The sequence below is a fragment of the Rhea pennata genome, chromosome 8, assembly GCF_028389875.1.
Source record: "Rhea pennata isolate bPtePen1 chromosome 8, bPtePen1.pri, whole genome shotgun sequence".
NCBI lineage: Eukaryota > Metazoa > Chordata > Aves > Rheiformes > Rheidae > Rhea > Rhea pennata.
Window position 1 is genome coordinate 33,255,948 of NC_084670.1, and position 215,333 is coordinate 33,471,280.

The 215,333-nt window shown below is 39.5% G+C and overlaps 1 protein-coding gene across 1 annotated transcript; it reads left to right on the top strand.

The window, feature by feature from the left end:
- The first annotated feature begins 13,132 nt into the window (after positions 1-13,132).
- Positions 13,133-198,398, top strand: HMCN1 (hemicentin 1). Its single transcript, XM_062581699.1, has 107 exons — positions 13,133-13,397; positions 44,807-44,877; positions 49,596-49,754; positions 50,420-50,542; positions 57,123-57,294; positions 58,091-58,197; positions 60,732-60,852; positions 61,451-61,714; positions 61,989-62,133; positions 65,855-65,976; positions 70,974-71,249; positions 82,589-82,730; positions 83,149-83,276; positions 84,029-84,142; positions 85,327-85,485; positions 86,249-86,443; positions 87,395-87,493; positions 88,917-89,044; positions 91,036-91,180; positions 92,581-92,693; positions 94,197-94,356; positions 95,163-95,346; positions 97,802-97,929; positions 99,758-100,030; positions 100,906-101,001; positions 101,428-101,622; positions 102,588-102,718; positions 103,400-103,547; positions 104,025-104,151; positions 105,175-105,329; positions 107,875-108,153; positions 108,795-109,076; positions 110,542-110,650; positions 111,254-111,423; positions 111,651-111,805; positions 112,579-112,702; positions 114,043-114,144; positions 116,428-116,604; positions 119,318-119,469; positions 120,489-120,612; positions 124,175-124,350; positions 124,652-124,748; positions 126,682-126,804; positions 128,555-128,716; positions 129,434-129,715; positions 131,232-131,399; positions 135,059-135,172; positions 138,728-138,814; positions 138,900-139,091; positions 139,759-139,932; positions 141,129-141,242; positions 142,616-142,761; positions 144,624-144,774; positions 145,472-145,675; positions 146,511-146,624; positions 147,574-147,761; positions 148,578-148,674; positions 151,411-151,572; positions 152,681-152,794; positions 152,932-153,134; positions 153,373-153,454; positions 153,576-153,707; positions 153,935-154,084; positions 155,434-155,593; positions 156,626-156,750; positions 158,380-158,563; positions 158,739-158,836; positions 159,240-159,518; positions 160,099-160,289; positions 161,440-161,521; positions 162,358-162,494; positions 165,090-165,231; positions 166,068-166,212; positions 166,815-166,942; positions 167,552-167,708; positions 167,877-167,998; positions 168,210-168,374; positions 168,589-168,696; positions 169,186-169,323; positions 169,494-169,628; positions 169,899-170,168; positions 170,551-170,741; positions 171,105-171,318; positions 171,798-171,932; positions 172,178-172,368; positions 173,093-173,174; positions 174,095-174,364; positions 174,874-175,044; positions 175,240-175,410; positions 176,077-176,247; positions 177,388-177,558; positions 178,072-178,242; positions 179,339-179,509; positions 179,847-179,996; positions 180,154-180,291; positions 180,625-180,746; positions 182,119-182,356; positions 183,906-183,968; positions 185,131-185,250; positions 185,519-185,653; positions 186,135-186,248; positions 186,572-186,697; positions 187,469-187,597; positions 191,535-191,885; positions 194,221-194,340; positions 194,965-195,091; positions 196,241-198,398. Exons 1-107 carry the CDS (start codon positions 13,133-13,135, stop codon positions 196,605-196,607), a joined length of 16,926 nt encoding a protein of 5,641 aa, XP_062437683.1. The 3' UTR covers positions 196,608-198,398.
- The last annotated feature ends 16,935 nt before the right edge of the window (positions 198,399-215,333 follow it).

Below are 215,333 nucleotides of genomic sequence, written 5' to 3' on the forward strand. Positions count from 1 at the left end.
AAGGTCACAGTCATGTGAGAAAGAGGCTTCATTCATTGTTTACTGTCATCACTGCCATCCGGGTTTATGCCATGGAAAACAGCAGGGTTTTCAGGAAGGCTGCCTTTGGCTTTGGTTGTAAGCAGGTATGACCTTCTTAACATTCTGCATGCTATACTCATAACAAATAATTTAATTTTCCTACACTTATACTGTTCCTTTAAAAATTCTTTAGTGGTAAAAACAGCAAGTAAGAAAGAAAAGCATCTTTCGAGAATGAAAAACTGCATATCAAATATAGTTGGTGTAAGTATATTGGAAGAAAAATAAGAAACACAAGATAGCAGGGTATATTTTTGCTCCTGGTTTTTGTGTTGAGATTCTTCTCTAAATCATCAGATGGAGCTCTTTACTGAAGAGGATACATGCAGTCAGAAGACAACTTCTAAAACAAATATTTTTCCAATGTCATGCTGTCGTGTACTTACTGCATTCTTGACAAGTGGATTTAGAAATTCCTTACCAAGAATTAAAGTTGCAGAAATAAAAACTCTGTAACTGCAAGAATTAATGACCTGAATGACTGAAATTAAATATTCAAAAAAGCCTGCAGAGACAAGCTGATCACAGCTATATGTCTCTACCACTAGTATTATTAAGCAGCAATATTTTTTTCTTGGTATTCAAGGAATATAATAGAAAAATCTGCTATATTTGAAGTTTCTAAAGTGTAAAGATCTTATAAATCTTTACAACTTCTCAGGAAGTTCAGCAAATAGAGTATGTTTTATAGACAGATGAAATGCACCACAGGCAGCATTAAACTGTGTCCCGAGATATGAAAAAAAAAAAGTTAGTGGACAAGTTAGTAGCAGAACTATTAAAGTACCTTCTGTAACTTTTAAAATTCACTCTCTAATTTAGACAAAATGTAGCTGACAGACATATAAAACATATTATCCCTCAGCTGCTGATAGTCTTCTAATCTTGGAGAGGAGAAAACTCTTTATGTTTTACTGATTGGATTCTAAAACTCATGAAAATTGTAATGTATAATAACATAACAAGTGGGCAGACACAGAGGTTAAAACAAGTTGTACAGAGCCAGCTATGGATTTACGCAGCAGTCCTGCTAGCATAGTCTTCGAGTCTAGGCCTCTTAAGCAGAAGTGGAAAACTATGAGAACTGTGTGATGTCTCTGCAGTATGTGAATACTAGATACTTCTTTCACTTATGCTCTGAGCACCTGAGAGAGTGATTTCAACCGCATTACATTTGTATAAATGGATGCATCTAAGTCTCTCAAAAATTGAGGAGGAATAGTTGTTTTTGAATTTAAAAATGTAGAATAACATTGGTCTTCTCTTTCAAGGAATTTTTAGTTTATTGAGGTGGGAAATATGGGTGTGTGTAAGTGTGTCATTCTGGGTCTATTAAGCAAAAAATTCCCTACAATCTGTAAATTATTGTATATAGCAATATATATAACATCATAATTAGCAGACTCTGAAAACCTAATAATGGGAATGAAATGCACAAATAGGAGATATGAATAAGTTTATCAAACAGTATTTGCAGTCTCTTGTAGTCTTTCAGAGAGATTAACAACTTATTCTGGGTATAACCGTATTTCCTATACAAAAAGCAATTATCTAATCCAAAGACTGCTGAAAAATGAAAGCAAGAATACCATTAATTTCAGTGTGTTTCAATTCAGGCCAGTAATGAGCTGTCATTTGCATTTTACAATAGTCAGGATTACTTCTGACTCCTTTTTCCCTAACACACTACCTTTTGCTCTCAGAATCATTGACCCAGGTACATGAAAGCAGTAGATAAACCTTACTTGAGCAGATAGCCAAATGGCAAGAAGGGAGCATTTAAATATGAATTCATCTTTTTAAACAAAGCCATGATAGTTTTCTTAAGAAACTCAGAAACTTTTCTGTAAACAGGCCAGCTCCAACAGTTACAGGAAACTCCCATTTCAGGTTCTCCCAGTTCAGCTAATGTTAGTTACTCAGGATGTAAACTTATAAAGATCCACTGGGGTTCTTCAGAAAGGGCTTGTCATCAAGTTAGACAAAGTAAGGAAAATATGCAGCTCACGCCTTTGGACTAGAGACAAACCACAGCGATGACCAAAGCGTCACTTGATGCTCTCCCGAGTTAAGAGTCGATGGGCTCCCTTGTCTCACATGCTGCTGTGGTTTGGCTTCAAATCAAACTCCTCTCCAGTAAGTTAGTCTTTATAAAAAGAAGCTTAGCCTGTGACATGGTATTGGCAAATCTCATTTTAGGCTGAGGTCCCAAACTAGTCACAGCAACCATTGCCGTGCAGTGACAAAGGCCGAGGCATCCGGTGACCATATTTAAATCACTGCTGCTGGTTATGACTAGTTTTAATAATTACGCTGCAAATATGTGTTTTTGCTGCCATGCTGCACCAACAAGCTTCCGAATGCCCAAGTGAGGTCGGCCTCACTTTATGCCCACCGTAGTTACAGAAAAGCTCCTGTTGGCCTCCATGTGTTTTCTGTAAGGTAAAGTCAAAAAGCCTTTTAAGTGCTATATAGAAGACCAACTATAGTTGTGGATGTTTATGCATACAATCAGATTTTCTCGAGTCTCAAAATATGAGCTTGGAATCTTGCCAGCATAAATTGGTTTATAACTTCTCCGATAACTCCTGCTTTTAGTTAGCCTGGAAACATTATATGAACTGAGCTTTTTAAGGGTAAGAGAACTTGAGACCAGTTTTGATTAGACCCAGGAGCTGGCAAAGCTTGCAGAAAGGCAAGTGGAGGGAAGGGCTAGCTAGCAGTTAGGAGCTGCTCAGAAGGGTTTGGCTCCTGACTCTCACGTCCCAGCATCTTAGTGAGGCTCTATGAGTAAAAATCAAACATACAGTTTGACAACTAAGCAGTTTTGATTCAGCCAGAGCTTTATATGAGAAATCAGGTCCAATGTTTTAATTTTGACTTAGGAAATATTATCGCTCTCTCTCCCTGAATCCCTTTTATAGTTTCTTGAGAGACTACTAGATTTATAGTAGGGCAGATTTTTGCATCCATATTTCTGCATTGGCAAAAAGAAAACCAAGCAGCTATCTCCTACTAATAGTTTTTACAGATTTGCGTATTTACTCACCAATCACCATACATGATATTGCTACTATGCTTTCTTTTGTATCCTTGCCTGTTCAGATAGTTGTGTTTGGTGAAAGCACTCAATTCTTTTACAATTGTGTAGGGGAAAAAAAGGTTTTTCTACAGAGTAGGAGACTACTAAGTGTTTAACTAAATAATACAGCCTGATCTTTAATGCATCATGGATTATACAGATGCCAATATATTTGTTGATTTGAATCTGTTGGCCATAATGAATATATATTTTAACTAATTGAATGGTAATATTTAAGTAATTAGCTAGGAGAATCCGGAAGCTTTGTGGTTTAACTGAAATTAGTTCAACTTTTATTTTTGTCTGGATACTTGTAAGCTGGAATAGGATAGAAGGATAGTTGTGTATATACATCATAGCAGCCCGGTAAAGGTACTGAGTGATATTTGTAGTGCATGAACAATCAGAAGTATGAAATGATGCATGCCAGAATGTCTGCTGTATACAGAGGGATCTGAGGCTGATGGTCTTTCCACTCTGGGCTTTTTTGTTTGACGAGCCATTTTTCCTGCTTGTTGTATTGCCTGAATAACCAGAATCTTACTGACAGTTCTGAGTGGCAAGACGGATTTGTAGTTGGAGAGACTGGAGTATCTGGCCAGTGGCAAATAGAGTCTTGCAGGGAATACTAAATTTGAAGGTTTTAGTTCAAGTAGAACATTTCAGTTTTCAGTAAGGGAAAACAACTTCTAATGACAAGGAACTGATTGCCAAGATATGCTTAGCTGATTCAAGAAGGTAAGGGCTGTCCTCTTGAAAGTACAGCCATATTCTGGATGACACCGCCAGCATCAGGTTGAGAACATTCACTCAACATCTGTCTCAAAGGCCCTCAGTGTGGAGCATGGGTTGGCTTCTCGACCGAGTCTACATTTGTCAGCAACCAAATAGTGCCAGTGATCAGAACAGCACCTGCCCACTTTATGCAGACTCATGAGACTGCACTCTTTCCCTCTTGGATGGAGAGGTCCTGGTACCAGCAATTCATGCCTTAGATACCACTTGGCTCATTGCATTGTGCTGTGCATTGATCTACTTTTAAAATTTTTGTCTCAAACATTTCAGACCAGACCATTAGTCTAACAGAGCTATGGAGGCCTGAAAACAGGATCTTAATGGAAACTGCCAGGTAACTTGATGATAAGTGATGAATTGGCCTAGTCATTTATATATGTAACATGTGCTTAAATGTAACGATTACATTTTATAAGGAGAGGCCTTCCTGATCCCCTTTCTAATGAAAGGCCTTTTAGTCTCATTATGAATAAAGGCTTGAGTCCATTCTTATTTAGTTCATTCACTTACCCCTAGAAGATGAACAGAATCCCTAGAAGATGATAGAACTTTCCCATTTCCCAGAAGAAAGAGCATCAGGCAATAATGAAAGAAATAATGTGGAAAACATTCCAAGTTTTAAGAACATCTCCATTATGCCAATAACAGTGTGAATGTGGAGAATATAGTCCATACTGGTAGTAAAACTAGCTCTCTAGCTACTTAGTTTTTGGAAAGTTATATTCGGCTAACTATTGGTAAGGTGCTAACTTACAGTCTGGCAGGATTTTAAAGGCTGCATTGGCCTTTACGGGCTTGAATATAAAAACTGAAACTGCAGACTAAAAGATCACTCAAACATGATGAACGTAGAAATGGGGTGAACTTGGTTTCTCTAAATGCCAGGAAAACACACTTCACGTGCCTGACGTTATTTAGTCTTGTTGAAGAGATTTAAAGCAGGATATTTAATAATGTGAGAACTATTTAAAAGAGCCAACTCTACACAGAAATCAAATAAATTGAGATCGGAGCTGTGAGCTAACTCTTGCAACACTTTCATGGGGATGAGGATAGGTAGTGGGAGACATGCCATGCAGTTTTCGTCAGGGGCTTAGCCTGTATAGACAGACGCAGGGAAGCTGGACTTGCATTTGTTTTTAAACAAAACACATTCTGATAGGCCTAAATGGAGCAGAGCATATAACATTGGAGAAATAAACAACTATTTACGTATTTTCTTCATTCTTTCTCTTAAGCAAATGGCACGAATACAGAAACTCAATTGTTTAAGGAGTAGTTTTATTTCATAATATATTAGAGAGTAAGACTAGATCCCTTTTAGCCCAGCTCTGTCAGAATAGGTGTTCTAATTAATAGAGCTGCCCTACAGGCATTTCTGCCATGAACTGTTCATACAGTGCTGTACCCTAGCTAGGACCACCTGAGACATTAAAAACAGAAGATTTGATTCCAAAGTATGAGGTGCAGTAATTAGGCTCACGGGTTGCAAATCTATAAACTGCATTTCAGAGGATAGTTTCTGATATGAGAGGAAGGGGATGCTTTTTGATGTTATCTATTATTTGGATATGAAACATTGCGTCCAAAACAAACTTAAGTCTACGGACCAAACTGGCAATGCCCTTTTTAACAGATGATAATGATACTGGAAGTAATTTCCTCCTCTATCAGGAGCTTATTTTGGTTTTCAGCCTGGAAACATTGCTGCTCGCTTGCAAGTAACAGGTTGCAGAACTATATTGCTAGTCTAATTCTGTTAGAACTGCAGAAAAGATCAAATCTGAGTTATTCTTCTTCAATGCACATGATTACTTATAATTTTAAGATAATTGAGGATAGATTTTGTAAAGTAACTGTTTGCATGTTGTAGATTATAATCTGATGGAAGTTTTGTAGATTTTTCAGAGTTTCAAAAGTCCATTGTGAATAACTGAAAACTGATAGTTAGGCAACCTAAAACTACTAAAAATACTAGATTTTCTCAGATTGAATTAATTAAACAACTTATCATTTCTGGGCCAATTTTCAAAAAATATGTTCTAAACAAATCTTACTTTCTTTTCTAAAAGTAAAAAATAAATTTACATTTTCAATTTTCGTATCACTATATCTCCCTGTCCAACTAAACTTACTTTCCAGAACATTTTGTCTAGAGGAATCTAGTGTAAAACATTATGTTCAAAATATTTGGTTTATAGGAATACTCACTCTGTGTGTGTCTGTGTGAAATTCTGTTTATAATTTAAGGCTGTTTTCAACCTTGGCTATTAGAATATAATTTCATATGTTTTGCCTTTATTAAAAATAAAAATAAAAGCTTTATACTTCTTGTAATCCATTTTCAAAACACAGTTTATTCTGATTTACCAGTAGAGGGAGATAGTGTTCTTGAAACACAAAGTAAACTTGTCAGTTACTTGTAGAATACAAGGTGATTGTCAAATTGTTTCTGAACTCTGATATGATCAATAGAATATCTTGAAATTGTTGAGAATAAAATAACTTCCAATGGTAAAGCTTTTAGAATAGCTTTAGCATAGTCCTGCAGGAGTTTTGCAAAAATTCTTGCATCCAGCGAGCAGTTGCTCAAGTGGTGAAAGCAGTAAATACGTTGTAACATGATTTTATCTATTTAGTTATAGCCATACATTTATTCTTCTGTATACGTAATTTGATGGAAGGTTCCTGAGTGCAATTTAATTGCATACGTGGGCATGACATGGAGGAATTGAATGGATGACTTGGAAACTGATTGTCCTCGTTGGCATGGGAGATCTGTACCATATTATGTTGCATACCTCTGATGTGCTAGTCTCTACACAGTTGTGGTGAAACAGTCCAGTAGTACATTATGGAAACCTAACTTCTATATTATTGGAAAAGTTATTTCAAAAAGAACCTCCAGGCAACAATACTGAAATTCTTTCTAAAATCCTGACTCAGGAGTTTAGACTAAAACTCAGAAGAGATCTGTAAGCAAAACATTAGGTGCACACACAATTGCGCAGGACCGTTATCGTACAGGTGGCATTCATTAGGCTAAATGTAAGCATCTGTGGTGCACTCTCTGTACCTGAACCAGTCATCCCTGACTCCCTTCATAATCAGTATATTAAGCCCCAGCTGCACTGATCTGATCTCAAATGGATTGGAAAAGGAGTTTACGGTGCATAGGCTAGAAGTGCACAGATTCTTAAATTTTAGGTGTGATGAAGACCGTGCTGTCTTATGTGTGCACCACAGTTAACATATGGTGACAAGTGTGGTTTGTATCAATGCATGGCTCTGTGCAAAAATGCTCTGAAAGTATGGAGAATAAGCATGAATTTCTTGTGTACTAAATTTAAAAAATTAAGGATCAGAATTTATTGATCTTTGTGAAAAGCTGGAGTTGAATATGACTTTTACATTATGATTATTCTTTTGCTTTCAGCATATGACACTATTGTTATTGTTCTAGAAGGAAATACATTCACTTTCTTATTAGATATTTAATATTTTGAAATTGTGCTATAATATTGATTAAAAATCAGTATGTATGCAATAACTATTCAGACATGGTGTAGATATTTCCAAAACTGGCAAAATTTGGATTGGAATTAAAAAACAGAAGTGATCGTGCATACATGTTCTTTTTAGTCAAGAGAATGTCAGCAAGTAATGATTCAAAACTGTATTATCTGATGGTAGAAACTAAGCTATAAAGCCTTTTGATAGAGACTAGTAAACTTTACAATCACAAAGTTTTACTGAATAATAGAGTATTTTTACTTTCAAGACTATTTCTACAGCAAATAACAAGTGTTTTGAATTTTGCTAGTGTTTGCCTCTGAGAATTGCAAACATTCATGGGAGAAACTTAGTGCTAGGGAAACTTACAGTACAGAGAAAGGAGAATGATGATGAGGTAGCACGGTGAAATTTAGCACTGGGTTCACTCACTATTTCTACAATAGATGTCCTGTGTTAACTCAGACAAGTCATTTAATCTTTCTCTGCTTTCATTCCTGATTTATAAGATGGGAATTACGGAGCCCAAGATCGCAGAGATTTTGTAAGGACATGACAATTAGTGATGCATTCGCGCTTTGCCCTCAGAAGTGCTTAGACAATAGCGTGAGGGGTAAAGGTTGCTAAAGATATCACAGCTGCCTTGTCCACTAAGCACAGACCTTAAGCTTTTGATTATTCTCTTCTCCATCATCTTTTTTTTTTCAAGAGTGTGGGGAAGAAGCACAGCAGATCCTAATTTCATCCTTGTCTTGATACAGTATTGTATTAATAAAAGCAGCAGGCCTGCTTCTGAGCCAGGAATAGAACTCTTAGCCCTTGACTTTTACTTCTGTGCCTTGATCAAAGTATGACCTGTTTTATAAAACAAATGTTTTATAACCAAAAGCAAAGTGATTTCATCTTGCAAATGAAAGATGGTGATTCAGTGCTATAGCAGGGTGAAACAGTCTCTTGGCTCACATACATGGTTTATTAAACAAACTGCTCCAGTTGCCACAGCTACTTACTGCTTGTGTCCAGCTCTTTCTTCATTATTATGTGAACTTTTGAAACATGTTGAATTGTGAATCAAGCTGACATTTATATTTAAGCAGACTTGTGTGGAATAGAGAAAGGAGTCTGAAAATGGCAAAAGATTAACTCTGTGTGACTTCTACATTCTTGCAATGTAAAGCACATGGCATCTTAAGAATGTCTGGTTTTTACAACATTTACATTAGAAGCTGTGTAGCACCTAGAAATGTTTGCAGAATGCATAGAATGGCTAGCATTGACCTGTATGCTCGGATATTGCTGTAAAGCATTAATTGCCAAAGCCATGGGGAAAAAAATCCGGTATTACGGGGCTCATGATGCAGGTTGAGTTTAAAAAAGTGGTAACTGTAAGATATTGGAAGGTGAGAATTCAGTCAGGCATTATAGATATGAGTGGTTCAAGACACAATTCTGGGTACAGCTTTTCTCTGTAAGTCATTTCTCCTTTGCCAAGATCCGAAGTGTAGGAGTATGGAATACAAACCATAGCTTGATTTCAGATTTAAACAGATCTGGATTTTTGAAAAGAGGATCAGAAACTCCTAAGTTCTTCAAACTGGATTAACTGATAGTCCATCAGTACCTTCAGACAGATTATCAGGCTAGCATTTTAGGGTTTGTTTTCTTAACAATGGCAGGTGTTTTCTAGTCATATGGATTTTGGAGAAAGCCTACAACATCTCGCCCCTCTGAAGATTCAAAAACCAGAAGGCAAACAAAAATAAAACATATGCCGTTTTTATATTAAGTGATAGGTGTTTGTATTGTTGGGAAAGGTATCTTACAGGAAAATGTGAACTTACTGTGTTGTAACTAGTGTGAACTTACCCAGTGTTTTAGGAGTCATCAAGACTACTGGATATAAACACTATTTTGTTCTGCCTGGAGAACTTTTAGCAGTATCAATCAATGCCCTGGTCAGCAGAGAGGGAAGATGAGTACTAAAAGCATACAGTCTTAATGTGAGGCCAGTTGCATGGCTAAAAGAAAAAAAAATAGAAGTCACCAGCTGGAAAAGGTCAACATTTATCACTTTGGGGTTTGAACCCTCGCATCACATAATGGCATTCAGACAACACGACCTTCCCACAAGAAGTAGTCTTCATGGTCTCATGGTCTTCATTCATGAATGTGAAGCTTTTGCCACACATAACCAAAGATTAATTGATTAGTCCTTTCTCTTCTCTTCTCCGTGTTTATTTTTCATTGCAGATCAGCTAGCAGCAGTTTGAGCTAGCTGCCTTACCTGCTTTCAGGCTACTCAGCACACCTGCTAATTCCTGTTATAGCATTCCTTTTCTAAGATGGCATTTTAACCCTATCCCTCCCAAGTACAGCACAGGTTCTTTCTACATACTACTTCAAAGCACAGAATTTGAGACCCAAAATATTATTTTATATTGCATTTTAGAGTAGTGAGCTATATCTCTCATATGTGTGACTAGAGTATATATACATAAAATACAAAGACAAGACTACAGATTGGCTAAGAAAACAAATTTTAGACTGGAGAGCACTTACTATACCATACATCTACTTTTCACAGCGAGAACCATAGCCAGATGCCTAATGCAAAGATTCCCTCCTTTTCTACAACAATTAATCCAGTACAAACAAACAAAAAAAATAAAAAAAGGACTTTGAGGAGGAGTGGGAATAAGAGCTTTTAATGTTTTAATGTGTATGTAATTCCAGAGGAAATTTTGTCAAATGTCTGAGACAAAACAGTTCAAAGTATCTGGTATACGTGCAGAGTTTGCTGACCAGAAAAGAGGTTTCGTGAGAAAAGAATTCCGGCAGATGTAGCCTGCTGAGTGTGGTCCATGGGATCTGAGTAGGAAAATCTGTTTTGATATCAGTAGTTTATAGTGTAATTAGAGAGCAGCATCAGCTTTAAAAACAATCATTTTAATATTTTCCTTCAGAAAGAAGCTTCAGTTTTTAAAGTGGATTTGTGTTTATGAACTGGATGCTATGGCCTGTGCCGAAACCAGCAACTCTTTCTTCATCAGCTGCAGTTGGATAGTAATGACTTTCAGTTGCAAACTACAAAATGGAGCAGATTCAGATGCAGGCCCTAAGGGTGAAAAGCACTTTTTTTTCCTTCCCAATGTTCTCAGCTAGCATATTTTTCCCTACAGTGTACGAAATCTGTGCTTTACAGATTTGAGACAAGCTAGGGAGAGAGAAGTTAAGTGACTTAATCCTCTACTCCACCAAGTCTAATAATGTACAGCTATTCAAGACAAATATATAGCCAGTTATCAGTCCAGACTGGTTACCGGTTACTTTATTCATACTCAATATATGACCGTGGTAAGAAGGAATTTGTCAGTCGGGTCCAAATCTGTTTGTTGAATTCTTCCATGCTACCAATCTGCGTTAACAAAATAAATGCCAGCCCCAAAACAGCCGTGAAAGGACGATCAAGCTAAGCACGTTACAAATGTGCAAACCCAGGAAAGGAGGGACAAAGATGGCTGCGTACGAAATGGTGAAGGTAAGAGACCCGGGTGGCAGAGCTAGGTCTGCGAGAGAAACTGTACTGTACAACACGTCAGAAGGGACATAGTGATTTTTTTTTCCCCCAGTAGATGAGTCTTTGGCAAACTGTGAACATAATTTCACTGGAGAGAGAGAGAAAAAAAAAGAGAATTTCTCTTGTGACAGGCCTTTTTTCCTGCAATTTTCAAAAGCCTGCTGTGAATAATAGTGTTAGAGCATCCAAGCCTCAAGAATATTTTATAGTGGAAAGTGTTAGGCAACCAAAATAAGTATCAGTTTCCACTGTTACCTAAGGAAAATATACTTTTATGTTGTACCTTAAAATCCTCATTAAACGATAACTTTCTAGAGACATGGCAACACATGTCAGAGTGGGTTATTTTTTCATAGAGAGCCTACCGTGTTCATTTCTGCTTGTTTACACTGAAATGAGAAATAATTCAAGACAGAAGGAACACAATGGCTGAACATAAAGGGCTGAACAAAAACCCTAAATCCAAATGCTGCCAGTCTCTTGGGCGTTCAAAATATATACGCCTATTTTATGGCTCGAGCACATCTCTACTTACAAGATTCATAAATATTTGGACGAACCTGGTCCGAGTTTTCTGCTAACAAAGTTTACAGATGGGGCAAGTTTCCCGTAGTTTGGGGTTTTATTGAGAGCGCTTTGCCCAGCTCTGGTTATGTGCTTTCTTCTCATGACATCAGTGCTGAAGGGGAGCAAGAATGTAAACATCTGTTTTTTATAATTCCAGGCTTATAACTTGATTAGGATAAGCAAATGTCTCTGCATAATTAATTTTCCAGTCACAATATGACTGCTTTGAGTGCACAATTCTAGCACCGATTTTAAGACTAGTAAAATACGGGGGAAACTAATGACATAAACGCTGCTTCATTTTCCAGTTTTCCTAACGGCATCAACTAACGCTAACTGGAAGCTGATTGCCTCGTGCATACGCCTAATCCCGCTGAAAGCAAAGGGTGTGATTTTCCTCGTGCCCGGCGGGGAAGACGCCGGCCGCTGCCTCGCCCCGGCGCGCGGGGCACGCGCGTGCAGCCGCGGGGAAGGCACGCTTGTGATCGCGGTACGGACGCCGGCCGCAGCAGCGCCGACGTGGTTCCTTGCTCTCCCCCCAGGCCTTTAAGACGATCTTGGGTCAGGCACTTAGGATCGGATTTTCAAAAGGTATTTGTGTGCCTGCTGGGACTTAGCCGCATCTTTGAACAGCTAAGAAGTTCTGAAAAATCCAGCTGTTCATCACTTTGCGCTGCCCGACATCTGTAGAGTGGGGTTCAAGTACCCCCCTTCCCGCTTTCTCTTCCTCTTTGTCCAGCCTTTGTCTTGCTCAGCGCGCTACCTAGACTGCGCTTTAGGATCTTTTCACTCTAAGAGTAGTTTTCACAACGCTTCCATAAGAGCATGGGGAAGTGCAGGTCGGAAGGGAGCTCGGAGGCCATCCAGCCCGACCTCCGCGCTTAGGGGAGCATTTGCGGCGCTGCAGCCAAAGCGGGAGAGGAACCCAGCCTCATGGGGTCGACCTCAGCCTCGGATCTGCTGCTCGGAACAGAACTGTTCGCGGTGTTTAAGGCGAACGCGTCTATCGCCCTGCCAGGCAGAGCCGCTTGTCGCAGTGCTGCCCCTTCGGCCGGACGCGCCCGAGCGCCTCCACCGCCGGCCGGGCGGCAGCCGCGGGGCGCGCGCCGCCCCGCAACGGCTTTTAACGGTCGCCCTGAAGGGGGCCTCTGAGGGGGGCCGCGGCGGCCAATGGGAGCGCGAGGCCGGCGGGCGGGCGGGCGCGGCGGCCCCGCGCTAGCGGCCGCCGCCGCCGTCAGTAGCCGGGGGCTGCGGCGGCCGCGGCAGTAGCGCGCCGGGGCATGGCCGGGGCTTGCTCTCCGCCCTCCGTGAGGCGCTGCCCCCGTGCCGCCAGCTAAGCGAGGGGACAAAAGCCGCGGCGTCTCTGCCCTCCTTCCCTGCCGGGGCTGGCGGGCGAGCGTGCAGCAGCTCCGCGCCGCCGTGCGAGGCGGCCGGCCGCCCATGCGGGTGGCGCCTGCCGCCGCGGCGCCCTGAGGCTCGCCGGGGGTCGGGGCGCTTCTCGGGCGCCGCCGCCAGGAATGGGCTGCGCGGGCCGCGCGCCGGCGCTGTGCGCCCGGCTGCTGCTGCTGCTGCTCGCCCTCCGGCCGTGCCCCGCGGGGGAGCCCGGCGCCGGCGGCGTCCCGGAGGGCGCCTCCACCTTGGCCTTCGTGTTCGACGTGACCGGCTCCATGTACGACGACCTAGTGCAGGTTATCGAAGGGGCGTCAAAAATCCTCGAAACGTCCTTAAAGCGACCCAAGCGGCCGCTCTACAACTTCGCGTTGGTGCCTTTCCACGATCCAGGTAAGGCAGTGTGCGCGGAGGGCCGGGGAGGGTCCGGGCCGTGTGTGGGCAGGCGGGTAGGCGAAGATGCTGCGGCAGCGCCCGCGCTGGGGAACAAGCTGGGCGCTCCGAGGAGGCGCAGGGAAGAGAGGAACCGAGGGAGCCCAGAAGGGACCAAAGCGAGACTCCTCCCGGAGTTGCCTTCTCTAAAAGATTCGGTTTCCTGCGCTTCCAGAAGATTGGAGCAGGAAGGGTTTTGTGGCGTGTCTTGGTCGTGCCTTTCGCAGGGCATCTCTTCACTACAGGAGCTTGCCAGTAGCAAGTCCTGTTCTCTGAACTCCCTCCCTTTCTCCCTGCGGACGAACATGCAGCAACCCTTTCAAAACCAGATAAACGGAGGTTGATTTTAAATACTCGATCGATACCAAAGAGTAATTTAAGAGGTTTGTGAATGCCTCTTTAAAAAAACAGAAACCGATCTAGAGTAAGTGGCCTGTCTTCCTACTAGAGAACACGTATGCTAGAAACTAGATTATAAAGTTTTTTACATGCTCTTCTACTGAAGTACAGTTATGAATTTACACAGTACCATCACACTTTTGCCTGAGTTTTGTTGTTGCTTCTGTTCAGAAATTTGCAGTGATACGATCCTGTAGCTTTTCATAGTGTGTTTTTTGGTTTGGGTTCTTATTTCTTTCTCTCATTTGACCTTTTTCTTTCTGCTGTATATCCTGTGTGCCTGTCCTTTTCAGCATCTGTTTTTTATTCTCTTCCTATCCCTTCTTTCTGGCTTTCTTCCTCACCCTTGTCAAATATCTTCTAGTGACTTGAGAAGGAAATAGGAGCAGGATGCCTCCGGCTGGTGGTGTGTGCTCTACTATGCAGTAAATTACTATTTTTTTTTAAAGGAAAAAGGAAAGAGGGATGGAGAAAGACCTTGCAAATAACCGTTCTGGATCTAGTTTCCATGGAATATCTTGGAATGTGGTATTCTAGAAATCAGTTCATACAACTTCACTTTTTGCAGGGATGTCTTCAGTGAAAACAGACCCCCTTTTCCTGCCAGTCATAAAATATTTCTGTCTGCAAAACATTTATTTGCTATTGATAGAAATATCTTAAATCCATTACTTGGAATATGAGTGAAAACCTTGTCTTTGCAAGTTTTGCTAATTAGTTATCCATGAAATTGTGTAGATTTCTTTTTTTATTGCTAGGAATCCATCAGTGTTTTATTTCTTTTGTATATCTTATTGTTTTTACTTTTTTTCCCCTTTGCCTTTCAGTTAGTTTATGAAACATATGCATGTGACTTAAAAAATTAGTATAAGGTCACAGAAGTCAGCAAGGGGAAAAGGATTTTGGACAGATATAGAGCCCAGAGCTGGTTTATGTCCTTTTGGAAAATCAAGCTGGTGGTTCTGCTTGGAAAATAATGGGGCAGAAAATCAACATGATAGGGTTTTTTTTGGTTTAGTTTTTATTTTCTCTCCTTAATCTTTCTGTATATTTCATCTCTCTTCACTGAGATGGTTCATTATGAGTATTGATAGTTCTCTTTTTCAGAATGGCTTGGCATCTGTATGAACCTGGAGAGCAAGAAGGTGATTTTGCATGGAACAGTTTTAGTTTGCAAGTTTATGTGGTTGGTACTTTCTCCTCTGCTCTTTTGCATCCTTGATAGAATGAATTGACAGCTTTTATATTACTAATACTCCTACTGCTTAGCTTTCATTAGAGCTTAATTTGAAATCCTTTGTTTCAATAGCTGCTTTTTCTTTTCCCATCCCACACATGTTCTCGTCCTCATTCAGTTTTTCTCTTTTCTCTTTCCTTTTTTTTTTTTTTTTTTTTTTTTTCCCACTTTTCCCTGGACCTCTGCTGTCCCCTGGCTCTCTAGAATTTTGTTACGGACTGATTCTTTTAATCATGCTTTCTTACCTTACCACTTTCTTTCTCTATACGTACCCGATTATCAGCAAATCTACTACCACCTTCCTCCTCTGATTCAGGTTTTTTTTTCTCCTCTGCTCACAGACTTGTTGCTTCCTTGCCTCCTCCCCCTTCCCTCTCTTTTCACAGGAGATCCCTTTTCTTGGCAAATGTTAGATTTCATCCTGTAGAATAACTGAAACCTAAACCTGCAGAGAGCTGACCTACGCAATTAAGAACTGCTGGCAAACATATATTGTGTATCCTATTACATGTCTTTATATGGAAGTCCCTGCCCAGCCAGAGGGGGCCATAGGGTGATGGATAACTTGTTATGTCTTAAGTAGTTTGAAAGTGGGGAGTGCATAATTTTAAACCTTGTTTTGTCTTAGTTTATGAAAATTATTTCTATATGTCTTTGTAGTAAATAGCATGGTCTGTTGTCTGGAATTTTAGGGATGTAGCAGTTCAGAGCACTGGTTCTCCTAGTTTGGTATCTTATATCTGATGATGAAAAAATCTAGATACTTCAAAAGAAGATGCAAGAACTACTGTTGTGACCAATTCTTCAATATCTCTTTTGCATCTAGAGGAAAGTACATTTCCTCAAAAACATACAAAAATTGCTTGGCTTGGATTTCACATTGTCCAATTCATTTACTTTGGCCTAGTGGTGTTCTCTTTGAAGTCTGTTCAGCTAAGTTGATGAGTGTGTTTTCTTTTTTTTTTCTCAAGTTGTCTCGTTATTTGTACAACAGAGTGCTCCTGTTGTTTTTCAGAATAGAACTTTCTATGTAGCTGCCCCACAGATAAATTTTCTTAATGTTTTTGTGAGGCAGATGAGACTCTGCTAGGAGTGCAGCGTTTAATTGGATCTCAGCACCAAGGAGCTTCTCTGTGTCTAAAGCTATCCAAATCCAGGTACACTATTGATTGATAGGTTACTGGACTATCTTTACAGTTTAACGTTTATGATAACTTAGCTTTTAACTCCTTTGGTTTCTTAACTTAGGTTGAATAGTGTGTGCTGAACTTGCCATAGTCGATCATTTTTCAGTAGTGCTTGATTAGTGCTGAAGAATGAAATGCCTCGATTGATTTCTGAGTACCATGTAGAAAAGCAGAGTTTTTTGAAGAGTGAAGAGAAGTGAATTCTTCAAAATCATAAAATAGTCTGTCCTGGAAGAGTACTCTTCCATCATGCAAGGCACATCAGAATCAAATAAATTGAGTTATTTAAAAATTTTGCTATATTCTACCAGACTATAATATTACCAGAGTGCTGCATATTAGTGCTGCAGTGTGTTATAGAGACACATTGTGGTCTTTAGTGGTAGGTTTGAATGCAATGCTATGACTACAATAGTATTTTACTAAAACTGTAGTATTTTGGTAAAATAGGAAGAGTTGACAAGTACATCTTGTAATATTAAACCTGAGTTTTTGGTGTAGTCCAGAATTGTGACCTACAAAAAAATTTAAGAATGGGCTTCACATTCTGCTGCCACCATACTATCCTTGGTATGCTGAGCTTCCATTTTGGAAAAGCCTTTTGTTCTGCATTCCTCTTCATGTGTGTGCATGTGCAACACTTGCAGCAGATTACAGGGATTTTTCAGCAGTGTTTTTCCAATGCCTAAACACGATCACAGAAATTTCATAGATAGTGAAAAGACTATTGGAAAAGAAACCTCTTGCCTGACTTGCGTTCAGTGGAAAAATTGACAGAAATTCTTAATTCAGGAGGGTTGGTACAGGGATATTTAGAGTTGGAGCTAAAGCTTAAGATCAGTGAATACTTTTGTAGCTGTATGTAGAGGGTTCTGATCTAACTGCTATTGTATTCTGTGGTAACTGGATCGGACTTGCAGTGTCTTTATTTAACATGTGTGGCCAGCCTTTCTATTTTTATATTATACCATTAAGGAATTTTGGAAAGGAAAATAAGCCAAAGAGGACAAATTCATCCTCTGTATTATTCTGTAAAGTTAATGGAATTATACCAGTAATAACTTTGACCCTGCATGATTTAATCTTTTTTCATTCTTTCTTCTTTTTTTTGTTAAATCCTGCATTCTTTTAATGTGAATGACTATTTTAAGGAACAAATTTCAGTGATTTATCTTAATTACAAGAAAAATGAAGAGAATATAGTTTATCATGTAACATAATATGCTACATATCTTTTTATATGCTTAAAGGTAACCTGCTTCTGTAAATACAGTTATTCTAATGGACTACCTAGAATTTAAATAGTTTTTTTTTCTTTCCCATGGAATGGTAATACACAGGAAAAAATCTAGCTCTTCACCTAGTCCCTTCATCTTGGAGCAAAATACCTTGTTTGAGTTATTGTCTGAATTTGAAGGTTTGCGGCAGCCTAAACTAAGCTGCAACTGTTTGTTGCTCCTTAGTTTGTGCATGCAAGCATGTGTGCAGTAACATTTTATTTGAGGGTTTAAATTTTCCTTGGAGCTTGACAGCAGTTACGGTAATATACAGTGTGGACATCCTAACAGACAGGATGATATTTACCAGTTAATGCTCTGCATGTATACAAATCTCCAATCTGAGCATCTCATATTTTTTCTTACAAATCAAATAAGCAGTATATTGCCTATGCAAAAAATAGGAAAACCTTAATAATGCTACTGTAGGAAAATAGTATTGAACTTAATTAATCCACTTAGGGTCATACAACAGATGTTCAGGAGAATTGGAAATACAATGTTTTCTCCTCAGTCCAACTCCTCTTTTTTGAAGGTAAAGCTCTGGTTACATAATGGAGTAAGGGCACATGATCACTTTTATCTTCGTAACCTGAGGTCTCTTCCGTTTATCATACTTATAATGCTATTACCATAACAGTAGTTAAGTTGCTGGGCCACATACTAGCTTGGAACAAGTTCAGAAGGCCATATGAAAGGTTTGGGTTTGAGGGATTTGTTGTTTTTAGGAATGTTATTACTCTTCCAGAGGAGGAACAGAAGAAATTAGAATTTGGCCATTAGGGGTATTAAAATATTTTATGCTTTTGAAATAAAAAGCATTGCAGTTGATCCAAATGTGTAATAAAGGGAGATGGAAAGCTGTGTGCAGGAATGGTAAAGTATAGCCCTTCCTTGACATGTTAACTGCTGCCGTGAAAAAGACACCTGAAAGTGATGAGGAACAGATTGTCCTCTGGGCATAACAATAAAATATCCACCCTTGCTCAGATGAAGTTCTTCCTGTTTTTAATTCAGTCTCTGTGGTTGCCTGGCCAACCTTCCAAATACAAACCAGCATATTTCATCTTTCTGTATCTACAGATAAACAGCATCGTTGCCTTTCACAACCCAAAAGATTTCTCATATAGAATTCTTCTGATAACTGTTTTCTAATACCCTGTCCTGTACATATGCTTTTTTACTCTCCACTGTCATTTGTGTCAGCCTTTGGCCTCAGCATTTGCTTTGTGGTTAATGGGTGTCTGTTAACATTTTTGAACTATATTTGAATGTATATAGATAAGTTGTGCAAACCCTTTTCCCATTCAGGAAATTCTTTTTAAATTGTCTATCTGGGATAGCCTGAAGAAGGAGGAAGAGGTCATTCTCTTCGTGATTCCCTCTGTTTCTTTTGGGTAGGGGTAGAAATGCTTCAATACTCAGTTTTACTAACGAACAGGAACATAAGTGTGGAGAAATTGTATGGCGGTAATTTCAAAGTGAGGAGCATAAGTTTAACTGAAATGCAGGTTTTTGCATTGATATCTGAGTTTGCTAGCACAATAGCACAAGTAGTGGAGTTTGTACCAAGGAGTTTGGGCAGCACCAGAAAAGTTGGCAAGAGACAGACCTCGTGTCAATCTCTGCTGTGTGTACTCTGTGCACCCAGGAGTGTTCAGTGAGATGCCCGTCAAGAAGTGAAGACTTGGTGGATCCTGAGTTGTCCTTCTGCTTGGACAGTAGCTGTTTCTTCCCGCACTCAATGTACTTCCTCACCTTCTACAGCAGGCAAAACTATTCCATAAATATCTAATGTTTGAACTAGACCAATTATTGGGTTGGCAAGGAGGAATAAACTGCTTGCAAATGAAGTTCCTGTAGGCAAATGTTTTGAAAACACTGGCTACATGGCAAAAATCCAATAGTATTTGTAGGAAGCAAAGAGGAGAGTTGCCCTAGCTGCATCTGATAAGAATAAGGTCAGAGGCAAAGAAAGTGGTTCTCTCCACCCAGTTTAAATATTCTTCTTTTGAGAATTATGTGGGTTTCATAATATTCCTCAAATCTAAAGCACAAAAATGTGCTCATTTAACAAATCTGTTCTCATTGTTCTGGTGCAGTAGTTCTAATGATACATCACAAAATGTCAGGTTAAAGTTGTCCTGACTAACTCTTTGAGTTAGTGTTTTTTAGTGACTTCAAAAATTTCTGAAAATCCTATCTGTGTACTTGTGTAAGTTTTCTGATTTGATGAATTTTCAGCTTCCTTATATATGTAGTGACAGCAGTAATGAGTGCACTTCTAAGTTCTGGTCTGAATTTTTCTCTTTCAAGGTTTAGAAGATATAATATAAACTTAAAAATATTCAGTGCTGGCTTGGTATGTCAGAAGATTAATGATAACAAGAACTGGATGTAACCACTGTCAAATCTGCCCTCTCCTTTTATAACTGTTTAAATGCTGTTTTTACTTATTTCGCCATTGACAATTTCAGCAGGAAATACTCAGTTTGCTTAAGGTTCCAGATATGCCCTCTTTGTTGTTGTCATTGTTACTATTAAGTTTTATTATTATAGTTGTCAATTGAATGCCAGTCAACACCACTATATAATGACAGTTAAAAACTCTGAATTGGTAAGAGTAAAGTCTAAAGCGTCTACAGGTATTTTCCATGTCTGTTGACACTTTCTGATAATTGTACTGAATATATGTGAAATGTGTATTTTGAAACTTCATTGTGGTCCTTTTTGTAGGCATTGTGATATCTATGAAATTAATAGTATGCAATTTTACATACACTTTCTTGATTCTCCACAGGGATTAATTTGGGGTCCCTCTAAAAGTAGCTGTTTGTATTGATTACACAGAAGACAGAACTGACAGTGCCAGGAGCTCCAAAACCTGTGTGATAGACTACAAATGCTGTGGGGTTGTCCAAAAGAATATGAGACCATCACTTAAAATGTTGTTTCTATTGATTTAACTCTTATCTATCCAGCCCTAAAGATTAGTGCGACAGTAACTTATTTTCCTATTCTCAAATCTTTCACATGGGACAGGATTTTTATTCCTGTTTTTGCTGGAAGATACAATGGAGATTAAGCCTTTTCCAGGAAAAGGCTGATAATGCCTCAAATAATTCATAATGCAATGCAGAAGAGATTGAAATATCTTAAAGCTATATTTAAAATTCTTGCCAGAAGTTTTTAGAGGTCCTTGATTTTTGTTTTGCTATCTTTGGCTCAAACTGGTGACCAATAAATAAGAAGTTCTCTAGCTCATTAGCAATGCATCCCAGTACTGTTGTATCCCAATAATTATTGGCACCACTTTGTAAATGAGACTTGCAGTCTAGAAGTGTATGTCTGTGCTTTGTAGTTTCTGAAGTTTACATGGATGACATTTCCTACAGGCAAAATACCAAAATACCTTACACGTTGGTGTTTTGCAAATAGACATGGCTGTGAAGTACCGCGACTCAGCTGTTGAACATGCAACAACATAGTAAATTATTGCACAGACTCCTAAACTTCTGAATACAGTGGTTTAATAGTGTGAAAACCTTCTGTCAGTTGCCATAGAATCTTTCCGTTAATATTATCACTTCCATACACTGTGGCTCATTATTGAATTCAATCTTGAAAAACTTTTTCACTTCCGGGTATAGCAGTTTTTTTTTTCTGTCACTTACTACTATCATCTTTGTTGAACACTAGTCAATAGAAAAATGTGGACTTTGCTGAGGGATCGTGTATCATGCTGAGAATGGAATTTACTGATTGATCTCAAAATAAAAAACAGCCAATACTGAGCCAGATGAGAAAATGATCAAACTTGTGCCACTTAAACTGGTGAAATAGTACACTGATAAAAAAGTAGCTGGCACAACATATCCGATGATGTGCTGAATTATCCAAGCAGTGAACATTGTACAATCCTTCTGAAAGGCTCTGTGGAAGGAGGGAGTCTGCTGAGACTGTATTTTTGACAGTCTAAGGCAGATGTGTCAAGCACTAACCCTTTCTTGTAAAATGAGGAATGATAGCCACTCTCATCTGAAGTAGTAGTTTCTGATAAATGAAAGCAAAGAACATAGATACAAGCAGCCTAAGAGCTGCTGTTAATACCCTTCTGTTCCATTTTCCCTCTCCCCTTTTTCTTCCCCTTTGAGTTTATTTCTCCAAAATTACAGGAGTTTGTGTTTTCACAGGAAGTCAAAATTAGAAAGCCAAATTAATCCTGTTTTTGACAGTAATTGCTTAACAGTAGGCAGCACCGGCTACAAGTCTTGGGGGGAGCTCTGTGGAATGGAAACAGAAGAAAAATTTCTGATGATGTATGCTTCTATTGAATTGCTCTAAGCTCCCACAAATCACATTTCTAATAATTTATAAAAAGCAGAAATTAGATGCAGATCTTCAAGTACTTTTAAGCTGTGAATAAAGCTGCTTGCATCCCTCCCAGAGATTTATATGTTCTGACTCTTTCCTTTCTGGAGACAACAATTGTTTTGTGAGAATGCATGGGAATGAAATGAGCCAGGAGGCACAAATATTGTATACCTCTGTCTCTCACTTTAATTGAGATACTAATGTTCAATGTAAGATGGATTTTCAGTGATTATAGAGGGGAGAATGACAAAGTTTAGCAAGCACTGACAATTAACCACAGAATATTTGCCTCTCAGAATGCCAGTCTCACTCTTTTAAAGCAGAAATGTTGGAAGTTAACTGTCAAAACAGGTACCTTCTGTGGTGGGAATTAATAGTGAATGCCTTTGCTGAAGAAGGAAACTTGAGTTCTCACAGAGGAATGAAGAAAAAGATCGAGAATTGAAGACAGCTTAAGCTGGGGCTCTATGATCCTTAATCCTTGCCCCATGTATGCTACTTTACCATCCAGCAGTACAGATTTGATGTGGGTCAGGCGTGGGGACATGTTCACACTCTGTTTGAAAACTCTGTGTTTGTGTGATACGGGACGTATGCTGGGTTGTAAACAATATTTGTTCTCGCATAGTGACGTGAAGTGGCGGTGCTTGATCCAGTCTGTTGGTACTAATTGTATTTGTGCTTTCCTTGAACAACTGTGAGCAAAGTGAGTTTACATATGGTCAGTGCTTTATATTACGTGTCTGTGACATTCTCCATCCTGTAGTACCCAGTTGTTAGGAACCTCAGAGGTATTTTTATTATGTTATGTGGACTAACAGTGTGATTCTCTATAGTTTGTTTTTGACCCGTGCGTTCTACTTCTCTGCGTCCTGGAGGCTGCTTGGAATTGATACTAGAGCAGGTTTTGTTCAGTCGGATAAGGATCTGGGTAAACTGGATTCTGGAACATGAAAAAGGGGTAGATGCTTCATTTAGTTAATTCATTTTGAATGTGGCCTAAGGAATGATAGAAACCCTTTAGACAGAAAAAGCCCTCAGAGGCCAGTTGGTGTATATTCACTGATCAGTGATTTGATTTTTGGCATATGCTGCTGGGCTTTGGTTTTGAAGGAGACGCATATATCAGAAAAAATACTGGGAACATATGTTTTTCAGTTTGCAAATGGCAAAGCAATTTCTCTGTTGAAAGAGACTGGTGGTGTTACTTGATTGCCTCCCCACTCTTATAATCAGCAGTTCTGTTAGAAAGAATAGGATGGGCTTAATGAAATGTGCTCTGGGCTGACTGCTTCATATACTTTACTGCTGCCAGGGAAAATGTGTTTTACCCCTGGATTACGTTGTTGAATATGATTCAGTTTTCATCACTATTGACAGTTTTTAAGATTTCTTGTTTTAGGTGCATTGCTGTTAAATCAGATTTATTACGTCCTTCAGTTAGGCCTATTGTGAATTCATACTATGCCATTGTTAATGGGGAAACTCATTTGGGTCCACAATTTGCATTTTTGTATTAGAATAATATGGTATGTGTATCTCCTTGTGAGCTCCTATTATACTCCCTTGTTGCCTTTTGAAGAATGTGTGCAATCTCTTTTTTTGTTAGCGATAGGTGTGAGTAGAGCTTCTCCCTGTTGTTTTTTGCCAGACTCAGAGCACAATGACTCTGTTCTTGTGAAGCACTTGAATGGGATCTTGTTATGTCAAGATACATGGAGCCATGAGGTGCACAGGCAAGACAGGATTCATCCCATCACGCTTTAGTCACTTAACTGAGGAAGAAGAGTAACTGGTTAGAAGAGTAACGACCTGAAGGCTCCTTCTGTAGCTCACAAAAAGAGGTTGGCACCTTTACAAAGCAATTCATCCCTTTTAACTTCTGAAATGCTCTCTAGAGGTTTCATTTGCTTTCCCTTACTGCAGAAGGAGCTAAAGTTAGTTTAGTTGAGGCCTGAATTTGGGATGAATGAAGTAATTTAGGAGGAATGAAGTCAAGTGAGGGTTTCTATCTCACTAGCTTTCTGCCTTCCTCTTGCTCTTGGGCTGACCATCCAAATAATAGTCCTTGAGATCTGTTTTATACTGTTTGTCATCCTAACATATGGATACTGAGTGCTCAAATGAGCCTAGCTTGCACTGGGGCTAGGTTGTACCCCAACTGTGATGTCCTCCCCGCTTCTAGTCTGAGCCCCAGTGTCCAGGCCACCCCTCATAATTCTTTGTGTGAGAGGTGGCTGTGGGAAGGTCCTGAAGGTTTATCAGTATTGCAGTTTTTGCGTCTTCACTAGCCAGTGGGAGAATTCCACTCTAACTGCCTGGAGGCTGGCATCTAACCAGTGTCCCTTTGCTTGAAGTATCACCACCCTAGCCATGCTGACGAACTTTGCCTGGTTGGGCGTTTTTAGTTAAAACTGAGTAGTGCCCGGAGGGAGCTTGGCAGGGAGCTTCAACAGAAAGTGAACTTTGTGAAGGGTGGTGGTGGATGCCTAGTGATGTGGCTGCTGTAGGACATCACTGGTGTCCTATACTTCAGTGGGCCTTAGCTCATGTTGTCAGCAGGGTCTGAACCTTGGGTGTTGTAACACAGACTCTTTCTGTGTAATCCAAGGGAGTAATGCTGGCAGTGGTATGAGGCTGATAGTCTCTGGGGATAAGCCACAAATAGGGGGTGTGATACACACTGTTAATATGTATTACAAATGTGAACAGGCTATGTATATTTATGAAGGTACATTAATAATAAAGATAGAATATTGTTCTATGCCCAATATTCTCTTCCAACTCGTTTTTCTTTAGCATCCTTGGTACTCTCCTTTTCTTGAAAAAGACACTGTGTGCAGTTTTCCAGCTCTGCTCATGTTGTAGCTCTCTTCCTAAAATATACTTAACCACAGATTTCGGTCTGTGAAGCGCTGTTGTTAAAATCTGTGCATATTTGAAAATTATATGTTCCCAGACACCAAGCCAACAAGCTGCATACATCACATGCAACGAAAGATAATTGAAAACGTTGAATTTACTTTCAGTCATTCACCTCTATTAAGGTCTCTTAGTAGTCTCATCTGTTCACTCTGGAGTAATGGTTTCCTTACTGTGTGCTGCTGATAATATAAAAGTTAGTAGGTGACATTAGGTACATTAAATCAAGCGTATAAGTGTTCAGAGCCTGTGTGTAATATAAGGGACTCTCAAAATAAACTTGGACATGCGAGTAGAGTGTAGAGAGAATTTTAAATTATTCTTTAGAGGTATCTACAGGAGCTGGCTCTTGTGGAAGACAGCTGGCCCCTTTATGAATTGGGTGTTACAGAGCCAGTTGCTGAATTAAAATTGAAAGGGAGTTGGTTTTTTCTCTCTCCTTTTTATTTCAATGCTTTAGTGTTTTCACAGGAGCTGTAATACTTCCTTCCTCTGCTGTTTTTCCAGTCATAGGACTACAAGATATAAAAACCGCTTTAAAACACAACTTTATGTAGCGTGATGCATAGTAAGAGTCAAATTCCCTATTTCAACAGTGTAACTGTAGGATACATTACAGTCAGTAGAGCTCCTCTCCAGTCACACTGGTATGCAATTAGATGTAACTGAAAGCAGAATGGGACTCCAGGTTTACAGACTGGAAAATCCCTGCTGATGTAGAGTGAGTGGGGGTAGGTTTGCATAATTAAACGAAAATGAAGGAACGTCTTGTGTTGCTGTAGTCCCAGCTAAATGTCTGGGTCTGTTTGCTCAGGATAGCAGCTCTAATCTGTGACCATAGGTTACTGCTGGACTCCTGCCATCTTGTTTAAATTAGATTCATAGCCTGGAGAAGGGGGGGGGGGGCGGTAAGCAGGAAGCCATTGTAATTTTCAGGCTTTGGACACTAGTGTATTTTCGTGAGCTGAAGTTAAGTGTCCCTGGGGATGCTGAATATCACTGAAACATTTCCTGAGTTCTCTTAAGCTGTACAATGGTATGTCCGAGTCTGTTTTCCAAAGGACAGAGCTTTTTGTTTAGTTAGTGAGGTCTTAGTGTAGTTCACTGAACTAGTCTGCTTTCGCACCGAGTTACAGAGGAATAGAAAAGGAAAGGCAAATTCTGCAGGAAAAATGAAGTCATCTGCCTCAGAACATATTTATACTTTTATTAACTAAACCCTCAAAGAGATTTAGACTTCACAACTGTTGTGTCAGAGCTAGCATTTTAGTCTATAAATAAGTAATATGGTTAGGCAAGCGTGTGGTTTTGGATAGGGGTGCAGTGGCTGGGGCACCCGGCAGGAGAGAAGACTATCTGCAAACCTTTGTCTTTTGGCACTTCTGTTCCAATGTTTGTTCGCTTGAGTGGCACCTAGCACAGTGATAGTCTGGTTTGACTTGGAGATCCTTAGCATCGTTGTACTCCACTGGCTACTATCTTCTGCCTGAGTTGGAGTACCGCAAGAGCTGCTAGCCCCTGGCAAGTGAGGAAGGCAAAAGCAAGCCCTGGCCCTCTTCACTGGCTCTCTGGCAGACTTCTCAAGCACGTGGTGTGCGCTGGTTAGGATAACGTTCTGACGACTACTCCATGGGATTTGGAGGACACGATGCTTTAGGCAGCGGTGCTTTTGCTCCTCATGTGATGGTATATTACTTAATATCCACATCTTGACATCTTAAGGCATTTTTTTAGATGAGTGTTTTTTGTTTGTTTGTCATGTTTTCCCTCTCTCCATTTTACAAAAACTGAATTGAAATGCAGGGAATTCATGTGACTTTTTCTTGAGTCACAGTCCTGTGTGTTAACCACAAACCCACAAATTGCTTATTTGTTGCTTAAATATTTACTCCCTTTCCCCCCTTTCTCTCCTAATCTCTTTCTCTCACATCTTTTCATCTTGGTCTCTGCCTTCTACCCTTCCTTTCTCACAGTTTCCATTGGCCCTTTTCCCTCAGAGGTTCAATGTCTCCTCTCAGCACTCCACTACTGCATCTCAGGTCTTCTTGGCAATGTGGCGTATCTTATGCCTATGCAGACTGGATCCTGATGGTGAAATGTGGTGCTGCTAAAGACAACATGTTTTTGCCCTGAAATAAAAGGGCTGTGCTAGCCCCAAATAGAAGCTATGACGGATATGATGGAGCAATCTGTCCGTCACTGTTTTCAGTGTGTCTGGGGGCTGATACTTCCTTTAACACGAATGAGTATGGTAACAAGGGGGAACAGGTCATTCTCGCTTCACGTATTGCCCCTGAAGGCAGGTATGTTGTTGAGTTTGTTCCGGGCCTCAATCTGACCAACAGACTGTGCTATTTGTTCTGTGAAAGTGTGGCTGAGTATGTGGAGACTTAAAGATGCAGCTGTATTGGCTGTAAAAAATACTGCTGTGCACTGCTAACTTCTTCCCTTTCTGATACCCAGCTGTGGGTGCTCCTTAGCAATTCTGGAGAAAACGAACCAGATTAGCAGGGACTACTTAAGCTATTTTAGCTTACCAGCTTAATTAGGAAGAGTGTGCCTGAGCTGTTTTGCTGCAGAGTGGAGGGTAACTTTTGTTGAAAGGATAATTCTGCAGGAGGGGGTGGCAATTTGTTTGGCTAGCGTATCTGCAGTTGGAAGAGAATGAGTATAGCTCTAGTGAACTGCATCTAACTGTAAAGATTAAGAGTTTTTCAGGATCCACATGCGTTTGCAAATCTGGACTGTTCATGTGGATGCTGAGAGTGAATAAAATGTGTCGTCTTTGTGTATCAAGCTGTGCTTTAAATACTGCTGTTGTTGCTCATGTTCAAGATGCAGAAAGTAGAAAAGCTTTTCATTACTGTAAAAATTCAGCCCTTTTCTTACCTTTGAAACTGTAATTAGTTGTTTTTCTTCTTAAAGCAAACAATGATACGAAGATTAAAAATAATGCCTGTTGGCTATGTTGCATTCTGAAGAATTTAGCTACTGTATCATGGAGGGGAGAACTCACTAGGGAGAGTGTGGTAGCTGTGGTGGTCTGCAACTAGCCTTCACATGAGTAACACAGTTACTAAAACCTAGACCTCTGTGGTAAAGGGGCTGGCAGATAGCGTTCCTCATACTTTAGCTCCAGCTCTGCTGTTGTCTCACTGCGAGGCTTTTAAGCAAATCTTTTAAGCTCCTTGTGGTTCGGCACGAACATTCGTAGGAATACGTACTCATATTTTCCCTTTTGGAGGGAAGGCACAGAAATACCGCTCAGGGTGGAAGTGTGCTATGGGTTGTGGAGATGTAGCTCTAGCTTAGCAGGTGGTGAAGGGCATGAGGGAAGCCACTTACAAAACGCTGCCGTATACTTACTTTATGGGGATATCCTGAGTCTTGTTTTGTGAGGGGTTTTCATGGTTTGAGATTTAAATGAGAGAAGAGGGTGGGGGAGAAAAAGAACTAAATAAGTGAAGCATGTTTTGGATTAACTCTTCAGTTCGTATAGAGCATATTTAGAGACTGATTTGAACTATGTAAAACCTTTCAAGCTTTAGAAATGGTGGCTGTGGATATTTATGTGATGTCTCTAACATATCTGACTTTATGTTGCAGATACATAGTGTTAAAATAGTTTCTTAGTTGGTTGCACTGAAGTGTCCTGTTCTGTAGTTATAAAAGACATTTTTTTCACTTTGATATTTCATCTCAATAAACAGGTTTTGATCTTGGTTACGATGGATTAAAGCCAGAGTAATTCCATTACAGTAAGTGATGTTAGTTTGGATTTACACCAGTATAACTGAGGTCAGAGTCTGGCTTTAATTGTATACTTTCTTAATTTGCTAAATATTACACATTTCCCAAGCAGTCTTTCTAGTCTCCGCTTCAGTCCCTGCTGGCTCCTCCTGCTTTCCCAAATTCCAAGGGTAACAGTGTAGGTGAAATTCACTTGGTGAAAGATTGTTTAAGCAGGGCCTGCTTTTTATTAGCTTGGCTGTTTTTTATTTTTTCAACACTATTTAAAGTTTCATTGTATTCAGGATAGGATTTGAATTCCTCGTGCTTTTCCTACGTGATTCAATTTTGTCAATTAGAAGCATGGTGTTTTAAATTACGGGGTGAGTTTAGACGTTATCATTGAGTAAGAATTGTATGCACTAGTGACATTTCAAAGCTGTTTTTTAACTCTGAAATTTAGAAAGAGGAAAAGGGTTGTGCCTTAAGGCATTACTGTTAATCAGGAACATAATGTGTTTGAAGGAAAGAAAGCATGGTAAATGCAAGACGTGACTTTGGAGAACAAGTTGAATTAATTTTTTTCCTGTTTTTGTTTGTATTTCCTGGCATTACGTTAGCTTTGTAGACATGTACTCTGAACTTCATTATGGAGTATTTTAATTTGCCATGTGTGAGAGACATCTGAAATTTCACCTAGGTTATTGTTAGTTAAATTGGGTTTATTATTAAGATTAGATACTATTTGTGGTTATTATAGTTTATTTTGTACACTGAGGTCTTGATCCACATAATACTATAAATTCGTAGTATTTGTACCAGTGTCTTTACAGTTGGACTTCCATTTTTCTAGGATCTCCACCTTCATATGGTTAATAGTCCTGCCCGGAATATTCCGCTCTTACTGTAGCGACAAAGAAAGGATGAGGAAAGAGAAACACCACCGCTTGCACAATTGGAGACCTTGGGCACAAAACACTCAAGAATGTTTTTGCATGAGTTCTGTTGATTTTTTGATATAATATTCCTGCAATATGAAGTGTTTTTCTGGATTTGGGCCTAGGGATTTGCTTCAGGCAACAAAGAATCTTTGGCAGAACTAGTGATTAAACCTGAATAAAGCAGTCTTAATCATTGTGGATGGTATTCTCTACTGCAGAAATCTGAATGAGAGCTTTATAGAAAGACTGAATCAATATTCATGTCTGTACCTGCACCTCTCCTGATTTCCACAGAACTACTGTCTTTGCTGTGAATATACAGGTGGGCAGTTTGTAAAAACAGACTGTTTCCTCCTGATCCTTCACAACACTGTCATTTAAAGAGAGTTAGTCATGCAGTTAAGGTCTTGGTTCTTTGATGTTGGTGTTCAAGACAGCTAACCTGACTATTAACATGTGTGGGAACTTCATGTTGGTTTGTGAATGCCACTTATAGCTGCAGTTTTTTGTTGCATTTTTGAGTCTTCTTTTGGATGCAAGAACGTAAGATGTAAAGGCTCTGAGTAGCTTCTGTAGCACAGTGATCGGTTTGTATAGCTGCTCTTCCTCCTTAGAAAGGACTGCGCTGCTACCTGGAAAACGACTATGTCTAATGCAGTTGGTGATGGAAGTCTCATGGTTGGCATCTGGAGGCTCTTGAGAGGGTGCTTAAAAGCAGGAGGAGGGTCAGGACAGTCTGCTTTCTGAAGAGAATGCTCTTTAAGGCAGAGAAGTTATTCCATTGCCATGTGCAGAAAGCCAGCTTAGCCAGGTAAGAAGTCCCAAGGCCTGAGACTTGTATGGGGCAGTTAAGTCACGCTGAAAGGAACTGCAGTCAGAAGTTTATTTTTATCAGATCTGAACTTCTTGTTGTGTTTAAAGGTGTTTGTGGTCGTGATATTCTTCTTCTAGGACTGTACTTTCTTGCTTTTCTGCTGTGTTGTGCCTAGACGATGTAGCTAGTGAACCAGACCTCTCATCACCAGCAGGACTTTTGCTGGAAGTGTATGTGTCAGTAAATGGGGGTGAATGGCTGGTTGAAGATCCAGTGTTGGGCTACTGCATGGCTGGACTGCTGAGTCTTCAAGCCTCTGAAGCACATCAGGCATGAGATTAGTACTTGAAGATGTACCAGAGAGACCTTGCGGCAGAACTAGGAAGACAGGATCCAGTTCCTAAGAGCAAGATTAATATTATTTTAAGACTAGCTTCAACTAGAATATATTCTCTCTTAGAGGTGCATAACTAGTGGTCTTGCTCTTTCAAGGAAGAAGAGGGACACACATTCAGTGGGATGATTTGGGCCACTTATGTTATTAATTCATACAGTCTGTTGAAAATTACTCCCTTTTTAATAGTATAGTGTGTTTGGATGAGATTTCTAGATTTTTTTTTTAGCACCTCTAGGGTCTTATCAAGCTCTCATTTAAAAAAGTGTTCAATATTGTGTGCTAAGCCACTTGACTTTGTACTAGAGAAGCTGAGAAGTGCTCACTTGCCAAATCTGATGTGACAGTGGTAGCAAACTGCTCGGGTGTACATTGGCATACTAACATCTGGAAGCAACTGCTGCTGTTTACTGAAAGAATATATGCCTAAGCCTAATGATATTAGAAGGCTACGTGTATTTTTGTGTCGGTCTGACAAAAGACTGAGAGACAAGAAGCTCATGGAAAATACAAAATAAACACTGAAACCATGTTCCTACTCCATTCTGCTCTTTGTTAGCACAAATAGAGTGGGAAACTTTGATATTAAGGCAGTGGAAAACTGCATCAATTGCGAGCTGACTTCGCTGGTGTAGATCAGCTTGCAAGCCCCCTTATTTCTACTCAGTGACAAAGGTCAGTGACAAAAGTCTCAGACTGCAGTGAGGGCAGACTTCTGAATTTCATCAGTGGCACCTTAAGCGAATGTACTGGGCTGTCAGCTGCAGCAAGTGAGAAATTAGCACCCACCTTTCACTCGCATCAGCTCTAGCATGGGAGGAGTTACCTCTTAAGCTAGTCCAATGTGAATGGTCAGAGTGTATTTCAGAGCACCTGTATGCGTGTTCTGAGAATGAGTTTGTTCTGGAGCTCGATGGCTTCAAGACAATAAATCCAAAGTCCCCAAAGGACAGAAAGCTTTGTGTTCTGTGTTGGTTAAATGGGCCAAACAGTTGAGAACAATAATCATGGTAAATGCTGCCATTTTCTTAAATTTAGTAATTCTTTAAGAGTAACTCTGATAATTATTTACTGATTTATCATTTAATTTCCATGTGAGAGTTGTACATTTCTGCGGTAGTTTGAGTACTTCTTGTTGGACTAGCTAGCCAGAAGATCAACTTGGGAAACAGAGGAATCAAGATGAGTGAGTTAGTCTGAGCTAATCTTGTGTGCTGTGTTTTAGCTGATGCTGCCAGTCTAAACATAAACAGTGGAATTATTCTGAACAAAATATAAAAGGTAAGCAAACTGAAAGCAAAGTCCCTGCATAATGAATTCCTGCTAAACTGATTGAAGTAATCCTCATGCCTAGTGAAAAGGCTATTTTGTTTAGGGTATAAAAGCTAATGTTCTCATCTTTTCCTCTTCCCTTCCTCCCTCCCTCCCTTCCCACCATCTGCTTTTTGAATTAGTGTGGAGTGGCTTGCATTTTTACAGTGGTAAAATTCTGTGGAATTTTATAATCCACAGATAATATTTAATTGAATAAAAATGTTTTCCTCTCTCCCACAGCTTCCTAAAAACTGTGGAGCATTCAAACCGGCACTGAAAGCAAAAATATTCTCATGATTTTCCTTTTTCTTCTTCCAAAGCCGTGAAACAGCTTTCCTATAGCCATTAACCTCCTGTTCTGTTCAGATGTCCCACCGAGTGCTGGATACATAATGTCAAGTTCATTACAGTCAGTGCCAGAGCAGTGAACCCATGCAAAGAGGAGATAAAATCTGCATAGAATTCCCACCTACTGATCCCACCGGTGTTGCTAGTAGCACAGCTGATTACGTTGAACTTTGATGTGTGGATAAGCATGGGTGAATTTGGATGGATTAGTAGTTACCCAGGGCTTAGATAGTTAAGCTCTCATGAATCCTGCCATAATGAGCTGCCTAGAATTATTGCTTGTGTAGAACAGTTGGCAAAAACAGAAGCGTGTTTGTAAGCACACTGCCAGTGAAAAGGGAATAAAAGCCACTTCTGGGACCCAGAGATGACATCTCAATCCTACTGCAGGCCGAGTGGCAGTGCCAGGCCCTGTAACCTAGATGTATTGGGGCTGGTTTTGTGAGTTATGGGTTGCAGTCTTGAAATCAGTTTCTGGAAAGGCATTTCTGGTGGCTTATCCTCAGCAATAACGGATGCTGCAGGTTTGGCTGCCTCCCGGAGCTGGTAGCTGCTTGCCCGGAGAGCAAAGATGTTAGTTACAGTGCAGCGCTGATGGCAGTTAGCAAAGGACTTTCTAGAATCCTTCTGTTTGTGTCTTTTCTGAGGAGACACTTCAGCTTAGTACAGCAGCATACATCTACTTCAAAAACTTCCTATGGCCAAGGGATTTCATGTAGAGTTTGAGGGAATGAAGAAGAAAGTGACTGGTGAAGTTACAGGGCTGTGACATTTGTGTGCAACTAGCTTATGCTGAGATGGCTGAAGAGCTGCTGCCACCAGTTCTCCACTGCAACATGACTGAGCTCCTTGTGGTGAAGCCCTAGAATTGTTGGGTTGCTCAGGTAGAAATAAAAACTGAAATCAGTGCTTTCTAAAAGACTATGTGACTCTCATTTCCAGGTTCAGTTCCCTTTTAGTCTTTTCTCATTAGACTTTTAAAATTATGTTGTTACATTTTAAGGTGTTCCGTTGCTGGTTTAAAATCTCAATTCTATATGCCAAATAACTGTCAGCGCAAATGGTGTTTAGACATCAAGTGGGGGATTAATATAGGATGGAAGCTAGAGGAGGTCAGTGAGTCTGCAGAGTCTCCTTCCAAAGTGGTAAGTAACCAAGGCTGGTTTATGGCCAGATCCTTGACTACGCCTTCAGCATCTGAGCCTTCGGTGCAAGAGGATTTATTGAACAAATATTCTCAGACATCCGTTACTTGGCTACTCTGGGGATTATTTTTAGATTACTCTTCTTACCCCAGGTTAAAAGGATGAGGGAAATGCAGTGCTGTGGAGGTAGGAAAGTTTTGCTGCTTCCTAGGCCATTATTAAATGGCTTCTACCCGTTAAACTTGCAGGAATCTGCAGCGCGAGTCGGGAGTGCTGAATTTGTAGCTGGGCGGCCGCAGGGCGGCCCGCGTCGCTGCCCTGTAGCTGCTCTTCCAGGGGGAGAGCTGGCGAGCAGCAAGCCACCCCACGAGGCCCGTCTGCTGGCTCCCACCGCAGAAAGGAGGGAGCCCTATGAACAGTTTTGTCTCCAGCAGCCCGTTCGAGTGGCTGCGGAGAGACTCGCAGCCCAGGCGCGCGAGTTCTTCCCTCTCTCTGGAGCTGCTGGGTGGCCACTGGAGTTTCTCAGGCGAGCTGAGCCTGGAGAACTCTGCAGTAAGTTTACCCATCACAAAATGATTTCTACTACTGCTTAAAAATGTTTTTGTGGGTTGCCTTTCAGCAAGTTGTACAATTCCTAATGATACTGGTAAAAGTTAAGGAATGGGAATCAGCCTGCAGCTGGTTCACCAGTTACCAAGGTAAACAATGCTCGAAGAAAAGTTTAGATGATGTTTATCCGGCCTTCAAAAACTTGCTGTGTTTCCCTTTTTAAGTTGACATTTCAATCTGAAATGCAGCTTTAAAAAAATAAAGTTAAATGTTTCGATATTTATTTCTGCCTGGATTTTCTCTACTTATTATTAAGATTATTATCTTAATAATAGGCTTTAAAAAGAATCAAAAAGTTGACTTTAATCTGGTACGGCAGTAATAGATGTTATTTTAAGCTCTTTAAGGAGACTCTCTAACAGATACTTCTTTATTATTATTTGAATTTGATAATATTATCTGCCATGAAATTCCTTGTTTTGCCACTTGCTTATTGATCAGTTTTGTGAAGTGGACATTTATTCGTAATGTATGAGGATCTGAATTTACAGTTATAATGATTAAAAGGAAATGGTTTGGTTTTTCTAATGATTTTGCCTTGGTAATTCTTTATCAGTTACTTCTGTAGTGTAAGAGTTGGAGGAGAGCTTGGGCCTATTCTAATTGAAATCAATAAAATCTTTTTTGCTGACTTAAAAAGAAAGCAGATGCATTCTTAATAGAAAGAAAATTTTTGGTATGGAATAGACTCATAAGTGGAATACAAGGAGTTTTGCCTTGAGTGTGACACAACTTCTTTCTGGCAGCTGGTCTCAGATTACTCTGTTCTTGTTGTGCTTGGAAACTCCCTTTCCAAAGGATGGTACTTGGATACATCATAAAGCATTTTATGGTATTGAAATGCTGGTGTTCAGGCACATGTGTGTGTATGCATGCACTTGTGCATACACACGCAGACATTCATACTCACACACACAAGATGCCATGTGTTAGAAGTTTGTGCTTTTGTTCTCCTAGAATTTTCTGCGAGAAATCTTTTTTTTTTTTTTTTTTTTTTCCTGTGTGTCCTTTTAAGAGACACATGGCTTGATATGAAAACGCTGAGGAAAATTCATTTAGTTATTTTTTAATTACACGTGTAGGATTGTGCCTGTCCTTTGGAAAGCATTCTCCATGAAAATGAAGGTGAGGGTTTTTGAAATGGATGATAGCCATGGCTAAATCCGTGAGGAAGCTGCAGCTCCACCGACACTTGGCATACCCTGCAAGCCTTTCCGCTCCAGGAGGAGCTGACGCCTGACGATCTGTACCGCGCTGGATCCAGGAGCTAGGATTTTGGGCTTTCTGCCAGATGCGTTGTTAGGACACCTTTTAGTCTGAGGTTATGGTTTGTTAATTTATACTCGCCTCTCTTTGGTCGGTGTGTGTGTGCAACTGGGTGGCTAGCTGGTGGCCTCAGCATGGGGCCGCTGCTCCTTCGTGCTCGTTAGGCAGGCTGCTTCATGAGTTGCCTTTCGCGCTTCTCGTTTCTTCACTGTATTCTGACCTAAACCCCAGCATCGGTCATTTGGTTAGCCATGCTGGGATCTTACAAGATAGGGCTGTGGGCAGAGACGAGCTATTTTCTTTAGTCTTTCTGTTTAGGGCTAATTGTAAGAGTTCTCTGTGTGATTTGCTGATAACTTTTAGAATATGAAAGTATAAGAAAGCAAAATTTTATTTAAATAACTTTTCAAGGACTGTACCTGGCACCTGAATAAGTTTTAGGTCATTTTTTTTTCTTTTGCTTTTATTGTCCTTTTTTGGTGAACCTCCCCCTAAAACTTACCATGTTCTATATGAGAAGTTCGTGTTTTAACAGTTTGGTTGTTTTGCCTCTTCCCAGGCTATTTAATCCTTTATTGTTCAAAGGAATCCCAACAGCCACATTTAAATATGATACACCATATTATATCTATGTTTAATTTTTTTTTACTATAGTGTTTTTTTTTAACCATTAAAAGGCATTACAAAAGCATAAGCCTGTTAAAGAAAGAACAGCACAGGACTATTGGTAACTTACTCTGGAAAATCCTTATTTCCAAGCTCTCTTGACAGTTTTAAGCACCAAGTTAGTCTGTTAGTGTTGTGATCTCCATAATTCTTGTAGACCGGCTCCCTCAAGAAATATTTACCAGTTCTCCTGGTTTACAAATAGCTGGTTAGTAGTTACACACCTTGAAGTCCTGCTCTTGATGTGGCCTGTCACCACGTGTTATGTAATGTGAATGTAGAATAACTCTTATCGTGATGAGAGCAGGACATGCCTGTACTACTCAGTTCAGGATGCCTGGGTTGCTGTTGATAACTTTGTCTGTTTTTATGTAGAATTGGTTGCCGAGTTCATTACTTATTTGGTACTCTTCATGAAACAGTGTGGCTATAGTTCAGAACAAGCCAGTGACTTTTTCAGTTTTCATTATGCCTTGTGATCACACTTAAAAACCTAACTTGGCTTGAGAAAGGTAGCCCTCCCCAAGGATCTTTAAGTCTCTTAGAAGAAAGTAATCTGTGAATATAATCTTCAAGCAGAAGTTTTTAATTAGACATTGTAATTGAATTCATCTCTTCCGGAAAACCAAAAGAAGCTGTGACCTTTTTCTTTTCTTTGCCAGTCAGCCTGTGGGCCTGTACTTTAGAGAGATACGTTTAGGGGACATAGCGGGAACCAGAGTTCAGTGAAGAGGCAGGAGCCTTACGGGCTCCCTTGCGGTGACTTGCAGTGCCGAAGAGGCTCCCGCTGGCGGAGTTGTGCGATTCCCAGCCGGAGCAGGGGCAGCTGCTGTGTGCCTGCTCTAGCAATGCAGCCAGCTCTTTCGGTAGCTCCCAGTAAGTCTGTCTTAAGGGTTGCAGTAAATAGATTCATTCTGCGATGTAATACAAAGTATAAATTTTGAATTAAAAATTCGATTTTAAATACTGTTTGATTTGATTTCAAATTACTGAGGTTATTAATCACAGAACAGCACTGTAAAATTTGTAGTTACATTCCTTCCAGCCTTGTTCTTAGTATTAAGTTCTTTATCCAGCACTCTTACAAGTGTTGAAAGACTATTGCCAAAATACACAGACCAAGAGATGAGACAGAAATAGACCTGGATTGAGCTGAAGTTCAGTCTGGAGAATGAATTTAGAGAGCATTATGAACTGAATCGGTTGAAATTGTTGTTAACAAGGGGAAATAAACAAAAACAGAAAGTGGTCTGATGACCCTGTCAGATGTTCACTGCGAGTTACGAGCACAGGCCTGTTTTGGTAAATGACTGTTGGTGCTTCTGCTCTGTACAGTAAGGAAGCAGTGGTTGTAGTTCTTATCAGTTGTTTATCCTTTACTGTAGACTGAAGGGAGCAAATTAGACAAAGGTTGCATGCTGTACAAATAAATGCATTTTTTTTCTCGTGTCTGCTGATGCTTTTTCTCATTAGAGAAGAAACAGCTTCTGTACTCTTGGAAACACTGGACTGGCAAGGCTAAAACTGAAATCCTTTATGCACCTAAGAGAGACGTAAGAGCACAAGCAGCAGTTTGGTACGTACGTACTTTGCTGGAATGGCTCAAGGCTTGGAATGTAGAGGACCACCTAGTTGTGAGAGACTCGCATAATCTCCATGGCTCTTTGAGTCCTTTGGCCTCTCTCAGGGAGTGTCAGCCGAATTGCCAGCTGCGACTGTGTTTTTTCATAATTTGGGCAATCATCCATTGACAGTTGGATAGAGGCAGCCAAAGTCATTTCAGAAATGGTGTCTGCTGGCCCCCTGATGAGAACAGGCCTCCAGGGCCATTCAAAGAACCAAGGGAGTGGAGGAGAAAGGTGGATTCTCTATGTTCATTTGTGCCCATAAAGACTAACCTCATGTTAGGCTTTTTGCATTTGGGACACTTAATAACCACTGGCATTACTTTGAAGTTTTCTTAAAAAAACAAAAAACAAAAAGCACTTAGAGTCCTGATTCTGGGCCTGTTGATCTTTTATTTGTACACTGGCAATAGGGAAAATTTTCTTGCCTACCAGTGGAACCAGAGTGAATGTTCTTTTAAATGGGTTATTTTCTTGGAACAGAAATCAGCCTTAAAATCTATTTAATTTAGGCTTTTTTTTCCCCCTTCAGTTTCAACCTGAGATAATAGTTTTCTATCTGTGATTCCCTAGTGAGTCTGATATAGTGTCACCCACACTAGGCTTGAGAAGCTGTAAGACACTTTTGTGCATCACTCAGTTAAGAAAGAATTTGTAGGAAACTTGGATGTATTTCAACAGGCCTTGTGTGGATAAGGTTGTTCTGCACATCTTGTGTTTTATTGCTATAGTCCTTGAAAAGGAAGAGTTAACAATGTGCTAGATGTTATTGTCTGTGCTAGACAAATTAACACCTATTTTTTTATTCTTTGTTACTTCATGTGGTTAATAAATTTTAGAAAACTCTGTGCTGCAGGTCCATAAGCTGAATTTAGTGCTGGTTGCAGTAGACAAAAGATAATACTAGATTTTTACCACTGGAGGTCTCCAAGCTAGCTTTTTCATTTGCAAGAACTGTAAACACACATATGCTTTTTTTTTTCCCCTGTCTTTTTAAAGTCATAATTCTTGTTTTCTTTGAAAAAGAGATACAAGGCTCTTAGATGTCGTAATAGTGGAAAATAGTAATACAAACATGCCATTTATTAAGACACATTTGTAAAACCTCTCTTAGATCTTTATGGTCCAAGTGTCTGTGCATTCGGCCCCTGCCCTGAGATGAAGGTGAAGAATTGGACATACAAGGGTGATGACTGTTGCCACCAAGTGGGACTAGGCTCAAGCTTTTTTCTTTTCTTTTCTTTTCTTTTTTTTTTTTTTTGAATAGCCAAGGAGAGAAAAGGCTCTGTGGGCAGTCTGACTCCTCCAAGTCAGTCTCACAGTAGTAGTTGTCTTAAGCTGAAGTTTGCATATTAAAGATAATAGTCATAAGTCACGCGGCAGATGCAGTTCAGGAAACACATGTGAGGTTGCTGCCTTTATTTGGCATTTTTCTGTCCGGTTAAGAATCTACGAGAGTTGCTCGCTGTAGTTCTTGGGCTTTTAAAACATTATTATAATTAAACCCACGTTAGAATCTGAAAGTCAAAAGCAACTGAGTCACGAGGGAATATAGCGTAGGAAGAAACTTTAATTAGCTTATTACATGTTTCTAATGCTAAGCATTTCGGCTTGCTCCAGGGCTCTTTGCATTTCTAGGGAGGGTCTTTCCCGTGGGGTTTACCATGGCCCTGGGGGACTAGCGTTGATTATAGGCAGCATCTCCAAAGCTGCTTGTGCTTCTGGAAAAATCCAGCTAGGTGCGTATCACCCTGGGTTTGTTTGTGGTTTTGAAGTGCTGATTGCTTCCTGGGAAATGAAAGGATCCGCACAGCTCCTCCTGTTGTCTTTTATGTCAGGTGAGGGCGTCTAACTCTGGAGAATGAAGCTGAAAGCTGTTTTGTTTTTTTCTAGTTTGTTTGCTTTTGCTTGTTTGTTTGTTTTCCTAGACGACGGTTAATAATACTTACCTAGTAGTTTATACTTTCAGAGTCAACTGCCTGGATTTTGTAATCTGCTATAGAGCTTTGTAATCAGTTAAAAATGTGGAGCAGCATTTTTTTAATCACATTCGTGTTTGAAACAATGTTTTTTCTGATTCTCGAAGTACGTTTATGCCAGCTGTCTGAGGAATAAAAATGTCCACTCTGATTTGAGAGTTTGCAATTACATGTATTTTTCTCTTATTTAGTTACACCTGTGACTTTGGTCACACCATGCTTTGTAGGAGAAGACGAGAAATACCACAGTGAAACATTTCTAATGGCAGCTCATGAGTGGTCTGTAGCTGGGTGAAATCCTGATGTGTAGGACCCAATTTGCTGTTAGGAAATTAAAGGTTCTTGCTTATGTGCCCTTAGGACAGGCAGCTGGCTGAAAGCTGTTTAACAGAAACTCTATCATTATTTTCTTAATCCATGGCAGGTAGCTACTCCTAAAGGCCTTTGGAAGAGCTGTAGGCAGAGTCTCACAATGAATTAGATACAGAGAGGGAAGTCTGAGAAAGAGCTTTATCTGATTAAAGAAAATAAAAGAAAATAATGCTCTGTGTTCAGCGCTGCTGGGAAGCAGCCCCTGAGGAATAATTGCACACCAGTTTCTTTGAGCAGCGGTCCTGACTAAGGCATCTCAGCTATCACAGCTGATCATTCCCACTCCTTTATCACTTCTGTGCTTGAGATGGTTCAATTGTTTGAGAGAGCATGCAGGAAACCGGACTGATCTGCATGAAAAAGATGCTGTAAGAAAGATTTTGTTTGTTTATTTAATCTGTATAGTCAGATTACCCATAGCTATGAAATGGCATTCAGATGGAAAGGCAAGATGGGAATTGTTTAGAGTGGTATTACTCCGGTGAGCAATGTAACCTTGCCCTGTCTTTGCTCCCCCCCCCCCCATTTTTTCTGATACCTTGTTCACTGAAACACTGTGTGCTAATTATCCTGCTGCTGGAAAATCTTACTCCAGACCTTTGGAAGTGGACAGAGTCTCTAGGAGTGGGAGCACAAGAGCAAGCGAGGGTTGACCTGAATGGGTTCCTCACTTCCATTTGTGCCTTCTAAAACCTTTCTTCCTTCTTCCCCTGTGTCATACAGTATCACTTTCTTCATGATCACAATACTTAAGATTCTCCCAATATTGCGTGAAAATAAGACACTTACTGGACATTCTGGAGATGTAAATAACTCGTTTCCACGGTATGACCTTCTGTAAATTCTTATTCATACTATTTCAATGCTTAACATACAGTGGATGGTGAAGACAGTGATCACTTTGTAAATGTGGCCTTGAGATGACCATGTAGCAATTTTATGTATACTACAGCTCTGAAAGTTTTTCTTTTCTTTTTCCATGAGGATATCAAAGTCTTCATGATGTATACATTTTTTTTTCCTCAAGGAATGCACTTAAAATGTGCACATTAGTAGAAGGAATTCTGTGGATAAAAGAAGTCTTCAGGACTTGACATCTCTGCTGAAATTCCTTAGGCTATCAAGCACCAATTAGGGCACAAAGAAATTCAGTGTTCTGAATTTGACCGTAGGTAAATGGTTTCCATATTGCTTTGCTAGTTTCTCCTAAAGCATCCAGCTCTCCAAAACAGATATTTTGTGCAGAGGACTTGCGTGCTCAGGAGTAAGAGCATGCCAAACTTGCAAACGCTCGCAGCAGTAATTGTGAGTTATTGTGTGTCATTGGGTAATCCGTGGTTTTCCCGGCATGCTTGCTGCTCGATTTGTATATAAACTTGCAACCATTTGAGATGTGGCAGAAGGACACAGAAGAACATCAGAGCCTTTCTGAAGGGCCACTTTGTCAGTTTACTAGAAACTTTTGTGTTTGTTTATGAAGGAGAAGGTTTTCATCAAATTTGCCCCAGAAGGGACATATCAGCATTCTTCATCTTGCTCAGATGAGCAAGTGCTTGTTTTGATGCTGTCGTATTTGGTCAGTTGCTTAGGTACAAGCTCAAACACCATATTGGTTATGTTAAGTTGAATTTTGTGGTTTTACAGTTTAGGAAGTCTGGGCTTTGTTCAGTAACATGTAACCATTCCTTTAGAATATGTTTCCTTTTATACATAATCAGCTTTATGTGTATGTGCAATATTAAGTCTTGAATCACCACAATTAGTTTGGAAGAACTGACATTTGTATTTTACTTTAAAGACACAGGAATTTAGCACAGCCTAATAAAGGCGAGCTGTCTTGCTGTGTTTGTATAAGGTTTTTGTACTTTTTGGACAATCGGTTCTAAAGGACTGGGGAGAGGATTTTTGGGTAATGAGCAGTGGGGAAAACTTCCAAAACAAACCATGTCCCGAATATTCCAATATTGGTGCCTAAAATGGATTAACATTTCAGCACCAGAATTTATGTATTATGTTGGAGTATTTCATGTGTCAGTCTTTGCCTAGAACTAGTATAGTTAAAAAATCCCTCTGCTATGCTTGGCCTATTTGCAGAATCAAGTTTCTCAGTGAAGATCCTGTATTTTGAATTGTATGAATATGCTTGATATGAGGAACATGTGACTTGTGTGTTTGATTTATGCATATAGCTATAGAGATTTCAGGCAGTTTTGGATGCTGGTTGATTTGCGAGTTGATCGTCTGTATGTGTTACATACAGATGCACAAAACGAAGCAGTCTTGCGCGGCTTGCACCTTGAGTGTAGCAGAATGAGAATAAAAGAAAATGAGCTATTTCAGTCCTTCTGGCCAGGGGGTCACGTCAGCTGAATGAGCGGCGGTGTGATGGCACGTGAAAGGCAGCTGATGCTGGGTTTTGGTACAAGCTAGTGGGCGTAGAGATGGCGAGTCGGTCACTTCATGCCACTGCCGCCGAGGATGCCGGTGCCATCGCTAGGACTGGGAGAGCACCAAATAACCGTACAGCTGTGAAAGGATCAGGTTGCGCCGGCGGGGAAGTGGCGCCGGTCCGGAGCGGGTTCAGGCGCTCTGCGCTTTGTAAGGCTCCTGCGAAGTTTTCGGTTCTCTCCTAACTGTAGGTAACTTCATACTTGCTGCTGAGTAGCGAGATTCCCTTTCTAACCACACAGTCACAAGATGCCTTTTTAACTTACTAATTTAGATGGCATTTTGAAGACTGTTCTCTACTGAGCCCTCAGCAGAGGGCGGCCAGAGCCTTAGTGTGGTCCTGCTGCGCGCAGGATTGGCACCTGCGGGCGCTGCTACGCTGCGCCCTTGCTGCCTGCAAAGAAACGGAGAATTTTCGTCCAATGTAAACGGGATGTGTTGTTTTAGCTTAGCTGAGGCAATATTGCTCCTTAGATTTTTATTTATGGGGAAAGAGAGCCTTTCCAAAAGATTTACTGCTTTAGAATTGAAAAGTTTAATCCTTAGACTGAGAGGGAATAATGGAGCTTGTGGTTATACTGTACGTATAAAAAACCATTCTATTATATGCTTTAGAACAATGGTTGGCAGGGAATAGATTTTTAAGTTTTTAATGTTTATTATATATAATGTTTCATTTTTAATTTTTTAAGAACAATTTGGAGATAGCTTCATTATAGGCATATGCTTTAAAGAAGACACCAAGGAGGATCAAGGTAGCGGCTGGACCAGTAGAGAAGGGAGAATGGCAGGATGAAGTATGTGGAAGAGCAGTGAATTCTTCTAATGACTCCTTTGATCATGGTGGAACACTTTAAACAGTATAGTAAATGATGTTTACAGGTAAATGTCTCAAATCAAACCCATACAAAAATACCTTAAGGCAGTTTTAAAATTACGAGAAAGATGTTGTGTAATCTCTTGGGTGACTTTTAACAAATTAAAACCTACACTCAGGTAGATACTCCGAAATACAGCCTCCAAGTAAACCTACGTGTGATTGTAATAGACTTCAGTCATGGCTGTTGCTGAAACTCCTGTGAAATAAAACTTCAGAAAGTTTAAAAAAAGAAAAATATCTAGATTACATGGATGATAAGTACATATTAACTTTTATAGAGCTTGGAAAGTAGATTTGGTCTGCTGAGGCAGCACTTTTGTGTAAGCTGTAGCTGAACTAAATTGGCACCACGACGGCTTTGTGCTTTGCTTTCACCCTGACTGCATAATTATAATCCATCTTATTTGCTGGTACTCATCTGATTTCTTTATGAGGTGGTTTGGGGCATTAAACTAGCAGAAATCTACTCACTTTTTTTCTTTGCTTGATGACTTTTCTTTTGGCTTAGCACTTCAAACCATCTTGTTGAGCTAGATGAAACCCATTACTGGCCCAAGGACAGTGCAGAAATATGTGCCCAGGACAGGGAAAGAATGAACTGGACAAATGCCAGCTTAGATTAAGGTAAACTGTAAAGAAATTGCAGCCTTAGGAAAACAGCTGGTTAGAGTCGTATTTGAAACTAATTATGAAGCCCGTTGCTCAGGAGGCAGAGGGAGGCCCTGTGGCACTGCTAGTGGACTCCCAGATCTGTGCTGCTGTTGCCTGTAGACTCCGGTCCACTGTCCAGTCAACCTGGATTTGATGATACCCTCTCAGTTCTCGATATACCAAGACATGGCAAACACCGTGATTAAAATTAATTGTACTTGAGTTCTTTCTGGCAATTGCTGTTAGAGAAGCTAAGATCTTTACTGGGCTTCTCCATCTAGAGGGGAGATAACCTTTCAGGCCGGAGAGGTGACACACTTTTTGTAACATCGGCCAGTGAAGCTCGGAATGTGTATTCTGGGGGGAGAGGCCTGTGTCTGTAATAATATATTAATTTCTGGTGCAGCTGCTTCTGTTTTGCAGATTTTTATTCTCTTCTGTTACAAAGAACAATGAAATAATGGGTCAAAAGTAAATGTGCATGTGGGAGAAACAGAACACTTTATATGCCTATAATTTTAAGGCACATAGAAGTAAGCAATAGTTTGTTTTTTTTCTTTTAATACAAAGATTACTAAATTTAAAGTCTATTGAAACCGTAGATTTCACTTCCAGCTGTATGATTTTTCAGTTTGTCCCTTCTGTTGTTAAATACTTTTTCTAGTCTTTTTTTTTTTTTTTTTTCCCTCCGGGTCTTATGAATCTGAAACCATTAACTTCATTTGGAATTGTCTGTTGATAGCTTTGTGTTTTTTTTCTTACTACATATTTCCCAGTCTTTTTTTCATTTCAGAAATTGGTCCAGTGACGATAACCACAGATCCCAAGAAATTTCAATATGAACTCAGGGAACTTTATGTTCAGGTGAGCAACTCATTTGTTCTCTATGTACTTCTAGCAACAAGCCCTGTTTCCTCCAATCTTTCTTTTCTTGTTGATGTTTATACTGCAGTGCATCATCAGGATGTCGGCAATCTTTCTCTGTTATTTGGTCTACACAAACTGTTCATCTTCCTATTCTCTGATTGCCTGAATTTATATTTTACATCTTTGTATGATTACTCAGTTTATTGATCTTTATTGAATAACACAGAAAGACTACTTAGTAATGATAAAATTTATTTTGCGTTTTAATTAGTCTTGTCACGTGTTCACAGGCCTTTTTATGAACTGTTTTACTGTGTTCTGGACCCTTTTTCCCCATGAAAAACCTTCATCAGTTCTACAAACTAACTAATTCAAGTGCAAAAGGACAGAAAGACCCATGAAAGTAAATTCAGTTACTTCCTTCACTGCCATGCATTGCTATTGATTCAAAACGCCAGGTTTACCAGGTATTGATTCAAACCCACCATCTTATCCAAACCCTGTGAGTTGCCTCTGTAGCTGTGCTCTGGAGACAGGTGACAGCTCTGGAACTAGCAAGAGGCCTGATTCTACACACACGCCAGTATGCTGCACTTGGTAGAGTTTCTCTTGGTGAGAATGAACTGTAAATGAGATCTGGATCCGATGCTGAAAGGAAAGAGAAGTGTTGGAATAGAGTTTCTTTTATCCAAAGGAAATACAATGCCATTTCTCAGTGAAGCAATGAAAAGAATCTCATAAACAGCACGCTGACAGCTGTGGGTGGTCAGTCTTGTCTTCGTTAATCAAGCAAAATGCTTCTGACCTGCAGAGAACCTTGCTTGAATTAGCAGCACTGGACAAGACTCCTCTGTCTAAACAGATAGATCTTTTAGAAACTGGTATATGGTGAAATCTCTTGTAATAAAAGGTTTTTTGGAAGCTGCCAGTGCTAGTTTGAGTAGAACAATGAATAGTTGAAAATTTGGCAGAAGGATTGAAGTTCAGAGTAAACAATAGTATTTTCTCAAGGAGGCATAAAGTGCCAATCATTTTTTTTTTGTTTTGCTTTTTTTTTTGCATTTTTTGGTAGCATAATTAAACTTAAAGTCCTTCTAGTCTTGATTTTTGTTTTTATAGCTATAACAGAGCATAGTAGCAATTATTTTAAAAAATATATAAATCAAGTGAAGCTTTTGTGAATTTCAAACTTCACTTGCAAGCAGGTTATTTAAAAATTACTGTGTCTAATGAATTTAAGTTTTTCTAAAAAAATACTAATTGCATATCTTATAATTACTTTTAAGATACGATCACTCAGCTAAGACATTCATTGACCTACATTTGTTCATTCTGTTGTCGAAAGCCCAAAATATAGATTAAAAAAAAATCAAAAACAGGACAGATAGGACATGTCGCAGTAGTTCTTCCAGAAAATGCAAATATTTCCTAAATATTCTTTATTAGTATTTTGCCTAGAAAGGCTATTTGAAAAATATGGGAATGAATGCTGGGGAGTTGGGGGAAATTTTAAGATAGAGTAATCTTGAAAAGATGTAGAACAGGTATTCTCATTAATCAACAAAGCTAAAATTAACGCCAATGATAAACTATTTTAAGGGGTCTGTGGTGTATATATAAAACCAGTTAGATGGAAATGACCTATCAAGGAATACTGCAGAATTTGTCATCACTGGACATCAGGACAAACCCAATTCTTATTTTCCAACAAAATTCATCGAGGCACAGAATGGTTGGAGGGTCTAGAGGTGGCAGTAGAAGTAAGAAAAGTCTATGTATTTCTACATAGAAAATATAGAAAGCTGTATGGATTTGCCACCCTTTGAGTTACAAAATAGTCCTATGTCATTTTGTATAGATGCTTCTGAAAATAAGAATAATAGATTATGGTCTCTCTAACACCTTTAAAAGAAAGTGCACGATAAAATACGTATTTCTTTTCTTCAAGATGACCTCTGCCAGCCCTACTTTATATGGTTTCTATTGTATCAATGGATAACTATTCTCTGTGTGTGGTGCTTATCTAAAATCTGTATACAGTTTAAGGGAGAGAACTGCACTTTGTAGCCTTTCGGCTGAAGTTCTGCAATATCACTGTTCATAAAAAGATTGCAAATCTAATTTACTAATTTAACAGAACCCCCTGCCCCCCCGGGTTCTTAGGGTCTTCATACAATGAGGTAAAGACCGTATGAACAGAGTTTAGAGTTCTTCTGTGCACAGACCTGACTTAAATGATCTTACAAGCTAAAGAAAGTAGTAGAGGTTCACCTCGGTGTGATTACTGAGCCCGAACGGTTCGTTGCCGTTTGACGTTAGGTAAGAATTAGTCTGTTTGCATCTCGTTGAAGAAACGAGGCCCTATCCCTTTTACAATCAGAATGATAAAGAAAGAATCCATTTGACACCTTAAAATTGATCCATTTCCCTATGTTTTATCTGTAATTTACTGGGAATCATTCTTACAGACAATGTTCAATAACTTACTCTTGGGCAGCAGTGGCTTCTTAGTGTCTTTTGTAGTGTAAACCAGATTTTGTGTATTCTAATATTAAATAACTTTCACACTAGAGGATTGTTTGCATAAGAAATACACTTAAATCTTGTCTCTATTTTAAAAAAAATATTAGCTATACTCACAGAGTTTGAGTGCTGAATGATCCCACAGTATGGATGTTGATATACTTGCATAAACAGCTTATGAAAAGGCCTTACTTGGATAGTTCTGAGAGTAAAAGTGACTTCTTAATGAAAATAGTCATCTTTTGTAGTTTGTAACATTTTTTGAATTAGTTGTTAAATTAAGTGGATACAGTGCCATTTTAAATAAATATATTGCTACTAAATTTAGATCTAAAATCTTATTTTTGAATCTGTCCTGACAGAATGGCAAACTAAACTTTCTGAGCTTTACTCACCACTGTTTTTCTAGAAAATGTCACAAGGTAATTATAACCATATTTAATTGAAATTTGGAGAAAAAGGCAGGAAACATTTAAAGGAATGTTTCATATAGGTGTATGAACTGATGCATTTTTGTTTATACTTGTACCTAGCTGCCTTTGGAGAAAGCAACTCCTCTACATTTTGAGGAAAAAAAATTTCACACTTGCTCTCAGACCCACTGTCCAGTTCAGCAGCATTTTTTCTGCTATAGGTAAAAAGTAGCTGTTGCCTTATAGAACACTTGGACTATTCCATGGAATAATAGTCTGACAGACTTAAAATGGGACTAGAGAGTTTTCTCTACTAAGAAGGTGACTGTAGAAATCAGCTGGTGTCTTGACATTGTGTATTTAAATAGAAAAGTGTTTTTTTTTTTTTTTTTTTTTCTCTGCTGAAGATGCCATTGACTTTGCAAGAGCAGAAAGAAATACCTCAGATATACTGATCTGTCCCATAGGATATATAAGCATTGCCAAGATGAAGTTCTGACATGTGAGTCAAAAGCATTTTTGAGGAATTATCTCTTGAGCTTCAGGCAGTCTGGAAACTACCACTTGCTTTTCCCATAAAAATCAGACTACATTTAGAAAGGACTGACTTCTGAAAAGAAAAATGGCAAAATACTTATTCTTTAACATAGATAAGTTTATTGAAAGATTTTTGCTTTGAAATTAGATTAAAGTTACTGATAGATGAAAGATTGTTGCTGACATTAACATTTCATTGGGGACAGCTGGTCTCCTTGGAGAGTGGGGCACCGGGGGAGGCAGGGTTTTCCCTGGTGTGTGTCTCTGCGAGAGCGTTTAACCTCAATGTAGTTTCTGATTGCATCTGAAAAACTAAAAAATTGATGCAATAATTACATTACCCTTTTTTTTTTCTTTTTCCTTTTCTACAAAGCCTCTGAGGATTTGTATGTAACAATGTGTGAAGGCATGCTGATCGTAGAAATAATTTTTAATCTTGATTGTGCAGAAATCCGTTGCCGTTTACAGGGGAGGGAAGTTACTGTTTGTGTTCGGCTCTTTGCAAAGTTACATCTTCCACGTGCCAAATTAATATTTATGCAAGAAGAAAGTGCCCTTGTATTTAAACAGTATTTTCCTTTTTAATTGAGGAAGGAAAAACTGACCCTTTCATATAATATTAAATAAAGTCATACTTGGAAGCATTTTGATTAAATAACAGCCTGAAAGTTGTCCAAGTGAGAGCAGCTGCATGCTAAGCAGCGCAGGTGGCTGTGAAGACATCACCTGCGACCCCTCTGCTGAGCTCCCTGTGCTGGCTGACCCCCGTGGGAAACTAGCTGAAGCTCTTGCTAATGGGTGTTGTGGTATTTAAATGTCCTTCCTGAGAAGAGCTGAGATCATTTCCCATCTGCACCTATGACGGTGACCTCCCGTGACTGCTGCATGCTACCAGAGCAATTAAATCCTCTGCCAGTAAGGGAGGGTGCGAGTGGAGGAAATGGAGCTGTCACGGGCGCCCGAGCGAAACGATGCATCCTGCTCCCAGAAGAGGTGAGAGGGACCAGGACACCAACCATTTTCAGCGCTAACCACAACTCCCTCCTTTGGCTTTATTTTCTCTGAGGAATTGTGAGTCTGTGAGAGCACTCTACAGAAACCATACAAGGCTTTGGAAAAGCAAAACGGTTAAATGATTAGAAGCTGAAAAAGTATCTGTCTTCAATGACCCAAAAGAAAAAAATTTAGTTGATTTGTTTGTTTTCTTCCTTAGATTTTTTTTTTTTTTCTAATTGTGAATAGGGTGGTGGTGATTGTCCAGAGATGAGCGTTGGGGCGATTAAGATCGCTCTGGAAATCTCTCTCCCTGGTTCTTTCATCTATGTGTTCACTGATGCACGATCCAAAGATTATAGACTTACCCATGAAGTACTTCAGCTCATTCAGCAGAAACAATCACAGGTACAGCGGGGATTTACGTTCTAAATTTTTGTATGCCTTTAATGCACTGTATTTTCAATATTGAAAGATGAAATTCTTATCTGTGAGACTCCATGAAATCTCTTCATACAGAAGGGCTCACGATACTGCCATTGTAGCAACTAGCTTTGATTTTCTTGAAATAGAAAATTACCTGATCAATAAAAATTCAAACGAAAGGAACCTTTTCTAATGTTGTGAATTAAATAGTGGGAGTGAACCCTTCTGCCAGTACAGGTATTCTAGGTCAGTTTACCAGTTGGGTGGGCATTTTAAAATTGTTCTGACATAAGAATTTTTCTGTGAAATGGAATTGCTGGTAGAAAAGTATCACCTGAAGAATCACTATGAAGACTAGAATCACTACAAAGTGATTCTTGTGTTTCCTTTCTTCATTGCTTTTTCCATCAGTAATGAATGCAATATATCTCTCCTTCATGCAAAGTAATGTGAATCCACGCAAAGTAACATGAATCCATGCAAAGTGATACAGTTCTTTTTTGTCGTGCCTTACTGCCATCTTTACGACGCTTTCCTTGCTAAATTTTGCACCATACATCAACTGACTTAATCTTTCTTGTTTTTATATATATGTGTGTGTGTATATATATGTTTGTGTACATATATTATTTTTTTTTTAACTGCAGGTAGTATTTGTGCTAACTGGAGACTGTGATGACAGAGAACATATTGGTTACAAGGTCTATGAAGAAATTGCCTCAACAAGCTCTGGTCAGGTTTTTCACTTGGACAAAAAGCAAGTTAATGAGGTAAATTCTGCTGAATTCTGCTATAGTCAGAAAAGACAAACACAGTGTCTAAGCCAAACTTCACCAGCTTCCTTCTGTGTGAGAAGGCTTTCAGGAGTGGGGCCTTCCAGATGAGGAGCAGTTACATGCTCTGGGAGCAGTCCTGTGGCTGTACCACTCTGAGTGAGTGTGCAGTATCAGCTTTCAATGAGTATTTTGCAAATAACTGTTAATAAGTTAGGACAGAAATGTTCCTCACGTAACTCTTTAAACTATGGAAACATGCTAGCTTACGACTACCTGTCAATATTTTAATTTGTCTTAGTTGCTTTGCGATTGAGATCATTGCTTCAATAGTTTTGACAGCCCTGCTGACAAATGGTAATTGAGTGAGTCACGGCGACACGCTTTCTTGTGATTGTTGATCCACAGCCTTGAAGGAATATTTTCTTTGAAAATTCCAGTGATTCTTAGACGCAAATGAAATTTCAGTAGTGCATGAGAAATTACTTTGGAGAGGGATGAAATCACATGTTAGTTTTTTGGGGAGCTGGAATTGTTTATAAGTGTTGTAAATATTTCCTTTGACCTCATGGTATAGGCAATAGCTGGATGAGGTTTTCTAATAAAAAAAAAAAAATCACTTTTCTTCCTTTTCTTTCTTTCCTTCCCGGAATTTGGACAATGACAAATGTTGGAGATACATTGCAGCTTTCTGTTGTTACTGCCTAGAAAGATCGAAGGTCTTATTGTTACCTTATATAATAAGATTTTGGCAGTGGTGAGAAAGTGATCAATAAACAGAACTTCCCAGAGGATTTATCCTCTCATAATTAGGTGTATGGTTAGGAGAAAGAGAAATTAGCTTTGGGACTGTACAGTTTCTGACCTGAATTTTGCACTTATTTTATGTGAAATTTAGAGTGTTCCCATTTTGATTACATATCTTTATTTTACTTTCCGTGGAAAAAAACAAGCAGAAGTTGCATAAGCAAGTAACTGAAGGCATATACACCACATAAACAATCCTAGAAAGGAGAATGTGGCATTTTATGTTTTCTTTCTGTGTAGTAAGCAGCAATAATCTCGCACCAGCCTCAAGACTAGCTGAAATAAATACTTTTCAGACAAATTCATTGCAGAACTTCAGTGGGAAATGCTGTTTGTCAGATAAGAAGTTTTAGGATTTTCTTCTTCTTCTTCTTCTTTTTTTTTTTTTTTTTTTTTTTTTCCCCTTCTGATTTGTGGAAGGAAAAAGCAGAGAAAACAACTTGTAAGTGCTAAGCAATCCCACATTTGTAAGTAGAGCTGCTGTGCACTATTCTATCAGCAGCCTGCCTGCTTTCTGAGCTCCTTAATACTTTTCTGGTTCTGAGAATACCGGCTTCTGATTGAGTGGTTAGTTTGTCTTTGAACTCCGAGTAAGGTTTTAGGTGAGGAGTTTGAGTAGCAACTTCTTCCTCCTTCCCACTCCGTCTCAACATCTGCTCTCGGCAAATAGCAGGGGGCTCCTTCTCCGGGGGCCGGGCAGCCCATGGTGCGCGTAAGAGCAAAGGTTGATACCAGCAAGCGATGGTATCAGTAGGTGCTGTTTTTGCACAGCTTTTTGGGGGGACAAGGGAAGAATGCAGTGCCTTCTATAATCACAACTCTGTCAGTGGTCCTATGCTGTAACCAATCCCCTAGGCAAAACTAAATCTCTTTCGGAAACCATCCAGTTAACTGCTGCTGGGGTTGCAATTAAAAAATGTAAAAGGCTTTGAAGTAACTTTAATGAACATTGACCTCACATAAAACTAATCCTGGATTTAAGGGACTGTGAAAAAGAGTTTACCAGAAGTCTACTATCCCAAATAAAAACTCTGGATTTGCAGATTTCAGTTCAGGATTGGAAATCCTACTTTTTCAAGAGGCATGTCCACCAATGGCTGGATGCAAGCGTACAAGATATATAGTAATATTCTGCATCAGCTTTTTATGGTGTATTCCTCAGGCATGCTTCAACAGAAATAAAACTGGCAGTTGTCTTCATCTGTCTAGTCAATGGTGGGTAAAGTATAAAATTTTATAACTGCTAAAACAGTCACTGTTTTGAGCCTAGAGATGGCTAATGCTAAATTGTCCATTAGGAAAATGCTACAAATTACTGAATGTGAACACCCTGCTAAAACAATGTTCTGCTTTGTTAAAAACATATTTGATTATTCTGCCTCTAGAAAACCCAAACAAAGCTATTTATAATGTACAAAATTGCAAATCATTGCTCTCATCCTTGCCCTTTGTGCATTAGTGGAGAATGAAGCAATATTATGAACTAGCTACAAGGAAACACAACAAAACAATACTTGATGTTTATCCAGCGCTGTGTTATTAAGAAAACTAGGAACGCTTGTTGCCTTTTTTCACTCCTGAAGCAGATTTTACCAGCTTAAAATTTACAATTAACTCTACTCAGAAAACATTGCAAATTTCTCATAGTGTGGAGCCAGTATGCAATTCTTAGCATATTTGGTAGAGTTTAATCTTGTCTCAGGCCTCTGAGGAAATGTAAAAGTACTTTATGATCACAGACCTTAAAAGAGAGGCTTATTTTTCAGATTTGGTTTTGAGGTTCTACTTTTATAAATTATTAGCAGTCTCTGAATGACACTTGACTATAAATTGAGTAGTCTTCAGTTTGAAATTTTTCAGACTCATCTCTGGTTTTGAGATTTTATTCTGTTGAATCAATTTTAAAATGAATGTTCTTTCCTCTGAAAGAGCAGTGGTTTTGTCATTTTTGTCTCCATTGTCTTGGTATGGTTACTATGTTCATTTTATCTCAGCATTTAAGGCCTGAAATTGAAAGTTGTTTCATTAGGATGGAATTCCCTTGGCTTTAGTGGTGTTCCATGGTTGCTTTTGTAGGCTTAGGACTTAATTTGCTTTTGGTACAGATTCAAAAAAAATAGTGTACTTTTTGTTTGTAGGAAGAAAACTTTATATGTGACTAAAACATCTGTTGTGTCCAAGTCAAGGTATCTTGTAGCTAGAGAAATTACATAGTATTATTGGTACCTTGAAGACATATTTATAGCCTTCAAAAGCACGATTGCAGTAGTTGCTCAATGAATTTTAAATTAAAGTATTTTCATTAAATTCTCTTATTAAAACAGATTTTTTAATCCATGTCCAATTTTATTAGTATCTTGCAGAAGAGACAGTTTTTGATTGGAGGCTATGTTAACCAACACTTACCAAGCTTCATTATGGGCTTAGAAGTATTGTGATTCCTGCATGTGATTCTGATGCCCAAAGGTTTGTACTGGTGCCATGACTGGTATTGAGCAGGAACGATCAGCAGACAGTGAATTTGGGAAAGCTTAAAAATGGCTGAGGTTAATTTGTCGTTGGTGGTTCGTATCACACCTCTAAGTTATTTTGATTGTTCGAGGTAAAAATGGGTCATTTACTGTCGCTAATAAATGAGTCTGACCAGTATTGTTAAAGCTGGGATTTCACAAGAATGTAAACTGGCAGAGTTTTGTATTTCTTTCAGTATTGAAACACTTACTGGGTTTTCTTATTCTAACCTGAATCCTAATCCCCCCCCCCTTTTTTTTTCTCCCCTGCATAAGGATGAAATATTTCCCTAGTCTGTTTGAAAACACAACTTCTTCTGTGTTTAAAATACAGAATAAGTAGAAATGGATGTTCCATGTACACTTCCAAAGCAGTAAAAGGAGGGAAACTGAGAATGACTGTGGAAGGCGACTGGAGACATGGAGCTGGACTCTAGTGTAAAAGTGGGTGTTGCTGAGTGACTTGAAAGGGGAATGAGACCAGATGTTACTGAAAAATCAGTTTATAATTTAGATGAGAAGCCTGTGAATAAAAGTGGTGATGTGACTAAGAGGAGATTGGGATGGGGACTGAACATAGCTGAAGAGACACAAACTGATCAAAGAACATGATAAAAAGAACGAAGTGAAAGGGTTGTTCTTGAGGGCAGTATGCAGCAGATTAATGCCTGTAGGATCACACAGATCTGGAACCTAGAATTCTTCACATTAATGAATTCTTTGCTGTGAACAGAAATCTCTAAAATCTGCTGGAAGAGCATCCTATTTCTTGTGGCTGCTTAGCCCTCATAAGGGTGACAACCTAGGAGTTAAACCTGTGTAGCCTGGTTTAGTATTAAAGATCTGCAGTGTTTATGAACAAGGTGAACGTTTGGATGATGCAAGGGAAAAGATTTTAAACTTTGTTTCACTTTATTGGAAATCTAAGAGACTCCTTCCTCCACTGCTTTACAAGAATAACATGAAGGTAGTAAAATCAGAAACTCAGAAGTTAGCAAATGCTAAAATTAAGGTTGCTCACATAATGTCTCTTCCTTTCTCTTCTCCCTCTGTCCCTGTCATTAGGATAGAAAAAGAAAGAATAGTTTCATGGTAGAGGCTGCTGAACGCTGCCTTGGAAGTATTGTATTCATAGGAGATTTATATTCATATATAATTTTTATATACACTGTCTCAAACTATTAAATATATATTTTTTTGTACGCAAACAAAAACTTTATTAGAATATAATGTAGTTTTTAGCTTTGGGTTAGAAGCACCTCCATATAGATAAGCAATGAAACAGTTAACTTCAAATCCTCTTTCTCTGACTGTTTGAGAAGTATTCTTGAGACCTAGAATAAATGGGAATAGAGACCATACTCTGTATATTTTCCAGGTTTAAGTGTGCGTTCCAAGAAATGACCTGACAGCAGGGCAGGTTGCAAGAGCAAATTCTCTGGAGAATTACTATAAATTATTTCTATGTTTGCTCTTCCCCCTCTAATAATATTCATCAAGTCACATTTTGGCAGAACTGCAAAGGCTGCGGTTTTTTGGGGGGCTTTCTAGGATCCCAAAGGAAAAAATATCTACTTCGAAACCAGTATTACAGCAGAATTGCAAACGTCTTTGGAACGAGAAGGTTGGGAAATAGGACTTCCAACTTTGCCTGTTGAACGTTGGGAAAAAATATAACCACATGAGAAAATTACTGCCAGGCTCAAAACAGCTGGGTCATTCTGTTGGCCTCAGTTTTCATTTTTGAACTTGAACTCTCAAATATGTTTGCTTTAAAAATTGAGATTGGATTCTGTTCTGAATTTGAGACTTTTTTTTCACTCTCAGCAGCTCCATTTCTGATATGCATTTAGGTTAAAAGCAAAGATGTTCTTGCTTATTATTTTTTATTCCCACCCTTAAATGGCAATTGCACAGCATAAACTCTTATCTGAAAGTCAAAGAGAATTTCATTTATTCATACATCATCTCAGGGGGAAAAACAGGGCAAATTCTATTTTCAGAGATCTCCTAAGTAGCCTCATAGTCATCAGCCAGCCTGCATATGATTCATAAATTGGGGTTTTTGGCGGTGGTTGCAGTAGTTTCTGTAGTATCCGAGTACTTCATCGTCATTGTTGTAGCTGTTCCCATGACACTGCTGTGACATGGAGAGGTATGGTTGTCCCCATTCAGTAAAAGCACACTGACCACGACCAAAACCAGCTTGCCTGAAGCAGTGTCACGCAGAGCTGCCACAGCGCCGGCAGTGCTCTCTGGATTGTTGGCCCTCGTAGAGGAATGACAGAGCTGTCAATGCCAGTGGTTGTTTTGCAATCTTTTGTTTGATTTGTTACTCATTGGCTAAAAATGTTAAAAGTTAAGGAATGTAATTCCCTCAGAGACAAACTCAGTTTTAGTTGTGAATTCACAAGAATTCCTCTGCTGGAGCGTTGTTCCCCTCAGTTGTCCTGTATTCTATATGTAGCAGTTACTCGTATTGGATGCTGTAGGAGAATATAGCTGAAGTCCACAGATGACAATTACTAAATTCTACACCTGGATAAGGAAGTTCTCCTTATTGCTTGAGGCAAGTAATGGTTAGCTTGTGACTAGAAATATGCATGTATTTGTATCCCCTATCTCTTTTAAAAATTATCCTATAAGCCCAGAGTGTAAATGTGGATCGTTTTTGTTCTTTTGAACATCATGCTGATCTTGGCTTTAGTAGTATCTTCTGTGAAAATTATGTTTTTTAAATATTTAAATTTTTGTAAATATATTTGCCGTGCTATGGCAGGTGAGCCTCTTCATTTCGGAAGAGGCAATTGCACAAGTAGGGCCATATAGTTTTGGTACTAGTTGTTTTTCCTGCACATTTGTTTTGTTATGTGCATGACAAATACTTTTTTTTGATTTTTATAGTGCACAATAGAACTTGAAGCATGTATTTGTCTTAGTGTTGTTTCTTTGCTACCTGTATATTTTAAGTCCAGCATTTGTATGTTTTTGTATTTTTCCTTTCTGTGTTCCAGGACTATTGCATGTACCTTACAGGAACTAAAATCCCACTTGTGTTGTCACTAGAATATCTTTGCTGAAAAGGAGGCATTGGCTGTTGTGGTTGGCAAACTTTTGACCATTCTCTTTTCTCAGGGTGATGTGGTAGCAGTGCACCATTACACGACAGGATCATAGATGAAAGCAGCAATCTCAGTTTATAGTAAAAGTTACCGTGGAAGCTACATGTCTGGTGATACGACTGTTATTTCCTCTTCTAGGTGTTGAAATGGGTTGAAGAAGCAGTTCAAGCCTCCAAGGTGCATCTCTTGTCTACAGACCATTTGACTATGGCTGTGAACACTTGGCAGATCCCTTTTGATCCCAGTCTAAAAGAGATTACAGTGTCCTTGAGTGGCCCTTCACCAGCAATTGAAATTCGTGACCCATTAGGTGAGGTGGTTTATGCATTCTTTTATGTTAGGGAAAAAAATGAATGAAAATAACAAGTATTGCAAAAATTACTTGTGCAGTCTTGTTGCACTTATGCACTTGTGAAAAAGGATCAATTTGGCTGTGTTACGTGAAGACCTGAAGAATCCAGTGTATACTTAGAGATGCATTCTCATTGTGACTTTGTTTTCCTTGTTCTCTAGCATTCAGGGATTTTTTTGATCACAAAATTTGAGAGCCGAGAATAAAAACATTTTTCTTGCTCAGAAATGTCCACTCCTATATTTTGTCCCAGGTCAGTGGAGGCCTGTCTGATAATATTTTAAAAATTGTCACTTGGACATCCTGTACTCAGGCTGACCTTTCCTTTTAGTGCTCTGATACAGGTAGGGTGTTTCAAGTGCTGACGGTTGTTCAGAGTCAGCCTTTTAGGGAGCAGAATGCTTCTCTGGAGAACTAGTTCCTGCATACAGCCATCCATATATTTGTATGTTATAGTATACATATAAAGTGTGGTACGGTGCAATATGAAAACCTGTACTCTTCCACTAAGGTCTGTGATGTCTGACAGGCTAAATTCCTTGTGAGGATGTCAGATGCATTCACCGGTCATGCCAATGCCTCTCTACCTGGGGGTCCAGAGTGAATGTAAAGAATGACAACATTTTTTAATGTTCTGGAAAGGATTACAGGGGATTTTGGTTGTTGTGCATGTCATTGACTCTAAGTAGTGAGTAAATCAGGTAATGCATCAGTAATGGAAAACAGTATTTTATTTATTCTCTTTCCTTTTTAGGCAAACAGATCAGTAAAGGATCTGGACTGAATGAACTGCTGAATATCCACAACTCTGCTAAAGTAGTAAATGTTAAAGATCCAGAGCCTGGAACATGGACAGTTAAGGTATAGTTATTGTACAAATCATGTATGATTTGTCCTAAAGTTTATAATTTATATAATGATATATTTATTATAGGTATTCTTCAGTAAGTTTGTATTACGCTAAATGTCCTTACCGAGCTACATGTTGCAACATATCCTGAAGGCAATAGCATAAAATTCTTGCCAAGGTGACAGTATATTTGAAGCTACTATTTTAGGTCAGATCTTCAGGTCATCCTTTTCCTTTGAGTGGAAACAAGTGAGCACCAAGCTTTTCACAGTCCAGTGAGTAGAGACTTTCTATAGAAATTATGGGCCAGAGAGGCTTTGCTGTGTATAACATGTCTGGAGCGCTGGGAGACAGAACGTGCACTTTATAGGCTAGACATTTTGTGAAGTAGACGGATCTGTGTTTAATTCAAACTTCTTATCAGTAAACTCTTGAAGTCCTACAGCATGTAACTAAATTTGTTCATGTAAGCAGTATGCCAGCACCATAAAGTTGCGAAGTTGGACCCTGAAGGATTTGTGAATGCTAGAAAGTTGAAGTCGACGTGATTAGTAGTAATAACTGAACAAGAAATTACCATTAACGCCTGCTGAAATGATCATCCTAGAAATGACTGTACCTCTACAGTGACTTTTGATTTAACAAAAAATCATGCATTTGTTCATGCATTTGTTCATAGGTCCATGTTTTTCAGATGATTGTCTTAGCTGATTGCAAGAAGGTTCCAGGAAAGCAGGGTTTCCTGATGCATGTGACAAATACATGTTTGCTTGTACATCTGTCCTTTCTTATATCAGTCATGAATCTGTGAGAAGTAACAATAATGTAGAATTCCAGTGATCCATAATAAACGTCAAATAATTAAAAGAGAATTGACAAAGATAGTACTTAGAAAGCAATCCTTTGGGGTGAAATTTACTCTTACGCACTTGCATAACACTGCCACCTCCTAGGTGCTAGTGTAATATCGGCATTTATTGTTATTAACAAACAACATTTTATAAAGTTATTCTAATGTTAAAAGTTCACAAGCATCTGAAGGTCTGAATAATTCATGAGGAGAAATATTTTCCGAAAAGTGTGTAATTTTTTTTTTTTTTTTTGGTCTATGGGTGGTTTACTCAGCTTTAGTCGTTGGCTTAATTTATTTGTGCTAAGACTTTAAGGTTGCTGCTAAGGAATTAGAGAAACATTGTGAAAAGTTTATTCACACTATAAATTCCGTATATAGTTGTATAAAGCTATAAAAAGAATAATGAAATTTTAACAGCCAATTAACGCTTGATAACAGGAGTTGTTTGGCACATTTAAATATTTCTTTGTATTATTAACAGCTAGTTTATATAAAAAAGACTGGTGATTTTTCTGAGATGAAAGGCTAGCTAAAGTAGAAACAAACAGGTCGTTTTAATAAGACAGACTTTTGTCATAGTGTCTAAATGGCTGTCTTGGTTATGAAAAACAACTGCTTTGTTTAAAAATAGTCATTGCAGCTGTATCAGAGACTGTTACTGAACTGAAGAAATAACGTATTTTAGATTGGATCAGATAATGCTCTCTAAACAGATAAAGCTCAGTGGAATAATGTGATTGCATATGAGTGCAATGCAGCTGTTTTTTTTTTTTTTTTTTTTTTTCTTACCTACTTCCACACCGCTCAGATGTTAAGGACAAAAACCCTCTGGTTCCTTGTGTACTCTTGGCAAGGAGCGGTCATCATTTTCTTTCGCAGCATGTGACAGTAGAAAGTAACTTAAACTAAGTGAGACAAAATAATGGTAGAATTCAGGACTTTCATAGAAGCTACTGTGCCCTCAAGCAACGCAAAGTTAAGGTGATTGGCCGTGTTTGAGATGTGTTTTTTTTTTCTTTTTTCTTTTTTTGCTGATTGAACCAGAATAACAGTGGGGGGGGGGGGGGGGGGAAGAATGGAAGAGGTGCTTCTGCATCCTCTGCTTTCCAGCTGAGCCTTGGATGAGAAAGAGAAGAATTTTTAATATATGTTACTGCTTGAGGCTTGTTTTCGTACTTGCCACTCCTGCGTATACAGTGCCTATGATGTTTTCCTGTGCCTAATGATTAAAATTAGTTATATATTCATTTTAAAAGGGAGGTTATTAAATAAAAGAAGGCAAAATAAATTATTGCAAGACTGGAGATAATTTATATTATCAGTAAAATATTTACACTGCTTTTCTGTTTACTTCTGTTTCTATTTTATAATATAATGTAATTGTTGACACCCTGGCTTGCAGACATGTCCTGCCATTACAGTGACTGGGATCTGACAAGTAATTACTGATCTTGTGTATATATGTGGTAATTTACTTCAGAGACAAATTCAATTGGTATTTTTTGCAGGCCTTACAATTACAGGGCCCAGTATCTAAAACCTAAGCCTTATCAATGGCTTTTTTTATCAATAAATTTTGACATATGCCTCCTTTCTGCCTTGTTTTTAATGAACTGAGCAGATGTTTCAGAAACTTGGCGAATCCTGATATGCTACTTGTTCCCATGGTCTCTCATTCTATTGCCTTTTCAGACATCCAGCAGCGGAAGGCACTCTGTTCGTATCACTGGTCTCAGCACTATTGATTTTCGAGCTGGGTTTTCTAGGAAGCCGACCTTAGACTTTAAAAAAACGTCCAGCAGACCAGTGCAAGGTTTGTTTCCAGCCTATTTCATGCAGAACAATAGTTGTTTTGGGGAGCATGCTGAGGCTACCCCCACCCCCAACAAGTAGAATATCATGATGGTCTCTACTGAGCCTGGTGGTAAAACTTGGGCATTGCTTGGACATTGCTGGCATGTTCTTAGACCCTTAGACCCTTAAATGTGTGGTAGCAGTGAGTTTTCTTGTCTTGTCATACTGCAGTACTCTTTCATGTCAGCTGGGTTTTTGTGTGACATAAAGTCTTGATACTTTTGGTTATAGAATGCCTCAAAGTTGCAGATTTGTTTCTGTTAATTTTGGAGGCTTAAAGAAGAATCTTTGGCCCTGGGGTATGATGCAGAGTTAAAGAATCTTCTGCTTCAGACACACCTGTTGGAAATCAAACCCAAATCAGTGGTGTGTCTCCTAACAGCTAATAAGCTGAGCACAGGTTAGCACCATTTAGTCTCCTGCTACTTGGTAAGTAAAAGGTTCAAACTGAATGGAGCATTCATGGGATAGGGGGCCATGCACGCATATGGAGTTTAACCTTTCCTTCTCTTTCTCACTCTTTGGACACTTAAAATAGCATGTTTCTGTTTTTCTAGGGATTCCTACCTTTGTGCTGCTGAATACCACAGGGATCATTCTTCCAGCCAGAGTAGACCAACTGGAACTGCTGAGTATTACAGGGGAACTTCTTAAGACTTTGCCAGTGAAATATTATCCTGACAGAAAGCCCTATGGACTATGGAATATTTCTGACTTTATTCCACCAGATGAAGCTTTTTTTGTCAAAATAATGGGCTATGACAAGGATGGTCATCTCTTTCAGAGAGTTTCAAGTGTTTCATTTTCTAGTATTATTCCTGGTAAGAGATTTCAACTTTAATTGAATGTACATTTATCATATCTGAATTACTTAAAATTGCTCTCTAGTTTTGTTTTTAACTCACTCAAGTACTGAAAAATAGTTTTGTACTGTTTCCAGTGAAGCGCTCTCTGTATGTTGTGAAGGACGAGTTAATTTTATTATCTGTTAAGTATAATTTAATCAGAAATTGAATTTACTTTTAATAAAGAGAAAAGATGGGGTGTATGTTAGTAGCTATTAGTTGTCTCTTGGGGAATGTTTTCTTTCTTCAGATGCTCCAAAAGTTACAATGCCTGACAAGACTCCAGGATATTACTTACAGCCAGTATCCATTCCTTGCCATGTAGAAAGTCTTCTACCTTTCACTCAGCATTTTAGTAAAAATGGAATAAAACTAGGAGTGGATCAGTTCTTCAAGTAAGTAGTATATTTTTTTCCTCTTTATATCCTATTATTTCTGTCACTTCTCTCTGTTATGTATGGGCTGTTTATAGCCTATTGTTCCTGTTCTATTCTTCTTGGTGACTTTTATATAGGTAGGCTGCATTTTAGGGCAGGATTCATGGTGTATATGGGAGGAGGGAGCATATTTGAGGAAGGAACACACTCTCATGAGAGATTATACGGATCTGGCCAAAATCTTCCTCAAATGTGTGCCCTTAAATTACTGTACGCTGGGCCTAAGTCTGAAAGGCAAATGCTTTTGCATTTATGTTTTCCTTCAAAAGCTCTATAAAGTAGATCAGTAACTATCAATTCTTTCCCCTGCCCTGAATGTCTCTGCTCCCACCCCTAAAAGACAGATAAATGATTATGTAGTATATACTAATCTCTTAATTACCTTTCATGGAAGCACTACAGTATGCCCAATCACCTGTGCTAGAAACTTCTCTTCTTTAGGGAATCCCTCAAAACAGGAAACTTTAAAGTAAAAATACCAGGATGCTCTTCAGTTTTCTATTTAAGAAGTGGATTACATGCTCTTTCTTTGTAGAATGAGATAGGAATAAAGAAATTATAATAAATTTGTTTAAAATATTTAAAATGGCTTGAATACTCAAGTCCATTTTCTAAGTCTGATATTTGAAAACAGAAGGGAAATATATACCAGAACCAGCCTCAGCAGCCTGTGTTAGCCTCGCATAAAGCTTGAAGCACTTCAGAAGAAGCCTAAAGAAGACTAAGTTCTAATATTCTATAGAAAGCACATGACTACCAAAATAAATTTTGAAGCTCCCTTGTACACTATTGGCAGTATTAAAAAAAAAATGCAGCTTTTTTATGAGGTGTCATTTACATTTAGTCAAACTGGGCACATACTTTTGCAGCTGTGTGGTTTTTATTTTTTTTTCTTTTCCATTCTTTATTTATCAAACCACATACTTCGTGTTTTCTACATACCCAATGCCTTCATCATTTTTTTTGCCTTTTTCATGATTGCATTACTGAACCAGATGAGTAACAGATCCTCCAAGTTAATGAGATGTCCCAAGCCAAATGTTATTGATCTAAATCCACAGTTAGAGAGGTTCTGGTTTGATTTGTTTTGACAGCTTCTTATTACTAGTGAAGTTCTCTACAGGATTTATCCAGTTTACTAGTCCAACTCAGATTTGGGCTGTATTATTCTACATTGAGCTAGTTTTGTTTTGGTGATATAACATCGTGTTCACTCAAATATTTGTTTCTATACTTAGAGAAGTAAATGGCTTATAGCTTGCAAATTGAATATTGAAGTCCTGGCATGAGAGTTGTCTGTAGGAAAGTTCCACTAGAATGAATATAGGATAAAAGTTTTTGAAGTCAACAACGCTTAGGAGAGGAGGGGAAATCGTGTTGATTCCAGAGGTGCTAATAGCTTTAGTAATTCCCAAATATAAAATGTAAAGTATTTCTAGAAGAAGACTTTTTTCTAGACTTTCTCTAAAAATGAGACAGCTTTGTTTTTCGGATTTCTGAGAACAGTGATTAAGCACCTTATTCCAGTGGAAAAATCAGTGGGAACTAAGCACTGACGTGTCTTTAAAATCTGTCCTGTATTATAAATGACAGACCCCGCCAACCTCACAAAGGACATAAAGAGAAAAAAAAAAAAAAAAAGTGTGAAATTTGGCGAAGACATGCAACCCATTTAGTAAAAAGACCAGTCATTCCAAGTTTGCCAATGTTTGTGATTAATAGCCAAGTCTGAGCTCTGATTTGCTGAACCATGCTGAACTGTGCACAGTATCCCTCATAACTATGTGTTAACTAATGCAGGGTGAGTTGAGAACGCGTGGTTGGTTTTAGTTCGCGTGAAACGTGGCCAGCTACCAATAACTTCTGGAGTAAAGTTGTGATATGAAGTGACATTTTCCAATGATAAACAGCTGGCGTTAGAGAAAATTTCTCCTACCGTGTTTCTACGGTTAACTAAAAGCCAGAATGTAATTAGATCTTCAGATTTTGCAGCTTGGTTGAGGGATTGTACGTGTATTTTCTGATCTGACTAGATACGCAGCTTGATCAGCAAATAACGTGTATTTTCAAAGTGGAACAAACAAAACAATTTGTGTAAATAAATGACTTGATGCTGGAAGGTGCTGAGTTATCATGGTAACAGACGTTGCAAGGAGGAGTGTGTGGTTACCACTGCTTAACATCAATGCCAAAATGCACAGCAGATGCCTTGCGGTGGGTATTGTTTGTTGCTGCCATTGCTGTTAGGTTTCGTTTTTTGATGAATCACCACCAGCCTGTGTTGGCCAAGCCTTTCCACTCTGGACATGTTTCCTTTTACACATTCGTTCTCAAGGCTTCCATGTTACACATCTGTTACATAGCAAAAGCCAGGAACAAAGAAGAACAGGATTGCATAACTTGACTTTCAACATACTTTTCATAAAGAAGAGAAGTTTTTCACTTTTTTACTTGGAAGAAATACTGTTTTATTCTGTTCAGTGTTGGCAATTACTGACATTTTCATTTGCCAACGTTGCACTGTTAAATGTGTTGGATTTAACATGTGGTATATTAGGTTATCTATAATAAATGTGAATAAGAGGGAATAAGTAGGGAGCCATTTAAGGTCATGATATTGTTCTCATTTACGATATAATCCACGGAGCGGATTGTTTGTCCTTTGCTGCTACAGCATTGAACTTTCACATATATTCCAAGTTTATTTCTCCTCTTCTTTCTGTATCCTTTAAAGATTAAAAAATGACTTTGTTCAGACAAGGAAAAAGGGAATGAAAGACATCACTAATTCACTGCTTTCCCGTAATACGGAAATTATTTGCCAGAACTCTCATGGATAAGATAGTCATGCTAGTAGTTCGTTGATTTTTGTTTGTATACCATAACAACAGGCTACAAGGAGTGCTGGGTCGCTGTAGCAGAACCACTGGTTTGCTCGGTTTTGTGGTTTGTTGCACTGTATCTTATACCAGATGTAGTTCTGAAACTTAAGAAGCTATGGGAATTCCTTAAGCCCATGACACCACCAGTATATATAGTTATGTTTTTGTTCTTTCCTTGTTCATAACATTACATATGACAGGTATATGGTATCTATATGGTATTTATAGACAAGTGTCAAGTGGGGTTTTTTGTTTTGTTTTGTTTTTTTTTTTTTTTTTTTTTTTAATAAAAGAAGGTAAAAAATGACTCCCTGAATGTAGTCTGGGAGCAATGGCCGTTTTTTAGCAGGGAATATGGGAGAAGGTACCCTCTCCGCTGTATGCACCTAATAGTGGATTTTTGTATAGAGAGAGGGGAACTAGACTGAATGTGGTGAAGGACAGGGTGTCCTCTGTGTGTTGCCCACGTGTGTCCTGGGAACTTGAGAAGCTCATGCTGGGAGGATGAATCGTTGTACATTTTCTAGTGGGGACTACAGCCAGGTGCCTGGCTTACACAGGAGCAGGTGAGGAGAGAAGGAAACTAAGGAAAGATATCTTCCAAAATAATAAAGTGACAGCAGAGTATGAGCAGCTGAGTAAAGGAGGGCGAACACAGCAGTCTTGGTTATTGTGTGGCTACTGTTGACATCTGTTAAAGGCATGTTTGTGGGTGTTTAATTGATTCATTTTGCAAGAACTTACATTTCTTAATAGTTGCGTAATACCTGACAATGTCTGCCTCTTCCCTGCTCCAGAGAATCGGCTAGCGTGAACTGGGAAATGGACAAAGTCTCCTTGTCTGATGAAGGCTCTTACGAATGTAGCGCAATGAGCAGCGCAGGAACCGGACACGCACAGACGTTTCTGGATGTATCAGGTGAATACTAATGAATCCTTCTGGGCTGGAGCATTGTAGTATGTTGTGTTGGGATATCTAATAGAGAATAATGTCACGAGGGCCCATAAAAGTCACTTTCAGATCTAAATATATTTTCAGTTATGTTTTTTTTGTTTTTTCACCTATGTACTGTGCAAATCACAGAAGTGTGCTGATGTTTTCTCAGTTTTAAGAATTACCACTGGGTTTATTTTAATCTGCTGCCACTGAAGTCAGATTTGCGGAATAGATGTGGCCTATAGAGGCAGAAATTTGAATTGAATTCTTCTTTTTTTTTTTTTTATCTTAGTAATTATACACATAACTTGCTTGTTTGCAAGTATGTATCAGATACATGAGGAGTTAAAAAGCTTGCATTTAACATTTTTATGCTCTTTTATCTAAATTTAGCAAATTGTTGGAAATATCTTTTCTTAACTGTTATTTCCAATTTTGAAAAGTGAATACCTAGGACAAAGGAGATAAAGAAGAAATGAATTTAAATGCAACGATGCTGTTGAATAATAAGATGTATTTGGTTGCTAGTCTAAAGATGTGGCTGAAGACTAGTTCTACCCTGTAAAACTGAATCTGATTCTGTCTTGACTAATGCTTTGTATGATACAATAGATTATTTTTTTTTAATGTAAAATGTTCCTCCTTCATCAAATCTCAATTTTAAAGGACAGCTAGTAGAAACCTAGTCATCCAATTTGTACAAAGTGGCGTGCCTTATGTGTTACTGTTTATATACTTCTACAAGGTGCTTGTTAGTAAGTAAGTTCCAATGCATAAAGCAGTTATGCACTGATGACTATGAAAAATGACTTGCTGAAGAAGAGGGAATTTTCCTCATATAAGTTACTGATTTGTTTAGATTCAGGCTAATAACCTTATTGCTGAAAGTTAAGGGTGATAAGAGAGGATCCTGTGTGAAAAATGAGTAATGGCATTGTACTCAAGTTTTGCTCATAGAAATCTTGGATAGAGAAAAGTTGATCATCTGTGAAAGTAAATATAAGGCTAAATTGCTTGTGTATTGTTAGGCTGATAGCTGAGACATATAGACACTAATTATTGCCTGTAGAATATGAAGATAAGAGTTCTTTTTACAGACGAACCAGAACATTTTCCAAACCCAAACAGGAGGCTTTGCTCTGCAGAGTGAATCTTTTTGCCTCTTCAGAGGAATTCAGCTTAAGTAACTGTAAACCAGGACACATCCCAAACACAAATGGGGAAAATATAAAGATAGCCATGATCTTGAACCATTTCAGCAGATGATAGTGGTCCTCTACAGGAGAGCAGTGAGTGTTCAGCCAGTGGAAAGAATGGATTAAAAAAAAAAAAAAAGAAAACCGTAGTAATTGTGTTGAATCAGCATGTCTCCTGCTAACTGTGCACTTGGAGAATGTGTGTCCATTTAGTAATTACCTTCCAGTTAAGCATCAGTCAGCTTGTTCACAAAATCACTGCATAAAAGTATGCGTAAGAGAAATTGATGAAAGAGAAGAGCTTGTTTATACACTTCTGTATAAATATGTACACACATAAGTACATACCTACTTATGTCACATAAGATGTGTGTGGGGTGAGTGAAAAACCCTATCCCTCTTTTAGCGAATTTTGTCACTCGATTTTTTGAAAACTGCAGTGGAGTCTGAGGGAAAGTGAAAAATCCTTTCTACTGGAAACAAAAGTCCAAAATTGATAGCCTTCTATTTCGAGTTGATCAGACATCTGTCATGTAGGAATGTAAGTTATTAACCTGGAATAGGGAAAATGTTGGAGCCACGCGCCCCTGCGAAATGCAGGAAGGTGTGCTGTGGGCAGGTTGCAGCTGCATGTCTGCCTTGCTGCTCTTACCCTCCATAGTTCCTGCCTGTGGTCTTTTCAGAGCAGTGCCTTTCCTCTTGCACCTCTTTTGTCTATCTTCCAAAACACATACTGTGTCCTGTTGGCCTTTTGTAAAAGGATCTGACATAAAGAGGCGATTTAAAGAAAAAAGAATGGTGGTCTTAACTTGGGTGGGCCAAGCTGAGTCAGCTAACTCGGGTTATAACAGCAACAAGGATAGTAGAGCTCTGAACAGCCATTTGAATTCAACCTCAGGTTTTCATATAACTGCTTGAGACACTTGTCATCTTGTCTTTTGCCGTGTCCTGTGTTAGCTAACTTGACTGATGAATCATAGAATCATAAAACAGTTCAGGTTGGGAGGGTATTTGGAAGTTAGGTAGCCCAACTGAGTGCTTGAAGCAGGGCTAACTTCAGAGCTCGATCAGGTTTCTCAGGGTCTTGTCCAAGCAAAACTTGAATGTCTTCAAGGATAGAGATTTCACAAGCTCTGTGGGCAGGTTGTTCAGTGTTTAAGTACCCTCACTAGGAAAATATTTTGCCTCATGTCTAGCCAAAGTTTCCTTTGCTGCATATTATGACCATGGCCTTGTGTCCTTTTTCTCTGTGCTCTGAGAAGACTTGGACTCTGATTCTCTAAAACGGTCTCTTTCTCAGGCAGAGATGAGCCTTTCACTGCAGTACAAGCATATCCAAAGAAACAGGCCTGAAATCACTGATTCCATTCAAGGCAAACTTTGTAGAGAAACAGCCCTCCTACAGCAAACGGTAGATTTGGGAAGAGGAACATCCTTCTAGTCGCTCAAAGTACTCCAGCAGAATGAAACAGTAACATCAATACTTGCACAAGTCCTTGCTGAGTACTTTATCTTTTGCCTACCAAAATCCTTCGATTGCACAGAGTATTTCCATTTTGTTGTTTCAGACTGTTGGCTAGTGTTTTGGAGCACAAACAGCTCTTTTATTCTGCCCCTGAAATTATATGCAAAAAGATGCTCGGTCTGGATGTTACAACCATTTTCCTTCATATGGCGAGAAGCGAAAGAGAATCCTAAAGCTGTTGTCTTATGAGTCTGGTGGCGCTTGGGAGTTGAGGGTGTGCTTAGGCTTTCCTGTATTGTCTCATTTATCAAGTGCAGCGAGATCCACTGAGACTGACACACCATGTAAACGTGAGCAGTTAAGTTTTCTTTTCAGCCATACAGTACATTAATGTGAGATGCCCTGAATCTTTGTGTACAAATATCTGGAAGAAAATTATTTATTTATTTTTCTCTAAGCAATCTAAACAATCTTTTCATGCATTCTTACTTTGCCCAGCTGACAGGCATTATATCTCAGATTATGACATTACATCTTAGACTATCCATTTTGTCAGCTGCTGTGTGAAAGTTATTGGAACTGCATCAGCATTTTAGGAAAAAGCAAATACTTGATTTTAAATCTTTAAAATGTCACATGGCTTGTTAGCTTGTACAGACACCTTAACTGAAGTGCTCTGAGTATGGGGAATTCAGTTTAAGGTTTAAACAGAGGATTGCTCTCTGGCTACGTGTGTGCATGTTACTGTGCCAAGAGGCTGTGGCGCTCTAGAAGGCGTTGCGCTGGACTGGCAGCCAAAAGATGAGGGGATTAGTCCTGTGCTGACCTTCATATCTCTCTGTGATTTTAGTTTCTGTGTTTCTTTAAGTGACCTACTTGGAGAAATGCAAATGGCAAGCACTAGGAGATTTATCCATTCACACCACTTTGGGAGCTGGGGAAACTCCTTTCTCAGTGAACAAGTCTGGCTTTGTGTTGGCTCTCCTCTGCACGTGCTGGAATACACTGGTTAGGTTATAGGGGTGGTTGCCGTAGGGACCTTGTTTATAGGGAAGCAGAGCTGCAGCTTTGCAGAGCGTGTGGGAGATCCATCGCTATGCAGAGCTAGCGTAAAGCTTGTGAACCTCATCTGAGACTCCACATGAGACTTGCATGAGGAAGAGTTATGGCTGGCTGTGAGCTTAGGAGCAACTTCCACCCTTAATAAATAGAGCTTCCTCCCTCCCCTCCCCCCCCCCCATGCTTGCTTTGCTTAGGATGATTGATCTTGGTGTGTAGTGATAAAGATTTGCTCTTGCTCTTACAGCTGTCTTATTTCTGCTAAAGCATTCCACTTGAACTATTACTGCAGATTTTTCTCTAGTCAAGAACTAGTCTGAGGAAAACAAATGGAATATATACATATTTTTAAGGGGAATGCATAGGGTGTCACATACTTGGTTTGTTTTCTTTCTCATTAACATTAACATATTTCCTCCTTTATTCAGTGATAAGAAGGATCAAGATGAATGCTATTTTATGCATTTGTGGTTTTGAAGTTAAATTCCAGTACAAAATTATTGCAGGTGCATTCTCCTTGGAGTGTGATAGAAGTGTAGAAGCTGCAGCACAAAGCAGCTACTGATACAAAGAAAAAGAGGTTGCAATTACCTAAGATTTGAATGGAAACCAATGCATAAAGAATATAATGATGCTTAGACCAACTGTTGACTTGAATTCACTGTTTTATTAGAAGAGTTCATTAGTAACACTTTTTTTCCTATGCAAGCCTGTAAAAACCTAGAGCGTAGCTCAGTTTTCACCACGTGAAATATCTCAGTCAAAGATCAGTCTCCAAGACCAAGCGGTGGCCCTATCTGCTCATTCTGTTGCAGTGGTGCTTGGGTCTCATGTTGACTCTCTCTCAGTGCAAGATTGTAGCTGGTTGTTGGATTTGTTGAAAGATTAATTCAAAGGACACTTCTTTCCAACAGTCCTCCACTCTATCTTCTCTCATAAATGATGTGATATTTCATCCCAAATATGTAGGATGAAACATCCGTATCATCCTCTGTGTTATGGTAGTTCTTTCATATAAATCAAGTGTATTCTTTATAATACAAACTCCTGCCAGGTAGCTTAGCCTCAAGCCGGTCTGCATTCTCTATTTCGTGGCTTCATCGATGCAAAATGAAACGAAGTATTAATCCAGTATTACAAATTTTTACTATTATTTCTATAGCGGACTGATAGTTATTTATCATGAAGCAAGAAACGAGCCAAAGGTTTCAAAATCTTTTCCTCTTTGTTCTGTTCTCTGTTCTGTTCTTTCTACACAGAGCCTCCACCCGTGATTCAGGTTCCTAATAATGTCACAGTTGTTCCTGGTGAAGGAGCCATCTTGACCTGCCTAACTTTAAGCACAGTGCGTTACAATCTCACCTGGCAAAGAAATGGGAGGGATGTGAGACTAAAGGAACCCTTGAGAATAAGGATGATGAGCAACCTGTCTTTAGAAGTGAAAACTGTAAAGCTCACCGACGCCGGCAAGTACAACTGTATCGCTTCTAATGAGGGTGGATCTACCACAGCATCTGTCTTCCTTACAGTGCAAGGTAACAAGGGAACCATGTTAATCTTACTCTGATACATTTTTTTTTTTTTTTAGTTTTCTTTTTCTTGTGAACTCTCGTAACAGCTTTGTGTTTTATGCTTGTTTGTGGAAAAATACAGCTTGGCGACTGAGAATATAATGTAGTCTTTCTTGTTTTAAAATAGCAACAGGAGTCACCAAACAGCACTAGGGCTCGTTTGATGAGGCTGTCTTGTGCTGTTTGCCTCGATGAACCATGGTTCAGTCCCCTTAGCATATGTGCCAATTTACTACGGCTGTGCAACAGAATGAAGCCTAAGGTGTCTCTGTTACTAGCATCTCCTGAAGCGTAGAGCACAGACACAGATGGGCTCTACTCTGCTTTGTTTGCTCACACGCTTTTTTTGTTCTCAGAAACATCAGTTCCCAATGTTCGTAGTGAAGCCTCACTTTGAGGAAAATACAGTGATACCGTCATGCGGGGGTAAATAAACTGGTAAAAGTCGCTGTAGTCTTCTAGGTTATTTTATACCTCTTTATAACAGAATAGTGCTACTACTAAGTTTTTCCTGTGTAAATGAGCATGAGGTCTGTTAAATAAAATATGGATGTGCACAGCTCGCTGTGCACAGATTTTGGGCTGAAACGAATGGTGAGACAACTAACTCCTTTGATACCCAGATGAGAGAGGTGGTCTAAGGAAAGGTATAAAAGGCAAAATAAGAAAAGTAAATCAGCAGCAAAAACATTACTTTTCTTTCTGATGCTCAAGTGAATGAATATATCGCAAAGAGTTTTACACTATTTTTATTACTACTCCTTTTTGACACTCAGTGGAAGTTTAGCTTATGAAACTCTGCTAGTTTCATTGTGTCCTTCGAGCTAAGAGCTAATTTGGATTTTACAAAAGGCTACGTTTTGTGAAGACAAGAACTTTCAAAATATTTCAGGATTGAAAAAGATGACAAAGGCGAGACCAAGCAAAGTCTAGATCAGTGCTGCTGCTTCATACCGGGAACAAAGTTCAAAAAATAGGTAAAACCACAGTAATTTGTTTTAGAGCTAATTCTTTTAAAATTTGAATGTCCTGCAGATTTCTCTCGATTTGCCTTGGGGAGACTGGAACTTTTGGTTCCTGTGAGTAAGAAGAGATAGAACTGCAGAACACTTTAGAAAAAAAGTGTTCTGTCCCGTATTTTTAGTTTTTGACTGTTTTGATGAACTGCTTGTAGGTGGTTGAAGCAGGTTTTCTGCTTGCTGATGGTAGCAGGTCATGTTCAGTGCACGACGGATAACTTCATACTAGGACATTGTTAGTTGATGGAAAATGTAGAATTATAGGAAAAAAGAATTCAACAATACTGTCTTGAGTAATGTGCTCCAGAACAAAGAAGGGTTGATAGTGGAGTTGTAATACTTCTTAAAGGGGTGTAGTTTCCCTGTGTATAGGAAGGGCGCATCGGTTTACTGGCATGCGGTAAGTAGATGTGCAATCAATTATTGAGAACCTGTTATAAAATAAAGCAGACAGGCATTTCTTGGCTGGGCTGTTTGAATCACCCTTTAGATGGCTACAGCAGATTTCTAACTGCTAAATTTCTGATAAGGTGAAAGGGAAGGAAAAAAAACCAAAAAAAACCTAAACCTTCTAAACCTCTGGAAAGCTGAGAGTTTGAAATTGTATTGATGGAAAAATCCTGTAGAATTTCAAACAATCATTCAAGCATGTCAAAGGCAACAAGAGAAGCAGCCTCCCCCACACATCTCTTCTGGGATTTAGATTTTTCTCCCTACTGTCCGTAGATCAGCTGGGAGATCTAACAGTGTGACTAAATTACTTCTGGCAGGTTTTTACAGTAAAGCTAAAGAAGTTTACTGCTGCCTCAGCAGAATATTTCAGATCATTTATATATGTGAGAATGATTATGTCAAATATTTGGGAATTACATTTTGGCTGGTACTAGTATTGCTAACAGCTTTATAACATGCCTGAGATAACCCTCTTGGATGGTTTTGACAGGGCTGGTTGAGAGACTGTCAAGCATTTTCTTTTGTTTTTGATGAAAGGCGCTTAGAGTAGAATTAATCTGTAGGAAACACTAGTCTGCGTTCAGATTTCTGCAGTAGTGGCTGCCTCTTTCGCTCTGGAGCATGTAATCTACCTGCAGCCTTCCAAATAGCGATGTACAGAAGCTGAAGGCAGCAGGATGGTGGTATGCGGAATTCTTTATCCTAATTTCAGTGTTTTGATCTCTGACACATTTGTGGAGGCACACTGATGTGCGATTACTTGTGTCATGCACAACCCTTACTGTTTGGCAGGGTCTAGAATTCAAAAGAGCTATTTATATTTGGTGGCAAAAGAGTAACGGGTGGCTATATTTAAGAAGAAAAAGCTTGAAAGGATTGTCCTATTAAAATTCCAAATAAAGCAATTTGACGTCTTGCTAATAGATTACGATGGGCTCATGGTTTGGGTAGCTGCAGGTAATCCAGGGGATCAAATTAATTTCAAATTGAAGACACGTATTATTGTTGGGAAAGCTCCATATAGATTTCTGTATTTTGGCTCATGAGAGCATAAACTCTACTTTTGTCCCCGTTTTCTTTCTGGAGCGGGAGTTAAGGCACAGAAGTAGTGCTGTTAGCTCTAAAAATAACCCAGCATCTGCTTTACGTGCTTAAGTGGATTATAGTAAACCCTTGTTTTGAAAGTTTTCAGTTTGGTAATGCTACTTCTGAAAGAGAATGTTCATCTGGGTTTTTTTGCCAACAGCTGTGCAAATATAGATTAAAAACTTGAATGAGAGTTGACCTTTCTTCTTCCCCCCCAGTTTTTTTCTCAGTCCATTGCATATTGATAAGAACTTACTATACTAAACTGCTAAGTGTTGCACACTAACACTGAGCAAAGCTAGATGAAAATCCCTTTTAAAAATTGTATTTAATTGAGGTGAGGCAGTATACTGCTCAGAGTAGTTGGAAAGGTTACTAAATGGAGTTTTATATGTTGCAGAGAGTACAATCTATAGGAGCCTTCTAGAATTTGTATTATTGTGGATTCAATGTTAGGAATAACTGTTAAATATACACTCTCTTTTAGACGTTGTTATGTGCGGTCTACATAGCACAAATTATTCCTGTCTTCTCTCCTAACAAATGAGTCTTCTGCAGAAACATGGGTGAATTTGTAAGAATATTATTATTATTTTTTTTTTTAGATGCTTCATTAATTTTATCAAAAGCCTAGAAGAGCACACTGCAGCAGTGTGAGGCTTGGCTAGGGGTGTAAAACATTGATAGACACATGATCTTTTCAGATATACGTTTCTCAGTGATGAGGGAAACTCTGTGACTGTGCAAACTTTTCCTTTCCAGTTAGTCTCGTATGCAAAATGTTAGTCAAAATGTGCATGTTGCTGAATGTAATTTTATGGGTTGTCTTGATTTTTGTGTTTTTCTCCCTGATTTGTGTAAGTAAGAGTAGATATTGAAATACTTTTCTGAGAATTGCAGCTATCCTTTGCTTCTACAACACAGCTGTATAGTACATTGAAACTTCTATGGCTTTTGCTGATTATGCCAGAGATAACAGAGCATTTGTAACAATAGATTAACACTAAGTCACACAGCTGAGCCCTTTGAGGCAATGAAGTGCCAATGACTGTCTGCAGAGGTTATTGGTTTAAAAAAAAGCGCCGGTCAGCTTTTTACTGTGACACATTTCTCTGAATGTGCAGGCAGAATACAATCGTACCTGCTGTAGTTATTCTATCCATAACGTAGTGGCTTTCCTGAATCTGTATTTTCAGAATATTTTTTTAAAGTTTAAATGGCTGTCTGGTATCACCATCACAGCAGAAAAATTTTTAGCATCTGATTACAAGTAGCACTTCTGAATAATCCAGAATAATTTTTGCAAGCAGCTAAGTACTAGAAACACCTAAGCCACGCCAATGCAAGAAATCCGCGTACGTATTGTGTGTCCTACCTGCTCTCATAAGAACTAGTGTGAGGTTGACGTGGGGGTCGTTGCTGTAATAAGTCTCCCGAACAATCTTCTAGCAAGCCAACGCTTGGAAAGAGTGCTGTGTATGTTAAATGCACAGTGGGAGAAAGTTGGACTTACTAGCCTGACAGGGTGCAAGCATGCTATCTACAGTAGGGAATTACGTGGACATTTATCAACCAGTTTATAGCTTGAAATTCAAGTAAAAAAATTGTCCAGAGGACAGTGTATGTGACTTGACTCTGCCAAGGCAATGGTAATCTACATTCAAATCTACATCTTGGATAAGGACAGAAACTAAAATTGAATACAATATGACCTTCAGCATGAATATGTGTGTACACTTACGTACATCTGGAATGCTTTCAGGGAAGAGACTGCTTAGATCAACAAGAGGAAAATTGCCTTCTGGGCATTATCCAGGGCTTTGTTGCCTGAGTTTTTTTTTTTTTCCTCTAAAAAGAAGTAAGAGAGAAATAAGCACCTTATTCTATGAGATATCTGCGTAAATGATCATTTCGGTATTTGTTCACTTACATATGTGGATGCGCTCTGTAATAATGAATAAGGAGGAATTTGTTGTATAGTGCTCATTTTAAAAACAAAGCAAAAAAGCGTATTATTGAAATATTACTGCTGTTTTTGCTATTTCAAGTATAGAAAATTAAATGTAAGCCATTCAATCCTAAAGAATGAAACACAATTCAGATAACACTTGGTTCTTTCTAAGCTGTTTCTTGGAACTGTCTTAGATGGTGAGTTAATTTTTTCCAAGCTGCATAGTTTAAAGTTACTAGTGAAAGTCCATTATCATTGTAGCCCATTCCACCATTTTTAGAACAAGAAATAAAATGCAGTTAAACTCTCAGCAGTATTCTTTGATGCAGAAGTCAATGTCCTATGAACGAGGAAGAGCTGCATCCATACGTATCCATCTGTTTGAATGGCCCGGCAGCTTTTAATTACTATTCACAGCAGGCTTGGTGACACTCGGTTTGCTGTTTTCCTGAAGTTAACCTCTTGCGCAGGATATGCGGTTGTTCATAGGGTCAGGAATTGCTCGAGAAGCCTCACCAGAGTTCTCTGCGACTCGAGCAAATTATGGACTCTCCCCGTGTTAGTCAGTCTTTTTCCCCACTGCCATGCGTCACAGGGCATTCTTTCCTGGAGGTTTCTTTTGATAATATTCCTGGGGTGAGACCACGTACAGGTCAGTTCAGAAACAGGACAAATGAGACTTTTTCGTCCAACTGGCAATGTCTTTTCTATTTCTGTTTCTTTTGGATCATTTGTTGTGAATTCAATTGAGTAAGTACTAATTAATGCTTTGTAATTTTATAGAATATTCAGCTCATGCATAGTAGGAAGAGTAGTTACTCCAAAGAATTTAAGGTCTAACTTGATGGAAGATGATGAAGTGAAAACAAGGAAAAGTGATTAAAAGACAAAAATACGTCACCCGTCATATTTCTGTCATTTTAAATTGGATTCCTTGTTCTTGCTTATCAGTTGCTTTCTTGGGAGAAGTGCGAGCCTTTTGAATGATTTCTAAGAGGGAATTTGCAGGTGCCGAACCATAACGATGAGAAACGAGAACTTCCAGGTGTATTCTGACTCAATCCAATCCTGTTGTTCAAGACAACATACAATGCAACTCTCCTGGGGACAAGCTGCATGTAGGATATTTGATGCTTTCTTGTTTCCTCATTGAAACAAAGCAGAAGAATAATCTTTCCTCTGTGATACCTTCATATCTCTATTACTGCAACAGAACTTGCAGAAAGCAAAAGCTATTTATTGTGTGTACTGCTGTAATAAAGGTGTTGGACTGGCAACCTCTGCTCCGAGAGCTGTTTGCAGTAGTCAATAAATACTATGGGATATAAACAAGTTCAGTGTACATTTTAAGGAAATGAACTCCAAGTGAAGGTATGGATCCACTCTGAGAAGTATCCATGGGCCCTCTATTTCACCTTTTGAAAAATTCTAGTGTTCTAAGATGATTGCTTAGCAGTTTGTCAGTGTTGCTGTGCTGGAGCAGGATGCCTGCCCTTTTGGGATTTACAAAGGTGATCACCAAGTGTTTTTTCTGAGGATACCAACTTCTAGGGACAGTGATACATGGAGGGAGGAAACAATTTCCTTTTCTTCTGCCTTTTTTCTGCCTCCCCCCCCCCCCCCCACGAGGAACTCGCCATAAAGTCTAAGCTTGTGACATGGATGGTGTCAGGTGCTTTCTTTATGGCCTGTTGTTCACAGCTGGTGTATATTGTGCTCAAATTCTTTTTTGGTAGAGTGTGTGTACAGTCAGTGGATGCCAAATCTCAGAATGGTTGAGCTTGGAAGTGACCTCTGGAGCTCATCTAGTCCAAACCCCTGTTCAAGCAGGGTCGCCTACAGCATGTTGCACAGAATTGCGTCCAGGCGGGTTTTGAATATCTCCAGAATATTCACCCTTGCAGTAAAGATGTTTTTCCTCATGTTCAGGCAGAACTTCCTGTGGTTCAGTTTGTGCCTATTGTCTCTTGTCCTGTCACGTGGCAGCACTGAAAAGAGTCTGGCCCCATCTCCTTGACACCCTCCCTTCAGGTACTTACACACATTGATAAGATCCCCCTCAGTCTTACCTTCTCCAGGCTAAACAGGCCCAGCTCTCGCAGCCGTTCCTCATAAGAGAGATGCTCCAGTCTGATCATCTTTGTAGCACTCTGCTGGACTCTCTCCAGTAGCTCCATGTCTCTCTTGGACTGGGGAGCCCAGGACTGGATGCAGTACTCGAGATGAGTCTTCCCCAGGGCTGAGTAGAGGGGCAGGATCACCTCCCTCCACCTGCTGGCAACACTCTTCCCAATGCACCCCAGGAGACCATTGGCTTTCTTGGCCGCAAAGGCACATTGCTGGCTCATGGTCAACTTGTCATCTACCAGCACTTCCAGGTCCTTCTCTGCAGAGCTGCTCTTCAGCAGGTCAGCCCTGAGCCTGTACTGGTGCCTGGGGTTATTCCTCCCTAGGCGCAGGACTCTGCACGTGCCCTTGTTGAACCTCAGGAGGTTCCTCTCCACCCAACTCTCCAGCCTGGCCAGGTCTCTCTGAATGGCAGCACAGCCCTCAGGTGTCTCAGCCCCTCCTCCCAGCTTTGTATTAAAGGAAGGACAGAATGGTTATGAATAACAGCTTTGGTGAGAAGGTGCATCATGCCTGTAGGGTAACTACTCTTTTAAGTGCATGTCTGCATGTGTTTTGGAAACTATTTCTTCTGACTACAGAGGAGAAATGATTCCTCCTTTCCTGGTTGTCTTGCATAGCCACCTTAAGGCTGCGATGGACACTGCCTACATCAAAGCAGAGCAATTTGTTCCACTGTGTGGTTAGCAAAGAGTGCAGTTGGAATTGGTAAAATCGCAGCTTATGCAAACTCCATGGCTGAATAGCAAAAAGGTACCAGAAAATGCTCCCCCCTTACCCCTGAAAAATGAAATAGGTGCATGAATACGAATGCTTTGTAAAAGAGTCTCAGAATTGGTCATATGAATGCTGCTGCTGTGTCTTTTTTCCTTAATACATAGGCCTAACTACTGAAACGGATGTTTCCTTGATTTAAATTCTGCCACGTCACCTTTGCAGAAGGCCAGGGCAAAGGAAGATGTGGCGAGGCGTGTTGAAGGTGGGCTGGCGAGGAGATCAGCAGGAACTTGGCAGCTAAGTGAGGTGGCTGGCAAGTGAATGAAGTGAATAAAAAAGAATATTGTCTGTGGACCTTATTAATTAGGTTCACTTGGTTGAAGCCAAAAGTACGTGAGAATACAGATAAACGTTTAATGTTGAATGCTACCTCTTGTTTATCCTTGTTTAATATTTTGATCTTTATTTATGCTGTAATGAATCTTGCTGCAGCTGCGTATGTTATTTATTTTTATTTTTTTTTTTTTTTTGTCTCTGGAAGGTACAAAGCAGCAGAATGCTGGTATGTTAAGTGTAAGTCTTATTTCTGCCTTCTTTTGCTCACCTGATAATGTTGGTGTGTGAAAGTAACCGCATGGTCAATGATGCGTTGTCAAAGCACAGTGTGTAATCACCGCTGGAGCCAAACACCGTTTTCTAACATCAACATGAGAATAGACCTTCCCTAAGGCCAGAGCATGCAAAACATCTCCTAGTGTCTCTTGGCAGGATTTAAAACAGAATAAAAATAGCTGAGAAAGCTGTGCACATCATGAATCTCTTGAGGACAATTCTGTAGTTTATGTCCATTTCTTCCCTCTCCCTGCCACCTCATATGTGGATTTAATTCTAGTACTTCTAGAATGATGGCTGTGCCTTCCTCTGGTGTCTTTCTTCCAGGATCTTGGAAAATTCAGACCCTTTATGCAACCCTGTAGGGGCTTGATAGGAATCTGCAGATGATGTTAAATTCACTGTATAGATGGAGAAGTAAAGAACTTGGGGAGTGTTAAGGAACATACACTCAAGAATGGAATCATAAGTCGTTATGTAACTACATCTGAGTTTACAGTTTTGTAACTTTATGTATAAATTAGTTATTTAATTTATTCCTTGTTTTGCTCATGGAAATGTGACTTTTTTTTTTCTTTTTGCATACATTATTACGTATGGATCTCAGACTCTTCTTCAAGCTCACACAGCCAGTTAATGACTATCAAGTCCTGGCAATAGTTCTGCTATTCAGAGTGCCACATCAGAGCACCAGGTGACATATTACATCAAAAAACCTTCCTTAAAACAGCAATAACATTTTCCTTTAAGGAGTTTATACACTTACTAGGAACAGCATATTGGTTTTCATGAAATGCTAACAAACCTGAATTTTTCATGATACTCAAAACATAAAACATAGAGCAAATATTGGAAATAACTTATTTAATCTGTGTAGTATACTTCTATGTATATGATTTGTATGCTGATGTTACCACTAATTAAATCTTAAAACTCCTTTTATGCTCCTTAAGAAACTTAGACTCATGTTCAGTGAAGGTATATTACAGGTCAAGTGATTCTGTAGGAACTGTGATCGTAGCACACAATAAAATGCCTAATATCCATGAGACTGTTTATGTACTGTTTGTAGTCCCCTGCCGTGTGGATGTAATGTGGTATGAGTAGTCCATAGTTTCAAGTGAAGTTGGATATGCTCAAGTACAGATGTCTTGTTAAAGTCAGCTGAGTTTGACTTGATTGATAATGTCTATAGCCTTGCTAACCTCTATTTCCCAAACCTGTGCTACTCTTAGTAAACCCATCCATGTAAATGGCCTTTATTTTTTTTGGTGCCCTGAACTTGATGTTTGAGCCTGTAGAAATAGTTTAATTTTTCATTATCTCAGTTCCCCCATCAGCAACAGAGCATCGCTAACCCTCTCTCACTGAGTGTGCTGAGCTTGTGGGAAGGAAGAGTCTTTTCTGAGTTCCATGTTTTAATGGCATTTGCTTGAAAAAGATCATTGACTAAAAAAACACAGTATTTCTGCAATGTAAAAAAGCAGAGCCTGCTTCACTCCTAACACATTTTAAGAGCGTTCAACTTCTAAGAAAGAGTGAAGCAAACTATACTTTCTTGCCAGAAACACTAATTAATATATATAGGTGAGTGTGTGTATATATTTATTTTAGTCAATGATCTTTTTATGCAAATAAGCTTTAAAACATAGAATCTTCCTTCCCCCAATGAAAATTAAATGGGTATGGTGTTAGCCCTTCCAGAGGAATCAGTGTGTAGGAGGGCTTCTTATTTCTTTTGTTACCACAAACTAAACTAGAAAGAGTTAACCTGGAAGTTGCATATCGTTACACTTTAACACCTACTGTCCTAATGGATTCTACCCCATGCAAATGTGTTGTATTTACTAGCTCTTACCCATTTTTCCTTAGCAACAATTAAAAACTTATCAAACATTCGTCATCTGAGTCTATACGATGCTGGAATTCCCACTGAAGCTAATAAGAGCGACCTGTGCACACCAGCTCTGGGTTCATTCTCCATGTACATGTATTTAGCCTCTCCTAGTCTCCAAAAAGAGAGAGCAGACTTAGACTTTCAGTCTAAAGGTGCTAGGCAAAAGATATTCTGCATACAAATACATTAAAACTCAGGCAGCACATGGTTAGCAAAAGCCAAAACTCTTAAGATTGATGCCTCTGATCCTACAGTAGCCAATTTGATTCCTTAATAAAGGTGAAGTAGCAGCAGTTCATACTGTAAATTTCTACTTTTTCAGACAGTGAGTGAGGTGGATCTTTTTCTTTCCACTACAAGTAGACAAAAACATATGTCATGTGGAATAAATTGTCAGCTGTCTCAGTGAATAGTGTTGCTGGTCTTGTAACATCACTGAGGAACTCTATAAAGGCCACCAGTGACTGAATTCCGTGATGCTGCCAGTGGTGGTTCTTGAGCAAGCGTAGTTGAAGTCATAGCGTGATTCATAGCGTCAGCGCTGTGCTTTCGGTTGTCCTCAAAGTAACTCTGCTGTTAAGTTCCCTGTGCACGTGTGTGCATGCATGTCTTTGATTTTTGTCACCCAAGTTAATTCTTAGATAGACTTACTAGAAAGCTTGTGTTCACTGGTTTTAGTTTTCAGAAGTTTGTATTGTTTTTTCCTCAAATGTTTATTCCTTTGCATTTACACTTCGTTGATTTAACACTGTTCTGCTGAGTTTTAAGCATGCACTTAAAAGTTAGAGTTGATTATTACGTTCAGGTAGAATCCATGTGAAACCACTAACCTTTTCTTGTTTTCTATTCAGAATGGTGACCTGGCACAACTTAGCGTTATTTCAGCCTGGCTTTGTGACCTTGCTGGGTTGCGTGGGTGAATTTACTTGGTCTGTTCTGGCCTTTTGTCAGAACTGGTGTCCACGTTTGGGAACTCCCTGTTCTGTGTCTCAATACTAAGTGAACTGTATAGACACGTGAATTAATTTGGCCTCTGTAACCTGAATCCTGACTTTAATATTACCTTTTAGTAAAGGCATGCATAGGTTAGGCTGAGGAATTGGAAGATAGAGGAGGAGAAGAAGGGCATGGGCTCTAAGGAAATACAGCTAGTTCAAGAAATATGAATGCTCTGAGTAACATTCTAGGTAAAGGGACCTTAAAGAATGTCATGAACACAGGTTATTTGTATTTTAGTGTAGCAAATAGCTTTACGACATAATTCACGTGTCTCTAATGGTCATTGCCCGTGTTAAATGGAGGTAGTTGAAAGGACACGTTCATCTCTCCTTTATCTCTCTTTTCTCACGGTACAACTGTTTGAAAACTAGCAGGCAATTATTATCATCTGTGTTTGCAAAATAGATCTTTTTAATTTGCTATTTTTTATTTCTTTTAATAGAACCGCCTAGGGTTGTCATCGCACCTAAGAATCAGACTTTTACAGAAGGCTCTGAAGTGTCTATCAGGTGTTCTGCAACAGGTTATCCAAAACCAACAGTAGTATGGACACATAACGATATGTTTATTATTGGTTCAAACAGGTAGGAGCTGTAGCTTTCTCTCTCTCTCTCTCTTTTTTTTTTTTTTCTGTTTCAGAAAGAAGTTTTGGAGAATACCAAAATATTTTGACTATTTCTTCCACAGGAGTCTGTGAGTTTCAGGAAGTTGTATCTCAGGCTTCGCCTGTATTGCCCTAATTTCAATTTGTTTATCTCTAAAATAGAAATACCGTGATTACCTTCTTCAGAAGTCTTTCACTAGATTAAGTACGATGCTGTTCACCAAACACATTGAAATTCTCTGACAGATTATAGTAATACCAAATATTGTTGTTTATCATAAGAAAAAAACAGTAATACTTCTTTGTAAACCATTTGGTCATGAGGCTGCTTTGGTCACTGGACTTACAGTTCTTTATTTTTTTCTTACAATTTTGGTTCGTCCTCTGTTTGTTCACAGGTATAGATTGACCCCAGAAGGTACCTTAATCATAAAAAAGGCAATTCTAAAAGATGCAGGGCTTTATGGTTGCTTGGCAAGTAACTCGGCTGGGACAGAGAAACAGACATCTACCCTTACCTATATTGGTAAGCATGAAAAGAAGTAACACAATGAAATTAAAACACAAACTGATACAGGATTGTTGAGGAAAGATTTTCAGAGCCAGTGCAGAACATTCCAGTAGAAATTTCAAAAACTTGAGGAAAGATGTTGAACAGCTGACAAATGTCCCTTTTGTTTTTAGTTCAAATTCGAGCAGTGTTGTTAGATATCTTGGGCTTCGTATTTCTACTTAATCTATTTTTAAGAGAAAATTAAGATCAGATATTAAAATAAGGTAGGTCTGTGTGACTGAAGAGATCTCTGGAGGAAACCATGTTTTTGTAAATTCTTGTATTGTGTTTAGAGTTCTGGAGTCCCAATGCATATTATGTCCTCTAAACACCACGATAATATGTGTTTTACTGGATTAGAATAAATTTAATAGCAGACGTATGTTAAAGCTGTTGATAACTAACGTCTAGCTGGAGAGAGTGATACTGAGTCTTTTTACTTCCTACTTGATCAAACTCTTTCATTTCTGTCCTTGAATTCCTGAATATTCTACTCACAATTCAGATGCTGTGGATGTTCCAAACTCTTCTTTTTCCTGTTTCCCAGTGTTTGGCAACCACCTTGCATGTTTTTCAGACCTATTCGACTTCTAATACAAATGTTCTGTCCACCTAACAAGAGAAAGTCAGTCTTTCATAATATGTATCTTAAAAAATAGTGTATGCTTTGGATGAGGAACTCTTTTTTTTTTTCTTTTTCTTTTCCCTGTATTTTTTCTTTTTAGAGAGACCAACATTGACCATAGTTCAAAGTGAAATTCTGGTTGCCCTTGGAGACACAACTATTATGGAATGTAAAACAACTGGAATCCCACATCCTCAGGTTAAATGGTTTAAAGGTGCATTTTTTGCTTTGTGGTTGGTTTATTCACTTAAGCAGTAGTATTTTAAGCAGTGATCTTGAAATTGCTTCATTTTCTCAAAAGCTTATGTAGTATTTAACCAGTGACTGACCTATGAAGTCATCTGATCTAGAAGATGCAGAACATGAACTCTAGAGCATAAATTCTTGCTGAATAAACATATCCTGACATAAGTAACAAGATAGAGTTGGGCCTCTTGTCTACTTAAATAGGATTCTTTCTTTGTCAGAAAATGTTTAGATACATTACAAAAATCTCAAAGCAGCCTTCTATTTTTACCTTTGGATGTTTCCTCCAAGTCCTTTGCAAAGCCTAAGAATTTTTTACTTTCTTCCAAGTTGCAGAGGTATCCGCTATAATTTATTAAGCAGTGAAGCAGGCTATTGGGTATCTGAAGTGAAGGAGGTTTTTACAGAGTTAAACGAGAGTCAGAGAACCTTCTGTCTCAAAACTGACCCTTTTTCCTCGGAAAAAAAGCAGTCAGCTGCCGTATGTAATTGTGTAAACCACCTTCCTCACTATTTTCTGGAATACCAGCAGTCTTGTTTGCTAGGTGTTCCCAAAAGATGGCTTATTCAGTCTAGCCTTTCGTCTTTGACAGTGGCTGGAGACAAGCACAAAACCTGTTGCGGTCTGTTTGCAAATAACCTTCCCTCAGAGGAAGCTTCTTCTGAGTTCACCTAGTTGATGGTTGTCTCATTATTCTAGAGCTGGAGTCAAGAGTCTTTGGTACTTATCCCAAAGAGTACGTATGGGCCAATTTTGAATGTTACACAGTAATATTGTGGCTGCTGCTGAGTGTCAGGTAGCAGAGCTGTTCTCCAGGTTCTGCAGAGTTGCTGATTTGGTAAGGAGCTGGCAGTGACTGCCACACTTAAGGCCTAATTTGGGAAGGAGAAATACAGCCTTACACGCTGTCCTAATGCTGATCTCTGCCAAAGCTGCTTGGGTTTATATTCGTTCCTCTTGTAAAATAAACAAATAAAAAGAGATTTGCAGTAACGAATTTTCCTACTCAGTTGAATGGAAGTCAGACGAGTTATCTACTAAGTGAATACAGTCATACTGTGAAGTAATCTCAAACTCGGATGCTGTTTTGTTGGAATGTCTTTGGTAAAAACCCTGTGATATTACAGTTACTTTCTTCTGTCTGGACTTAGGTGACTTAGAGTTGAAGGCATCGGCATTTCTCATTATTGATAGTCATCAGGGTCTTTTGAAGATTCAGGAAACACAAGATCTGGATGCTGGTGATTATACTTGTGTGGCTACCAATGATGCAGGGAGAGCCTCTGGAAAGATAACCCTGGATGTTGGCTGTAAGTAGCTTGTAAATTAGATAATAAATACTCTGATTTCAGTATTTCCGTATCCGATTATTTGTGCCCTTATTTATCTGAGCTATTGTCACAAGTACGTGTATGTCTTCAAATAGTTATGTATTCTGAGAACACCTTTTTAGTGGAGTCCACTAGGCTAAGTTTCCTTGTCTCATTTGGACTCCAGCTTTCCTTCACTCTTACTTCTTTTGCAAAGCGTATAATTTATGAGGAGGGAGAGAGAACAAGAAAAGATGACTGTTCAAACCACATCCTAAAATAACTCTCAAGAAGAGGTTCTATTATACCAACTTGTTATTGTAAATTAGTCTTTCCTCTCCTCTTTGCTCAATCCTTTTGAATTGCCTGTGGCCTGACATGCCATGTCCTGTTACAAGTGCATGTCCCTGTAAGGTACATATGCTTTCTTGGATAATGAGCAAAGCTCTTTGCAGGAAGGGAGGAATTTAACAACACTGAAACCTGAGCATGTACTTTCTTCTGAATGGGGGGGACTATATCTTCATGTTTTTTGAGGCAATTAACCCATTTCTGAGCTCCCCATTATAAACATACACTGTGCAAGGATACTTTTCCGGGATATTGCTGGATTTGCGAATCAGTTGTTAGGTGAGCAAATGTGCATCATAGGATATAAATTTAGGTTGCCAATAGTGCAAGCAGAATGCTAATGTCATGTTGCTTCCCTGACTTACTTTCTGTATACTCCTTTTTTTTTTTTTTTTTTTTTTTTTTTCCCCAGCTCCCCCTGTTTTCACTCAGGAGCCCAGTGATGAATCCGTGGACATTGGTTCAAACATCACACTGCCTTGCTATGTTCAGGGTTACCCTGAACCAAAGGTTAAATGGAGGCGGCTGAATGGTGCTTCCCTTTTCTCAAGGCCGTTTGCAGTTAGTTCCATCAGTCAGCTCAGAACAGGAGCTTTGTCTATTAATAGTAGGTGGATTAAGTTTTTTAAGGATGACATATTGTGAGGAAATATGACATATGCAATGCATTTCAGTTTCTGTGCTACTTTATGATATTCGGTTAACTGTAAAAATACGAGATTTTAGCAGACATTCTGATACTGCCTTCATTGCTGTTAATGTGCAGTTTGCTTTCCCATGAATTTGAGAATTTATTGTGTTTGGTCATTTGACTTCATACTTATTTATAGAAATAATTAATTTTCTGTTAAATATATGTAGGTTATGGTCTCCATTGACACTGAAGAGCAACAGATTTTTTTTGCCCTTTTTTTGTTAGAAAAGTGTTAAATTCACTGCTTTAGCCAAGTCCTAATTTGAGTAAGTAGCTGGAAATTCTGCCAGTGTCTTTGTGATTCCATTTACCTGGAGCATTTCAGTCACCCAAACACTAACTGCTGTTATTCTGTTTTCTTAATTAGCCATTTTATCCCCCGCTGAACATAATCAGCATGGATGAAGAAATTCGTCTCTATTTTATTTATAGTGCATTGAATTGTATGTTACGTACTGCTCTGTAGGTGTCTGCACACATACAGACACATACTGCAATATATAGTTTAAGATACTGTATGTATGTGTTGATGTATCGTATGCTATCATACGCTCTACATATACTCTAGCGTGCACTGTGTTAAAACATATGCTGTGCCTAAAGTGATGAAAAGTACCGTATATATGTAATATGTAATATATTTATAATTTTTTACTTAAGTTCTCACATAGTCATTGCTTTCCTACTTTTTGATCAATGGAATGAATAGTCTTTAGTATTTTAAAAGTGAGTGGTGTAAGCATAGGGTATACATATATTGCAAACTTTAGGAGATCATTTAAGACACTATAATCTGATCTTTTTTTCTTCTTCTTTGTCTTCTTCTTCTTTTTTTTTTTTTTTTTTTTCTTTCTTTCTTTCCAGATTTGTGGGTCAGTGATGAAGGGACTTACATCTGTGAAGCTGAAAACCAGTTTGGAAAGATTGAGTCACGGCCAGCCACAATCACAGTGACAGGACTGGGTAAGACTGCTTCATGTCAGTGACATCAGTAAAAGCAGCATTTCAATACCTGGAGCGTAGCTGGAATACGTGATATTTGCTGGTATTTGTAACAAATGGGATGCCTGTGTAATTATTATGTACATATACAGTGACAAATGTATATGCTTATGTCTGAGCCTGCATTTACAGGTATGCAGTTTTCTGCACAAACTGAAGCAGAAGATATTTGCATGGAACATTATAATTGAATTTAGTGAATTTTGCCCGTTTGAACATTGCCTTTTCACTGACTACAATAATTTGAATTAATTCTGTCTACACTTTGTTAAATGAACCTTCCAAAGTGATTTTTATTTCATCTGTTTATTATACCTAAGTAAATATATTAAGGAATGAAAAATCACCATAATGCTAAATGCTAATGATGAATTTCCTGTCATCTAATTAATCTTAAAAATAAAAAGCAGCAATGAAATTGCTTAGGGCATTGTGTTAATATAATTGGGAAGTGGCCCAAGAAGACTGTAAACATCCAGCCTTGACAATAGCTGTGCTATTAAGGAATTGTTTATTATCTCAGTTGGAGAATTGGCAGTAAAAGGAAGTAATAATGCTATGGAATGTATATTTGTGGGAGCATAGGAATCAAGGTCCATCTGCCATCAGAGAAAACATTTGTTATCTTAGAACATGTGGTGGGGCTCTGTATGCTAGTAACATTTGATAGACAAGATGTTTTTACCAATTTAAATGTGTTTTTTAATCCCCATTATTTAAAAGTAACTTATGTTGTGTATGTATACAAAGGCTTTCTGTTGGATCTTTACAGAGCACGCAGAATTTTTGGCCAGGCTGTTGACCTCTATTCTAAAACTTCAAGTTTTATGCCCAGAGAAAACCACTGCTTTTATATATTGCCCTTACCAAACCTGCTATTTTTATTCTTCAGTGCTTTGCTCCAGTAAGGAAAAAATAATACATTAACTTGGTGTCTGTGGATACTTAAGTTTTGGGGGAAATACTGTATTGGATACAGTTTCAGCTGGACAACATCTTGCTTTTGCTGCAATTTCTTAGCCTTAGGGTCATTTTATATGCATTTCCTCAATTTCCTTTTCTCTCCTATGTTACCCCATCTGTTCATTTTGTTTCTTCTGCCTTCATCATTGGTATTTCTGATACCAGAGTGCTCTCAAATTATTCTTTTTCAGGTGTGTTGGCAATATCATGCTTTTTGATTGTTACATTTTTCTCTTTACCCCTTTTTTCTATTTAAATTGTATGTTTGTTCACAGTAAGAAACATTTCTTCTGCCGTATATGCGTAGTATCTTGCACAGGGAGACCTAGTGAAAGGGCAAATTAATACAAGTTCAGGTTGTATACTTTGCATGAATGTATAAAAATGCCAAGTTGTTGTTTTAATTCTTTTTTCATTCAAGTTACACCTCTGATTGGAGTAAGCCCAGCCACAGCCAATGTAATTGAGGGACAGCAGCTCACTCTGCCATGTGTGCTGCTTGCTGGAAACCCCATTCCAGACAGGAGATGGATTAAAAACAGTATGGTGGTAAGAATATTTTGTTTTACGTAAGATCCTTTGACAGAAAAAAATCTGCAACTGACATTTTCACCCGTGATAGCAGCTTGGTAAAGTATCTCTCTTACCTGATTAATTTACAGAGTTTGATGTAAAAATATACTAATAGATTTTACACTTAAAAATAAAGATGTAGCACAAAATTTGGCTAGCTCTCTGGAAGCAAGGATCCAAGTGTCTGAGCAAGTCAGATTACAGCTGACTGCCTCAACTCGATAGGAGGTGCTGCCTCCCCCGGGAGCAGCCAAGGGGCTGGGTGGGTAAGGCTACAGCTGGTGCTGAGTTTCTGCAGGGGCTGTCATTCAGAGTGCGGCCGTTCGCCCTGCTCCCCCGAGGAAAGATGGTGCAGTACGGTTCAAAATAAAAAAGTGGAGGTATGGCATCCTCACCGTTATGCCTCACTCTCATCACTGCCCATGCCAGGAAATTTAAAACTCCAAAGCATAGATGAAGAAAGAGGGGACAGTAGTGGAGGATGTGAAGGTCTAGAAATGAGCTAGGAACCTAAGTATTTGTGAATTGTCCTTTTCTCTCTTCCCTTCCCTCTCTTTTTTCTTTTTTTTTTTAATGTCTGCTAGTTAGCTCCTAAGTGAGAGCCTTAGACTTTAAATATAGGGATGCTAGTGGAGCATATTCAACAGAATGACAAAAATACTGGAATTTTGAATCCTAGTGACTGAAAACTACTTCTTTTTCTCCACTTTTGAAAATAAAGGTATCGTAGAGATATCAGAAAATTTCTGTAGTTTAGGCTTTTTAAAAATATCCTGAGTTTTACTGTTGCCTGGGAGATAAGATCAAATATAAGCATCCCTCTGTTATGTACTTCTTTCTTAGTTGTGCACTGCTCAGCCCTTAAAAGCATGTATGTTTTCTCTTTCTTTCCAGAGCCTACCATTGCTAGTTTATAACTTCTGCACGAAGGAAGGTTGCATGCATGCTGTACCTACGTTTGTTGTCTGAGTGAAGTTTCGTTTCTTCAGTAATAGTTAAATTATTGGCATAGATCCCTATGAAGTCCTGCCTTTTATGTTCCTTGCAGATTGCCCCCTAAAAGCCCCTTCTCTGCGCTTGTAATTGGAAGAGTTGATAGAAAAAATTTCTTCGTTTGAGTTTTCACATCTTGCATTAGATGCACTGTCTTTTGTCAGTGTAGCTGCAAGTCATTTCCTGCTAATTTCTCCTCCGACAACGACCTGCGAAATCCTACCTTTACTCTTGTGGCTTCAAAGAGACCCAGCTCAATTTTTGTTTACTGTCACCAAGCAGAACTCTGGCACTATCTTCTCTTGAAATCTGTAGAGTTTTCGGCTCAATTTTGTACCACTGGGAATCTTTGGCCTTTTCTTTAGACTGTGTAGGTACAATGGACACAGGCTCGAACTTCTGTGAGAAATACTGGCACGATGCTTCTCTTTGAATTGCTAATGCCTCTGTATAATAGTGCTAGTTTTCTCTAATTCTAAGCGCATGACAAAAGCTACAGTCCAGTGAATTCCATTTAGGGAAGGGTGCAACTTTTTTCTGAATGGGGCATGACTGAAACAATTTCTCCTTCTGACAGTCTCACTGTAAGGCAAGTCTGCTACATTACTGAGCTTGTAGTCCATGCTCTTCCAGCTGATTGGTAAAGATATTGTCATTTCTTTAGGCTACTATAGGATATATAATTTTTTAAAAAGTATCATTCTTTGGTGAGAGTTAGAACCCTGTGTTATCTTTCACAATACAGGACTTCTAAGTGTTGCTGCTGCCAGCACTTAAAACAAAAATACATGTTATCCTATCTGCCAAACCTATGCAACATCCTCAGAAGGAGAATGTATACGTCAGAGCTGATTGCTTTTTCCTGAGGAACAGATAACTTTTTTTAAAAAAGTGACAAGTCACACTGTATCCCAAAGTAAATATTATCAAACAAGTGTTTTCTTCAGTAATACATCATATCGCTCTTTTGGCAGTTGGTTCCCAATCCCTACATCAATGTTCGCAGTGATGGAAGCCTGCACCTTGAAAGAGTTCGGCTGCAGGATGGAGGTGATTACACCTGTATGGCAAGTAACGTTGCTGGAACAAACAACAAAACTACTACTGTTAATGTGTATGGTAAGAAATGCTGTTTTCTTCCTTTGGTGCTGGTTTCAAGATGAGAATGCATTTCTTACTATTAGTAGCTCTGTCTGTAGAGTTTTTTTCTTTAAAGTTATACTGATTTCTCAAATTTCCTCTTTGTAATGGTGTTAATTTGTGTAGTAATATGGAGAGAATTGGAGTCCAATGCACAGGAAAGAGCTGTGTGGTTGAGACTGTTTTTAAAATAAAAAACCCAAACAAACATCATTTTGTGGTCTTGAAAAATATTCCTTTTTAAACATCTATAAAGATTGTGCTTTGCAAGCTTCATCTCTAACTTTATTAACAAAAAAGGGACAACTGGGAGTTTACTGGAAAGCCATGCGAAGTGCTGTCAGAAGGATTTCATAACTGATAAAAGGAAGCACAATTCATGGGAGTATTGCACTTAAAATAAATCATGAGTTTGGCGAAACTTCTTTTTTTTAACAGTATCCAAAATTACACTGACAGCAAGACAAGTGTTAGCGTTGTGGTAATCCATCTGTATTTCAGCTGCAGATACTTGTATTAACTGTATGGGAGGTCACAACTACTTCACTGGTTACAGCCTGGAATTTTCTCACGTGTCAAATTAATCATGGAAGACTTATTTTAAGCTTCACTGAAGATGCTGGAACATCCTTTTATGTTAAAATGGCTGTTTTTGGTTAATGCACCAAGTACTCTGTGTCTGATGAGGTCTTCTATGTGAACAGTAGTTTTGGAATTTTTCAGAACTTAAGGACAGAAGTCATCATTATATATGTATGTTTTTGAAGTGATTTGGTGCTTTTAATTAAGTTCTTCTGACAGCAAGTCCAGTCCCTGCAGAAATGATTGCAATAATTGCCACAATTTTCTAACATTTATAACAAAGACTAAAGGAGTTTGGAGAGTGATCAGCTCTCTCGCTCTTATATCTGGTCTGTTCAAAATACTATTCTTTGACTGTAGTGAATTCAGCATCAAAAATGCTGAACCCATTCTTAGGAAACGCGCTGTCTAGGATGGATCGTATACAGTATTCTTTGGGAAACCTGGCCTAAAATGTCCTCAGAGGATACTGTTATAAAAACTTTCTAAAATGACCCCAGTCAGCTAGGTGAAATACCTACAGTTAGGTTCAAACTGCATGTGTGTAGTCCAGTGATTCGTCCATAGCTGATGTGCTCTGTTACGAAAAGGCATCCAGTTGTAATGAAAAACTGGATAGTGGAGGAGAAAGTTATTGGTCAACGTCGATTTTGGGGTTCAGAGAACAAATATAGAAAATTTCCCATCCTGGCTATGCATATGAAGTAGTAGTTGAGTATGTGGAATTTATTGTAGGAGATGTGCCATAGTTTGAAATCTGTCTTTTGCCTGTGTTTAATATATGCATTTATTTTTAGTTCTGCCTGTTATTCAGCATGGACAGCAGATATTCAATACCATTGAAGGAATCCCAGTAACATTGCCATGCAAAGCAAGTGGAGTTCCTAAGCCGTCGATTGTCTGGTCCAAGGTAACTTCTCATCTTCAAGCAGTTCATGATGAAAGATAAATTGAGCACATCATTTAGCTATAATAGAAACTATATGCAAGAAAGGCAGCCAGAAACTTTGTCGTGAGGGACCTGGAAATCTGTTTATTCACATCTGCTTTTGTTTCTTAGAGCAATCCTTTCTGGCCATAGTCCAAGTGTAGATCAAGGTTCCATTTGGAGAAGTTTTACTGTTTCTTTCTATTTAGAACTTGTTAATATTCCTGTTGTGAGTTGATAATTTGAGATTCAGAACTTGCTGCAAATTGAAAGCTGAGTTTTGTTTTGGAAGTTTACTTTAAGGTCACTTTTTTTTTTCCTCCAAGGAAAGTATATGTAAAAACGGCATTGTGGAATTAACCATTTGTCACTTTTCAGTCATATCCCTGACAGGAGATCCAGTTATGAGGAAGGAAAAGCATTAGGTAATGGCTCCAGGGTTGCAGTTTGAAACTTTTTTTTAATCTGGGTTGAGGTCTAGGAATCAGGTTGAGATCTCAGAGTGAGATTCTTGTTTTGTTTTGTTCACCCCCCACTTGAACGACATAATTTGTGGTAATAGCAGTTATTTGGGGTATGTTATAGCTTGCATGACATTTCGATGAATGCTGTTACAGCTTGCATGATGTTGCCATGAACAGAGTGTTGTCTCAGAAGTTTCACAGATGTAACTGATTGGGACCTTGTGAACAGTTTTGTTTAAAAGCAGAGATAGAACTGAGTAATTGGATTGTTTGGCAATGAGTAAAACAGGAGGAATGAGATGCAGGGAAAGGTTATCTTCCTACTTAATTATCAAATAAAAGTTCCTATGCAGACAGGGAATAATCTAGTGTCTGAGAAATAGCGTTATATACAAAATCTGTTTATACAGTGGAAATGCATTTCAAAATTAATTCACTTGAAATCTTGAAGTTTTTTAAGAATTACATTCTGGAAAATAAAAGGTTTTTTGCGTAAGAATCCCTATACTTCTGTTCTTGTTACTGCTAGAAAGTGAGCTTAAAAAAATGATAAATTTGCTGAAGTTAATTTATGTGGACAGAATTTTGGGGCCAAGCTCATTCAAAATATTTTTTATCCATCCCAGCTATAAACAATAGAAGTAGTACTGTAATGTAAGTTAGAATGTTGCTCAGTTTAATCAGACTGCCTTCCAATTGTTTGGTCTCCCAAACTGCATTAATGAACGTAAAGCATATTGCACAATGAAAAATCTGACCCAGTGTTATATTAATAAATACAACTGTTTTCATAGGAAGGGGCTGTAATAGTGGGTTAAACTAGGGAAGCTTCTCCAGGGGCTGCCAATTTTTATATTCCTTTAACAGTGTTTTTTATTTTATCTGCATAAGCTTTGACTTTCATTGAATTAAATGCTTGTAATTTATTTTATTTTAGAAAATCCATGCACTGTGGTATTGTGGGATGTGTTTCTTTTTCTTTCTTTCTTTATCATTTATTTTTATTTTTTTGTTTCCACAGAAGGGAGAACAAATTCTTCCCAGCAACATGAAATTTTCTGCAGGTTCTGATGGAAGTCTCTATGTAGTTTCACCAGGGGGCGAAGAAACTGGGGAGTATGTATGCACTGCAACAAATGCTGCTGGTTATGCTACACGGAAGGTCCAGCTGACTGTCTATGGTATATGCAGATTAAAACCAAATATAGTGTCATTCCTTCTTCTGCCAACTGAGTTCTCATGTAGGCTGCAGAACCCATTCAGATGAATGTTCTGGAGTAGGATACCTGCAGTTCAAACAGGACTTAAGCTAATCTCTAATTAGTGCTTTTGACTTTGGATTCAGTGATCTGCTAAGATTAAGAGTCCTATCCTTCTCTTAAAACCTCCTGGTACCTGTCACCTATTTCTTGGACTAGGGAACTTGGGTACATCACAATTTTATTTTTTGGAGTAGTGGATAAGAAGCATCTGTACAGAAATAGAAGTTCCTGCTGATGGAAGAGAAGAATGAAGATGCACTAGTCCCATCCTTCACAAGTCTTCCTACCATATCCCAATACTACCAAAAGTTTGATTTAGATGTAGGTTTGGGCTTGCTGCACAAGGCTCTTTGGCTTGTAGTGTAACATAGTTCAGGTACTGGTTGCAAATGACCTGTGCAGTACAGAGCTCAGCATACATAGACTGCGGCTGTTGACTACTTATCCTGCTTCCTGGGGAGAAAGTGCAGCCTTGCAGATACTTGTGCTGTTGCATCAGCCAGTGCCTGTGTTAGTGAAGGTGGGTGCATCTGCACTATGGTGATTCACAACAGCAAGTTCTAATACAGACATGTCATTAAAAATAAGATTGTAATGTTGTATAAACTAAATTATATAAACATCTAAAAAATAGATGAAATAAATCTGAAATAAAATTGTATGGTGTTACATTTGTAAAAAATACATATATTCATTGCAGTTTCTTAACATGTTCCGTGTTATAGTGAAACCTAGAGTATCCAGGCCTGGAGAACAGCAAGAAATGGTCATGGAAGCCAATGATAAACCCATAGAGATCTCAGTAATTGCAGGGGAAGATGTCACACTTCCATGTGAAGTAAGGAGCTTGCCACCCCCCATAATTACCTGGGCCAAAGAAATGCAGCTCATATCTCCGTTCTCTCCAAGGTAACAACATTTGATGAAAACAAAAGAAAATGAAATTGCCTCTAAGCTTTCAAGGTTTTGGAAGGGTATACACTTTTTAATTGCCTCATGGTCAATTAAAAGATATTAAGTTGTCCCTGCTTTTTTTTTTTTTTTTTTTTTCTCTCCCCATAAGGACCCTGTATCACTAGCTCTTGAAATTCTTTTCTCAAACTGAGCATGAGTCCCTTTCTGAAAAATGCTAACATTATGTATTGTGGTACAGACTCCATTCCAGTAAGTGTTTCTGAGCAGAGACATAACTTTGCAATTCATTCTGAGTTTGCAACCTCAGGAGACTAAGGTCAAAAAAGATCCCATTATATTTATAGTGTGATGGTGTCCTGAGACCCACATAATCTGTATCTGATTTAAAATCTTTAAATGTATGTTTTTCTTTTCTTAAACACTTCATATTTATGCTCAGGGGAGCATTGTCTGTTTTTCATATGAGGTATGGTCAGCCATTAGAACAGAGATAATGATAAATGTTTGGGAGTGCTTGCAAGAGCTCCTATCATGCTGTGCTTTGGATCCAGAAATTCTCCAGTCATTCATGAAAATATGAAAACATAGTTAAATACATATAAAAATGTAGAGCTGAGAGCTTTGGAGACTGAAAAGCTGGGAACAGACTATTTCATCTACAGTGTGGACTTGATATTTTGGTTCCTTCCTCACTATTTTGGGGAGTGCAAAATAAAGGAGGCAAAAACTAGGTGATTTTTTTCCCTGTGTCCCCAGCTGAAATGCCAGCACTGTCCCATGGGCTGCTAATGCTTTCCACTCTCCAAGATACTTTAAGAGGTTGTAAAGGCTATGGCTATATTCCTAAATCCAGGAACAGCAAGTCTGGCCAGCTGCACACTCTAGAGATTGCTGTGCTGGTTGTCTAGTGTCTTTCAGCGATCCCAGTACAGTGGGTGAGGAATCATACAGACCTCAAAGTGAGCCCGTTGTCTTTGTGGAAAAGTTGATCTTCAGACCCACCTATTCCTGTGGGTCTGCTACAGCATTAGCAACTACTGTCTGGGTGTGCCAGCATGTTTTGTGATGAAGGGTCTTGTGTGCAGAAGGTTAATTTGTTGGCAGTATTTTGCGTGTTTTTTTCTGGTGCGTTCTGTGACCACATCTCATGCACTAATGAATCTGCATTCTTAATCCATTACTTGTCCTTATTTTACCTCATGAGACATAGATAAATTAGGCTACTTGCTCGTGGCTGCTGTGGAGGGGTCCAAGTTGTCCAGTGAAGAAGTCCAGTTCAGCCCATTCCAAGATTATTTACAGATGTCAGCAAAATTTAAAGAACTAGTCCAAACAAAATTGTTTGAGACCACCCAAAGACAATGTTAGAAATGTGACCAGTAAACAAAAGAAAAGTCAAATCAGAAATGAAGCACTTTGTCAGGAAGCAACTCTAATAAGTAGACAACATAATGAGAGGCAAGCTCCTCCAGCCATCATGTCTTTTGGGATTACTTAAAAAAAAAAAAAAAAGCAGCAGAGGAGGAGTCATGATATCATAGAAATATCATACAAATATGGGTGGCCTGGAAGAAGTGAACTTCACTTTCTTGCCATTCATCTCTGCAAGCTGTTAAAATCCCCACGTTTGCCGTTCATACCAAATGTGCAGACATCCTCCTGATTAGAATGTGCCAGAGAAAGGAAGACAGGTGATATCACCAATTCCCACCAACTTTGTCTAAACTGAATATAACCTTAAGTGCAAGACTTGAGTTTCCAGTTGTCAAACCAATCATAGGTGTCCGTGCCTATTTTTTTTTTCCTTTTCTCTATTTCTTTTGTCTTCTGTTTAAGAAGAGTTTGGCTTAGCTGGCCAAGAGTGTATCTTTAAACGTTGCAAGCCTATGACCAGAACTGTAATAAAAATCATTGCTATACAGTTAACTATTCAGTGGTAAACGGTGACAAATTCTAGTAACAGCAGAGCTGGTAGTTTTCAATCAGAATAGCCTTCAGAAAAGCTTCTATTCCTTCATTAATTATCACATCATCTTTCCTTTGACAGGGTGATATAGAATAAAACTTTGCAGCAACTTGCTTATACTGATGACCTGAGATGAGCATAAATTTATGAGTAGAGGTTAAAGGGCTCCATATGTACTTGATTTTTTTTCCTTGTTCTTCTCTAGAATTGAGACAGGTTTTAACATGCCCTGTAAGTAGCTAGAACCAAATTTTGTTATGTAGATCTTAAATTTTTGATATTTGCTCCATGTTCTGAATGAAGTGGTTCAGTAAAGAGAAAAAAAAAGTAAGTTTAAGTCATAGTTTAGTAACAAAGCACAATGAAATGTACTGTGTAGAACAGTGTTATTTTAGTTCATGGCAATCATTAGTAATATGTAAGTACAGATCATTCCGCTTTCAATAAATATTTATACAGTATATCTGCTGCTTATTTTTCCAGACACACTTTCCTGCCCTCGGGGTCAATGAAGATCAGTGAAACACAAGTTTCAGACAGTGGAATGTATATCTGCGTAGCCACAAATATTGCGGGGAATGTGACTCAGTCAGTGAAGCTAAACGTACATGGTAAGTTTTAACTAGGATAATCATCTGCAAGGCTCCACTTGGAATTTAGCATCTTTTCATGCAGAACGTTTTTTCTTATGTACATTTTAATGCTATTGACCCATATTCTTTCCAGTCATATTATCTTCATATGCAAATTTTGTCACTGCTTGTTTGAAAAGGAAATACCGCATGCATGTGTGTGTGTTGATTCTATGTATCTTCCTTTAATGTTGCTTAGAATCATGAGGGAAATAACAGCACTACCTGACATTCAGTTCTTTCTAAGTCAGCCACAGGAGTTTTAAGAGCTGAAAACTGTTGTTCTAATGCCCTTGGGAGTTTGCTGTGTAAGAGTTTCTCATCAGTTAAGTCTTCCAACAAATGCTGAGATTAGTAAAGTTAGCTAAGGCTCACAGATGTTGAGTTCCCACTGATCTGATGGGATTTAGATATCCAAACTCTATTGACACGGAATGTCCCAAATTTTCTTTTACACTGCAAGTGGTGGTGGTGTGAAACCAATGTGCTGCATTATCACCTGTGGATGGGCACTTGCTCCTGTCTTTGTGCTGAGTTACATGCCTGTAGATTCTCTACCCACCTATGCAAACCACTACTACAAAACAAAACTTCTTAAAGCACTTTCTCTGCTCAGACCGGCAGCCTGTCCTTGTGCCCGCCCTACCTGCCGCTCAGTGAACGTGTGTAATCTTGCTTGCTCAAGCTAGAACCCGTGTCCACTTCGCTCACCTTTTGCCATAGATCATCACACTCTTACCCTCTTGTCTCTTTCCTGCTCTCCCTACGCTGAGGCCCCAACCATAGTCTCCTCAGTTCAATGTCACATATCATTAATTCTGTGCTCTCCTGTTTATTCCTGCTCACCTGTCTTCCATGGGAGACAAAAACACAGGCCCTGAGATAAGTACTTCCTGCTTGTGCTATGGCACAGAGGAGAGCAGGTGCAGGAGCCATGGCTTGGTACAGCCCAGATGAAGCTGATCGGTAGCAGCTGCACATGGAGATGGTTCTCCTGTGGCTTGTGTAGAATTTGAGGAAGCCAGTGCCCATTGCCAACATATGGCTTTGAAATGGATCGCATCCCATGAATGTGCCACGTTGGAACGCCTGCCCCAAGCAGCTCTGAAAACTTCAGACTATGCTAATTCAATTACTATGGCTGTAACAGACTACTGTCTAGCTCTGTGTATAGAGAGATCCAGTATCAGTGCACCTCTTTGTTTATCTATACTTGTATGTTAGCAGAGAGTCTGGAAAAATGGCACTTGTTATTGTTTCAGACATTCTTTATAAGTCTTTTTATTATCAGTGATCCCTAGAAATAAAAACATTGTGGCAAAAGAGTTACGTTAGATTTGTATTATGCTTTGGGATTAGCGTAGCCCCCCCTTCTAGCCATATTTTATCTTCTTATCTGAACTTGTGTTTGGAAGCATACAAAGATGATGGATTAAGGGGAAGGAAATTAAAATGTCAAAGGGAAAATGTAGTTAACTTTATCATAAAAGCTTTTGAATTGATGTGTGTTGTGAACAGTCTGTACCCATAGCTCTTTGGATATGCTAGTAGAATAAGAATATGCTATTTCTAGGGAGGTAATACAGTAGAATTTGAAACTTAGCCTATCCAAGTTAAGCAATAAGGTATTGTACTTCCAATCTGTAGGGAAAATGCACTTCTGCTTCCTCGGTCACTTCAGGAAATTCAGTTTCCTTGAATAAGAAGGACATTTCCTAAAATAACAAAAATGGACAAGTATTTCCCCCAAGAGTGATTTTGCACGTTGTTTTCTTTGCCTTATTGTGGACTTGTTTCTCTTATTTAGTTCCTCCAAAGATACAGCGTGGCCCTCGGGTTATGAAAGTACACGTTGGCCACAGAGTTGACATACCCTGCAGTGCTCAGGGCATCCCTCCTCCAACAATCACGTGGTTCAAAGGCAGAAGTACCATGCTGATGGATGGTGGCCAGTTTATCCACAGCCCGGATGGAGTGCTAAGCATCAGCAAAGTCCAGCTTCCCGATGCTGGAATCTACAAATGTGTCGCTAGTAACGTAGCAGGCAGCGACACGTCAGAGATAACGCTGCAAGTTCAAGGTATTTAAACTAGGCCAGTAATCTTGCCTCATGCCATGACTAAGTATAATTTCATGCTGGTGCTGTCTGCTGTATGTTTTAGAGGACAATATTTGCTGTTTTAACTGTTACATGGTACAAAATCCAAATCTGTGTGTGTTTTAGATGCTGCATTCTGATATTAATTAAGGAAAATTAGAATAGGCAAAGAGACTTTGGAGAGTTTGCAGAAGTAAGAAGAGGAAACCCAAAATATATTACTTTTTTATAGAGTCTTAAAGGTGCTTATGATTTGCTTTTGTACTAGGCAATTAAGATGAAAAACATTGTCTCCTTGTGTTCAGATGTCAGAAGTTTTCAGAGTATGTCTCTGAACCTCAGAGCCTAGTATCACTTTAAGTGGAAATGGAATTTTGTATGAGCTGAAAGAGGAGCGAGGTCAGTTAATATTACCTTAAAATGGTAACTGGACAACAGTGGTCAACGTGCCTATTTAAATATAAATGTGACTAGTGACTTGCTCAACTGACTGATGTGAGCTGACTTCTTGTGAATTATTTCTTTTTATTGATAGTCTAAAGCCAATATTCTGATTCCTTGGGGTTAGAGGTGCTGAGAATCACCCATTATAAACAACAAAGAGCTTCCACTAACTTCACTTAGTTATAAATAAGATTCTTCCTATAGTCCCAGTCAGCAGACACTATGTCTGCCTTCAAAATAAATACAGCAGCTCTTAAAACCAATCTGAGTAAAATTTTCAAAGTCTTTCTACAGCTTAATTTATAGTTATTGGAATCTGACCTATATGACTGAGAGAGACTAGTAAGATAGGAATTGCTAGATTATATTTTTATATTTAGGAGCAGTGGGCAATTAATTCAATTTTCTTTCAGAACCTCCTACTATAGCTGATCTCAACCCTCCATACAGTAGCCCATTTCAAGAAAGAGTGGCAAATCAACGTGTTGCGTTCCCTTGTCCAGCAAAAGGTGTGCAACATTATTACTGCTTTCAGTGACAAAAGTATATATACATACATTTTTTTTATTGACCATTGATAATTGCTAAGTTTATTTGTACTGTTTGTCATGGTAAAAATGTACAGTATGCAGTTTTTTGCAAGCATAGTTTATGCTAAAAACTAAAATTAATAGTGATTTAAATAACCACTGTATGTGGAAGTTCTGTGAAAAGTCATTGTTAGCCACCAAGAGCATTAAAATGTTTAGGACTAAGGTTTTTAATGTTGGTTTGATGCTATAACAGTAGGGACTTTCTGTGTATTTGAAGGCCCTTTGCCTTTGCATGGATTGTCCTTACCACTAAGAGTTGTAGCAAGTAGTGGGAGTTATTTGAATTCTGCTTATTCTGAGCTAAGCAAAGAATTTCTTGAAGTTTCACCTTTTTCTTCTTAGGGATTCCAAAACCTGTCATCAAATGGCTGCGTAATGGAAGAGAGCTGACAGGCAGTGAACCAGGGATTTCAATTCTGGAGGATGGGACACTGCTGATCATAGCTTCTGTTACACCTTCTGATAATGGAGAGTATACCTGTATGGCAGTAAATGAAGCTGGAAGCACAGAAAGAAAGTATAACCTGAAAGTTCATGGTAAATAATAAATAGAACTAATGGAGAATTGTTCTCGGAAGAGCATCTTCTCTTTTATTGATGGAAATCGCATGCCCCAGATCTTCTGTGAGCAGTTGCACTATGAAAACTAATCCGAGTACTTGCATTTCTGTTATCCTCTGTATAACTTCTATTATTTCTATTCACAGTAGCTTTGCGCTGTATGCAGACATTTTTGTTTTGCTCAAACAAAGAGCTGTAGTTGATGACTTTGACACAAATAGCAATGAAGGCTTTTGCACTGTAGAAGTTAAAGACTGGATGATAGATCCACATTTCAAATAAAAGAATGAGAGAAGTTATGGCTCACAGAATGGAGCACAGAGTAGGAGAACACTTGCTCCTGATACTCTTCTTCCCTATCCCTAATTGCAAAATAGAAAATCTGCAGGTGGCTGTAAGATATGTTTTGAGGTGGTACATTTTGTTTCCAACAGTTTGCTTTTACTCTAGCTTTGTTCACTTCCTGTGGTGGTTAGTTCTGATATCCAAGCAGTATTATCTCTTTAAAAGAGAACAACAGGAATTCTGTCGTGTGCCAGCAGGGCTTGTCAGTGGGGTTTGAACTTTCTCATCCACCACATAAGCCCATTTTCCATGCAGTCATAGTGGGAGAAATAATAGACAGATCTTCGAGAAATGAAGAATGACCCTCTGGAATCTGATATAATAAGCAGATAATGTGAGATTATAAATTACTCCTTTAAAATGTTGTTGATGATTGTGTTTCAGGTAGTTTTCTCTGAATTTGTTACTGGGCAATAGAAGAGTCTGTTCTTTAAGGGTGAGAAAGGGGAGAGGTACGTCTAGAGTGAAGAAGAAACATTGAGGGTAGATGAAATAAAGCAGGGAAATTAAATGACAGAGGTCCTTTGGGAGGGAAGGAAGAAGTGGGAAATCACTGGGACAACAGACATCACAGATTACTTCAAACTTTCTTGCAGTTCCCCCTGAAATTAGAGATCAAGAAACAGTGACAAATACATCTGTAGTTGTTCAGCATCCTGTAAGTCTCTTGTGTGAAGTATCTGGTAACCCCTTCCCAATCATTTCCTGGTATAAAGAAGATATCCAGGTATGTAAAATTAACCTAATGAAGTAATACAGTCTTCAACAATTCCAGTATTTATTAACTATTATGTATTAACTTCACTTTTGAGTGTTTGGCGTGAGAGCTCGTTTAAAGTAAATATATGCCTTAATGTACATTTAAACTGCAGTGAGAACACCCACACAGAAAGCTAGCTAAATTTGGCCGATCTATTAATACAGTTGTTTAGTAAGTTGGAGGTAAACTCTTCTTTCAAGATTCTTCCAGGAATTAACCTTAACAATCTCCCGGTATTGTAGATGCCAGAACATTTGCAGAGGGAGCAATAACAGTATTTTCTTTGTAATATAGATAGAGAAACAAGAACTCACATACTTCAGTTTCTTAGAACTGTTCTGGGTTTCTGTGCTTCTACTTGTAGCTGATAACTGATACTTTAAGATGAGGAGAGACATTTTATGCACCAGATTGACTGACTGTTGCTGATGGACAAATAATTTACAGTTTTCTCACTCTGTATTGTATGCTGAGCTACAAGTCATAGTAGATACCTTTCAGAAGTTTTTGAGCAGATTAGCGCTGTGACTGAAAAGGAAAATGGATTACCCTTAGAGTAAAACTACCATTTTCTTATAAAAATCCAGCTGTGATATTTGGCTAATGTAACTTGAATCACATAAGTCTAATCTCTTGGGTTTTTTCAAGGTTGTGGAAAGCAGTACTCTCCAGATTTTGCACAATGGGAAGATACTGAAGCTCCTTAGAGCTGCTGCTGATGATGCTGGACAATATTCATGCAAAGCCATAAACGTAGCAGGAAGTTCTGAGAAACTATTTAACATAGATGTATTAGGTTAGTACTGTCTGGTGTTTTCTGTTTTTGTTTTTGAGAGGATGATCTGAAAAATAATTGCTATTTAAGACACCATTATGTTTCGACTTAATATAGCTAGATTCTTCCTTATGCTACCCATTGAACATTGGTTGTTGTAGCACTCTTCATGATGGCTCTTAAGAACCTAAAGTTTGCCATTCTGATAATAACAGAGACAAAATGTTGGTTTTCATTTCTAGACTTGAGTCTTTGATGCTTTGTTTTGTATTTTGAGAGTATGATACTAACATAGATGGGAAGCTAGAAGGAATCTGCTTCTGCACTAGTTGACCAGCACTAGTGTGAAAGTGCTTGTCACAGTAGAAATGAGGTTTTGGGCTAGCAGGACTTCACAGTGAAAATTGAAGTTGCTCCTCTACTCCTTTTCTTCCTGTTTCATAACATATCTTCCCTCTATAAATTCCAGTTCTTCCTGTAACGTTTGTCTTTTTAAAGTACCACCAAGTATAATAGGTGCTGCTACCTCCAGTGAAATTGCAGTCATCCTCAACCAGGAAATCAGTCTGGAGTGTAGAGCCAAAGGCTTCCCCTTTCCTGACGTTCACTGGTTCAAAGATGGCAAGTAAGTATTTTGTTGTTGCTTGTGGTCTGTGTCTTGGTTATTCCTCCTTTACAACAGAGAATAAACAGATGCATTGTTTTAGCAAGCTCTTCTTGCAACCACTCTCAATGTTAAGTTATCGTCACCAAACCAAATCTGTGGTAGTGTGACATGGTAGGGTGCTTTGGTCAAAAATTAGCATCCTGCTTTTCTCAGTGAGCTGTCACATTACTCACATGGACGCTTACAGAGTAGATTTACAGTATTTGAAACTAGACAGTGTTTGAACCAAGACAAACACATAACCATTTTTTGAGTTCTTTCCATCTAGATTATTTTATATTTAGTTAAAATACAGTTGCTTTGCTGACATGATTTTTTTTTCACTGGTAGACGGTACCCATGTCAAATATTTTTCTTGCTAGTGCCTTGTACAGTTCTTTATATAAAGATATATAAAGATTTTAAAACATTTTTAGCATGCATGTTTCAATTCTTCATCTCATCTTCCAGGAAAGCATACAAAGAAAAGAATTTTGGCAGCTTAAATATTAGCTGAGAAATAGAATGGACTGTAAATACTTTAAAAATAGCATTGGTGTTTAGTAATGCAGTTCAGTATAGATATTGGCTAGTACACCCAGATATCCTGATGTGACAATTGCTTATTCTTTGGTGTTGAGACTTCGACACTGTTATCTAGTAAATGCAGACATTTTGTTGTTAACAAAGGACTGTCATGGCTTAGTAATTAAAAAAGAGAACTGAGAGTAAAGGTAGGACTGTGACTCTGCCACTGGCGTCCTGGGTGACCTTAGTCAAATAACTTTGGTTTTTAGTTTCTTCTGGAATTAGGGAATAATGGATTCTAATAGCTTGTCACCTTAGTGTAGTTCTTCGAATGAATAGCATTGTTCTAGTGCTAAATGATACTCTTTAATACAATTACTGCCATTTAAGTACCCTTTGTTATTATTGTCAGTTTAAATCAATGTTGAAAGGAGGGAGTCAGAGTTCCATGAAGTGAAATAATCTCTATTCCAGGCCCTTGTTCTTGGGCGATCCCAATGTTGAGCTTCTGGACAAAGGTCAAGTTTTGCACATAAAGAGTGCTCGAAGGATTGACAAAGGTCACTATCAGTGCAGTGCCACCAACAGTGCTGGCAAACAAGTTAAGGAGGTCAAGCTGATCATCCATGGTAAGTTTATAGAATGCCTGATCCTAGAATATCTTTTTTTGTTTTGCCCGTTAAAATAGGTTTATTCTTTGAATAGGGGTGCTCAGATGAATATGAATTAAGACTTGCAAAATTTGTGTGTAGACCTTAGCTGATCTGTCAATGTGGTGATATTTTGAGTATCTGTGTGTATCACATTAAGCATGGATGTAGTTTGAATCTTTGCAAGCTTGGCATTTAAGTGGCTTTGTGTATTTGTTTTTATTGGTTTGTAATTACTGAAAGCCTAAAAAGCTTCGAAGGCCTTCTCAGATTTTGTTATTAATTGGTTTCAAGTGAATTATTTTATTATCAAGTTGGCTTCATTCTGTTGATCTGTTTTAGAGAAGGGGAAATGAATTAAAAGAGGTCTATTTCAATATCATCATGGTCTTATTTTCCTTTAACCTAGTGTTAGGAGTAAATTCAGTCAGGAATAAGTTCAAGTTAATAGACTTAAACCAGTGCAAAACCAATCAGAATCAGACCCAAACCACCTTTGAAAAAAGAACATTCCAAATGATTTGAAGGTACTATGGTGTGTCTACTTGCTTAAAGTAATGTATATCAAGGACATTTACAGCAAAAGAGGAAGCATGAGCATGGGTAATTACATTAACATTATTATTTTTGGCAAAGTTTACAGCATGCTAAGCTTACTTTCTATGTTTTTACAAGCAACAGAATCTTACAACTGACATGTTGAGCACAGACAACTGTGATTAGTGTAGATAAGTATAAGGTAAATGAAGAGCTTAGGGAGAAGATTAAAAGAAGGAGGAAGATTCATGAAAGAAGGAAGAAGCTCTTGCAGGGGGACTTTTAAAGGAGAGAAGAGTTTTGCAGTTTGGAAGACAGTGTGCAAAGGCCCAGTCAAATGTGAAAACTATGAGCACACAGGGCTAGCAGAAGTAAGGGGGAAACAAGAGCAGAAATCTGTAGGTGAGATAAGAGCCCTGGGTCCAGAGTGTGAACTGTGGGAATTTGAATCCATGAGCACTCAAGCTAATGAAGCCTCATTTCGCATGGATTTGATCCTGAAGTTTTTTTGCCTTTGGATCTGATGGCTGTTAACTTGTGCCAAATGATACCTCTCGTCTGGGACATCTCTGAAGCATGAAGCAACCATGTACACCTAAATATGCCCAGACACCACTCACAGTGAAGCCTCTTTCCATCGGGAACAAAGATAATGCTGTGAGGTATCTCAGGTCATCAGAGTTGTGTGGAGATTAGAGGAATGAGAAAGCACAATGGAAATTCAAAAAATACTGAGATCATACCAGACTCTTGAGAAAGGAGATATGAATTGGTGATAGTAGAATGAAATATCTCATCACTTTTAAATAGCCAGACAAACAGAAGCCCGGAGAATCAGTGAGGAAGGTGGATGCTAATTCGCTCTTGTTCATACTTGTTTTTGCTCTTTAGTTCTACTTTTGGCTTTCATATTTTCCCAGAACAGCAAGTTAAAACTGGTCCCCATCTCTGTGGATGAAAGCATTTGTTCATAGAGACATGCATTTGCATCTAACTGGGAAAATTTCAGCATATTTTATACTTTCACATATTTTTACACACAAATTATTTAATTAGGAAAATAATTCAGCATATGTTGGTAATCTGCAAGAGCTATCTCATAGGTATAGATCCCTGCACTGACACTTTGCTTTCTATTTCTGTGTTGACATTTTCAACGAACATTTTATGGAAGTCGGTGGAAGGCTAGGATATACTGTGCATGTTTGGCAGTAGAGGAATTAATGTGTCTGCCAGATGTGTCTGGTACTTTCAGCGGCTGTAAATTTAGTTGTTGCCAATTGCACTGTGTTTTTATTACTTCTACAGAGATTTATGAACTCTTTATATTGGCTGATTTACACGAAAGCTTGTTTGCTAGAAAAAAAATCGGAGCACTGCTGCTTAGTGAGCAAGGGAAATGACTGTGAGCCAGAAGTTTCAAAAATAAGAGTATAAAGCTAGACTGCTAAGCTGGTATTTAGTCTCAAAGTAAGTGACTTCATCTTCAGAAGTTTTGAGTATCCAGCAGTTCCCAGTCCAGTCAAGAGGCTCTTGGATGCATTTTGTATTTTAAATAGCAGGTGACTGTGCCTAGTTTCTTGGTGCAATTTCTAAGGCATGTGGGGACTGCTCCTTCGTTACTCGTCAGAGATAGAGAAGAGGCAGAGATGCATTCCAGGAAGCATTGGAGGCCTAGTTGGCCTAACACGTTGTAATACTAGAAGGTAAAATGTTTCCAGGTATCTCTAGCGGGGCAGCACTGCTTTCCTGTGGCAATTATTTCTTAGATAACTTTTATGACATATTCTCGTGATACTTTCCTCTCTCAGTATGCTCTAGAGAGTTGTACAGACACCATATAACAAACAAAATAAAACAAAAATGGTGTGGAAGTCTGATCAAGCAAAAATCTTCTGTTCTTAAACATTCTAATGTTTAATCCCTTTAAAACTGCACAGACTTGTATATTAAGGCTTTAATGCTTTTGTTTTGTCTTTTGAAATAGTCCCTCCTAGCATTAAAGGAGGAAATACTACCACAGAGGTATCAGCTCTTCTTAACAATCTTATAAATCTGGAATGTGAAACCAAGGGAATCCCTGTTCCTACCATTACCTGGTACAAAGATGGACACCCAATTATTTCCAGTCCCCAAGTTTTGTATGTGGACAGAGGGCAATTTCTGCAGATACCTCGAGCACAAGTTTCCGATTCTGCAAAGTACACTTGCCGTGTCACCAATGCTGTGGGAGCTGCTGAAAAAATTTATGAAGTGGATGTCTACGGTAAGTGAGAGTTCATTGAGTTTGATTATTTGCCATCTTTCAAGAAGTGTTTACTGAAGACTTTTCTGCCTTGGCAATGTAATCAGGCTTTGCAGGCCTGTTAAGGCCTGAACAACAGTGAATGGCTGCCTTTAAAAACTGGCCTGCATTAGCAAACAGTGTAGAAAGAGCTTTACATTGTGTGCTTTATTTTTGAGGCGATGCTCAAGAAGCTCATGGCTTCTTGATACCGTATTTTAATGAAGTATAGAAATATTCCTTCTCCAAAAGAACTGTTTTCTCCTCTTTTCCTCTCCCTTCTCTTTTTCACACGTGCACATGCTAAGCAACTTTTACCTGAAGTAATCTCTGTGAGTGGGGTCTCAAGTGTTATGTTTTAGCACCTTCAGATATATTTTTCCCATCTGAAAACCCTGCAGAACCTCTGTTTTCTAGCACTGGTCAGTAGTCACCTACAGCATTTGAATTCTGTTTTCCCTTTATCTTGACTTGCCCTGGCAGCACATTCTCACATGAAATTGTGCATGACATAATGGCATGTAGAGCAAAAATGGGTTGGGAGGAGCTAACCTATTTGCTCTTAATACGATTTCTGGCTACAGAATTAATTACTTGCAATATTTTTTTTTTCTTTCCTACAGTTCCTCCAGTTATTGAGGGTGATGCTGACACGGTGCAGAACAGGCAGGTGGTTGCTGGCAATTCGGTGGTGTTAGAATGTAAAGCTGAGGGTAACCCCGCGCCTCTGCTTACCTGGTTAAAGGATGGCGTGCCGGTGAAAGCAAGCGCCAGCCTCCGCCTTTGGTCTGCTGGGAAGAAGCTGGAGATTCTGAACGCTGTCGAGGCTGACAGGGGCCTGTATTTGTGTGTGGCTACAAGCATAGCTGGAGAACAAGAAATGAAGTATGAACTTGAAGTCTTAGGTGTGTGAAGCAACAGAACTACTAAGTTACCAGATTCACATAAATCTAATAAAATGTGTTTCTATTTTTGTTCGTATCGTTCTAACAGTTAGTCAAGCCACGTATTTAGTTAAACCTGGGCACTGAACACTTTTTCTGTCAAGGGTTACAGGCTTAAAGGCTCTTACTTTCAGGTTAACTCTTGAAGAATTTTCATGCGTGAAGGAGTAAATATTCTCAGGGACCTTGAAAATTTTTCTAATATGTCTTAATAGAAAAAAATCATAGATGTGAAAGGAATTGGTTGAAAAAAAGATAACTGAGTGAGTTGCTTTAGGGGAGTAAATTTGAATTGTCAAATTTTGAAGTCAAACCAACATCATCACACACATATTTGTGTGTTCTTATTTTACTGCCTACTGTAGTGAGTGTCATTATAGGTGAGTACAATAATGTGTTTTCAGTTTTTGATTTTCTGAAGGCGATAGTGACTACACAAACATATACCTGTGTACATCTGCAACAATCACAAACAATCTGGTATTTTCCCCTGTTCCAAATGAGAATGGAGGAAGTTAACTCTGGTCTCTTGCCCAGAGAGGTTGTGGAGTCTCCTTCTCTGGAGATACTCAAAACCCGCCTGGATGCGATCCTACCTAATGTGCTTTAGGTGACCCTGCCTGAGCAGGGGGTTTGGACTTGATGATCTCCAGAGATCTCTTCCAACCTTACTGATTCTGTGATTCTGTGAACCTTTCTCTAGAAAAGATTTCTCCCTCATTTTTGATTGAATTCTTTACTGCAATCTGAATCTCAGTAGTCTTTTCTGTCTGTCTCTAACTGCATTGTGCAAATGTTCTATCATCAAAGAAATTACCCTGACATGGGAGGGTTGATTTAAGGCCTTTAAAGATGTGATTTTTACTGTCTAGACTTTTCTAAGCTTTGAACTGCTCTCCTGAAGGAGAACACTGCAAGCTATTGCATGCTTTGCATTGCATGCACGTACGGAGTGCACGTTCTGCTGCTCCAAACGTACCTCTTTGGTCCTGCTAGTCAAGAGAAGCAGTTGGGAGGAGTTGTATGGCAGTGCTTCCACCTATTCCTTCAAGAGGATGGGACAAAGCGGAAAGGACCTATGAAGGCACGCGGGTCCTCTGCACTTTGGCTCCCTCTGCTGAGAGAGGGGACTAAAAGGAAATTGCCCACCTAGCACCTTTCATGGTGGATTCAGACAGAATCTTGTTAAAAAACCAACCCCAAACAAATGAAGAAAAAAAAAAAAAAAAAAAAAACAGGAATTATGAGAGAGAGCTGAACTCAAAAAATATCATCTGGCGTATCCTGCATGTTGCATGCAAATTTGTCCCTGCCCCAGAGTGAGATAGGTGTCAAGGTGTTTTGAAACATTATTATTCATGTTAGGTTTTTATGCCATTTCTGATGCTTAAACATTTCTGTTCCTGTTTTTTTTTCTCTCCTATAGTCCCACCATTTGTGGAAGGCGGAGGTGAGCTCTTGGACTACATTGTGATTCTCCATAGCCCTTTAGAGTTGGATTGTTCAGCAACTGGGACACCCACACCAACTGTCATGTAAGGGGATTGGTATTTCAGTTAAAAAGAAAAAAATCCACTGGTTGATTAGATGGACTTGAAAGTAATCTTTATACACTGTCCTTGCTATTTAGTGATAGTTGATAGGTGGAGGATGAAATTCTGGCTCCAGTGAAGGCAGCAGCAGGCACGTGCATCACAGGATCAGGATTTCACCATTTTGTTTGGCCTGTTGTGCAATATATGTGACCTGGGGATTAGAACAGAAAACAAGAAATAATGAAGCTCCTCTTCCCTTACTGGTGCAACCATACACTTTTCATCTGCCAGCAGTGATTGTTTTTATTTTGGAGGCATCTCTCTGCCTTTTTTTGGAGACATTTGTTCCCACCACTGCCTCCCAGCAGTCTGTCACCTTTCTCGCTTTTTCTTTAGTGCCTGTTTCCCTGTATTACTTTTCCCAGGTAACTGAGTTCAGAATGTGGCACTCAGAAAAGCAGAATACCAGCAGACATGTCCAAATGTTCCTAGAAATAAAAATATAGTTACTAAGACATACTGTTAAACAAAAATGTGCATGCTTTAGGACTGTCTTTGATCTTACGGTAATGGAAATCTGAGATTGTGCACTCTTTTTGGTAGGTGGTTGAAGGATGGCCAGCGAGTTGAAGAGGGAGCTGGACAAAAGATCTTGTTAAATGGGCACAAACTTCTCATCTCTCAAGCTCAGGTGTCAGACACTGGCCGCTATAAATGTGTGGCTGCAAATAAGGCAGGAGAACATGAAAGGGAATTTGACGTTACTGTGCATGGTAAGTTACTCAAGGGAGGAAAAGAGCAGTAGACTGCCTTTATTTTAAACTGCTAGCAAGACAGTGCTCAAGTTTTCTGAAAATGTTTATTCTTATTAGTGGGGTGAAAGATTGGAGATGAGAGTAGATTAGAAATAGATTTCTTCTTGTCTGTGATATATTACTATTATATATTTAAATATACATCTTCCAATGATACTTTATTTTTGTTGTGGTACTTCTTGCAGTTCCTCCAACCATCAAATCAACTGGGCTCTCAGAGAGAGCTGTTGTGATATACAAGCCTGTGACCTTGCAATGCATAGCCCATGGCATTCCCAGCCCTTCCATAACTTGGTTAAAAGATGGTCAACCAGTAAACACAGCCAGAGGAAGTATAAGAGTAAGCAGAACTGTTTTATGAGGTTCAAAAGATGAAAAATGGTTACAAGAAGCTGCACACATTAGTGCTTCTTTTTCTTTGGTTCCTTCGTACTGTGATATAATGCTTAAGATCCATCCTGGAGAGTGGTGGGCTTTTTGCCTGGACAGGATGATATCCTAGATTGAATAGCATTTAGTAGACTGAATCCCATTAGACATCTCCATACCAGAACAGTCCATGACTGTAAATTAAGCATCAGTTCCTTTCAGTTGTACCTTAATCTTCAAGGTATTGTCATCTGCCAGTTATGAGGTGGCTCTACCCTTGTCACTGTGAGGTGGGATTAGATATGTTTTTCTATAAGCACTACCTTTGTAGCACACTCCTATACATTTACTTCTCACTGTGAGGTTCTGGCTTTCAAGGAACAGCCCTTTTCCGATGTCAACATGTGTCAATGAGAAGGGTGATTGTAATGGCTTTGATTTACTTCAGGCTGGAGCAGTTTTTGATGTCTTGCCCAGCAGCAGCTCTCTCTGCATGCAACATCCTTTTTGCCTTGCTTGCCTGTCCCTCTGCCATTTAGGTCACCTGACAGCTGTAGAGCTAATGTTCCCGATGTCCCAGGAACACTGAAATGTTGGGACACCTCTTGCATGAATATTAGCCACGGGTTAGAAGAAAGATGAGACTGGCTGTATCCAGCATAAAGGTCTGCTGTGCCATTACCATTGGCCATTCCGCCTGGATCACGGCGTAAAGTGGGTTCCCTGCTCTCTTTTTTGGTACAGCTGGAGTCTTCAGGCCGTATTCTACAAGTTGTCAAGGCCCTGCTCGAAGATGCTGGCCGATACACTTGTGTGGCAACAAATGCTGCAGGAGAAGCCCAGCAACACATTCGGCTTCATGTGCATGGTAATGATATTTCTGCCTCTAATTAGAAGCTAAACATGGCTGTTTTAAGGCAGCTTTTTTATATCTTTGTTCCTTTTTTCTCTTTTTGTCTTTGAAAAAGCCATGTTAATTTCTGGAATTGTTGTTATTTCCACACTTCAGTCTTCCCCCCCTTTTTTTTTCATTGTCTCACTGCTTGAGTAAGACGTCAAGACAAAAGCTGCGTTTCCTGGGATTTGGCCTCTTTAATGTGGTACCAAGGGCCCCCTCAAAAAAATTTCTAGTTAACTTTTTTATTCAGACATATGCCAAGAAGCCAAACATGTTTCCGCTAAACCACCAAGACGCTCAGAACTGCATCTTGTTTCTGAATCAGGACATGATGTACCACTACTGGTATTACCAATTTGATCCAAGCCTTGTGGGGAAAACAGTGTTCCCTATGGGTTTGTGTTGGGCAAATTTTACAGGAATGACTTTTCTGAGAAGGGAGCATTCTCTTATGAGGGGATCTTTCAGACTCTTTAAAAGGAATTGTATTTTCCAGCTAAAAACAATGCAAAAGGAATCAGGGGGACTTCAGAAGTTGTTTGTTTGCGTATTTGGTAAAAGCTCTGACCACGATTTACATGTATTTGCTGTAAAAGTGATTGGGAAGTATTGTGCATTCTTGGTGTGACCCAACCTTCGAAGGACGCCATAGGTGTAGGAATGGATTGTGGCAAAATTCTTATGATGATTGTATTGACTCAAACAGAGTCAGTAACTGGAAAATGTTAAATTAAAATGAAGAAAGATTGCATTGTCTCCCTCTGTGAGGCCTGGAAAGAGAATCCTCGCTTTTCTTACGCTATAACTTCATCATAATTAATTTTAGCGTCAGAGCCCCATGCTCGCAAGTTATTTCTTTGGCTCTTGGTCTCCTTGTTCAGAGGATTATAATCTGATGTTTCTGTCATGTTGCAAATTTATAGAGATTAATAAGGTACAGTATCTTGCTTTCTAAAGCCCTGTTCTGTGTTAAGTTTAATATAGCCAGCTCAAATGAGATAAGCTTGCTATATTATAAAAAATGTTGTTCTGTGCTGTGAAACATTTTAAAGTTTGTTTTTAAGTGCTATTGTTCCTGGAAAAAAGCCCTGTGTTTTTTTCCTCTAAACGCTAATGAGGCTATATAATTCGAGAACAGCCAACTTCCAAAGACAAACTTCCTGAGAATTTCCTCAGTTATCGAACAGTTAGTTGAATCAATTTTGCAATTGATTGCCCAGATTTTCTCAGAGGGCAGATTACTTTGAATGGATGTTCTGCCAGCTGGGCGGCTGAATTATTTAAAACCTAGTGCTTTTTTCTTTACCCAGAACCACCCAATCTGGAAGATGCAGGGAAAATGTTAAATGAAACTGTAGTGGTGAATAATCCAATCCATCTCGAGTGCAGAGCATCTGGGAACCCTCTGCCAGGTATGTACATGCACCTTGGAGAACATGCAGCAAGTCTGATAACAAGTTTTCACTTTTGTATGTCTTTTGAAAATAATGGATATTCTGAACCTGGATTTAATTTATTAGTATTTAATTTATTAGTAAACCAGCTAGAAACTGTTAAACAGTATGTACAATGGGAAATGTCAATGTATATAAAGTGATGTGGAATAAGTATTGGGGAATTCAGTAATCCTGCCCCCCGTATTTCTGTTCAGATGAATGAAAAAGCACAAGGATAAACTATTCCCTTAGGTCTAAAACACTGCTCTGTCCACAGGCAGTAATAGCCGTCTATTAAAGAATGATAAAACACATCTGCTCTTTTCACTCTGTCAGGTCAATACTGTATAGATCAGGGCAGACTTGCAAAACCTTGTGCACTGAGTGTGCCTGTCAAACGGTGCTGTATCTTGGACCTTGTCTAAAACTGGCTTTGTTTGGTCTGGGTCCCTTGCACATGAAAATGAGAAAGGGGGGTGTGGGTGTGGGTGTGTATATATGTATACAGTGCTTTAGGTGGCATGCCCAGATAATTACGCTTATGTCTTTGTGGGTCCTCTTTATATTCTACGCTTTGTAAAGCAGGCCTTATATACCTGTTTGCATTTTATTTTCTTTGCATTTTATTAACTTATAACCTTTCGGGGGGTGGGGGGGGAGGGTTGCTTATTTGATTTGAGGGCTTTTTCTTTTTTTTTGACAAGTTTCTCCTAGAAATGGTGGACATTTAGCCACGTAAAAGCCAAAGTAGTTTGGCTCCTGTTAAGAAAGATAGCTCTAAAACAATCTGGATTTTAGTTACTGCCTTGCTGAATTCTTTCAGTGCTAGGATTTTTGGATTAGGTGTTTCTTTATAGTTAATTTTTTTTAGATATGCAGAGAAAAGATTTATTTCCTTTGTCCAGTATGCATTCCTACCTTCTTCTAGTAGGATGTAAAAATATTAATATGACAATGATTGTTTCTGTGTTATTTACTGTATGGTAAATCACGAAAGATACTCTATATCTATATAATATATCTCTCTATATATATATCTAGCAGGTTATACCTAGTAGCTTGTATCTAGTACAAGATTTTATTCCTGTGCTATTAATAGCACCATTTTCAGAAGGAAGTTCAGATAACTACCCTGGTTCAACATCTCTACCCTTTAAGAATTGATTTTCAGCAAAGTACTGATATCATTTGGACCTGTGTAAAATAATATTTGAAATTGTTGAAAGTATGTGTAAAATACTTTTTTAAAAAAAAAAAAAAAGGATTTTTATCCATTTTGCCCTGTTTTTCATGTCATTTTTTCTCCAACTTGGCAATTGTTTTTGAATAAACAACTAAAATGTTTGAATTTATTTAATTTAAATGGTAAAAATGAACGTCACCTCTTCTATTTATGATGTGATGCCACATACTGATGTCAGTATATAGCATCAGATGAGAAAAGCAATAGCAACTGCAACATCTTGCTGAAAAATACAGAAGCTTGCTTGCAGTCTTGTTAATCAGTCAGACTGGATTGCTTCTTGAATGGAGCCTTTCCCAGAAAGGCCGTGTATTGTGGGAAAACAGTTCAGTCTGTAGCAGTTTCATCTAACTGAATGTTGAGCTGATGCCAGCGAAACATTAGTTAGGGACTCTGCTGACGAGGGTGCCATCTTTTGGCTGAGATGCAAAGAAGGCCTTAGTTTTTGTTGATTACTAAGTTTCTATGAAATTTTCTTTCAGAATAATAACAGTTTTCCGGTTGTTTTCAGTTTTCCAGCATTCCAATTGAGTTCTGTTTAGGTTGCAAACGTTTTGATTCTGTAAACTTCCACAAATGGTTTGGTTTAATGTAGCAATACTTTCGTATAAAAGGTGAAAAATTGGTATATATCTGATTATTGTGTACTTTTTAAACAGTTGCTGTTGAGCTTGATAATAGATGAGTAAATCCCTATGAGTATGCTCTGTATTACAATTTATTAAGGTGATAACATTCTTTTCATATGATATATTGTACACGTAGATGATGGTGTTAAGGTTGATCCTGAATTGTGTAGGTGTAGCAGTGTTTTGCACGAATATTACTGATTTCCTCATTTTATTGTTACTTTTTATTGTTATTAATTATAATTAATATTTATATTGGTTTGTAAATGCTGGTTAGATGTGCCTGAAAATTCAGATGGAAAGTTTGAAGCTTATTTAGTCTCAGTATTAGCTGGTTATTATGGGAATGATTTTGGCAATTTTTCCTCCTCTTGTTTCATTATGCAGCTATCACATGGTACAAGGACAACCGTCCCCTCACCAGTGCTGCAAGTGCCACTTTCCTGAACAGAGGGCAGATTCTGCAGATTGAGGGCGCTCAGATCGCTGACACTGGCATTTATAAGTGTGTGGCTGTCAACACAGCGGGCACAGCTGAGTTGTTTTATAGTCTTCAGGTTCATGGTAAGTTTTGTTATGTGCACAGACTCTCCATCATTCATCATACCACCGTACTGAAAGAGATGTGGCAGGGGTCAGAGGGAGAAAGTTTACTCTTCTGTTATTAACCAACATTGGAATACATGGTTTGAAACAGGAGGTAAAGGCAGTCAAGTCCTGGATGAATGAGCAGAGGCACCAGATTTATGAAAAAGGTGTTTAGAGACACCAGATTTGTCGAAAAGATACTTACATTGTGGCTTCAGCAGTTTGAAAGGACTTGGAACTGCTCTGTTTTGCTTTGATGACTTTGAAGCCTACCGCAAATAAAGAAAGGGAACAAACCAAGTATTCTTTCATAATCTAGGAATTCTAAAGAAAAATGTACTTTGTCTAATAAGATGAAGTGGAGATGTGGGTGGTTGCAGACATGAGACACCTGATCAAGAGCCAAAGTGCAACCTTCCTGCTGATTTCTCTGGGTTTTTTATCAGCCCCTAATCCAAATTCTTATCTTTGATATGTGCCTGTGCCTGCAGCGGGTTTTCAGGGAGAGTCTTCCATGCAAATCTACAGCCCAAATTTGGCAGTGTCCCCAGCTGAGATGCACACACAGTCTATTGTTCCTATTAAGGTTAATTAGCAAATAATGAGTTGGGCAGCGTATTTCCTTGGGGTTAGTGACCATCTTCGGAAAAACTGATGGCTCGAGAGGTGGCCAGATGCCATTGACCCAACCCAGTCATTAATTTCAGCAAACTTTTACAGCCAATGTCATTATTCTGGTAAAATTAAATTGAAATGAATGAAAGGAACTCCTAAGCATATGCATGTGTCTTTATGGGGGACAAAATTTCAACAGATATGTCCAGAGTTCTCTAGGGAGTTAATACTCTGTGCTTTAGTTGCTTAGACCAGGCATGTAAGATTTGTTTGCCTCTGCAAAACAGATTGTCTGCAGTGGCAGCCAATACTGATTGCATCAAGGGCAACTGAAACGTGTCCCCGTGTACCTGCCTAATTCAATTTGTATCGCACAGGGCTTAAAGGATTATGTTTTGGATTTACACAGGAAAAAGTTTATCATCCAATTTATTTGGTGCTTATAAGTTTGAGAAAAGTTGCTTTTTTCTGTTAATAATGGAAGCAAGAATGATCTTTGAAAGGAGAGGAGACTCTCGTGTGTTGCGGATATCAACCTGTTCAACCACAGAAAGCTATGCTATGTTTACTGAAAAATCTGCTCTAGATTTTTATATGGCAGTCAGTTTTGTAAATCAGTGTTTCTCATGGTCCATTGCTGGTTGTATGCAACAACTTATGTTGTTAATAGAGCACTGTGTATACAGTATCCATGACAGAAATTATCAGATCATTTTTGCATTAGTTGTTTAGCAAAAACAATACTTGATACTCCTGACTTAACAGTACATGGAATTGCAGCTCAATTTAAAGGAAGCAGGTTGAGTTCCAGTTTAGCATATTCACATGTTTTCATTGTACTAAGTTTTTTTTTTTTTTTTGTACTTCTTTTTCACCACTATAATTTTTTCCAGACGTTTAAGAACAATGGAAGCTATTGAAATGAAATGAGGAGAGTGTCTGTATGTATGTGGAAAGATTAAAAATCACGCTAGTTTTTCTTCTTACCGTTTCTGCTGTTACTCGAATTTATCGAAGAACAGCTAGTTTGAATTACAGTTGTTAAAAATTGGTGACTTTATTAATACATCAGATTTTCAATAAATAATTTGTATACACTTTTTCCCGTCTAGGAGAGGTATAAGTAAATCGTACTGTTCTCTCCTTTCTGTAGGAGTGATTTCAGTATTAAGTTTTGTGATTGATACTGAAAAGAAAGCTCTATTATTAAGTTATAAATTGTAGGTTATAGAGCAAACAGTATTGTTTTGGTTCTGCTGCCAAGGGAAACATCTCCCTTTTTAGCACTTCTGCATTAAGATGCAAATGTTGAATGTATGTGCAAAGCAGCCTTTTGATTTGAAGCTTTTTTTTCTGCAAACCTGTGTCAGCGCTACGCTCACACTTGTTTATTCAAGAAAAAACAAAATAAAGGGAGCATAGGATGAACAAAAGAAACACATAAAAATATTAGGCACGTTCCTGTATCCCTTTTCACTGTAGCCCAGCAAAATTTGCTAGCTCATTTACCTACAGTAAGCATTTTGAGATGTTCCATTAAGAGGATTTTTATTATGAGACAGGCAGATACTGTACAGGCTAATCTGGTAAATGTTCACACATGCTTTGCAGGCCAATTTATTACTCTGTGCATATATTTGCTTTATTCAGTTTACACGATAATTTTTTTTTCTTTAAACCCCACTACTGTTAATGCCTTTCACAAGATCTAAAGGAAATATTATAGAGATTTCAGGGAATATTTTCAGGTTTTATGTTATGGTTCCTGGGTTTTGCAGTCGCCCAGTGGACTGTAGGCCCGGTCTCGCTTACCTAGCTCACAGTGGTTTCACTGAAGTTACCTTGTATAAGTAGAGAGCAGGACTCAGCACAGAGCAGTCAAATGACAGGAGATCAGTAGTGGTAACGTAAGAAATCTTTCCAATGGTGTATTGCCATGCAGGAAGAGAAACAATGTCCAGAAGTTAGCATCTCACTTAATTTCATTGTGATTAATATTCTTAAATAGGCCTTTCATATTTGTTTATGTTATTTCTTTCTCTCTCTCTGTTTTTTTTTTTTTTTTGTTCCCCAGTGCCACCATCCATCTCTGGCAGCAGTGACATGGTAGCAGTGGTAGTTAACAATCTGGTGAGGCTGGAATGTGAAGCAAGAGGTATCCCGGCACCTATTTTGACGTGGCTAAAAGATGGTAGCCCCGTTTCCAGCTTTACTGATGGACTCCAGGTACTGTGTTCAAATCTTGCTGTCTGAGTGCTTTCCTATTTTGACGTGAGTATTTAAAACCAGTGCAGTTTAATGGAAAGGGAGTAAGTTAAAGGGCTTGGAGTAAGCTTATAGGACATTCTGCTGTAGAAGAGTAGTGCAAGTTGAGCTCCAGTAATTACCGTGTGAAGTGCACTCACTGTGAATATTTTGAAATAAGTTGGTATTTTCAACTGATTTCCTATTGAGCAAGAGTTTGCCTCAGCAAATTTTTCACTTATTTGCAAGAAGAGGAAGTTGGACCATATTTTGATCCTGAAGACATCCTTACAGCTTAAGATTGAGTAATGCTAGAGAAGCAATGTCAAAAGATTTGCACTGTAGCTACTTTCAGTGACATAGGTGAGGTGAACCTGTTAGTCTCATGGGTTTCCATCATAACAAACACAACTAACAAACAAAAAGTATGTTTAAGACATGTAGAGAATTATTTGATGCGGATTTATGGCATTGATAACCAAAAAAAAAAAAAAAGAAAAGAAAAAACAACAACAACAAAAAAACACATGCCACAACACATTTCTTGACTATCTCAACAGCAATGTTTTTCAAGACAAAAAACCCCCAGACCAACCCTGATATAAGGAGATATTTCTGAGTTAAAAGGAGAGGGCATGATTGTTTTCTGAAAGTTAATTTTAAGATCTGAAGAGTAGGAGGGAGAGTTTTATGTAATATAGGGATAACTCTGGGCACAGAGGCACAGACAGAAGGTGTAATAGAAGATTTTAAATTGATAAGAGGGAAAAGAAGGACCAAATCTTTTAAATTCAAACAGTTCCCTATGGACTTGCATAAAGTCAGACTTCTATTTTTGCAAGATCTTGGTCAAAAGACAACAGTTGAGTGCGAGGAAAAGTGTAGAGAAAAGAGAGATGCTGCTAAGCAAAGGGAAAACAAATATTTGGCTTTGAAATAAAACATAGTTCTCTGTTTTAAATTGAAGCATGTATTCTGACTGTGTCCTGCTCCTACTGCAGGTTCTCTCTGGGGGCCGCATCCTGGCATTGACTAGTGTTCAGATCAGCGACACAGGAAAATACACGTGTGTTGCAGTGAATGCTGCAGGCGAGAGTCAGAGAGATATTGATCTCAGAGTTTATGGTGAGATTTTCTGGCAGATTTCTATATTTTTAATGTCAAAACTGTTTACGGAATTTTAATTAAATGTAAAATGCCTCAGATTTTGACCAACTGTTGAAGAAAAGTAGTTCCAAACCGTAATAAAATACCAAGTGATGAAGAGGCGTGTGTGTGTGTATATAGGTATATATATGCATGAACACACATACATACATTTATATACATATATATGCATATGTGTGTGTGTGTATATATATATATATATATATATATATTTATATGCAAAAAAGCAGGTTTGTTACAGATGTATTCCTGTCTATCCTCGAACAAATGTAGTTGCAACCATGAATTTATGAAAAGTTCATACATAAAAGTATATTTATAAATGATAGGTATTGAGCCAATGTGCACAGAGCTGTACTGAGCCCATGCAATCAATTCTGTCCCCTCCAGGAGGCTGGAAAGATATCTTTGTAGTGTACTTGCACCAGTTTTCCAAATGAGGTCAAGCAGTTAATTCCACAGCGTTTTTGACTGAACTCACTCACTATTCACCTTTTCTCCTAATTTTTTAGAACTTGTATTAGATGCTCTTTCTTACTGCATTTTTAGAGGTCGTTGGTGATGCACAGATATCAAAGAGCATAATGTACTGCCAGGAGGAACTGCCAGGGAGCTTGTTGGTAGCAAATTTGCTGTTTCCCTGGACAACTGAGTGGTTTCAAAATCAGGATAAATGATGAACTGCTGTTTGTTTTGGAGATCTTATGGCACTTGATGTGGAGAGAGGGTTTTGGAATTGAAAAATCTTTGTGGGTTTGTTTTTGCTTTCAGTAGATCAATGGAGAGAGACCTATTTTTAGTCTGCCAACCTCCAGCTTTATGGCAACTGTAAGCAGGATGTGGTTTGACTCGGTGGCTTCTGAGGTGAATAGGGACAATTGGTGAGATTATTTGTTTTCAAGTCTGGCTTTCAGAATTGACTTCTTTGTAAATGCAGCATGGTTAGGATACTCAATGCAGGTAACTTTTCATCTGCAAGATGCAATTTAGAAAGCAGGACTCTGGTATAATACACTCAAGGTTTAAATGGGCATAATGTTTTATAGAGAGAGCAAGGGGTGCCAAGGTACGTTTGGGAGTCTGAGGACAGGTGTGTATGCAGAAGTAACTTGGATCTACTTACTGTTTCTTTTTTTATTTTCTGGAACCTCTGTTTCTTTTAGCTATATAAAATAAAACAGTTGGTTTTAAGTTGTGTATGTGTAAAATTACTATTGTAATAGAAGTTGACTGGGGTTGAACTCAGCTGCTAGGTCATTTTGAATGAGGCTGTCACCAAAACGTAATACCAGTCTCAGGAGTTAACTTATATAGGTAGTATAATTAAGAATTCCCAGGAGGAGAAAGATCAGGAACACTGCTGGAGCTGGGTGGTTAGAAACGTGCAATGTGCTGGGCCAGTCCAGAAGATGGAACAGTCCAGGTCACATATAGTTACCTTGAGCATAATTAGATTAATTTTAAACCTTGTTTCTTCAAAAGCAAGCTCTTTACTGTCTGTCTTTCTATGTTTTATAAACTCAGTTTCGTTTTGAATGCGATTCAGTTTGTTTGAGAGGAAAAGCAATTGGTGGAAAAATAATAGGAAATAAATTTGCCTTCTGCAGTAATGGGTCAGCTTCCAATTTTCAGCTCCACAGCAATTATAAAGAATCTAGGCCTTTTGTGAATTCTACAAAGAAAGAAAGATAAACAATCCCTTTTTTTTAATACTATATTTCTTATCCACAGAGACCAGACTTTTCCCTAAATTATTTCCAAACTGTGAAATCGGTGGCTCTGCTAAGTACTTCCTCTGCAAAAAAACAAAAAACCAAAGCTGTATTGTTAATGTTATTTTTCAGGACTTCTTGAGAGCTGTACTGCTGGTTTACTGGGTACCGCTTTGGGACATTTTATAATCTCAAATGTGCTAATTAATTCAATATCTATTTGTTCAAAGTGAAGTCCAGAGTATTTCTCAAAGGCAATCCAACTGCTTCCCTTCTTCTTACCCCCATGTTTTGTGTAATCAGACAGACAGTTTCTGGAGTAATGGATTGCAAAGCTAAAAAGTGAAGGAAATGTGACAGTAAATATTCTTATATTTGGCTATATTAAATTTTTTTGTTGTGTAAACAAAATTAGTACATGTCAGGCATAAAAATTGAACTGGATATGAGCAGCCAGACCAAATAATTCTTGCTAGAAGAGTTTTGATTTTGTAAATCTTTAGTTGAAAAACTGATGTTGTATTAATGGCAAGAGTTTATTGTAAATATACATTTACTTGCTTTTTAAAAAATTTATGGATTACTTTAAGAATTTAAGAAAATGTATGTCACCAAGAAGCCACTTCTTGATCCACCTGCGTTCTTGATCCAACTGCAACAGCTCAGTATAAGACTGCCACTAGCTCCCTGTAGTTTGCTGTAGTTACCTCTTGGTTATCCTTAGTGATGTCAACTAAGTCACCTAGCTTCCTGTGTTGTGTTGAGAAAGACTCCCAAATTCTGTCCAGCTGGCTCTGAGTTGGAAAAGGTAACCTCCAGCACAGAGTCAGTGGTGAGCAGCAGTAATGCAGAGCAGTAATGGCCTACATGCTCTCGTTTGCCAAGTCAGTGCATGTTTAAGACCTAAATATTTCAAAATTCTCAATGCGATAATGTTCTGGCAATGGCACAAAGCTGCCTAGGGAATCTCAGAAGGTTTCAGCTGACCATGAGAGAGCATGCAGAGCCCAAAGGATGTCCAGTTTGGTGGTGAGCACCGATACAAAGGCACGGATGGTAAACAGTTTTTAGTCTTTGACCTGTTTTTAATTTAGCCTCATCTAGCCACGAACCTCAGGGAATAGAGCTTACTTGCCATGTTTTGAGGTTTTGTTCTCAATCACTTTTTCAGTTGCTTTGTTTTTCTGACTGTGAAAAAACATAGTTTTTTCAAATGAAAAAAGTATACATTTTCTTAATTGAAGAACTTCAGCTTAACTCTCTGAAAGCATTTATTTTCTACAGAGAAAACTTTCATTCTAAAAGCTGATTTTTCCACTCCAGAAATTTAGTAATGTGTGAAAATTAGTTTATCACTGAAGCCATTGTGCAAATTTAAGTACAGTGTTCATTTCCAACTATTGCAGTAATTAGCTAGCAGATACCACACAAAACAAGTAGACAATAACGTAATCATAGATTAAGACTTAATGATAATTAAGGGATAATGATAATTAAGGGATGTACTTCCCCATTCTCTATTTACTATTGATTCTCTTTTCTAAATTTATTTCAAATATTTTTCCACTAGTCTTGGCTCATCCACACAATTTCTCTATGGCTGATATTTCACTAGCACACATATCATGTAAAGGATATTGCGTATAACAACGATTCTGTGCTTTGTGTGATAGGAAGGAGAGTTAAGCTGTGTGTGGAAAAGGTGCCGTTCTCTTTTTGTTAAATGAAGAGTATTAACCCCTACAGTATGTCTTACTCTAAGGAGTCTGCAATGCCCAAGGATTTCTAATTTTGATTTATTGCTCTAGTTCCACCGAACATAATGGGCGAGGAGCAGAATGTCTCTGTGCTCGTGAGCCGCTCAGTGGAGCTGCTCTGCCAGAGCAATGCTGTTCCACCACCTGTGCTGACGTGGCTCAAGGATGGGCGACCCTTGCTGAAGAAACCAGGTCTTAGTATCACTGAAGATGGCAGCGTACTGAAGGTAAGTGAGGTCGAGAGGCTTCTGTGGCGACTGCTCCCTGGGGAGGAGATCCATCATGAGGGCACTAGATCTGCTTTAGGGATGGGAAAGCATTGGGCCCTCTGGGGCAAAAGACTGGTGGATGAGGATGGAAGGTCCAGACACACACATGTTTAACTACAGATTCTGCAGTAGTACTGTATTGTTAATGTTTAAGGAGATGGATGTGAAAATAAAAGTTGAAAACTGAGCAGCCACTTCCTGTAACATTGGTTTAAAACAATGTGAGATGAAAAATGCAGAGTTTTCATTTCCTTTCTAGATTGAAGGAGCTCAAGTACAGGACACTGGCCGTTACACTTGTGAGGCGACAAATGTTGCTGGGAAAACTGAAAAGAACTATAATGTCAATGTTTGGGGTAAGATTTATTAAGATTATTCCAAGTATGGGTACAGAGCTCAAAGTGAAGTATGATGTGACACACTTGAATCTTCTGTATTTCATAAACATTAAATTTCTGAGGTTCATGCAGAGAGACATTATTATATGTGCTGTAATTTAGCATTCCCAAGAAAGTGTAAACATTTTCCAAATAACTCCAGTGACAGCTTGGTTCTAAATTAGTACCAGCAACTTCTTAGGCCTTTGTCAGGTTGGGTGTGCATGCGTGATAATTGTTTAGAGCTGTAACTAATTGGTTTTCTATCTGTAAGTCCTATTTGTGTACCCTAATACTATTTAGAGTAACTGACCTACCATGTTTTTAATTGCTGAAGCATGGAAATTCAGATAAATAAAAGCTAGGTAAAATAGCTTTTATTAACTCTGAAGTTATCAGTACTAAGTCATATACGTGTTGAAATATGCATTTTTCTACTATTTCAACTTATTACGTTAAAATCAGAGAGATATTCAATTGGAATCAACAGATTTTGTAGTAATGAAACTACAGCTTTTAGTTCAGAACTGTGTCATTACTTAAAAGAAATTCTTCAGTGTTGAAATGGGAGGTGGATATTGTAATATCATAGCAGATCTTGTGACTTTCCCATGACAAAACCCATGCACTTTCATCGTCATCTCCCTAATTTCTTCCTCTTCTAGCCCCTGCCTGGATTTGGAAGACTTGTACTGTTGCAAAGAACTTTTGGTGCTGGAGAGATCTGGATTTGTTCTTTTTGTAGTGAGACCAGTAGTATTTTGAGAAAAGAGATAATTCTTTTCTAGTTAGCAGTTTTGATGGAGCTATCTTAATAGAAACCAAAAGTTACCTGTAAAAGTCATCTGTGGATAACTGTTTAGAATTACAGTCTTTGTTTACACCCAGGGAGCAGAAGTCCTGCCTGCCCTATTTTTAAACTTTAAATCCAGGAAATGTATCCTTCTGAGGATTGCTACAATCTGAGAGCTAGCTCTGCTTCCAGAAACTAGTAGAACAAGCCCCTGTTTTAAATGTAAGATGTATCTCCTTAGAGAAAGCTTCTTGATTAGAAGCAGAACAACTGAAAGGCTGAAACCAGTACAGTACCATAAAAACTTTTGCAGGCAGTCTTTCTGAAACCCATGTGTCTGTTTGCTGCTTAATAAGAGTTAGCTGGAAGTTTCAGAAGGAAAAAGCGTGCTACTGTCATGTGCATTAGCAATGTGCTTAAGTTGCTCACTTGTGAGATTTTCTGCTCTGATTTCGGCCTACTTCTCCAATGCTTTCTTTGTCTATTTTCAAGTATTACCGACACTATTCTAATTTAAAGAAAATGGTTTCCCCAGCTTCAGGAAGGCAGTTGTCCCTTCCCCAGTGATTGAAGCAACATTGTTTAAGACCTTGAGAATCAGAGTGAAAAGAGAGTAGTCCCTTTTCCCTGCAACTGCTTTACAGTCACACAGTTGTTGAGCAAAGCTGTAGCAGGACAAGTGAAAGGATGGGATCCTGAGTGTAGGCTGCAGCAGCCAGTGGACTGCCTTGCTGTAGGAGATACTCAAAGGAAAAATTGTGGCTGAATTTTTAAAGTCATTTTCAAGCTAATGATGATATCTGTAGGTTTATGAGCTAAGGCAGTCTTTTAGACATAACACGTAGAAACTGCTTTATAGTGTGAAGCGCATTCAAAAGTCAGCCACGAGTGTGGCCTGTGCCTACTCTGCACCTTAGAGGCTGGAGGGATAGGTATAGTCACTCTGAAGTATAGTGTACCCTGCCCAGGGTCTAGTTCACATCTCTGGGGAAGCAAATGCAATACTGGTAATTTCTTCAGTGCGTATTGGGACCAGTTTGCACAAGGCTTAACAGAGTCTTGCTACTGGTTGGTACCATTTTATTTCATATGGTGAAATTATTCTGCATTTCTTTTCAGTGTCACCAAGTATCTATGGCTCAGATGACATCTCTCAGCTGACAGTAATTGAAGGGAGCCTGATAAGCCTGATCTGTGAGTCTAGTGGCATCCCACCACCCAGTCTCACCTGGAAAAAGAATGGTGAGTTACCATCTGTTGTGCATTGTATAAAACAAATGCAATAATTTTGACCTTGCAGTTTTTTTACTTTTTTCTGTAATGATTTTAGATAGCATTTTCCAAGGAGTTCAGGCATACAGATATTTAAATGATCCCAATACTAAGTAGCTTGAACTACAGTAGCAGATGATTCCCTTCTCTCTAACTGACTTCTACTTGGCTTAGGTCTCATTATTTGTAAAGGTGTGGAAGGGAAGCACAATGCAGAGATACCTGAGCTGACTTAAAAATGGGCATACATACATACATAATAGTAAAGGACTTATTCCCTCTAAATACGCTTATTTACTACAGTGCAGCAAGACTGCATCTAGACATATTTGAGCATCTCAGAAGGCATGGGTGTGAGTCGTAAAATACTGTGGTGCGGAGCTGGGGGTCTCTGTGATCCACTGCATGGCATAGATGGGTCCGCTAGGTTCTTTCAATGTTGCAAGTGTGGCATACTGCCAAGTGATGAAAATGCATATAGTTGTAGTAACTGCCTTTTTGGCTTTACTGAACTTTTCTCCCATCTCAACTTAATATTTAGAGTAGTATGCTCACCTTTTTGCTTTAGGGGTTAAAGTAATTATTGAAAAATATCATCTTAAGATTCAGTAGAGCAAAGTAGATATTTTTAATACCTCCTCTTAAGCGTGGACACTGTCAGAGACAGAGGATTAGACAAAGTAAGATATCAAACTCTTCCACTGTGGTAATGCTTGTGTTTTCAGTCAGTCTTATCTAGTTCTCTGTGGTTTTTTATAGGCCACAATTCAGTGTGCTTTGCACCTATCTTAATTTTTGCTTATGGAAAGAGCAGATTTTAATTACAGAACACTTTTCCACCATATGAAATTTTCTGAGAAAATAGTTTATCAAGTTCGTTTTAAAGCCTTCCTCGTGGAAGCAAAAAAGACACAATATGAGCTATTCCAGCAGTGTGCAGCAAAGCCAAAGTGTATACATTTTGATACAATTTATTTTTGCCATTTCTTTTCATGTCTAGAAAGGCAGTTAGAAAGTTGTGCAAATTTGGATGGTGCTAAATAATTCAATTCTTCAACATCTTTGTAATACAGTACATTTATTCCTTGAGAAGATTTTGAAAGATGTAAGTGGGAAACAAAAACTCAACTTTTAAGAATTTTAAGTGGGAAGTGCCTTTTTTTTTTTTTTTTTTTTTTTTTTTTTTTTTTTTTTTGATCACGAAGTCTCCCCATGATTTCTAAAACTGAACAGAGGGCCTAATCTATTATCTTGCTGAACTCGTATTTCTGATGAGGATTTCCTGGATGGAATGGTACGCACATGTGATATAAAATATGCAGATGGTCCAGGTGTGTAGACTAATTTATGTGCTTTTAAGATGTACTGCACTGACTGTGCTGGGTCAGACCATTGCAAAGTATACTTGCAGTTCTGTTGAAAATACTGAATTTGCTGCTCAGTGGAAGTGTCCAAGGCTTTTTGGGTGGATGTAAACCTGGTGAGAGTTACTGTGCTTTAGCTCAGACCAGGCTGCTGTATGTCTTGAAGTCGCCAATTAACCTGAAAAAATCCTCAGAATCTGCTAGCATGAAGTTCCTCATGTCCAGGAAAGCTCCGACACAGCAGTTCTCACCATGACAGCTGTGCATCTCAGTTATTTTTAAAAGAGCCAGTGGATCATCTGAGCAAGCTCATTATCATTCTGCGTGTTTTGTATCTGAAGGAATGTCTCTTGCAGGCTCTCCACTGGTGGCTGACCTTTCAGGAAGAGTGAGGGTACTGTCTGGAGGCAGGCAGCTACAGATTTCATTTGCTGAAAAGGCTGATGCGGCGTCTTACACTTGTATGGCTTCAAACATAGCTGGAAATGCAAAAAAAGAATATAATTTGCAAGTATACGGTAGGTTACTATGAAATATTCTGATCATAGTTTACCAGTCTGATACACAGTTATATTATGAAAGAGTTGTCAGTATAGTGATGTTAAGCTACAAGATTTTCAAGAGTCTAGCTATAGGACAATTGCGGGGAGAACGTTAAGTAATCACAATTTTGACAATTTGGAGTTGGAGTTTGGCTAAGATACTGCATCTATGTGTTGAAAGTGCGTTTGACCACAGATGGTCACAGGGGTATGATGCTTTCATGTAGTATGGGTTTCCTGCCAGCAAACTTTAGTACTGATCACAGCTCGTCAAGCTCAGATTTCCCACTTTTACTGCTACTCCTGTATTTCAGTCAGGAATGGTAGGAAGCATTTTTAAATAATCCCATGAAAGCAAATATCTCAGAAATTTGTGTGAATTGACAGAATTTCAGGAAATCTTTTAATTTTAAATTTGTCTCATGTTTCCATTTTTAAAATTGCCTATAAACTAAATTTAAAAAGTAGTTGTAGTTTATTGGGATGGAGGGAAGATTATCTGTCTTTTCACTGCCCCATGAGAACCGTTGTGAACCGCAGATTGCCCCTAGCTGAGTTACCAGAAGTAATCCACAATAATAGTTTTTTTAGTAAAATGCTAATCTCACAAACTTGGTTATTGTTCTGTTCAGATACTGGTGAAGATCCTGAAATGTGGCATCTTTTTGACTTCTGTTTCGTTTTCTTTCATAGTTCGCCCAACTATATTAAACAGTGGTAGCCACCCATCAGAAGTTGTTGTCACCCAAGGAAATGAAATTTCCTTGGAGTGCAAGGTGCAGGGTGTTCCAGAACCAGCAATAACATGGATGAAGGATGGCCATCCGTTGGTCAGCAGAAGGGACTTAGAAATACTTCATGATGGTCGTTTTCTTCAACTGAAAAATGCCCTGGTGTCAGACACTGGCCGCTATGTCTGTGTTGCTGTCAATGTGGCAGGGCTGTCTGACAGAAAATACGATTTAAACGTTCATGGTGAGTATGTAAGTGGAGCAGGCACATCAGAAACAAATTAGGTCTTTAAGTTTTCACCCAAGGACATTCAGAAAAATAGTTGTGTGATTAAATATCTCGGTTGTATCTATTGCAGGCTTTGTACATAGTGCAATTTGAATTGCAAATGTATTGTAAAAATCCAAGTTCCGTTTTATAACTCCGAAGCTCTTAGTGCTGTTCCAGTTAAAAATCAGTTCCCTCTTCCCCGTTGCTCCATCTCCCAAGAGAAGAAAACTAGAATATGGTAGAGTGTTATTTAATGATCGGCTGAGTGTCATGATGTGGAATATGCCATTGTAGGGATAGAAATCAAAGTTTAACCAAGTTTAACCCAGAGCATCCTGCTGATGGACCCTACCTGAAGACAGTCAGTACCTAATCATCAAATTCTCTCTTTCCTGCCCTCTCAGAATAATTTGAAGATGATACCTCAGCTATAATGCATTTTAGTCATTGGCCTTGATGGCATTTATTACAGCATCACATTATGTAGACTTCTCTTGAATATGATTTTTTTTTTTTTTTTTTACCCTTCATCAAACACTGGATATTTGTGTTTTGAAAGGGTAAAGCCAAGAAAGAATGTGGCAATCAGGAGTCGCTATACCACTGAACCAGGACAGTGGATTATAGGGTTTAGTGACAAGATTCTTCTACAAATCCCACGGTCTCCCAGAGGCATATGAGTAGCTCTGTATAGTGGGGGTAGAGGCTGGGGCTTGCACTGAGGGCTTAAAGAGTGGGAAGGGTTGATCAGCAGTCAGGAATAGTGGAGGAGAGAAAAACACAGGTTAGGATGAAAATAAACACAGGAACGCTACTGAAAACAAGAGGCCAAAATTACTCAGCAATCCCTTTAATTTTTTTTTTCTCTTTTTACTTTAAGTATTTACTGGGCTTTATTATTGAACTTCTGAGTATTGAAAAGAAACTTCAAATCTCCTCCATCAGAAGCTAGCAGATTTCAGTCAACTATAGAAACCCAGACTTTCTGTTTCATAGTGTGAACTACAGAACTATTTCCAAAATGGAGTTATTCCTACTAGGAAAGAAAAGCCACAAGTAAATTGGTTGTAGCTGTTTTGATTGGTGAAAGGGGTTGTTCTTTCCATTAGAAAAAGAGTGTAATTCTGTCAGCGTTACAAGTTTCATTGAAGTGTTTCGTTGAATATTCAAAGTTACGTTTAGTGTGGAGTGGACATTATAAACTGTTTTTTGTTAGGGATCTTAAGCCATAAAATAAAGTTAATAGTACTGATAGAATTAAATCTAAAATACTTTTGCCTTCTCTCTTTGTGACGCTTTTAATTTTTCCTTGCTGTTTCACTATAAAAGTTTGTCGTTAATGTAATCGATATCTCAATTTTGTAGCTCCTTGCTTATCAGGGCTATCCTAACTTCAGTGAATTATTTCTATGGATAACAGAATGTGTTGAGACAAAAAGTAATTTTTATTTGGTCTGAAATACGGGTTTTCTTTACTTTTGTGCTGTAGTCCCCCCAAGTATCACTGGTGACTTGCAGATGCCTGAAAACATCAGCATTGTGGAGAAGAATCCCATCTCACTGATTTGTGAAGCTTCAGGAATTCCCCTGCCCTCGATAACATGGCTCAAGAACGGGTGGCCTGTCACTGCAAACGGCTCAGTGAGGATCCTCTCAGGTGCAAGAAGCGTTTAAGCTGTAGGAGGGTTTTTGCTTTGTTTTTTTCAAAGGCATGTTAGTGAAGGGCACTCTGCATCTGTAGAGCAGGCATTTTACATGAGTGAAAGTTTGATTCATTGGTCTGTAAAGATAAGGAGAAAAAAGAAACCATTATCCAGGACCAGGTTATTCAGCAGATGGAATTGGGTTTGCTAGCATGTCTGATAAATACCTACCATAAACTATTTAAGTTTTTACCAAACTTCACTTGTAGGGGGCAAAGGTGTGGTAACTGTTTGGGCATTTCGGCTGTGATACGGAATAAACCATAATGCTGGCTGTTAGTATATATTGGTCCAATGCTTATTTCCAGAAATAATCAGATAGTGACGTCTGTCTTTGTCAGTTTTGATACGTATGAAGCATAATAGTACATTAGCTCTCTCACTTGATTAGTTTTCCCCACCTCCTCCTCTTTGTAGTTGTTTTTCCCTTTAAGGATTAAAAATCTAGGAAAGAATGAACGCATGTGACAATGACTAAAACGCACCTTGAATATCTGTGGGTGTGTTCATAGGAACAACTGGAAACGTATTCGTGAGCCTTAGGAATTAGTTCATGTAAATATTGTCTGGCCTTGGACCTACCTGAATCTGATCTCCTTATAGAAGCCAAAAAAGGCAGTCAGTCGAGCACAGCACGGAACAGTTCATTGGCAAGAATAGTACAAAATTCAGCGGATCTAGGGAAACTTAGGAGAGGCAGGCAGAGAAACGGATCCCACTCATCAGGGATCTTGACTGTCAAGCTGGAGTCACCTACAGAGAACTAGTTCAGATGCTTTTTATGTCAGTAGTAATTGATAGAGGAGTACGAAATAGGAAGGGCTCAGTGCGTTTTTCGGTAAACCACGGCCCTCCAGTGCCTTGGGGAGGGGAGAGTGCTTGACAGGCAGCTGCCGTTGTGTTAAAGCTTTGCATCTGCGATCGGAGATTGAGTTAGCAGCCCTTGAGATTGCAAATGGCACATGTGGGCCAAGCAGGCGATAAGTTTTGCATTGACTTTGTTTGGGGATCAGCTTTTTGGACTGCATCAAAGTAATTAGGCATCCAGTTACGACTAGACAAAAGCTGAGGTATTCTTTGATCTTGGGTCTACTACTCGGAGCAGAGAAGGAATCTCACGAGAAAATGTGCTGATGAAGTTTCTAATGCTTCAACGTAGCCATGCATCCAACAGCACGAACATGAGAAAATGAGGAAAGAGGGAATTGGAAGTAGGGTATTTAGTACCTCAGCTGAGCCAGGATTTGCAGCTGGAAATTTGTGTGGATTTTTTTCATCAGTGTAGCTTTTAATGTTACAGGTAGTGTTTTTTTCTGTTTTCCCACTCTCACGTATGGCACATGGAGGGGTTCTCTGATTATTGTCTGATATAAATCTGTCTTGGTCTGCATTTTTGTGTGAAGTTGCCACCTACAAAAATAATTTCTTTTGGGAATGACAGTTCCTGTTCTGCCTGTTGATTTCTACACCCACACTAATATCACCACTCTCATTGCAAACTTGGGAGGGGTGAGGCACAAAAAGATACTTGTTGTCTCTGAATGTTAGCAGCAGTTGGAGTGGGGGAAACAGGCCAGAACTCAGTGCCTTTTTTGCCAGCAAACTTTGTGCTTTTGAGCAGTTCTTCAGAAAAACTACACATTGCAGTAGTGAACTATGACCAGTGTGGCATTTGGGATTTTGTTTGTGCTTGTACAGCTGTTTAAAAAAAAATGTGAAAAGCAAGCAACAAACAAACAAAAATCTTCAGCTTGAAAGGGAAAATACTTTGCCAAAACATCATTTCAGTACTGTTGATTGAAAACATACTTGGCATTGCAGATGATTTAAATGTGTGGACACACTGTTGTCAACTTTGATGGCTATTAACTTGGATACTGTGCTTATGTTTCCTGTTGATGCTGTTCCATCCTGATCCTTTACAAAAAAGAAAAGGCTTCACCATACCACATGTGCCATGCTTGCAACCATGCACTAAGCTACGTGCTAGCTTTAGGAAGGAGAGAAGTTTTTATTTAGTAAATGTGGAGAGTTATCTCCTGCCTCAGCACTAGAGCTCCTGCTGTGCAAATATGTGATCTCATGGAAAGCTGCACAGTCTCTTGCAGGTAGATATCTACTTCATTTTGCTTCTTCTGGCTTTGCCCGGGGTGTGGATGGGAGAAAGGATCAGGGTGGTACAAGGCTGAGAACTGAGCCCTCCTGAATCTTATAGGGCTCCCTGCAGCAGGTGCGATTCCTTGGGCTGAGGCACACCCAGGAGCAGGTTAGCAATTTCTTTCTTCAAAGCACATGACCAGAAACATAAATTTCTGGTATATATCCCAATGATGAGTCTCTGTGGATATCCACAGGCAGAAGTTGCATAGTTCAGAGACAGTGTACTGTGGGGTAGTGATTGCTAATGTGAGACCCGCTACTGAGGAAGCGGGAGAAGGCTGACGGATGGTGATCACATTTGTTTTTACACTTAACTCCTCAATGATATTTTGTTTTGCTGTTCCTCTGCCAAAAAGGAAGCAAAGGGAAGAAGTTGTGCTAGGGAAAAGTGAGGAGATTCTTGGTCGTTTGATCAACCATATTTGCAGATCTTCTCTCCTTTAAACTGAACTAATGTCTGTGCAACTGTGTTCTGACAACTGCTCTGCTGTAGTGTTACAAGAAAATCGTTATTCTAAAACACTATAGGTGAGCCAGTGCTGTTATCACCTGTTACTACTACTGGTGGCATAATTAATACAAATGCTAGGAGAGAGAAGTGGAATGTTATTCCTTATCTATGCATGTGAAAATATCTTTATAAGTGTGTGACCATATTTGTAAAAATATTTTTATGTATATATGCATATACATACCTACACACATGCACGTGCATATATTTCTATCTATCTGATCAGACTTTTTTTTCCCCCTGTGTAGACATCTAGATCCCCAGGTCTAGCAAAGTACTTGTGTAAGTGAAATCCTCCTGTTTTGGCATTCTGCATTCTGTCACAATTTCCTGGGTAGAAGTGCAGTACGCAAATCCTGTGTATTGCAGACACTGTGCACGCTTCATCCAAAGCATCAGCACTGCTCCAGTGTGATTCTTAGATGTGCACTGTACACTGTATACATGCAGTTAGATGGACCTGTCTGCAGCAGGCTGGATTTACTCTGCATGAGCTCTGAAGATGTGTCAGGATTTTCCCAGCGATCACTCCAGTCGGTCTCTGACCTTTTCCAGAGATTCTGGACAAATGTTTGAATCCCTCAAAGTTCTATTGGGCATAAGTTAATTGGAAAACGTAAGGGCTATATCCGGGTAATTTGGGACTATGGTAACTTGAAGGTATTGACTTTGATAGAAAGAATAGCATGAGCAGCGGTGAGCACAGATCCAAAAGCCCTGCAGAGCTGAGGACAGATAGACAGAAAGGATGGGGACACAAATAAGGTCAGTTATTGTTTCCTGTTGCTTCTTCAGCAAAACAAAGCTTATTAGAAAGAGGAGGGGAAAAAAAACCCTGTGAACTTACCTCCAACTTTTTCTATTTTGGTTAACACAGACAATTTGGGAGCATTTTCCTCGGAGTGAGACTAATGAGTGTGTGTTTTGTGTCTTTCCCCTCAGGAGGCAGGACGCTCCGTCTGACACACACAGGTGTAGAAGATGAAGGTCAGTATGCTTGTGTAGTGATGAATGCTGCAGGAGAAGCAAGGAAGAAGTTTGACCTTACTGTTCTAGGTAAGCACGTGATGATTTTTGTTATAATAAAAGAAGAAAGAAAAGGGGGCATACTATATATTTTGGCAGTATTTTAAAAAGTACTTAGCCAAAACATGCCACCTTAGGAAGAAAAAAAATTGCAGGTGGTAATGTGATCTGAAAAACAGGTTTTAGGTGATCTGGAAAGGTGGAGTTTGGGTTGTTCTTGGTCAGCTTAACTTTCAGCGACATAAGTTCCCCTCTGGTTTGCTGCGTACCTCATAACTGCCAGTGTTGGTGAAACAACAATGATGAGAACGAGTGGTCGGGGGAATAGTGCTATTTCTTTTGGCAGGAGCCTGAATTTAAGCTGGCTTAAACTTGAAGCAAAGCTACAGCCACAGGAAAGCAAGTGAAAATCGTTACTTGAATCAGTCGCACCTTGTGCTAGACTGCAGAGAGGTGCAACCCCATGCGATTGTTCTTGCACATTAAAATCGGCAGTATCCTGCAGCGGAATTTGTAGTTTAGCTGTGTGATGATAATCTGTTGCAGCAAAGGGATAAAAGCAAAGCCAAACCTACCGTGAAATTAAACAGTGGAGCTGGAATCTTTCTTTGCACAATAGAAATCTGTGATCCAGGGAAACCCTTCAATCAGTAACACTTTTGGTACTGTAAAGCAAGTAAATAAAATGTGGTAGTGGATGCTCCTGCTAATGTATTTATACAAGCACTAATGCAGCAGGCTGTTTACATTAGAGAACCTTTTAAAAGTATTTAGAACCTTTAATGCGTAATTTTGTCTTGTGACTTACTTTCTAAAAACCATATTTCTCCCAGAAAATACTGCTCTTTGAGTAGCTATTTATTATTTCGAACAGTAATTACCAGGCCTAACACAGGTTGTCTTAGAGCATTACTGTGTAAAATCTGACTGCACGTCTTTTCTCTAAGATGTAGAGCTCTACTCGTTTCCTTTTGCCTTCAGCTGACTTGTGCTTATAATAACTTATATTCATGTCAGTTCATGTTTATTTGATGAGCTCATGGAAGTGTAAATATGGCAGAGTGGAAGAGATGGCTAACCACTGAAAAGCCTGCATTGTTCTACTGTTTTCTTTGGAGGGTTTTAGTAGAAGGGTGTTTGTGAGGGTACCGGGAGCCTCTCGCGCATAGGCTTTGTTTGCCCTGAAGAAGAATGCTCAGCGAAGCCGATTTCAAGTGGCCTAAGTGGAAAATTCCATTGTTTGGTCTTTCTCTCCTCCTCCCAGTAATTTTTTCTTGTTGTTTTTCTAGAGGAAAGTTACTGGAATGTGGGCTGATAGCGACACAGAACATGCACCAGCTCACTGCAAACACAAACCATGCAGAAACATTCCAGTACCTGCTTCTCTAAACTGGCATAGGAGGTACAGCAGGCAAGCCAGTTTGCATGGAGAGCTTGGTGTCATAAGCATAATATTGATATATTTGCAAAGTGCATGGTGTGGCTTTGTCATACTTCTGAAATTACTATGTGTTGTTATTTCGAGGGCAAAGCAATAAGTTATGCAAAAATAAGCATATTTATGAACAATGACTTTTGGCCTAACTTGGAAGTCCCTGACCATTACGATTTTGGAATGTATTTTCTCCCATCTAATATCTCTACTAATTGGTGTGTCTTTATCTAGTCACATTTGAATGCAAGAGCCCATAGGAAATTCTGTTTTGCATTGCTTGTACAATGGCAGCAGGGAATTTGATCGTAACTGCATTGCAAGTTGATAAGAGTGCCAGCGCTGGCCACATCTTCCTGCCAGCTGAATTCTGCTAACCATCATCTCACCATGCATCCTGTGCAGAGGCCAGCTTTTAGCCACTTTGAATAGTCTCTTCACCATTCCAGTCATCAAGTGAGATGCAAACTTCTTTTAATTTTTTAGTTTTTTTCTTTTTTGTGTTTGTGCTATTCATCAGCATCAAAGATCTGATGTGACACGTCTCAGTTGTCAAGTGAATTCAGCCAGTCTTATTTTTCCTTATTTTTTCTGCCTGTGATTCTTATTTTTATAAAACTTTTCCTTCCAACTTAATGGTGGGTCATAAATAAACTGTTAAATGTATTTTACTACCTCTCTTTTTGGGCCTTTATCTAGACTGATAGTTGGCATTTTGTAGGATTATTAAAGAATGGTATCTGGCTCTCTTGCCCATTATTATTGTTACAAAACTTACCAAAATCTCTTGGAGATTTGACCTATCTTTCTTGTAGTTACTGTGCCTCTTTTTCAGCTTGGGTGTTCCACGCCTGCTTTGATTCCTCATGCCCTCTTCCTTTGCCCCAAATCTACAAAGCTACTTTGAAAAAAATATATAGTTGATCATAGCTCTTAACACTAAAATTATTTGCTTCACATTTCTCCTATGTAATGTGTAAATTATGTAGGTTCAAGGGACTATTCACCAACATGTTCAGAGTTTGACGCTATCAACACTGAAATGTTTAGTCTCCATCATCCAGTCAAACTTCAGTCTCTGTAGTCCTATTGACCATGACTATTTGGAAATGTATCATCAAATGGTCAGTCATACAGTAGAATTTTTATTACGCTGAGTAAATTATTTTATGGATAAGTATTTTAATGATATAGTTTTGCATTGTATTTCCCCAGAGAAACAGAGTTTATAGCACTGCAAGGTGCCTTTAAACTCGTAATTTGTCTGTCTGCCTGTATGGAATTAGCTGTATTAGCATGAAACACATTTATGCCTTTACACAATATCTAATTGTTGATAATCTACTGTATTGCTTTTACTTTACTGGTAAGAGAGAAAAAATATGTGAACAAACAGGCTTTTTCTGTCTTTTTTTTTTTTTTTTTATCAGCTCTTTCCCTAGAGTTCTAGATAGATGCTTTCAATTACTGTTGGAAAACAAGCAGCTCTTAAACTTAAGTACAAGGCTTTAAGCAAATAAATCACTGGCTAGTTAGGACAACAGAATTTGCTTATAAACTTACAAAACCTTCTGGTGCATAAAATCAAACCTGGCCACACTAACAATAGAAGTGCACGCTACTGCTGCATGTCGTCTATTACCCTGTTGACCATGCTCAAAAGTAGAAGGAACGTACCTTCTCAGCACCCTGAGCATCTCTTTAGCTCTAAAGAGACAGCCAGGTGAGTACATTGCAGGTTTGTGGTCCTGCATGGAGGACCTTTGCATGGAGCAGTATGGTTAGTGGGTACAGAACAGAATGCAAAACCTCCTGAAAGAGTCGTTTGGGCAAGTTAACTATAGGCCGTCTCACATCTGGACCTGCCTCTGGTTGATCAGACTGAGCCATTTGTTGATTTATGTGATTAAAGGAAGCAGATCCTCAGACATTGCCTTTGCTGTGTTTAAATTGGTTGTAAGGAAATACTCCCTGATCACAGAATCACAGAATGATTGAGGTTGGAAGGGACCTCTGGAGATCATCTAGTCCAACACCCCTGCTCAAGCAGGATCACCTAGAGCACGTTGTACAGGACCCTTTCCAGACAGCTTTTAAGTGTCTCCAAGCATGGAGATACTTGATACTGATGTTGTCTTTTTGTTTGTCTGCAGTGCCTCCCAGAATTGTGGGTGAAAATAAACTGGAAGATGTGAAAGTGAAAGAGAAGCACAGTGTTACCCTAACGTGTGAAGTGATAGGTAAAAGTAAACAGTATTATTTATCTTGGAATATTCTAGAGGCTACGGAACAACTAATATTTGCAATTTTCTGTAATTCATTAAGGGAACCCTGTACCACAGATCACTTGGATAAAAGATGGGCAACCTGTACCTGAGGATGATGATCACAACTTCCTGTCCAGTGGGCGTTTTCTGCAAATCACCAATGCTCAAGTGACTGATACAGGGAGATATACATGTGTTGCATCTAATGCAGCTGGAGATAAGAGCAAAAGTTACAGTCTTAATGTACTTGGTAAGACAGGTTGTGCTGGCTGTTAGAGGAAAAAGTATTGATCTCAAGAACAACCAGATAGTCACATTCGGATTTTGTAGCACTTCATTTATAGCAATGTTTATGTTTCCTGACTATGATTAAGCCTTTAGAGCTTTATAGTTGATAAATAATAGTAGTTCAATAGAAACATAGTATTTTTATGCTTTAGTAAATATGGAGCTTGACTAGGACATTATCTGTGTGGAATGGACGGTTTGTTGGCTTACTGTAATTCAAGGAAGGGATAGCTGAAGAGTATTTTTCATATTGTGGTCTCTTTGGCTGAAATCATCTGCAGTTTGCTTTTTTTGTGACAATTTTTGCATACCAATTACAAACAACGGAGAGGGTGTTATTTGTGTCCACGTTAGCTAGGTTCATACCTCCTACCAGTCTGCTGCTCTCAGGAAGACCAAGTGTGTCTGTTGGCCACTACACAAGAGCAGACCCTTGGGAGATGGGAGCCAAGTGGCTGGCTTTTTTTGTGGCTTGTTGGCCAGATGAATGCTGACTGATTTGAGTGTGCCTAGGAGGAATGCCTCTCAGCTATTTAAAGCTCAAAACAAATTTCCTAGACTGGCTATTCAATAGAAAAAATGCTTTTCACAGAGTTCCAATCTCTAGTTAATGTTTTTGCTGCTCTTAGTGTCTCCAACCATTGTGGGTGCAGACAGCCATGGAAGTGTAGAAGATGTCACTGTTATCCTCAATAGCCCAACATCCCTACTTTGTGAGGCTTATTCATATCCTCCAGCTACAATCACCTGGCTGAAAGATGGCAATCCTATAGAATCAAACAGAAATACCCGCATTTTGCCAGGTAAATACCTTTTGTTGTTGCTGAGAAGCAACACAATACTTAATTATTTTATTGTTTAGTTACTGTTGCAAAATTTTTTTGGTAAATCTAAGAATATATTTTTATTAAATGCAATGTTTTGTACTTTTGTAGTACTTTCCATTCCAGTATCTCTAAATGCTTCACAATTAGTTAATTACTTGTATATTTTTTTGTATTCAGATATTTATCCTTTTGTTCCATAGAGCTAAATGATGGCAAACAAGTTCACTGCAGTTACTAGTGAATATAAATAACATGAAATGCAGCATGGAAATAAGCTAGGTGGAAAGAGATATAAACAACAAAGTTACTAAAAAATGAAGTGGCATTTTTCTAAGCTATTAATAATTTACCATTTTTCTTTCTATGGAGTAACTCTTACCTAGCGCATCTGTGGAGATGGGAAATAGGAAAAAGCTTCATTAGTACCACCAACTTAATACAGGTGAACAAGTACTTTAGTATTGTCAGCTGCAAATGTTCAGAGGAAAAATGGGTAGTATTAATAGCTAGGAGTTGAATTACTACTTTGGGGGACAATTTCTAGGCATGCAGTCTGGAAAGAGCTGCAGCCAAATTAAATAGTGACTCATCTCTGAGAATGCAGACAATATAAATCCTAAGCAGGGTGCTGTGGGAAGGAAATTGATGAATCTCCGAGTTGTAAAGGCCACCTGGAGTTTTAAATCTTACCGATTCATTCATGCTTGCACTTCATTTCACATAGTGTCCTGTTGCTTCTATCCAGTCTGCAGAGAGAGGTCAGGATCTCTTTTATAAAAGAATACTGCACTGAAAGAAAAGCATGGTTTAGAGGCTCATGTTCCCCCCTGTATGTTCAATGTTCTATCTTTACTTAATCTCAGTGCTTATGCTTCATTTCTGTTTTTTCTATGAATGAAGCGCAAAACTCTAAATATCTTCACGAAAGTTCTTGTACAGAACTACGTTAACAAATTCTCCAAGAATCCAGAAGCAGAGAGTTGTGTTCCAAAGCACTTTTGCAAATTATACACTGACTTACTACATAGTCTGTCTGATGGTATGTGTTGAGTTTGTCAGGCTCATCTAAGGGCAGAATTTGGCTTCAAGGATTAACGCTGCGGAAACCATGTAAATAACTGGCAAACAAGAGTATAACCTGGATGCTATTAAAGAATGGCGTCTTTTGGTAGGTGGTCGAACACTGCAGATTCTGAGTGCACAAGAGGACCACGCTGGAAGATTCACCTGCATAGCCACAAATGAGGCTGGAGAAAGTTTGAAACACTACGAAGTGAAAGTGTACGGTAAGGAGATACTTCCAATATTGATTTGTTTGCATTCTTCCATTTTTGTCCTCTGCAGTGTTGGCTGTCCTGGAACACAGGGATTTTTGAGGCAGCTGTTAGTGGCCTTCTTTAGATAACACCTGTGTTGGATGATTGGGTGCTCATGACATTGATTGGGGAAAGGCGCTGGAAAAGTTTGCTGCTGCATCCTTTACAAGTGCTCTTTTTGGCCAAAAATCTTTGTACCACCCAGGGAAAGACATGTCAGATATGATGAGCTCTAGTTTCTGCTGTAATTTTTCCAGTTCTGACTTTCAAATCAGATGAATGCTGCACAATGTGCAACCAGAAGAAAGAACCTCAAGACCGTTTGAGCTATTTTAAAGAAATAGGGTGGTATAGGGGGCGTGCAAAAAAAGCCCCCTAGCATCTAATGGGAAACTTCCTTAAGTAAGGTAAAACAGGAGGATACTATTTTTATACCCTTCCATAAAATACCCTATGCACCAAAGCTTTCCCATTCAAGGTTTCCTGTCAGCACTTTGTCCTTTGGACATCTCTGCTTAGTATTTTATTTTAATGCTCAACCTCTTTGTTACGGGCTCAGTCAAGCATGTCGTCTTGTTTCTTCTTTTATTTGCTAGTATTTTAGTCTGAGTTGGAGTTTGGGTTGCTTCCTCACAGTAACTGTGGTATTATTTTAGTTACACTATGTCCCTAATAAGGTCCCAATGGCATTAGCAGTAATGAGAAGATTACAAAAGAGCTCATTATCAATGTATAACTGTATAGCAAAATAAATGCCACTCCCCATCCCCCAAAAGCTCATTGCTAGTGCCAGTTATTACGGTACTGTAAGCATCACGGACAATTGAGAAAAGAATGGGAAATGCTTGAAAAAATTTTAAATAATTTAAAAGATATTATGAGACCAAAGTAGGGGGTTGTTTAAGGATTTTGAAATGTTCTGTTTTCATTTTGTTTCAGAAGTAAACAAGATTTTGCAATATTGGGGTTTTCAGTGGAATGGAAATTCTGAATTTTGACCAACTACTCTGAGTGTGGATTTTAGTTCAAACATATGTTTCTGAGAATATTTGTTTCCTTTAAAATGATTTTTAATGATTGCAATACACTGAACTTTGTAGAATTCAAGCCAAACACCCAATAATGTGATATAGCTAGGTGAGGCCATAGTCAGGTCTGCATGTCTAGAAATGTTGAATGCTGGTGTATTGTATTAGGCCAGCTGTGGGAAAGAGGCAGATTTGGGGGGGAATGCACTTACTTAGCCTGAGCTTACAATCATGGTTTCTCTGTATCTAATTTTAAAATACTTTCTAAGAGAGTAAGTCAGGAAGATGTGTTTCACTTCCTTTGTTTTTGTGCAGTTCCACCCACCATTAACAAAGGCAATATCTCAGGGATGGGTCTCTCTCCTAAAGAAGTAAAGATCAAAGTAAACCACAGCCTTGCCCTGGAGTGTGAAGCTCACGCGATTCCTGCTGCTGCCATCAGCTGGTACAAGGATGGACAGGCTAGTCACCAACTTAATTCCTTTTAATGAGTGAATTTCCTACAGAAATAACTGTGTATTGACTATCACCATTAAGGACCATTTATGTAGTGTGACAGGCTCATTTGCACTGCTGATGTCAATAGGAAGTCGTCTTCCCACAGTCCTGCTGGCAGGAGCTCCACTCACGTTGTCCTGTGTCTTAGGAGATCTGCTGTCAGCCAGACCTCTGCAAATTGACACTCTTGGTTTTTTTGTGGGTGCTTGGCAGTACAACCGAGACGTGAATGCTGGAGAATGCAGGACGCAGCACTTGCCTGTGCATTTAAGTGGGGGGGCCCTGCCTAGAAGTAGCATCCCGGGGTATTACCACACGTTGCTTTGCCTTTGTGTGGCTTCCCCAAAGGCCCTGTTGCAGAAGCCCCATGCTTAGTTCCTTTCTGCTGCCCTTGCAGAAGTTGCTGAGAGCCTCCCACGTGGTTCTGGCAGAGCTCAAAAAGCCACGAAGGCATCTGGATCCTCTGCAAGAGGGAATTCAGTGTGGTTCTTGCCACATGCAGTCTTCACAAGAATATCAGGCTGAAGGATAAGCAGTTTTGAAGCTTGATGCCACAGAATCTTACTGATGTACGGTCTGGTGAGGGGTGACTATAAATAAGAAGGAAAGAGTGCAGCTCTCCTGCACAGAAGGAAAGCATAACATCTCTCGGTTTAGCTGTTCTTGGCAGGGCACCTCCGGCACGTATCATGTGGCAAGCTGCTGCACCTGTGGAGCTGAACCAGCTCTTCATAGATCTACCGAGCATGCAAAAACATCCTGGAGGCACAGGAGAGACTGTGTATACACTGTTTCTTAGATTGTCCTGGGAAGATGACTTTGTCATATCTATGGCCTAACTTAAATGTTCCCCTGCAGGCCGAGAGTCAAATGCTGACTCCCTAATGTGTTTCTTACTCATTACTGAGAGATAGGGGCTGCATGACTGTGGTGCCCACTGTCACGTGTGATGCAGCTCTCTGGCACAGCAGCATCTAATCCTGTGCATCTCTGGATCGCTGCTGACAGGAGTCATCCTTCCCTCCCCATCAGTTTTGCATTCCCCTCTATCCTTGCAACAGATCTAGTTGTTGTGTAGCTGAGTTAGATCCATTTTTTCCAGCTGATAGAAGACTGAGAGTTTTACATGTGTAGGTTTTCCATCAGTGCAGTTACTTGGCCAGTGAATTGAGCGGTTGAATCAATTGAGAGTCCGTGCATGGTGGAGATGGCACTGCTCCTTTCAGCAGAAGCTTGCAGATGGAGTTAGATGTGAGTTAAAATTATATTTAAATCCTTTAGGATTAAAATGCTCCTTAGGAGACCAGCTACCAAGGTCAGAAGTGTCAAGAACTATAGTTTTTGATGAAGATTAGAAGAAAATTGTCTCCTGGAATAAGGTCTTGATGAGGGTTACTCAAGGAAGGAAAGTTTGGGGGCTGAGGAAAAGGAGGTACAAATGAGAGCTGGGCTTGCTGTTGTCGGTAGAACAAAAATTTTACTTCCCTTGCACCACCTGTGGCCAAAGCTGCAGGAGTGCTAATGGGTCCCCTTCAGTAGTTTGGTGTCCCAGGCAACTGCTTTCTTGGCACAGGTGGAAAGTGGGCCTTTCTAGCAGAATTAAGAGCAATGGAAAGGTATTCTGCTGTTAGTGTTTTCAGAGCAGAGGAAATAGCAAAAGAAAAATAAGAACCTGTTCTTACTCCGAGTTTACTTCCTTAGGAAGCGGTTTTGAAGCAATCTGAATTTGACCAGGAGAGAGGTGACTTTACTCGAATTAGGTGTGTTTGTGGAAGTAATACAGAGTTTTGCATAGTATTAATATACGTGTGAACTTACATTACAGCCTCTTAAACCAGATGATCATGTCATTATCCAAGCCAGTGGTCGTACTCTGCAGGTTAAGGAGGCTCAGGTGTCAGACACTGGCCGTTATACTTGTCTGGCATCTAACATTGCTGGAGAGGACGAAATGGAATTTGATGTAAATATACAAGGTAAACAGAATTCAGTTTACAAAATTCTTATTTTCTGGTAATCTGAGCCTTATTTTCTGATGTGCTGGGGTGTTGGAATTTTTTATAATTTTATATCATTTAGACCAAGTCTGCTTGGTCTAATCTAATACTTCTGTGTTTTGTGGGATAAAATATCCTGTGTGACTTTTACTACACGTACATACGTTCATGAAAGACAGTGTCTGATTCTTCTCTCATTCACATGATATTTGCAACATTTCTGAAGTCAGTGGAATGATTTTGGCTCTGATCTTCCTCCCAGTTTTATTAAAATTAAAAAAAAAAGAGTTAGCTTAAACTAAGACATTGAGTTTCATTACCTGTGTGTAAGTGCAAGAAGGCAACCATTAATCAGTTCTGAAAATGTAGACAGCTAGAACTTGATTGCAGCCAAATAGTTTAGTAAGTAAGTAAGTAATGTTGAGCAGTGCCTTCTGTGGTTTGTTAGCAGATCTTCTCACTCTGTTATTTATTAGTCCCCCCAAAATATTCAGCAGGTTGATCAATTGTTCATTCTAACGAACTAGAATTTAGCTAGTCTGTATTTGGGGGATAATTTAGCATATGTAATTTGCTATTCATGCTATATAGAGATTACGATATCTTTTATTTCTTGACTTTAAAGTTAGTTACTTCCACTGCACAATTCTGACTTTTTTTCCCTCCCCAATCACAGTTCCTCCTAGTTTCCAAAGGCATTATAGGGAGTGGGAAGCTGGTAACATGGTAGACGTGGGAGGAGGCGGAGAAAATAAAGATGTGATTATCAACAACCCCCTTTCTCTGTACTGTGAGACCAGTGCTGTTCCTCCTCCGGTTCTTACGTGGTATAAAGATGGCTATCCTCTCAGCTCTAGTGATAAAGTACTGATATTACCAGGTGAGTATTTAAATTCGTCATTCTATGACCTTCAGAAATGACATTAGTACTAGAATTTTCAGGTTAATAACAAGCTTTTCCTGTTCAAAACACTGTATTAATGTTCTCAGGCCATTTCATCTTTCTTGACTGGAAATGCTTCTGCCCAGTGCTCAGACTTAAGCAAGTTGCTCCCTTCTTTCATTTAAAATTTAGTTCCTAAAATGGTGTGGATGTGAGCATTTAACTTCCCTGTGATAGGGTAGTTTTGGATGGCATATGTGAAGAGGGATATGGATCAAAGGGCAGTGGTGATGACAGCACCTTTTTGTCTTCCTATCGCTCATCTGTTTGGAGACCGGTGACAGCCACTCCCCAAATAGATTCCTAAAATATCCTCTCTTTCTAAAGCTATTTAAGGGGGTATCCTTTAAATGAGAAAGCGAGTGAAAAGTAGAAATAGTACGTAGCTATTAGCTATAGAAGTGATTTTTTTCAGTTCAGTACTGTTCTACCAGAATATTCTGTGGTTTTATTTCCTTTTACTGATTAGTTCTCTATCACCTTGCTGAGAAATATTTCTTTCTTCAATTTACAGTATGGCTGCATATTACTGAAAAACATGTATTCCTTCCCATGGAATTAATTATTCTTTTCTAACATTTCATTATGAACATTGCTGAATTCCAAGTAGCTGCCAGTAGAAAGTAACTGGGAAATAAAAAATCTTTAGTTACTTATGAATCAGAACAAATGCTGACCATTCATAACTTTACTTGCTCAGGTCTCCAGTGAAATGTGGTGTGGAAGTGATGGAAATGGCTTGATTTAAATCCTGAACGTGTTTTCCTTCCAGGAGGCAGAGTGTTGCAGATTCCACGGGTGCAGGCTGAAGATGCTGGGAGATACATGTGCGTGGCTGTGAACGAAGCTGGGGAAGCTTCCATTCATTACGATGTCCACGTGCTCTGTGAGTGTTCCTTTTTTTCCTTTTTCTTTCTAAAGGAAAACTACAGAAAGAGTTCTACAGAAATTGATGGAGTGTTATATTCTGGGATTATTTAACTTCTGAAGTGTATAGATTCTATGTATTTGTAAATTATGAAATGAGTACGTTTACATAGGATACTAGAGTTTTGAAGGAATGCATAGAATTACATGAAAATGGTATTAATGCTGTTAGTTCTGTATATTTATAAATTATTTTTATAGAGACTCAGTGGCATTACCCCATCACAGTTCACCATAAAAAAAGGCACATATAGAAGTTCTATTTTCTTCTTCTTGGTATCATTTGTTCCCAGTCCAGTCTCCAGTTCAAAATATTAAATCATGTACTACATTTTTTTTTCTTCCTCCTTCTTCTTTTCTTACATTGGTCACAATTTTTTTATGGTATCCAGCAAACATCTCAAGTCTCAAGTGAACTGATGATTTAGATTAACTGTTAAATGCCTGCAGGGTCTGTGCTTTGTATGATCCATTTATGAACAGAGCACAGAAAGCTTTCATATGCTGCTTGCCTTGTCTATTGGTGTACCCAAGGGAAATGCTTATATCTCTGCTTTTGTTCCTCTATCTGCTATGGAAAGCAGTGGTTTTCTGTTAGTTAAGAGGAGCCTGCTTTGGAAACTCCTTTGTTCTAGCAGCAAAGAACATGACAGACTAGCTGGAAAATTAGTTTTCTCCTTTCTTTCTTACGGCTGGTGTGAATATGCATAGCTCTAGTGCAGTCCCTTGAATTATACTGATTCGTTTCAGTTGAGCTATTCCTTGGGATTTTATTATCTTTCACTGCATTCATTGAAGATTTCACCACTTCATTTTGCAAACCCGTTTTGCTGCTCTGGCATCTTAAAAAAAATACCCCTGACCAATACTAAGTCACAGTATTCTTCTGACATTTTGCTTTTTTATAGTACCACCGTCCATCGGTGGAGCTGATGGTGACCTGCCTGAAGAAGTGACTGTGCTTGTGAACAAGGTTGCAGTGATGGACTGCATGGCAAGTGGCAGCCCTACTCCAAGTATAACCTGGCAGAAAGATGGCCACCTCCTAGCAGAAGATGACAAACACGTGTTTTTATCCAATGGAAGAAGGTTACAGGTAGCACCAAGTGAATAACTGATTTTTAGCATCACAAGCACACCACCTATAAAGACAAATATGTTTAGATTTGCTGAGTGTGCAATTCTGTGTTTCTTTTTTTTCATCTTGGAGGTACTACCAGCCTAAGGAGTTTCTGTTCCTTGTCCCTGCCCCTGAATGGCTCATCCCCATTCCTGAGCTGTTCCTTCAGTTGTGCTGACTTAGCTCTTTGTGGGATCATACTGTGCATTGCATCAGAGAAATCGTTTGGTTTAAAATAATGTTGCAAACAAAGATTATTGTGTAGAGTAACCTATTGCTGTCTGTTTTGATTGAGTTTCTGTAGCAGTATTTAATTTTTGGAAAATTTACTTTTTCTAGAAAAAAATACATTCTGAAGAAGAGAACCTCACTCACTACAATTGATAGATGAAATCAGATGAAACTATTAAAACAGAGAGCTGAGCTTAGTGTCATCTCTTCTTACACCATGAATTAGGAATTCAATAAAATACAAAAAACATACAGAACATTAAGATTTTTATTTCAAATATTTTGGAAATAGTTGTTTTGTTACTAATTTTAAATCAGCTTAATATGACAGATACTACATTGGCTTTTCTGAAGGTCTGAAATGTACAGGTTTTCAAGGGAATAGCATCAGTTTCTCAGGTTGGTTTCTTTATAATACTGCAATTTATCCTACAGTAGGACAAAAAAGCTCCAGTGAAACAAACAAACAAACAAAAAACTTTGGAAACCCCTGAATTTGATGCCTTAACTGTAAGCTGTCTTGTATATGAGCTGTGCTACAGTCTTGGTTCTTTTTCTTAGATTTCGAATTCCCAAATAACAGATACCGGCAGGTACGTCTGTATTGTGGAAAATGTAGCTGGAAGTGCCAAAAAATATTTTAACTTGAATGTTCATGGTAAGTGTATTAATTCCTAATTTGCTGATTGTTTACTTTCAAATACTGGTTTAGATTGAATATACTTATTATAGTGTAGTACTTAGTAGCTTGGTAGCTTTATGCGTATAAGTCATCTTACTGGGTGTAATAGAGATTCTGACATAATCGAAAATAGAAATCAAATATAAGTTTAAAATAGCTTGGTAACATCTCATTAGCAGGCCTTTCGATACCCCATGGCCTCAGCTTCTCCTGTGTATTCCCTGTCATTGGGTATGAACTTTGAGGGAGCTTTGTGTACTGGTTGCATACACTGTGTAGGCTTTCCTAAATCCAGAAATCATTAATTACAAAGAGGTTTCAGAGTTAACTCTAACTTCCTCCTCTGTTCATCCCACTGCCTTCAGCTTTTAGTTCTGACCTGGTGGTCAAATCAGCATTACTCCCACAGAATACTCTGCATAATTACATGTTAAAACCTATCAAGGAATAATGGCAGCTACATCGTCATCCAGTGTAACAGTACACTTTTGAAGACTTGTTTCGGGGTCTTCTGCATATAGCCGGTATCCTTTCCCCCGTTCTCCCGTACCTGTTAGCTAGCTAATCTTCTGCGTTACATCCTTGAATGTGGTCCCAGAATCCAAGGGATTTGATAGTTTAGATTATTACATGCAGAAGAACCGGGTATTCTCGTACAGGTCTGCAACAAATTCCCGTGATACACGAAACAAACTTACAGTGTTTTTCTCTGTGCAGCGACACGAATAGAGAGCCAAAGAATACTGTTGTCATGGGGGGAGTTTGCCCTGGAGTCATTCTCCAAAAAGTTCTGTCCGTCTTTCAGTGCAGTCTATCTGAATGTCGTGATGTTTGAGTGTTGTTTTTAAATCAAAGTGTTTTGGCTTTCCTTGATGTTTGTGTTTTAATCTGAACTTCTCGACTTTAAAATATTTGTTTATAATGACCACAGTCTAATGGTATTATTTTAAAATAAACATCTGTAGGAAGCTTCAAACTCAAGCCTAACAGCATCATTTATTTAGAGCTATTAATCTTTGACTGTGGTTTCATTTGAAGAATTAGCACTATAAATGTTTAGGAGAGGACCAGCCAGGCTGTAGCACTGATGAAAATGCATTGTCACTAAGCAGCATAATCTTTGTTTTATAAGTATCAAAAAAAAGTTTATTTTTTAGTATTTATGTTTCTAATATAATTACGTTCATAAATTTAAATACAGTATGAAAGGATACACTCTTTTAAAAGTTGGAAAATACATATCTTACAGGTGAATAATAAACTTTTAAACATGGAAAGTAAGCATCCAGTTTTAAAATCTCAATCTGTAACCTTAATATAAAATATGAATACATGGGTAGTTTTCATACTGAATGCTGAAACTGAACGCATTATTGTTTCTCTATACATGTACAAATACATTTTTTTATGTAAATTACATAGTTCTGTAAAATACAATACATTTCTGAATGTTTTGCACATGCAGTAGAAGGCTGCATTATTTGAAAATATACCACATAAATAATTTGAGCAAAATTCATCAAAAGATAGCTCAGATTTGGCCCTATGTATTTAATTTCCCACTGTCTTGCACTGCCATAATCACATCAGTGGGAAAGAAACTACAAGTAAATAAATGCAAACAATAATAAAATGTCATCAGATCGGAATCCTCCATTTATTCTAGTGAACCATTTTACACTCATTTATATCAGGGTTAATTTTATATTTTATAGCCCTCACTTATTCCAAGTTGAAAAACATGGGCAAAGTCACCTGTTTACCTTGACTCCTCTTTGTTTCTGCAGTGCCACAGAGGAGCTGTAAACCTGGCTTAATGACTGCTCGGTGTCATTCAAGTGACAGAAAGCAGCTGGAGTATTTTGGGTGGATATGGTCCAAAATATTTTAACATTTCATTCTTTGAAGAAGAGGATTCCATGTGTTATTTGGCATGATTTTTCCACCCAGTGGAGCCAAGAACATGCCTTTGCTTTCCTCTTCAGTGTTTTATATATCCACACTGCAAACATGGAAACTAAGACTTGGGATTTATTAAAAGGAAGGGATTTATAGTTATTTTGTTTTAAATAGTAATTGTAGAAAGGTCAAATGTTAAGATAGTCTTGTCTTTAGAAATACTGGGACTTGTAAGCTTAAAAAATGCACCCTTAGAGCAATGTACTTCTGCCAGACTTTTAAACTGCTTAGCTCAACTTTACACAACAGGTTTGCCTGGTTAACAAAAAAGCTCTGAAGTAGATCAGAAGGATCGTTTGTGGTTCTCTAGAATGCAAAAATAGATTATATAAGGAAGAACAGGAACAGTACAGAGTATCAGCAAGAAATGAAACACCTTCTCATATATTCTGACAAAATAAATTTAGTCTGTCTTGCCTTATATAGCAAATGTTCTTGGAAGTACAACATTTTATAATTAATAATACATTTGTCAGGAATTACAGGATCTTACAGGTTAGCCTTCTCAAATCCCAAGCAGGGAAGGACTGCAGATGAAGTTGTTGAGGAAAAGCAATGACAACTGGAGCGACTTCGGTCACGTTTCCTGATATATCCAGAAAGCAGAGATCAGTTCATAGGATATGAAAGAAGTTTTCAACTTGGCTCTTTGGCATAACTCAGCAATTCAGTTTTATTTTAGTCAGTCAGGATCTTGTGGAATATTGGTTGCTGACACTTTGATGGATACTATTAATGTATTTCTTCCTGCAGTTCCTCCAAGTGTTGTTGGTACTAATCCTGAGAATTTGACAGTGGTGGTGAATAACTTCATCTCTCTGACTTGTGAGGTCACTGGCTTTCCACCTCCTGATCTCAGCTGGCTCAAGAACGGAAAACCTGTCAGCTTGAATACTAACACTTTCATTGTGCCTGGTGAGGAAACTCTGCTGTTTCTACAGCCCTTGGACTTAACCTCTGTTTATTTTGCCTTGATAAGGGTGGCAGCCATTTATGCAGCCAGTATATTCTCATTATCACTCCAGTGAGTAGACTTACATTGGTGAAGTACTTGGCCAAGTGTGTTCTTAAAAATATTTAATGTCATCGTGGCTGCTATGTGGGTTCACTTTGAAAGGAAACTAGCTCAGACTGAAAAAAATGAAATAAGGTGTTTGTGTGGGGAAGACTAGAGAGAAGTCACATGACAGAGGTGCCCTAATACAGGTATTGATTAAAGCTGAGTCACTTTGACTCACCTCTCAAAGGAATGATCAAAGATTTAGCTGGAGATTAAGATAAATTCTGTTGGTTTAGATGGCAAAAAATAACAACTTTACCATTGACTTCAGCAGGGAATTTGATTAATTCGTAGTGAACTTTTGAACTCTCAAGTAGAAGTCCTTGTGTTCTGAGGTAGTTTTACCCATTCCAAGGTCCTCAGTCAACAAGTTCCAGGAGTGCCTGCGTCATTTCTACTCCTGCTGGTCTTCAGCCCAAGTGCACATCACTTGCTGTGGCTCTCAGTCTGTCCTGCTGCTATCACCTGTTGAGAGACTGCATTTACAGGGTACATTAAAGAGCAAACGTAGAAATTGCTTAATGACTGTAGAGATGAGACATCTATGGAGATTAGTAATGTAGCCACAGATTGTAGCTTCATGGATGGAGACAGGTGAGGCTACTGAGTAAGGAATTGGATAGTGACCAATGTAGGTAGAAAGAGCATAGTTATGGTAGCAGAAAGAGGTTGTGTTAGCAGAGAGAGATTAACAGGTATAAAATATGCAGGTCGAAGAGGAGTATTAGTGGTCCAAATTTGTTATTAGCAGCACCAATTAAATTTACTGTATAATTTTCATTTTCTGGTATTTTTTGTGGGGATTAATGATCCCTAATAACTAATGGTAATGCAGCCCTTTTTTTGAACGTAAGGTTAGTATAGTGCCTACACTCAGTCTGTTGGAACTGCAATTTCAAAATAACATTTGAGATTGGTATAATATTCACAGAGTAAATCTGAAGTCTCCTCTCTTTACTTTAGGTGCTCGAACTCTGCAGATTCCCCGAGCCAAACTTTCAGATGATGGTGAATATACTTGTATTGCCAGAAACCAAGCTGGGGAAAGTCAGAAGAAGAGTTTCCTAACTGTCCTTGGTTTGTTTGTTTGTTTTCTACTATTTTCTGAAATAATATCTAGTGCTGTGAAAATGCAGTATTTTATATTTTTCCTTAGGTTGTTTTTCCCCCTCTGACAAAACAAAGGCAGAAATAACTCTCAGCTTGTTCTTCAGTCCCCCCAAGCATCAAAGACCATAGTGGAACGTCGCTGGCAGTGGTGAATGTGAGAGTGGGCACCCCGGTGATACTAGAGTGTGAATCCAACGCTATCCCACCACCAGTCATCACATGGTACAAGAACAGGCGCATAATCTCAGAGTCTGCAAATGTGGAGATCTTAGCAGATGGGCAAAGGTTACAAATCAAAAGTGCTGAGGTAGGTGAGACTTGTGGGATGCTGCGTCTGCAACTACTCCGCTACTGTTAAGCTTTTATTTTGTCCTTTATTGGTGTGTTCCACTAGGTGTCAATAGGCAAAATATGTGCAGGAGGCCTTTCATTCTGTAAAAAGGACTTAAAGTTGAATTCTAATTGCAAGGGCAAAGGTTGCTAATATCACTACACTGTAGCATTAAAATAAGATCAACATCAGGATTTCTTTTTTTTAATTCTAGGTTTCTGACACTGGCCAGTATGTGTGCAGAGCCACAAATATTGCAGGGCGTGATGATAAAAATTTCCATCTTAATGTTTATGGTGAGCATTGTCTACAGCAATTATTATAATGCAGTAGACATTATGTGGTGGACAGTTCAAAATAAACTTCCAAAAGTAGGTGGTAACCAAAGTCTTCATATTGCTTCCATTCAATTTATAGTGCCACCAAATATAGAAGGCCCTGAACAAGAGTGGCTCAATGAAACTATCAGTAATCCCGTTACCTTTGTGTGTGATGCTACTGGAATTCCTCCACCAACATTAATATGGCTTAAGAATGGAAAAACAATAGGTAACATTCTCTTACACTCTTTTCTGCTTTTTTTCTCCCCCTTTAGGGTACAGCAGTGCTATTCTTAGCCTATTCTTTGTTTCTTCTTCATCTGTCTCTGTATAGACTTTTATATGAACTGATCAGAATCCTTTTGTTTTCTTTTGAAATTCTGATGAAAAGTTTTCACAAGTTGTGTTCGCTTTCTGTGGCCTAGTTTGAAACAATCCTTTATTGCATGTTTTCAGAAAACTCCGATTCTCTTGAAGTACATATTTTATCAGGTGGAAGCAAGCTTCAGATTGCTCGCTCCCAGCTTCTAGACAGTGGGACTTACACATGTATTGCCTCGAATATAGAAGGAAGAGCTCAGAAAAGTTACATCCTTTCCATTCAAGGTACAGTATGTGAGTGCAGTGAGCAGAACTGGCTGGATAAGACACTCTGAGAGACTCTGAGATAATATAAAGATGGGGAAAAGTCGAAAGTTTGGACCATTGTTTCCATCATTTGCAATCAGTGATGAAAAAAATGGTTAGATTATTACACTATTAATCAGAAATTTGCATGAAAAGAGTGTTCTGAACTTCTGATTGTATTGCGGTTTGAAAATAGTTGGGAATTCTGACAGTTTGTTGCTTATCCCGTTCTTCTGCCTGATGAACCGGGAAGCCGGTTAGGTTGCTCTTAAGATATCGGAAGTAGAGCATCATACATGATTTCAGAAGGAGTGATACTTGATACCGTTTTTTGATTAACTCATAAAAGGAGACAGCAAAGAAATACTGGCAAAATTTTCTTAAGAAAGAAACGAGATCCAGTGTAATGAGGAGCCCTGGAACTGTCTCGTGCCTCCCTGCACGGCACCCTTACGCTGCCGCCGTCCTCTCTCCTGTGTTCCCGATGACCTCAGCCCCATTAAATGCGCTAGTTCCTCCTGTGTCGAATCAGCCACTTACTGCACAGCCGCTCCGGCTTTCTGCCGCCCTCCCCTCCTCTGCCAGCACGCAGCGCACCCGGGAAGAGGCAGCGCGAACGCAAACTGTGCGCGCTGGTGGGTGCACCTGTGAGCGGTGCCAAACAGATCTACTGTCTGCTCTCTACTGCAGCCTTTCTTCGACGGTGTCGCTTTGTACGTGTGTCCCTGCCTGCTAGTTTTATCCCCAACTTTTGGCATTGAATATACTTCGTTAAGCCGTTTGATCAAATTTGACAGAAACTGCCTGAAACTTATCAGTGAGACAGATTAGCTTGACGAAGAGCGTGACTGTATCGTCCTTGTTCCTTATCGTTAAGAAAAGGGGTTTAAAATGGCCACTGGTTAGGACTGAGCAAATGCGTGACTGCTAGCAGGAATATGATGGTCTTGATGCAGTAGAGCATTTGGCTGATTTTCGCTAATGCTTACTACATGTGTGCTCAAAGTTAAGTGGGCACTTAATTGCTTTAGTGAACTGGGATTTTGTCATACTGTATATGTTGCTGGTTTAGTAGATAACTATAGATATTAAATATAATGACAAATATAGATATTTCTTGTAATTTTGTGAATTACTAGTTTTAAGGAATGATTAAAATGACTTTTGATTCTGTCTTTGCAGAAACTTTTCTAGAAAGAATATTAATCGTATGCTTTCTAAACTTGATTTACGTGGAGAAATTACAATACACGTTAGTACTTCTCACTTGTGTTAATACAATGTCTCTTGCTGATGCCTCTTCTCTTCCCTGTATTCTGCGTTCCCAGTTCCTCCTAATATTGCTGGCTCTGAAATGTCTAGTGAGGTCAGTGTGCTCCTGGGAGAAAGCATCCAGCTTGTCTGCAATGCCAATGGAGTGCCTGTGCCTGTTATGCAGTGGCTTAAAGATGGAGAAACAGTTGCCAGCGATGAATTACAACGAATAAGGCAAGCAAAGATTAAGCAGACATTGCATTCTCTCCTTGTATAATTTAAAGCATAAAGAAAAGAGGGGAGTTTACGATACTGTGGGCCTGAACAGTCTTAGGTTAGATAGGATAGGACATCCTCTCCCTATTTAGCTTTTGTGATTCCAGCACTTTTTTTTTTTTTTTTTTTTTTTTTTTTTTTTTTTTTTTACTACTTTGATTTTCTGCTATCTAGATACTGTTTAAAAGTATTGAATATCATGGAAGGAAGCCTAGTAAAATACAAAATGTTTGTGGGATGATACATCTGTCCAATTTGAATGTATCTGGCTTAATTCAGAGAGTTGGGATTTCAGGGTGATTTTCTAGCATTTGGGTCTGAATATATCCCAGATCATGAAGAAGCCTTTTCCCAGGTGCTTCATCCTTATCTTTGTCCCATAGTTGCTTAGTGGGGGGACACACCACATAGAGTGCATATGCCATGGAGCTTGCCACCTAGCAAAAGAAAAATGCAGCTGTTGTTACGTGCCTAGACGTTACCAGGAGGGGAAGATGGATGAATGGACACTCCTTCACTTGCTGGGCTTCCCTTGCAGCCTGGCATACAGGGCTCGAAGTGCCTGGCCCTCATTGCCTGCCTCTATCCCAGACACCGGCAGGCAGGCTTCCCTCCCCTCTTTTTTCCCAAGAGGATCAGGCACAACTGTGCCCTCTACTCCAAATGCTGCTTTTTGGCTTTGATCCAGAATATCTGAGGGTCTGAGGAAAAAGCTAGAAGTACCAGTTTATACTTTGGTCTGGTGTAGAGGTTGATGCAATATGTAATATGGCTGAAACTGAAACCTAGTATAAGCTAAAACAGGACATCTCTAGGAAGAACTTCCTAGCCTGTCTCTAATAATAATATTTTGCAGAGAAGAGTGGTTTTCTAGCCAAATCTCCCAAGAGAATAGAGGTAGTTGATTTAAATGTACAAACCCGACTGTTTATTTGCCAGGTCAAAGGAATATGTAAACAAACTCACTGTATTTTATGACCTTCTTTGTAGAGTAACTCCAGATGGCAGCACATTAAACATTTTCAGAGCTCTCACTTCTGATACAGGAAAATACACTTGTGTGGCTACTAATCCTGCAGGAGAGGAAGACCGAATTTTCAACTTGAATGTATATGGTGAGTTTTTGCAGATGTGAAACTGAGATGTTGCACATAATCCTATCTTTGTGAGTGCTCCCCAGAGAGGGCCAGGAAATGAATACCTGTCTTCAGGGTAATACTATGTGCATGTGTTTTCAATTTCATGTACTGTAGATATCATAGTATATTGCACAGGATGTTCTGTCAATGCAAAATGATTGAAATAGCTATTAAATCTGTTTTGAGATAAACAGGAATTAGTTGCTTTGTTATATTTCATAATAGAGGAATTCTATTGGTGATGATTTTTCTTGCAGAGGATAAACTGGGGGCTGATTTAACATGATACTACTCCTTTGTTGTATTAGGTAATCTCTGTTAGTTCAAGTCCAAGTACATTGGCTAAAACTAGAGTGCGATGTAGGGAAGTAATTCCTAAAGGGGTTGCACCCCTGACCAAGAAATAGTTTTTTAATAGTTTTTTTTTTAAAGTAAGCACTTAAAATTTTGGATGGCATTCTTCTCTCATACAAAATGATATACAGAAGACAGTGAGCATAGATCTTCTTTACCCACGTAGTGTCGACATTCTAATTTGTGAAAGACAGGTTTACAAAATACTATGAATGGTTTCATAGAATGAAGAGCTTGGCACAGGCAGTGTTTCATGGAGGTGGATGTGTGTCTGTCCCAGCTATATACTGGGAGATTCAGAGTCAGTTGGAGTATTAGGGTGAGCAGACTAATAAGAGGTGACCTTTGATTTAATAAATAATAGTAATACTGAATAATAACCACATAAGATATTTTTGGCACAACACGTCCATGAAGAGACTGGCTTGATTAGTTTGTATTATCGGTTGTGGTCCAAGATATGATTACTGAAGGTAGTCTTACCTGTGCTACAGTCATGATCAGTGATGGGACGTTACGACGTCAGCCAGAGCTTGGAGATGCACGTGCCTAGACCTTCCTTGTATAGTTGACCCTTTTTGCTCCCAAGACCAAAAGGCTTTCAAACTAAGATATAAACAAAAAGGCAGACAGGAAAGAGTGCATTAGAATAATCAGCCAGAATACTTACCCAGTCACTTGGAAGTTTTCTGTATTGAAAAATTCAGTCAGCATATAGATTTAGAAGTTAATACTATAACTTTCGTCCTGTGTGGTTCCAGCTCTCACCTTTGGCTTGTTTAAGCAGGTAACTTGACAAACTCGGCCAAGTCCCCTCTGGTCCCCAAGGTTCATCCCATCCACTCTAAGGCTCGACCACTTGCTTCTTCCTGCCATGAGTATCGGGCTCTGAGGCTCCCCCGTGCTTGCCTTGCCTACGGTCTCCCATACTTTTTCCTCCCTTAGCATGCTTGGTAGCTTCCCAAGGAAAGGGCAATTTGTGTGACGTACCATCTGATTACAACTTCTTTGTAAAAAGCACAACCCAACTATAAGCAAATAAATAAATAAAAAAAAGAGGGTTGCCATTCTGCTGTGCACGTGGTTTTGCGTGTGTAAATGGATGTTAATTAGTGCTCAGCATTACTGCTAGATGACTTAGTTTGCAAAAAATGGGCAGCTTCTTCTTACTGCGTTAGGTGCTGTATTTTTACCTTGGTTTGGGTCGCTATCTTGCTTAATATCTCCCTTTTCAACATTTACAAAATGTAGTTCCACCAGCAATAGCCGATAATAAAGATGAACCAGAGGACCTCACTGCCCGTGCGGACACCTCCATAAATATTGAGTGTACTGCTACTGGAACTCCACTCCCACAGATAAACTGGCTAAAGAATGGTCTTCCTCTTTCTATCTCCTCACAAGTCAGATTGCTCTCAGGTGGACAGGTTCTCAGGTTGGTTTTCAGTTATTTTAACCAGATGAGTTACCTGCTTTCATCTGCTATACCAGCAGAACTCTGCTAATATTGTTGCAAACAAGTATAAAATTTGATCCAAACTGTGCCATATTAAAGGCATCATAATATATTCCATTTACAGCTGAATTAAAATGATTTTTATTTTCTTTAGAATTGCCAGAGTGCAGGTATCTGATGTTGGTGTGTACACTTGTGTAGCATCTAACAAAGCTGGAGTAGACAACAAACATTACAATCTTCAAGTTTTTGGTAAGTTTCTCTGAAATGCTGTATTTGGGGAATAAAGTGATATTACTTGATTGATTTCTTATCCTAATCTTCTGTTTCCTTTCTCGCCAGCACAAAGTTGTAAACTTTCACAGTATATCTTACGTAGATAACCTTTCGGAAAATACTCACTTTTCTAAAGATTTTTCATATGGAAATTGTTTTAACCCCCAGAGTTTTACTTGACTTGGCACCCATAACATGCCGCAGATTTTTTTAGGCTGAATAACAATATATAATTTCCAGTTGAATTTCAACACATGTATTAAACATGAATGTAATGAGGTGGGGAAATGCAAAAGGATAGCTGCATTCCATTTGTTTTATAAGAAGTATTAATTTCTGGGTGTACTTCGTATTAACCAGATCTTTTGTTTCTCTGCAGTGCCGCCAAGTATGGATAACGCGGGAGGAACAGAGGATGTGACTATAGTAAGAGGCAATTCAGCTTCAATGCAGTGTTTCACTGATGGCATTCCCACCCCAACTATGTCATGGTTTAAAAATGGACATCCTTTAAGCCTTGGAGCTCACTTGGCTTCAAAAAACCAAGGAATGGTCCTTCATTTTGTCAAAGCAGAGACTGGTGATACAGGCAAATACACCTGTGTAGCCTCAAACGAAGCTGGCGATATCAGCAAGCACTTTTCTCTGAAAGTGCTGGGTAAGTGCTAATCCTTCAGTCGAACAAAATGCGAGCTGTACGTATCTACCCAAGACAGCAATTTTAAAATAGAAGTAAAAAGTATTTTTAAGCAAGATTTTATGTGATAAATGAATAAGGCCAATGAAGAAATGGAAGTTCACCTTAAGATGTGTGAATGTGTAATATGAAGTATAGTTTTCCTGAAGATTTTAGAAGTACATAAATGTACTAATTAACAGTAAACTGATTTACGGAGTAACTTGGTTTAAACAGATAACTTTGGTTAGTAGGAATGCAGCTTGACAGCTTGATAATCAGCTATTGTAAACTGACATAGCTAAAGTAAATCTTCAGTGATCTATGTAATATCTTTAATCCAGAATTATGGAAACATTTTCTGAATACTAATTTAGACTCACAAGATACAGAAGTTACTAGACAGAGGCAGAGGAAAATTATATGAGATGCTCAGTGGATTCATGACACAGCCAGAAATAATGTTAACGCATACTAAGTCTACAAACTCTAAGCATAAGGTGTGTGTATTAGGTTTTAGAGGTTGAGTCCATGAAGAACTTGAGTGGTTTTCCTTCCATAGAGCCGCCTCGTATCAATGGTTCTGATCAACCGGAAGAGCTGTCTGTGGTTGTTAACAACCCCCTTGAACTTCTTTGCATCTCCACTGGCATTCCAGTCCCCAAAATCTCATGGATGAAGGACGGGCGCCCGCTTCTGCAGAATGATAATGTTCATGTCCTGAGAGAAGTGCTTCGAATAACCAGTGCTCAGGTGAACTGTTTGTTTCAAAATGTGCTCAGTTTGAAAACAACCCTAGAGGAGTTTGCAAAACTGCCTCCTGTGATATGTCCTAAAAGACGATTGAAGAATATATTTTTCAAGTCTTGCCTTGGAGTTTCTCCTGCAGAACAAACAGTGCTACCATAGGTTAAGTAGTGACCAAGTAATTCTACCTCTTCTGTCCATTAGCTCAAGTACATTTCAGACTACTATGATTATTTATTTGTTTGTTTATTTATTTATTTATTTTTATTTTGCTGGGGCTTCTTGACGCATTGTCCTTAGCACTGATTGCTGTGCTTGTAAACCCTTTTGGTTTTATTTCTTTATTTATTCAATATGAATATTGCTCATTTCCTGCCTTTTTGACTCATGTTTCAGTCTCCTGCTTATCTTCCTTCATATTTTGTATTTCTTCCTCAGCCTTTTTTGTCTTTCCATTACCTCAGATTTTCCTATTTTTTTTTCACGTCTCACATGTATAGGCCATAGATCTCAGAGAAAAACTGTGTGTATTTTGTTTTCATCTGTGTGCAAATTAGGGAGAAAAATTATTAAAAATAATGCAAAAAGTGTTAGATCAATTTAAGCTATAAGAGAGTGCTAGAAAAAATAGCCTTTATAAAACTGCGCTAAGAATCTAAAGGTCTGTCACCTACAATCAGCCAGTGAAGTTGACCAAACACAGGTGGGAGACGGTGCTTGGGATGAGCAGTCTGACTGTAAGCGCACACTCCTTGAATTTACAGTGAAGAGTTGTAAATATAACAGAGATATTAAGGAGCATGCATGCAGAAAAAAACTTTCCTTTGTACCCATAACTGACCCTTGCGTAGGCTGGTACCCATAGTCAGTTCTATATTCGTTGATAACCAATTGCAAAAAGCAGCACAAAGAGAAGAGATTCTTCTTGCAGGCACGTTTTTCAAGGAGATTCTTTTTGGGTCCTGCACTTTCAAGCCACCTCTCTATGATCCTGCCCTGGTAAAACAGACAAATTTTTGGGATTTTGTTGTTTATTTTTAGGCATTCCTTGTTCATTGTCTTTGCTTTTAATTGCTGCCAAAGTTTGTGTTTCACTGTTTTTCTGGATTGTTCCCATATCCTGAAATTTCTCCTGAAGCTGCTTGGATGTTTCTAGGTGGAGGACACAGGAAGATACACGTGTTTGGCATCTAGCCCAGCAGGAGATGATGACAAGGAATATTTAGTGAGAGTGCATGGTAAGCTTAATTTAGGAAAAAATATTATTCCTTGATACTGTAAAAAAAAATGAGATGTGTATCAGTTTTCTCATTTAACCAGTTACATATTATTAAATATGAAATAATTGTGCTTTGAGAAAGTGATAGTAACTTCTGTGTGTGGGTAACTAATTTTAGTTACCTATAGTTACCCTTATCTTAAACCTTACCTTTGGTTACCCTTTTAATTGTCAGTTAAAAGGGAAAGTTTCAACTGGTGTAACTGCTTTCTGTTATAATTTCAATTGTTACAGTTCTGTTATAATTTCAAGTGTTACAGTTCTGTTATAATTTCAAGTGTTACAATTTGAATAGCTATATTATAGATACAAGCATACTTCATCATTTTTCAGTTGGACCAAGTTTGTTGTTGTTACTGAAAAAGAATTGAGTATGCTGATATCTATAATCTTAGTTATTCAGAAGAAAAAGATGGGAACTGTATTCAGAAATGAATACATGCAATGAAATGACAGAAAAGGAAGTATGGACAGGACTTCTGCAGTTCTACGATAAGCATCAAAATTCTTGAAAATTATAGTTCCCAGGTTTCTTGATGAAGAGATGAGGGAACTTCTGCTACCTCTACTCCAAATAGTTTCTGATGCGATTTAAAAAACAGATTCATCAGTTAAACAAAGATGACCTTTGTAGATAACCTACTTAACATAGGTATTGAAAGATAAAACTATTTAATAGGCACTGTAGCTTTGCATGTTTTTTGCATCTTGTGAAATAAAATGGAATTTTTCAGAGTGATTTTGATGGTAGCTCATATGTGTGGTGTTTTTTGTATTTCTTAATTTTTGCAACAGTTCCTCCTAACATTGCTGGTACCAGTGGTCCTCAGGACCTCACTGTGTTGCAGAACAGACAAGTTATACTGGAATGCAAGTCAGACGCTGTGCCACCTCCAACAGTCTCATGGCTTAAAGATGGAGAACTTCTAGAGGTATAGCAGCTATGTTACTTGTACTAGGCTGTTGCTGCCTTTGTTTTTTACGTATAGTGCTTGAGGTTTCTTTCTCTGCTCGCTTGCCCCTTCAGTGCAGTGAAGGTATGGTCCCTTGCTTTCAAGAGAAGCTGAGTAGCCCCAGTACAAACAGAGGTAGTCTGAAATGAGTACCTGAAGCTAGCAGGCATGTGAAGTGGCCATCCTGCTGTTACTTGTTCTTTTTTCCTTTAGGGGGATCCCTTGCTCCTTCTGGATCCTCTGAACAATCCTAGAAGCCTTCGGTATACTCCTGAATGGCTTCCCAGGAAAGGTAGCTGAGAAAAGTCTGCACTTTGTTTCCTTTGGGTATATTACGCATCCTCATATTTTAGTAGCGTTTAGAAAGGAATTTAAATTCTTTACATTGAAAACAAATAAGCAGATTGCTAACTGCCACAGTTTTGTATCAAATGTTATCTTTTCACTGAGACTCCCAGGTAGTGTCATGTAAGGCATCGAATCCTTGCCAGCTAAGAGGTAACCGACAAGATGAGGATAGTCTCCACAGGAAGCTGCTTTTATTGCTCATCCTCTCCTTAGGATCACTCATATCTTTCAGTCAGTAACCAGGTGTTTTCCAATTGATCATTTTAAGTTCAGTTATTAATTGAATTTATCCAATTAATAGTTTTCCCCCATTTTGATCTGTATTTGTGAATAAAGAGGAAACAGATTCGGTTTAGGAATTGCCTCACCTGTTACTATAGTCGATCCAGTAGTCTTCATCCAAAATTTAACTGTGATTTGTTTATAGTAAGTGCAGATACTTGTTTTATACAAACATCTCAGATACTTCTTTGGAAGATATTTCTGTAATCGGACTGTTTTGGTTCAGGTAATTTCAACTTATTAGTCCTAATAATACTGACAAGCATCTTGTTAGCAAGGGTACAGAGCAGTCATATCAGAAATGTGCTCTGTCTTGAGACTGGTTCCAGTTTTACTTCTCATTAGTGCTTATTAATAAGTAGAAAGGTATGCTAAAATAACAGCTGCTTATGAAATTTCCAGTGTTCTACTGTCTGAAGTCTTTTGCGAAAGGTCCTGCTTCTTTGCTTTACTTCTGACATCCTGTCCTTTAGACTCTGTCTTCTTTGTAACTTCAGAAGCATGAAGTGTTAGTGGAAAAAGCAAGAGTATTGAGAGAGATTGTCTTAATGAGACAAGGTGCTGCTAGGGCTGTTACCTTGGTTGAAGTAGAAAAGGTGGATAGAAACAACTAGGAGAAACACTCTTTCATTGAATGCTCTTCGTTCATAGTGAGAGACTTGAGTATCATTTCATTTCAATTTTTAGGTCTTGGAATTTCATTTCAATTTTTAGGTCTTGGATAATGATTCTTTATAAAAAACAAGTTTGAACAAGGCTTGGAAGCCTATTTTTGGGCTGAGTCTTCCTTGAAATGCTTGCATTTTAACTATACTTGAGATTTTTACTTTTTCTAAACACTCTTAACTAAAATAAAGCCTGAAAAGAAGAAACCACTTTTAGGAGTTATTTGCAAGAAAAGAAAGAAGCGATAGAAAACACAATGATGGTCACAGATATTTAGCTGAGCACTGGTGAATTAACTTTTGTTATATGAGTTCTCCTGTTGCTTCAGGAATTCATCTCAGCATGTGAGGTCTGAGACATGTTGTTGGGCAGTGTGGTAAATCTACTGCCTTTAGATTTATAACAAAGTAGGGAAGTTTTATATCTAGAGTTAGCTCTCCTCTGACACTAAATTTGAGTTAGAAATTTCATCCAGACACAGGCCTCCTAATTTGTCATGTGAACTTTAAGCAGCAGACTTAGGTTTATTTGATCCCCTACCACTGTTTCTGTTCTTCAGCTTAGGTTATATAAATACATACTACAGATGTCAGGAAAACATTGGTGTCCTACTGAACATGTGATTGCTTTTTAAACCTCAAAGCAAGGTAGTGACTTACTAATATAAAGCAGTTGGAAAGGAGCACTCTTCGGGCATGGAAAGAGATGCACCGTGGAATATGATTCTCCTTGCCTTCAAATAATTGAGGTGTCTGGGTGATGATAGAGGATCGGAGGAAGTTAGAATTTCAGATTGAAATCTTATTTTAATTCAAAACATCCCTGCATTTAAATCATACAGTCAAGACTGTGATGTTTGAATAACTGTGTAGAGGAGCTTGTATTTGTTCTGTCTGTAGGGTGCCTGGATTTAGAAAAAAGTAAATCCATAATGTGCTGTTAGTTGCCCTATTCTATAAAAAACACTAAAACCCTTTGGCTATGTAATCAAAAAAGCTTCTTACTCAGGCAGAAGCCCCAGCAGAAATTTCAAGGTGGAACAAATAAGCAATAAATTTTCTAAAACTCCACTGAAATTTTCAGAGATAGGTGATTAAGTGTTGTTCATCCTTTTATCTTCACTGATGTGTAAACAAAGTTAAGCCAGCAGTGAATTCAGCCCCCTATTTCTCTCTGGTATTCTATTCTGAGTCTCGTTACTCTGCAACAAAAGAAGGCTCTGTCTTTGCCTGGGGAACGAGGGTGAAACTAAATCTGTCAAACTGTCTGTCTCCGCAGGGAACTCCCCGAGTTCGAATCCTATCCAGTGGGCGATACTTGCAAATCAATAATGCTGACCTCAGTGATACAGCAAGCTACACCTGTGTGGCAAGTAATATTGCAGGAAAGATGACCAGAGAGTTCATGCTCACAGTACACGGTAAAATCACGGATCCCTTCTTGAGTATGTTAATCTTGGCATGGTATTTTGACTGGAGTCAAAATGGCAAGAAAGAAGTATTTACTGGTCTCTTCGTAGCCAAGTGCGGGCCACTTAGTCTGTTTAAACTGTGGGACCAGGTGTACTTCCTCGTGTGTGCCACCATCTAGACAAATTCTTAAAGCATTTGACTGGCATCTTGAGAGATTTGGGTTCGTCTCTGGCTTGGCTGCCGGTTTTGCAAGTTACTTGAAAACTATGGCTTGGTCTCTGTACTGAGAGTAGGAACATAGGGCCTGAATATCACAGGCATTTTTGTACTTCCTAAATTTCATTTCAAACCTATTTATTTTCTCCTTTCTCTTCTGATGAGAAACTGTTCTATTATGACATTATGGTGACAATGAGAAATTTTCTTCCTATTTCTATGCTTTTCACAACCCAGGCATATGTACTAGCCTGCCCCTTCTCCCCCGTGACTGTCCTTATGCTTAAAAAATTCTTCTTCCTTCTTAATTTAGTTGGAGAACAACAGTATTGACTGCAGTCCTTGTTTTGCTAAACTAAATATGCCAAACTTCTGCTGTTTTAGCTGTATGATAGCGTTTGCAGAAGATAGTAGATAGTCTTTACAGTAATCTTAAACAAAATTTGTTTTTCATTCCCTACTGCATCGTGGCAATTTTGCTGCACAAAAGGGTAAGAAACTTGTTTGTGTGATACCAGTATTGTTGCAGTTGTCCCCATACCTGTTCTTGTGCCTGTTTGTGTGACTAGTTTCAGTCAGTGCAGCATAAAGTTTTTTTGATGCATCATCTGGGATTTTACCTTTACAGTTGCTCCTACAATCCGAAGCAGTCCTCAAACAATTGTTGTGCGTATAAATACTTCTGCTGTTCTGGAGTGTATTGCAGAAGGAGTACCAACCCCAAGAGTTACGTGGAGGAAGGATGGAGCTATCTTTTCTGGAAACAACACCAGGTATTGTTTAATAGTCCGAATAAATAGTCTTCAGTATTTTTTTTAAATAAGGTATTAATTAAAGTTTGGTCAAACAACTCAGATTTGCAGATTAGTTTTGTTTTCACAGATTAGAACTAATGTTTGTACTGTACTCTCAAATGGACCCAAATGTGGAACATACTGTGACAGAAACTAATTTGAAGAAATTATTCTGCAAAAGAGTAGCAGCGCCAGAGGCTTTTCCCTTTTATTATTAAGAAACCAATACAACTCCTTTGACAACCTAAATGTTATGATTTGTCCTCTGATATTGAGGATTTTCAACAGCGAAAGATTTCAAGAGTGAAGGAACTTTGCATTTTTTTGAAATGGATGGAGCTTTCAGACGGAACCGAGCAATTTCATGTAGATCCAAAGCCACTTGAGTGTTCACCCTGTGGAAAAAGGAAAAGAGTCACAATAAGTGTAATACAACCAAATGGGAAAACTGTGGCCAAATTAAGATGCCACATGTTCAGGTTATTCTGTGTATCCTGAGTCATCTGTTTCCTCCATGCTTTCACAGTTGTCTGTGGTTCTCTTTATTGGGCAGGGGGCAAAAATCCATGGCTTTGTTTCAGATATTCACTACTAGAGGATGGATCTCTGCACATCCACTCAGCGCATGTGACTGACACCGGAAGATACATGTGTATGGCAACCAACACAGCTGGCACTGAACGCAAACGAACTGATCTGCAGGTCATTGGTAAATATTTTGCATTTAGATAATTCTTCATGTTCAAATAAGTCTCAAGTATAATTCAGTTTTATAATTTTTCCCATTTGAGCAGTATAGTGGAAACTGATCTTATTAAATGAGGAGCCTGTACTACAGAAAGGAGTTCTGTCAAGTTGACAAAGCTCTCCAGACTGACTAGAGTCTTATCAAGACCACTCTTTATAGGGCAGGCAATCAGTTACATTCAGTTTCATGCTTAAATTCTAGCTGATTCCAGTTGGTCACATTGGTCAAATTCAGTTTTAATTAGCCCTCTTTTCGTTGCTCTTTAATTTAAAAAAAAAGAGAGAGAAATTTACAGTCTTAGGAATACAGTCCACAGGTTTGCGATAAAAAAATACATATTCCTTGTTATCTGTTGTGTGTGTGTGACAACTGGAAGTAGAACTGGCACGTTCTGTGCTACCTGCTTACTAAGCTTGTTAATGTCAAGTTACTCTTTATTTTATAAAAGTCAAGTGAACGTTTTCAAGCAATTAGCTGTGTGTTTATGGAGATGAGGTGTGGTGTGGATAGATATGAGGTGTTTGTGTGTTCATAGTCAATCTGAATAATTTGGCTTTGTTTGCCCTTTAGTTCCTCCAGCCATTGCTCCTGGACATAGCAATATTACAGTTACAGTAAACATGCAGACCACTTTGCCTTGCGAAAGCACTGGAATTCCCAGACCAGCAATTAGCTGGACAAAAAATGGGCATCCGCTTCATGTTGACCAGAACCAGAATACGTACAGGTGAGAGGTGTTTTCTTCTCATTGTGGGTTTCCAGTTTTCAAGGATTAATTTTGGCACTTTAAAAATCCAGCCATATTTAGTCTAATCTTGTATGGCAACAAATTCAGTACTTTGATTACCTGAGAAGTGTTTTAATGGCTCTACTTTCTTCTCTTTTCTTTGTTTAGACTTCTATCTTCAGGTTCTTTAGTAATCATTTCTCCCACTGTGGATGACACTGCTGTTTATGAGTGCTCTGTATCAAATGACGCAGGAGAAGATCGAAGAGCGGTTGAGCTCACTGTTCAAGGTAGAGGGGATATTGCTATTACACACATATACCCCAGAATTTCTTTGGGGTATTTCAATGTTGAGATGAGATTTTTTTTTTCATGGTTCTTTAATAATACCAGTACCCTTAAGTCTCTGCTTTTCCTGAGTCAGATATTAAGTTATTTCTAAGAATTTGTAAAATGTTATTTGAAAATTGTCAAATAACCCTAACTCTGATCTTTCTTTAGTGCCCCCATCCATAGCAGATGAAGCCACAGATCTCTTGGTAACAAAACTGTCTCCAGTAATAATTTCCTGCACGGCTTCAGGGGTTCCTGTACCCTCAGTTCATTGGACAAAAAATGGCATAAAGTTGCTTCCCAGAGGAGATGGCTTCAGAATTCTCTCTTCAGGTACTGTGTGTGGTTGGGGCTTAGCCACAGAAAATCGGTGAAAGGAGATCATTGTGCCTATCTAGAATTTAAAAACTAAATACAATCCCCCGAACAACCAGCTCTCTCATATTTTTAGGATAAGTATATCAACCTTTTAAGATGTACATAAGAGAGTTTTTCTTTGAAAACAGGACACTACTATATGTTATAGTGAACTCTCTCTCTATGGTAGGTGCTGTTGAAATACCTGCTGCTCAGTTAGACCATGCGGGACGGTACACTTGTGTAGCCCGGAATGCAGCCGGTGCAGCGCACAGGCATATTACCCTTCATGTTCACGGTAAGATGAAAGCCGAACGGAAAACACAGCCTGTCGGTAAGCGTTGCCCTTTTAATATGTGCATAGAGTAACCGTGAGGCCAGACCAGACCGTCACAACTAGTAGCTTGCTCAAGTGCACTGATTATTCACCAACTCGGTCACTACTCTGCATATTGCAACTCTGATGTCTTGGATAGAGCCATCCAGTAAATGCTGTTCTATTTTTTTCTTAAGCTTTTTCTTACTTTTTGTTAAGTTAGAATGCATCTGCAATGGCAAACTGCATGAAGTATGGACAGCCATATTCTGTGCCCATACTCTCATTGAGCATATTTGTTTAATGTGAGAGCAATCCTACGGAGCTCTTCGTAAGGACAGCAGATGCCAGCTCCTGCAAGTTCAGCCTTCTCAGACTCTCAGGTTATGCAATTTTAGTATCTTCTCTTATTTTCTAGCCATGAAAATTATTCTAAAGTGGTTGCATTTTGCTTTTGCTTTTGTTCCACAGAACCACCAGCTATTCAAACTCAGCCAGGGATACTGGATGTCATTGTGAACAATCCCATTCTATTACCATGTGAAGCAACGGGTACACCACGACCCATAATAACATGGCAAAAGGAGGGCATCAATGTAATCACAACAGGTATCCTTTTAAAGCCTGTAATTCCAGTCTACTTTGCTGTATCACAAAAAAAAAAAAGTTCTCTTCTCTGAATATTAAAGTTAAATATAAGGAACCATGTGTGTATACCTACTTACATTTATTTATGTTTATATTTATCAAGTTTTCTACTTTGCTGATGCTTGTTTTAGGCGACAGTTATATGGTTCTTCCCAGTGGCGGTTTGCAGATTGCAAGATCAACTGTTGAAGATGCTGGCACTTACATGTGTGTTGCTCAAAATCCAGCTGGCACAGCTCTGGGGAAGATTAAGCTGAAAGTTCAAGGTAAGTCATCACTTGAATGCTTGTTGAAGGAATGCTTTGTAAAAACTGACAAATAAAGAATTTAAGCACACTTTCAGCTGGACAAAAACCAGTTTTGTGCGACACAACTTGACCTAGTGCTTTCCCAGCTGACATCACACTGAACAGAGCCCAGGAAGTTTAGTTGCTTTAATAGTCTGTCTACTTCAGGAGTTAAGCATGCTTTTAGGATTATTGTCACTAAAAAGTGAACATATAATTCTCTTCTAAGTTTTCTTAATTCTTTTTCAGTTCCTCCCGTTATCAGGTCCCATCTGCAGGAGTATGTTGTTCCTGTTGATAATTCTGTCACTTTGCCGTGTGAGGCTGAAGGCTACCCTGGGCCAGAGATCAGCTGGCATAAAGATGGACAGCAAATAACAGAGTCCATCAGAAGAAGAATTCTTAGCACTGGTGCTCTGCAGATTGCATTCATACAGCCAGGTGACACTGGCCGTTACACGTGCGTAGCAGCAAACCTGGCAGGGACAAGCAGTTCTAGCATGGAGCTCGTCGTGCACAGTAAGTGGAACTGTAAAGAAACGATGTACATTGGGCCTTTATCAGGCCCATGAAGTTACAGAGAGTTAGGAGCTAGGATTTAAGGGAGAAGTTCAGGAAAATTCTGCTGCTTAGGGAGTGCTACTAATAAAGGGATTTAGGAGCATGTGGTTCATAATGCCAACCAATTGCTTGGGTTTACAGATCTTTTTAATACAGTTTCCACATCATTATGTGTCTTGCGCACCTTTCTCTAGCACACTTAATGCTGGTCACTGCTGGATACAAGAAACAATACAGAAGATTCAAGCAATGTCTTTTTTATTTCAGCATAGTACATTTTTACATTAGTGCTTGGCTGATAGATGAGGTGATATTTATTCCATTTTTAACCTTTTCACAGTTCCACCCAGGATCCGCAGTACAGAGGCGCAGTACACTGTCACAGAGGATTCCCAGGCTGTTCTGTCTTGTGTGGCTGATGGGATTCCAACGCCAACAATAAACTGGAAGAAGGACAATATGCTGTTAACAGATACAGCAGGCAAATACAGGTCTGTGCCAGATGGAGACCTCATTTTGGACAATGTTGCTGTAAGTTGCCTGTATTTAAACTATGACTAAACAGGTTTGGAAGTAATAAGAAAAAAACCTTATTCCTCTGTGTTTTCATCAATTGCTGGATTAGTCTTTTTATTTTATTTTGTTTTATATACATGTTTATATACGTATCATTTTCCACTGAGGACTAAAATATCTGATAAAAATTGTTATTTTCTCCAGAAGGGCAAAAAAAAATTGTAGGTCATCTTTCAAATTGAGAGAAATCAAGAGGTCAGATAAACATTTCTATCAAGTGCTGGTTTCAAACCTTTTGAGATTCTCCTGTCATTACAGGTGGTGATGTTATGTAAGAGCCTTTTGCTGTTGAAACTTCCTCCAATTTTTTTCTTTCAGCCTGAAGATTCTGGCCACTATACTTGTATTGCTAACAACGCTGCTGGAGAAGACACGCACACTGTCACCCTGATGGTTCATGTACTCCCGGCTTTTACTGAACTGCCTGGAGATATAGCTTTAACTAAAGGAGAACAACTCAGATTAACTTGCAAAGCAACTGGGATACCCGTACCCAAAATAACATGGACTTTTAACAATAACATCGTTCCAGGTGGGTAACACTGGATCTTATTGGTCATTCTGCTCTAGACTGTTTTCCCCACACAACGCGGCCTTTAGTTTGAGGGTAAGGGAGAAATAATCTGAGAGATGATGAACTTGCTAGGCAGTGATTGTGTCAGGAAAAGGTGTATTTTCAGCATTATGCAATCACGAAATTAAATTATTAGAGATACTATAACTAGAGACACTGTAACTGTAAAGAAGATAGTTAAGAAACTATCCTTTTTGTAAGCAGCAGAGTAACACATTAAAAGCCTTTAATATCTGATGATACTTACTGAGCATCCAGCAACCAAACTCAAGTATGAATGAAACCTGAGCAGCATCTCAGAAATGAAATGCGTAATGCCACTGAGCCATGTTACAGAACAGCGCTGTAATTTAAACAATCTTATGAAATGTCAGTCATTGAGAAGTATACATTTAAAACCCTTGAAGCAGTCCTGTAACGTTTTTTTCTCCCTTTAGCACAATATGACGATATAAATGGACGCAGTGAACTTGTTATCGAAAGAGTGTCTAAAGATGATTCTGGTACCTATGTATGCATGGCAGAAAACACAGTTGGCTCAATCAAAGCTATTGGATTTGTGTATGTCAAAGGTATGTATAAATAACAGCAGCTGTGAGAACAATCAGTGAGTTTCCTGAAGCCCTCTGTTTTTGTTGTATTTGATACCATGTCTATAGCTAAATGGAGGAGAAAAAAAAAAAGAAAAGAAAAGAAACAGGCTGAATTTCATACTTCAGAAAGTCTTAAAATCAGAGGTGATTGATCCCTACCAGCAGTTTCATTACAGGCCTTTTGCTTTGGCTCTGCTCTTTGCTTCCATCCCTTGTGTTTTCAGAGCCTCCAGTCTTCAAAGGGGATTACCATTCTAGCCGAATTGAGCCCCTGGGTGGCAATGCTATGTTGAACTGTGAAGTCAGAGGAGATCCACCTCCAACCATCCAGTGGAGCAGAAAAGGAACTGGTGTTCAGATCAGCAGCAGGATCCGGCAGCTTAACAATGGTTCGCTTGCTATCTACGGCACTGTAGTGAGTCACTTATATGGTACAAAGAATTTGTGCACTGCACTTAATAAATTCCACGTCATGGTTTCAAAAGAGTAAGGCTGAATATTTAATCCACTCTTGCTTTTTAACAAATGCTGTTTTAAGTCAGACTACAATGCTTTGCTCAAATTATTGTGACAAGAAACAGAGAGGACTGTGATTCCTTTTAGTTATCAGAAAGACTGAATTTACATACTCATCTTGGTGTGTGAAATCCTGGTCATGGCCAACAAAATGAGAATTTTGTCTTTGACCTTAAAAGAGCCTATGTTCTACCCAGTCAGGTTGGTTAAAAAGCAAATGGATTCTCCAAGTAGAAACCTTCTGGCATCCAGATTCTTAATATGAGTGATAGGACCTTACCCCCTTCCTTCTTCCTACCCCGAAATCTCAGCCCTGTGTTGTGAAATGAGATTAAAAACAGTAGCTTGCTCAAGTTTATTTAAATAGATTTTTTTGATCCTCAGAATTAAGTTGAGAGAAATAAAAAATGGAATAACAGCAGCAGAAGTAATTCACAATATCAGCTTAATATTAATAGAAGCAAAAAGTTGAGATACTTCAGAATCTACCAATGTGCCTCTTAAGATCCAGAGCATGACATGTTGTAGTACGGAAAATTCACTTATATGAGACGTACTGAAAAGCACGACCCTCTTGACATATGTATTGACAAATTCCATGCTACTTGCTTGTTTTTCCTTAGAATGAAGATGCTGGTGACTACAAGTGCGTGGCTACCAATGATGCTGGCGTGGTGGAGCGCAGTGTGACGCTAACACTTCAGAGTAAGGCTCAAAATGCTAAGTTTAATGCCACTAGATTGGAGCGATAATCTACATTTGGATATGTGTGTGCAGCTCCCATTGAAGTTTTGGGGGAAGACAGTCAGTGGAGGTTGGGCACCACACTGCACGTTAGGTAAGATTCATCTCATCTGACTTTGTCGTTAATAGTTAAGGGTCTAGTGTCAGCTAGCGATTAAGGTCAAAGAAGAGAAGCAGGTAGAGGTGATTCAGACCATTCGTCTTAGAAGTTGGCTTAGAATGGGGTGAATCACCTTCCGAAAGGGCTTGTTGCTCTCAGTTGACTAGAGAGCAAGTCTGTGCAACCGGATTAAACTAGACTCTTAACTTTTAAATTAATAAAGTTAGGTGAGATGGATCTCAGTCTTCACTGACAATATTGCGTTTTTTTCAATAATAATAATATTTTAGAATCTCTATTTCATTGGTGGTGGAATTTCTATACATCCTTTTCTGTTGTAGCCTCAAGCAGTATGAAATTTGTTACTTTTGTCTCAGTTGTCCCAGAAGATGATAATAGCATCTTCATACAGGTTTTATGAAAAGCAACACATTTCAGCACCGTGGGAAGACTCTGTGCTGAAACAGTCAGGCCTCAATCCTACCTTTGGTCCTCAGGTTTCTTTCACATTAAAAATAGCCCATCACTGTCATTTCAGCTTGCACATATCCTGCCTTGTGAGAGTGGAGTATTTGGTCTCGGAAAATCTTGAACCCGTATTCCACTGACCAACAATGATATTTTACTCCAAATTAATGACTAAGATTTTTTGCCTTCCTTCAGACCAGACCTTTATTTAATATTCATTACAGTGAAAATAGTTACCAATCTACTGCTGTAGCAAGTTCTTGACGAGTCTGGTGGGCCTGAAACACCCCCCTTCCTTTTTTTTTCTTCCCAGGTCCTCCAGTCATTACTATTGAACCTGTAGAGACTGTTATTGAAGCTGGTGCCACAGCAATGCTGAACTGCCAGGCAAATGGAGAACCTCCTCCGACCATCGAATGGTCCCGCCAAGGTCATCCAGTCGTGAACAGTGAGAGAGTGACTGCCCTGTCTAATGGCTCCTTGCGTATTGTTGCAGCACGGAAAGAAGATACGTCTGAGTATGAGTGCGTAGCGAGGAACCTAATGGGATCTGTTCTTGTTAGAGCACCGCTGACTGTCCAGGGTAAGTGCACAGTATGTAGGATAGTGACTGTCAAGCTGGTAGGTTCCAGCATTAATTCAGAACAAATATGAGCAAGATGTTGTCTTACTCTTTCCATACGCACATTGTTAACATATGTTAATGTAGTCTGAGATGTCACTGGGGTTCTGCTTCATGTAGTTGTGTTCCTTCTGTAACACTGTTATGCTCATCAAGCTGTATGAGACAGAAGAATGTGAAGGAATGAGAGAGAAAAAGAATAATGAGAATCCTCAGAATATAGATCATAACTTTAATTGTACCTCCAATCTAAAGAAAAGCATTTAGGAGCACAGGCAATAACTGTTTCAGAGAAGCTGAAGTAGTCTGTGAACTGTAGTAATGTATTTCTGTAGTAATAAAGAATTGAAGTGAGTTGGATTTCCAGGTATGGCTTATGAAGTGTAGTTTTCACTTTGGTGTATCAGTCTGAGCGTGTTGAAACCGTAAGTACATGCTACAAAGAAAGCATCGCTTTCTTCCCGTTGCAGTGCATGGTGGATTCTCCGACTGGTTTGACTGGCGACCTTGCAGTGTGACCTGTGGTCAGGGTGTCCAGGAGCGGATCCGTCAGTGTAACAACCCTCTCCCGGCAAATGGAGGGAGGCGTTGTGAGGGGCCTGATACAGATGTACGCAGCTGCCACAACAAGCCTTGTCCAGGTGCTTCTTTAATGAGTTAATGTTGTTCGTTTGCCTTAAGTCGAGTGCCCTAGTAATGGACTTGTGACCACAGATCTGCATGACAGATCGATTAATGGTGTGGAATTTATCTTGACTTTTGAGGAAGGAGCAAACTTTGGTAAATATTTTTAAAACGTTATTTTAATTAAAACTGTGGGCTTTTGTATTACTTAGTGGATGGCAGCTGGTCGGAGTGGGGTCTTTGGGAAGAGTGTTCTAAGAGCTGTGGACAAGGTAACAGGACCAGAACCAGGACCTGCAGTAACCCATCAGCTCAGCACGGAGGGAAACCATGCGACGGCAGTGCGGTGGACTCAGTCATGTGTAATATTAGGCCTTGCCCAGGTAACAGAAGACTAGTTTAGAATCAGCTGCATAAACTGCTTTTTATACAGATTTCTTCTTTTTCCTCTAAGCCTATATACTCTCAGCTTTTTTCAAATTACTAGATTATAGGACTTTAACGTTTCCTTTTTTTTTCCGTATTAAAATTGCCTATAATTTATTGAGTGGCTTAAGCTCCTGGAAACAGGAGTCACAATAGTAAATCCTTCTTTTTCCCCAGTGAAAATGTTAATTCTGTATTTCACTGTTTCTCAAAGCATTTATTACCATGTGCTCACAGAGTAAAACTCACTTCTCTATTCTTCAAAGCCAATTAAAATGAAAAAATTAAAAACAAGTAGTGCAAAACATGATAATTAATAGCTTAAGACATTATCAGTATTTTTTTCCTCTCTGTCCTTTAAACTTGCAGTAATGAATTTCTCCTCACTAGCTGTATGTTAAGATTTTCTTCCTGCCTTGGTACTGCTTTCTGTGTTTGGCAGGATATATTTTATACACAGCCCTTCACCAGTGGCACGTTTCCTTCTATACAGTTTGTACTTTGCCCATTTTCCGTTTCTCCTTGGCTTTGTTTGAGGTTGCCGTAGGCTGTGGAGCTGCTGTAATGACAAGTTAAAGCAGCTGTATAGTTCCGACAGTTTTATAGCTCTGCTGCCTTTGCAGTCGATGGGGAGTGGAGTTCCTGGCTGCCGTGGGGTCCTTGCAGCGAGACGTGTGGGAAGGGTTCTCAAACCCGGCTGAGGCTCTGCAATAACCCTCCCCCGTCAAACGGCGGATCCCGTTGCGAGGGGTCTGATGCACAGGTGCAGGTTTGCGACAAGAGGCGCTGCCCAGGTAAGAGGCAGAGAGAACGGCGGCAAACTTGCCTTTTGCTTTCCAAAGTCTGCTTATGTTCTGTCTAAAGCTGTAAGTTGTAAATCTGCAATCCCTGAGAAAATTCCAGCCAAACCTTTTGGTTGCTCTGGTATACTATTTTTAACATCTGTCTATACGTAACCAGTGGGATTTCTTCTGCTACCCTTGTGTCCCTTCCTTTCGCCTGCCACTGTGCAAAAGCAGCGTTGTAAATCCATGACAGTTAAATTACAGATATCTTAAGCATTTCTTCTTTAGTTTTCCTACTTTTTGTTACTTGTTTATCCTTTCCTTCCACGTTTCAGTGAGTACATCGTTATGGAACAGGAAAGGTCGTGTTTCTGAAATAAGACCTCTGTATTTGCCTTGGTGCAGGGGCAACTTAAGGGAAATTTCATGGAGTGGAAAATGCAGCAGTTCAGACTAGATCCTTCTGGCATCATTCAAACCGTGTAGGTTTTAACTTGACGGACCCTAAGCCGGATCCTTGCTGTATCTGCCAACCGATAGAAACTGAAATTGTAGAAGCAGAGCAGCTGCGGGCTTGATGGCCCGTGTATCTGGCTAGAGGTCCTGCAGGCTGAGGGAGGGTGCTGCTCCCAACCTGACTGCTGCTCATCAGCCTTTCCTCGGCTCCTGGTGCAAGTGCTCACGCGTAACGGTTCCGGTCACCGTGACTTGGGAGAGCACAAGCAGCTGAGCCAGTGAATCAAAGGGAGCAGTAAACACGCTCGGGAAGGAAGGGGGAAGAAGGTGGTGGTAATGGTTAGCTCTTCAGACAGAAGAGCTGCCACCGAAGGAGGATGCGTGGGTAAGGACTGGGGTTTTTCAGATGACACTGGTACTGGGTATCTCCCCAGTGGGGTAATTTTGGGGGCTTGTTTGTATATGGTTTCACTTGCTTATAGATAAATAAAAATGTGAGAGTGAGTGAACACAAGAGCTCAGTGATCCCTGGCCATGATTCTGGTTAGGCTCACAGGTTATTTAAACGACAGGCCATGCTGTTCTCCAGCTTCCACTCCCTGTGTATTTGAGACGTCCAAAAAATAAGGAGGCAAAAACATCCCACAGTAGGTTTTGGCCTGATGTAGCACTGATTCATGCCTTTCTAACCAGTGGACGGGAAGTGGGCCACATGGACCAGCTGGAGCACCTGCACCGTGTCCTGCGGAGGAGGCAGCAGGCAGAGAACGCGCCACTGCTCAGACCCAGCTCCACAGTTTGGGGGCCACAAATGCGAAGGAAATGACATACAAATTGATTTTTGCAACAGTGATTCTTGTCCTAGTAAGTGCATTGGGTGTGAGTGGTACTAATACCTGACAAGGGTCAAAGCATCTCTTCATCAGTCAGCACGACTGTGATGTTCTTAGCATCAACCGCTGGGCGGACAAACCAGTAGCAGCTGGTGCAGAAGCTGCTGCCGGACTGGCGGAGGCCGTGCACCTCTGTAAGGTCACAGCTGACCTGTCTGATCTCTTTGTGTCTCACCATATAATCTAGCGAGTCATTTGGTTTATAACACAAGCCTCCTGCTTTCCTCTATTAGTCGGTTAACGAACTACAACGTTCTGGAGCTGGTTAGTGTACTCCAAGAAGCAGCGCGTGCTGGACACGATAGCTTTCTTGGATGTTTCTCTCTGATTTTTGCTTTTCTGTCTGATTTGCTATGAGATTACTTCAGAAAAAACAATTACAATGAAAAGTTCCTGTCCAACGGGAATATTTTCCTAGCTTGACTATCTGTTTGGAGCCTCTGTCACTAAGAGGAAGACACATAAACCTGACTTGTTTTTGCAGTCCATGGCAGCTGGGGCCCGTGGAGTAGTTGGGGAACTTGTAGCCGGACGTGCAACGGCGGTCAGACGAGGCGGCACCGGAGCTGTGACAGCCCGCACCCCGCGAGCGGTGGCAGGGCGTGCGCGGGGGCTGACTCGCAGGCGCGGAGGTGCAGCCCGGAAGCATGCCCTGGTGAGTGCTCAGCCTAGCGCAAGAGTTACGTGCGGGGTGCGCTGGAGCGCTTCGGGGTGTACGTTAGGGACGTGAGCTTGTCGTATTACGGAAGAGAAATATGAAACACTGCTGTGATTATTTCCAATTTCAGACAGCCTGAAAATCCACTCTTTTAGTGACTGTCACCTTACCATGATTTCCCTTTCCATGTGTTTGATTTTACTGGAATAAGGTAGAATAAACCAAACCAGGAAATAGCACATGCAAATCTTTCCTACACCTTGTTATTCTGCTTACTTTTGACAGTAAGGACACTTTGTGAGGGTTCCAGTGAACTCTTAGAGCGTATTCCAGGAGCAGAATAGGTCCCAGGGAAAAAGCGCTCGGCTCACATGGTTGAAGTCAAACCAGGATCAAAGCAGTTTAGCGATCTGTGAGCGTGTTCGCAACGCTTAGGCGGCGGCAGAGCAACAGCTAGACCCCGACGCTGAGGACTGCCTGGACGCCCTCTGGTCCCGGAAGGTTCCCATCCCCGCTCCGCGGGCGCCTTGGCGGGGCCGGGCAGCCGCGGGCGCTCCGGGGGCGCAGGCTCCCCGCTGCGCGCCCTTCCTCCCGCAGCAGAAGCGGTGGCGGCAGCGTGGGGAGGGCCGGCAGCCCTTCCCGCTGAGCCGCGCGCTGGGGAGGGGGCCCCCCAGGAGGTCGCGTACGCACGGCCGTGCGTTTGAGAGGGGTTTGTTTTTCTCGGAACAAGAGGCGGTCTCTGTTTAGTGAGAGCATAAAAAGGATGACGGGAGATGCTGAGTGGAGGCAGCTCTTCGCCGTCAACTGCCACGTGGTGGGTCTGCACGCGCGCAGCAGCGGGTTTGACATGGGCCCAACGCTCTCACGGGCAGGCACCCGCCGGCAGCGCCGTGGCACCGCGCTGTCCCCCGGCCCCGCGGAGGCTGGCGCTCACCCGCTCCCGGGCAGCCATGGAGGAGCACCTCTGCAGCGTGGCGCAGGGGAGAGTTCAGCCCGGCTCTCGCTAACCCCCCGCCATCACATTGGAAACGAAGGAATGACGCTGAAGAAATCAAAAAATTCAGGCTGCTTTCTTCACTTTTTCTTTCTTCAGTGGATGGAAACTGGGGGCAGTGGCAAACATGGAGCCAATGCTCTGCCTCCTGTGGAGGAGGAGAGCAGACCCGGGTCCGCCTGTGCAGCAATCCAGCACCATCGCATCGTGGACGTGCTTGTCCTGGCGACTCTTCCCAGATATCCAGGTGTAATACCCAAGTGTGTCCTGGTAAGTGAATTTGTAGCCCGCACGCAACGAGGATGAGAACGTGGTGAAAGCCTGCTGCGCTGCTCATCTGACTGGTGCTCCCCAGGGGCGTGCTTCTGCGGTGCATGGTGTGGTTCCTGGGTTTTTAGGCATGTAACTCAAAACATGCGAGATCCTGGTTTTTTGCAGGTTGTGTAATTCTTGTAGTTAGTGGGATACATGCAGAAGTACCCACAGAACTCTGTTTTCTTAAGATGCTGGGCACCGTTTCTGAATTTTCTCTCCCCCCAAATCTGCGAGGGCAGTGCTTTTTACATAGGAGCATTTTTTTTCGCCTCCTCCCTCCTTCCCTGCACAGGTGGGCCCCCACGTGCCAAAGGAAGCGTCATTGGAAATATTAACGATATTGAATTTGGAGTTGCTTTCCTGAATGCCACAGTAACAGACAGCCCTGACTCTGAAGCTAGAATAATACAAGCAGAGATTAGAAACGTCCCTCGGAGCCTTGGTAGGTTACTTTTCTTTCCTTGAGCCAGGCTGACTTTTGGGCAGGGTCAGTTTTCACCACTTCGTTGCACTGAGTTAACTGAGTTGCACTGAAGAAACGTGGGTCACACACTTAGAGGGGAAAAGAAAAAAAAGTCAAAGGTCGTGTCACATTTCAGGTGCAGCGATGCGAAAGCTTGTTTCCATTCTGAGCCCAGTTTATTGGGCAACTGCAAAAGAAATTGGAGAAGCAGTGAATGGATTTACTCTCACGGACGCTGTCTTCAAAAGAGAAACTCAAGTGGAGTTTGCAACTGGTTAGTTTCCTGTGATACCCCGTCTCTCTTAGTGTCTGATAAGCTTGATACAGTGCATTTATTAAAAAACACCACGTAACCATTGCTGAATTTTGAGTCTTGAGCTTATGCCAGTATTTCTCAGAATAATTATGATTTTCTGAAGCTTAAAATACACCTTTCAGAGGCTAGCTTTAATTAGAAATATGTAATGTTTATGTTATAGGCATGGCATGCCCTATAAAAATATTAGCATAAAATAACTGGTTAACAAATCCAATTCAGATGTTGGATGGTCAACACAAGCCTCTAGTCAGGATGTTTTATAAATCAATGTGCTCTTAAAATTCATAGGAGAGATTCTGCGAATGACTCATGTTGCCCGAGGCTTGGATTCAGATGGAGCCTTGCTGCTGGACGTTGTCGTGAGTGGCCATGTGCTGCAGCTCCAGTCGTTAGCTGATATTAACACGAAGGTAAAGCTGCTTCTGGAGCCGCCGCTCTTCTTGCCTTATTGCAGACTTCTGATCTGTAATGATGCAGTAGGCACAAATCCTGGAAGCTGTTCTGCTACATGTGCTTTTATGTTGCGTCTGGCTTAAGGCGCTGAGAGATGTCATTGGGAATGTAGTTATTTAGGCACTCGAGATTTCGAAAGTTAAGTGTTTCGTGGGCTAGTTATCAGAGGCAGGCCTGTCAAGTGTTGCCTTCCATGGAGTTACGAAGCTGCACCTTAAAACTAGTTTGGTTTTTCTTGACTTTTCTGAGGACACCAGCTCTTTGTGCCGTAGCACCTTGCAAAAGTTTTTGACCATTACTGATGATTTGTTTCCAGCTACAATTATTTGTAGTCCAGCCTCTGCCAGAGAGCAGAGAAGCATTGCTGCATGCTGATACGGTGTGAAAGACGGGGGCTTAACGTAGTCTGGAGCAGGTTACGTCGCAGGGGGTTTTACGCGTTGTTCGGAGGCGCGTTGTTCTGGCCCCGTGAACGATGCGCGCCTTTTCCAGCCACGCCGCCAAAACTCTGCCTGGTGGAGACGTCTGTTCGGACAAACGGTTCAGTTAAACGATTCGTCTGCGTTATTTTACAGAACTTGCTTTTTCAAAGAATGAAGATTTCTGTAGGCCCGTTCTCAGGAATGATCAGAGAGAGTGTTTGAGTGTTTTCGGAGATACTCTCTGCTGCTTATAGGGAGCTGGTTTCTGGCACTGACCCTGTACTCCTAGGCGAATGATGAAGTTCCAAAATAACTGGTTTTCTATCTTATTGGTGCAGTGTAAGCCTTAAATATTTTGGTAAGCCATGAAAGCCATCTGGCTTAGTATAATATGAGGTATCAAAGCTTTGCGTTAGTATCAGGTGCTCGATAATTGGTTTCACTACTGTGAAAGAAAAAACATTCTTTAACGTTGTTTGTATGAACGTGGTAACTAGTTGGTGGTTAGTACAAACATTGTATTATTAATGCCAAAGTACAGCAAATACGTTTAAGATTCTTGAAGTATCGATGCACTGGGATGTGTACCTTCCCTGATACTTGTACCTTTTTTTGGTGGCATAGTTTATTCATTGTTTATTTAGCACACTGTGGTCAGAATCTGACCTAGAACCTAAAGAAAGGATTGTCAGTACTGCCGGGCTGTTTCTTTGAAGAGAAATATATAGCAGGTGCTGTTAAGAGTCAAGAGATAAAATAGGAACCAGAGCATTAAAAAAAAATGGTGTGAAATACAATTTGTTTAGCTCTTAATAAGAAAAATCTGGTTTTAGAATACATTTCACACTGTAAAATATGAAGACCACAACTGCATTTAGAGTCTGATGCCTGAATCTTGCTCTTTCAGGATTACACAGAAGACTATATTCAGACCGGTCCCGGGCAGCTGTATGCCCATTCTACTCGTCTCTTCGCTATAGATGGAGTTAGCGTTCCCTATACGTGGAACCATACTATCACCTATGATCCCACTAGAGGAAAAATGCCTTTCTTGGTGGAAACGCTCCATGCTTCCTCCATTACAACAGAGTACAACCCTCTAGAAGAAACTGTGGCTTTTAAAATCCATGCTTCCGTTGCAAAAGGTAATGTTCAAGTCTTTCCCAAAAATAAAACACGGGAAAGATAGTATCCTATTTTCCTAGTATTCATCACCCAATTTGCAAAACCTGCTTGTGGCCCTGAAAAAGGAAACACTCTGAAAGTCGGGTAACTTTATTGCAGATACTGAGACCACTGTGTCGTGTTCATACACCCATAGAATAACACGTGAAAGCTGTTGCAGTTTGCCCTTACTGTGCCCCTGCAATTCCTGTTGATGATCACAGTCTGCTTTTGTTGAGACCACTAATAGCATTGCAGTAGCTTCAGGCAGTCAACCTTCAACATTTCTCTGTTCTTCTGTAGAATTATCGGCATATACAGCAAATGCGATGCTGTGCTGCAGCAGGGATTTGGGGGATTTTTTTTAATGGGATGTTTTTAAGACCAGACATTACGAAAGTTACAGCTCTGCAGGATTGTGTGACGTGTGCTTTTGTACGTCCTGTAGATCCGAGGGATCTTCACTCGAAGGCGGCCAACTCATAGCCACAACTTGTTGTGCTGTGGCTTGTTGTTGCTCCAGTACTAACTGTTGGCTTTTATTAACCTTTTACTTGTCTGATTTGAAAAAAAAAAATAGAAGAAATAATAGCTTTGTAGGAGGGTTTTCCATAGCAAAGAAGTCATAATAGTTCAGGAGAATGTTCTGTTACCTTTTTATGTGCTATCTAGGCTTTTCTTTATGCAATAGGACTTAACATCATTCCTATTGTAAGATTTTTTCAAATGAAATAGCTCAGGTTGGAAAATAAATGAGATATTTAGACTGCCTGTCTCAGTCTTCACCAGCTACAGTTCTAAACGAAGTGAAATGTTTTTCCCACTTGTGAGACTATGAACTCCCCATGCAGTTTGAAGGCCAAAGACCTGGTCCATTTTACTCGTCTGTGCTGATAAAAGAAGGTCTACAGATGAAGCCGTGCTTATGGATAGATCTGTGCAAGCCTTTATCGAACTGAGCTGTATTTGTTGCAACAGTTAATAGGTTGCTTTTCCAAAATCTCATTTTTATTGAATCATTTTTCAGGGTACAACAAGGGTAAAACACACGTGTTTGTGCAGTGTCTCCTACCGTGGGGTAGTTTCCCATTACAATTCATAAGTATGCGCTTGTGCTCTCCTACAGCGAGTTTCCACAGTCTGTGACATTATGCTTAGTTTGTTTTGGGTTTATTTCCTTCCATCCGTCTGCAGTGAAACTGTCTTTCCTTTTTAAATAATACAGACTTTATGTAGGAGCTTTGCAGGACAGATGCAAATTGCAGTCACTCAGAGAGGAAAAAAAGAAAAGCTTTGTTTGATGTTTAGAGAAAGAATTAAAATGGGAAAAGTGTGTATTTCTAACATCTAATCCCCAAGTGAAAAAGACCCTAAAAATCTGGATTTGAAAAGTTTATATTTTAGTGTCCAAATGTATGGAATCTTTTATAAATATCCAGGCTGCAATTCTGAATGGTAAAAGGATTTCTTAAAGTAATAATATGATTATATTTTCATCTACAAGTAACACACGGTTCCTTTACTTTACAGGAGATCGTAGCAATCAGTGTCCCGCTGGGTTTGGTTTGGACTCGACTGGACCTTACTGTTCAGGTAATGACATGACAAATTACCTATATACGTGTGTGTGTGTTTGTGTGTATGTAATCAAACGCACAGCATCTGGATTACCTTTCTTTAGCGCTTTAAAGCACGCGGTACATACTTCAGAAGGAGGAAGCTCCAGTAGATAAAAAGGTGTGCGCCTGAAGGCAGATGAATATTTTATTTCTGTAGGCGCCCAGCAAGGCCGTCCTTCCTCGGCAGCTCCGCCGCGGCGTGGGCGAGTGCAGCCGTGCTGTCTGCTGAGCCTGCGACGCGAGGGAGCGCGCGCGCGTCCTGCCCGGGGGCGGCGTGGACACCTGCCCCTGAGAAACAGATTTTTCCTGCTCGGGGGAAGGAAGTAGAAAGGAGGCTGTGAGCATTTTAGCAGTCTCCCCTAAACTGCACTGCCAAAAAAGTAGAAAAATTTGCAATCCAAAAGTGTTGTAAATACTTTCCACTTGCAACAAGACTTGCAACCAACATGAGTTCTAAAATTTAAATACAGAAAACTTAAAATAATCTTTCCAAGGTTATATAGGAAATCTAAATATAATGCTGGAATCCATGTGCTGTGGTGTAACACAGATTTTTCAGATTTCCAGATTCTCTGGGAAAGATTGTATCTAACATTCATTAGCACAGTACTGACCTGCTCCTGCAGATGTAACTTGAGCAAAATTCCAGCAAAGCCGTATGTGTGTAGGTTTGGAAACAACTCTTAAAAGTAAGATCTTTAAATAGACACAAAAGATCTCCCATTTGCAAATTCTAGTCTCTTGAATCTACAGCAGTGTAGATTTCTACAGGTAACAGGCAGAGGACTTCAGGGTGGTGGTGGTGGTTGCTATCATTTTAGCCAAAACTTCAGTCACGACATTGTCATGCTTCTGTCTCCCGCTCTGCAGACAGGTTCATTCCTTGCTAACTGCTTCCCCACCGTGGCAATAAGGGGTCGGCCAGGAGGTGCTCATAACCTGGTGTCGAGGCAAATGCCCCGCTGACCTGTTTCCATGAAACTGTTCAGTAGCTTGCTCTAGTCTTACCGCAGATACCTACTAGATACAGACCTCTTAGAAAGGTTTCCTTGTTTGGTGGGTTTTTTTCTTCATATATAGTTTCTTGTAAAGCCTTGTAAAGTCTCATTGGCTTTCCACATATTTCCTTCTTCTAGATGAAGACGAATGTGCTGTGCGAAATCCTTGTTCCCATGTCTGCCATAACGCCATAGGAACCTACTACTGCTCCTGTCCAAAAGGCCTCACTATAGCTGCAGATGGTAGAACGTGTCAGGGTGAGATAATTACTGCCGTGGACAGCTCGGATACATGACTCAATGCTGTATTCACAAAAATCTCTATTTGCTTAAGTCACTAGGTACCCGTTTTGTTAGGTCTGGGCCATTCTGTCACTATAAGAACATGATTTGTTGGTGGTATTCTTCCTATTTCATCTCTGAATATATTTAAAAGGAAGTATTCATGCTTGATCGTATTTTAAATGCCACTGAATCTGTGTTCCGTTTTGATACGGTGAGGGTTACAGCTTGCTTTTAATTACAGACATCGATGAGTGCGCGTTAGGTGGCCACAGCTGCCGTGCTGGCCAGGACTGCGAGAACGCCGTAGGCTCGTACCGCTGCGTGGTCAGGTGTGGGAACGGCTTTCGGAGAACGGCGGATGGGTTTGGCTGCCAAGGTACGGCAAGGCCTTTGGGCGTTTTTGGTGTTAGCTTTTCAACAATGCTTTCTTTTACATTTTCTTTTTAATTTTTCTTCATTACAAGTAACTTTTTAAGAGATGCATCCAACTAAGGTCTCCCATATTAACCTAGCAAGAAGGTGGGGGGGGGAGGTGTTTTTCCTTTTGCAGGGAGGAGGAGGGGAGGAGAGTTAAACAGGCTATTGGGTAACACTGGCCTGAAATCTTGCTTTTTGCATCTTTAGGAATAAATTAAAAACCTTACCTGAGACGACCTAAAATTCTTGCTTTTGTGTCCCATGTGCATTTTGTTTTACGATGGAGTGACAAAAGTACGTGTTTCTGAGTATACATCAGTAGTTCAGGAGCTAGACCTCAAAGCAGAGCTTGGAATGTGGAAAAAAACCCAAAATACTGTTACGTTAATAAAGATATGGTCGTTCACAGCCGTAGTTAAGGTTTTTGTATTGTTCAACAGATGTTAACGAATGTCAAGAGTCCAACTCCTGTCATCAGCATTGCTTCAATACTGTAGGAAGTTTCCACTGTGGTTGTGATGCAGGATACCAGCTAAAGGGCAGAAAATGCATGGGTATGGAATGAATTTGGAATTTTTATTCCCTCTTTGTAGTGGAAGTATTTTAATGTTTATTTGTTCCTACATGCAATTTGTAACCTGCAACCTCTGTGAATGAAATTCTTATTATGGATTATATCCTTAATATATATTTTTAAATTTTATCTGTAAAGCAGTTTTAAAATCTCAAGGAAAAGGGAATTGGGCAGATGTGCATGATGTGCATTCAAACTGCACAGTATAATTACAGCTGGATTACTCTACTCAGTAGAATTTCAGCATAAGGATACAATTTCATTTCCATTCTTGCTCTCCTTTGATTTGTTTTCTTAAATAAGACATAAATGAATGCAGGCAGAGTGTATGCAGACCTGATCAGTTCTGCAAAAACACCCGTGGTGGATACAAGTGCATCGACCTGTGTCCAAATGGAATGACCAAAGCAGAAAATGGAACATGTATTGGTGAGTAGGAGTCTTTATGCATTGTACAATGATCATAAGCATTAGGGCAGTGATCAATATTTTAAAAAATCCCCCAAACAAAAAAAAAAACAACTTTTTTGTAATAGTCCATGTGTAGTCATTAAGATTTGCATAGCTTAAGGCACTGTCTATTTTCATTCATGGGAGCATACGTATTGTTTGACTTTTTTTTGGAATTGGAAGAAAAAAAAGGTCCCTTTCAGCACTTCTGATTTTCCATTGCTCTTAAGAAAAAACAGTAAGGCATTTTCACCTTAATTCTAGAAATTCTTCATTGACTGGAGTCTTTTGCCTCATGTGTCAACACTTTCTAAAGAGTTTTTGTCTCAGGTGATCTGAATCAAGATTCTGAATCAAGACTGGCATATATTCTACCAAATTTTCATTTCTTTTTTAACGGGGTATGACAAGAATGGGATATGACGAGAAAATATATTATATCTCTTTGGAGGGATTAGCTGGTGGAACTGGAAAGCTCAATTCAAAAGTTAGAAAAATTAATGGAAGAAGTTTGTGTAAATGTCATTCAGTTGAAAGATTTATCTGTGCATTTGCTTACGATCTATCCTATGCAACTGTTACAGAGTAGTGCCTAATCATGCTATCGGATGAGAAATGTATATGGTCAGAAGCCAAATGTATCTAGAGGGCCAAATGCACCTGTGGTTTACCAGTATTCACTACAGTTTAGAGCTCTAATTACTTTAAAGAAAAATCTGACGAACTTCCTCTTGCCCGTTTTGCTTGCAGACATTGATGAATGCAGGGATGGAACCCATCAGTGCCGATACAACCAGATTTGTGAGAATACACGAGGCAGTTACCGCTGCGTGTGTCCAAGAGGGTACCGATCCCAGGCGGTTGGAAGACCTTGCGTGGGTAAGTTGGCAGATCGCATTAGTATTGCATATTCTCTGTTGCCGGTTTTGGCTGTGCTTTCCGCTGTAACATGCTCGAAGATGTTGCTCCTCCTTAAGTCTATGCTATTAGACAATTTTGCTTTGAATGCTTCATATTCCCCATCTTTAAACAAAGTATCTCATTTAAAACCAAACAACAAACCTAAATGACTCCACACTGAGGCTGTTACACAACCATACTTTGAAACCAAACTGCATGAACACTGAGGGAGCAGCAATACCCTAGGTGGCAAGATACTGCTCAGCAAGAGAAAGCCTGAATTTAGAAAAAACAGGTCAGATTTGTTAGCTCATTGGACTGTGAAAGGTGGTTGACTACAAACTCAGACTGGATTGCATGATTCATATGTAAGGCCAGTCAAGCGCAGGGAGTGATACGGATTTCCCTAAAGGAGAACAGCCGAAGTGCTGTGCAAGAGGCACAGTACAGCCCAAACGCACCTCTGCAAGTGACTGGCACGAATGCACTTACCCACCCGCTGAAATAGCAGAGGGTGTTCCCAGTACAGGTAGAGCAAGGGAAACTGGTACGAGTTTATCACTCCACCCTCCCGTCCGGTCTGGGTGGATCACACCAGGCAGGGGGAAGCCCCACAGTCGCTGGATTATTGACCATGTGGTCAGTCCCCCACGCTACATCTAACATTTCTGTGTTAGCACGTGCAGCCCTTTCCCCCGCGCACGCGTGCTTAGCTTTTGGAGAGCGCTCTCGTAGCTCTAACACTGATATTACAGGGGAGATTATTTATAGTAGCATGTCAGCGCGAGTGTGTAAAACACGTCCCCTGGCATGTCATAGACATCAGGATGGTACTAAAATCGTTTTGATTCATGCTTTATGTGGGATATTTGAAATATAATAGCTGATTCACCCTGAGAAGAATGATTTATAAATGTTGGTATATCACGCTTTGGTTTAGTGGATTTCAGTTGCTATCACGTGTCATATCAGAGGTGTTCAGCCATAGTGACTTCTTCGAGGTTAGATTTTGTAAGTGATAAATAGCTGCTTTGGAGTATAACCTTTTTTTCTTCTTTTTCTTTTTAAAGCATCTAAGATTTTGAACTATCAAAGCCAGGAATGTCTGTCTTTTTTTAAGATTAAATTGCAGTACAACACTGTTTGGCTGTAGACCAAGACATTGCTTCTGCCAGCTGCCTCCCTGCTGAAATAAAATTGATCCCAGACTCCTTAAAATATATTACAATCATTTAAATTTTTGACAGCAATGAGCTGAACAAAGCCTAGGGCCACAGATTTTCAAGAAAGCCAGCAGACACCCTAAGGCTGTCTGCTGAGAAAGGAATATTGAAAGCTCTCTATTCACTTCGAGTTTGACCTTTATGCTCCTTTGAATTTTTACCTGCTTTAAAACATCTGTATTTAAAAATATAGGTGCATCAAAAATGTTAGCTCACATGTGTTAATAAAGTACAGTTTTATTTTAAATGTTTACAATGAACACATGGAAAAGTAAAAGTATAAGTAGGACCCCAGACTGAAACAGAAGATCGGAGCTTTGCTCCGCCTGTGCCACTGTCACCCTGTGCACACAAGTCCTGTGTGCCACAGTGCCCTGTCTCTTAAAGGAGGACAAGGTGCCTGTCCGTCCTCACAACATCCACACCAATCTGCACGTGCCCATTTAACTAAACTACAGTATTTCCATCTATTAAACATTTCAACATTCCATAGCATAGGTGTGTTTTTAACACACTACACACGTAAGGCTATCTAGAATTTAAACTCAAATCACATTTTTCAAATACAACCTGAAAATTTAGGTATTTTAGACTTTGAAAATCACTTCTCTTCTTCTTGTATTTATTGAATATTTACGCTGTATAATCAAAGGAATGCCGTCCAGTGGATGCTGCAGGTGACCACTGATCACTTTTCAGTCACAAGCACATAATGCACATGGCTTGCTGCTGTGTCCTGTGGGCTGCTCCTACAAAACAAATGGCTGCAACATTCACCTGCTTTCTTTCAGTATTTGTGTAGGAGTCTTATATTGCTTTTCTGTAACTTGTTAAAAAGAGACGAGTTGTTCTAAAGACCAGATTTAGTGCAGGTACTTACTGTCTGTGTTACGCAGACAAACGTTAAACCCAGCAGCGAGAAAGTAGTTGAGTGCTAAGGAAATACTGAATTTCAGTATTCTGTTACGTATATATGAGTAGTAACTTCTTCATCTTAAGCACACAATGAAGGAATATAAACTAAAAGTCATAGTTGTTCTTGCCTCATTAAAAGAAAATTCTCTAAGTGTAATATTATCATAATACTGTGAACAGAAATGATATTTTAAATAATATATGATGTTTCAGTTATGTGTTTGTGAAATAACAAATAGAAAATACTGCAAGTTGTGCAGATTGCATCACTGCTCTGCTCTTCTAATTCCTACAATAATTATCCCTGTTTTAGTCTGGATTTCCAGCTCTCAAAAGGTTAAATTCTTAATACTAAACAATTTTAAAATATTTAACAATATAAAATATTTAATAGTTAAAAAAAATGCAGTCTAGCATTTTTACTAGCTTAACAGCATAACTTTTAACAAAGTGGTACCATCCATTTGTATCTCAGAGAATTACAGATTATTTTAACACTAGTTTAAGGGCATTTTACAGTAATAATATTAAAAATACATGCTTTCTATTAAAATAAAATAATTAAACCCTTATTACCTCACCATTAAAATAACCTTTAAATACTGGATGCTTCTAGAAGGACAGGCTTATAAATATGCCAACTGTAGATGATTTGTTATGTATCTTATTATCAAGTTATTTCTGTTATTTCCAAAGAAGTGGTGCATTCCTATCTGGAATTAGCCATCTTTTTTTTTTTTTTTTTTTTTTTTTTCTTTGAGAAAGCAAGCAAATTTGAAAACAAATGCTCTGTATTGTCAGATTTTCAGAATGGAGCGTTCCTTTTTTCTCTCGTGCCAGAGCGGGTGTGGAGAACGGCCGCCTCTCTCCGTGCGGGAGAGGTGCTGGAGCAAGGCGCCCCTGCTTGCAGGCTCCCCTCTGCCGATGCAAGTTCTTTGCACAATTTGCAGGGGAAACTGAACTGGGAGAGGACACCCGAGGCAAACGACTATTTCTGAATTCTTCCAAAGCGAATTAATATTTACCACTAGGTCTCCAAACTTTCATAGCTGGAACGGCTGCTAACAGCAAAGTTTGGAGCGTACCCAGGCTCTTCCCTCGCAGCCCTGCGACGCGACGCAGGGTGCAGTAACTGCATCGGTGCTCTTCAAGCCTCCCTCAGAGCCAGTTTGAAAGAATTTCCAACCCTGTCCTCCTCAGGAGCGCTCTGGGTTGAGACCTTTCTCCTCCTTGTAACAAGAGCCGGACAGCTTCCCCCACTGATCTCTGGAGCACTTAAGGGAAAAAGATCAGTGATTATTGAAGAAGTAACAGACAGCTTAGGCTCCTTGGGTAAACTTACTTTTCCTTCTAGTAACTTAGATCCCTGCACGAACTGCTCAGCCAGTCTGCAGTATTCACACAGCTCCATTTCTGCAAAAACAGATGAGTAGACTCAGATCCCCTCTTTGTAGTCATATCTTACCTTTAATAAGACTCTTCTGATTTTCGAGGTGAGCCTTTCGGTGGAGTTTTTGTCTTAGGTGAGCACAGTTTTATGTCTGTATGGGGAGAATAAAGGTATATTACTGTTATTATCCAAGACAGAATAAATTGCCTACTTGGTTTTGGGTTGTCCATATTTTATTACCTTCAGGAACTCACTTATGTCCTCAGTTTTGTTCCACAGACTGATATATATATGTATATATATATACACATATAGTTATGTGTTGTTGTTGTTGTTTTTTTTCTCCTTTCCACATGGTTTGTTGCTCTGGATCATGTCACATGAGCAGACATTAATGAATGTGAACAAGTGCCTAAGCCCTGTGCATTTCAGTGCGCCAACACCCCCGGCAGCTTCAAGTGTATCTGTCCACCTGGACAACATTTATTAGGTGATGGGAAATCTTGCGCTGGATTGGAGAGATTGCCCAATTATGGTGCCTATTTCAATAGCTATAACTATGCTCAATTCTCCCCTGTGAGAGACAACTATCAACCTCAACAATATTACAGGCACTCCTCAAATCTCTACAGCTCCTTCTCAGAGTATAGAAACAGCAGAATACCTTTCTCCAGGACTAGAAGGAACATTAGAGAAACATGTCCTGAAGGCTATGAGGCAAGAAATGCCAGATGTGTAGGTAAATGTCAGCCATATCTATGCAATTCTCTTGTCTTTTAGTCCTTATTCTTAGGTTACTTATATGCTTCACGCTGCCTATGGTTTGAAGTGCTGTATTTTTTTCGTATTGCCGTAGTGAATATTCAGTGAGTTTTGCATGTTTTTCTTTTCCTGAACAAGTCGTATCAAAAATGTTTTCAAACCTCCTCCTCGAACCCTCATGTTTTAATTATGCCAAATGTTATATATTAGCAAATGACTCTGTTTTGTTTTGTTTTGTTTCTCCTGATTAAGGTAGCTCACCTGTGTAAATTTTTCATCCTTTAAACAACATCAGTAGTCAGTCCAGTCCTGGGGCCTTTGCTTCCGTCACACTGCCATTGGTGGTGATGATAATCTGGTTCAAAAAGGTTTTGAACAGGGATTTCATAATTGAGCATGGTAGAAACAGTGACAGCCCTGATCCAGGAAGGTTTGTTACAGCCACACAGGCAATATAAGCAACAGCTTTTAAATTACCTGTACCTTATGACACGCAGCACGTTGCTCTCTTGTAATTCATTGACCTTGTGAAGACTGGATATATGGAAGCAGTCATGCAAATGGCAGTGTGGCCTTTTCTTCATCCTTCACGAGGAGACCAGAGTAGTTACGGTAATGGGCAAGCTAGAAGAAGCTAAGAAATTTTAAAAACTCTGTTGCTCAAAAGATAAAAATTTCAGGTTCTTTATCATGAGGCAAGTGCTAGCAGCAATGGTTACAGATTGCCAGCTCTAAAACTGCTAGTTTAGAGCCCAAAACGGGAGGACAAGCGCAGGCTCCCTTGAGGGTGTTTTATTCCCCCACCATGGAGAGCTGAAGCAGCTTAGGGAGCCGAGGGGGCACCACCGGCCCCAGAGCCGGAGCTCCCGGCGGGGTTCCTAAAGCAACGGCAGAAGTGATGCTTTAGCAAACGTGCCTGAAGTTAACGCATCTGCCAAAGACACGTCCCAGGAGGAGCGACAGTCCTCCAGCATAAATACGGTGAGCTGCAGATAGATTCTAAAAATTATTGCTAATAATAGTTATAATGTTGAAAATATGAAAGTGTTAGTAAGTTATAGCTAGACAGGCATTAAACTAACCTTGTATTTACATTACAGTGACAATTCAGTGACTGACTTATAAGTACAGTTTGTTATGGCTCTAGCATTTAATTGAAAGACAGATTTCAGTTTAACCTGAAATCTCAGGTTAAATATTCTCAAATGACAGTTTATCGGTGGTAACTCTGTTCCTTAGAGCCTCACCCCAGCTTTCAGTCTGAGTTAGTAAATATTCTTATATGCCTGTTTCACTGGAATGAACATCTTGATTTTAAAATTGCTCTTTAGTATAAAAGCATGTACAAATTATGTTTCTTTTCTTTTTTAAGAGGGTTCTTCCAACAGACAACCATCAGGATTTGCTAACGAAGCACACCCTAAATTTCTACAGTCATGTCTGTCTGTCTGTCTCATTTTTTTGTTTGTATTATCTAACACCGTCTGTGTGACTCAGAGAGGGAGGCGAAGACCGTCCTTCCCCTGCTTTAATCATTCAAGTCTTCACTCATGTACTTGAAGCCAACTTGAGTAAGGGCTCTCTTACGCTCCCGAACTGGGCAGACATTTCAGAGGAAATCATAACGACACATGGTCTGTGACTAAATGTCTTCAGTCTACTTTGACAATACTAAATAATTGGTTTGGTCCTGCGGTGTTTCAGAGGCAGGTTTTAAAAGTTAAGAGCATTTATTGATAATCTCTGCAGCTGCTGAGCTTAATTCATCTCCATGGCATAAGAAAAATTAGTTTGAAAGGAAAAGAGTTTTGCCGGAGGAGGGATTAACTGTAAGAACAACTCTTCCAGGTGAAGGTTCCTTCTGAAGAGCTAATCTGGGCATTTCTTAAATATATTGTCTAAAACCTTATTTTCAGGAAGCTTGCTTTTGAGGCAAGACTATTTGTATAGCCTTTGCAGATTTGTATAGGTTGCTTGCTCTATATATTACAGCACTGGTCTGTCCAGCTAGAATATATATTATGGCTGCTATCAAAAGAGGTGAAGATCCCCTCAAAACTGGGTTTAAGTATTAAAAAAATTATAGTATAATAATTATAAATTATAATAGAACAGGTAAGTTGTGAAAGAATTTGCTAGTCTTTTGCCTTCAACCCCATTAGAAAAACAGATCTCCACAATTTTTGACCACCTCTGTCCATAAAGTTTATGTAAGTAAGTGGCTGGGAGGGGAATTTTGGGGTCCAAAAGACTAGATTTTAGTACTAGATTCAAGTAATCCTTATGCTCATGTTTCTGTTTCTTTTCCACAGATATTGATGAATGTGAAAACAGAGATACCTGTCAGCATGAATGCAAAAACACTCTAGGAAGTTACCAGTGTACTTGCCCACCTGGTTATCGTCTTACGCCCAATGGCAAAACCTGTCAAGGTACAGAAATCTCATTTAATGCTCAGACATACAAGTCATATTCTGTGTATATATATGCCACCCCTTTGAATCTGCTTTATGAGATACAGGCATTCAAAATCTCAGTTCTCAAAAGTTTTTGTATTGCATAGTTTGATTTAGCACTTTGTAAAACTACCAGCAAATTAGACAACTGCAATTTCTTATTTTTTGAAGTGTGACCTTATATTATATATCTAACTCCAAGTATGGCCTTTCACTGCAAGTAGACAGCAGCTGTAGGGCAATATAATCCTTGACCTGCCTTATCAAGAAAGGTACTGTCAGATTTACTGATCCACAAAACCATTCTCAACTAACTAGTCTCCGTTGAGAATGTGGTTGTGGTTTATGTTGCTGTCCAGGTTTTGTAAGGCATCTAACACAACAGGCCTCCTGCATGATAATAAAATACCGATGATTGATAAGAAGTTCATGTTACTGGAACTAGTAGCTCCACTGTCTGAAATAGGAAGACAAGAAAATTATTTGTGTGTAGAAGTCCATACTATAGCCTGACCAGACTTTATTGATCCAGCCAATGTTTAACTCTGACAGATTCATCTCAATGCCAGCACCTGATTATTTCCATGTCTTTACATTCAGATATTGATGAGTGCCTTGAACAGAATATCCATTGTGGATCAAATCAGATGTGTTTTAACATGCGAGGAAGCTACCAGTGCATAGACACGCCTTGTCCACCAAACTACCAGCGAGACCCTCTTTCTGGGTATGTTTTATTTTCAACCTTGTGGGGGTCTTGTTTTTCCCCCATTTTGGGATTCTTAATCTGTATTCCTCAGAAGTTTTTTCTGAGTTTGACAGACAACAGTAATGTGGTCATGCTGCCATAAGGTAACGCGTTGAGCTCAGTGTTGCGGTACGTTTATAGACAAGCAGTACTACGTGTTCATGAGCAACAGGACTAGAAAGCAGTGGGCCCAGACAAGCTACCTGGCTGTCCGTACCATGCAGAATTATACAGAACTATATGGCTAATTAGAATGGAAAAAGCATGCAAGCATTGCCCTGCCAAATGAACCCCGGCAGGCAGCTTGTGAATTCAAGCTTGTGGGCAGCTTGAATTCAGATTCACTTCACTTGCCAGTTATGGGGCTGCTTTTGCATCTAAGTTCTCTAATTTACTTCTCCGAAGGCCTAGCTTGCCATCGCCTCAAAAGCATTTAAGTACAATTTTTAGTCATGAAAATAACACAACAGTTAATGGTAAGTTTTGTTTTTCAAATTACTCAAATTTCTCCTTGTTCTAGGGAAAAAAAAAGTTAATTTAATTTATCCAGGTAAATAGCTCATTTCATAGCACAATCCATCTTTTGTGATCAGTCTAAACTGGAATGACATTTAACCTGAAATGTTAATTTTTCTGACCTGTATTACCAGTGAGTGGCAAGGCTAACAGAGGCAATGATGTATTTTGACTTTTGATTGATGGAAGTAAAATTTCCTCCGCCTTTCTTTTTTTTAATTCCAAGTTCTTTACTTTGTGATCTAACACATACACAACATCAAGTGGAGCTGCCAATACATTTTAATCCAGTCTTTTTTTTCCTCTAATATCTAAGAGTGTGGTCATTAAAAAAAAAAGTACCATTTGTCGTTGAAGTCAGTTTCTCTCTCTTACCTCTTAGAGCTTTCTAATTTCCCCCTTTCTTCAGGGAAAAAAAAATGGAACATTAAACTCGGCTGCAGTGTTAAAGGAACAATGCATAGGGAATACACAAGCTTGTTTTTCCAGAGAACTCTAAATTTGCACATAGCACCAGGATAAATGAGGGAAGAGTTTAGCCTTTAAGTCACATTCCTCTCCTGTGCTGTGTCATGCCTTCTCCCTTGCTTAAAGTTTTCTTCTTATTTCTAGGTTCTGTCTCAAAAATTGCCCGGCCAACGATCTGGAATGTGCCCTTAGCACCTACGCCTTGGAGTACAAACTCGTTTCCCTCCCCTTCGGCATAGCTGCCAATCAGGATTTAATCCGGCTGGTTGCCTACACTCAAGATCAAGTCATGCATCCCCGAACAACTTTCTTGATGGCAGATGAGGACCCTGCAATCCCGTTTGCCCTCCGAGATGAGAACTTAAAGGGAGTTGTGTTTACCACCAGGCCGCTGCGAGAGCCGAAGACGTACCGCATGAGAGTCAGGGCCTTGTCCTACAGCGTTGATGGAAATATTGAGTATCAGACAACTTTCATTGTTTATATCGCTGTGTCAGCCTATCCCTATTAAACACCCAAACCACTCGACAGTTATCGCAGTATTTTAGCCACGTTCCTAAGTGCCAGTGGGTATTACCACTTTCAGACTGATTCTACTGCCTGCCAGATGGTTGTGAACCACACAGCCCGGAAACGGTGCTACGCTCTTTGCTTTTTTTTTTCCCTGAGACTGCCAGTATATTCCCATTATTCTAATTCAAGAAAGAAAATCCATGGCTTCGAGGACCACTTGCTGTATTTATTACACTGGAGTAGTCATTTTCCACAGTTTGTTCTGAAAACCAGCAGAACAAGTCAAAGTATGAGCTGAAGTACTAGTAGTCAAAGCAGTGAGCAGGAGCAGCCTCTGTGTAGGAGCAACTAAACAAAAGCCTAACCAGAAAAAATGGCCATTTTTAGTGGTCTGCGAATTTAAAGTTGCCAAGTAAGTGTGTTTTACAATTTCTTTATCTATTAATTTTTTTCTTACCAAATACCCGATAGAATTAGGGCTGCACATATATTATCTGTCGTGGTCAAAAAAGAAATACCACTTTACTTAGCTCACAGATGATAGTAGTAAAGTTGGTTTTCAGCTGAAGCCACAAAAGTAGAAATTGGAATTGGTTCATTTGATTTCTCTGTAAGTTTAGGCATTGTTTGAAAAACCACCAACATGGCTACTTCTGCTTTGTATGGCAGATATTTTATAATTTTTTTTCTTTTCTTTTTTCTTTTCTTTTTTTTTTTTTACTCTGACATTCTGGTATAGCCATTTATTTAGCTTGAAACCATATCGATTTCAGTACTCCTAACCCAGTTAAAATGTTTTGGGTTTTTATTTTGTTTTGTTTGGGGTTTTTTGCAAATTGAACAATTTTTTCCAAAGATGTAGTAATTTCGGTTCAGTAATGTCAATACACTGTACACAAGTAATTTTGCCAAGATGTATTCTATTTTTATGAAAGTGTATATATGTTTTTTCCTATGTGTATTTTCTATGCAATATCTTAATTGTAAAACACTTAAGTTTTCATGAAAGGACAGTGTCAATACATTGAAAATAATCGAAATAAAGGTTCTCATTGCCTTTTGAGATTGCCACAAGATTTATCATTAAAAAAAATTCTTTCCCAGGTGTAAGACAGACACTTACCTTTAGTTCCAGTCCAAAACGCGGCAGTAGCATGGCTGGCAAACTGCTGATCCTCTTGCAAAGATGAAGCAAAGTCTCCAGCTCACTGAGCTCTGAGCTATTGACTTCCCCCTGCCTTCAGTTAAAAAAAAAAAAAAAAAGTAGGGAGGTTGGAGGGACTATTGCACTTATTCTTGTTTTATCCAGACTTCACTCACCAGGAAATATTTTATTTCCTCAGAGCAGAGAAATTTTGCTAAGAGTTAATTAAGGTTTTGTTGCACGTAAAGGTCACATTTATTCATGGCTTTACCTGCTGCCAAACACAAAATCTGCTTCTGCAATTCCCGTGCATTTAAACAAAACTCAGCAGAAAGGCACGAAGGGTTGAGTGCTCTGGGACTCTCCCGGCCACGCTGGTAACGGGTTGTGGAGCTGGCCGGCGACGTGGAGCCCCCAGCACCCCGCCACAGGGGGCTGCACCTTACGCTGACGTTCCTGCGTTGCCGCATCTGGGTGCGAGGAGAGGGACGACGACGACTCGCGTCACTGACATCGAACGGCCCTGTCGATGCGCGTCGCTGAAAGCAGCCGGTTCGCGGCAGGGCCAGCTGGCTGCGCGCTGGAATGCGCCTGTCGCTAGAGACTGTTCATAACACTGAAAATAATAAAGTCCTACCAGTTTTCCTCCTGCTTTACATTTCCTTTAATTTGGCCAGGACTGTCTCACTTCTTGTAATGGGAAAACAAGGACACTTTAAAAGCATTTTGTTGGTCTTTATATGAATGGTACAGTAACAGGCTTCAGACAAAACAGATTTGGGTTTTTAGAACCCTACCTTTAAAGAAACAGAAAGCAATTTAGGAAGAGCAGGAGAGGGGGAAAGAATTAAAAAAAAAAAAAAAAAAAAAAAAAAAAAGAGCCAGATAGGACAAGCATAGGTAGTGATCTCATCCCCCCCCCCCTTTTTTTTTAAAGGGCCAATAGTCACACTGAAACTGGTGGTCCAGGTGGAGCATCCTTCCCCCAAGAGGCAGTGGGAAGAAAAAGAAACTGTTTCTCCTGTGATGGTTTTGGGGGGGTGGGGGGGGGGGGGGGAGGGAGAGCAGAGTCAACAAATGACAATAAAGGCATTAGAAAAACGTCAAGGCAAGTTTACCGAGTCTTTAAGGCTTAGGCACTTACTTACTTACCAGCTGGCCATCACTTGCTTAAACATTTGAGGGCTTTTTCTATGTCACAAGTTCGCAGTGAGGAGTTTTGCTACAAGAGAAAAGTTAAATAATCAATCAATCACACTCACATTAGAGTTACTCACCGAACAAATAGTGCTAATGCAGGCTTAACGCCGCTGCCGCCCGCCGCGAACTATCTGGCCCTGTTCGTAACTAACTACTTGAAAAGTCTGCTGCTGCTTACTAAATTATAAAGTGCTTTGAGACGCATGATGCAAAGGAGTTGTTTGTGCACATGCATGTACATTCCCACATAAAATGGTTTCAGGCTAAAGCTTTATTTTAAAAGGCGCCTGAGAATGACGTGTTCCACTGTATATATTACTAACTTACTTAAGCAAAGGTTAGCAAAGCCCTGTCCTTGCAATTTTTTTTTTTTTTTTTTTTTTTTTTTTTTTTGCATAAGGAAGGGAGACCACCACACAGGCTTTCAGTGCCGCAGCCGTAGGCTTGCGCCTGCCGCCGTCCCATTCCCATCGCAGCAGCTGGGCTGCAGCAGTAGTTGCAAGGGTTTTTTTTTGGGGGGGGGGGGGGGGGGGGGGGGCAGGGGAGGCCTTGTGTGGCCTCTTTCCGCCTGGTTTCCCATTGCCAGCCCCTACTGCCAGTGGCAAAGCTCCCTGGCTGCACAGGTACAGCGAGGGCTGGGCGAGCCCGGCTCACCTACAGGACCCCCCCCCCCCCCCAACCACCGCGTACCTGCGGCAGCCCGCTGGCCTGGATAAGCCAAACGTACTTGAAGAACACCACATCAAGCAGTGATGGAAATGAGTTAAGTTTCCAGTGAAACGTTGCTCGGGGCAGACCAGTGGGAGTAGAGCCAGGCCTGTCGTCCTCTCTCTGCGCTCGGCCCCCTGCGGCCACAGCTAGCGTGATGAAAGGAAGCAGGTAAAGCATCAGGAACGCTGTTAAAAACACAAATAATAGCCACAAATCAATGAAGGGGTTTTTCCACACTTCTTTTTTTCTTTTTTTTTTTTTTTTTTTTTCCCCTCTCAGAAAGTAAGTTTAATTGCATGGCACACTGCTCTTGTGAGCCTGCTAATGAGGAACACGTGTGTGTGATAACAGCAGAACATTGTTTTAAATTAAAAAAACAAAAAAAAAACAAAAAAACAAAAAAAACCCATCACCCACAACACCACATCCTCGCAAAGAGTTCAGCTCTTCTTTGTAAAGGAGGCCCTGCGTTACCACCACATTATCGTAGCCTGTTTCCCTTGGTCACTCGATCCCTGGGGATGTAAAAAGTAGCATCTTCCCCAACAACACCTATTCCTGAAAACCCCTGACCCTGGTTACCTACTCCCGTCCTGAATCTTATTTATTCTCAGGCACGAACAATAACAGCACTTAGTTAGTTAACTACAATAGCACAATGGAAATGTGCCCTGTCTGTCTCGAGGAAAGGCTGCAAGCTTGTTTTACGCATTAAAGAGATGATTACTTCACAGGTGCTAGCATTTAAAGTGGGCATCTTGTGAGGTTTTCTTTTTTTTTTTTTCTTGTACACTGGACAAAACTTTTTAAAGATAAAGCTTTAAAGTAAATGCGTACAGAATGAGTCACTGCAGAACACATACTCACAGGGACTAAAATAAAGAAGTGTCCAACGAGAGTGATAGTGACAGGAAAAGGTGGGAGGAACAGCGCTCGGGAGAGAAGCGCCCACTTACCAAGCGGGAGCCAGACGGTCGGTGCTAAACCACCCGGCAGGAAAGCGAGTAAAGCGATAGTCAGCGTTCCCGGGGCAGCGCGGCAACGGCAGCAGCGACTCCGCTCCAGGGGAGCGGCTCGGAGATCTGGGGCCCTTTGACTTCGGAGGCATTTTTGGTCCTGGCAGCCACAATCCAAGAGTGCTGCCAACAAAAACATTGCACATTTACGACCTTTGCAAGACGCCGATTAACTTACTTATGAGGCTGGAAGCTACCCACCCCCCGTAATTATTCAGCATTGCATTGAGAAATCAAGCACTGAAGTCAGGAAATTTAAAGTGCTTTCTACACCCACGCTCATTGATGCGCTAAAGCCTGAACATCTAGTGACTTGCTTAAGCACAGCCGAGTTTCTTGCTGGGAGATCCAAGCCGGTTTCAGCTCCTGCCGAGAGCGCAGTGGTCCAGGAGCTTAGGTTGTCCAGAGCTGCTGCTGCTGCTACCTGACACCCTCAGCAAATGCCGAATTTCTCCTTTCTGTCTCTGTACAAACTTTCTGAAGTGAAAGGAGGAAACTCAAGCACAGGGTAGCTCTGGGGGTGAGCTGAAAAAGAAAGGAAATGTCAAAGAAATCCAGCAGGCAACCAGAACTAGAAAGAGCTGTTAAGCCCTGTGAGGCCAACGGCATTGCACCAGCCACCTTAGCATTCGCGCGCCTCTTTTCCAGCCCGCCCCGTGAATACTGTTCAGTGCAATCCCAACTGGCAAGCAGATTTTTATAAGTACATTTGCACATCTGGATGGATTTAATAAAAAGCTCCGAGCACTTCTAAGATCACTGAGTCCAGCTATTCAGTATCTTCAGCGCACGAGCGGTGGCAGGCAGCATGCACAGCTTGTTCTGCTCCTATTTTCGTGTATTTAATGTTAGAAAGGCAATGGACCTGCTTACACATAAAGGTATACTGATAAAAAGAAAACATTCCCTAATCTTTTATACGAACACACTTTCACGTAGTAAGAAATCTAGAGCAGCTTTTGCCGAAAAGCCTTGTAACAGGTATCTCTGAACTGAAACGTTCCCGGGTCAGCTCTCGGCACCTCGGAGAGCAGGAGGTTGCTGGTCTGTCGGATGAGTTCACAGGAAGGGGTTGAGAAGGAACTGGGAGTCCAGAATGAATGGAGTTTAATATCTGCAGGAAGCCATTACGTTTAATACGGGGTTATTCCTTTGCACAAAATCTCAGAAGCAGCTGCAGGACGCAACTCCGCACTGCCAGTGAAAATACTGGCAGCATGTAAGACAGGCTACCTGCAAAAACCGACGGCATTAAAAAACGGGAGGGGAAAAAAAGAAAAGAGAGAGACTACTTGAATTATTTCAACATGGGAGTAAATAGAATCCAGTCTGCTAAAATCTACCTTGTTTTCTCATCTGAATTTATCCCAAACACTTAGGAGAGATTTTGCACACATTTGCCTTTCACCGACTATAAGAACAGTTACTTACACCTGGAGTAACAAAGATGTGTAAAGCGTTTGACACGCAGAGGCTATCTGCAGGGGTTCCCTGGGCAGGGGGGAACCTCATGAAGTCCGTGGAGCTCCACGGAACACGTGGCTGTCCTTGGAAGTCAGGTCGGATACGTGGGTAAGGTTTTCTCCCAGACCGCACAAAACCAGAGGCATTACCCAAGTGACATGGACACTGGAGCAGGGCTGACACCCAGGGCACTGGCTTAGGGTTTGGGTAAGGTGGTTTATAACCACGTAAATTATCATTCAAGCCCTGCATGCAGCAGCTGCTCGGGTATTGCAGTGAGATACCTAGGAATTTGAAGCTGGAGTTCGTATAGCTCATGGTTTGGGAGGGAAAGAGGAGAGGAGAATCTGATGGTAAAAGATAACCTAATAAACATGAGGTTAATTTTTGAGTTGAGAGAATTTATTGGGTAAAACGTGGACAGGAAGCATAAAATTGACATAGCAAACACAGTGCTTGCATTAGGAACTAGATCTTTCCCAAGACGGGAAGGGCTGACATACCAAAGCAGGGAGCTTTTGCTGCCGCTCTTAAGCGTCGCGAAGGGGCTTAAAATCTAGCGAGGTGCCGTTAACGCTCTTTATTAACATACTTCTCGTCCCAGCTGGTTACAGATTAGTATACTAAAGATCAAGAGGAGACATCCCACATGCAGTCTCTCTCAAGCAAGATCCGTAGCTTCCTATGAAATTGCGCACTAAAGCTGGTGTAAAAATTTTAGGTTCAGCTGGCTGTCTTTGTTGAACATAAAAAGGAGCAAGACCAGCTCGCCTCCCAGCCTTGTAAGGGTTTAGAGAAAATCAGGCAGCGTGACACAAGATATAGTCCAGCCCTTCTTCGTCTTGGATCACAGAAAGTTTCCCAAGGAAACCGCTGGTGCAGAATATCTGAGAGGAAGAAAGAAACCTAGACAAGGCAGATAAGATTTAGCCTGTAACTCAAGCAAGGCCAAACTCTTTGGCTGGAGAAAAGTGTAAGACGGGCTCTGGCAAACACTGAAATAAAATCATATGTGAAAACTTAAAACAAAACCATCAACAACAAACCTGAATTTGGTTCCAGAGTTTCAGAGGAAAAAAAAAACCCAAGGTCCTTAAAGAGAAGAACTCAATAAGGGGCTCTGTTTAGTACTGTCTCTAGTAGATACAGTGGTGCATAAAATAAGAGCTGAGTTTCAAGAAAATTTAGTTACCTTCTCAAACAGTCTTCACAGCTGTGGGGCACAGGTTTTTGGTCTGGGCACCTCTAGCTCAAGACCTCCCTGAGTCCTGCTCGTGCAAAACACAACGTGCTCTTTGTTTGAGCAGAGGACATGGAAAAAAAAAATACCATGAGAAAACATCATTAAAAGCACACGGTGAAGGGACTACAGGAGCTGTGGTGATAAACTGAAGGTGGCAAGGCCTCCTTGCACTGGCATAGTACTATTTCTGCACAACTATCCTGGCATTTCACCATCTGTGGACAAATCTAAAATGAGAGAGAGTTTATGATCAGGAGCTGGGCAGAAGAGAAAAGGTTTGGATCTACGAGGAAGCTGTCACCTCTTTGCCCTTCTGCTAAAGCAACTGCACTTCATGTGCAAACTTTGTAAATAATTTGGATTACAACAAATCCATTAATCCTTTCTCATCCTCTTCTGCTAACAGAAATAGCTCACAAACCTTCAAATATTTACCAGACCTATGGGCCAACTTTTCTGCATTCTGGCTCTTCTGGGTCGAGAGCAGTTGTGTTTTGTTCCCTGGTCTCTCTGCAACCATTTCCGCAACCTGGAGGCCAATGGAGAACCTTGAACTGGGTGTAACCTGGCACAGCACGTGCCAAAATATTATTGCCCGCATTTCACAGGTCGTGTTGTTTTGAAAAGGTTTCTGGAGACATAAACGATTTTACCCTCTAATAGATGAGGCTGCAGCACAGCAGTGTTTTGTTTTCAGCCACGAAAGGTGGCACAGGAAGCTAAAACCATGGTATCTTCATTGTGTTTCTCTACACCTTTGCTACAGACAAACAAAAAAGCATCAGTGGTGACCAGAGAGGCACATAAAATAAAAGCCAGCAGCAACCTTTCCTGAGAAGACCCAACTTCCTTCAAACTTGAGACCTCATCTAATCAGAACACACCTTAGGCATATAAGCAGCTCTCATGGGATACTAAGAACAGCAACAAAGTGTGGTTGTGCCATGCCTGAGCATCCCGACTCGCAGGCTCTCCCTCAAGAGCAGCAATAACCTCTTCTCTGACCACGGCAAATGCATGTTCCTCCACTCACCCCCCCCCTTGAAGGGCAGAAGCTCCCCTTGAACATGGAGGCATGCTGTTTGGCTCCTCCAGGTCTTTTCCTGCAGCACTCCTCCTATAAAGATTTTTACAAAATCTTTATATCCAAAATCTAGATAAATCCTGGAGATTTCTATGGATGTAGAATATCCAAAACCTGTGCATGCACAACTTTTACGAGCTGTTTGGCAGCGTGCTCCTAGGGAAGGGACATGGCTCCCTCTAGGTTGCAGTTTGAGATACAAAAATCACATGCTAACATCTGCTTGCTAATGGCAATGCCAAAACCCGTGTAGCAAAGCAGCAGAAGCTCAGAGGAAAGTGAAGGATGTTAAAATAAGCCCAGGGCTGCCGGTGGCCCCGTTAGACCAGTTAGTACCTTTGCCACATATAACAATTGCTGCAGCTCGTGCAGCCAGTCTACCCAGCCCTCCACGCGGCCTCCTAAGATGGCTGAAGCGGAGAAAAATTGCATAGATCAGTAAAAATTAATGAACAATATCTCTTAGCAGCGCCTAGAGCACCCAAACTGCCCCGCACGCCCCACTACTCTCTAAATTCAAAATGAAAAGGGTATAAGAGGACCACAGATCACATTTTACACATTATACTCCTCCATACATAAATACTGAATTTTATACATTATATTCTTTTATATGTAAATACTCTGGACTTACCGAATTGCGCTTGCCCACAGGAGAGCTGTCACTACATCCTAACAGGCAGCAACTACCTATGTGGTGTTTGAGCGCTTACAAACATGATGGTACCTCTGCAGCACACGGAAACAGTCTCAAATCAGGAAGTAGGATTTCAGTTATGCCTGGGGTTTCTTCTAAGGTGCTTTGGTCTTATTTGAATTAATTTTACTTTGGAAGATGAGCAATAAGCACTTGTAAATCAGAACATCTGGTAAAACGCTGTAATCTGCCAGAGTCTTGTGAAAGAGCAGCCCCTCCAAATAACTCTATTTTCAGTGCTTTTTAGTAATACTCCAGACATAATGATTATAAACATGTAAAAAGACGGAAGTAACATCATCGCCCCAAAATCAAATATTGATATTTTCTGAAGTTCACAAATGAATCACAGCAGAGCTACTGTTCTGGCATAAACTGAAGACCCCAATGGGTGTAACATACATTGGCTTCTAGAGAACATAACCTTATTTTACAGTTGGGCCAGTTTGAGTATTTCTTTTCATTTGATAAATCCATGGAGGGACTAATGGCCACATTTTCTCATTCTCTAATATTTAGTGGTGAGATCTAGGGAGGGAAGGAAAAAAGAAAAGAAGAGCTGGGAAAGAGCATCTAAGTTATCATGCATCCTCAAAAAGCTTTAACAGCAGCAGTATCGGCAATAATACATTCAACAAACATTTTTTCTGATGCTGAATAAATGGGTGCATACCATGTTAAATAGCACAAATGAATACTCTATAAATCACATAGAATTCAGAAAGCAGCAGATGTCACGTGCCTTAGCAATTAAGGTTACTGAAAATGCCCATTTTGTGCCCATGGTTTGTACGAGTTTTGCTTGCTCTCATGCCTGTGAAAATTCACACTGCTAAAATTTCACAGTTGGAAAGAGAAAAACAATCAATAAGGCACGGAGTTTTCCACAGTGGAAGAACGTAATTCAGAGAAACAACCGAGATGTTCCTCCCTCTGCCCTCAGATAATCTCATCCATTAAGAAGGCTGGAACTATCCTTAGCAGAAACGGCATTAAAGCAAAATGTTAGTACCATCGGTGTTCAAGCGCTCGAGTCGGGAAGCTGGGAAATGACTGTTGTCTCTCCATGTAATTACGTAATGGCAAAGTTTTACTGACTGCTCAAATAAGACTCTTCAACAGATGGCCATGATACACGACTTAGTAAATGGAAACTAATCAGATCCATTTATAGTGAAGTAACGTCTCCAAAGTAAGTGCCACCAATCTACCGTCTTACAGTAATGCACTTGCAAAATCCTAACAGTTTAATAGCACAAACTCAGTCTCATTATTGTCTTTCAGTGATAGAGCCAAGCGAGATTAAGCTAGGAATATTACTGGAAAGGAAGTCCTGGGCTCCCACTCCTCGCTGCCACAACAGCATTTCACTTCTTCCAAAAACAAGTCAAGCTCCTGCTTCAGATGGATTTGCTGGTAAGGCCATCTCCAAACCTCAGTGACGTGACGCTGAGAAGCCCCACTCTCATTTCCTATCTCACCTTATTTAAACCCTGTTTCAAATGACTTGACTTTCAGCTGTTGTTGCCCTTTTACATTAAATAACTCTCTTGCCTGCAGCCCCCGAGATCCTGTCTGCCTGGGGGCATTCACACGCAGAAGTCACAGCCCTTCTTTGGGCTATTGGCAAACCAAGCTAGAGCAGCTTCCCATTATTTCACTTATTATAGCAACCTCTCTGTCCACCTATCTAATTTTCAGTAATTTGTACGTGGGCAGCCAAAAGTGATCACAGCATTCCATAAAAAACCCACATTCCATAAAATTTAGTATTTCCCAGTATAGTTGATTAACTTAAACTCCTTTCTCTACCTTCATTTAATCCAGGGCCCTGAATTTCTGAAATGTGCCCGTCTGAATGCCATCAGGAAATCTCACCAACATGTCGCAATAACCGCAAAGTTTTATCTGGCCAAATAATTAACTTCACTGAGTAATAGGAGACCTTGGGCGAAGAGCGCTAGGGCGTTACCATTAAGTAATGCGCAGTCATCAGCCAGAACCAGGATCCTGGAACAGAACATTACAAATATAACATCAACCTTAACATCGTGCCAAGCCTCTGCAACCTTTGCTAGTTCTGCAGTCATCTCGTTCATCCCCCGTAGGAGTCTCAAGCACAAAAACAAGTAAACCTATCTCTCGGCTGCTTGAGCTGTTCCCATTTCCTTCATGACTCTAAATTCCGGTTAGTCTCCACCGTCTATGCTTTGATAGCGTATTGCTGACCCCACGCTCTGCTACTTCTCACACACCCTGTGTCTGCGACCCAGCCCCTTACCAGCAACACAACACTGGCTGAGCAAATCTACATCTCATCCCCACTGGTACTGAGGCGTTTGCCTGTCCTTTTGGTACCCCTTGGTCCTGGTTATCTCCTCCACCAGTTCCTTCAGCTGTCCTCCTCCAGGTTCAAGCTTGCCTGCAACACCACCTCCAAACTCCTCATTAAGATATGAGCTTTGAAGCATACCTTATCTGGCGCATTTTGGGAATGGATCAGAACAGAAGCCAATTCCTCACCCTGTACATTCTCCCATCGCCATGTACTTCACTAATTTTGAGGCAAAACGAAAGGGCTGGCCCCATATCTGTTGTGCTGAGGAGAACTAGAAAAGTTAGGGAAATAGAAAAAAACATGAAAAAAGATCCACCTGCAAACACAATAACCAGTCAGTAGTGCCTTTTTTACTCTGTTTTTCATGTTTTCCTTGTGAGAAAGACTGGAAAGAAATGATAACAAAATTTCAATAAAGTCTCAAAGCCATGTTCAGGATTTGCATGAGTTCTGAAACTATTTGAGAAATGGAAGCTACACACCTTTTGCAAGAACTCCTGCAAATTTAGAAGCATTGGATTTCTTAAAATTTATTAGATACCACGGGATCTTTTGTAGTGGTTTTGCTGAGAGGCAATAGGTAGGAATATATTACCATGCCAACTATTATTCAAGGTGCATATTTTACTGATGTAAATAACTTATTTAGGGAATTTTCTTACTTGGCTCCTTTCTGAGATCATTCAGGAATTACTTGTAGCATGGTCCTACCTGAAATGTTTATCATTACCTTAATAAAGTGCTACAAGTAACCGAGTTTCAGTGTTTGTTCTTCAGCCTGTGCAAATACATCGCACATAATTTATACACTCTTTTTCAGTGCACTAGTAGGGATAAATATTTGAGCTTCATCAGAAGTTGAATAACATGCGACATTTTCTCTGTCTCCCTTATGGTAAGCAAATTGAGTGAAGCTCAGATTTCCACTGTGTTTATTTCTACAGGCTTGAACTTTTGCCGGCTCCGCACTGAGCTGCAGAATGGTTCACTTTGCTGTCAGCTGCACTGAAAATCAAACAGCTGAGGCTGCTGGTGTATTTAGTCTCATGATTAGATAAGTCTTAGATGAAGTGAGAAGGACAGCACGCTAGAAGCTCGGCTGCAGAGTGATGCCTATATTCTGTATTGTTCGTCCTTGAGCCTTGAATATATCAGCCCATTGGTCCGGTTTCCATCTCGTCTTGCATTTCATGATTCTTAAGCATCATAAGCTGGAAAAGCTATTGTATTTAATATTCTGACAGTTTTCAAAAATATAGCCCCTCAACTTATTCTATTTTCACTGCTCTAGTATTTGGATATAGCATCAAGTTAATGTATCAAAAGAAAGCATCAAACAGATTTAGAGCTTAAGTACCTATGCTTGACACAATTTTTACTCAAGTCAAAGCCACAAGTTTACCCTTAAACAGACCTACTAGACAACAGCATACACACCTGAACAAAAATATGGCACAAACTTCTGCTGAAAAAGCTGGGAACAGTATTTCCTTATCTCTATTTATAACTTAGATATTGCTATTTGGAATGTGTTTCTTACTTTCATGGGAGAATATGTTTCACTTACTTTCACCAGAGCTCTTTCTTTATCTGTAAAATTTGCGTATCATCAGGCATTCTGAAATTTATCCCTGAGAATAGGCAATAAATCCTAGGCATCTGCTTGAGCTTGTCTCTTCCTCCACTGTTCCTAGAAATTTTTCTCATTTCACCTAAAACTACTTTAGACTAAAGGATAAACTAGACTTTTAGAAGGAATTGCTGTTCTCCTGGAAAGGCTGGAGCACCCTTACCTGAAACATGTGCTCTGTTCTTAGGGACTTGACATGTCTACTCTTAGCATATGCCAAGAGAAAGCATAAAAAAAGGTAAATTAAAACATCAGGAGATCTGAACTTGTACTGAGCTTGGTGTGAAGGCTAGGGACACTGCTACTCTTCTCAACTCATTTTCCTTTCACTGGATTCAGAGCACCTAGGAACAGCTTTCTTCCCACTTCTCAAGAGACGACTATCGTAGCATCCTCCTTTGGGCTGCTGTTCTTAATGCTGCGCCCAAATACATCTCAGAAGTAGTTTCTACTGTTACTTCACATCATTATATAGTCAGTGATCTCATGCAAGAACTGTTTTTGGCATCATGTTGGATTAAAAAGTCTTTCCCATAAAAGAAAGCCCATCCTGTTAATTTCTCACATTTTGGACTTTATAGTAGCAATATTTGATTTGAATCATTTACTGAAGTATAGGCAGAGTAGTGACTACAAATTAAGGTTGTCAGTATTTCAGCACATACATCTACAGTTCTTGTTCCAGGTTTTTACTCCTCAGCAGAAGTGGAAAGAATTAAAAAAAAAAAAAAAAAAAAAAAAAGTATGTATTTCTGACAAGATTTCAGGAAAATTATGCTTTTAAGTAGCATAAGCATTATTTTGGTTATGCAAAATGCAGGATTTAGTCTTTACGTATTTGTTTCTCAAGGATACCATCCATAACAATGTTCTCTCAGAAGGGTATTCTCATGTCAAGAAATATTCTTTAGCAACATCTGTAGAATTTTCTCTTATTTTCTGAAAACTAACATTGGGCACAGGATGCTGACAATCCACTTAGCCTGGTCTTTCTGGAATACAACTGTCCTAAGGGTGGTGTATTATTTATCATTTTAATCTTTGAACCAGTTGCTTTACTCACAAAAACATATGACTCATTCTGAAAAGTATAAAAGAAAACTGGCTGCCTGCGGTCCCATCCCTCCAGACACATCTTGCATGATGTACTAAAATTAGATTGTTAGATGCACAGGGTGAAGGCTTTCTCTTGTTTGTTCTGAACGGTACCTAGCACGTTTTGAGTATTATGAAAATAGATGGCCATTTAGAGTGGTTGGTGGAGGAGAGACTGCAGAAGAACTCATTTACGCTGCAAAAAACAGTATCAAGTATTTACAGCTAATGGATGACATCAATGCAAATTGTAGCTCTGTAGAGTAAACTAAAAAAGTATTTTTCCACAACTTCAGACTCCCAACACCAACCCTAGCCCCAACTAAAACTGACAGACATATAGACAGTTAAAAATCTGCAAGTTTCATCCCCAGAATCTATACCTTGGGGGAATACCTACTCCAAATTTCATAATCTCAACTCAGACTGTAACCCTGAGATTAAGTATCAGATCCATATGTTCAGTTAAAGACTACCTGACTCTGTACCACCCCTACTTACATCAACTCTACTTACCCCACCCAACCCACCAGTAAATAAAGTTCCTGTGGTTTTGGTTTCCTAAACCCTAGTGTAACCCTAATTTTACATTAGCCTAAACCAACACGTTATTTGTATATTATACTGATATGCAAGTCCCTAGTCCTTCTGATGCTAAATCATGGTCTTCATGTCATTGGACTGTACAAGGTCCACAGATTCCTGGCCTTTGGGTTTCCATCTCCTAACTGTAATTATTTGGATTTGGATTTGTGCATGGGGGTAGGGAAGGAAATCCAAAGCCACAAACATTAAATATTAACTCAATCCAATTCTTAGGTGAGCAGTCCCTGAGAAACATAGTAAGGAACTAAGGTTTTTAAAACTCAAAATATTTGCTAACACAGGTATAATCTTATCTCAAGCTCTACCTTTAACTATAAATAAGAAATTAAACTAAAAACTGAAATGAAATACTAGCACTGACACTAGACCGCTTCTAAAAATATGCCATATCCACAGATAAAATGGGCCTTTGAATTTTTCATATTCGAGCCCTAGCCCACTGTAATTCAATTATTCTTATAATAAGATGCTGGCTCTTATTAGTAGCCGCCTACTTCTGTGACAGTACATGCTCTCGAAGATTTGGTTTCTGAAACGTTTATGAAACCTTTTCCTAGCTCCCAGAGCCCACAGAACCTAGAATGACATCAGATCTTTGATTTCTTAGACTCCCCCAACTCTAACCCTATCTTAAGTATACCTGATTTGTGAAGCCCAATAGCAAAAGGGAACCTCCAAAATCAGTAGTGTCATGACTTACTACCTCTGAAGGCCCCACATAATGTGTATGTTGATGTCTTCAACTGACAGATACTTGAAACCTGAATCAGTCTTCATTACATTTAGAGATCAATCCCTTTATAAAAATAAAATGCAGGTCTGCTCATGCTTACTAGTTCTTCAAGCTGTGGATTCCTAAATATTAACCCCAGCCAACTTCCTTGCACTATCCTCGATTACAAGATGGAGGTCAATCATTGCAGTAAGTGACATCAGAAGCAACTGAAACTTGTGGATGTCTGAAAACATAGATTGAAACCAAAACAAACTGAGTACTACTGAAACATACTGAATCTAGTCATAAAATAAGGGCTTAAGAGCACAAACCCCTCAAATTTTACCTTGAATATCAATTCCTAGCCTTACTCAGCCCCCAGCTCTCCTTTTCTCCTAGTCCTTGAGATTCAAAAGCCAAAGCCCTGTCTTCAAGCCCAGCTATGTATTGTTTTAACTGGATCAGTTCCTACTGTAAATGGGAAGAAGTGGGCCCTACCAGACACCTCCCTAAAACTGAAGGTCACAAAGCAGAATCACTGGGGAGTCCTATAATCTAATCTTAATTGAAACCATAACCTTAGCTTGAAGTCTAGAAGGGGTATGAATCACTACAATAGAAGAAAAAACACGTCTAATCCCCATTCCCGACAGCCCTCTTCAGCCCTTAGGGCTTTTAAAATCTGACAGCTCTTGGAGCTCTTGAAGATTTATCGTTTCAGAGCTTGGCCCCAACCTGAACCTTAAGCTTACTTATATCTGAGGAAGGATACGGAGACTAATCTGTACAATAAAACAAAACATATGCCTGAATTCCTGCTGACACTATCCATCTTTCTGGTTCCATGCACTCTCTGAAATCCAGAGAAGCAACTGAGCCTTGAACGTATATCCCCAAATCCTCATCATTACAGTTATCTCTACAGTGAAAAAGGGTTATTTCGTGGAGGTAAAGAATTAACTCCCTTTCAAGATCATTCATGCTCCCAGTTATCTGTAGCCTTGAGAAACAGGCAATTAAGTTTTAGATTTCTAAAGCCTAATACTTACTTCAGTTCTAACCTTGGACTTAATTATAGGCAAACTGACACAAATCTCTACGGAAAATCTCTGATATCCCAGAAAGCTATTTGGATTCTAAACAACTATATTTTGCTATTTTCTTCCTTTTGCTCCATTTTGGCTTGAGCAGGTCAGGTTAGGAATCCTGCCTTTGGTCCTGATTATTCCTTTCCCTATGGTAAGGTGGTATCTGTCAATACTTGCGCATCATTTCCCTCCAAAAATATTAAGCCCTCCTCCAGCTTCTGCTACACACTCTGAACTGTTTCCTGTCATATTCACAACATCTCAAGTTGCTAAATTATCCTTAAACTTATTATTTTGCTTTATAAATCACATTTACTATTATTTTTCTTGTGGGTAAATTCTTATTTCATGGCTTTCAGTTCAGCCTCCTTGATTAAGGCATACAGAAACCAGATTTGCTAATTTGCTAATGATCTACCCATAAAAAGTGGTCCTATTGCAACATACTCTCAGAAGCCTCCTTACTCGAGCCCATTTTTTTGCTTGCAAAAAATCCCAGTCCACCAAATTTATTCCTATATTTGATGTGGAACTCGGTCTCTTTCTACATAAACTTCATGAGTAGTGTCCTTGGCATCATTTTTAATAGGCCACATGGAATTACAAGAGTGATTCAAAACTAAGGAAGGTGGAAAAAAATATTTTTCTTCCCAAACAAAATTCAATGACCAGCAGAAGCTAAGTACTGAAAATTTCAGACGAATAATGGAGACCTTTTAAAAGCCATCTGTGATCAAAAACAGGTGTTTACAATAGAGAGGAAGAAAAAGGCAACTTACCCAAGCCTCTGGCAGCTTTAATAACAGCTTTCTCTTCTGAAATATCAATGTACAGTATTCAGTACTGCCACAGAAGCTGTTTATAGAGGAAATTTCTATTTGTCCTTGAAGGCCTTCCTGCTGAATGCACTTCAGAGCTCTTACTGTTTATTTCTGACTGTGAAGTCAAACAGCAGAAAAGAAGTTCCAAGAAAGAAAAATTGTCTCAAAGAGGTACAAATTAACGACTTGTTGCTTCTCTTGTGCACAGTTATGCTAATCCAGCTATTCTTCCCCCTTGAATATATACCTTTAAACACCTTTTGAAGCTTGAGAAGAAACAAGAAAGGATATTTTATAGTAGTGTATATGTGAAGTCTGAGAAAGCTAATTCCTCATGTTACAAGAAAGTTGCTTCATACCAAGCCTGCAAATAAAATAAAGGCTCGATACTGTCTCATGCTTTATGTCTTTCTCCTACCCTGTTCATCTTGTCTTTCTTCTGTCCATTTTCCTATTCTTATCATCACACTATGGCATCCTTCATATGAATCAAATCTGATGTGAAAATCTTTTCCCCCTCTCAACTTCAATCTCCTGGTTTCTTCCCGTTATTATTCAGTGGGGGTACTGGTCTGTAAGAGAACAATATAGTAAATAATTCATTTTGTGATATATTTTTCTCGGGTGGTAGTTACTTTTTAACTAGTCTATCTGAGAGTAGATGGATCCAAATTTATAACCAGTTCACTGGACCAAAATTAGAGGGGGAATAATTAATTTACCGGCAGAGAAACGGAAGTTGAATATTTCTGATGTAGTCAAGTCCTGTTTGGCCAGACAACTCCAAAAGATTTCTCCCATCTGCTGCTTCCTGCAGCAGGAGTCATTGCATTAATATCTCTAATTTCATAAATCACAGAAAGCAATGGCATTCACATTTTTCTGTCCTGAAAGCCAGTATATTTAAGGGCTCTTCAAAACTAATACTTTCGTGCTAAAATCTGTAAATACAAAGGGAAGTTTCTTTTGGTCGATTATCAGACGTCCTAGAAAAATGAAGTGTCACTCCCCCGCATACCCATAGCCTTGCATGAGTATGCAAGGAGGCCTCGGCCTCCTCTATCTCATTCTCCTTCCTTGGCCAAACAGTAAGCCAATTTGGCAAAAGAAACCCCCAGCATACTGATAGACATTGGTTGAGAAATCATCTCCACGCTCATATTTTGCAAGCCCTGTGTCACCTCTGACAATCTAACAACTAAATGTGCAAGGGAAGTAAAACAATACAATCAGACCAAAATGAGCACACCTGAAAGACAGTAAAATGGAGCAGCCAATCATGATCACCCCTATCTTCAAGCTGTGCATGCAGCTAATGTCTTCAAACGGTTTAACTGAGCAATGGCATGTTAAAACCAGCTAAGATAACTATTCTAACCTTGTTATTTTTATTTTATATGTATATATATATGTACATGCACAGACACATATATACTTGCATATGCATATACGCGTGTATATATAAATAAATATAAACATATATATTTATATATATTTACTTATACAGCACTCATAGTTGACTGTGAAACGCTAGAGGAGTCATTAAATCTTCTCTGTATCACAGATACCAAAGAAACGATATGCTCAGTCATATAGCTTAAATGCTTTGCTCAATGATAACATAAGCTATGCAAGATATGGGGATTCTACCACTTTCCTAGAAAACTCATCTCATCAGGTTGATCCTATTTAACTACCCTAACTTGTTCGTCTTTCCTAGTTTTTAAGTATCCACAGATCGGCAACCTTTTTTTCCTCTCAAATGGCACTGCTTCTTTGTCGAGCTTAAAGTCAACTGCACTAAAAAGTGAGTTGAAGCTATTTTTACAAGTAAGAAAGGTAATACACAAATGCATATAAAATATCCAAATA

Bases quoted from the DNA above. Each gene is read 5' to 3' on its own strand.
- HMCN1 (XM_062581699.1), top strand. From the start codon at position 13,133: ATGGGCTGCGCGGGCCGCGCGCCGGCGCTGTGCGCCCGGCTGCTGCTG. The intron at 100,031-100,905 runs GTATTTAAACTA...ATTTTCTTTCAG, and splicing joins GATAACGCTGCAAGTTCAAG to AACCTCCTACTATAGCTGAT. The intron at 126,805-128,554 runs GTGAGTTACCAT...TGTCTCTTGCAG, and splicing joins TCTCACCTGGAAAAAGAATG to GCTCTCCACTGGTGGCTGAC.